General features: G+C 36.9%; 17 protein-coding genes, 3 long non-coding RNA genes and 1 pseudogene across 35 annotated transcripts; 7 read left to right on the top strand and 14 right to left on the bottom strand.

Moving 5' to 3' along the window:
• Positions 1–6,981: 6,981 nt before the first annotated feature.
• Positions 6,982–11,860, bottom strand: LOC113059651 (chromatin target of PRMT1 protein-like). Of its 5 annotated transcripts, none has more exons than XM_026228194.1 (7): positions 11,593–11,860; positions 11,428–11,505; positions 11,166–11,316; positions 10,917–11,070; positions 10,708–10,836; positions 8,733–8,777; positions 6,983–7,958 (listed from the first exon to the last, which is right to left on the bottom strand). In XM_026228194.1, exons 2-7 carry the CDS (start codon positions 11,490–11,492, stop codon positions 7,765–7,767), a joined length of 738 nt encoding a protein of 245 aa, XP_026083979.1. In that variant the 5' UTR covers positions 11,493–11,505; positions 11,593–11,860; the 3' UTR covers positions 6,983–7,764. The 5 variants fall into 5 exon arrangements, with proteins under 5 accessions (XP_026083981.1, XP_026083979.1, XP_026083978.1 ...); XM_026228193.1 differs by having other exon boundaries at positions 11,428–11,543; positions 11,734–11,859; XM_026228195.1 differs by having other exon boundaries at positions 11,428–11,543; positions 11,737–11,859.
• Positions 11,861–13,266: 1,406 nt separating this feature from the next.
• Positions 13,267–23,804, top strand: LOC113059136 (mothers against decapentaplegic homolog 4-like). Its single transcript, XM_026227411.1, has 12 exons — positions 13,267–13,561; positions 14,228–14,474; positions 17,604–17,778; positions 17,935–17,958; positions 18,235–18,426; positions 18,857–19,072; positions 19,229–19,333; positions 19,684–19,737; positions 19,819–20,002; positions 20,086–20,254; positions 20,507–20,645; positions 21,746–23,804. The coding sequence occupies exons 2-12, from the start codon at positions 14,238–14,240 to the stop codon at positions 21,955–21,957; spliced, it is 1,707 nt and encodes a 568-aa protein (XP_026083196.1). The 5' UTR covers positions 13,267–13,561; positions 14,228–14,237; the 3' UTR covers positions 21,958–23,804.
• Positions 23,805–24,362: 558 nt separating this feature from the next.
• Positions 24,363–34,453, top strand: LOC113059135 (synaptotagmin-11-like). The gene is made up of 4 exons (XM_026227410.1): positions 24,363–24,655; positions 28,217–29,133; positions 30,139–30,259; positions 30,905–34,453. The coding sequence occupies exons 1-4, from the start codon at positions 24,622–24,624 to the stop codon at positions 31,213–31,215; spliced, it is 1,383 nt and encodes a 460-aa protein (XP_026083195.1). The 5' UTR covers positions 24,363–24,621; the 3' UTR covers positions 31,216–34,453.
• A 1,124-nt stretch (positions 34,454–35,577) lies between these two features.
• Positions 35,578–45,545, top strand: LOC113059134 (perilipin-3-like). Its single transcript, XM_026227409.1, has 8 exons — positions 35,578–35,715; positions 37,133–37,170; positions 37,255–37,453; positions 37,649–37,731; positions 38,501–38,738; positions 39,046–39,236; positions 42,486–42,752; positions 44,289–45,545. Exons 2-8 carry the CDS (start codon positions 37,147–37,149, stop codon positions 44,739–44,741), a joined length of 1,455 nt encoding a protein of 484 aa, XP_026083194.1. The 5' UTR covers positions 35,578–35,715; positions 37,133–37,146; the 3' UTR covers positions 44,742–45,545.
• A 225-nt stretch (positions 45,546–45,770) lies between these two features.
• On the bottom strand, positions 45,771–48,792 carry LOC113059133 (ras-related and estrogen-regulated growth inhibitor-like protein). The gene is made up of 4 exons (XM_026227407.1): positions 48,324–48,792; positions 48,161–48,214; positions 47,997–48,073; positions 45,771–47,157 (listed from the first exon to the last, which is right to left on the bottom strand). The coding sequence occupies exons 1-4, from the start codon at positions 48,433–48,435 to the stop codon at positions 46,747–46,749; spliced, it is 654 nt and encodes a 217-aa protein (XP_026083192.1). The 5' UTR covers positions 48,436–48,792; the 3' UTR covers positions 45,771–46,746.
• A 571-nt stretch (positions 48,793–49,363) lies between these two features.
• trim33l (tripartite motif containing 33, like) lies at positions 49,364–60,785 on the bottom strand. The gene is made up of 17 exons (XM_026227406.1): positions 60,412–60,785; positions 58,937–59,028; positions 58,034–58,172; positions 57,548–57,665; positions 57,213–57,329; positions 55,659–55,773; positions 54,902–55,045; positions 54,555–54,666; positions 52,652–54,450; positions 52,485–52,560; positions 52,354–52,396; positions 51,580–51,709; positions 51,265–51,470; positions 51,001–51,100; positions 50,764–50,832; positions 49,890–50,024; positions 49,364–49,786 (listed from the first exon to the last, which is right to left on the bottom strand). Exons 1-17 carry the CDS (start codon positions 60,593–60,595, stop codon positions 49,517–49,519), a joined length of 3,849 nt encoding a protein of 1,282 aa, XP_026083191.1. The 5' UTR covers positions 60,596–60,785; the 3' UTR covers positions 49,364–49,516.
• Positions 60,786–62,572: 1,787 nt separating this feature from the next.
• On the top strand, positions 62,573–69,174 carry LOC113059131 (uncharacterized). Of its 2 annotated transcripts, XR_003278065.1 has the most exons (4): positions 62,573–63,388; positions 68,297–68,366; positions 68,655–68,773; positions 68,925–69,174. It is a non-coding gene; the product is annotated as an uncharacterized LOC113059131 (long non-coding RNA). The 2 variants fall into 2 exon arrangements; XR_003278064.1 differs by having other exon boundaries at positions 68,655–69,174.
• On the bottom strand, positions 65,849–67,705 carry s100v1 (S100 calcium binding protein V1). The gene is made up of 3 exons (XM_026227405.1): positions 67,549–67,705; positions 66,911–67,042; positions 65,849–66,645 (listed from the first exon to the last, which is right to left on the bottom strand). The coding sequence occupies exons 1-3, from the start codon at positions 67,618–67,620 to the stop codon at positions 66,472–66,474; spliced, it is 378 nt and encodes a 125-aa protein (XP_026083190.1). The 5' UTR covers positions 67,621–67,705; the 3' UTR covers positions 65,849–66,471.
• A 1,593-nt stretch (positions 69,175–70,767) lies between the features above and the next one.
• On the bottom strand, positions 70,768–75,492 carry LOC113059583 (DC-STAMP domain-containing protein 2-like; annotated as a pseudogene).
• A 4,372-nt stretch (positions 75,493–79,864) lies between these two features.
• Positions 79,865–98,396, top strand: LOC113059128 (disintegrin and metalloproteinase domain-containing protein 15-like). Of its 6 annotated transcripts, XM_026227399.1 has the most exons (26): positions 79,865–80,487; positions 81,071–81,165; positions 86,127–86,203; positions 86,290–86,368; positions 86,473–86,549; positions 87,539–87,746; positions 87,826–87,891; positions 88,107–88,178; positions 88,282–88,451; positions 88,535–88,619; positions 88,693–88,841; positions 88,919–89,096; positions 89,610–89,702; positions 89,791–89,986; positions 90,082–90,190; positions 90,399–90,594; positions 91,395–91,472; positions 91,597–91,708; positions 91,819–91,966; positions 92,647–92,697; positions 93,140–93,248; positions 94,665–94,730; positions 94,846–94,926; positions 96,782–96,850; positions 97,034–97,188; positions 97,296–98,396. In XM_026227399.1, exons 1-26 carry the CDS (start codon positions 80,328–80,330, stop codon positions 97,363–97,365), a joined length of 2,949 nt encoding a protein of 982 aa, XP_026083184.1. In that variant the 5' UTR covers positions 79,865–80,327; the 3' UTR covers positions 97,366–98,396. The 6 variants fall into 6 exon arrangements, with proteins under 6 accessions (XP_026083184.1, XP_026083185.1, XP_026083186.1 ...); XM_026227400.1 differs by lacking the exon at positions 92,647–92,697 and having other exon boundaries at positions 79,867–80,487; XM_026227401.1 differs by lacking the exons at positions 92,647–92,697; positions 94,665–94,730 and having other exon boundaries at positions 79,867–80,487.
• A 3,509-nt stretch (positions 98,397–101,905) lies between these two features.
• LOC113059126 (multidrug resistance protein 1-like) lies at positions 101,906–118,396 on the top strand. 4 transcript variants are annotated; one of them, XM_026227395.1, is made up of 27 exons: positions 101,917–102,254; positions 102,569–102,632; positions 103,002–103,155; positions 103,249–103,300; positions 103,404–103,595; positions 103,682–103,853; positions 104,157–104,281; positions 104,604–104,775; positions 104,974–105,087; positions 107,529–107,639; positions 107,732–107,857; positions 107,950–108,153; positions 108,261–108,431; positions 108,513–108,674; positions 111,045–111,197; positions 112,012–112,155; positions 112,265–112,369; positions 112,968–113,045; positions 113,134–113,217; positions 113,301–113,504; positions 113,589–113,689; positions 113,802–113,942; positions 115,384–115,540; positions 115,852–116,049; positions 116,538–116,744; positions 117,325–117,471; positions 117,723–118,396. In XM_026227395.1, the coding sequence occupies exons 1-27, from the start codon at positions 102,247–102,249 to the stop codon at positions 117,918–117,920; spliced, it is 3,744 nt and encodes a 1,247-aa protein (XP_026083180.1). In that variant the 5' UTR covers positions 101,917–102,246; the 3' UTR covers positions 117,921–118,396. The 4 variants fall into 4 exon arrangements, 3 of the variants coding, with proteins under 3 accessions (XP_026083180.1, XP_026083179.1, XP_026083181.1); XM_026227394.1 differs by having other exon boundaries at positions 101,917–102,259; XR_003278063.1 differs by lacking the exons at positions 117,325–117,471; positions 117,723–118,396 and having other exon boundaries at positions 101,906–102,259; positions 115,922–116,049; positions 116,538–116,662.
• A 96-nt stretch (positions 118,397–118,492) lies between these two features.
• LOC113059127 (peroxisomal carnitine O-octanoyltransferase-like) lies at positions 118,493–126,604 on the bottom strand. The gene is made up of 16 exons (XM_026227398.1): positions 126,394–126,604; positions 125,264–125,388; positions 124,956–125,137; positions 124,664–124,788; positions 124,471–124,579; positions 123,660–123,753; positions 123,336–123,461; positions 123,100–123,201; positions 122,360–122,443; positions 122,171–122,278; positions 121,906–122,036; positions 121,710–121,833; positions 120,776–120,854; positions 120,587–120,680; positions 120,369–120,488; positions 118,493–119,972 (listed from the first exon to the last, which is right to left on the bottom strand). Exons 1-16 carry the CDS (start codon positions 126,506–126,508, stop codon positions 119,852–119,854), a joined length of 1,839 nt encoding a protein of 612 aa, XP_026083183.1. The 5' UTR covers positions 126,509–126,604; the 3' UTR covers positions 118,493–119,851.
• Positions 126,605–128,280: 1,676 nt separating this feature from the next.
• LOC113059650 (acyl-CoA-binding domain-containing protein 7) lies at positions 128,281–129,603 on the bottom strand. Its single transcript, XM_026228191.1, has 4 exons — positions 129,480–129,603; positions 128,929–129,046; positions 128,769–128,831; positions 128,281–128,590 (listed from the first exon to the last, which is right to left on the bottom strand). Exons 1-4 carry the CDS (start codon positions 129,489–129,491, stop codon positions 128,517–128,519), a joined length of 267 nt encoding a protein of 88 aa, XP_026083976.1. The 5' UTR covers positions 129,492–129,603; the 3' UTR covers positions 128,281–128,516.
• An 814-nt stretch (positions 129,604–130,417) lies between these two features.
• Positions 130,418–131,807, top strand: rpp38 (ribonuclease P/MRP 38 subunit). Of its 3 annotated transcripts, none has more exons than XM_026227391.1 (2): positions 130,418–130,542; positions 130,673–131,807. In XM_026227391.1, the coding sequence occupies exon 2, from the start codon at positions 130,686–130,688 to the stop codon at positions 131,514–131,516; it is 831 nt and encodes a 276-aa protein (XP_026083176.1). In that variant the 5' UTR covers positions 130,418–130,542; positions 130,673–130,685; the 3' UTR covers positions 131,517–131,807. The 3 variants fall into 3 exon arrangements, with proteins under 3 accessions (XP_026083176.1, XP_026083177.1, XP_026083178.1); XM_026227392.1 differs by having other exon boundaries at positions 130,421–130,542; positions 130,670–131,807; XM_026227393.1 differs by having other exon boundaries at positions 130,429–130,558; positions 130,670–131,807.
• On the bottom strand, positions 131,637–137,137 carry LOC113059123 (glycylpeptide N-tetradecanoyltransferase 2-like). The gene is made up of 12 exons (XM_026227390.1): positions 137,025–137,137; positions 136,132–136,249; positions 135,908–136,052; positions 135,576–135,694; positions 135,405–135,496; positions 135,163–135,279; positions 134,849–135,019; positions 134,615–134,723; positions 134,304–134,474; positions 134,030–134,197; positions 133,722–133,859; positions 131,637–133,306 (listed from the first exon to the last, which is right to left on the bottom strand). Exons 1-12 carry the CDS (start codon positions 137,135–137,137, stop codon positions 133,286–133,288), a joined length of 1,482 nt encoding a protein of 493 aa, XP_026083175.1. The 3' UTR covers positions 131,637–133,285.
• Positions 137,138–138,200: 1,063 nt separating this feature from the next.
• On the bottom strand, positions 138,201–169,548 carry LOC113059122 (protein FAM171A1-like). Its single transcript, XM_026227389.1, has 8 exons — positions 169,141–169,548; positions 152,555–152,782; positions 151,647–151,739; positions 148,170–148,328; positions 147,090–147,266; positions 143,520–143,636; positions 143,074–143,188; positions 138,201–142,881 (listed from the first exon to the last, which is right to left on the bottom strand). The coding sequence occupies exons 1-8, from the start codon at positions 169,250–169,252 to the stop codon at positions 141,198–141,200; spliced, it is 2,685 nt and encodes an 894-aa protein (XP_026083174.1). The 5' UTR covers positions 169,253–169,548; the 3' UTR covers positions 138,201–141,197.
• A 617-nt stretch (positions 169,549–170,165) lies between these two features.
• LOC113059121 (nuclear factor 7, brain) lies at positions 170,166–175,675 on the bottom strand. Its single transcript, XM_026227388.1, has 6 exons — positions 175,087–175,675; positions 174,905–175,000; positions 174,574–174,804; positions 174,325–174,347; positions 173,833–173,951; positions 170,166–171,015 (listed from the first exon to the last, which is right to left on the bottom strand). The coding sequence occupies exons 1-6, from the start codon at positions 175,471–175,473 to the stop codon at positions 170,435–170,437; spliced, it is 1,437 nt and encodes a 478-aa protein (XP_026083173.1). The 5' UTR covers positions 175,474–175,675; the 3' UTR covers positions 170,166–170,434.
• A 164-nt stretch (positions 175,676–175,839) lies between these two features.
• LOC113059120 (integrin alpha-8-like) lies at positions 175,840–237,506 on the bottom strand. The gene is made up of 30 exons (XM_026227387.1): positions 237,153–237,506; positions 236,632–236,765; positions 232,464–232,564; positions 231,658–231,781; positions 230,127–230,188; positions 229,671–229,716; positions 227,543–227,668; positions 227,022–227,066; positions 224,847–224,890; positions 224,152–224,208; positions 223,523–223,575; positions 222,104–222,309; positions 216,750–216,941; positions 210,055–210,100; positions 208,848–208,955; positions 206,260–206,315; positions 204,366–204,520; positions 203,024–203,161; positions 202,756–202,823; positions 202,424–202,571; positions 201,107–201,199; positions 192,364–192,443; positions 189,308–189,388; positions 188,770–188,875; positions 184,854–185,012; positions 183,884–183,997; positions 182,098–182,211; positions 180,209–180,310; positions 179,422–179,544; positions 175,840–177,528 (listed from the first exon to the last, which is right to left on the bottom strand). Exons 1-30 carry the CDS (start codon positions 237,326–237,328, stop codon positions 177,439–177,441), a joined length of 3,147 nt encoding a protein of 1,048 aa, XP_026083172.1. The 5' UTR covers positions 237,329–237,506; the 3' UTR covers positions 175,840–177,438.
• Positions 237,507–246,731: 9,225 nt separating this feature from the next.
• Positions 246,732–259,112, bottom strand: LOC113059117 (ubiquitin carboxyl-terminal hydrolase MINDY-3-like). Its single transcript, XM_026227385.1, has 4 exons — positions 259,043–259,112; positions 251,077–251,149; positions 249,527–249,614; positions 246,732–247,260 (listed from the first exon to the last, which is right to left on the bottom strand). The coding sequence occupies exons 2-4, from the start codon at positions 251,109–251,111 to the stop codon at positions 247,159–247,161; spliced, it is 225 nt and encodes a 74-aa protein (XP_026083170.1). The 5' UTR covers positions 251,112–251,149; positions 259,043–259,112; the 3' UTR covers positions 246,732–247,158.
• Positions 253,415–257,387, bottom strand: LOC113059118 (uncharacterized). Its single transcript, XR_003278061.1, has 3 exons — positions 256,599–257,387; positions 255,730–255,762; positions 253,415–254,165 (listed from the first exon to the last, which is right to left on the bottom strand). It is a non-coding gene; the product is annotated as an uncharacterized LOC113059118 (long non-coding RNA).
• A 14,782-nt stretch (positions 259,113–273,894) lies between the features above and the next one.
• LOC113059119 (uncharacterized) lies at positions 273,895–275,756 on the bottom strand. Its single transcript, XR_003278062.1, has 3 exons — positions 275,702–275,756; positions 275,350–275,418; positions 273,895–273,978 (listed from the first exon to the last, which is right to left on the bottom strand). It is a non-coding gene; the product is annotated as an uncharacterized LOC113059119 (long non-coding RNA).
• Positions 275,757–288,358: the final 12,602 nt, after the last annotated feature.

Here is a 288,358-nt window from a genome sequence, read left to right as displayed (position 1 = left end):
ATTAGTATATTAAAATCATGTCTTTATATATAAATTTAACTTTTGACCTGTAGTATGATACAAATAATTCAGTAAAACAGATATTTTAACAGTACCCAATTATGATATTGTACGATTTGATTCAGTTGTCGAAAACAATTTTACAATTTATTAATAAAGACTAATATTGATTTTAAAATAGAATATTGTTCTTTCATTGTTTGTGCATAATACATTGATGTTCATTTATACAACCTGATATGTTGCAAATGTATTTGCAAACTGCATGTAGAAATGAACATGAGTATTGTGCCCCAGCGCAATAAATAATGTTACCAAATTGAACCTTATTGTAAAGTCTTAAAGTGTTCTCCAGGAGTAGGTTAGAAATATTTGTACTTTTATTTTTACTAGACCATACTGTGCCTTAGGAAGTACAGGGCTGAAAGTGGTGGTGGAAATGGCCACAGCAGTGAGGTTACTTCACTGTTTTTAGCTGTGACCGTGTGAGAGGGAGGTCAGAGCGGGTTCCAGCTGCCCAGCAAGATGTGCCCCTATATGGGTCAGGACAAGCTCAATCTGCTCACCACACATTTGGAGTTCAACCTCTACTAACCGTCTTCAGATGAGTGTTTGTGTGTAAGAAGTTGGTTTCTTTGGTTTCTTTAAGCTGGTGGTTTTTGTATGTTTGTGAGTTAATTGTGAGAGACTCTTTTTTTGAGCTTTCAGCCACCAGTGTTCCAGCACAACTCTGACATTTATATTCAAAGCAAGTTACAGTTTTTTTTTAAACAAAATGTTAATGTAATAGTCAAAAGCACTGAGATATGATATACATGTCACAGATCTGAATGTCAATTATGGGTAATTCTAATAGACATTTTTCTTGTTGTATTACATTTAACATTGGAGTGCATAGATAAATGAATTAAAGGGGTGTATAATTCTTTATGGTAGTGTTTCTTAACCAGAAGTACATACTTTAGCAGGTTCAAGGGAAAGAAGAAAAAACATTAATCATGATTAATATTATGATTTTTCATTTCGTTCCTTTTTAAAGCAGGAATGCACTGAAATTAAAATTATTGTCAATAAATGTAATTATTATGAATGTTATGGCCAGTAACTGATAAATGGCTGATAAGAATATTCAATATTATTTTATCTAAATAAATTCAAAACAGAAGTCTACAACGAAACCTGATAATTTTAAATGATACAAGTACATTAATCACATCATTATAAATGTTCAGTGTGAAAAATGGATGCTCATTTTGAGATTTGCAAAAGACCACATTTTTGAGTAATATTAAAATTGAATTATTTAAATCATTAGTGTTTTTAAAGATTAACTCAAATTAATCTTTAATTAAATATTAAAGTTAGATGACAGCAAAGGTGATCTATATGAAAAAATAAATGTGGATAGATAAATAATTAGCCAATACTTTAATAATTAATATAAATTATAATATTTAATATTATAAAAAATATTTATAATAAAGATAACATATATTGTAAAACAGAGTAACTTGGAAGGTAATAAATATGGTATTGATATAATGTGAATCCCTATTTTTAAGGGAAAAAAAATAATGGGATCAAGTTTTATTTTGGGGGTAACACTGTAAGAATACATGTGCTACCTGATTTTTTCCACCTATAGTATTGTTGTTGTTGTTTATAATAATAAAAGCTTCATATTCATCCGGAAGAAGGAGGCGGGAACCGGCGGACAATCAAATGAAACTTTAATAATTCCAAATAAACACAAAACAGCGCATCAGCCCCTCACAGACGACTGATGCACACAAATAAAAAGCAAAACATAAACTAAAGCCCAGGCCTGGTCCTCTCTCGTCCTTCACTGTCGTCGCTCCAGTTTTATTTCCTTCCATCTCCTACGTGGGACTCGAGACCGGCGGTGGGGCGCAGGTGTCGCTGATTTCCCAATCATTCCACCAGCCTCACTCCTCGTTCCCACGTCCCTTGGCCCCGCCCCACTCGTCACATTGTTTTTCTGTTTAAGGGATACTTTAAAAATATTCATGAGGAATATTTGTAATATTTAAAAAGAAACAATTCTAGATGATGCCAATAAAATGGCATTTGGGCGTTACCAATGGGACTGTCAAGCTACATATCATTAAAAAGGTTCAGTTTAAAAAAAGACGCAAGCTGAACTCAGATCAGTGTTTAGTCAGTTCTAGCTTTGTCTTTCATCCCACTTCAGAGAGCCAGAGATGGTCAGATGGATAGAATTACTAAAACAGGATACAACACAATAGCATCTCCCTCCCTCTCTCGCTCTCTCTCTCCCAACATTTCCCTTTCCATCCTCTATCTCTGTCTCCATATTCCATTCATTTATAACCATTCCCTTATTTAAGGAAAGCTGAGACAGTGAGACAGAAAAACCCAGCACACAGCAGACAGGAAGCAGTATTGGACCAACAATGAAACTGTCAAATGTGTCAAACAGACATTCATAACCGAGTGCTTTTTACCTTTGTGTAAACACACCTTAAACAATCATTGCTGGTTCTGAAGCAGGACAGTTCCTTTCTCTCTTTCTTATTCTGGTGAGCAGCAGGAGACAGTGGCAGCTGGACATGCTTGTGTGACTTTAGAGTACAGTTGCATGCAGAAGAAATATAGGAGTATAAACACTGCATAAACACACAGAGTGAGCTTTACATGCACTAGTTTAAACTAAACCAATCAGCATAATGCAGAACCCAGTTTGCAAATCAGATCTGCTGCACTCAGAAAAGGCTAATAAATGATATTCCTTTTATTAAGCAGCATATGTGTGGATTACTAATGAATAAAAACAGACTTTAGAACAAACATTTAAAAATGACTCTACAAACTGTCAATTTAAGCCTATTCTGTGTTACCATGGCATTAAACTCCTAGCTCTGTGTTAGAGGGGGCTTTGTGATCAGCTGCTATCTGAGTACAGTGTGTTCAGAGTGACTAATGCACAGGAACAATTAAAGTCATTTTAGGATTTACAATTCTAGCAGGTTGGAGGAGGAAATCTGAATATGTAAAGAACAAGGAACTAGTTTCACATTATCTTGTACGCACTTATTCTCTGTCGCAGGAAAAAAAAAACATCCAGCTAAACAAACATTAAAATAATTATGAGTAGACACTGCAAGCAGCATATCAACTTAAGCCCAGAAATCTAAAGGCATGGGCCTTTTTGTCCTCAAACTTCTCATGCAAAATGTTAGCTGGATTTACAAAAGATAAACCTTTGTTCTAACCCTATTTCTATTGTTTGATGTATCCCTATTAGGGATTATTTTAGGGAGAGAGCGCACAACATGCCCACGGCTTCCACTTTTCGAAAACAAGCCCACAGAATTACCATACAAGAAATATCTGAACAACAAAGCAGGAACTTAAAGCAAAGTGTTATCTCGATTCAAAAATGTAAAACAGAACGAAGGATTTTCATCCATATAACAAAACTAGATCTATTTGTGTTTTGAACCTCTTATATGTCAGCTGTACATACTTATACAGGCTGCATTTTGTCTTGTTTGCTTTGTAACAGAAATAATATTCCATAGAATATTTTATGTATGTTATAAATAATCATCAATGTAAAAAAAAGTTCTACAAAAAAAAAAAAAAAAAAAAAAAAAAAAAAAAACATATATGTAATAATACTACAATTTTTTTTTTTTTTTGTAGTCACAAGTTATACATTTTCTAATAATACAAACAATTACAAAAATGTGGGGACCATGTAATTGTTTGGCTACACGTTACTTCAGTTGGTTTTTGTTAACTTAGAATACATTTTACTGTAAACCACCTATCCATGATGCAAACCTATTGTTAAATCATGAAATTATTATTATTATTATTAAGCATAACAGCATACTCTGACTATTTCTGCCATATAACGCCATGACAAAATTAAAGTGAAGCATTCAGCTCCAGTTTTCATGAAGTATGTGTGGAACATTGAGGGGGAACTCTTTAAGAAACGGGCCATCTTTAAGAAAATGGGACTTAAAAACATGGTTTCTGAAGCACCACCCATTAAGTTGTCAACCCATGAAGTTGCAGCGGTCTCAACTTTATAAAACACACAATGAAAATTTGTGCTCAGTGGGCAGCCTAAAGCTCAGAGATCATAAATAATATATAGGAGCTGTTACATTAAAACCAGTGTTGAAAAGAGGTAATAAATCACCTACTTGTGAAGATAAACACCGGGTTTTGAGTGTAGAAAAATTCCTTTGAGTAACATTTTATATTATAATTGCATTACATTATTATTATTATTGCATAGAAAATGACATGTAATCTTATTCCTGATTCTTTGTCTTTGCACACCTTACACTGTGTTCAAATGGGGGCCGAAGGGGAGACAACCAGCGTCATTCTACCAAGCTGCTTTCATCTCTGACATCATCTCCTGCTGCATACAGCGCTGTTGGCAGGAATGCCATGGCAACCCTCCTCTGGTCCTCAGTCTAAACACCAGAGATCAGGAAAGAAGGGAGAAAGGTGGCAGCCCACTAGCCAAATTGGCTCCCGCAAACAACCAATGCATGACAGTGGCAAAAAAAAATAAAATAAATTTACGTCACAGATTGTGAAAGGTTTGGCTTGATAGCTTTACCTATTTCCAACTGAGAACTGGCTGAATTGATAAACAGGGTCTTAAATGGCACAGCAAGTTGTTGCTATCTGAAACATTTTACAGTTCATGATCCCTCTTCTATGACAGAGCGGGAATGTAAAACGTGCTTAATAATTCAGTAAAGCAATGAATATTGTAGAACTGTGAGTCTGTAAACAAACAACAAACCTACAACACTCTACAATAGCAGAATATATCACACAAAAAACATTTACTCTTATTCTTGAATGAACAACGACAGGTTCCCCAGAGTGAGTTTGGGCTTGATGAAGAACATCTAATTTGACAAAGAAGATTGGATTAGGACCAAATATTTTTTCTGGATGTAAAAAAAAAAAAAACCTAACCGCCAAGGAGAGATATAGAAAACAGTGTGATCTGGCACATCAAATTAGGCAATGTTTCAGCCAACAGCTTGAAGCATAAAAAACATGCAGGGGGCAAAGATGGGAGCAAGCGGGATGGGGTGATGGCTGATATCAGCTTTTATTTGACATCAAATTTCAGATGAATTGCCTATATGGAAGCATGAAAATAAAGGGGTTGTGCTGTTCTCATGTTATTGAAGAAAATAAAGATGACGCCACCTGCTCACATTCAGAGTATGACTTTTCGATCAAAGAGGTGATGGTCAGGGGAGGCAGATCCTGCACTAATCAATTTCTATAATAGCATTAAATACATAACTGATTCTTTTGGTCTTAGTATTTTATAAATTGCTGTTACACATGCAGTTCTGGTAAATTGAAAGCTACTGAAATACTAATTTAACTAGTGTACTGCAATTTAAATTTTCTATGATTTTTCTCAAATCATATATTATCCCATCATATAAATCTGAAACTTCAAATATCTAGCACCCCCTGCTGGGCAATCCTCTATCGTTTAATCACATATCATGAATTTTCAACAACCATACTCCTCCCTTTAGTGTCACATGATCCTTCAGAAATGATCCTAACATGCTGATTTACTGCTCAAAAAACATTTCTTCTGATCATTGCTAAATCTGGTTTGCTGTTTACTATTTTTATGGAAACCATGATACACTAATATTCAAAAGTTTGGATTACGCAATATTTAATAACTAAATAACAAAATGTAAAGATCAAGGATGTGTTAAACTGATGAAAAGTGACATTTATGTTACAAAAACATTTACGTTACAAAATAAATTTTTATTTCAAATGTTTTGTTGTTTTTCTCTTTTTCTATTCATCAAAGAATCCTGAAAAAAAGATACTGGTTCCCATAAAAATATGATTTTTTCAACTACTGAACTGAATGATTTAACTCAAGTGGCAAATCATCATATTAAAATAAAACAAATAAAATAAAGAGCCTGGAGTAATGACTGCTGAAAATTAGTTTTGCCATCACATGAATAAATTACTTTTTAAAAATATATTAAAATGGAAACCAGTTATAATAAATTACCATTTCACAATATAACTTTCACAGTGGTTTTGATCAAATAAATGCTGTCTTCCTGGGCATAAAATAATTATTTCAAAAACATTATCCATCCAAAACGTTTGACTCCAAGAGTATATTTGAGAATGTGAAACATAATGAATAATCCTTAATGCAATAAAATGCTGTATATCGACACATTTTCCATTTTCTGGCAATAACATAACTTATTAGAGGTTGGTTTCTTTCCCACCAGGATATTTCTATCAGACTAAATAACTGGATCTGTGTGAAGTTGTTTGAGTGTTGAAAACACCCTCATCCTCCTCTCACACAGGCAGAAACCCTGGATGCTGGTTGGAGTGATTGAGTCATCTGATGCTTCTATAGACCAGGGTAACACTCACTATGAGGAAAAGGATAAACAGTCTCCTATTGAAAGATGCTCGAATACATTTTCCCCAGGTTCTCTTACATAAAAGCACTGATCTACAAAATGACAGCATGAAAGGACAATTTTTGCAAAAATGGATTTCTAAAGAGAGGCCAACTCAGTTGTTTCCACAGCAACAGGAGACTACACAAACAATTTTGCGGTCCTCCATCATTACTTACTGTACATGGCAGGGGAATACTACAGATGATGAGAGATGATACAAACTGGAAACTGTTTTATACTAATGATACTAGCAGATGTGTTTTGATTTCACTCACCCTTGGTCTGGGATTTCAAAATAATCGCCTTTGGCTCATATGTGACTGCGAGAGAACAAGAAAAATCACAAAGCAAATTGTGTTATAAACACAGACATGCAAGTGAAGGGTTGATATTTTCACATTCAGAGAATTTTGTATACCAGTGCCTGTAAAATAAAGAAAAACGAAGCCCAAGACAAAGACAGCAATTTGCAAACATCTTTTATTAAAGAATAGAAAAACCAACTATCACCACACTACACACTATAAGTGTTTAAACAGTTTCACATGAACTTTCCTTTTTTTTTTTTACTCACTGCCTAACACATAATCCAGAAATATAGAAATATGTACAATCAATCTTGCATGAATCGGAATGATGCAAAAACCTGTTGTGAAAAAGAAAGGAAGGCTGACACATGAAGTAGCTCCTACAGACAAGTTATATCCCAAATAAGTCTTACTGTTGGTTTCATATGATTCTTGATACGATACACAACCAAAACATGAGGAAACAGATGCTGTGACTGCTATTAAACGCATTTGTTATGTAACTGCAAACAGCTTATAAAAAATATTAACTTAAAAAAAAAAAAAAAAACTTTTAACTGAGGGATGATTCATGTCCATTCAATGCAAGCAATCAATGGAACTGCTTATGAATTAAAGTGAAACGGTTTTTCTCAGAAACAACATTGTGCTGGATTACTGAAAGGAGTTTCCTAGAAAGCAGCACAAGCCTTCGGAAAGCTTTCAATTATTTCTTGTTTGGTTAAGACTGTGTGGAAAAATAACTGTTTAATAAGAGTAACAAACAAACTGGAAGTCAAAGATTCCTAAGCACCTGAGCTCTGAGGGACGCAGCAACTATAGACAATTAGCTCAGGTCTTCTGAAATCAATTAAGACAAACAGCCCTGTAACAGAGCATTCTATCTGCAAGTTAGACTACATGCTCCATTAGTTAGGGTTAAACTAAGGAATATGCTGTTGAGCTCAACTTTGGACTTAACACACTATGTCATCCAAATCAACCTGAGCCATATATGCATCCAGCTCTGCGTCCAGATGGCTCTTGGACATGGACATGTAGTCATCCAGTTGTTCATCCAACTGCTCTCGAGAAGGAATCTGGTGGCTGTCGAATCTGGGTCTGCTGAACCCTGAATAGGCCCTACTGACAGACATCAAACCACCACCACCTGCACAAATAAAACGGGTGTTATTTTATAGCTAAAACTGAGAGAAGGTTATCAATGAAAGCATTTGCATGTACTGAATCTAATCATATCACTTCAGTGAGGGGAAATATATGCATGATCTCTTTTTCTCTTTTCTCTTTTTGAGAGAAACGTTTGCCATCTGGCAGCTTTTTAGTACTCCGAGCTGTTGAGCACAGCAAAAATTATTATTAAATCAACAAATCAATTTATTTGCACCATTTGACAAGAAATGGAACAGAGTAAATTTGTTTAAAGTGTTTTTATAACCGGGTTTACGCCTGCAATCTTTCCTGATGCTCACTGAATGCACTGAACATGTCAACATCCAAAAAGCAAATGGAACTACATTCATACATTTGATCAAATACGTAGGGAATTCTAAAGCTATCGAGCATATATTTTTTAATTAATGTTGCTGGCAATTTCAGAATATTTCATCTGACATCATTATCAGAGAAATTTTCTGAATAAACCAGTGTATGATTAGTGCATAAAAGATTAACTTTTTATTTTCTATTCATCAAAGAATCCTGAAAAAAAAAAAGATATTGGATTGCACAAAAATATGACATTTTCAACTACTGAACGGAATGCTACAACTGTTTTCAATTATGGAAAAATAAAAATCTCAAGCAGCAAATCAGCCTATTAAAATAAAATAAATAAAGAGACTTGAGTAATAACTGCTGAAAATTTGCTTTGCCATCAAATGAATAAATTACTTTTTAAAATGTATAAAAATGGAAATCAAACCTTGTGCTGTTGCTGGATGTGGCTCCTGCCGCTCTGCATTTCCTTCTAAAGAACCCAAACATTAGGAAAGCGTTTCTGAAGTTAATTTTTAATAAATTCCCTAATCATTTCAGTCTCGAAAATAACAATTTTAGTGTAAAATTGTTATTTTTGAGGTTTTCAGGGTGTTATTTTTGTGTTGCATGAAAGTAAATTATTTACAGTAAATGTTTTAGAGATGCTAAGATGGCAGCATGCAAGTTGCATATTTCTATGGAAAGGAAATTTTACTCAGATATCCAGCAGCAATATCAAGAAAAATGCTAGTGTAAGTTAAATTAATTAGATATTCACTAGAATTTGTTGAAAGTGTTTACTGGTACAGAGAATAGTAAATTATTTGTAAAACATTTGCAACTGCTTTTATCTTATTTAGAACCACCACAATTACAATTGTCATCTGTCACACAGGAACTACTGACATTTAGAAGATTATTTTAAAGAGCCAGTAAGATGAAAATTCTAAGCTTCCTATCACTGTTTATAAATCCAACAGGTTTAAATCCATCCAAGGTTAAAAAACGTTGTAATTTTGTCAAAATATCATTTTAAAATGACCCCGAGATCCCCAAACGGTTCGCGCGAAGCTGTTCAAAAGATTCAGTTTCCTTAAACCCCACCTTTTGGTAGCATACTGTGTTCTGATTGGTCAACTAACATAGTCAGGTTTGATTGGTTTTTCTGCACACAACTTCACGGTAAACAATGCGTTAGCATCTGTTTGGGGTGAATTATGTCTTATTCCTCTCATCGCGAAGCAAACAGTAAAATAAAAAACTTGAACAACCTCGCTGCTTTTTCTTCTGTGTGGGTGTATTCAAACCGCGCGCTTCAGTTTGAATCTGAATAGCGCGTTCAGCGCGGGGGCATGGTCACATTAGATATAATGAAGGGAGACGTGAAAGATTGGACATCATGTTTTTTTCATATGGATTACTTTATCACAGAATATCTGTTTTCGGCAGCACTTGTTTAGTTTTAAAGTAGACATGTCATGCTTTCTATAGATATCTCTCTCATGTCTGTTCGTTGAGTATTCACAGAGTTACACTTCATTTTAATGACGTGTTTGTAACTTTTTCGGGGTTATCAGGGGAAAATGACTCATAACGCGTATCCGCGTTAATCGACTCCAGAGGGTTTTAACATATAACTGTTAGTGCTAGCGCGACATACTGACAATACGCTTGGGAGAAAACAAACACATAACTTCATAATCATACTTCGTGATTTGGAGATGCTTGTTGGTCTAAATAAAGTTGGTAATGAACCCTCTTTTATGGCCAGACGCTTTGAAAATCCCGCCTTGAACTCACCGAGATTAGAAAAGCAATCATCAGTGAAATGACATTGGTTCTTCTGATCTTCATTCTTTGGCAGTGAAAATAAAACAAACTTGCCTTTACAATTAAAAACACACCGTCTCCTCGACATGATGCTATCACACCAACCAGAGCGTCTGTGTGGGGGGTGGGGCAGGTCCCGTTTCTCCCATGACGGTAGGCGGAGATTATTATGCAAAGTGTCCTAGTGACGTACATAGAGATGGGCAAAAGATTTGAAATGTATAACTACTCGTTTCAGCGATTCAGAGTCGACTCCTTACTTTAGAAGCCAATAACTTTATAAATCGTGTACTTTTTGGTTTAATAACTTTGCACATTGTTTACACTGATGGACTGCTACATCATACACTGTAATACAGGTAATTTTTGATTTCCCATCTGTGTGGCTCTTTAAAGTGCAGCATATTGAAAATAACTGTGTGTGTGTGTGTGTGTGTTCTCTGCACGCTTGCGGTCTTCACTCTTCATGGCCACTTGAACACTTAAGACCAAATAAAGAAAATATGTCATGCAAGTAAACAAGTGGTCAAGTGCAAAGACCGCTAAGTGTGGTTACTTGGGATAGGTATTATAGACCTCCATGTTCTCACCTGTTTTTTTAATGGCTCCCCCTCTGCTTCCCATTGGTCGAGTCCTAATCACATTTTCACCACTTTGTTGCTGGCCCCACCCCTTCTGAACACCTAGAGAGGACACTATCCCTCGCAGACTACTTATGCCTGCACACCAAAACACACATACATGCATGTACATGCAATTTTAATGTAATGATGTTAATCTCATCTACCATCTCACTCACTTTTCCTTGTGTAAAATCCTTTGACCATTCCTCTTTTGGCGCAACCGCCGCCTCCTCCTCTCATTTGCCCCTGCAATCCCATCATGCCCCCTCTCACCATGGGATGGCCGAGTCTCGCCTTCATGCTCACTTTGCACAGTTGTTTATTTATATTCTGCAGAGAGGAAGAGTCACAGAAACTATTTAGTCTACTATCAGAGAACATCGGATCTGAGAGTTTTGTATTCTGATAAACAGAATGTGCCTGACAGATGTGTTATTTAGGGCGGCCAGCACAGAAGGTCTGTTGGCCATCTCCAGAGCCAGATGCTGGTTCTTCAGCGAGGCTGCAGTCTGCTGCTTCACTGCGGCTGTGAAGGCCATCACATCCACTGGCTGATGCTTCAGTAAACTGGTGAAGCTTCAGGGAGGAGAACAAGATGACAGAAATTTAAAGTACACCACGATATCTTAGTGGTTGCACTGTAAACACATGTTTAGAAAATAGCAGGACAGCAAGACTAATTCTCACCGGTCATGCAGAGAGACGGTGCATGTGCTGTTCAGAATGATCTTTTGGGGATCCAGAGGATTCATTTTTTACATCCAGCTTGCGGTGTAAAAGTCAGACTTTCAGTCAAACAAATGCTGAAATGGTAGAATGAGAAGTCAAATTAGTGTTGACATCTAACTTTACCCCTTCACAGTGTTCATCTGGGTCGTGGCTAGTTCAGCACTCACGAAACAAAACTTAGCAAATATTTAGACGTGCTAACTTTGACAGAAATATCGCATATTTTTTTGAAAAAAAAATGTCAAATCGTGTTTACTGATTTACCACCATTAAAATTAGCATCAATACACAAGCACAGAACAAGGTCACTAGAGCAGTTTAGGTCGGATGTTTTCTGCCAGGTGCGCGGTATTTGGGACAGGTTCAACCACGCCGCTGTGGTTCGGCTAAATGTTTACCGCCCTCTACCGGACATAGCGGCACATGGACACTTTCAAAGAATAATATATATATAAATATAATTTTATATAACGTCTTTTGTGTAATTAACTCTTTCTTTATAAGAGTGGTATGCTATTCATTTTCTTGCGAAAACTGCGCATGTGAAATTTTCAATACAGAAATTCTTAGTGTGGCAGTATTTTATGGAAGCACATGGGTAGCATTATTCAATTTGGTATGTAATATGCAAAATGAGAATGCAATATGTAAAATGGCAATGCATTTCTGTATTTACATTTACATTTTCCAATACATTTGTGCAACGTTTGGTGCAAAATGAAAATGAAAATTAAATTACATAAGTTTCATTTTGCCACAGTTTTTGCTTGAACATGTTAGACATATCTAATAATTTCTGTAATACATTTTCATTTAAATTTTGCAACTTATAAAGCGTTAAAATTAATATTCATTTTACATAATAAAACTGGTGTAGGAAATGGCAAATGAAAATTCTGTAATTTAATTTTCATTTTCATTTTGCACCAAACGTTGCACAAATGTATTGGAAAATGTAAATGTAAATACAGAAATGCATTGCCATTTTACATATTACATTGTCATTTTGCATATTACATCCCAAATTGAATAATGCTACCCATATGCTTCCATAGTATTGAGCTATAAAGTTGAATGTGAAAAATAGGCTGTGCAAAAGTTTGGCCGCCCTTTCAGTTGTGTTGATTTTAATACCTGTGGTCACTTGTTTACAGTTATTGATTAGAACACAATATTGATTTGATTGGCTCAGTGAACCTTACACTGTAAACGCAGGTGAAACCTATCATGGAATATTATATTTAAGAAATTGCTAGTTGTGCTTCTTGATACTCTAATTGAAAGTAGCAACAAACGAACCTCAAAAGAATTGCATACTAGGATAATTTGTCAATATGAATTAGGAGAATGATACTATATATTTATAACAAAGGTGTAAGATCTCTGCCTCCACACACACAGTCCACAGTCAGAAATATTGTTAGAAAATGGAAGGCCATGAACAGCCATTGTCAGGGAAAGATGTGGTAGGATGATAAAAATATCTGAAATGAGAAGAACGGTTAGGATGGTCACATATAAACGACAGACCACATCCAAAGATCTCCAAAAATTATAAAAGTCATTAATAATCACATTTTATCACCTGTCCATTTTTGTTATTCATTTGTTAATGCTGACTCCAATGTTATTTCAGAATTGAAATAACTAAATAATAAATTGAAATGTGACTGTTTCCATAAGGTATGAATTATATCCAAAAGAAGTTTTGAAAAGTTTTAGAAGCTCGAAAGCCTATTATACACTTAAAATTGATTATACCCTTTTGCATAGTATTGTATTTAATTATTTTATTTGAGTGTTTTAGCTATATTGCATTACATTAATTGTAGCCGTTGCCTTTTGTCTCTGTTTCAGATTTCAGTTTTACTGTGCCTGATGTGTTTGAGAAATAACTCTGCATTTGTGTCGCCAGGGGAGTTACCTCTCTCTCTCTCTCTCTCTCTCTCTCTCTCTCTCTCTCTCTCTCTCTCTCTCTCTCTGTCTCTCTCTCTCTCTCTCTCTGGATAAACGCGCACGTACGGCGAGCGAGTCAGACGTGCGCAGACATACACCAACGAATACGTACTGTACATGGACACCTAACTGCATTGTAAGTAGTCCTTATTTTGACTTACACGAATTTGCTGTTTTTGTTTTATGTATTTAGTAATTAATGGTTGTGTCAGTAACTATAGGCGGTCACAGCACGAGTAAAACTAATAGTATGTTACGTGTATGAGTCAGGAAGTAATGTTCGGCGTTTCCCAGTTAAGTTAAGAGCGATGGACACGTCTGTGGTGGAATATCATAGCAGTGTATTTGTTTAGGAAAAAATGTAGTGACTTTGAATTAGATTATTATTATTAATTTTTTTATTTTCATATTAAAACGTCGGTATGTTTTTGTGCAGCTGGCTATTAAGTTGTTTGAAATTAAATCCCAGAGTCTCCATTTCACCTGTACAGCAGTGCCAGTCTGAACGCTCACTTCTGAGACATGTTAGTTACATTCTTGTCTTGTATTTTTTTTTAATCATTTTTCAATATTGCTTTGAAAACTATGCAGTGGCCCCAAGAGTTTTTTAGAGACTTAACACACATGAAATGTTTGAAAAGTTTGTGAAATGTTTTTTTGTGAAAACTGTGCTTGTGTCCTTCTTTCAAATAATTACATGATTCCGTTTTCATGTCTAACGACATTGCATTCATACATTTAGTGTTGAAGTGGCAGCATTCATATACCATTTTTTCTTCCCTCTCCTTCTCTTCTAAAACAGTGGGAGCAGAATGTCTGTGAATGCGCCCAGCAGCAGTGATGCATGTTTAAGCATCGTTCACAGCCTGATGTGCCACCGCCAGGGAGGAGAGAACGAGAGCTTCGCCAAACGTGCCATAGAAAGCCTGGTAAAGAAACTCAAAGAGAAAAGAGATGAGCTTGACTCCCTCATCACTGCTATCACCACAAATGGAGTTCATCCAAGCAAGTGTGTCACCATACAAAGAACCCTGGACGGACGCTTACAGGTCAGAGCACTACCGGCCCACATCATCTGTTTTTAACACACATTGTTAAAAACGTCCTGCTGAAATCTAGCTAGCTCTGTTGATTCAGCTGGTATGGTGCTGATCAACCAACATATCCATGCAAAACTTAGCTGCCAACTCTTTTCAACAAACTGGTTCGTGACTTCTGATGAAGCAGATTGAATAAGCAAGCAAGTTAAACTAGTTAAGAAGTCTGGTGAAGAGACAAGCGTCCCAGGCTGGGTACCAGCCTTAGAAACACAACATATGCAAGCCAGTGTTGTTATTTGTAACAAACTATTAAAAAAAAAGTTAATTTAACGAAAGATTAAATAAATATATTTAGAAAAAAAAAATTATACAAAATGAGAAATGTTTCCTTGACCACTAACTGAAATAAGTTAGAGTAACAGACTGCAAAGTCAAAGTACTAGTTGAAGTACTTAAAAATATTAAAACTTAAAATTAAAGCTATATAGATGTCAAAAATTGAATAAAAATGACAAAATTATGAAATAAAATTACTAAAATTCAAACTAAAATTAAAATGAAGACTATAAAAATAAAAGCCAATTCAAAATATGTATACTACAGTAGTGTGTATATATAGATGATACAAAATAACACTGAAACTTGCATGCTAAGTAATGCTGTTTTTATTTTTGTTTTTTTTAAGTAGGGTCATATATTGCATACCAGGCTGTTGGTATCCTCTTACACACAAATAGGCTGTTATTATGGAAAAGCCCAATCATTTTTCAATGTTCTTTTTTTTTCTCTGCATGTGACGGACATGGTGTAAACAGGGTATGTGGCCAGTTCTCCACTTCAAATGAAATCTGAACATAAACAATATCAAGTAAAGCTCCTGCATGTCAGCATTGATTACATGTCAAAATACAGAAAAAGACAGCAAATGTTTCCTAGAGCTTCCAATGCAGCTTCCATGATAGACGTGACTGCGCTTGTCATCTATATTGAAATGAATTTTCAAGAACGTAATTAACTTAAATGGTTTCTAAAACAGTGTGACATTTTGTTATATGATCAGTTTTCACATTTAAGACCAAGAGTCTGCCATACTTTCACCTCTGCAGAGTTTATAACCATCAGAGGAGGAGAATCGAGGTGAGTTATGTTAACATGGAAATCTTCTCTCCCGAAATAGTCATTTCATGATTTCAGAGAGAAGAGAGGCCCGTGGAGAGCGAGACTGAGTTTTCCCTTCCCCCAGCTGTAGACGGGGAGAGAGGCGGGTGGAGGGCGAGGAAGGGTTGTTTTGTCTGAAACACAGGAAAGGGGCCGGGCCAAGCTTAAGCCTGTCTGTCTCGCAGAGACGACTGTGTCAGTATTTGAAGCATGAGTGCAATGTGTTCAAATAGGACATTAATGCAACAAGTTGTAAAAGTATGTGTGCATCAGTATGGATTTGAGCTGAACTCCGTTTCATGTCAAGCATGGATATTAGGGTTTGTTAGTGGAGAAATGTGATGTTTATGAAAATGCGAGAGTTCTGGGAGTTTAATATGGTGCTCTGTCTTTGTGTGAGTTTGTAAAACGTAATTGGTTTGGCAGTGGACCAGTTCTGTCTCTGTCTGTACAACTGTCTCGGCTTTGACTCACTCAGGAAGGTCAGTCTCCTGGCTGGAGAATTGTATGTCATCACAATAGCAAATGAGGTCACTGTATGTTGTCACTCAAGAATTATTAAGAGAAGATGGTCTGACAGAAGAGTCAAATGTTTCTCTGTGCATTTTATCTTCTGTATCTCCTTTTTGATAGAGAAGCTCTGATTTTAGACTTGTCCATCCATACGTAAAAGTTTGACCATTCTCTACTCGTGTCTAGTTAATGTTTAATATGGATTCATTTTGAAGCAGTAACAAGTTCCTAGAATCTTAAGAAATTTTGATCTAGTTTAATTATTAAAAAATTATCAAAATATTTAATACAATACTAATATGATGTAAGCTAAGCTTTAAAACATTTTCTTTAAAATTAAATATAACTGGGGAAAAAAATCATTAAAAAAATAGACCACCATGTCGAAGTTTGGGGGAGGTAAGATTTTAATGCATTTAGAAATTAATACTTTTATTCAGGAAGGAGGCATTAAGTTGACCAAAAATGACTAAGGTAAAACCCTTACATTTTTACTATTTATCAAAGAATCACGAAAAAACATCACAGTTTCCACAAAAGTAAGCAGCACAATTGTTTTCAATATTTATAAATGTTTCTTGAGCACCAGATAAGCATATTAGAATGATTTATGATGGATCATGTGACGCTGAGGACTGGAGTAATGATGCTGAAATTATTATTATTATATATATATATTTTTAAGTTTTAACATTACAGAAATAAATTACAAAAATATTATAAATTGTAATACTATTTCTCAATATTTTTTTGTATAAGAGACTTTTAAAAAACATCTAAGTCACCCCAAACTTTTGAACAGTCGAGTTATATAAAAAAACTTTTAGCTAATTCACTTGACATTCTGAAAATAAATCATGACATTAATAGTAATTATTATTGAGTTCTAATTTTCACATTCATTTTATACTTCAGGTCTATTAAACGTATAAGAGACTGTGACTGTCACATTTTCCAATTGTGTTTTACATCACATTACAGCATCAGTCTACTATTTCGTTTGGCAAAAAGTGTAACAAGCTCATCTATTTCTAAGCCATTAGTTATGTCTTTCTCGTGAGCCAAAATCATCATATTCATTTTTCTCTCAGAGAAGAATAGTTCTTTGGAACGGTGTTAGGACTTAGGACAGGGTGGAGAATGAATATGATACTGAGGATAAGTGATTACCAGTGCATACACTCCAAAAACAATTCTGGTCAGTGCAGAAATAATGACACTAAATAGAGACAAGAAGATCATAAATGATCAAGCAAAATTTCAACAGAATATAGAGAAGTCAGTATAGGTAGAAAATCGTAGATATTTGCTGATGTGATAAAACCTGCAAGCCTCAGATACAGCTGACAGCCCCATAAAGGCGTGTCATTTATTTTAATTTAAGAATGCATTATAATGTCACACTTTGGATGACAGTGTTGTGAGGATTTTTGTAAGCTGACTTCCAGTGTTGTGATTGCTCCTCAGGTGGCTGGGCGGAAGGGTTTCCCTCATGTCATATATGCTCGTCTGTGGCGATGGCCGGACCTTCACAAGAATGAACTCAAGCATGTCAAGTTCTGTCAGTATGCATTCGATCTGAAGTACGATAATGTGTGCGTCAACCCCTACCACTATGAGCGTGTGGTGTCCCCTGGGATTGGTACGTATGTTGCTTTAAAACACAAACTATGAAACTAGCAAAACATTTTTCATCCCTTTTTATAATTTTAAGCAAGAAAATATTTTGATAAAAAATAGGCACCGAAAGTGTGCAATTAATATTTGACTCTATATCTATTTTTTTCTGTCTTCTCAGTGGGATTCAGTTTTCCAAACCCAGGTGAGTGAAGCTCTGAATAAATAGAGGCGGACATTAGCACATGTATTTCTTCTCCACATGTGAGAGAATGTCTTAAGCGTTCATCTGGGCTAATTGCTGATGTGATGACCCTGATCGCTACGCTGCTGGCAGCCAGCCTTTAATCAGACACAGACTGCCATGAAATGTGTCAGATCGAGACATGCAAGGACTCGCCTTACAGTGAAAGAGACAAACAAGGAACAGGAGTTTGGATAGAAGCTCAAAGATGTTTTGACACTCGCTCTCATCCCTTAGGCAGGCTGATAAAAGAAGAGCACATACATGACTGCATCCAGATGGAGGGTCTGTCAAGTATGACCTTACAGCAAGACCATCATCCTCCAGATCACTACAGCCCACAGCCTCTGAGACTGATGTCCCCAGAGCCACCCCAGCGGACCACGTCCTCAGTGACTCTCTACCCCAGTCTGCCTCTCTCTCCACCCTGTAAGTACAGTGCAGGATGGACCAAGTAAACCAGTGTTGGCAGTATTAACAAAAAAAAATGTACATAGTAAATGTATTACATGTATCTAATAATGAAACTGAATGATTCTACCAAGAAATATATATATATATATAATTGCCTTAATGTGACACTTTTTATTATTATTTTTGTATTTATTTATTTATTTATTTTTTGTTGTTAATTCAATTTATTTTATTTATTATTTTGATGAATTGACTGACTGATTACAATTGGGGTGTGCATAACACAATTTTTCTAAATCTGGTAGTTGGTGGGTTGAGCCCAGTCTTAGTAGCAATGGAAAAACAAACTTTAACTTGACTTGCTGTCTTCAAAAACAATGTTTTTAGAATAATTATATTGACACATCATTAATCCCATCGTCTGTCTGTCTAACTCTTTCTAAAGCAAGTGCATCCAGGTTGTCAATGCAGGTGGAACGCCCTGATGGACTGTTGCAGATCGCCCCGCCGGTGGGACGGGCCTTGACGTCCAGCTCTCCACCTTCCCCCCCAACACACAGTCATGCACCCACACACAGCCAGCCTTCGTCCCAGCAGCCCTCTGTCAGCCAGAGTGAATACAGCACCTCCAAGCACACACAGACACCGGGATCTTTCCACAGTGAGTTCTTTTGATAAATCACATCGGATCATAAGTTCACTATTGACCGTTTAGAAATTTGTAAGGCGGTTCATCTATATGAAATTACATTGTTTTCATATATCAATCTTTCATTGATAACGTCATAATAAGTGTGTCTATCTTTAAACTTCTCAGCAACAACCTGGACCGGGAGCAGCACAGCCTCCTATTCTCCAGCTGGACCACAGCAGAATGGGCGGAGTCATCAGCAAGCCCCTCCCCCTCATACCAGCCACTTCTGTATGCTCATTTACATGTCATGGCTTTTATTAAATATACTGTATATAATGATCATTGTAAAATAATTTAATAATCTCATATAATAAATAAAACGCATAAAAGCATGATATTTATATATTCTACTGTTCAAAAGTTTGGGGTCATTATTGAACAGTAGTTTATATAATATATAAATACATGTATCATTAATTGTAATACATTTTGTAATTATGTAGATTTTTTTCTCAACATAATAATTATATACAATGATTGCACTTTATGTAAAGATATATCTATCATATTTATACTTCTCACTATCATTGTATCGTAGTTGTTTATTGTGTTAATGTTATTTTTTATACTGTTATCAGGGTCTCAGCATCACACACCAGCCTCATACCCTCAACAAGTCTCCAACCATCCAGGTACTTCACACACACACACACACACACTGTACATCTACCACACGCTGTATTAAACTGGTGTCATTTGGTTGTGTACTACAGGCCCAGAGTTCTGGTGCTCAATCTCCTACTTCGAGATGGATGTGCAGGTTGGGGAGATGTTTAAGGTTCTAGCCAATTGTCCTGTGGTGACGGTGGATGGATATGTGGACCCTTCGGGTGGGGACCGCTTTTGTTTGGGTCAGCTCAGCAATGTTCACCGAACAGATGCCAGCGAGAGAGCACGGTCAGTGTGCATTCAACATAATTATACACATCCATTCATCGCCGGAGATTCAGGCTTTTGAACACCTGACATCTTCCAAACAGGCTTCATATTGGTAAAGGTGTTCAGCTGGAATGCCGTGGGGAGGGGGATGTGTGGATGCGTTGCCTAAGTGACCATGCCATATTCGTGCAAAGTTACTACTTGGACAGAGAAGCAGGAAGAGCGCCAGGGGACGCCGTTCACAAGATCTACCCTGGAGCCCTCATTAAGGTGCACCTTTAATGACATCACTCGTTAGCACTGCTTGCTGCTTTGCAATTAAATCTTACCAGGCATCCAAATCAGAAGGGCAACCACATTGTGTCAGTGCATTACAGACAACATATGTATTTGGTATAATAAATGTATATTTTCAGGAGACAAGCATACATAAGTTAAATTACGTGTAAAGTTGTGGACAAAGACTGAAATATTTGGATCAGTTTGTCCTGTTGGTGAATTAATCCAATTGTATTACTCCAGGTGTTTGATCTTCGTCAGTGTCACAGACAGATGCAGCAGCAAGCGGCGACTGCACAGGCAGCTGCGGCTGCGCAGGCTGCAGCGGTGGCTGGGAACATCCCGGGGCCTGGCAGTGTTGGAGGAATCGCTCCAGCCATCAGTGAGTTGCTAGTTGCTAGTCCCAAAAACATTCAATTTCCAGTTAAATATGATTGTCATTTGAATGATCTCAATAACAAGACCACTGATCCACCCCCCATTGATAGTTTTCATGTGACGTCACACTCATAGGAAGGCCCACCTGGCGGGCAAAACGAAACTTTGCTCCACTGACCACAAGTTATTTTTACGCCGTTTGCATTTAGTAATGTAGTCAAACACAGATATTAAAAGTTGAAATTCAGTAAATGCATTATTGATGATGTATATTTTGTACAGGCAAGCATATGAACCCAGAATATAAACACAGTGTGTAAAGTTTCATTAAATGTTATCCCATAGAAAACCATTATAAGGAAAACACTCAACCATTAAGCGGATTGTGTTCATATTCCAACATCATCTGCTTGTCTATGTAAACTACATTTTATATAGTGCTTTTTCCAGAGCTCAAAGCGCTTCACAAATTAAAACATGAACACAACCTCCAAGCGAGTGCAAATTCCAGGACTTAAAGCAACAAACCGAAACACTCTGACACAGCATCCAATACAGAGCCCAAACCGCGAGCAGGAAAACTCAACAATGACGTCCACCATGCCACAAAAAACTCTTGTCAGTGAAGTAGACACTCTTTCTGCAGCATCCACACCACAAACACCATCAGGTAGACAGATCGGCGGGTTCAGGTAGGCCAGATGAAACAACACCAAAACAAGCTGCATAGAGAATCGCAAAAATTAATTGTCCAGTTGAATTTCAGGACATAAAAACATTTAAACAAGACAAAACAGACAAACAGCTCAGTGTGAAGTGGCAGCCAAATGCATGATACATAAAAAATAAATAAAAAGACTATTAATTTGCATGCTTGGACTCAAACATTTTTGTAATGTACCAAGCTGTAAGGTACAATTTATAATGGAGAATTTACTTCATTTGTCAGCAAAATTAGCACTATAATGGAAATATTCCCAAAAGAATCTGAATCAAATCATGAGCTAATAAAAATTATCCAGCCCTAGTCTTGAAATAATGCGTTTTTAAAAATGTACTTGCTTCTTGTAGTACACACTCTTATATCCTTGTACATTTTCACAGGTCTGTCCGCAGCAGCTGGGATTGGTGTTGATGACCTGCGGCGATTGTGTATCCTGCGGCTGAGTTTTGTAAAGGGCTGGGGACCTGACTACCCTCGACAGACCATCAAACAGACGCCGTGCTGGGTGGAAGTTCATCTACACCGTGCCCTGCAGCTTCTAGACGAGGTCCTACACACCATGCCCCTCGCTGACCCTGGACCTGCCAACTGACCCACAGACTGCAAAATATACAAGCCCCGTCACAAAAACAGCGAGGATGACAGACGGAGAGAAAGAGAGACACACACTATGCAGGCAAACGGTGTCTCATAGTACCACATACTGTACACACACATAAGCCTTCACACACAATGTTTCCACAGCCTTGACCAACAATGTGCCTTTGAACTGACCAGTGTTTAGTCCACTGTTGGGTGCTGTTGACTTGGTTGTAACAGTATTACAGACCAAAGGCCCTACTGATTAGTTCACACTAATGGAGGTCCTAAAGATGTGCAAGTATGTTGGTTAAGAGGGAGAGGAAGATCCATGTAGATAACACCCTTAATATGCTTTATCCTCAGAGACCCAAGCATTGATAGTTATTTTATTTTTTTGAAACCTATAGCATGTCTTTAAGAAGCCATGGGTTATAAATGCAGTTACATCGGGGTATAATTTAAAACAAAATTAGAATGCTGGGCATTTAGCATGGCAAAATTCCACTACTATTTTTAAAAAAGCATAGTGAAAGTTTTGAATTGACAATTCAGCACACAAATGTTTTTGGATAATGTATTTTAACCAGTAAGGTTAAGAAGTTAAAATGAACTGTAATATTTATATCAAAGTGTGCAGTAATTTTATGGCAGTTTAATATAATTGAATAGATTTTGTACTATTCATTTAATAGTCACTGATTCATGAATGTTTTTTTTTTTATTTACTTTTTTCCATTTTGTGAAAAATGGGTATGGGTATCATTTTAATGGCTTTATACGGACATTGCAGTTCTGCTCGGTCTCTGAGGGTTAAAGCTCTGACTCAATCTGATTTATCATAGTTCCTTAAGTGGCAGCTTGTCCAAATGCTGAGTGCAGACAGGACGTCCAGGAACAAATGCATCTAAAAACAGCTAATAGAGAGGATAAAAAATGTGCTGTATTCTACAAGCCAGTATATTTTATCTGACAAATCTTGAAATGAGACCAAAGACTCAAGTGAGATTATAAAATCTGCAGTTTTAACGACAGTCGACTTGTGAATACCATAATAGTTTATAATTCTGTGACGCAGAGATAAAAGTTTAGTGGGATTTTAGCCTACTTAGCTATACATGAGGGATTTTAAACAGTCATTGCTGAGCTATGTGCCAAAACAGTCTTGAAACTTCCATTCATGTTGAAACCTTAAGCCATACATGTAACACTGAGACAGAAGTGAGGACAGCTGGTGGTTGTTCAAAGTATTGCATTCACTCATGCACAGCCTTGCATTTTTGACATGGGTTACCTACATCCGTTTAAGCTTTATATATTACAAATTGTATTTGATTCAAGGATTCTGTGAGAGAATTTGCTATATTGTGAATATATTCATCATGAAATGGAGTTGTTAGGCAAGTTGCCTCCAAGAGATGGGTTTCCAAAATTCCTTTCCAGGGACCCTTATTCAGCACTGATTCAGCTGTGACCATATTCAGAATACAGCATGCACTCGTGTGCCTATTTGCTTCCATACAACAGGCAAAATAAAAATATGAATATCCTAAATTCATTAAGCATAGATCTGCTAAAAGATGCACCTTGTATAACATGGTAATCATTGGGAAAAATGTTTCTTGGTACTTATAGCACCCCTCTGGTCTCATGAGATAACATGGGGTCCATGGGTTGCTTAGTTCACAATCAAAGAGGTCAGGAATTGAACGCCTTTGACCTGAAATATTTACTTGAATACCCTCTAAGATTGTAGGTTAATATTTAATTATTTAAGAACACATTTGCATGTTCACAGTTTTCTGGTAACAGTTAATGGTCACATGACATGCAAGTAAACAAATAAAGTATCTAACCCTTTTTCGTTATTTGGATTGTTTTGATTTTTAAATCATTTTAATTTTACTATTTTAGGATTTAATTTAAGCTTTTCATCAACTCATGAAGCCCCTGCAGTTTTCTCATTCATGACCATTTTAGGACATCCTGCTTATTTAACACTGCTTTTTGCGTACGGTTAAATATAGACCTATGCATATTAATAAATGGGTTTTCTTTTTTGTAGCCTACCGGACTATTTATACACACACACACAAATATATATATATATATATATATATATATATATATATATATATATATATATATATATATATATATATATATATATATATATACGTTAAATAAATAAAAAAGCCAGGATAAAATTATGGTTTTATTTTTATTTTATTTTTCAGAAGGTTCATGAGATATTGATAAAATTATTCATTTTTGTTTATTCCTCTTTTTTTTTTTTAACACTTTAGACATCTCAATATCTAAACATCATTTTTTTTTAAAGTAAGAGACGTACTTTATTTAGCCCTGCGGATATGAAAATGCTGGAAAATACAGGACTGTAGGTGTTTGGGTGATGTCCATGAGATGCGCTCTGCTGGTGGGCGGTACTTACGGTCAGACTCTCGATCTGACGCAGTGTATCCCGACGCTCAGCATCCTTCAGCGCGCCGCGCGCAGCATCCGACAACTGCCTGGACCGGACCAGACACTAGGACACCGCTTACCGTAGAGATGTAGCTGTGAATCATCTTCATTATATCAGCTAAACGAGGAACCGTCGACATTTATTGTTTATTTCACGCCTGTCATCCGGATCGCATTGCGCCCAACCCTAAAAATGACTGAGATCACTGAAATACGTGCGGCGTACGGTGAGTATAGCGCAGGCCTGAGCACATCCCGACACGCCTGAAATATGAATATTATTATGCATTTTGGATACACCTGACCTGATTAAGATAGCACTAATTTATGATGTGTGGTTTTGGATAGTGCTTGTGGAGTTTCTTAAATCAAGACTATATAACCAAAATCAATAAGCCTGTATGTTCTTTAGTCATGTAGTGATTCATTAAATTGTGAATCACGTCGCCATGTTGCAAAAGTGTTTTAACGGAGTGATGTGCAGTGGATGGGAGCAGGAATGACGTGATGTCTAATCCGGACTGGACCCGAGGGCTCTTTGTTTGTTAAAAACACAAGTGCACCGCTGAGATTGCAAGTCTCCACCCTGTCCTCAAAATCGCCAGCTAGACTGTAGGGGCTAGTTGTCAAAATGGGGAATTTATCACAGGTTTGAGTCAAAAGCACAATTATGCAAATGTGTGTTTTCTCTAGCAGTGATCGTCCGTGCTGGTTTCAATCATTTATTATTAAGATTTTTAGTTGTTTTAGCATATTTTCAAACCTTGTTTTTGCTCACTTCAAAGCTTATTTTAATGTCCCTAGGTAATGGTCCTGTGGTTGAGAACCACCAGTTCTTGCCTCTTTCAGAGGGGATTGGGGCAATTTAAAGGTTTCTAATTATAGAAGTGGCATTAGGATTTTTTTTTTTTTAATAATATTTGTATAAAACAAAATATATTGGGATTATGTTTAAAATCATTTGTTTATTTTCAGAATTATGCAGAATTGATTTCCCATATACTACGGCTGAATTAAAACAAATCTGTGGGAACAATTTTAGTTGAGAAGCCACAGTCCACCACAGTCTCCACCTCTATCTGGCATAAGCCTTCGAGACGTTTACTCTCCAGACATGCTTCTTCGCCCACTCTCATTGTGGGCTGCACATGTATACAACAGAACAGGCACCGTGTGTTTTGGATAATGAGTAGAGTCATGTAGGATTTACACTAGGATCTTGTATAGAATCCTTTAAGACAGTATTAAGTGTAGAAAACAATTTATTTGCCTTTTTTTTTAAGTGGATGATCTTTTGTTTGAGATACAACCAAATATTCTGTGATTAATTTAATTAATTAAAAATGCTTTAGGTAACAGCTCAAACCCTATAATCAAAGACTTCTTAAATTTAATATTAAGATTTTGAAGTCAGAATAAAATGGAAATTCACCCTATTTTCTTTATGCAATTTAATGGTTTTGATCTCATAATCTGTCATATATGTGACCCTGGACCACAAAATCAGCCTTAAGTGTCAATTTTTCCAAACTGAGATTTGTTAGGATATGACAATATTTGGCTGAGATACATACAGTATATTTGAAAATCAGGAATCTGAGGGTGCAAAAAAAAAAAAAAAAAAAAAAAAAATCGAAATATTGAGAAAATTACCTTTAAATTTGTTGAAATTAAGTTTTTAGCAATGCATATTACTTATCAAAAATTACGTTTTGATATATTTACGGTAGGAAATTTACAAAATATCTTCATGGAACTTGATCTTTACTTAATATCCTAACAATTTTTGGCATAAAAGAACAATCAATAATTTTGACCCATACAATGTATTTTTGGCTATTGCTAAAAATATACCCCAGCGACTTAAAACTGGTTTTGTGGTCCAGGGTCACATATGTCCTGTGAAATAAAAGGTTTCTCTCTACTTCAACTATATCATGACTTAAATGGGACAAGTTGAATGTTATTGTAGACATTTTGCTGTATTGTTCTGGAACGACGTCTCCACACTGAGACAGGACTGGAATAGCTTGCAGTACTAGTTTCTGTCAGGGTTGGTTAATTGATTGTCTTGCCATTTTCTGGTATGGGAAAGTCCGAGCATGCATCATTTCATCATGCATCAACTCATCATCCTCACCCACAGGCAGATGTGCTTGTTTGTAATTTAGCAGATTATTTTCCCATCCTCAAGGGCGTAACATTGATAGGGCTCTTTTAGCAACCCTCACAGGTCTTTCCTTCTTGGAATCCAATCTGCAATGTTTTAACTAGCAACGACTTAATCATTAAGCTACCATCACCTTAGTCAGGTGTAAATCTGTTATTTGATCACTCCACTTTGTAGACACAGTCTAGACACACCTGTCAGGCCACTAAAGGAAGGTTATTGTGATTTAAATGCTGAGAAATATGTGGTACGGCAAGAATTCAGACACTGAGATGTCACTGAGAGGTCAGAAGCTTTGCTACCCTTTTAAATGAAAAACTCAAGCAAAAGTGTGGGCATGTGTGGCAGGTGTAGGTGTCTCTGCTCTTTGTTTGCCTGTGCTTCGTATGGTTGATATGTGTCTATGCCCCATGGGATGTTTCCAGGTAATTGGAGCAGCTGTTTTTTTTTCGGAGCCTGCCAAGTCTTGCATCATCTAGCAAGTGAGGAGAAGGTCTTTGTCTGGGGTTGGGTGAGAGTGATGGAGCAAAGAACAACAGACTGGGTGGAGCGCTGGCAAATAGCTTTTTCTGTCTGCCTCGGACTGTTAATTTTGGCTGTAGCTCCATCATGCTGTTCTTTCTGGGCTGTGATGACTTTTGCTGCCTTTTTTGAATCTTTGTCTTCCTTCAGCATAGGGCTGTATGATAATTGTATCGATTGTTCCCTTGAAATTTTAATTGCGATTATTTTACGATTATCAAAATTTACACTGAATGGTATTTCCCATTGTTATAAACATCTGCATAGCAAAAAAAAAAAAAAAAAAACACTGCAAAAAAATGTATTTAATCACTACGTTTCGGTCGCATGACCTTCATTAGAATTATTATTTTTTTTAAACAAAAAATGGTCTTTGTTTCCTACGCACCAGTCTGTTGCCGTCAGGTGTGCGGAGTTTAATTGTTATATAAACATCTGCATGCCATATTTCTATATTCCCATAAATAAGCTGAAAACACTAACTGAAAAAAACTTTTATTGTTACATTGATCTTAAATCAGCAACAAGTACACAAACACTCCCCCACAGTAAGTGTTTCCTTTATCTTAGTCTTAATTTTACTCAAAGACAGAAATCTTCAGTAAATAAACTGTCCTTCAGCCTTCTATCATTTACTGTGCGTGCAATTATTTTTATTTATTTAAGAGGTCTCATATGTCCATTAAAACTGTGGCATATTTGTTTCCAAAAAGATGCCTTTAAACAACATCTGTAATGTAGCGTACCATTAAATGCCTTTACATCCCAAAGACAAACACACATATATTTTGTAGCTGGGGTGTAGCAGAGTGAGACCGGAAGCAGTCGTCTCAGTGTGGGATGATTGTGTTCCTCTGCATCTGCGGGTGGAGTGGGCATGAAGTAGATATAAAGCGAGTCTGCTGTGGGTTTGTCAGTGTCTGCATGTTCAGAGGTGTTGTGCTTTCACCATCTAGCTTGAGAAAGAGGTTTTATCATTTACGATTTAAGCTTGCAAACATCTCCAGGTAGGAATATGCTGTGGGTGAATGTAGACAGACGTGACCGAGTTGTACATCAGTCGGTTGACTCTTCTGTCTCTGTTTTTCTCTTTTAGATATGTCCCCAGTGCTGGCGGGGTTTATCGGTGCTGGTGTGTTGGTCGTTGCAGTCATTGCAGTAATCTTTGTGTGGACTTGCTGTCAAAAACATTACAACAGGACGAACTACAAGCTTCATGGAATCCAATCTGAACAAAGTGATCCTCTCACAGACCCTCCGTACAGGTTTATTCACATGTTGAAAGGAATGAGCATCTACCCCGACGCGCTCACCAGCAGCAAGAGGATCATACGAGTGGCACGCCAGGCCCGATCCCAGACCACCGACGGGGCTCAAAGCAACAATGGCCGCCCAGTGGTGCTCATAGATATGGACTCGGCAGCAGAAAGTGGCCTGCTGGGAGAGAAACAAATGCAGATGAGTCTTGGGGAAAGTGGCCATGAGGTCCCCAAGCCGGAGAGGGAATTCCCCATGTGTGCTGATCACTGCTGTCTGGACAGCAGCTCTGCTAGCAGCAGTCAGACCTCCAGTACTACGGTTTCCAGCACGGCTACACCCTTCACCCCCGCAGATGAGCCCAGCCGAGGAGATCTCAGCATTGCAATCGACTACAACTTCCCCAAGAAGGCATTGGTGGTCACCATCCTTGAGGCTCGGGGGTTACAGGCAGTGGAAGGCCAGGCGGGCAGCGCCGACCCCTATGTGAAGATGACCATTCTCCCAGAGAAGAAACATCGCGTTAAGACTCGGGTCCTGAGGAAGACTCTGGAACCTGTGTTTGATGAGACCTTTACATTTTATGGCGTGCCATACAGCTCCCTGTCAGATCTCACTCTGCACTTCCTGGTGCTGAGCTTTGACCGGTTCTCACGAGACGATGTGATCGGGGAGGCGGTGGTTCCGCTGGCAGGTGTGGACCCGAGTACAGGCCGCGTCCATATTACGCAACAGATCACAAAGAGAAGCATGCAGGTGAGAAAGAGCATAACACACACACACACACACACAAACACACGCGCGCGCGCGCGCGCACACACACACACACACACACACACACTCACACACACACACACAGACACACACACGCGCGCACACACACACACACACACACGCGCACACACACACAGACACAAACACAAACGCGCGCACACACACACACACACACACACACAACATACATATAAGCCACAAACTCAGTCTATCTAATTCATCCTAGTTCAAATTCAGATTTGTACTACATTACATAGCACAATGCAATGCATTATAAAGTGCTTTATACATGAAGCATGAAAAAAAGATTGAACGCAAGAATAAGAAATGTTTTTTTATTATTATTATTATTATTATTTATAGTATATATTGTAAAAATTGTAAAAGCAAGAATAATTAATAATTAATAATAACAAGAAATGTGTTGGCACTGTGTGACTGATTCATCTGGGGTCTTTTTATAAGTCTGACACTTGTATGAGCTCAGCGCTGAATCATTGTGCATCACTGTCTCATCCTCCTACTGAAGTTTGGAGTCATTGATAAATGTGCGTATCCTCCTGCTCACTGAGTGGGTTTAGAGGATGCGTAGACAATGCAGTAGGCACGTACAGTACATGAAAGCATCCCCGTGCCTCCACACAGAACCCAAGCTCTGAAGGATGAGCTGCGAAGATGAACAGGAAACAAGTTTTTAACAAGTCATCAGCCCACTCATTGTTTACTTATTATTAATGCATCTGATCAGTTTCTTTGCTAATACACCATGTGCTGAATAGCAACTATCACATTATCACTTACCTGCTTATTCTGCAGTTCTTCCATCGAGTACTGTAGAGGTGCATTGAGAACCCAGGGATATTCTTACATGTATTGTAATGTTGATTCAGGCCAAAGAGGTCTATTCAATAATTATGTTGTTGTCTTAAATACTTAAACTGGTTGTCTCTTTTTAACTTTTGTGTCTGTGTATTTTTATTTCTGCAGTGCATGAGCCGTGGAGAGCTGCTGGTCTCTCTGTCCTATCAGCCGGTTTCTCACAGACTGAGTGTGGTGGTGTTAAAAGCGAAACACCTTCCAAAATTGGACATCACTGGCCTATCTGGAAGTAATTGTACATTTTAATTCTTTTTATTTATTTATTTTTACTGCACTCGTTTAAATGTTTTGGGGTCAGTACGTTTTTTTTAATGTTTTTAATGAAGTTTCTTATGCTCACCATTCTCAGCTAACAGCTGCATTTATTTGAACAAAAATAAGTAAATCAGTAATTAAATTAAATATTATTAAAAAATTTTATTTGAATATATTTTAAAACATAATTTATTCCTGTGAAGGCTGCTGAAAATTCAGCTTTGCTATTACCCGAGTCTAATATGCTAATCCAGTGCTCAAGATAATGTTTTTTAAATAAGTTCTTATTATTTAACATTTTAATATTTTTGTGAAAACTGTGATTTTTTTTAAAGAATAGAAAGCTCAAAAGAACAGCGTTTATTTGCAATAGATTTATGTGTAACACACTATATGTCTTTACTGAAAATGTTGATAAATTGCTGAATAAATGTAATGATAAAAAAAACAGACCCAAAACGTTCTGATAGTCAAATATGCACCATGAATCCTTAACAAATAAAAAATTATATATATTATAATATATGAAATGAATATGAAAAAGAAAAATATAAAATGAAGAAAATGAAGAATGAAAAAGTCTGTCTTATTTTTAAACCTGTCTTATTTTGTGTCCTAGATCCGTATGTGAAGCTGAATGTGTTCTATGGCCACAAGCGCATTGCCAAGAAGAAAACGCACGTGAAGAAATTCACACTCAATCCAGTCTTTAACGAATCCTTCATCTACGATGTGCCCGCTGAGTTGGTGCCAGACATCTCTATTGAGTTCCTAGTCATGGACTTTGACCGCACTACAAAAAACCAAGCCTTGGGACGCCTGGTGCTCGGCGCAAACAGCCCCTGCCCCTCAGGAGCCACCCACTGGCAGGAGGTCTGCCAAAACCCACGGCGCCAAATCTCAAAGTGGCACACGCTCAGCGAATATTAGAGCTTTACCACGCTCTCTCCACACACGCGCTCAAACACAGGCTCACAGGAACCATTTAATGATAAAAGAGAGAGTTTTGGGAAAAGATGCCTTTGTTACCGTCACTACACGGAAGGTAACTGGTTATCAGGAGGACTTAAAAAACAGACTTAAGCCAACTTTTATGACATTGCTAATGCAATGATGGGCCTCGGAAATGAATCTTTTTAGAAACACAAGTACACATTTACGTTCTCGCTCAGTTGCTCACATATACACACACATACACACCGCCTAAACACAAACACACATGATAAACGAGACCAAACTGACAAAAATATATTGACAGACTGTTAGAGGTTTATGAGGGTTGGGGTTCTGTAACTGTCCTGGAACTTAACGCATGTCTTAATGCTCCATATTTCACATCAGAACAGGACATTATGTGAATTTGTGATGCTGGCACACATTAAACAGGCTTTTTTAGGCATCTGATTAACGGAATTTCAATAATATTCCACATTATTTAAAGTTAGTGGAAGGTGATTGATTTGAGGGAGCTTGTGGCGAGCGTCTTCTGATATGTACTGATTCTCCACTGTATGAGAAATACACTGAAGTGACACAGTGAGGTTGTATGATCTACGCTAAAGTACGATCTGTTCTGCTTTGCCTGGAGATGTTTCGGAGATTCCCGCTGTGTCACATTCTCCACAGCTACAAGTTGAATCATGTGATTGTACAACAATAACCCTATTGGCAGCACTCTGGGCCTGATTTATTGCTTGTGCAATGACTTCATCATGCACTTTGACTAAACCTGGCCCTGAATAACTTAATCTGCACTGCTATGCTACAAACACACTTTGAATGTCACTGTCTGTATGAATTTCATACATCAGAGCTTCACTTCACTGTAAAAGAGTGGTTCACTGTTTCATAGACTGTACTAGCCAATTTCATTAGATGACCTTTTTAAGGTGGATTGGATTAACTTTCATTTTAAATCCTGTGTGATATAGACAAAGAGGTGTGTTTGTAGTTCGGAGCTGGAAAGCTCTGGTATATTACGGGGTGATGTTTGGTGTGATGTTTGGGAAATGGAAAGATATGTAGCATTTTATAATTAGTAGTTCATAAAGTCATGGGGTAAGATGTTCGTGTTATTCTATCAGTAACAACAAGCATATCTCCTTCACCTCACGTTCACTTTTTTGTCTTACACCACTTTGTCACATCTCTCTTTTATAATGAGAACTTGTAAAGTCATGGTTTGCCAGTGTGCCTGCTGATTGGTGCTCCTCACTGTTAATGAGGTCTGAATCTGGCATAGAGTGTACTGTTTTATATGGAGTAAGAATTAAGTTTGGGAACCAAAAATCTGAGCTGATTCCATTACTAAAAAAAAAAGAAACACTCAAAACAAATTTACTTTTTAACAATTATTGCATGTGCATTTTTGGCTAAAACCTTGTTTAAAAAACCTCAGTTTCTTGTCTTCTAAATTTCCTACACAATTTATTCAGCACAGTGCCACAACATCCGCTACTGAATTTACAGTGTGAACCACATAGTGAGCCCATTGTAGTCCAGTTACAGAATAAACAGCTCTTTCGCTGAATCAAAGCATACAGTGTGGACTGTGTAGTACAGATGCCTAACCAATAATGAATCAAACTCAATAAAGGGTCTTTACGATGCCATAGAAGAACCATTTTGTATAAATGGTTGCATAAAGAACCTTTAACATCTGAAGAACCTTTCTGTTTCACAAAAGGTTATTTATGGTGAAAGAAGGTTCTTCAGATTATAAAAAGGTAATAAAGTGATGGTTCTTTAAATAACATTTGACTGAATGGTTCTTTGTGGAACCAAAAATGGTTCTTCTGTATGGCATCAATAGGGGGAGTCTTATAAAGCACCTTTATTTTCAAGAGTGCTGTTCTTTTTAATGAATCAAAAACACACAGCACAGTAAAGTGCAATTCCCAGAAATTAGGTCTAATTCGTTTTTTTTTTGGAACTGAATCAAAATAATTTAGCTAACCAGTATATTAGGATTCGCAAACAAATAACTCTCGAGTCAGTTCTTTTTAATGTATCGAACACACAAAACACCTATAGTACACTTTTAATAATGAGGGTTCTTTATCGGCATTGATGGTTCCATGAAAAACCTTTAACACCCATGGAACCATTGCAAGAAGGTGGGAAAAGGTTCTTAAGATTCTTAAAATGTTCATTACGCTAAGATTTTTTTTCTTTTCTTTTATGAAATGTTCTATTAAAGTTTCTTTGGGGAACCAAAAATGATTCTTCTGTAACTAGTGACAACAATTTGTAGTTTAAAGATACATATTATGTATCTTGTTATTAGTATTTTATAAATATGAATAAAATAAAGCGTTTGTTTAGTACTTTTTTCAAATATATTTAAGGTCAATTATTGGATAGCATTTATGCTACCTAAAAAGACTATATAAGAATTGTTTTTAACTCTACTTAATATTGAATTTAACTCATCAGTTGCCATTTGGCAATGTAATTGCATTATCCCCAAATATATTTTCCTTAGAAGTATTAAAAATAATTGTTAATCAGCTGTTAAAGAACCAGAATCAGAACTGAAACCAGAACGTGTACATGATTCTCATATTTCAATCTCAAGCAGGAAATGTGCCCCATCAGAGCAGAGACAATAACAGATCTGAGAAGCTCAAAATGCACAGTGGCACTTCCTATACATACTGTACATCCAAACATTCCCGATCCACTCCCCACAAATGAACTGCTACCGGTCAGCTGGTTTTATGGCACATGGTTTGTCTGTCATAGAGATACTAGATTCTAAACTGTAATTCTGGATGGAAAAATGCTTCTTTCCATTCAATATTTCTTACATGCTCAAGCAACACTCCCTGTATAAATGCGCACCCTATCAAACAAGTAATGTCTCTCGGATAAAATGGAAATATATTAAAAGATTAAATCCACGTGACAAACAATACACAAAACAGATTAAAGGATTTAAAAGAAATTGTTACCTATACACAATCACTTTGGTGTTCAAAAATTAATTTGCAGGAAACTTTAAAATGTTGTATTAGTGCAAACTACAAAAATATCTTGTGAACATTTGACATATAATGTACTGCAAAATGCTGTGAGATCTCTGCTAATGTTACACACCCACCTGTATGTTAGTGTTCGTAACACCCACTGAATGTGTAAAATAAACGTGATACACAATTGAATTGTCTCTCCTAGTATATTTTCAGTCCAATATTATTTTGATATTTTCAAAAAGTGCTTCTTGGTTGATATGGGTCGAACAAAATTTAGAAACTTTGGGAAAAATAAATATTAAGTGCTAGTATTAAGGTTTTCTTAATGTAAAGGAATAGTATTGAGGCTAAACCAAAGCAAATATCTGTGGTATGAGCAGTGACGTCAATTAAAATGAAATATTTTACACCAGTTACCAAATTAACCAGGAGGGGTTCTTTTGTCTCCCTCTTATATCACTGATGAAATTACTGATAGTAAAAAATTCTGATACTTAAATGTTATCATCAAACGTGTTTGACTAGGAAATTAAAAAGTACAGAAGTGCAGAAGCTTCATGGCAAATCAGAAAAATTCCCCAGGCTCAAATGATTGATTACTCTTATTAAAAAGCCCAGTTTACTGAGTCATTTTTTTTTAAGTTGAGAAATGTGGCAAATTGATATTAGACTACATGACTCTCCAAAGAGGGTCTTTGTGAAGGGTTTCAGTTATGACTTGGCAACGTGAGATGACCATACTTCATCTCCAATGAAAGACTGATTTTCTTGGAAGAAACCTCAAGCTTCAAGCTAGACCGTGCTTCCTCATTCAATTTCTGAATCAGAACAGGAACGCTGATATAAAGGGGGCTGAACACCCATTAAACTTTTGAACTGTGACATTAGAATCATAACAGTCTAAACTTATCTGACTGGACTCTCTGTATACTGCTGATGTATTCATACATCACAAGTTTAACTGACATTTAGGTTACATTCTTTGAGATTTGTTGTTTGTACAATTGTGTACAATCATACAACTCTACTTGTCTGTTGATCACAATAAAGATCTGCACTGCAATTGTCCTTCTACAAATTTGAAAGAATAAAGATGGTATAAACGACGATACCCCATGCATGTCCTAGACTATTTTTTTGTGAGAAATGGCATATGTGAGAAACAAACACAATCACACAGTCCTACGACTGTCTTTGTCTCTTTTATGTAAACCAACAAGCTCGCAAACAAGGCCATGAAAACGTCTTGGCATTCGTGGATTGGCCGCACCCTAAATGAGGGGCATCACATGCATCTACCATGAAAATGACAAGACCATCCAACCAATCCCTCATTTCAGACACAGCAGACAAGGACTGAGACCTAATATAAAGGGCAAATCCAGTAGATTTATAATAAAGATATTTTTATTTCTACATTTTACCATTTCAAAGGACTCGCTCATTCATCTTAAAGGTAAGAACTGATGTTGTTTTGACCGTTTTTGACATTCTGCATACCGTCTACTTTATAATAACCAAAAGCATGGCAAACGCACAATTTGTAGTCACATAACTACTCTCAGAAACTGGTTTATTGTAAAAAAAAATACAATCTTAATGAATATATATAATTAAAAAATACATCATTTTTATTACAACATTTGTGCAACATTTTAAATGTATTACCTTGTAACTATAGCTGATGACCAAAGAGTATCTGAGAGAGATTGATCATTTTGGTTTACTGTAACATAAACATAGACAGGTGCTTAACATATCCTTTAGAGTCCTGAACCAGGATCAGTTACCCTTGCATCTGATTATTTTAGATAATGAAGGCATGCATGACCTGAAGAATTGGAGACTTGATCAGTGCTCCGTTTCAAATTCACACAGGCTTTACAATTCTAGTATCATGTCTGGTCTTCATCTTAAAATACAATTTCTATTTATTTCACTCACAACACCATTTTAAACCTTTTTTCTAAAGCAGATTATAAATGTATTTTTGTTGTGATTATCTTTAATATGATTGTTTATTCAGATATAGGTTTTTTTTTCAGGTAAGCTCAGTACTGACTTCCACTGGGATCTGTGAGAGTGAATCTGAATGAAACAGATTTGATATTATAAATGGGCCTGTGAGAATGCTTTGATCAGATTTGACACAGATGGACATTATTCCAAGAGATAACATTCTGAAGAAGCCTTTGATCTGGAGATTCCATTTAATCTTAAGATATGTTTGAGAGACTTCAAAACCATTTTAAAATGCCTGTTTTAGGATGGTTTCGTTGCTTTTGGATGAAGGCCTGGGGCCGTTATACCTTACATGACATTTCAGGGGCACCAGAGATTAAATGACAGATTCTAAACCACTAACACTTTTTTTTTCCCACAATATTGTTCACTGAAAGAATGTTTCTCAAATATACCTCAGAAAATAATTAAAAATAAACTAGTCTTAAGTGCATTTTTTTAATTTTTATATATAAAAGTTTGTCTAAAAGTCACAGTATTTGATCTCAGTATTTTTTTAAGGCTTCAAGACAGACTTCTATCCCCCCCCCCCCATATTCTATACTTTACTCTTTGAATGGTAGATCATTTTGGCCTTTGTGGTTTTAATGCTTAATGAAATTTCTACAGCAAGGGTTTCTAACATAGAGTGGTATTGTCTTGTGACATCAGCTGACTTGGCACGGGTCGGTCAAATATTGAATCCAGGACAGAATTGACATAGTTGAAATTAAATGACGCTGTCAGAAGTATGAAGAAGAAATTAAAATAACTGAAATCCTCCACATCATAAGTCACTCTGGATAAAAGTGTCTACTAAATGCATAAATGTAAATGTAATCATACCTGAATGTTTTATGTTCTGCTTCCAGAGCACAAAGAAGAAATGTCTAAAGCAAAAAACAGTGAGGTGAGTTTTCTTGCAGGGTCACTCCACACTGTTCATCTATTGCATTATTACCATGTTTAATAAGACACTGACTTGTCTGTGCAGGGGAATGTGCTAAAGCGTGTGGCGAAACTGCCACTCATCAGCTCAGCACTGCAGCAGGCCACTTCTGTCTACATGGGCGTGAAAGGTCGTTACCCGCTGCTCGGGTTTGTAGGAGGTGTAGCAGAGCTAGGCGTCCGTAGTGCATCCACAGCAGCCCTGAAACAAGCAGCACCTCTGCTACAGAACCTAGAACCAGAAAGTGAGTTCCTCATATGGTATCTCTAACACTGACATAACATAAACCTAGAAAAACCTAAAATGTCCAATGGAAATCAAATACTTGTCAGGACATCAATGGACAAAAGAAAGAGATACACTTCTAAAAAACATTTAACAAAATGCACAATGTTTTAAGAATGATCATTGTGATTTCATTGTGTGTCTGCCTTTGCAGTTGAGGCAGTAAACAGTTTTGCACTGGTGGGTTTAGAGCAGCTAGAGAAGCTTTTCCCGATTCTCCAACAGCCCACAGATGAGGTGAGTGTGTGAGAGAGGGGAAGGAACTACAGCAACAGTTGTTAATCGCAGCTGCCACATCTTGGCTGTTTGGTAAAAGCACATTTATTTGAACAAAATTAGTTGAGTTTTAAATGATTTCAATTACCATTATTATATTATATATTTTTAATAATTTAAATAAGTAATTAGACTTTAAGTATTTAAATTGAACTAAAACCATACAATATTATTACCTTTTTGCACATACACAAAAGGAATTTTTTTTTTTTTATTAAATTATTTTTTAATATGACCTTCAGTACATATATAGTGAGTTTACCATTTTACCTTAATAGTGTAAGCACTCACTTAAAAAAAAATCCATTAAGAGAATTAAAAAGGCAAGAAGACTGTATTGCTTTCATTTTTTATTTATAGATATTTAACATATTGTTATGATTAATCTTTAATTAACTTATAACTGCTACAGTAGCCTTTGTTATTCTAATGTTTTGTCTGTGTGCATGAGTCATTTTTAAGGCTGATGCTTATGTTTTACACACACACACACACACACACACACACACACACACACACACGCGACATATATATAATATATAAATTAATCATATGTACAAATAATGACAGGCCTATTTGTTTCATCAGTGTCCACTGAACGGAAAACAGTTGAGTTATATGCGACTTTGACTGTTTCGGTTACCGACACACTGTAATGTGAAGAATAAAAAGGTTGACTGTTACTTTTTACGGTTACTGTTATTCATCAGCTTGCCTTCTCTTCCCTCAGGTGGTTGCTGATCTTAAAGACGCTTTCTTCTCGAGGCTGGACGATGCGCAGTCTCGAGTGAATGATGAGCTGGACAGAGCCGTGGACAGATGGGATAAACTGATACAGCTAAGCTCGCGCCTCCTGGCGGAAGCTCAAGAGTCAGCAGCAGGGCGAGTGATCAGCGCGGGTCTGGATGAGCTCATCACTCAGTCAGAGGCGGCTGTGGCCTACTATCTACCTCTGCCACCCACGCTGCGTAAGAAATTCAAACAGACACTGACCGAACAGGGAGACGCATTTTTTTTTTTGTCTGAAATGATCATGAAACAACCACTTAAAGAAATGCATTAAAAATATGTATACAAGACTTGACCATAAGGGGGCGCAAATGTTCTTCTGTTTTGCTAGTCGTTTGGCACCGTCTCAGGGTAATATTTTATAAAATTAGCTTTTTTTTACACTGAAAAATTTCAGTTGTAGCCTGAGTAGAACCTCTTTCAGTTGAATTATGATTAATAGGTTTTTTTTTTAATCACAACCACTGTGCACGTTCTCTCTTGCAGGTCTTGAGTGGGAGAGAAGAGTGCTGAGCTATGAAGAAGAGGATAATGATGATGATGAAGAAGAACCTCGAATGTGGACACGTATCCGTAGCCTGTTGTTGTGCCTGTACCTTCAACTGTACCACAGACTGATGAAGCTGAGAGAAAGAATAGACAGCGTTTTACTGATGCTGGGGGCGGCTGCTGAAACGGTAGGCCCTGTTTAGAAAAGTAAATGGCTAAATCTTTGACCTTATCTTAACTAAATGCTTGGCCAAATGTTCATAAAGTCGTAGTGACTATTTGAGGATGGTACAAATATTCTTTTTCCAAACTAACTGCATCAACCAGTTTCTCAGTGGCTCCAAAAATCCACGTTATCAAGTCCTGAAACATGATCACTGGTAAATGGGGAATCATTTTTATATGCCAATTATATAATTTTCATATTTTAAAATAAATGTTTTTATTTTACCTTTCTAAATGTAGGGGGGGGGGTACTTGGGCCCTTCAAAAGAGACCAGGTTTAGCTTAAAACTACTACTAAAGTACTAAAAATACTTAATAAAATAAATGCTAACTGTATTTTAACTTCATATACTTAAACTAACTACAAATTACATTTAATAAAAGCTATATAGACATAATAAAAAAAAAACCTTGACAAGAACAACAAAATAATTAAATGAGAATGAAAACAGTGAATGAAATGAAAATGAAAACAGAAAATATGTACTAAAATAAGACTGAAGGGCACCCAGGATAATGAGGACGTGAGTCATGAGTCCGTAATGGAGAGTGGTATGTTAAGATTCAATCATAAAATAAATATAGATGCAGACATGTCTGGGTGAGAGATTCAACCATGTACACTGACAGGATGATATCGGCAGGGAGTGCCTCCTCAGAACATCCTCAAACCATAGCATATCCCCTCTCTTCTTGGAGCTTGAAGTTAAAATAGACAGTCTACGTGCTGCAGTACCATGCTGCAGTCATTCACCCTGCCCTGCCACCCACAGGGCTTCCTGTCTAGTCTGCAGTCTCACCCACATAGAATAAAATAACAGTAATTAACTTGTTCCAAATTAAGACCCCTGAGACACATTCAGGCAAAGGACACGGGGAAGGGGAGAGAACAGTTCAAGCTGTATTACAACCTGAGCTTAAAACATAATAAGTAGGACCCTTTTCACACTAATCCACATCATGCCAGATTGATAATACACTTAACTGATAACACAATGTTATTTTACATGTATGTTTCTAGTCATTTAGAAGTTGAGTAGATTCATCACTTCTGATTTGAATCACTCATTTCTACACTTCTTCATATTAAATTTAATGTTCAAGCTAGATAGAGGCATCTGATAGTCTAGCTTTAGCGACTTAAAAACGCAATAAAAAGAATTGGTGAAACGTTTCTGTTTGTGTAAAAGGAAAGCAATATTTTGTTTCTCAGAAATCAAAGCTGAAATCAAGAAGTCCGGCTGCAGTGTGTTTTTGATGGAAGTGCTTGTTTAGAGAGAAGATGGTCAAGATTAAGCTGGAAGCCCAGTGGGATCTAGTGCTACGTGCTGTTTGGCGGTTGAGGCATTCGACTGAAACACCAACTAACCCACCCGCGCACACACAGATAACACACTCAGGATGAGGAGAACAAACATTCTGCTAGCTTTCAGGAGAATCAAGACTCTCCCTTTAGACAACTGTTCTGTTTGCCAGAATTTACATATGACAGTATGTATATATATACTACTGGTTAAAAGTTTGGGGTCACAGTTTCTATTTTAAAGAAATAAATACTTAATTATTGTTATATTGTAAATGCTGTTATTTATATATGTATATATACACATATATATATATATATATACACACATATATATATATATATATATATATATATATATATATATATATATATTATTCAAAGAATCCTAATACAAATATTAAGTAGCACAGCTGTTTTCAACATTGATAATAATAGGTTTCTTGAATCTAATAATTGATAATAATGTTTCTTGAATCCCAACTCATCACATTAGAATAGTTTCTGAAGGATCATATGACACTGAACACTGGAGTAATGGCTACTTAAAATTGAGCTTTGCACTAACAGCAAAACATATATACACAGATAAATCAGTAGAGTGAGAGGTACATTAATGTGTATATTTATTTGTATACAGTGATAATATATATTTATATATAATTTTGTTTTCATTAGAAGAACTCTGGAACATATATATCTTCAGGTATTAACCCTGGAGTAATAATCATTACACACCATTCTTATTTTCCATTTTACCACCGTTCCTAAGATTCTACTCAATACCATCAAGCATAGAGTACCCCTCAGTTCTGCCTGGTTCGACTGATGGGAAAATGTTGTTCTCGTGTCCAGATAGACTCTACCTCAACTGACCTCTAGTAAACAGGCTGTAATGAAGGCTCAGACTTGTCTACCCATATGTTTAATATGGGTAGTCAAGTTTGTGTGCTGAGGATCACAGGGTCAAGGTGGACTATTGTCTGAACAGGGTCCTTTGGTGCTTTCGCAGCAGGAGGGTGGAGAGTAATTGGGGATGAGAGCATGAAAGCCCAAGTGCACTTTGTTCAAAAGAGTCTTAATTAACAAACTCTAAAGACACCCCAGAGGTCCTGGATTGCAGAAATGTGAGTGACAGATTGTGTTCTACCAAGAGTGATGCTGATCTGTCAGCAACATACAACAGTGAGACTTGGCAGCATAATGTCCTACAGTTTCACGTGTTGGTCACGTGCTGTGCAGTGAACCGGTTGTGAGGTGAAGGCCCAATGGGAATTGAGAACACAGAGGGGTCCTTCAAACTTGGCTGACCCACTTTCTTCTTCACCTAAATGGACTGACAATAAGAGGGCCCTACTGCCAAAGCCGGACTGTTTGTCCCTGTGTCTGCCAGAACTGGCCCCATTAATTTGCTCTGAGTACTCACGCTCACGTTGTCTGGCAGCAGATGAAGCTCCATGTGAGAGGTTGGCTACATGCGCATGAGGAGCTGTGTGGCCCAGCCTTAATCATAAGCCAGACTTCAATGCGGTTCCCCAGTTCAAAAGTATTCATATTCTTCAAATTCATAGCCACATCTGGTTCAAAATTGTGTATTTAGTGACAATGGCAGTTTTCAGCAATTAGTTGATTTATTTGCACAGAGGAATGAGTGTATCCCCCAAAACCCTTTCACGTTCCTGCAGGCAGTTTGTGGGAATGTGAATAGATAGTCATTACTGCCACTTGATCAAACTGTTAGGCCCCATTTCCAGGCCACTAGGTTCAGCAATAAAAACGTGACTTAATTAAAGTTCTGTGTATTGCTCAGTTTGGCATTCACATACTCTTTTTAATACCTAATGAGCTAATTTTCAAGTCTATCATAGTCTCTTAATTTCCTGATTAGGGATTGTTTGTCATTTGTCAGGTGGGTCTAATGCAGTTGATGGCGATGGTGGAGTCCCTGCTGCAGCTGCTTCTGTCATTTTACATGAGTCAGGTGCATCGCATGGCGGAGCTACGTTCTCTTCTCATGGCTCAGCTCACGTCAGGTATACAGGCACTGGAGGTTTTGCCCCCTGTACAGCAGATACTGGCTCTGCCTACCCAGGTGCGCACTATCATGAACGACCTACTGGAACTGGGACAGATTCTCATACAGTTGCTCATCAACACCACCCCACTCTATGACCTGGTGAGAACACACTCACGCACACACACACACACACACACACACACCCCCACACATTAACACATACACATACACTAAATATGTGACCCTGGACCACAAAACTTAATAAGGTCATAAGTCTGAAATAAATACGCTTTCCATTTATGTATGGTCTGTTAGGATTGGACAGTATTTGGCCCGAGATACAACTATTTAAAAACCTGGAATCTGAGGGTGCAAAAAAATATAAATATTGAGAAAATTGCCTTTAAAGATGTCCAAATGAAGTTCTTAGCAATGCAAATTACTAATCAAAAATTAAGTTTTTATATATGTACTGTAGGAAATTTTCTGTCTTCATGGAACATGATCTTTAATTAATATCCAAATTATTTTTGTCATAAAAGAAAAATCTATAATTTTGACCCATACAATGTATTTTTGCCTATTGCTACAAATATACCCCAGAGACTTAAGACTGGTTTGTGGTCCAGGGTCTAATATATCACTTTGTGTTCCCATAAAAACTAAATGAGTAAATCTTTGTTTCATCATAGTGTGTTGCATTAATCACATGCCTGGTTTGTTTTCTCTCCAGGTTACCATGTCATTTTAGATTAGGTACATAATGCTTTCAAGACACTGTACAACTTAATTAAACGTCAACCACATATAAGAACTGTTATAGTCTAAATACACTTACTTTTGGTTTCAGTCTGTTTAAACTAAATTGACAATATTTTGACTTTTTGTCAGTAAATAGTTCTGTTTTCCGAAATTAGCAAAATGCATTTTAATAAAAATATATTTTTTTAAAAGACCGCATAAATGTGTGCAACTCTGGTCTAACAGGTGGAGTGAGGTGAAGGTAATAGCTTTCATTTCAGTGACAATATACTGTACCATTCTAATATGTAATGGATTATCAAAATTAAAACAAAAAAGAACATACTTTATCAGTAAATTATATGAAGATAATTTAAGTTACATATTTTGAGTATTTTAAGGAAAATATACAATTACAAAAGTTTCAAATGTGTAAATTACTGAAAAAAAGAAAAAAAAGAGCAAAACATAAACTTTAACTAAAAATGTACTAAAATGTACATTAAAATAAATGTTCAGTTACGAACAAATGAACAAATTGCAAGCAATAGCATACTTTTTTCAGGTATGTCTAACAGTATTTAGGTATGAAATACTATAATGTTTATATATATATATATATATATATATATATATATATATATATATATATATATATATATATATATATATATATATATATATATATATAGTCCTTATTAAAGCTAAAGGAGTTATTCAGTCAAGCAAGATATGACCAGTGATTTTTTATTTTTATTTTGGTCAATAAATATAATAAATTAACTTAATACCTTAATCAAAGTAATAGTCTTGGATTACGACTTAAAAAAAACCCAATTCTCTCTTTGTCATTTATCTTAGTTTTATAATCTGTAATGCTCAGTGGTCGACTCCTGTTGTGTTTATTTGTGCTATATAAGTAAATGAAATGACTGATCCTATCTTTCCTCTCAGGTAAAACAGGTTTCTGATCTTGATGCAGCAAACAGTCCAATTCCAGATGAGCTGCCTGAGAGTCCCTCCAGCCCTGACTCTGCAAACAGCCTCTTCCTCAAGGCCATGGACGGTGGCCCGCGTCGCCGCAGAAGCCTTCACACCGGCTCCCGTCGTGGGTCTGCCAGCGGGCTTCCATCAAGCCCAGCTCTCTCCCCAACTCCTACCCCCGTCCCAGCAAATGGCCGTAAAGGCAGTTTGAAGCTAGATTCCCAGCCTTCAGGCACTCCTGAATTTGACACACTGGCTGTGCCCTCCACCGATATGATCCGCCGCCGTTCCTCAGCCACCGAGGTCCTGCTGGCTCCCATTAAGCAGATAGTTACACAGAGCCAACGGGCGTTTGAGTTTCTGAGTTCTGGCCCTTCATCTGAGGATCAGGTCATACCTGTGGAGGAAACCACAGAACATTAGGCTCCATTTTTCTCAAAGATAAGATTTAAATATAATCAGAGCATTTAAAAGCAGATCGCATCTCACAGGCTGTAGTAGGCCTAAAAAAACTAATGTGGTGACTAATTATTAAATAACATAATTAGCCTAGCATTCAGGACGTGTAGATGGTTTAAAAGCTAAAATAAAGCATTGTTTCAACTATGCATTACTTGAAATCAAAACAGTACAGATTTGTGCTCTGAAGTGCTGATTGGATATGTAGTGCTTTTTAGCTTTGGAGTTTCTAGAAGTTAGGGCAAAGAAACAACTTAACAATTGAGCAGAAATGAGAAATGTCATTTTTTTCAATATATATTATCATTAGTAGCATGTAACCCAACATTCTGTTTAGATCAAATAAAACTTTTTCTATTTTTCAGCTTTCTTAGCTCTTATATACTAGAAGCAGTTTTTAATCTATAGACTGTCAATGAATGACTGATAGTTAGATCAGTGCACTGAGTCAAACAAGATGATGCAAGGATTCTGATCAGTTGGAAATGAAACGTTTAAAATTGGTTTGACTTCCAGTCCAAGGTCACGCATGTTCAGTCGAGAGGAGAGGATAAGATAAAATCAAGGATGTGTAATTACGGAGTGAGAAACATAAAATGAAGTGTGTTTTACATAGACAGGCATGTAATGTTACTAAATGGTGTTAAGTGACATTTATAGCTAATATCCTAACAGCCTTTATCCTGTAGTACTTTTTTCCTATTACAAATGTTATATTGGCTTTAAATGTAATAAAACATTTTATAAATTGTTATTGCTGTTTGGAGTGATATTTGAGTATATAATGATTGTGTAAAAAAGGTAAATGTCCCTTGGTTATATTGTAATAATATTGTTTTTGTTATCTTTAGATTAAGAGAAAATACTACTGTTCGCAATTTTGGGGTCAGTAAGAGGTTTTTGAATAGCTTCAAATACAGTCCAAATGTTTAATACAATAAATAAAATACAGTAAATATATATAGTTAAAAATAATCAAGGCATGTTTTTTTTTTTTTTTTCACTTTATTGAGTCAATAGTTGAGATACAAGCAATGAAAACATTCCAAAAAAGGTCTAACAAAAAGGCAGCGTAGTTATATACAAAAGTGAAAGATTAAAATATATACAAGTCAATAACATGTACAGACACTCTTAATATCTCACTCTTAAGTTCACACCAAGAAAGAAAATTCTAACGAGAACTTTAACTGTAACTATGTTGGCATACACACCGATGGACAATAAAAGCTCAAGTCATGTTGATTCTGATTGGCTGTCCAGCAGTAGTGTTTGTATCATTCATTAGAATGATTAATTAAAGTTTATGGTTACAGTTATCACCCTCAGTGTGAACATGCCTTTACTCAAGTTGCATTTATACTACCACCAACCTAAAAAAAAACTATCCAGGAAATGATGTTATGGAAATTACAATATATACATCAAATACCTACATTTTACTACACAGTCTCCTCTCAATTGCAACATTTAATAATTTACATCTAAATGGCAGTGGAGGCTCAAATGGGAACAATGCAGTGCAGATAAAGTCCATCTCTATATTTCAGGCATCTGAAATCCGAAGCAGAAGCTCACTTGAATTGGTCTAAATCATTTGTTCAGAGCTGACAGATCTTTCTGTGAGAAATGACAAGAACAGATCCGGGCCATCTCTTGGTTTATTTCAATACACATACCCAGTGACCAACTTACATCAAAGCCCAGGATCACTTATTTCCAGCACATCTTTTATCACCTTGCTGTAACAAACATCATATACTTTTCTTCACCATAACACTGGGCTCTGAACTTTTAACATACTGTCTTCTCATACTTCTTCCTTCCAGCATCCATTAAGGTTAACAAGGCAAAAGTGACTTCCTTCGGCCCCAAAAACCCATCAGCCGGGGTCCTCTTCTCAGCTATTTAGATGCTAGGCTGCCAGGGGCCTCATATCTTCATCTCGCTCATCATCTTCAACAGTTCTTCACTCTCGTTTCTTTCCAAACACTGCGGACACGCTTCTGACTATACCCTTGATTCCAACCATTCCCTTTTTAAGTGCTTTGGACTCCTTGATGAGGTCCAGGATTTCGTTAAAAACCAGCAGCACACCGTGGTAAGTTTCAGCCGCCGAGATCTCGAAGAAACCGCAGTCTGCCGAGAGGGCGAACAGTCTGCCCTCCTCGCTCGACACGGCTCTCTGATGCAGCAGGTCTCGCTTGTTCCCCACGATGATGATTGGGGTAGATGCGGACAGCTTCCGAGTCCGGCGGATGAGCTGCACCTGTTGCCGGACCACCTCAAAGCTGGAGCGATCGCAGATGCTGTAGACCAGGATCACACCGTCTGCCCACTGCAGCTGCTTGTCACTGATGGATTCAGTTGTTTCACAGCTCTGGAGAGTCAGAATTCAGAGGGTCAGATCACATCAACTTCAACAAGAAAGGATGATCTAAAAACCTGAATAAATGCAATAAATGCTGTTGGCAATCTATATTTCCAGCAAAATTAAAAATGACAAAAATGTCAACTTCACACCTGCATATAGTATAAAATTCAATATGATTATTATTGTCACTATATTTGGCTAATTATTAGGCTTTTCCTTCATTCTTTAATTCATAGGTAGCATTTTATTAGTCAGTAAATCAAATTTAATGTATTTAAGCATATTTCCTCAGATTAAAAAGTATGCTGGCTCATTAGAAATATAAATTCAGTCAATTGTTTAAACTTTTCTTTGGTGCTGTAGGTAGAATTTCAGATTATATACAGTTTTTTATTTTATTTATTTATTGTATTTACCCTAGCTCTATTTTAATATAATAAATAGCCTATCAATCTAGGACAAAAAAAAGCTTAATAAATTAACATAAATAAACAATTACATTTTTCAACAAAATATAAAATTGACACTCAAACCATTTTTTTGACTCCATGGTGAACATTCATGGTGAATACTTAGAATACTAATGTAAAATATAGAAAAAATTTTATTTATTTTTTTTTACACCGATTTTTCACACCGATTTTTCCTAATAGCCAACGAGTAAAAATTTATTTGGACTAACTTTATTTTTTTTTTATCTTATCAGAATAAAACAAACTGACCGACCAAGAATGAGTCAAGGAATTAATTATTATTATTAACAGAACCTATCAAATTAATTAACATAACACAATTTGACCTCTTTATGCATTCTAGTAATATTTCTAACAAAATACACGCCATACCTGTGGATACAGGGAGTCCCAAATATTTAAGGCTATCTCTCGCCCATCAGTCTTGTCAATATGACTGTATATTGATTCTGAAAGAGAGCATATCGAAATTAAAATGAACAACATGTATGCTTTTATGAATGGTATTATAGTTGGCTATATCTAATTTAACTTACCAATGTCCCCATATTCTCCGATGAACCTTTTGGTGAGAAATCGCACAGTGAGGGCTGCAAACCAAAAAATATAATACATTATTATTCGCAAGCTAAACAAAGTAGACTAAAGAAGCATGACATAAATTTCTGTATTTAAAGTCAAGTTCAGTTTTGTGCTCACCTGATTTCCCAACATTTTCTGCACCAAGCAGCAGAACATTTGCCTCTTTGTGTTGATTTCCATCCATCGTTTTGCTGCCCAACTGAAGATTTGGTTTGTCCAGAACAACCATTTCACCGAGTGAAGACCGTGAATGACTTGAGTGTGGAGTGTAAGCTTCTCAAGCTTCTTCAACTATATATATAAAAACAGTGGGTGGGGCTTATGGAAGCTGAGTCGACATTAAACCAATCAGAGAACAGTGCGCCTGTTCGCATTAGCAAACCGCTAAAATCTAAAGTAGCCACGTGATCAGCCCAGTTAGACGTCCACAAGCTACATCAGAGACTTTGGCTACATCAACAGCAAGGTTTTTTTTTTTCGTCTTTCCACCACAATCCACTCAAACCGCCCTAAAGCTAACGCAAGAGATACAGCAATAAAAAAGGTTTTAAAATGTTTTATAACAAAATAGTTGGGATACAACTACAATTTATGCCATAAATATATTCTAGAGACTGACTTTTATTTAAACCGACCATTCAAAAGTAATATGAAGGTATAATTTTTACGTTTTTATTTTTAGTCTTTTTAACTACATTTCCTATATATATATATATATATATATATATATATATATATATATATATATATATATATATTTACCTAACGATGTTATTTAACCAGGCCCCCGCTTTAGAATTTAAATCTTAAAATTCCACTTATTATAACCTAAAGAAAGAATTAAATTAAAAATCATCAACCATTTTAATTCGATATTTCACATTATTGCAGCACCAATGGTAGTGGGTGGAGCAAATAACACAAAAAAGTTAAATATAGGGTTATTATGAGTTAGGTAAAGGCCTATATGTGAGACTGATGCAGTGATGATTGTTTTAATAAGCGCTAACGATCAAGTCACATTGAAAACAGAGCAACGTCATGCAACCACAGGACCATCGCGCCCTCTGCTGGCATCAGAGCTACATGACAACATTGATGCTAATAATTTGAGTCCCGTGACAGATCAAGGAATAAAGTGACTAGAGAAAGAAATGTGACCTTGGATAAAAATAATCTGTTTAATACACATCTTACTTAAAGTTAAATCTAAATAAGCAAACTACAATAATAAACAGAAATTGGTCTGGTTCCCACTTCACAAGAGAATACAGAAGAATTTTCAAAAGTCATGACTAAGGCTTTAATATTCAGCAGCTGTAATTATCTTCACAGCCATCCTTTTCCTTCCCTTTATCAGTGCAGGATTTCTTTGCAGCTGTGCCACAGTTCGCCGTGAAAAACTCTCTCATGCGTTTCAAAGTGTTTCTGTGCTTCTCCTGTTCAGTCTCTGTCTCTGGTGTTCTGCTTGGATCTTTGCTGCTTGAGTGATTTAGGAGAGAAGCATGGAGACTCTTCCCAAAAGATTCATTCAGCTGGTGCTGGAAAGACTGTTTAAGTTTGGCAACCATGTTTTTCCTCTGTAGAAATAACAAAAAGAGCATGTTGTTATTGTATAACATTCAATGCGATGATAATTAGGTTTGAAGCTTAGCAGTGATCAGCTGAATGGCAGTGATTTACCTCCGAGTTCATCATCAAGATGTCAAAAAGAGTCCAAACATCTGACACCAGCTCAGCAACTGTCCGATAAGGCGGCTTCCGTTTCCCCAGGAGTCGGCCGAGTATTATATCAAATTCGGCTGTTTTTGAGTGATTCTTTAAAAACAAAGCACAGCTCATGAGGTCATTTTTAATCTGGATCTATTGATTTATTCAAAAACACGTTCAAATGTGAAGCAAACTACAAAACCTTGTGGTGTGACAGAGGCAGAAGCATTCAGGCAAATAAAGAAACGACTGAAGATTGAAAATGACTATGTATCAAGTTCAGTAAGTCTATTAATATATCTAATAATTTGCTTATAAAATGGCTTATAAAAAAGTTAGTTCAGGTTGTAAAATGTCAGGTGGTACATTATAATTAAGAATATATAATTGTATTATTATTACACATATTTTTTTACATCCATATATATTATATATATAACATTTATAAAAAATAAAATACAATTTGAACATTAAGATTTAAACTCTTGCAAGTATTCAAGGTGTAATGAAAATATGTTTTTAATTGATATTTACACCACATGATCTTTTTTTAATTAAATTTAAACTTTCGTTAAAAATTGTAAAAAAAAAAATTATTTATTATATAACAGCATGAATACAAAAAATATATATTTCTAAAAACATAGCACAAGCTAAATCAACCATATCTTTACCTTGCACATTCTTATTTGTCATTGACCATTCAATAAACTATCTGGAATAATATTATTGTAATATTGGAGGATCATCAGTATTTGTGATGGTTTCACATTTTACTGTTAAAAAAGTGAATTGTGGACTAAAGAAGCTCAAGTTATGCTAAATACAACATTTGTTGTGTATTTACCTTGGTGGCGCTGAAGAGCAGGCTCTTGTTCTCCTCACACAGGAGACCAAAGAGAAGCTTCTCACACTTCTGAACAGAATAGATGACATTATATTGGTGTGATTTTTTTTATATCATTTTAGGACAAGAGATAAAATACGTGGCATGACATTATACTAAACTACAATCCTCTCCTAAAATATCCTTTTAAAAAGTGTAGCTATGAATGCAGATTCTTTCAGGCTGGTGGTGTCTCACTCTTTGATCTTCCAGACTCAGATTAGGCGTCCTCATCTCCTCACTGCCATACACAACGGTCTCATTTACATCCTGGCATAGCAAACACACCCAGTCCTTACTGCAAGAGAAAAGAAATACACCAAGACTCAAATAGTGGACGAAGAAAACAGTTATTGTTCTTAAACGCGCAAGCTTATCAAACTCCGAAGTCTTATAAATCATAGATACTCTAAAATCAAGAATTGTACAGTGTGATAAAATGTACGTTTCCGACGGTCTCACCAAGGTTTTTTGAGAATTGGTGGGATGTGACAGTCATAGTGAAAAGCATAGCCACATTTTGCACACAGGAGTGGAGCTCCTGCAGACAGACACACGGCACAGAACTCTACGTCAGATGCCGAGGAGCTGTCGCTGTCTTGGGATACAGAGCAAGAAGAGGATCTAGATGGTAATGGATCTTTATGCCATCTCCACACCTGGTAAACCTGGGGAAGAACAGGGCACAACTGATAATAGCTGTGGTGCTAACATGGCTTTATTTAGCAAGAGTCATATGTTCTCAGGTCTTTCCAGCTCTAAGTGTCCAGTCCTTACCTGTCCGCCCTGGGATTCCTGCACGAATGTGTGACCTGTGGAGGCGTCTGTAGTGAGGTGGAACTCTGGGAGTGGCTGTCCACTTGGAGGCAGAGAGATGGGCAGACACTCAAGAGAAACACGTAGAGACCTATTGAACAGAAAACAGAGGTCCCCGGTCAAACAAAGACTTTTATTCAGCGAGGACACATTTATTTGATCAAAAGTGACATATAATTAAGTTACTCAAATATTTATATTTCAAATAACTGTTGTACTTTTGAACTTTTTCTATTCATCAAGGGATCATTAAAGAATGCATCACGGTTTTCACAAAAACATTAGGCAGCACAACCGTTTTCAACATTAATAAAAAATATGTTTCTTTAGCACCAAATCAGCTAAAAAGGATCAAGCGACACTGAAGACTAGAGTAATGGCTTCTGAATCACATGAATAAATTTCATTTTAAAATACATTAAAATGGAATACAAAAGAAAACAATGGTTATTTTAAATTGTACTAATATAAAATCACAGTGTTACTCTTAAAATGTTGATTAAATAAATACAGCCTCGGTGAGCAAAGAGACTTCTTTCAAAAACTTTAGGAAGGTAGTGTAAATAGTATTAACACTATTAATAACATTATTAATTGTTATTACAAACATTATTTGTGACATAAAGGAGGTTAATAATTAATGTGATGCAGGAAGGATGTAAATAAGCACTATAGATTACACTAAGAAGAAGGTCTTCAACCAATACTATACTATATACTATATACTGAGTCCACCTCTTGAGTTGTTTGATTTGTCTCCTGAAGTGTTCCAGCGTTACTAAAAGATAGAGAAGAAGCAGCAAAAAAGAAATGAGTAAGGAAAACAAACACTATACTTCTGGCAACTCTTTTGAGAAGAAAATCACCTGAAGATTCATTGTCTTCTTTTTTCACCTCCCTGTAGTCAAAGGCACTTCTGACAGTCTTGTCATGAGTTGTCCTCTAGTAAGAAAAGAAAGCTTTTGAGTGAAACACCGATCTCTGACATACAACTCTCCATACTTCTATCTGTAAGAACCAAACATCCACCAACCTCCCCGTCAAGGTCTTCTGATGTGCTACAAGGAGTTGAATCCGCTGGAGGTGTGGTGTTCAGATTGTCTTTGGACGTGACAGGTATGCTTGTTGTCTCTACAAGCTGACGGAAAGTTGTCGGCATTCCAACGCTCCAGTGTTTTGGTCTAGAGTAGTCCTTGGTCGATGGCTGATTGTCTAGAGTTTGCCTTGAGCATTTTTCTGTGATGGTGGAGAGATAATCCTGGTGAATGTTGGATGGGCCAGAGGAGTGGGCAGGATCTGGTGAAGGTTTTTTTGGAGCGGTCTCTGACACAAGGGAGGTGTGCAAGTTGCTCTCCAGATGATCCGTATCAGTGAAATTCGTGCTGCTCACGTCTGCATCCTGATCACAGGCAGAATCAGCCAAGGCCTTGACTGGGACGGTAATGCTATTGTAGGTGCTGCTCTTACTCTGGTGGGTGTTGTTGCCACTAATGGTAGCAGAAGACATTGGGTTTACAGGAAGTAAAGAACCACTAGCTGTGCTTGGGATGGCATTAGAAATTGTACTGGAGGGATTTGGTGCACAAGGGCCATTGGCTGCAGTAGCGTCATTTAAAGAAAGTGTGTTTATGGTTGAAAGGACAGTTAAGGGAATATTGGGTTGCATAGAAAAAGAATGTCCAGGCCCCATGAAATTGGTTTGTATTGGATGGGTCAGTATGAGTGCTTGGTTGCAAATTGGTAAAGAATGGGTTAGTATGGTTGATTGGTTGTTGGCTGGCATTGGTTGAATTAATACAGGCATTTGGTTGTTGGGTGGTACTGGATGAGTTAGTATGGGTGTTTGGTTGTTGACTGAAATTGGTTGTTTTTGGTTGTTGACTGCTGTTTGATGAGTTTGTAGGGGTGTTTGGCTGTTTGCTAGCATTGGATGAGTTGGCATGAGTGTTTGGTTGTTGGCTGATGTTTGATGAGTTAGTATAGGTGTTTGGTTGCTGGATGGCATAGGGTGAATTTGTATGGGTGTTTGGTTGTTGATGGGTGCTGTATGAGTTGGTACAGGTATTTGGTTGTTGGTTTGTATTGGATGAGTTGGTGTGAGTGTTTGGTTGTTGACTGGTATTGGATGAGTTGTTACAGGTGTTTGATTGTTGACTGGTATTGGATGAGTTGTTACAGGTGTTTGATTGTTGACTGGTAATGGGCGGGTGAGTAAGTGTGTTTGAGAGACCTGCATGGTGGGGCAATCAGCCTTCCCACGTTTGGCTGACTCAGAGTTATTGTTTATTTGAGATGCTGTGCAGCTCATGAGTGGAAGAAGAGGCTGAGAATAAACAGACGGAGAATAATGAATGTGAGGTTTAGAAGCAGACTGAGGAAAATATGGGTTCAGTGAGGGACTGTAAGCATGTTTGGATTGCTGAGGCATGACTTCATGAGACTGGACTTGGACAGATGGTGAGGAAGATGAACTATGAAGGTCTGAAGAGGAACGTTTAGATTGATTCGGTTGGGATGAGGCAACACTGTTACATGCAGAGTGGGCCTGGTTAGAATGAGATGGCTGGCTGGGTTGAGATGGATCAAGCACTCTATGAAGGGACTGGTTCATTTGCACAGTCCTAGAGGAGGCACAGGGACGCAGTGCAGAGCTGTTGAAAATCCATTCACCAGGAACCTGTGCATCTACACTTGAGGATCTGGGTGCAGGATGAAAATCAGCAGTTATAGGAGAATTAGGATTTGAGCTTTTCCCAGACACAGAGTCTAACTGAGTGGAATCAGTTCTCTGAGTGGTAAATGGGACATGAACCTTTCTAATCCTCAAAAATCCTGGGCAAAAAAGATAATTAAGAAAGAAAAAGATGTTAGATTCATAGATTTTTATAAAACGAAGATGCATTTTTCTAATAAAAAAGTGGCAAGTTTTATTTTACCAAATTTCATAATGTGCTGGCAGAGCTCATTCTGAATCTGAAGGTGCAGTTCAATCATGGTCTCGGGGGCGTTTGCCTTCTGGGACAGAAGCTTTTTCCCCTGGGTCTCAATCTGAGTTAGAAACACAAAACATATGGCAGGGGGCTAAACAAACATTTAGGATCTGAATGAATTCAAGTTTTAGTCACAAATAGAGTAACGACACATGAAAAATATGAATATACAAATAAATCTTGGGGGGGGGGGGGGGTCTTTTACATAATCAGTATGAATGTATTATGTAATACAATGTATTATGATATGTATATGATATACAAGCAATAAGCAAAAAAACAGAACAGCTTACCCTTTTTGCGTGGACCAGGAGGCAGTGGCCCTCTGTGCATAGGATCTTGTCAATAAAAGCTGCTATATACTCCTGACAGCCTTCCAACCTGTTCAGAGATGTCTTCTTCTCCAACAAACACCCCACCTCCTCCGCAAATACAGCCTTAATATCAAACATTAAAAAAAATTATCAACAGTTACAGGCTAACTGTTTTACAGATAAATAACAAGGAAGTCATTCAAAGGAAAGGCTGAGCACTTTCAGATAATGCTAAAGTATATGGGTGTTTCTCAGGGAGAGTTAGTACTTTTCTTGTCTTTCTCATAAGAGTTTGAACTTTGATACCAAACCTCAGCCTTTATTGTAGCTCAGAATCTTTTGCACAGAAAGAGTAAAGGATCGTTTTCATGATGTGATGGAAATTCTTTGATGGAGAGTTTAGAGAATGTGCTCCAATACAAACCTTTCAATTAGTATGAAATTTGAATGCTGCTTTTATTTGTTTTGCTTAATTCCTGTTTCATATTCTTAACAGTGATATGCTTACACTGAAATCCAAAAAGTTTAAATGTATTTGGCTCTAAGCTAGGAAGGTCAAAAGTACATCTAACAACATTCATAAAAGGATTTGGAACAAATGTATACTATAACTAAATCAGTCTTATGAAGCAGTCTAGGGAAATTATTTGCCTATATGAGTGTAACCAATCAAAACTATAAATATAAAAATCATGTACTGCATGTAAATGAGGATTATTGAGTTCTAAATGCTTACCTCTATCAGCTTCAACATCTGTGTCGCTTTCAGAACCAGAGTCTGATAAATGGAGTGGACTACCTGTGTCAACATCTTCTTTGCTGCTACTTTAATTCGTTCAATTTCCTTCAATCTAACAAAGACAAAAATATTCTCAACAACACAATAATTACACACAAGAGGGAGATGTGTGTAATTATTGTGTTGTTGAGGAAAAGCAAATGTCTGCAAAGCAAAACCATTATAATGCAACTTTGGTTGCAAGCACATCTGTTAGAAACTGCTACTGTCCTGCAATATTTAGTGAGCTATGACAGTCTGAAAAGAATATTGTGACCGCATTACAGTTCCATATCACTTCACATAGTTAACAGTCAAAACGGTCACGCAGTTTGCACAAAAAGATGCCCTGGCGATTTTATCACCTAAATAGTGTAGCAACTTAAAGGCCAATCGCTTTCTTTCTAATAACTTCATTAATAACTGCATAAGAATTCAATCAACGGCTCAAGCCTCCATTACCAGCTTTAAAATAATGTTTTGGAACTAGGAAGAGAGGCACTGGATGAGATGCTAAAGAAATAATCCTACTCACAATAGCGATTTAAGAACAAAAACCAGACGGGTCCCTTTAAATATATCATCTGATCGATGTCATGAGGTGTAGTTACCGTAGTATAAGTGGAATAATTACGGAAACTCTTAGTTTTAAATTCTTTAAATATTTTATTTATTCACCCTATTAAATTATATACTTTAGAACATTTTAAACTTTGATTATAAACAATATTTATCTTCTTTTTGTTTCATTTCATCTTTTTAATAACGTCTTATTTGTATATCATTTCCTATACCTATACCATGCATATTTTAGTTTTGTTTTTTAAAAGTCTTCATCTCATTATCACCACTCATTTGATAAAATCTTATGTCCTTTGCCAACCCAAGCCTCAAATACACCATCTAAAGTCGAAAAAGCTGTAAAAAGATCTGTCTTCATGTCCATTGTTAATATTGCAATGTGAAATGAAAAAATCTAATTTTGTCTCTTTGACTGGCTTTGTTTTTTTTTCTTTGTTTTCAAGCCAATATGTCGATAATACATTAATTTACTGATCTTATTAACATTAAGTTACTTGATTACAAATCGTTTTAACAAATAGATGCATCTCAATAAATTAGAATGTGGCGGAAAAGTTCATTTATTTCAGTAATTCAACTCAAATTGTGAAACACTAAAATCCCTTTAGGAACTATGAGTGAAACAAGGATGTGACCTTTGAGAAAGACTTTTAACAGTATGTCTAGTTTGTTATTGACAGACTGTTCATTAATCTCAATTCCAGCTTTGGGGATCCACTGTTCTGCACACTCTCTGTCTTATCTGACACACTTAGCTCAGTCCAATGAATCTCTCTCTAAACTGACGATCTGAATCAAGAATGTTAAATGAAACAAGAGTGTTTCAGAGTAGGGGGTCCCCAGGACTGGAATTGAGAACCAGTGATTTAAATGGTTTACTGTAGATTTTACCAAGATAAGATGCAAGTCTACATGGCTCCATTCAGTTACCTTGCCTCTAGGAGCAGCAGGCTGCTGATGACTGTATCTTTCTGATGTTTGATGGAGTCCAACAAACTCTGCAGCTGCTGTCTCTGAGATCCCACAGCTTCCTCCTGCTGCACAAAACTGACACATAGATGGACATGTAAAAACACGGGCAAAGAGACTGTGATAAAGTATTGTTGGGGAGGAAAATCGAAATATATTAAATAGTTTTGGTCTAACTCCTCCAAATATCACAAAGTTTAACAGCTAAGCAAATTATTTAACCAATAATCCAAAACGCAAAAAATGCACCTATAGTATCACATGCGCTGATCTGAGTGGGTCAATATGGACTATACCTGTGGCCCCTATGAGTGATCAGCTGACAGTCCTTACAGGTGAGCTCTTCACAAACAAGACAGAAGAACCTCAAGCTCTCCTGAGTGTGTGAGGGACAGGGTCTTCTCTGTATCCAACCTGAACCATACAAACAACAGAACAGAACAGATGTAAGGCACAGAAGCACAGAAGTTCATAGTGTAACAGAAAATATTATTTTCTCTATGTGTATCAATGTCACTGCTTATGCATGATTAATTTTGTTCATTTTAATCTACTCTGAAAGCCTTTGTTCAATGCTAAACGAATTTGCATGATTATATTGAATAAATTCTATGTTTTTCTCTGAGGTATGTTTTGGTTGTAACTACCCTGGATCACGATTACAGGCAAATAAATTTGATTTGATCATTTAAACAATTGAGTGGTCTGACTTTAATTTTACAGATGCATTTGCACCACAACAGCAGTGTTAGTCTGAAATGTGCAGGGACTTTGAGTCTAACCTGTGGGTGGTTTTTTGGGTGTGACTTCATGGTCACGGGTCACTTTTACCCTATGATGAGCAGAAGTACAGTCCAAACACAGCGCCTCCTCACACTGGACACACCATCCACTAACCTCACTCTCTTCACACCCGGCACACTGAAAAGATGAAATTAATATTTTGCATTAAGATTAACAATGGAAGACAAAGAGGAAATTCATCCTTTATGTAAGTGCTGGAATTCTTTGGACAAGTTTAAAGTGCATATTGCAGGTTAGAGACAGAGTGATTCTACGTATAGAACAATTATGTAGGAATTCTCTCTCGATGTCTCAATTCTCTCTCTTTGCGTGGACAAAAAGCCCTCTTAGCAATATTATTCGTAGTTGAGTTCTTGGTCACCAGGATCAATGGCATGGATAAACGTGAATTATTATTAGAATATTCCTGGGATGTCCCTGCTCTTTTGCCCGGACAGCAGGCTCATAATTGTATGGCTGTGGTCTGTTATAGGAGTATGAATAAACATTTACTATTTCCTCAGTGTCCGAACTGTCATTGGGAGCCATTGTTCTTCTCTTATTTAAACTGACAGCCCTCCTGTTACGCCACTTCTGTTTTGGCCATTTTCAGATGCAGAAGTAAAAAAGAATTTCACAAAAGAACTTCAGAAGCATCAAGTAGCAAATTTATAAGTGTATTTTAAACTAAATCTAGGTACCTAGTTCTACATAATTTTTCTATACATTGGCTCAGTGGGTCTCTAACCTGCAATATGCACTTTACGGGCTTAAGGGTCTTTATCGTTCTTTGTGTGAATGACCCTTTATATGACTTGGCAAAATCTTCTGCCGATTGAGTAGGGAGTGAACTGAATGTACCATTTTTTTCAAAACTTTCTCCATAATCTGTGCACTCTTACCTTGGGAATCTTGTTATTGTTGGACGTGTCTTCAAAAATGGCACATTCTGTGACCTCAGACAAGCAAAAGGACTGTGCACATAATGGACAATCTAGAAAGAAAGAAAGAAAGAAAGAAAAAAAAGCCTCAGACACACGGTAACACTTTATAATAACTTTCATTTATAAGTCATTAACAAACATTATATAATGCTTAACAGATCATTAGTTAATATATTCACATAGCTAGAAATATGAGATAATGTTCTTGTCAATGTTTAATAATGAACTTACTAATCATTACCTTATGACTAACATATGATTTTTTTAATGCAAATTGGAATACAAAATGTTTTTAAACTTTCAGTTCATATGATCTGTGTTTCGTTTGTCTTTTTTTTTGTAGAGTAGACCTCTATTTACACATAATCTATTAATTAATTGTTCATATTTTTGCCCTACCCAATCTAAAATGGAAATATCATTTTTTGCAAATGTTTATTAATGTTTACTAATCATTAATACCTTTATGAACGTTATCTCGATGACAAAAAAGTGTCCTAAAAGACCCGTCCAGAAAGATTTGTTTGAACATCATCTAATGTTTAGTAAGTTTATTAACAAACATTAACAAGCTTCTTATCTCACATTTCTAACTCTTTGAATATTTATTAACTAATGATCCATTAAGAGTTATATATATATATTTTAATGGTTTATTAAAGTTATTATAAATTGTTACAAGAGTTGGTAAATATTTTTATACTACACCTTGTTTGCTTGACAGTTTTATCAACCAAATTGAAATGATTTGAACAAATCACATTTCTTTCAGCAAAATTATGAACTGTGGTATCTTTAATGTTAATGCAAATTATATGCAACATGTAAATGAACCTTGTTAATAAAATATAATCAAAATTACATGTGCTTGCATTTGGTTTTATTGAAAGCAATATATATTAGGAATTATAATAGCAATTATATATTCCCTATGTAAACATGACAACAAAGAAACGTCAAAGTAACGCAGCGTTTCTATTTTTCAGGGATTGTGAAGTGGCCACTTAAAAAGAAAAAAAGAAATGTATCGTCGAAACTTCCTGTATCGATAGGAAATACATCAGTGAGCTGCGTGTTTTTTTTTTTTTAAGATCATTACTGTGCATTCATAAAAAGTGATTAAACGTTACAAATTTCACTGAAATATTGTTTTTAAAATTATTGTCTACTATGTAAATAATATGTTTTTTATATATATTTATATAAGAGCTAGTTGTAACTGTTCATCTGGCCCCCAATGGAAAACACAACCTGACCCCGGACAATAACTTCAAGACCCCTTATGTAAATAATCGTCGGGGCTAATGTTACAGAGTCATTTAAACCCATGAGAGCCTATTTCGACGTTTTAAACAACGCCACGTAACGAGTTGGACTTTAGCGAGCGGCCCATTGAAACCAGTCAAACTGAATTGTACAAAGCGAGTTCTCACCTCGTGTGGCTCCATCTGTGCAGATCTTCGTAAGGCACGAATTGCAAACTATATGCAGGCAAGGCAGAAGTCTGGGGTCTGCAGAAGAGTTTAGGTGTACTTTACAAACAGCGCAGCGTCCGTAAACACTTTGTAAAACCGGGTGAGGCGAAGCTGGACGCCCCGTTTGGTGAGGGGTAAACATCTGTTTCTTAAGAAAAAAATAATGTAATCAGAGGTGTAACCGCAGACGAAATGTCTCTTTATATGCCACACAGGGAAATCGACGCGTAACGCTTATTATTTTATGAAGCATTAGTGGAGCTAACGGTTAGCCGATGATTGTGTCGTTCCTAATAGTAATGTTCGGTTCTTCAACGAATCGTTCAATTGAACCGATTCACAAACCGAACTTTAGTTCCGGGTCGATGACGCAGGACGCACAGCCGAAGTAGCAAGTCCGACACGAAAATAACCGAATGAGAAATGGCTCTGAGTTTAACCAACTGTCGAAATTTGCCGAGGATTCTGACGAGTGAGTTTCACTGCGTGTGTATCACCGAAACCTGAACGAGCCTGATAAGTTTCTTATAACAAACAAAACAAACATAGGCTACTGGAGATATGTTTAAGAATCGTTGTATTAAAAAGCCCAGAATTTTTATTAAAACATGAAAAACCTTAACACGGTTTATTCTGCTTACAGATCATATTTTAAGTTGTGTAAGCGAAATCAAGGCATTTATAAGACAGGTTTATTCTTTCTTTATAGTTTAGACATCTAGAACATATCCGCGATTGTTCATCAGTGTCTGTAATGTGTGCATTAGGTGCGAAACTTTTTAGGAAACGTAAGTTGTAGGTTAGTCAATAGCTACTGGTCAGTCGTATCCGCAAAATAAACTGACCACTGACATCATAAACTTGAGTGAACGAAAGGCAACAATCAGATGTGCATTCACACAAATAACTTTTTATTAGAATTTTTCAATATGTGTTAACACAAATTACTTTATTTTAATTAGTTGTTTTAGAGAAGAAATGTGCAAGCAATATCAGCTTGATGACGCCAGGAACCGATGAATCGGCTTTTTGAACCGGTTCAATGAGCCGAACTGTTCGAAAATTCATTAGTTCCTCATATAGTGGAAATTAACCTTGAAATGTTTGTCACTTAAGAAGTTTTTTGTACTTAAAAAAAAAAAAAAAAAAAAAAACAGCGCACAAAAAAAATACATAAAGTTAATATTCTAAATCTATATAAAATGGTACAAACTCCATAAATCTGTGATATAAGGAATTCGTACTAACATTTCCAATGCTTTTACTTGTCAGAAGGACACACCCACAATAGGGTAGACTTATGAATATTCAAGCATGCTCCACAGTGAAATAGAATACCTGAGGAATCATATATATTTGTAGCCTTGTACAAGCCTTGTGGAGTGGAATCTGGTTTATTTATGTCCTGGAAGGAGTGGATGGATTTCCATGAAGAGATACATCTGTGTGCCAACTTGTCTTTGAGGGAGTGCATTGATTAGAAACTAATATGAGAAACTAATTCTTAAGTGAATGTGTAATGCATTTAGGGACAGGTAATTGCAGAAAATCTAAAGTGTTTTGATACAAGTTCTTGACATAGAAGACTCACTTGTTGTTGTTCTTGTTTAGTTCACCCACAAATGAAAATTTGCTGAAAATGTACTCACCCCCAGGCCATCCAAGTTGTAGGTTAGTTTGTTTCTTCACTGGAACAGATTTGGAGAAATGTAGTATTACATCAGTTGCTCACTAAAGGATCTTCTGGAGTAGTCAATATAAAATGATTTGTGAATACTGAATATTGCTGAAAATGAATAGTAATGTGCCAAAGACTTGAAGTGAAAAGCTGCATGTTTCTAAGTAACAAATCCATGACTAGGGTGTTTTAACCATATATTGCCATATATAACCTTGTTGTCCTTTCACATCAAAATAAATAAAATAGTTTTTTGTCTGTTTTCAGTTGTAAGTGGTGCTGGAGTTGAATGGATTACTGTGATGTTTTTATCAGCTGTTTGAATGTTCATTCAGACGGTACCCATTCACATTCAAATGATCCACTGATAATGCGCAAATGCTATTTTCAGCAAATATTCATTTTTGGTAAACAATTTCTTTAAGTCTTGTTTTTTTTAAATATGATGCAGTATTATTCAATCAATATGGTATTGATTAATAATCAGTATTGAAGATGTGTTTCTAGGTTGGGTATCAGGTCTACTTTACGAATGCAGGCAGCGGCTGAAGAATGCATTACTTCTTAATCTTTTTAGGGGTCCAGTCACTGAAGGTATGTTTGTATTGAAAGGAGTGAAATTATATCCTTATGAAATGTATTCCTCAAGCCAAAACTCAGGAACTCACAGAAAACAGATACCATGCTGCCATGCAATAAAACAATAAAACTGATCTGGAAAAGAGATCTTCAATGAGTAAACAACACCTATCGTCTTGCTAATTTACGACCTCCTTCCTCCATCTTCCTCTCCTCTCACCTCCATGCCTCTGACTCTCACTCTTCTCAACCAAAAGCAAGAATATCCATATGCCATGTTATATCTTATGAATATGTTCTTTTTTACACTTCATGTTTAGTATCATTTTAAAGGTCTCTGTGCTATTGGTAAATTTGTCTCAATTTCACAGTAGTCACTTGTATTATAAGAAAGATTGAGAACATTGGAAGAATTGTGTTCTGCTAAGAAGTGGGTGTGTTCAACTTTAGGGGTCTTTGAGAATGTTTAACTCCAGCCCGGCTTGACCCTGATGTGACCACGGGAACCTAAAGAACCAAAATGACTTTTTATGTTTTTACAACTGATTTGAAGATTTCTTTGTTGTCTGGTCTGAGGATTTAAAGGAAGTGACAAAACAATATGGAAAAACCCTCATGCATTGTGAGAGTCTCTGGAGCTCTGCACCAGAACTCTGCTGTCTTTCTCTCTGCTGTCAGGTATGATTAAAAAATGTAACTGTATTAAACACATTGTGCCTATAGAGCACTGTATAGTTGTTTGTTTGTGCTACTACTAAGCTAGTTAATTTAAAATTGTTATATTTGATTTGATCTCATCTGAAATAATTTTTCAAGTAAATTAATTTGTAGTGGTATTTCCGTAAATCTGCGTTCAGGACAGATCATACTGCAGCAACAATGGATGAACCATGGGGAACACCATTAGGGGCTTCAGATTTCTGAATGTCGCTGAATTAACACGATGTAGCTCTCGGGGTTATAGGGAAAAATAAATTTTTGTTTTGAGCATGCAGGTTGTAGCTCACTTAAAGGTATTATAACTACTCTGCATCCTCTGAGTAAGTTTAGAACTGACGAGTGGGTTCACTTTCAGCTGAGTGTAATTCCTATGATATACCTGGTCCCCAGTGAACAAATAATTGAAAGTATGGGATTTCCAGAATACTCAAATATCTAAATTAATAAACAGTCGATATCTGTGGTAGAAATATTGCCCAAATTTAATGATCATGTGAAATTGGGGTCAGACTGAACACAGAGCTAGGCTAAAATGAACACTAAATCCTGATAAATTCAGAAGTGCAAGTAACCGAATATGCATTAGACCTTCGACCAGGCTGCTGGATTCCGCTTTTTGGGCTGGCGGGTGGATCCTTACAGTATTGATTTTCTTCATCTTCCCACATGCACCACTAACCAGGGGCACAGATCTTGTCATATCTTGTGTATCTCAGTATTGAGCTTAATATTTCGTGAAAATCATCCACAAGGTGGTACTGTTGGTTACTATACTATTATAAATATTCTTACAATTTTTCTTATAGTGTGTGTTTGTGTGTGTGTGTATATATACAACTATAATAACAACTGTTATTTAAATTTACATTTAATCATTTATCAGGCAATTTATACAAAGCGATTTACAAATGAGAACAACAGAAGTAATCAAAACCAACAAAGCGCATTAATATGTAAGTGCTGTGACAAGTCTGGCTTAGCCTAAGGCAGTACACATATTTACATATCCTTTAAGTAAGCAATACCACCAAGTATTGCTAATTAAAGTTAAGGGCTGCTCTTGCACAGATGACTCCGTGCTGGTTTGTATTGGCCGCTTCCAGTTATCCCATTGTTTTGCCTCCAGCTAATGGACTAGCATCTCCCATCTCTGGTTCTTCCTTCTCTATTCTCTATTCATAAGTGCAGTCATGAAGGCCATAAGGCCTGCACAGTCAGTTTGGCCTTGAGGATTTCAAAATGCACCTGGCTCTCAAACGTGGCAGAATAGATTACACAAACATACAAGTAACTTCTTAAAATATTTTATTTAGGACAAATATACTATTTCATCAGTTACAGGTATGTAGTTTAATGAGACAACGTGTACGTTCTTACTCTTTTCTGTGCACACTTTTAGAAGATCCTGACAGTCAGTTAAAAATGTAAAAATAAGAAAATGGAGGAAGTGAAAGTGAAACTAGAAATGGTTTTAATATTGCATTTATACCAAGGAACTAAACCACCATTATCTTTCAACTAGTTTGACCAGAAAAGTTATCATATGCTCAGAGCTCTTGTATATCATCCAGAGTCCAAAGGAGAACACAAAAATGTGCTAAATCAAGCTGACTTGACCAACCAGTGGTTAAATAGTGAATATAAATGGATCTAACAAATGAATGAGGAGCAACAAACAGGAGAGAACCAAGGTGTTCCACATTTAAAGAACAATAAACTATCTGTACTCTTCTCTTAGCATAAGGTGATTAATGACAACCCATCATTAGTTGCATCAGCATCCAGCAAAAGATGCTTTTGTCTCCATGGCATCTTTTTTATGTCTTTTTATGTTTGAAGTTTAAAGTTAAACCTTCATGTTGTGTTATGTAAAAACTATACTGAAATTAGCCTCTTTTTATTATATAGGCCTACATCTTTAATAATAAAATAAATAATACAATTTCTGTTTGAGGCAAAAACACATACACTTCATGTCAGCATCAGAAACAATAAAATAAAAGAAATAATAATAAAAAAATGGTGCCATAAACATTTGCTGAGATTCTCAGTTGAATAAAGTAGAGGTTTAGACTCCGAAACTGTATTCCCTACATCACAACTTATTACGGCATTTAAAATTATCCTCATTACTATACTTTACTCCACCATTTTATTTTGTATATCTACGGTTTAACACGAACAAAGAATGGTTTGTTATTAAGATTTTTAATATCACTCAATTTAAATAATCATTAAGCTTCACCTTAATGCTTTTTTTATATATATATTGAAGTATTTTAATTGGTCTTAGGACATTTTAGTTTGGACATTTGAACATAAGTTTTAAATATTAAGTACATCAATAAAGACCCTCTCCATCAATTTTCAGAGCACTTTCATTACACCTGTAAACTTCAAAGATAATTCAGACTGAGAAACCTTTTAACACATATTTAATAGTATCAACACAGATAATTACATTTTGTTACCACTAAGTTAACTACAGTACAGAATATGTGGCGTCACATCTCTATTTCTCTCTACAATATATTTTGCTCACATTATCTCTTTTGCAATGCATGTCAGTCCGCACAAACAGACTTGTGGCCCACAGTTGTATCACATATGATCACAGTTGTCACATCAAACACATAATAAAGAATTTCCAGTTTTATATGCATGTAAAAAAGTAGAAAAAAAAAGTTTGGGCAGGTTGAAAGTGACACTATAATATAAAAACCTGCAGCACCAGAACAAATGAGGAAGTAAATTAGCCACTAGCTCGTACTGGCCAGGCAGGTGTGGCTCAGGTTGCACAGATGAAAGAGATTACTCACAGGCTGTGTCATAAGGGCTTGTTGGGTATTTTTTCAGGAAGTACTGTAACAACACTTAATTATTATAAGACCCCAGCGAATATACCAAAGAATTCAATAGAGTGACATGTACAGTATTACAGAGGGTGATGGGAAATAGAAGCTGCTGATCTGATGCGTTTTCTCAGGGCTGTGGTGGACACCTATGTAATGTTGATCGGTCTTGTTTGCTCAGAGCCGGTTTTACATCAGACTACATTTCACACATTTGACTTGTTTCTCTTTGCTCAGCAAACCAAACTGAGCATTGGCCAGAGAATCAACCAACTGCCAAAAGTCCTTGAATGCGACACCCTTCCCCTCTTCCACATTCAGGTCCGTCAGGAGTTTGTTGAGTCCTTCCTGGTCCCCTGCTGTCTGGAAGAGAATAGGGGGTGTGGGAAACTTTCTGAAAAATACTGATGATTTTATTTTGGTCTGTCCAGACAAAGTGGCATCAATCCAACTAACAACAATATGTTCTAAAAGTTTTAAGTTTTTGCCAAATTCTGAGAATGTTCTATGTTTGCTGAGAAGTAAACCATTGCTGATTATGGCAATGTAGCTTTTAGGTTGATATTATAATAGGTTTTGAGAGATTGAAATAAGTGGTGTCACGATTGGATTGGAGGTTCTGGCTTACCTTCACCATGGTGGGCAGCTCTTTGGAGATCATGCTCTGGAACTCCTGGGCTGTGAGCGAGTCAGCATTAGTAGGAGATGCTGAATGGAAGTTTGTGACCAAGGTGTTTATGGCCAATTCTAGATCTGTGTACTACAGAGTGAGAATAGTTTCAGACTCAAGCACATCTCTCACTGACAGAAACCACCCTTCAACATATAACGGCGAGGCTTTGTTGCATTCCTCATGAAATCCTCAGTTTATCAGCTGGGAGCTGTAGAGACCTGTTACTACCCCTATCTATGCTTCTCTTAGAATACATTCCTGTGCTGGACTGTTTAGCATGACTGACATCTACCTTGGGCGTTGGTCAGAGAAAAACAAACAACAAAAAAAGCTAAATAAAAAGTAAAATCTTTTATTTTAATTATTTTGGTTTTGCACGACTTCCATAAGTCCACATTGACCAAATTAAGAATACAAATAAGTCGATTTTGATCATAGTAAATACATTTAATACATTTTCTGCACTTACAATATCGAAGGGAAATTATGACGAAAAAATTAAATATATTGGTGAAACATAGCTAGAAGTGGATCTTGTAAGTATACGAATCGAAAACATAAACTATTTAAATGCAACAAAAATAAAAGCTTACCTGTGTGGCCATTGGGCTTGTCTCGTCCCATGCGGAAACTAGAGCAGGTGAAGTGAAGTGACGGTATTTCATCACCTGACCAGCGGTGCCTCGCGCCTCCGACCCGCCCACTCTTCACGTGCACGCGGGTGCTGTCCACGCTTTTATAGTATTGAGAGTTTATAAAGGAATATGTAATGTACGGAATGTGTTAATTTGCGTAACAGACAGAGATTGAATGGTACTCGTTAGTTTAAAGTAAAAAAAGGGGGGATGGTGGGGAAGAGAAGGAAATAGTTTGAATATTTGTTTTACGGTTAAGAAAAAGCAGCTCATACTCAACATTCCTCCGACAACCATGTCCATGTAAACACAGTGTAACTAGGACAAACCGCATTCTGACAGATGTGATGAGATTACATGAGATAACATTTGAACATTTTTTGTAGTTTCATCATGTATGAAAAAAACACACACATAGCCTCCTCCTCCACCTGGCGTAACATTACAGATTTATAGTCAACAAGAACCTGTGAAAGCATGCAGCTTTGGTCTTTAACTCTGTTATTAACCTCGACATTTTGATGTTGTTGATCCATATAGAATGATCCTGAATACACTGAAATACTGAAACAGACATGCATACATTTTTTTAAACACAAGGTAAATACTGCTAGTTTGAAAGATGCCCTGTGCATCTGTTTAACTCAAGAATATGTGACTAAACTGAAGGCCTGATCATTACTCTTCCTCTCTATGCTCTGGCCAGGTTAAGGTGATTAGTGATCTCCCATAAACTGGCTTGCTCCTCATCACTGGAGTCTCTGAAACTCACACATGTAAGTATTTACGTGTAGAACTTTTTTCAGATACATAGATACATTTTCCAAATGGAAATATAAAAGCTAATCAGAATAATGATCAGAATGAAAAGAATATGCAAGGTTAAATAAAAGCTGCTGATTCCACAAACTAGTCTGTTTCGTCCTCGTTGAAAAAAGTGTGCTTACAGTGACAGTGCCTTTGTTGGTATTACTACCACAGATGTTGTCGATAGAGCTTAACTTGTATTCATTCCAAAAATGTTTTATAAAGTGTCTATCATTGTTCTGTCTTGTGTCATACAGCTCTTGGTCCTCGTGGAATGTGAGGGTGCATACAGATACAGATAGCACAGAGCTTCCCCATCAATGTGAAGCACAGCGAGCAGTAATGGTCTGTTAAAGGAAATCATTTTGTCCAGCAGGTTGGTCTAACAGTTTGTTTCTTTTTGCCAGTTATAGATGATCTGAAATACAGTCCTTTCTCTAAAGCATGTAAACCAACATTTGCAGCGAAGGGTAGGGCAGATATGCACTTCATCATCATGACCTCCCGTTTCTTACACTTTCCCACAGGACATGCACAATATCCAGGAGCCTGGCTATGGTGGCATCACCTGGTAGGCTGCAAAAATATGAGGAAGTGTGTGTATTCATTTACTTTCCCCCATGACTTTTCATTTAATTTTTAGTTAAATTATTTCTGGGGAGAAATTGAAATATTCCCTGAGAAAGTGTTTTAAAATTTTACTTTTAGATAATACCTAATAGATAACAGCATTTATTTGAAATATATTATTTTGTAACAATGTAATATGATCACTTTAATTTGTCCTTGCTGAATAAATGTACATTTATGAATCTTTTGAATGAATGAATCTTTTGTTTTCTTAGTTTCTCTCTTTCAGGATGGTACCTGCCACACCCAAACCTCAGTAAACGTTTGACGTAGCCTCCAGCAATAAAAAAAAAGAGTCAAGTAAAAAAAAAGACATTTGATTGGAGGGAACACAAAGGCCAAACATATAACCAAATGAAAGTTAAATGTTTGCATATATCTATTGTTTTTGCTGTCATTGAGTTACAATAACTAGTGCAGTTGTACAATGTAAAAAAATGAATACATAAAACATAAAAAAGCTAAAAACTAAAATAATTTTTATTTATTTGAACAACAGTAGTTGAATTCTAGTTAAGGTTTCAGTGCAATTATCTTAAATACACTTTGAGTTGACAGACATCATTAGCACATTAGTGAATTTGTATTAGTATTTGTGCTTGTGGCTGTGGAACGTGCCATCTGATGTTCCAGCTTTGACCACTAGAAGGCACTGTAAAACAATAGACACCTAGACTGAGAGCACAAATGTTTTTTGTACAAATGTCTAATGGTACTTGTGTTGTCGTTTTACCAATAAGCAGGTATCTCGTGTCGTCAGGCCCCAAAGGCTTCATGAGACATTTCTTGCTTAGCACAGTGATGCTTCCTTTTTGCAGGATGTCAAATGAGGCTGCAATGCCCCTAAAGACATCTGTGGCATAACCTGATCCAAACTGATCACCTGATCATTTGTACTGCAACCAATGTATATATATTATATGGTAGAACATGCTAGATGGATAGCAAATATATAGAAATTAAGCAAACCATTGACATATTACTATTTTAATGTAAAAATGTTGCAAACATGCAATTTTTGGTGTCACAGCTTTTAGTGCAGATTACTACAGCAGTTTGACCTTCTGACATGTTGTCTCTCTGAGTGTGAAGCACTTTTCCTGTTCTCTGGTAGTTGTTGACCTTTCCCTTTTGAACTTTTTCTCATCTTTCCTTGTTAATCTCTCCTCTCTCAGTTCAGGGTCCTCCTCCACATTTTTGGACCTCTCAGCCTCTTTCGGCTCTGTTTCACTTATCTAAATGTTCTAAATGAACACTCCTTCCTTTCTTCCTTCCTCTTGACCCTTCCCCCCACACCATCTATCTGCTAACGGACACATGCACACATCATTAAAGTCTACACTTACAGGGCCCGATGTAGGTGAGAGTTTCTCTGTGGCTGAGGGGAAGTACAGCTGCTTTGTCCTGTCTGGAGCACTTCCTGTCCAGCTCAGTAAACTGGTCAGTTATGTACATGTCTTCAAAGGTATCATTATGAAGCTACTGATTTTTGTACAGAATGGCCCTGTTCACAAATGCATAAAAAACACTTTTACACAATAGAGCTGTTTGGGCATTTTGTCAATCTGTAGGCCAACCTTGAGGAGTAAAACTGTTCTGAATATATTAACAAAATATATTAACAGTAATATTTATTATCATTATTATTATGGATTTTTTTTTTTACAAGTTTCCTAAACAAAAGGAGAGAACCAATGGCTCAAAAATCCTTATTCAATTCCTTATCAATTTATATTAATGTTATGAATAATTTTGTCCCAGCTCCTCCATGATCTCCCGAGAAGCATCTTGCATGGACTGACTGTTGTTTAGAAACAGGTCAAAGTTGTTGGAGGTTTGCCTTTTATATTCCTTCGATCAAATGCTGCATTGGTTGCTAGGGGTAACAACAGCAAAATGGCAATAACTAAACAATAAGCTTCTTTCAGAGTAACTAAATAAGTTTTGATAGAGGTAAGAATCACTCAGTACTGTTTAAAGTAGGAATCTCAGAGGAGCAGTACTTTATGAAAAGCCAAAGCATTCTTCATGTGGTCAGCAATATATGATGGTAAGATGCAGAACAGCTGTCCCACTGCCGGAAAAGTCCATTAAATCAAACAATAAGCATTAATTAAAAAACAACATCTGTGCAAACTAATAATTTTGCAGATTTCAGTTCATTATTCAGACGCGCATTATGCTGAACTGCAGAGTTCTGCTCCATAACGCCGTAATCAATTATTTTAATGCTGATTCTGTAGCTACAGAGTTCATGTTTACATTTGCTGTCAGATCACGATCATCTTGTTGAGGAATGTGCAAGATACATACACATGGGAACACGATCACCCCTCTTCACACTGTAACATTTAGGGTACTTAAATGTGAAAAACTGTTCCCACAGGAGCAAATATCATCATTAAACTATCGAGCATGGAGATGAAGAGTAATTAGGTTAAAAGGAAATAATTCTGCAAAGGCAGAATAGACATAATGTACCAAATATAATAAAACCAAACCACTGTGACGCAGAAAATAAACAGGATACTGTAAATTACAGTGAGAAATCATTGCGTTGTGACTATAAGGTTTCTTATAAGAGTGTAATGATAGGGCTTTCAAGGGACTAATCATATACCAGAGATGCACAGCGTGCGAGCCCACAGAGAGACTGAAATCCATCCAGGAGGCGGTGGAGGACCGAAAACACAGAGATCAGCTCCATGCAGTTCTCATGGGGCTCATCAGCAAGAGCCTAGTGCACTTCTGATATGGTACACCCAGCTTGTCATTACGCACTTCATCCAATATTCGCTGAAAAGGAAACACAGGGACTTCAAACAGGCATAAACTTCCAACCCCAGTAAATAAATGAAAGACCATAGGCGGGTTTGCCCAGACAATATCATTCCTGGAAGCCTGACCGGTTGATTCACTCACCGACATGCCGCACAGATTCCGTCAGAGCTCCGATTAAGTTTTGTGCTCGGCTTGCCACTGAGTATGCCTTCCTCACCATCTGTTTTTTTCTTATTCAGGGCCACTAAACAAAGATGTTTTCAGGATTTCGAAACAGACGTATGTACAACACTGCTGTAATTTTAATGTAAAACAGAAGACCTTGATTACTTACCCGTAATTCCCATAGATCTTAAAAGATTTATAATTCAATTGGAAAGAAAATAGATCTATTTGTGTGTATCTAAATATTTGATATTTATTTAATATACTGAATTATATTGATTTGTAGACTATCCCTTTAAGTCATTATGATGTGAATTTCAGAATAATTCCTCTACTCCCTTTGAGCAGATGTTGGTGTTTTTAAAAGAGGTGTGTTGTTGATATCTTGAACATGATGTTGACTGATGGCAAGTTCTGCACCGCAGATCACACTGTCTGGGCCTTGGATAACCAAGGTACAGATGATGAAAAGAAGGGGAAAGGTTTACCCCTGACTGAAAACAAAGTCATGTTAAGGGTATTCTATAGTCTTTGTTCTTTGTTGGGGAAATCATGCCTAGTGGTTAGAGAGTTTGATTCCTAACCCTAAGGTTGTGGGTTTGAGTCTTGGGCCGGCAATACCATGACTGATATGTCCTTGAACAAGGCACCGAACCCCAAACTGCTCCCTGGGCGCCGCAGCGTAAATGGCTGCCCACTGCTCCGGTTGTGTGTTCACGGTATATGTGTGTTCACTGCTGTGTGTGTGCACACATTGGATAGGTTAAATGCAGAGCACGGATTCTGAGTATGGATCACCATACTTGGCTGTATGTAATGTCACTTTTTAACTCACTCATGGTTGCATCCTTTAAAACTGCTACCTTTTGCAGGGTGGAAGAAACCAGCAATGGAGTGTCTATGAGGAACCCAAACTAAATTACCCCACTCAAGTGTGTTTATGTTACATTTTTTAGAAAACATATCAATCTACAGAAGTATCCGTAGTGCATATCAGTTGTGACTTTTTGTGAATTTGCAGTTTCTGCCACCTGGGGTCCATAAGTTCCTGTTGGGGCCACTGTCAGAGTTTCCTGTGGTTCGACATTTCACAGGCGCTGTATTTGGAGCTCTGAGTGCTGACTAAATCTGCTGTACACTAGGGTTAGATTGTAGATAATCTTTTTAAAAATTGTGAAAGTAAAAAAAATGGATTTGAAAGTCTTTTATGCTCACCAAAATTATTTTTATTTGGTAAATTTTTTTATTTTTTTTATTTTTATATATTTTAAAATGTAATTTGTTCTTGCAATGCCATAACAAGATTTTCAGTAGTCATTACTCCAGTCTTCAAAGAGTCACGTGATCATGTATACTTTATTATTTATTAATTCTAATATTATTAATAATATTATTATGGATGTTGAAAACTGTGCTGGTTAATTGTTATTATTATTATTATTATTTATTTATTTATTTATTTATTACTATTTTTGTGGGGAAACGTGATACATCTTGTCAGGATTCTTTGATAGAAAGTTCAAAAGAACAGCATTCACTAGAAATCATTTTTAACTTTATAAATGTTTTCACTGTCATTTTTCATAATTCAATAAGTCCTTACCGATTAAAAGTACATTTTTGAATGGTAGTGTATATAAATTATTTAATTATATAACCAACATTATATTATAATCATAAAACTAACATGGGATGCTGATCTTGTCTTAGTGTGTTTTTAAGGACAGATTTTCAGACTTACATGCAAAATATCATGCAAAATATTTCCATGACAACAGTACATCTTGTTTTTGTTGGATGTGTGTTTGTGGGTAAGTACACTGCAGAAAGTAAACCAATTGACCCTTATAATGGTGCCATCTATTATGTAATTTTGTTGTTTAATTTATTTATTTATTTTTTTATGTATATTATTTGTTGTAGAAGTATTCTGCTTCAAGCATACACACATACATTATGGTTATCTTTGCTGTATTGTCTGTTTATGCAGGTCTATGTACTTTTTGAAGCATGTTTTCTTCACTGTTCCGCTGCTCCATCCTCCTGATGTTTCCTATGATTGGTTCGCAAGGACAGACATTCTTGATGGTTTATGTGCTGCATGGACTTTACCAATGTAAACTTTAGGAACATATACAGGAATATTAAACTCTTTAACAATGGCAATACAAAGCACAGATATCAGAAACTTGCACAGTCATGATCCTTTTTTAGTTGACTCATCACCTGTGCTCTTTCCATCAGACCCCATTGCAAACATCCAGTGTTATGTGCAGGATGTGGCCTCCTCCATGGCCTGTAACATAGACCTGCAGATCACACACTGCAAGGTGACGTGGAGAATGCTGACAGAGTCCTGACACTAATGTTCATTTTGTCTATTTTTGTAATGTTTGTACTCCGTTAAATTTCCTTTTTAGTTTCGAACCTATTTTTCTTGTAGTCAAGTTTTAGTTAACTGAAAGTCTGGGAATATTTGTGTAGTATTATGGGAGACTGGGGGCGATTGTAAAAAATTTTTCATTTTCCTTAATAACATATAATATATATATGTTTCAAATTGTTTTAGATAAAAGTATTTTTCTATTGGTAACTAATTTAAATTATGTAAATATATTTTAATGTAATATTATATTAAATATATTTTACTCAAGTATTTTAATCAGCTGATGAGTCAAGAACAGTCTTTAACCAAACTTTAATGACATGGTAAAATACCGATATATTAACAGAAAAACTCAATGAGATCATGTGGAAGTAATATTCATTTTATTTTTTTTAAACATAAAAAACACATTGTTTGATGTGTAACCCTAACAATTTTTAAATGTAGTTTTACATTTAAATATGCTCATTTTCTGACAGAAAAAATATGTCAACACAGACAAACAAGGTGATTACACTGGGCCATGTGGCTCGGGGGCAGTTGTATTTGTAGTACAATATTAAAATTGCCCCTGATGCTGCAGCCATGATAAAATCTTGTAGCATAGGTTGTTCATGTCCATTTTTTATCAAAAACCTAGAGATACAATGTATTTAAGGTTAAATTCGCAATCATATAATATTTAGACAGAAGATGAAAAATACTGTTCATCCAGAAAGTAACTTTCATACCTCTAAATCAGTATTTTATAAAAAAATTCTCCAGAGGTGAAATGATTTTTCTCCTTTTTCACAGGCAGAGAGAGATTATAGAACATGTGGAGTCTGCATATAGTGGAGACTCATTTTTAGATTTATTACAGTTCTTCACTGAGAAGGTTTATTCACAGCAAAAGGTACAGCAAAACCTCTCATTATTAATGTAGAAGAATAAAAATCTGATGTTTGTTTGTTTAAAAAAAAAAATTCTTTTTGTTGGTTTTGAAGAAATTGGAGCAGCAATCAGTGTTTGGAGTGGAAATCCTCCTGGATTTCTCGAAGGAGATGAGCCATGTGTTTCAGAAGAAAACAATCAATCCTTCTCTCATTCACTTTCATCACTGTTTTCATCCCGTAAGTTCTCACTCCTTCCATTAGCGTTGTTGTGCTATATGCGCCCTACTGCCCTCAAGGGATGAAGTTACTCCTATAAAGGTGCACTTTTGTACAAGGGTACAGTTCACTTTTTTTTTTATTCTGATAGTGTATTTCCTGGATAGTTCAAATTATACAATATATTGTAAGCAATGATATACATAAGATTTTTTTTTTGTATGTAATTTTGTATAGAAAATGTCAATAAAATATAATGGAAATAATATTAAGACCCTGCAGGTTTCATTTCTGGCTCTGTTGTGCTTGCCGTTGATAGAATCCTGTAACATCCTTGACCTCATTTGAAGACCACAAACACCACATACTTACTAGTGAGGCCACATACACACTTGCGTATATGCTTGAGCAATGTTTTGCTTCAGGATTAAAAGCATTGACATACCTATGTGAATTAGAGTGTTTGTACATTCATTTGATGTATATTTTCTCTTTTCATCTCTCTATCTGTAGGTTATTAGATAGTAATTGGTGGAGATGTTAGCCAGACTTCTGCAGAAAACATCCAGTGGTGCCTTCAAGACCTCCTCCAATCTTGATGTGCAATCCAGTAACTTCCATAGGTTATTTACTATTCGACTTTTAATATTCTCACTGCAAGAATCTATATTTTTTAGTTAAATTTAACATGAATGCTTTTGGGAAAAGGAGTTTGAATTTTATTCAGGGCAAATTCCAAACTCAGTACAGGCTAAGAATAACTGCACAGACACAGAAGGCCTGTGCAGATGAAAGAGAAACAAAGATCTGGAAGAAAATAAACTCAGTGCACCACAGCTGGAATGATATACATCAAATATGTTATTGTATCATGACCCAGATATCAATATAATATTGTACCGCTAGGTCCCAGATCTCTATGATCATTCAAGGTCTTTCTTTGTTTGTTGTTGCAGCCCATGTAACACAGCACTTTCAAACTCGTCTCATTTTCTTTCAAAATGCCATTTCATAAATTTCAGGTTTCTTCCTAACATCCTGAAATCATAGAGAGTTCTCCAACTTCAGTATGAGAGATTGTGAATGTACTCTGTCAGACACTGAATTCCTTATTTGCAGGGTTCTATGAGTGACTCTTCTGAGGCCAAGAGACGTATTTGGTCAAGTCGTCTATTTAATCTGATCAGAGTTAAACTCAAAGTTCTGATTGTTTCTGTGTGTCTCATCCAGATAGGTCTAAATTGGTCTATACTGGTCACCACAGGGCAGTACAGATGCAGTCGGCTGATGAGAGGACTATTTATAACCTTAACATGACAGCACATATGCCAGACAACATACATACATAGCTTATTGTATTATGCTTACTTGCAATGTAACCTGATCAATTAATAAGTTATTTGTGTTGTAAAATTCATAGGTTTGAGGTCAGGAATATTTTATCATCAGCAAGGATGCACTACATTGACCATATAATATATTCATACAAAAATCATGGTCTCCACAAAAAAAAAATATATATATATATTATTTAAAAGATTTCTGAAGAATTGTGTGATACTGACTGGACTCGAGTAATGGCTGCTGAAAATTCAGCTTTGCCATCACAGGGATAAATTACAATTTTAAAATATATTAAAATAAAAATAAGTTTTTCTGGCATACTTCTTTCAAATTCATAAAACATTTAACTAAAAAACTATTTTTTTTTTTTACTGTATAATTTTAAGAATACACTTTAAAAATCTTAAATGTTAGAATATTCTTCATCTAAAATCTATCTTAAAGTGACTGTCATTATGATACTTACTGAATTCCAATGGGTATTTTCCTTGCATCTGTTGCATAGTCCTTCTTGCATCTACTTTTTACACAAATAATTTTCGTTCTTCCTTGTGTGTGTGTGTGTGTGTGTTCATGTGTGTATATAATGTTTACCCCAGCCACATGCTCTGAGCTAGTCAAACGACTTGTGGATCTTCATCCCTCTTTTACTGATGTGCGTCAGGTGCTGCCTGCAGGTATACACCAATCATCTGTGCAGGGTCTTCACTGCCATCTACTTCCCAAAGGTACCATTTCTACTGACACATTCCGGTCTTTTTGTCGAACAGTCCCATCCTGTTTAGCAACCCTACAGTGACATCCTTCTAAGGGGCCCAGCACCTTATGAATTACTTACTGCTGATGGATGGTTTGTTTGGATCAAGAGACAGAAGCTAGTACTCCTGGCAGTGTTTATCATTAACAATATTGGTCTGTCATATCAGCAGCTCCTTATGCTTTCTTTGGCTAAGGAGCTTAAATGAGTCATTGTTCTGCATGTGCTGTTGCTTTCTAATGCTGATCACGTTTTGTATTACTTAACTAAACAGATATAGGAATAATAACTGTTGCACTTGCAGTAATGTAATTTGTGTATGGCTTTCAGGTAATTCCCACAAAAACATTTGTGCTAAATGTTTTTTTTTTGTTTCAGTATTGTCTATTTACTAAAAAAAAAAAATTTCTTTCATTTATTAAAGGAAACTTCATCATATTGTCCCGAATCAGGTCTGGTATGAGGTCCCTAAGCTGTAGGTTAAAGGGTTTTTCTCATAATGCAATTTGGTATAAAACTAAATTAAAATAACTGGCACTTTTCATAGTCAGCGCATTTAACAAAGACATTTCACAAAAAGAATTCTCCCAGCAGGAGAATATTTATTATTGCTCAGGCTGTTGTTTTGCCGTTGTACTCTTGGCGCTGGAAGGCTTGAACAAATGCTAAAGGTCTCTACTAGCATAACTGAAACAAACAAAAAGCACAATTACAGGCAAAACTACTTCCTCTGATGACATTTATTTTTGTTTACAGTCAGTTCTCCTATTAAAATAAATGTTTTAATTTTAATTTTTATTTAATTTTAATTTTTTTATGTGAGATATGATCCAGCCTGCTCACTTGTGTTTTAAATGAGTTAGTGTAAGATAATAAGGTTTTTCCATAACAAAATAGTGGAAACTTTGACAGCTTGAACACGGTGTCTTTGGGTTCTAGGCTAAGTTCTGAAGAACATGTGTGATTAGTCCAAGGGTAGAAGAAAATCGCTTATGCAATATAATCTGTTTGGTCACGATTTTAGCTGATATTCTGATTCAGCAAGTTCAATGTGTCTAAGACACAGCGTGCAGTGTACAAGTTGGATACTTTTCCACACATAATGAGTGAAATATGTGTTCTCTAGTGTATGTGCGGGTAGAGTACTAATAAGATAAGAGGGTTTTAAAGGATAATAGCATTAGTTTTGCAGCACTCTCCATGGGCCTGTGCCGGCATGAGGAGGATTACCTATTTAAAGTATGCAATTTCGGATGCAGTCCAAGTTGAGAACCTGAATAGATTCATTTGGAAGTACTCCCTCTGTTTTTATTATTATTACTATTATTATTATTATTTAATTTGTATATTTATTTATTTATTCTGTGTGTGTGTTTGTGTGTGTGTGGGAGATTATCTATCTGACAAGCAAACAAGAACAATCAAACAATTCCTCAGTGGCTGCACCTCTCCAGCTGTAGCAGTAAATGCACAACAATCGCCTTCCTCAGGGTTAATGCCAAGTAAAACACTCAGCAAAATGTAAAACCCATCAGGGTCCAAGATCCCATTGTCCTCTTGTTGCTAAATTGTTCATCTGGATCTTAAAACAAATAATATTGCTGCATTATAAGCCCCAAATTTTCAAATTTAAACGTATGGCATTTAACATTCTTAATGCACATTTTATCAATTGAATAGCATAACATATTTGACTGTTCCCCATTAGTCATAACATGCTGTCCCACTTTTAAAACATCTTTTCCTAAAGTGGGGATGACAAAGATTGCATCAAATAGAAAATATTCGTAACACATTTTCACAATATTATTGCTAAATTTGATGTATAAATTCATCACAAATATATTTTTGATAACAATTTAGAACATAGTTTTATTTATAACAGATTTAAATGCTTAACGTTATTTTCTCTAAATCCTATGCCTCTACAAAAGGTACTTCCTGTTTGATTATTTTCTTGGCCACATTTCTGAAATAATTGGCAGAAAGTCAAGTGATTTCAATAACTTGGCACCCCTGCTTAAATTCAGCAACCATCATGTTCACTTTAATATTGTAAAAGAAGAAATAAACGCACTGAAGCTTAGGTGTCCCACATTTGTCAGTTTACCATAAACCCTATATGTTGTACATATTCTTGCATATTTTCAGACCTTCCCAATTCAGTTTTGGTGTCCTTTAGTACATCCCCATCCCTGCTTTAATCGTTATAATTAATGCCTAGTAGGCTACGCCATCTACGAGCTTTCTTTATTGTTCCAGCTAAACGAATGCGTAGCGTAGCCTAACCTATTCATTCTGACAAGGATTTGAACACGACCGGACAGCAAAGAGTTAACTCGAAAGAGGAAACCCTATGTGGTTGGACACACTGAGAAATGCGATTATACTGCCTCGGGATAACACCGGCGAGCGGACGGATTGCGCACTCTACCGAGAAAGCTTATTCTACGAGCTTATTATCACATGCGATTCCTCTGTATCGCAAGACGAAACGAGCGCAATACAGTAGGCTAGCCACTATTATTGTTGGGGCAGAACTGAGGTTTTCAGCAGGATGTCGGTTCGCCCTGACAGAACCTACGTTGGGCCGAGAACACGCTTTCAGAACGGACTGCAGCTTGGCGTCCAGCAGCAGGTGAATGGCCAGGTGCGCGTTCACGTGTGACAGATCGTCTGACCGCGGGCCGTGTTCACGGGACTGTTTCTAAGAAGTGCACTGATCCGCTACTCCATTTGAATTCAAAGATTAGACCAGTCAGTGCGTTGCTGGACCATGAAGCACCATCATCAGTTGTTCAGGTGTTTTTGGCGAACTCTCTTCACTGTTCTTCTGTTTGAAGGCACCCCGCTCCTGATGTTCAGGGGGTCCCTCACTCTGACCTTAAACAGGGATGACAGCAGCTTCACACGGATAACTAACTCCTCTCACAATGGTATGGGATACTATGCTTTAAATATGCCCCCACAACACCGCTAGTCTTTATAGTGGTTATTACTTACAGTGATACTGTTAGGTGTATGAGTGTGCACTTGAGCAAAACTGTTGTAATACTCTGAGATGAACATACATTATTACAGAAACACTCACAAGATTTCATCAGCACAACTTTAACTCTTTGTTATTGATAGGTTCACAATAAATCCCATTAAATAGTAGTGGAATCTTAATAGATAGAGATGGAATGTCTGTTAGTTTCATCTTGTTTGACATGCAGGGAGATTTTTGTTAATATTAGTCAAAGAAATAACAATTGATTACCCTAGTATTTGGGTTGCACTTACAAAACTTTACTCAGTTGAACAGATTAATCCTTCTTTCATTCTGACCCACAATCTGAAATAAGTACTGCAACAGTTTTGTAGGGGAATCAGGCTTTTGAAATTATAACATAAGCTATCATAATAAATTAAAAGTTTAATTTTTTTGTTTGTTTTTGTATAAAATTCTATATATTTACTTATTACAATAATAAAACCTATGAACATATAAATATAATTTTCCTAAATCTCCTACAGTCACAAGTCAGAGAAGAGAACAGAAGCCTCTGGCGAAGACAAGGCCGTTTGCTGTTGTTGATGGAGTTAGGAGAAGTCTGAGTGATGTTTTACAGGTGAGTTGTTGCACCGTCTAATAACAGTAATAATTAATCATTAAAACAACATTGACTAACATTTCATGCCTGTCTGGATAACATTCCTCTTCACTGGAGCTAGTAATAAAAATGTGTGTGTGTGTGTGTGTGTGGAATGGGGGAATTTAGCAGGACATGACTTCAGAGTTGCTCTCAGCTGCACAGGAAGTGTCCGTCCCCTTAATGTTGCCTCTAGTTCCTCTCCTCTCAGATCATACTTTATGTCAGGAAGTTTCCAGCTGAATATGTCAACACACACCTACAGTACATTCTCCCTCCAGGACAGGACAGATATGGACACCAAGCCCACCTCCCTCACTTGACCTTTAAATTGACCTTTAAGTCTCATAATTTCTTTCTTTTCTTTATCACTTCTCTTAACAGTGATATGGAAAATGCTCACTAGGTTACATGCTGACTCATTTATTTTGTCATGCCCAGTAAAGCAGGCCCTCTGCCTGGTTGAATCAGACAACGATGGTTTGTTTTTAGCCTGTTTTGCCATGGAGAGGAAAGGCAGGTGATGGCTTGGGTGTGTGTTTTTATGTTTATATGTGTGTGTGTGGTTCCCAGTGTTGGAGAGTAACTAGTTGCATGTAAAAGAGTTATTTTATTACAAAATAAATGTAACCTTGATCAGTTATAGTTACTGAGAAAAAATGTCTAATTAAATTACAGTTAAGAAAATGTTAAAGATTACTGGGTACATTAGCTCTAGTGAAGAGGGAATTTGAGGGAAGTTGTGGCCTAATGGTTAGAGAGTTGGACTTGTAATCCAAAGGTTGCGAGTTCGCGTCTCGGGCCAGCAGGAATTTTAGGTGGGGGGTGTGAATGTACTGCACTCATTCCAGTGTGTGCCTCTCTCCACCTTCAATACCAGACTGAGGTGCTCTTGAACCCCCATATGCTCCCTGGACACAGCAGCATAAATAGCTGCCCACTGCACCGGGTATGTGATCACAGTGTGTGTGTGTGTGTTCACTGCTGTGTGTGTGCACTTTGGATGGGTTAAATGCAGAGCACGAATTCCGAGTATGGGTTTTTGATAACATCGTACCCACCATACAAGTCTGGAAGTTCCCCAATCAGAAGCCCTGGATAAACAGTCTGGTACTGTACGTCAAATTTACATTTAAATCAGGCAACAAGAGTACAAAGCTGCAAAGTACAGACTGAGAAAAAACATTGCAGTGGCTAAAAGACAGTACAGAGTGAAGCTGGACAGTTTCTAGAATCTACTCTAATGCTGACACTGGGCGGATCATGTGGCAAGGCATGCATCACATCACATCACAGACTACAGGACCAACATGAGCACTACTATCAGCTCCTCAGACAGCCTACCAGATGACCTCAACACCTTCTTCGCCCGCTTCGAGACCTCCAGCAATGACACAGAGAGGAGGCACACACACACTCAGATCACTCAACCCCCCCCCCCCCCCAACTGTCTCAGTAAATTGACGGAATTCTGCTGTGTTTCAAAAACTTTTGTTAGAAATTTAGAATCAGAGAATTTAGAAATTTTATCAGTTACATTAATAAAGTAATTGTAATAGTTAAACTACTTTACATTTTAAATAAGGTAACTTGAATTCTGTAACCTATTACATTTCCAAAGTAATCTTCCCAACACTTTGTGTACCTGCAAATCTTTTGATTACAAACAGTTGCCCTCAAGCTATCCACCACCCACTAACTGGAACTCAAATTATATTAATATGTCGATCGGAGAGAGTATTCATCTCGAATTAAAAATTGAAAATTGCTTATACAGCTTATCATTTACTCAACCATGTGTTGTTCTAAAGATTTATTTGTCTTTTTTGTGCATACTGTGGAAGTTGATTTTAAACATAAGAAGAAAGAATGTAATTCAGGTTTGAATCAACATAAGGGTTAGTTAATGATGACAGAGTTTTCATTTTTGGGTGAATTCTGTGGGCAGCCTTCAAAATGATTGACAAAGACTGCCTCAGAATGCTGTGATTGGCCAAACAAATTGGTTTACAGAGCACAGACTTGTATTTTTCTGTCATGCAGTAAGGCTATTTTCTGAGTGTCATTCCATAAGAAATCTTCTAATAGAGTTTAACCTGGGGAGTCATATTATTTACTTTAACCACAATAAATATAGTGGCTACTAGGGCTAGGTACCAGATTCAATAAAAAAAATTACGAAACAAAATGACTCAATAATTTTTGGTTTCACGCATTTTCACAAAGTCTCTCTTATAAGCTAGTTTTTTTTCAGTGAATCACCAAAACTTATGAATCACCCATTTAACCAATTTACTGACTGTATGAACCAAGAAGGTCTCACATGGGCTGTGGTTAAGGCACAGGCAAACCATGCATTCTGGTCCAATTCTCATCCTCCACCCATACTCCCATTCTCGTATGCTCTTTTTCTTCCTCACCCTCAGCTAGCCTCAGTAAAAGTACCCCACCCAGCATTCATCAGCTGCTGAGGTCAGCGCGCTGCATACAGCATGTGCTCAGGGACATTAATTCAGACTGAAAAAGAGAGGCTTATAAAGAGGGGGAGAAAAAAAGTGAGATCAGATCAGAAGGCAATAACAGAAAGAGAAAGAGGAGAACAGATTGGCCAATGCGTTGGGCAATCTTTCCACAAAATTCTTTCCACTAAAGAAAGTTTGTGGAATGTGTTACAGTCAAATAAATTAGAGAGAAAAATGAGTCAGGACTCAGATATGAAGAAATGGATTCATCTTTGCCTCTGTCACTAGTTTGACTTGGCCCTGGTTGTTCAGAGACAAGCGATCCACCCATTCCCAGTAAACTGCAGTCTGTTCCCAGGAGTTCATAGGAAAGGCACTCACCAAAACCATCTGATAGCAATAAACGTATAGCCCACAAATAGATGCCTGTGGTTTTCTAGGAAACCCGAACAATGCTGGAGCAGTATCTGATGGTTGAATGTGGGCTTCAGATTTTGTGAGCAGCCCAGAGGTTGGATCTTGGGAGAAAGTGTTTGTATGGGTGTGTTGTTCAGCATGGTAAATGACAGCGGATGTGGTTTAGAGAGTGATGCTCTTGTGATGTCAGTTTCATGACCTTTTGATGAATCTTTTCAGCAGCTCCACAATATCTAAGAACATTTAAAGCTTTGGCAAGAAACTGGATGAGTACTGAGAGCTGTGAGAAGTCTGACATCTCGTAATGTTACTTAAATTTAAATTAAATTTATGCATTTAGCAGACGCTTTTATCCAAAGCGTCTTACATTGCATTCAGGCTAACAATTTTTCATAACATTTGTTCCCTGGGATATGAACCCCCAACCTTGCGCTTGCTTAAGCAACGCTTTACCACTTGAGCTACAAGAACACAGTACTTGAGACATGAAATCAACATTTGTACCTTGTAATGTAGACAGTAACCAAACAGCTGTTTGTGTATTGGTTTAAGCTAATGTTGTAGGAGATGCAGCCTTTAAATACTTGCCAACAGCAATTTAATGTTAGATTCGAAAAAGAAACATAATTATTGGGATTAGGACTGTCTATCAATACACATGTGCTGATGTCCTGAATTTAATTCAGATTCACAACTCAATTCACAGATTCACGATTGAATTGGATTCTGGGTCTTTTGAGTATTTCAGTCTAATGTGTAAAATTTTGCTTACATATGAAAGAAATTCTCAGTTATTTCTATAAATTTTTATAGAACCCTTTGACTTCGTACATTGCAATTTAAAATAAAATAAAAATTAGACTTAACTGAAGCTAGTTCAATTGCTTTTTAATAAGTAGATGAGTTTTTGAGTAATTTAAACAATGTTTGTTCGTGAATTGGGCTACGTGGTTGCTCTGCACGTTTTTGATTCAGTAAAATGAACCTGGTTATAAAAGTCATTTGTTTGTAATTTGGACTGTGGGTCAACACTCAACAGTATACTACCATAGAATAAAAATATTTTTGAATCTATCTATCTGTTTTTTTTTTTTTTTTTTTTTTTTTTTTGCTTTGATTAGCAGGAAAAGAGAATGGCTGGTACAGAGAGGGGTCAGATACACCTCCTTTTATTGGCTGAGAAAAGGAGGGGTCAATAAAGTAAGCTGTTCCTATTAGCACATTGAAGAGAAAAGCAGGAAACAGCAGCAGCCATAAAACAGGAAGTTGAGTGGGATTTCACTTTTTCATCAGGCTGCTGAATGTGTGTGTGCCAAAGGGATGTGATAGAATGGCAGGAAAAGGTGCTTAGAATGGGAAGTGAGATGAGAGAAAGGCTCAAAAAGGGGAAGTTGGTTTATAGCCCAGTTACCCTCTAAAATGAAGCTATTTTATCCTCTCAGAGAACCCATCTTTTCCTCTGGCCAAGCTTTCATCTTTTCAGATCTATGGTTTGACAGTATCTGGCCGAGATACAACTATTTAAAAATCTGAAATCTGAGGGTGCAAATTGGGACAATAAAGCCCTACCCTACACCTATCCTATCCTAACCCTACCCAATACTTTATTTTCAACTTTTTGATTATATTATTAATTAAATAAATGCTTTTTTGATGCAATTTGAAATTTGAAAATGGCACATTCGAACCCAGGTCAAGCGCAAATGAAGATGTCAAACATTTTACCTTCTGTCCCATTGGAGTCTTTTATAGTGTTACCTAGCCAAATCACACGTTGTTAGTGTAAATAGCTTCAGCCAAAAAGGCTGACAATATCATAATGATTTTTGGCATAAAAGAAAATATATAATTTTGACACATTCAATGTTTTTTTTGGCTATTGCTACTAATATACCCATGCTACTTAAGACTAGTTTTGTGGTCCAGGGTCACATTTGTAACATTTGCTGAGGTGGAGCAGGAGGGCTCATAAATAGGCCTTGTTATATCTCCGTATATAACAAATTAACTATTCAAATAATCTCTTTATAACATGAAATCTGTCTCTCTCATTCTCTCCAGAATGGTCACCCAGACAGATTGCAGTGTGGTTTACAAGTGGGAAGCAGCATGTATATCTTGGACCTAGAGAAAAACAAGTAAGTAATTTCCTGTGTGTATACTCATCATCAGCATCTACTGAAGTTACGTAAATCATCATATTTGAACATTGGTCTGATTGCAGAGCTCTTTTGCCAAAGCCGCCTAACGTGTTCTACTACCTGCCAAACGGAACTGGGGTGTCCATGAAGGAGAACCCAGTGGTGAGATGAGTCCTTTGTACACTAGGGCACATTTATTTCACAGTACCTTTTGGAATGTTGCAGATTATTAAAGCAACTTAACATAAAATATGTTTCTTTGACAGATGCATTGTTACTATCATGGTTCAGTGCAGGGTTTCCCTCAGTCCCGTGTGGCACTCAACTCCTGCTCTGGGTTACGGTAATTTTACAAACACTAGGCGTCAAACACTTACCGACTTTGAAAAAAGTGACAAAGGAAAACTGGCCATCATACACTGAACATCTGAGGATCAAACACTACCAACGCAAAACAACTCAATTAAAATGGCTGACATAGTGAACACTAGTGAAATATGAGAAAGGAGTCTGTATTTCTTAAAGGGACAGTGAGTAGGAATTACTCCCATCTAGTGGTGAAATTGTATTTTGCATTCAAACTAATTTTGCTCTCCAGCGCCTCGCTTTTTCAAATGCGCGTTTACGGTAGGCGATATGTACCAAAAAGCTTTGACAGGATGTCTTCTAATAGCACTTCGTCGAGTTTTCCTTCAGGTGAACAGGTGTGTTATTTCAAACAAACTGCAACATGACAACTAACAAACGAATGTTACAGTATGAATTACTGACTGTGGAAAACATGAAATATTGTAATTAGTAGTTATGTCTTCTTTATTCGTTATATTTTCTGAATTATGTGCATTGTTAGATATAAAAAATTTTTTTCTTCTCCTGTGGCGCGGCATATGTATGGTCCATAATAAGAATGCAATCCAGACTTTTAAACTTGCCGGTGCAGTTTCAAGCGCCTCTCACTGCTCTGCACCTGCGTTTCTGGCTCTGACCGAAAACGCGTTGTGGAAACGCGTTGGCTTAGTACTTTTTGTCCCTCTCTGCTATTATAGTTTTGCAAGATGGCGGAACTACATGGAAGCCTCCGTCGACCTACCCGTCCCATGTATATAAAGATAATAAATTCTTCATTTACAAGGATTAGTTTAAACATTGGCATAGGTATTTGTACACCATTGAGGGCATATTTATGAAAAAAAATATTGATTTTAGATAATAAAATACCTAAAAAGTTACTTATTGTCCCTTTAACACCATCAATGAGTGCTGTGTGTTAACATGATGTTCAGTCTGTGTTAGTTATGGTGTTAGTAATAACACTTCTTTTTCTCTCTGCAGGGGAGTGATAGTCATTAACGCCACAATGAGCTTTGAGCTGCGTCCTGAGGAAGAAAAGCATGACAGAGAAGAGGAAGGAAGCGGAGAAATGGAAGAAGGATGGATGCACGGGATCTACCCTACAGATTCACAAACGTCGAAGTCTAGAGACTGTGGAGTGTCACATACCTCTATTCCTCCCATTCAGATCGTCCCACACACACACAGGGTGAGCATGTACTAGTGTGGTGTTTATAGGTATGTGTATTTTTTTTTCCTCATGATCTTTTTCTGCTGTTGTGTGACAGAGTAAGAGAGACATTCTCTCAGAGACCAAATATATTGAGCTGGTGCTGGTGGTGGATCATAAAGAGGTAACAGAGTAGCGATATCTCTATCTCTATCTCTGACACTCACACACACACACACACACACACACAGTCACATTGAGATGTGAGACACTTATGCCATCTACTGGTACATATACTGCATCACATCTACTCTTAATTGCTTTACAGTCTAAATATCTAAATATTCAAGGTTTCAGTTTTGAATCCTTTTGTCTTCTTTTTCTGTTTCTTCCTCACAGTATCTGAATTACCAGAAGAATAATAAAACCATAATTTACCGCATGTTGGATGTGGCAAACCAAGTAGACTGGGTAAGTTTTATTTTTAAATGTGCACTACTGATCACAATTTTGTGGTCGGTAAGATTGTGAACCTAGGGTTCTTTCTAAATCTCTGTCTGGCCCTCTGTCCCAGTTCTACCGGCCACTGAGTGTACGTGTAGCTCTGGTGGGTCTGGAGATCTGGAGTGACCAGGACAAAATTAAAGTGGATAAGAATCCCACTGAAACTCTAAACCGCTTCCTGGATTGGAGGACCGGGGACCTTCTACCACGATTACGGCATGACAACGCACAGCTCATCATGTAGGACCAGATGCACTGTGGAAAATATAGGCACCAGTTAATCACATTTGAACAATTATGATAAATCATGATATGCTTTTTAGGGGTGAATCATTTGATGGGACAACAGTTGGCATGGCATCTCAGTCGTCCATGTGCTCAAAGGATCGGTCAGGAGGAGTGAATGTGGTGAGAGCAATCTTTCATCTCTATGCACTAAAAAGTCTTGTTTTAGTATTAACCTGTGTTTCCTGCACCATAGGATCACCTGGTGAGTGTGTTAGGTGTAGCATCAACGGTGGCACACGAGTTGGGTCACAACCTGGGAATGAGTCACGATACTGCCGACAGGCGCTGCCAGTGCCAGAACGAGCCTCGGCTTGGGGGCTGCATCATGGAGCCCTCCACTGGGTGAGTGTTTGTGACTCTCTGATAATATAGTGCTGGTGACTTATTGTGCAGTATGCAGTAAATGCTCCCTTGTGCAGGTTTATGCCCGGTCAGCTCTTCAGCAGCTGCAGCGAACGGGATCTCTCTCTCAGTCTACTGCACGGTGGTGGAATGTGTCTGTTTAACGTGCCTCAGCCCGAGAGTCTTCAGGGAGGTCCGCGCTGCGGGAACCTGTATGTAGAGAGAGGAGAGGAGTGTGACTGCGGCCTGCTGGAGGTAAGAAAAAGCCTTCTGACTACTGGTTCCTGACAAAAATGGCTGCTTAAAACTGCTTAATTGGATAGTTCAGCTAAAATGAACATTCTCTCATCATTTGCTCACCTTCATGTTTTTCCAAACCTGTGTGACTTGCTTTCTTATATGGAACAAAACATATGACCCATACTGGGTCAAAAATGAGTCAAAATGATATATACTATATATATACAAGTTGCAAAGTTGACATTGCTGACTCAACTGACTTCAGACGATTGTACAAATTTTTTTTTTTTTTTGTCAATTCCAAAAAATCAGACATCATTTTTAAGTTTTTTTTTTTTTTTTTGTGAACATAAAAATAACTAATTTTCATCAATTTCTTAATTTCGGGGTGGGAATTGTTTGTAAATCTTGCAATTCTCTATTTTTTTTTTTCGAATTTCGTTTTGACACATCAGGATTGTAAAACAAATAAAAGTAGTAATATGCTCTTGCCTCTGTAATCTGCTACATGCGTGCGTGTGTGTTCAGGAATGTAATGATCCTTGCTGCAATGCCAGCACGTGTAAACTGGTTCCTGGGGCCCAGTGCTCTTCTGATGGCATCTGCTGTGAGAACTGCAAGGTTTGTAAAGGTGCATATGCTTACACACTTAGATATGCACTGCTAATGGCGCTTTCTCACCACATCTCCTCCATCTCTTTCCCTGCAGTTGCGTGTGGCCGGGTCGGTGTGTCGGGAGCCGTTGGGAGAGTGTGATTTACCGGAGTACTGCACTGGCACTTCACCTTACTGTCCTCCTAATGTGTTTCTGCAGAACGGAGAGTCATGCAAAGACGGGTCTTCCTACTGCTACAGTGGCGCGTGTGCCAGTCTGGACGAGCAGTGCCAAATGCTCTGGGGACAGAGTGAGTGCAACATGCTCCACAATGACGAATCTAAGGATTCTCACCTAGAGTCTAGATTTATCACGATTGATTCTCTGTTCTCTCCACCCCCTAAGACTCCACCCATGCTCCACCTATCTGCTTTTCCTCTGTGAATAAGCAGGGCAATAAGTATGGAAACTGTGGCCAGATGTCCAACGGTTCCTACATCCCCTGTTTGAAAGGGTGAGGACATGTAGCCTGGAATCTGATGATTTTCAAGCACTCACATAATCATGATTGTTTCCTAAAATGTTTAATATCCAATATCGCATATTCTGTGTAAGCATACCGGTAATTACAACAAAACGTGCAAAAACTGTGCTGTAATATTGTTTACATCCAGTTACATTTGATCTGGTGGAAATATGATTGTTTTCTTTGTTTTACTTAGGGATGTGCACTGTGGTAGGATCCAGTGTCAGGGTGGAAATGAACGTCCTCTGCTGGGCTCCAACGCTGAGATTCTGACCACAACAGTCAAACTGAACCAGAGTGACTTTACCTGCCGGGGCGCTTATTTTAATCTAGGTGATGATGTTTCCGACCCAGCCATGGTGTCACAGGGGACAGCCTGTGGGCCCAACAAGGTGAGTGTCCAGAAAATGTGTACTTTGTACTTTTTAGGAAGGTTAATTATTTAATACGTGAATTTTACCATACATTTAGCGTAATTGATCATGCAGAGTCTTTAGTAAATTCCATTTGAGATTTTCTTACCATCTAGCCATTGTAGCTATTCATTTTTACTTATATATACAATATTTGAGAGAAATAGGCCTTTTGTGTACATAGAAAATGTCTTAGATCTTTGAGTTCAGCTCATGAAAAATGGTGGCAAAAACAAAAGTGTTGCATTTACAATTTTGTTCAGTGTATTTAGTTATATTGATAAAGTTGAATTAATTCAGTCAATCTTTTAAGCTGTTTTAACATTCATTTTTATGGAGGCCGGAACACAAGATCATCCAAACAAAGTTAGGATGCATCATGGCTGCGCTCATCGGTTACTCAGGATAAAAGTTGACACACTACTGTTTGGTTATTTTTTTAATCATCAAAGAATCCTAAAAAAAATGGTTTCCACAAAAATATTAAGCAGCAACGGTTTTCAACATTGATAATAATAAGAAATAATAATTGGTTTCTTGAGCACCAAATCAGCATATTAGAATCAATTTTAAAGGATCATGTTACATTGAAGAATGAAGTAACGGCTGCTGAAAATTCAAATTTGCCATCACAGGAGGAAATTATATTTTAACATATATTCAAATAGTTATTTTAAAGATTCATATTTTACAATATTAGATATTTTATTTACATGTATTTATAGTCCTGGAGAAAAAAAAAATGCTTTTTAAAAAACATTGTAACATTATATTCTCAGGCATGTGTAGACCAACAGTGCCGGGACGTGGCCATGTTTGGTGTTGAGGAATGCCGCAGGAAGTGCAATGGCCATGGGGTGAGGAGGGGGGAGGGAAGGAGCGCACACTGCAACTTCAGAGAATTATAAACTTTATTATTATTATTAACTTTATTAAGTTTTTCAAATCAAGTATTTTTCTCTGTTTTCTTTGTTTGTGTAGGTCTGTAACAGTAATAAAAACTGTCACTGTGATGAAGGCTGGGCTCCTCCTGACTGCAGATACTCTGGAACCGGTGGCAGTGTGGACAGCGGCCCTGCACGAGAGCCCGAAGGTACCACACACAAACTGGTTCACATGGAACTTTAGAAATTTGGGCTCAGTAATGCATCACATTGATTACATTGGCGTGGTAGTGTTTAGCCTGGTTTTGTCTGTATACAGATTCAGATCCTGCACAGGTGGCTCTGCTGGTCATTTTCCTGTTTGTGTTACCGGTTTCACTGCTGTTCGTCGCACTCCGTTTCCCCCGCTGTCGACGAGGTCTTGTGTACCTCGGCCACACTCCCTTCAACAAGTCCCGACAGAGCCGGTAAGACAGAGAAACAGACAGAAGGACACAGGGCTTAAGAGATGACACACTTTATTAAAGCAATTTATCACACTTCATCAGTGGACAAATAACATGAGATTTAATAAAGAAGTGATTTAAAAATACATTTAAAAATGCTATTTAAGCTTGCAATGACTTAAAATTTGATGAGCATGTTTTTAATTTCTGACTATAAGCCTTTAAAAGAATGAAAAAGAAATGACTTATTTAGTAGTTTGGCGTAATCTTTTATTATGTAGAAATAATTAATAAATTATTTTAATATATAAATTCAACTGCTTATTAATATTTGACATTGTATTAATGGTATTTAATGCGTTTACTTTTTTAGATGATGGTTACACCACATTAAATGGAAACATTTCTTGAAAATGGTATCAAAAGTTTTTTTTTTTATATATATTAAACAGACATAAATACAAAGAGTCAATTTCTAAGAGTTTGACACATGTTTTAAACTAGATGATCAGACCACGTAACTTCACTTAAGTCAGAATAGAAGAGAACAAACATAGACTACTGTAAAAATACACCAGCCAGACAGATATTACAACCTTTAGATGTTAATGTCAGATAAAAGTAAGATCCTTCATCACAGACATAGATCATATTATAAATGATTAATGATATAATTTTACTGTTTTTTACCCATGGTGCAGTGGTGTCTCAGTGGCCTACATTGAATACTGTGTGAAAGAGGAAAACCAAAGGTATCTGTGAATGTGGAGCTTCGGTTTGTTGTGCAAAACAAGCCAGAGTGGTAGCAGTCACTATACTTCTGTAGATGAACATTTTTTTCTCTCACCAGCAGGGGCTTTGAATGACAATTAAATACAAATGTCAAATCACTGGCTTAGCATTGGCTGTCATTAACAAGCTCCTTTCTGGTTGTGTGCGTTGTAGAACTTCCAGCATTAGTCAGAGTTTCTTCTATTTTCTCCCTGCTAGATGTCTTTTTTACACAGTTTAAAACAAAAGTATGTATTTGAAATAGATTTAGATAATGAGATGCTTGTTGTTCTGTAACATTGAATTTCCTGTGATATTATTGGTATAAATTTACCTAACAATGACCAGCAACAAATAATTTTTATTAACATGTCACATTAGTTTGAGTGCAATATTGTGAAGAAATTGTAATTTCCCTCGCAGGACCCCTGCTGTGGAGCTTGCAAATGCCCGAAATGGAGATCAGGTGCAACCGCTCAGGTACCAGTGGCCCCACCAGAGCGACATCCCTCTCACCCAGGCTATCAGCAAGGTACAGTCAATACGCTGCTGCTCCTGAGCACCTGGCCCATTCAGTGATACTATTACTGGAGCATGATCTGCTAGAATGCAGTGTGGGGCTCCTAAGAGTCTCCACAGAAGAACAGATATTTATTTGATCAAAAATAGACATAGTAGAAATTATACTATAGTTGTGTTACAATAATCAGGTCTTATTATTATCAGTGCTGAGTTAAAAGTAAAAAAAATAACAGCATTGATTTAAACAAGAAATCTTGGTAATACTTTAGAATTCCATTTAGGTTTCATTAGTTAGTTAATGTATTAATTAACATGAACAGTACCTTTATTACTGTATTTATCTAGTTAATGAAAATACAGTTATTCATTGTTAGTTCATGCTAAGTCACAGTGCCTTAACCAATGTTAACAAGCACAACTTTTGATTTAAATAATGCATTAGTAAATACTGAAATTAACATTAACTAAGATTAATAAATGCTGTCGAAAGCTTGTTCTTGTCTAATTCATGTAAATAAATTAGTTAACTAACATTAACTGGCGGAATATTATTATAATGTGTTACTGAAATCTTTTGTAACCATTTAAGTCTTTATCACATTTGTAATCATTTATTTGGAAAAAAATCTTACTGACCCCAAATTTTGTGTGGTAGTGTAAATTCTGTAATTTATCTATAAATCAAAAAATTTAATAATAGTACAAAAACACTCTGAGTTTTTTTTTTCTTTTCTTAAACTAAACTACAAAATATTTAAGCTATAAACTAGTAAAACAAGTTAGGTTAATAGGTTAATTGACAGCCCTATTGACAGCCCTAGTCTCATTTCATCTGTTTAATTGTTGCCAAAGGTACAGATATAATATTAATACTGAGATAACAGAATCTGGTATCGTATCAAAGTGAACATTCTGGTTAGGATCCAACCCTAGAATGTATCAAGTAGTTCTCTGTAGTAGACTATTATTTTTTCTTTATCACTAACTAGGACAGAGGCAAAATCCTGGTGAAAGATGTCTGTTGAAAGGTCAGTTAAAGCTACTGAGGCTGACACACATTGTTTGGATTATAGTCATGATCCTGCTCTTTCACCTGGATAACAAATTTGGTCTGGTTGACTCTATCATCGATCCACAAAATAAATGACCAAAAATGTGCTAGATGCAGTAAAACTAAAGGCCAAATGCTTTGTTTTCTGTATGTGACGCGTACATTGCTCCTCTGTCGAATCTTCCCTGCATGAATTATTGTTTCTACACATACTTCAAAAATGCCTGTCAGAGTCTCCTTCCGCTGCTGACATAACAACGTAAGCCAGTTATTCTTGGCTTATTGCCATGCCTAAAACAGCTAACTTTTCTTATTGTAACATGCATGTACTGCCTCTCTGCTACCCCCTCTGCAACACTTCTGTCTTATTGTTAGGTCCAAAACAGGCCTGCTGCTCCAACTAAACCTCTTCCACCCGATCCTGTCATTAAACCTGCTCAGGTAAATGTCATTGCTGCTCACAAAGCCTGTGAGACACAGAGATGCATTTAGGGGTGTTCTGGTAGATGTTAAGCACAAACCAATACAGTTTTTATTGCTCTTTTTGGTTCTTCAGTTAGCGGGGCATTGGCCCGCGCCTCCCGCCAAACCCCTCCCTCCTGACCCCATTCCCTCAGAGAGCAAGATGCAGTGCAAGGTAGAGGGAGCATTTGCTGTGATCTGCCATGTTTGACTGTGTCTGTTATTTTGTCTTGGCCCAAAGTGTCTAACTCATTCTGTGTTCTTAGTCATGGTCCGTGTTTCTGTGGTTTTGCATGTGGAGGTGTGCTTGTGTCCCTGTCATTTTGGTTTAATAGTAAGATTATGATGGTGGTTTGGTGCATGCGGAAGGACTGATGGTTCCTCTGGAGTGAATCGAGTGTGTTGAGATCCCAGTGCCCTGTTAGATCAGACTGGGGGAGAGCAAGAGAGCATATGTAATCTGGAATATTTTCAATTATATCGCCATAAATATAACACTTTATCGACATCTAATTAATCATAATGTGCACTTCCAATTTTCCAAGTTAAGTTCAGTTTCCTTCAATGCTTATGCTTAATTAAGTTAGTGAACCAATATTCATTAACAGACAATACATGCAATGACATGTAGTGATTTCTATTAATTCATGTATGAAAGTGTTAAAATTTTATTAACTCACAACCCTAGTGGTTTGAGAAAAGGATGGATGGAAATTAAATTAAATAATTGAATAAATGTAAATAAAATATTAGTAGAAAAAAAGCATTTAATTTAGTACAAAAAAAATTAACAATACATTTTAAATTTTAATAATAAATTTCATGTAGATAATTATTTAATACATTTAAAAGTTATAAACAAAGATTTAAAAATGTAAACATTTTTAAACTCAATTTTTACATCTATTTTTAAAGGTTGTATATAACCTAGTGACTAGAAGCAATGACTTCATGACTTCAGTTATTCATGTGTTTTTTATACACTTTGTCACACCTGAAGGCAGCTTAAATTAAACCATGAACACCAAAGAAATAAAAAAGACACAGCATCTGTGCTCATTTACCCACTAGCTATATTATCACTTTCCACAATAAATGTTGACTAGTTAAAGGGTGATAGCATCACTATCAATAATAACTGGCTTGTAAAAACTATCCTATGATACATCATGCAGAAATACTTTGTGTACATTATTAGAGAGTAGGTGATATCAAAGCAACAGCGTTAACTTTTACTTCAACCTTACTTAAAGGTACAGGTTGTAGGACCTGCCACTAGAGGGCGCACTATCAAAACAATAACAATCGTGTGGTTTGATGACGCTAAGAAGGAACGTGGAATGAAGGGATTTGTTGTCTTCTACCCAACCGCTGACAACCATCAATTAGACGGAAACATAAATCATGGATTTAACGCGAGTTCAGCAATTTGTGTGAGTAGATTACATACAAAGTCAATGTTAAGAAACGATCAGACTATGGATCAGACGTGTCCTCGCGCGGGTCTAGAGACGCGATGCCCCACGTTTTGCGTGTATGCCCCATAATACTAATCTTGTTGATCGTTATAATAGCATAAATTTTCTGTAAAGATACGAATCAAAACAACTCACCTGTCAAGTAAAACACCAGCGAGATCGGCATCTCTTTCTAGTTGAAGTTTGTCGCGAAGCTACTTCCCGCATTTGTCCACAACACTGTTGTCATGTGGTTTCTACATCAGTAAAGGCGGTAACAACTAACGTAATTAGATTCACATCCATGCTACATACTCCGATACAGTAGGTGGCGGTATGCACCTGATCTCTCCCAGTCTCTGCCAGCCTCTTGCATGAATGAATAAGAGGAATCAGTTGTGCAGTGCATATCCTATGATAAAGTCTGGTCTCAGAAAAATTCATTTTATGATCAAGGGAAAATCATGGTTGAATAGAGTGATTCCCAGTTATTTGACTCAATGGCACAGTAATCATCTCACCCAGCGCTTGCTTTTCTCTGTCACATGGCTGCACCTGCTAATGTACGTCCAGCCCACAGGAGCACGACCGGCTGCACCAAGCAAGCCTCTCCCTCCTGACCCTGTCCTCTCTACACGACAGGTATTGCCACAGGCGTGTAACGTGCATCCATCTATTAACAATATCAGATCTTGTTCTGATATATCTGAGATTATCTATTTCTCTTAGTGCAGTCGTTTTGCTTTTATTTTGAACTAGAATGTATTGCAAATTAAACTTGTAAGACAAAAAAAGTCTCTTCTTAATCACCTCATCCTGTTTCAGAACCCTGCTCCCCCCAAACCCCCGGTTCCCAAGAAACCACTGCCTGTGGATCCTTCATCCCAAGCTCCTCCTGCCCCACTGCTGGGACATCCAGGACCTGCCGCATCTTCATCATCTTACTCGTGTAACCCTGCGTCAGCTGCTGCTCCTGCCAGGTGAAAGGACTGATGTTTTTCCCTGAGATATTATGCAACAAGCAAGTGAATAAAATATAGTTTATGGAAAAAGTGTAATCGGATAATAATTTTATTTCTATGTACAGACCTGCTCCTCATCCACCTTTACGGAGACAGCAATACCCTAGGATACCCCACGCTCTCCACCAAATATAGTCTGGAAGGAAACGCTGGCCCGGCTGAACATTTCTGGACAACAATTTATTTTTATTTTTTCAGGATTATGGCTTGTTTGATAGTAAAATATCTATCCCCATAAAACAAGTTAAATTTGAGAAGAAAAACTGCACAACATATTTAGACTTGTTTTTAGAGAATATATTCTGATTATTTTGGGTATAGCATATACCCTATATATTTACACACACACACACACACACATATATATTTATATAATGTGTGTCTTGTTTTTTTGTTGTTGTTTTTTTTTTTTTTTTTTGCTATTTGGACCCACTTCGGGACACCACGTGATGTAGACTTGCACAATTCTATTTGCACTGACCATGAGTGAGGACTTGATTCTGCAGGGTGAACATTAATACCTGTACAGACTTTTGCATCTGGATCAGAACTTCAGCTTACAAAACATCTAAAGGATTTTTTAATTCTGAAGAACTTTTTAAGAGTGGACAGCAAATAAGAACATTCAAATGCTGATATAAAGTTCCTTTTGTGATTCAGATGCTTTGTTCAACGCATGGAAATAGGATATGACAAGATGATGCCTTGAGGAGTCCTGATTTCTTTCTCCGAGATGCTGTATGAATGCATGCCTGTCCATAGATGACATGAACAGAATCTCTTTGGTGCCTAATTACTTTGCCACACAACATCTCATTGATGGTTGTTATAATACAATCGCACCAAAGCTGAATTTCAGAACTCTTTGTTTCTAGACAAAGTTTCTATAAATTCTGTCTGATGTATTACATTGCATTTAACATCAGCTGGTCTCAGTACAGATATTAGCATTGGACACAAACACACGTTCTCTGTAAAGTCTTTACTGTAAAGTAATGTCTTATATCAGTATCAAGACACTTCAGATTGTGATTGTAAATTCTGCTGCAGGGACAAAGCTGGCTGATTGGAGGATCGATCAAAGCCCTGAGGAAGGTATATATTTTAGACTATTTGAAATATGCAGTATTTTTAATGCAATAAACATGGGATTTATTTTTATAGTTTATTCTTGCATGCAGTTTTGATTACCCTAATGCCTGTATTTTTACAAAATCATCTTATCAAATTTTATTTATCCTACTTTACCACACAGGTTACCCTATTGAAATTTGCTAAATAGCTACATTAAGATATAAAATCACATGTGATTTTAATGTGACATCGAATTATTTTATCGTGGCGAGTGGACCATATAAAGTTATATTAAAACCTTAAAAACATCTCACATTTAACATATAAACATCTTAAAGTCATGGCATTACCCATTATTTTTTCCTCAGTATTTTTGTCTTTTCCATTTAAAATATCAAGTTCAAACAAGTTCTGCATGGCCAAATCAAAAGTAGGCTGCTTCTCCTGCATAATCGATTAAGAGCCAAAATAAAATAGGATTTTAAAATAGACATTTCAGGGTGAACAATAGGCATATATATATATATATATATATATATATATATATATATATATATATATATATATAGTATCCAAAAGTCTTTTCACCAACAAATGTTTTTCAAGTGGTTTAATTTGAGCCAGTTTTTTCTATATTTTGCTGTAGCCTATGTGTTTCAGTAGGAAATCTGTTTAGATTTCCAAGCATTTCTTTTAATTAATTATAAGACTAATTATATCAGCAGACCATGTGAAAGTGTAAATGAGTACTAGTCAGGTAAAATCATATAATATCACACTAATTAGTTTGTAAGAGCAGACTGATTGCTAAAAAAAAAAAAGCCAGTAGCCCCTCACTGCAGAACACAAGATCCAGGGGGCATGGTTGGATCCACATCTATAGGGGGTGGAGACTGGTAGGTTTAGGGGTGGAGATGGGTAGGTTTATGCCAGGACAGTCTCCTCCTGAGGAGTCAGCTATGGAATCGTGTCACCAGCAGTGTAAAGCTTGCTCAGCAATGGCACCAGGTTGCAGTGAGAACATCTGCATGCACAGTGAGGCCAAGACTTTTGGACAATGTATTTTTTTATTATTTTTTTATTTATTTATTTTTTGCCAATAAAAACCTTTAAAACTTATGATCATTGTTTTTCAGTATACCATAGAAACATGTGGAAAAATAATCTACAAATCCTGAAGCTACACACTTTGCAAAACACAACATTTATGCCAAAACACTGCCAAACTCTTTGGCCATGACTATAGATGCTTTTTACGATTTTGAATGAAATAAGGATTTTGAATAATCAGTGTTATTACCAAAAAGAAGAAACCAGGTTTACCAAAAATTAAGGGAACGCAACACGCACCCCTCTGATGTAGGACAGGCTAATATCACTATTTGGGGAGGGGGGATACAGTACTACAGACATGGGTTTAAAACTAGCTACTGTTCCTGCTCGGTTAATAAAAATAAATATATATATATATATATATATATATATATATATATATATATATATATATATATATATATATATATATATATATATATATATATATATATATATATATATATTTATTTATTTATATAAAACAATGTGCTTTCTATTATTTAAGAAAAATAACTGAACCGTATTCATGGAATGTACCAAGGAATATTTGGTAAACATAATCTCAAACATCCATTTTAAAATCATTTCAATCAAGTGTCCAAAAGCACAGATTCATGAGGCATGGACATTGTAAATGATGTAACCAGCAGTAGCAGTACATTCAAGGCTGTATAATAGTTTGCGCAACTTGGCAGAAGATCCTCTGCGCTCCTGCGGCACAGTAGCAGAGCACCAGTCAGTGTGCTTGGACAGCAGGGCGGGTATATATGGAGTCAAAACAGGGCCACATATACTTGCAAAAGAAAATGCGAGAAAAAAAGAAGTTTTGCAAATGAAAATTGAGAATTGCAAAATATAAATGAAACAGTGTAAAAGCAATGATTTTGCAATACATATTTTCCATGGCCATGTCTACTAATTTATTTGCGACAGTTTGAGCATACGATACCATTTTCCCCTTTGCGCTTCATTTTTCTGGGTGTCTAACTTTCTGGCATTGTTTTGACATGGGGGTAGAGTCAAGGGACGGGGGTGTATACAGCAGGCCTGGGCATGCCTCCCTGGAAGTGATGTCATCGGCCCGAGACGCAGTTCACTGATCCAGGCACAGCAGATGTTCACTGTAGAAACTTCTTTAACTTGAACAAACAATCCTAATACACGTATAAATTTGTTAATAAAGTTAATAAAATGAAAACATGTATGTTTTAATGCTAGTGAATAAAAGGGTGAACTATCCCTTTAAGAAACAGTTGTCTGGTCCCCTTCACCAGTGTTTAATGATCAGCAAAATATAGCTTTGGTTATAACTAAATGGATATTTCATTACTGCAATATTAATTTCTCGCTAGAAATGTCATAAAAAGTGTAAAACGTTGATGAAAAACATACATTTACACAAACTGACCACCAACCACACTTTATTTTTGGGCTTAACTGTCACAGAATGGAATGCACAGGATTGTGGGATATCAAAGGAAGCAAAGGATACATCTATGCTTCCTTCAAAAATAGGCCAGTTGAAGGCATCTCAAGAGAAAGGAACTTAAGCTAACATTGGCATAAAAAGGTAAAATATAAATAAAAATTATTACAATAGATGTGAAGGGGGAAGAGAATTTATTTGTGTGTCAGGTTTTTCAATGAAAAACACTTCTGCAAAGGATACACCTGTGTATCCTCGCTCATAGCTCCTCAGGAAGCCTCCTCACTCCTCGATCTTCACCTCCTCGCGGTGCAATTAGAGAACTGAGATGTCCTTCAAGATGGCTGAGCTTGATTGGTTTCCGGGTAGTAGGATGGAGGACAGAGGATCGAGGAAAGGTGGAGGGATATTGAGAAGCACCCCAGTGTCAGAAAGTGAGACGAGCAAAAAACATCAAGCTCAATGGAAAAAAATGTTATCACAAGCTCAAACTTGAGTGAAACGTTGCAAATAAATGAGTAGACATGGCCATGTAAAATATTTATTGCAAAATAATTGCTTTAGCACGATTTCATTTATATTTTGCAATTATTTATTTTTGTTTGCAAAAAGCACATATATTTTTTTTCCTCAATACTTAAATTTTTGTTTGCAAAACTTCAATTCTTTTGCAATGTGGCCCTGTTTTGACTCCATAGGATGGCAGCATCTGAGCAGTATCTTTCATTAAATTCCTCATTCCCTTCAAATTTAGCATGGTAACCGTAATTTTCGGTCAAAATAATAGTCACTTTTATTTATTTTAACCTATATTCTGCCTGTGGTGTCGACACTGTTATAAAAAAAGATTCAATGAAATGACAAACATTTAAGCTTCCACTGCGAATGACGTCTATCTGAAAGAGTTTCCAAATTAATTTGCAATTTTAACTATGTATTTGGACAGATATTCTGATACTCTGCGACGGTGTTTATAGCAACAGTAGGTCGCTCCAAACTGACACTCTCGGACTTTGAACACTTAAAAGCGCACATATTTCAGTGTGGAACCGGCAAAGTTTATCTTTACAGTACTCTGAACTCTTCAGCAATTAATGCCCCTTGAAGTTATATTTTAACTAAAAGGTGAAATATACACATTATGAAAAAGGCTTGATATTGAATAGAAGGGAGTCTGTGTATGCTAGCAGGTTAAGACAGTATTTAATCTGTCAGCTCAAAATTTCACAATTATTTTTTGGTGCCTGTAATTGTAAGGTGTGTTATACTGTATTCTTAAAAATATATATATATATAAAAAAATACAAATAAAAAAAGACCGTTAACGCCAGATTAGCAACTAGCTACTATCAGACTAGCATCGAAAATAGCAGCAAACATGGGCAAGAAGAATCAACTGAAACTAAACGGCAAAAAAGACAATGGAGATGTAAGGTAAATTACTTTATTTTTATTAAGCAAGGCAGATTACGTTGATGTTTTAAGAGCCATTTGTTTTTACAAATACATTAATTTGAGCTGTAGCTTAATTGTAGTTTATGTCTCATGTCGTGGTTTAACATATTCACCTCGCGAAAGTTTTAGATCATATAGTCAACAAGAAATACCATGTAACTGTAAACAGTTACTGAGAGATTAAAAATATTTACATTTAATTTATTATTATTATAGATTAATTATCTAAGTTTTTCTTAGCTTTTTACGTTTTTCAAGCTTATATTCATAAGTGATATTCATTTCCAGCAGTGAGAAAAATGCCAAGGAAGAGGAGAATGAAAAGGTGGAGATGGTGGGTCCATTTGAGATAGTAAGTGCAATATTAAATATATTGTTAGTATTTGTAGTGCTATTATTATTTTTGTGATTTGTGAAATTATTTATTAATAACTAAATAATTATTAAATAATTAACTATAAACCATTTTTATTTTTTTAAAATATATTTTAATATACTACCACAATGCTTTAATCACAACTAAATATAAAACTAAATTAAATAAGCCTAAATTGATTGCAGGTTTTCTATGAATGCTTAAATGCTAATATTGTGAGATTGTAATTCTGAGCTTGATCATGTAGCTCTTTATTTTATTTTTAATATTCAATAAAATATCAATATTAATAAAAATAGATATCAAAATGTAACTTATTCTCAAAGGAGTGTGTCTTTGTGTCAGTTTCGCTATGCAGATAGTGTCGACATTTTTCTGATACTGTTTGGCACAATCATGTCCATGGCCAATGGGGCAGTTGTTCCTCTCATGGTTATTGTATTTGGAGACATGACAAACAGCTTTGTGGATGATACAATAGCAGATAACCGTCCACCCAGTGAGTGTATAAATGTTATGTCTCATTAATATAATATTGTTTCACAGGGAAATCTGTGAGGTTTGCTTAAAACTATGGTCTTTCAATTTCTAGACGTCACGCTCCCACAGTCCAGTAATGAGACTTTTGAAGAGCAGATGACAAGGTAAGACCACTGTGCTTTGCATTGGATTTTCTTTCACAATTTATGGTTTAATTTAATTTACAAATCCTTCTAAGTGTATGATAGTCTTGTTTCTCCATCTCAGGCATGCTATAAACTACAGCATCATGGGATTTGTAGTTTTGGTGGCTGCATATATGCAGGTGGCCTTTTGGACACTTGCCGCAGGACGTCAGGTGAAGAAACTTAGAAAGAAATTCTTTCATGCCATCATGAAACAGGAGATCGGTTGGTTTGATGTCAATGAGACTGGACAGCTCAACACACGCCTCACAGAGTATGATGTATAATAAGAGTAATTTAGTGACATATTATGCACACAATGACACATACCTATATCAGACTCTTTTTTTTTCTCTGCAGTGATGTCTACAAAATAAATGAAGGCATTGGGGATAAGCTTGGCATGTTGCTTCAGAGTCTGACCACCTTTGTAGCTGGCATAATCATTGGTTTTGTCAAAGGATGGAAGCTGACCCTCGTCATCCTTGCTGTTTGCCCTTTACTCGCGATCTCAGCTGCCTTCATTGCAAAGGTGGGATAGAAAGGAATATGAAGAGAAAGCTTTATATTTATAGAAATGTTTCTTGAAGCAGCATATTAGAATGAATACTGTAGGATCACGTGACACTGTAGACTGGAGTAATGATGCTGAATATTCAGCATCATTGTCATCATTGTGAAATTTAAACTGATAACTTGTTTTTACTGTATTGTTTGACCATAAATTCAGTCTTGGTAAGCATATGATATTTATTTCAAAAACATAAATAAATAAAAAGATTAATAAAGTTAATTGATGCAATGAAAAAGCAACATTGTATCCCTGCCTCATTAGGTGATGGCATCATTCACGACGAGGGAACAGACGGCCTACGCCAAGGCTGGAGCAGTGGCTGAGGAAGTGCTGTCATCCATCAGAACTGTCTTTGCCTTTGGTGGACAGAAGAAAGAGATACTGAGGTATGTTTGAAGGTCTGTTTCTCAAAGAACGTCAGCACTTTTTCTTAGTGGAATTCTGACAAGGACAAACATAGTTGTTTTGTGGTACAGAGTTAAAAACACATGACCTTTCTATGACCTAAGCTTTAACCAGCTCATTTGCCAAACCATCTTAGAACCAGAAAGAGTAGACAGCTACCAAGGAGGCAACTTGGTTTTATCACTTTATGGTCTGGTCTTGAAAGTTTCATTTGTTGTCCCACATGGGGAAAAGGGTGGGGAATCAGTTTGATCATCATATTTTTTGCATCAAGGATAATAACTTTTTTTCTGTTCTTCCAAGGTATCACAAAAACTTAGAGGATGCCAAGAACTTTGGCATAAAGAAAGCCATCACTGTGAACATTGCTATGGGCTTCACATTCTTCATGATCTATATGTCCTATGCACTGGGCTTTTGGTATGGCAGCACTCTTATCCTGGCTGGAGAGTATAATATTGGCATGCTTTTAACTGTGAGTCACAGCAGGGTTATTGCAAAACATTGTGGTCTTCTGATTAAAGCCCAAAGTCACATTAGTCATACTTCATATATTGTAGGATTGAAAACCCCCAAAATGGCTATGAAATCTTCATTATTGAGACTTTTAAATAAGACTTTTAAATAAGCATGAGATTACCTCATGAGTGCATTTTCTGTTCCTCTGTTTTAGATTTTCATCTCAGTCACAACTGGGGCTTACGGCATAGGTCAAACGTCTCCAAACATCCAGTCATTTTCTAGTGCAAGAGGTGCTGCCTACAAAGTTTTCCAAATTATTGATCATGTGAGTGAACTTTATCATTAATGTTTTCGGGATAATATATTACATACTTGAAGAAAACAGTTTTCCCAAATGCAGAACAAGATCCCATTGTGATGTTTTATAATTCATTGTCTTCTGAATGAAAAATGCAAATTCGGCCAGCAGGTGGCGCTTTTTGCCAGGAATAACTTAATTTCCCCGTAACCCCCGTATACAAAGCAGCTCGTCACCTGACTTTAAAACTTGCAGTGCTCATATTTAATCAATTAAGTAGCCTTTTGGTCCATGTATCTTTTGGTCATTTGATTTTCTATTTAAAAATAAATAAAGAGAAATGAGAAACGGTTTGATTTTCATTTTTTTGTTTTGTTTAAGAAACGCAAAACGAAAATGTAGCTGGATTTTTCCTATTTTTGTTTGTGGGTAAAAAATGAGATTATGCTTTAATATTTGTTTGAATGTGTGGGCGGCACTGAAACGCCCCTTTCATCCCTTCTGTACTGCACCGACAAGCGGCAACCGCAAGCTCAGTTTATTTTCACCAGGAGAGAAGAGGCAGACCGCAGAGTTTATTAATCCTGCGAATTCTTTGATAGTGGTGCTTGCAAGATAAAATAATAATAATAATTAATTAATTAATTAAATTAATAATAAAATAAAAAATAAAATTATATTTTTCCAGCTGCTGCATGTTATTGACAAAGCAGACTTGACAACTTTATTCATAAAACGCCATTTGAATTTTACTTTGGCCTGTGATCTACAACGACATGGAATAAAATATAGGCCTACTACAAATTTTTTGCCTGCTTATTTTATTCTAGGCCATTCATAAAAAAAAATAAAATGGGAAAAACCCAACCCCACATTTATAATAAAATTTATATTAAAATAAGTTAAGTTTTCCCCATAATTAGTCTACTTTAAATGTTTTAATTATAGGCTATAGGCTACTTATAGATTCTGTAGATGACCGTATGAATATAGTGATGTTGTGACATCATTACAGATAATGAGTTCAGACAGGAAACACTGCACCTCTCGTTGGTTTCATTTGAATAACATAGGCCTAAATATAATATTATTGTTATTATTTTTCTATTTAAATGGATTATTTTAAAAGTAGACATGTCCAGCTAGACATGGTTCGTCTGATGCATGAGCCTGGTTCATTTCTGACGTTTCAGAAAGAAGTTCATGTAGACCGAGATGGCAGAAAGCACATCCTGTTGAGTTTTGTAAGTTTGTTGTGTTATTTAGGGTGTCTTACGACCCAAACTGACGGAGCTGAAGCTCTTTCCCCTATTATCGGGATGGAAGGTGTGGATCGGGATTCGCCGATCGGAGAAGTGCAGCAGACTACACTCTACAAGATAAAGCTTCAGTTGCTGTTGTCTGTAATAGCAAATGAAAACATGTTAGGCTACCTGTGAGGTTTTTCTTAAATAGGCATAGAATAAAATTAGTAGGCTAAAAATCTTTCATGTCATTGTAGATCATATAGGCCTACAGTAAAATTCAAATGTCATTGAAAAAATTAATTTCTAAAAAAAAAAAAAAAAAAAAAAAAAAAATATATATATATATATATATATATATATATATATATATATATATATATATATATATATATATATATATATATATTGTGAAATTTTATGCTAACTATGTTACAGACTTTTCATTAAGAGCCTAAAGAATCATATCAACTTGTGGAAAATGGGCATTATATGACCCCTTTAATTATGCAGAACTTTAAGTCTAAATATAATTTAAACGGATGAGTTATACAAAAATTCACCCCTCTCACAGTTGTCATGAAGGGCAAAATTAGCTATATAGACCAAAAACACTTTGAACCAGGCTGTAAACAGATTTCGTTCTGCTGTACAATGGCGGCATTTTAACATAGGGAGACTATGTCTCCGTCTCCCTTTTGGGCCATTCGATGAATTGCAGTTTTAGTCACTTCGTGTTGGTATCAGGAGAGAGACAGGAAGGTTGTCACTTGACACAGACACACAGAACATGCAGGATACATATTTAAAATTATATTTTTTGCAGCTTAATATTTACAGATACTAGTTCATATAGCGGTTTCAATTAAGTGCAATGAACTACTTTTGATTAATTAATAATAAATTGGACAGATTCTGTGTTATTCAGTAAATTCCATTTTTATGACTGGATTCAGCGATTCTGTCAGCGTTTCCTGCATGGTGGAAATCATGGGGTCCTATTTTAGGACTACAAAAAATGACCAGATCTCAGGATCAGAGGTGGTTCCCTGCTTAAATCCAATGAATTTTAGACCACAGGGAACAATTTTTCTCTGAAGTAGAGTAGTTAGTGTAATACTGATTTATATTAGTCTGGATGAGGTTTGATTGTGAACTTACCTCTATCCCTTACTGGAATTTGAATTTGAAAAATTCTCTCACAATCCTTTGTTTCACCAACAGGAACCCAAAATCAACAGTTTCTCTGAGGAAGGCTACAAACTTGATTTTGTAAAAGGAAACATAGAGTTCAAAAACATCCACTTCACTTACCCCTCAAGACAGGATGTGAAAGTAGGACCATAATGATTTATTAAAAACTATTTGAACAAAATCACTTTACAGAATGAAATGACTCCAGCTGTGGCTGTGTTTTGGCTTTGTAGGTTCTGAATGGCATGAATCTTAAAGTCATGAGTGGGCAGACCATTGCTTTGGTGGGTAGCAGTGGGTGTGGAAAAAGCACAACAATCCAGTTGCTACAGCGCTTCTATGACCCACAGGAAGGAACGGTAAGTACAGAGATTGGCAGAGAGGTACAAACTCCTTGACGTTCCTGTTCTTCTTCCAAACTTTCCTTTTTTCTTTTCCTCTAACCCCTTAGGTAACTATAGATGGCCATGATATTCGCTCTCTGAATGTGCGATGTCTGAGAGAACTGATTGGCATAGTCAGCCAGGAGCCGGTGCTGTTTGCCACAACCATTGCAGAAAACATCCGCTATGGCCGCCAAGATGTCACCCAGGAGGAGATTGTACAGGCCGCACGTGAAGCTAATGCTTATGACTTCATCATGAAGCTCCCAGATGTAAGATAAGACCTTGTACCATACTTTTTAATTTTAAGGGGCAATTTGATCAGTCTGATTACAAAAGATTGATCAGGTGTGCTCTGACCATCTCTGGACATCTTCAGAAATTTGAGACTCTAGTTGGAGAGAGAGGCACCCAGATGAGTGGCGGACAAAAGCAACGTATTGCTATCGCACGCGCACTTGTGCGAAACCCAAAAATTCTCCTTCTTGATGAGGCTACGTCTGCTCTGGATGCCGAGAGTGAGACTATTGTGCAAGCAGCTTTAGATAAGGTAACAAAATTATAGTAGTCTGGAAAAACACTGGAAATATTGTGTATATATTATTTATTTTATTTTTTTACATCTGTATAGGTGAGGCTGGGCAGGACCACCATTATAGTGGCTCACCGGCTGTCCACTATTCGAAATGCTGATGTCATTGCTGGATTCCAGAATGGTGAAATTGTAGAATTGGGCACACATGATGAACTAATGGAGAGAAAAGGAATCTACCAGTCTCTTGTTACAATGCAGGTTAGTAACCGACAGTGCTGTAAACACACACACATGAGCGCTATATGAAACTGTGGCATGTTGCTGTTAAAAATGAAAGGTTGACAGAGCATTTTCTTGTGGGTAATGCTCTGAACTCTGGGGCTACCAGCATGATGTGCTCCTAAGACTTCTTTGGCCACTGCTTATGTATGAAGTGCCGTTAACAACAGTTGAAGCCTTGGAAAGGAGGATCAACACCTTTCTTCGCAGATGGCTGTTAGTCCCCAAAAGCCTTTCTTCAATCTGCCTGTACAGCTCAGGAAGCAAGTTACAGCTGCCATGAACTTCTGTGGTTGAAGAGTTTAAGGTGGCCAAAGCCTGGCAGGTGATAAATGCTTCGCGACAGTAGAGACCAATTGGTCCGCCAGGCAGATATCACCATCCACACAGGATGGAAATGGTCAGCAATCAGGGCTGTGGCAAACGTAGAGGCAAGAGTATGCCATAAAGACATCATGGGGACGGTCAACCAAGGCAGGTTGGGCTTAGGAGTTATAACCAGAGCTAGGTGGAGGGACGCTACTGCTAAGGGTTGCCGCAGCTTAGTCCAGGATGAGCTCCATATGGTGGAGGAGGAGGGTAGGCAAGTGAGGGCAGCAGCCATGAAAAATCAGGTTAGGTGGACATGTTGGGTCAGTGTCCAAGGAAGATCATTGGGGTGGACGGATATATGGGGCATGGAAGAGAATAGGATGAAATTCCTCCTGTGCTCCACATACAGTGTCCTACCAACACCAGTGAATCTCCATCGTTTGGGGCTGGTTGAGTGCCCAAACTGCATGTTGTGTGGGAAACCGGCAAGCCTTGAACATGTGTTGTTATCATGTCAAGCTAGCCTAGCTGTTGGCAAGTTCAGATGGAGGCACGACCAGATACTTGCCGAGCTGGCTACAGGCCTGGAGGAAGAGAGAGAGGGAAGACCCACAAAATCACAAGGACGAGAGCACCCCATATGATCAGGTTTGTTAGAGCAGGGGAGAGCTCCAGAGTGACATCGACTGGCTCAGGAATCCTGACATCGGCTACTGACTGGGACGTGAGAGTTGACCTCCGGAGACAGCTAAAGTTTCCAGAGGAGATCACTACCTCAACTTTCAGACCAGACATAGTTCTGAGGTCCAGAGCAACAAAATCAGGTGGTGTTGCTGGAACTGACTGTGCCATGGGAGGAGAGGATAGAAGAGGCCCATGAGAGAAAGCTTGGGAAGTACCAACCACTCACCCAACAGTGCCAGCAGGTGGGATGGTGGGCATGGAACTTGCTAGTGGAAGTAGGCTGCAGAGGATTTCCTGGGTAGTCACTTTGGAGTGCATTGTCCAGACTTGGAATAAAAGATCCCAGCAGGAGACGGCTCATGGCGAATATCACAAAAAGAGCATAGACAGCATTGAGATGGCTGTGGCTAAAGCGCTGTGAACAATGAAACAGCCCACCGGTTAGGGAGGGAATATAAAAGAGCACTAGCTGTGGAGTCCAAGGGGCCGAGGGGGCTGCCCCAGGATGCTGGGGTTAGCTGTCAAGCCCTCTGGAGGTGTTGTGGGTTAATTGGTGAAACAATGTTGAAGGAGGGTACCCACCTGATGACCCGAAGAAAGCACCTTGGGCCCACACCACAAAGCTCAGTAGGTGGGACTTGTAATGTACGAGTGTTGGCCATCACCTCAAATAGGCGGCTGGGACTTTACCCAGCCATTGAAGTGAGAGCGATGATCCCATCGTATTTCAGACTGACATATGGAGAAGCTGAGGAGGTGATTTCAAGTTCAAGTCCCGAATCAAGGTCCCTTCCTGGTCCTATTCCCTTCCCAGTTGTTTTCAGTCTCTCCTCTTACTGTCCTGTCCATTAAAGGTGAAAATATCTCTGTGAAATGGCTTGGACATAACATTAAAGGGCACTGACTGTCAGTGATTTGTGGCATCACAGCAATTGAGGCAACATGTGAAACAGTGGCTATCAAAGATACTGAGCAGATAGTAAAGCTTGCATGATCTCTGTCAAATATTGCAGTGGGAACCAATACTACAGTGACATCTCAGATGGTGGAATTACTTACATTGTGAGCAGCCTTGTAATCTTTCACAATGTGACACATTTCATAAAGATGTAATGCAGTTTATCGATCTGGATTTGACTGGATCATTTGGAACTGAAATGTATTGGTCCTGCCTGCTTTGGTTAGCAGCAGAAAAGAAGTTTCAGAGACAAGCAAGCTGTTATATTTTGCTGAACGATTATTAAATCAAATATTTATTTGACATTATCTGATGAACTGTGCATGATCACACAGGGAAAATGAATTCAGAATGTAAATAGGGTCTATTTTGAGTTTAAATTGTTTAAATCACAGATGTTTAAGAGCACAGAGGAGGGCAAAGAGGAGATGATTTTGGATGAGAAGAGTCCCTCAGTCAGTTCTCTGAATGATCGCACACTTTTCAGACAGAAATCTAGAAGTGGCTCGGAAAAAGATCAGCTGGATACAGAGAAACAGACAAAGGAGGTAAGAGACAATAATTGCCAACATTCATGAATACATTCATCAATTAAATTTTTGTGAATACCTTCATTGTCTTACACATAATCAGCCCTAGTGGAGAATGTGTGTCTCAGTAACAAGTCATTATTTATGGGTAATTTCAAATAAAACCAAACAGAACTGTTTATAAAAGTTCAATAAATCCTGTTACAAGTGTCTTCATTTGTTTCCTTTTCTTTCCTTAAAGGTGCTGTAGGGAACTTTTGTAAAAAAATATTTTTTACATATTTATTAAACCTGTCATTATGTCCTGACAGTAGAATATGAGACATACAATCTGTGAAAAAAATCAAGCTCCTCTGGCTCCTCCCAGTGGTCCTATTGCCATTTGCAGAAAAAATAACCAATCAGAGCTGCGGTCCGTAACTTTGTTTGTGTTCAAAATGTAGAAAAATGTATATAAAAAGCGTACACCATGAATCCATTTTCCAAACCATGTTTTTGGCTTGCCCTGAATCACTAGGGTGCACCTATAATAAGTGTTTATATACGGACTATTTTAGATTGTTTTGGGGATACCGCGGCGGAGTAACCCAGTACCTTTGTGATTCCTCATAGACATAAACAGAGAGAAGTAGTTCCGGCTACGATGTTCTTCCGCAAGACGCAAGCAGTTCTGTTTATTAACCGCTAGAGCGTCAAAAGTTCCCTACCGCAGCTTTAAGAAGGAACTTCAAGACTGAATATGTCATCTGGAAAGCAATTGTATTTTGATCAAATTATGATCATTAGATATTTATTTGAAATTATTTTTGTGTTTGTTCTCTTTTCTTTGTAGGAAAAGGTTCCAAATGTCTCCTTCCTGACAGTCATGAAACTGAATCATCCGGAATGGCCGTACATAGTGGTTGGAATTTTATGTGCCATCATAAACGGAGGCTTGGAGCCTGCATTTTCTGTCATTTTCGCTAAACTCATTTCTGTATGTTGTTCATGGAAATTAAATATTAATAATAATTGCCATTATTGACAGTCAGCAGTACTGAGACATTATTCCTCATACATTTATTTTCTTTCTTCTTCTTCTCTAGGTGTTTACTGAGAATGATCAGGAACTTATCCGAAAACAGAGTGAGCTCTACTCTCTGCTGTTTGCTGCCTTTGGGGTTGTGTCCTTTTTCACTTTGTTCTTACAGGTTTGTTTTGTATTACAGAATCAATTTTAGAACACACAGTACATTTAAACCACCTTGAATGCTATACAAAAATTGCATAACTTGACTGAGACACCTTATATTCGATAATAATCTACTTTGTTACGATCTTGAGAACCATTCAGTTAAAACTGTAGTCAGGTCAGAGATGGAAAGGGATGGTTTATATAGAATTACATAAGGTCTTCATGTGAGCTGTTTCAAAAGATAAGATATGTTCTGATAAGCATACTTGTGAGGTGCATCTTATACATTTTCTTATCTAAAAGATGACTGTTGTGAAATACCACTTTGTAAACTCCAACTAACAGCGGACAGATCTGTCTATTATTTATCTAGTTAAATTCCCATTTTACATTTTACCATCCTCAAACTTTGATCCCTCCATCATTTATAAAAGCACATCTATGGATTTTGCGGGAAGAAGTTGTGCATCAACAAATAAAACATATTAAACACATTACGTGTATGTTGAATTAGTCAAAAGACATGACAGTTTTAAAAAACAACTATGAATTTGTCAAAAAAGCCTAATTTGGGGGTAATTTTTTGTTTTTAATTTTGATGTAATTTATTCTAGGGTTTCTGTTTTGGGAAAGCTGGTGAGATTCTGACCATGCGACTGAGGTTTAAAGCATTTAATGCTATGATGAGACAGGTGAGACGATAATAGACATAGACCATTGAAGCTATTTCTGAATGTCTGCTGATAGAAAGTAGTACAACACCTGTCTTGTGTATTTTAGGACCTGAGCTGGTATGATGATACTAAGAACAGTGTGGGTGCGCTGACCACCAGACTGGCTGCAGATATAGCTCAAGTGCAGGGTGTAAGTCTCATTTCAAATTGTTGATACCAATTGTTGAAGACAGTAGTTCATCACAAACGGCACAATGACTTTATTTCCAACAGGCAACTGGTGTAAGATTGGCAACACTGGCACGGAATGTGGCCAACTTGGGCACTACCATTATCATCTCTTTTGTGTACGGCTGGCAGTTGACCCTCCTCATTCTCTCCATTGTGCCAATCATGGCTGTGGCTGGAGCCATCCAGACCAAGTTATTGTCAGGACAGGCTCTAAAAGACAAGAAAGAGCTTGAACAAGCTGGAAAGGTGAACATTTACAGTATGCTTATGCTTTAGTGCAGCACAACTTAAATTCCCCACCTTGTCAGCAATGCATTTTCTCCATTTCAGATTGCAACAGAAGCCATTGAGAATATCCGCACTGTGGTTTCTTTAACCAGGGAGAGCAAGTTTGAGAGTCTGTATGAGGAAAACTTAGTCGTGCCATACAAGTATGTTTAAATCCATTAATAATAATTATTTAAAATTGTATTATATATCTATTAGGATTCAAAATGAGTCGAATTGATGGTAAGATAATTGATGTTTGTCTGATTTCCTAAGAAATGCTAAGAAAAAAGCACATGTTTTCGGCCTGACGTTCTCCATCTCTCAAGCGATGATCTATTTTGCTCATGCTGGCAGTTACAAGTTCGGCTCTTGGCTCATTGAACAAAAGCTGATGACGTTTGAGGGCGTCTTCCTGTAAGTTACGCAATATATTACTGTTATATGATTCTCTCATAACAGACTGAAGAATATGTGATTTAAAAAAAAGTCCCCACAGTAGTATCAACATGATCTAGTGTCGTCTACAATGTGTTTCATTGGTAGTTCAGATTTGTACAAATTAAACAGAAGGGAATGAGGACAAGTAGTAGAGACACACTCTAGCTAAAACACACTACAGTACAGGTGATAAGTGGGAGTAGATTGGGGGGTCCAAAGTCTGCTGGTTTCTACACAATCAGTTAATGATTACAGAAATAAACGTGAGTCAGAATAAACTATCCAGATGAGCAGTGAATGTAGATAATCTCTTAAACAACACAGACATGAGGCTGGTGATTCATTACATTTGCAGATAGAAGATTCAAGCTCATCCATGTGATCTAACAAGTGGGCTTTCAATCAGAGAAATAATTATTAAATAGCAATAAACTAGCAGTGTAAATACCCATTAAATAGCCATGTTTACCCATAGTCCCAGAGTCTAATTAAGTTGGGCTATACATAGATATTGCATATGGAGTATAATCAGACTGATAATCACTGGTTTAACGAGTGGGGAAAACATTAGTTTTGTCATTCAGTCAGTACTGTAATTTTTGTGAAAATAAGGCTAATTCAATTTCAGTCTAGGAAGGAAGCTGTAATTTATTGCCATAAAAAAAAAAAAAGAATGAAGTGCAAAAGTAAAATATAATAACAATAGCAAAAATATTTTTATATAATTTAAAACCTATAATAAGAACTGTGCAAATTGTTTAATTTAAATGATTTTAAGCATTTTATTTTAGTATTGTAATGATTAGTCAGTAGATTGATTAGATACAATATTGGGGCCCTACGAAATAAATTTGTCCCAAATTCAATTTTTTCCTGGATTCCATTTAATTCACACAGAGACACACAGAACATGCAAGTCTTTTTGCAGTTTAATATTCACAGACACTAGTAAATATCGCCATTTGATTTAAGAGTACTGACTGACCTTTGATTTATTCAAAATTTGACAAATTCCATGACATTCCACATTATACATTAAATTTCGTTTTTGTTACTGGACTCTGCGTTTTCCAAATCACAGAAATCATAGGGCCCTATAGGTTGTGATGGCAGTGTTATTTTAGTTTTACTGATATGATATTATAATTTGTATTAATATTTTGAATTAGACGTAATTTCTTTTTTTTCTTTTAGTTAAAGTTTTAGTCATTTTCATGTCTTGTGAAATGTTATTAATTGGTTTTAGTGTATTTAGTTTTTTTAGTACTTCAACTTTTGCCTTGGCAACTAGCTGAAATAAAAAAGTTTCATATATATATATAATTATTTTGTGTAAAGTAACGACAGTGTTATTTTCTGGTTTAAGTTTTAGTTATCGATAATAACCCTGGGTGATATATGTGTTTGCGTCTCTCAGTGTGGTCTCAGCTTTGGTGTATGGAGCAATGGCTGTTGGAGAAGCAAACACATTCACTCCAAACTATGCCAAGGCCAAGATGGCTGCTGCCCATGTCCTGATGCTCATTAGCAGAGTCCCTGCCATTGACAATGCCTCAGAGGACGGAGACAAGCCGGTATTCCTTTCATGCACACACTTGAACACCAGAATACACCATATGCCTAATACGTGATAAAAGGGTTTCTTATTGTAGTGAGTCTTAACTCTAAGCAAGATCTCATAGTTTCCAGAAGCATGTCATGAAATTAATAATTTATTATTTTTCAGCTCCGTCCTAATCTGATAAAACTCAGGCAGAGCCGGACTCTGCTGGCCATAAATATCAGTCATTCAGTGCATTCATGAAGAAACAATGATGCAGCGATGACACTAGTATACACAAACACAAAGGTGCACTAATGTGGCTGTTTCCTGTGACCTCCGTAGGATAAATTTGAAGGGAATGTGAGTTTTGAAGATGTATGTTTTAACTACCCGTCTCGGCCGGATGTTCCAGTGCTGCAGGGTCTTAGGCTCCGGGTGAAGAAGGGGCAAACTCTCGCCCTCGTGGGCAGCAGTGGCTGTGGCAAGAGCACCACCATCCAATTACTGGAGAGATTTTATGACCCTCAGCAGGGCAACGTGGTAGGAGAACACACATGCAAACAAGTATTTCAGAGGCCACATTTTATAGCTTTGTTAGCATATTTATCTAACTACTTTGGTTTTTTTTTATATGATAATGTCTTTCCCCAAGGTACCTACTGTAAATTGACATTTAATTTTACAGTCTCTAATCACTGATCCAAATCAGCAAGATGCCATTCACACACATACACTGTCCTTCAGTACACTAGCACACTAAATACACAACAGCCATGGAAGTGAAAATGTTATTACCTTTCTCAAGGTCAATGATAATGCAGACCAAAAGACAAGGAAACCTTCAGGTCCTTAAACCTTTATGACTCAAACCATAACACAGACCTGTTTACTGTTAATTAGCCATTAGATCCAAAAGCAAGATACTTTACATGTTACAGAAATTGGAATGATGTAATAAAGAAACATTGAAATGTGTTATACCAGTAAAAAACCATGGTTAGCCCAAACTGGTAACTATTTGTTAACAGATGCTGGATGATAATAACGCAAAGCAACTGAACATCCACTGGCTGCGCTCGCAAATAGGCATCGTTTCCCAGGAGCCTGTGCTGTTTGACTGCAGCCTGGCAGAGAACATTGCATACGGAGACAACAGCAGAAAAGTCAGCCAGCAGGAGATTGAAGAGGCCGCTAAGGCTGCTAACATACACTCCTTCATAGAGGGGCTGCCACAGGTACAGCACAACCATACTCCTCATGTACACCTCATTCAAAAGTTAGGGGTCAAGAAAGATTTTTTTTTTTTCAATACTTTTTAAGTTAGTTACTTTAAAAAATATTTTTTTATTCAGCAAGGACACATTGAATTGATCAAAAGTAAAGGCACATATATGTATTATGTTACAAAAGATTTCTATTTCAAATACAGTAAATGTTGTTCTTTTGAACTTTCTATTCATCAAAGAATCCTGAAAAAATATACTTTATACTATATAACTACACAACCGTTTTCAACACTGAAAACAATAACTAAAAAAAGCTTCAAATTGGTTTCTGAAGGATCAAATGACACTAAAGACTGGAGAAATGGCAGCTGAAAATTCATATATTAAAATATATTATACAATATTTTAAAATACAGTATAAAACAGTTATTGTAATAACTTTTCATTATCAATATTTCAATATTAAAGGTTTTTTATATATATATATAGATATTTTTGCATTATAAATGTAGCCTTGGTGGCCCCAAGAGACCTCTTTAAAAAATTAAATTACAATTTTACTAAATAATACTGTGTGGTTTGTCTGCAGCAATACCAGACGCAAGCAGGTGATAAAGGTACCCAGCTGTCAGGAGGGCAGAAGCAGCGTATTGCTATAGCGAGGGCCATTCTCCGCAACCCCAAACTCTTGCTGCTAGATGAAGCCACATCTGCTCTGGACACTGAGAGCGAGAAGGTGAGAAGAGTGAGAAACTCATTGCATGAAATTTTAAGCTGTCACAATGAAATGTTTAATGTCAATGGTTTCAAAGCTATGAGTTTGCAAAAAGAATTGACTTTGGTTCTTCGTTAAAACAGACAGTATTCAAGCTGCTTTACAGGATTTACAGGACGATTTAGAGTCACACCTGCTAGAAAAGAGTGAAGACACTGTATTTCTCTTTACTTAACTTCTTTCTGTCTTTCTTATCTTTGCTGTGTGAGTAGTTAGTGCAGGAAGCTCTGGATAAGGCGCGTGAGGGCCGCACATGTATTATCGTAGCCCACCGGCTGTCCACCATCCAGAATGCAGACCGTATAGCTGTGGTCCAGAACGGGGTCGTGGTGGAGCAGGGCACACATCAGCAGCTCCTCAGCCAGCAAGGGGCATACTACACCCTCGTCACCTCTCAGATGAGACACTGATGGTAAAGAGCAGCGCACATGCAGACTCTAGAAGATATTCCATAGAAATGCTCTCCTGTGGTTGCAGGCGGCCAGGCGTGTATTTGTAACTCGGTAGGCTTTATGTGGCATTTCTACAGGAAGCTGGGAAAATAATAAGGATTTGGACATTTGTGTCAAAGTGTACTGTTAGTTGGACAGAGATGAGACTAAGAATTGTGTAACTATCAGTGCTTTGCCATTTTGTACTTTTCAGTTTTAGGACCTAACATTAATCCAAATCAGTACTTTCCTGTTGCTGATATTTAAATGTATTAAACACCAACAAAATAAGGGCATTTGTATTAGCAGTTCTATCAAGCACTAATAATAACTTTCTCATTATTGAAGACCAAAAAGCTCCAAACTCCTTTATAGAGTTCACTGTGTGTGGTGCCTTTTTTATTTATCAGAATAAGGCTGGTTTATTTATGACACTGTTTTCATCACACCCAAAAGTCTACTGTAAAAAAAGTTTAGAATAAATATTGCATTTTTCATTAGCCTCATTTTATTTCTTATTCTACGTTGTCATAAAAGTTGTAACTAGACTTCAAGATTTCAAAATGTGAAGTTTATTTTATTTTTATTTTTTTGCACTTACAGATTACATTTAAATACACAATGAAATAAATAGATGTGGCATCAGTTGTTGACTGGAGGCAGATCTGAACGTGAGCTTGCAGTTGATGATCGTAAGAAAGAGTTGCTTTTAAGTGGACAAAATGATTGGAAAAATCAAGCATAAATCATGAAAGGGAAGACTTATATCTTATACGGGCTCATCTGGCTTCGAAATCGTGCTGATCTTCTTGAAACATTTCCTTAAGTTCTCAGACCAAGGCAAACATCCCCCAAATGGAGACAGGAACTAACATTGGGGATTTGCATTGATCAAGGCCTAGATGTGGAGAGTTTACATCTTTTAGGGACAGGTTAATTTGCATTAAAGACAGTGAGAAATTGCACACCCTCTACACTGAGCAAATATCTCTAAACTCTAGGAGCTTTATTACCTTATAGATTACTACTTGTAAGATTTCGATTTGAGAGCTGTATTCACTTCAGTTACTGTAAAATATTATCAGTAGAACAAGCTGGACAAGTGAAATTTGTACACAAATACATGGATTATTCACACTAAATGAATATTTGGTGGCAATGTTTATAATATCTTTTGAAGGTAATGGCAACAAGCCAACTTGTATTCTTAGTAAATCTGTGGGCAACTCACATTCAAATGTACATGCATGTATGAGTATGACACTATTCAAACTAACAGGTGGAAAATGTTTAAGGTCCTGTGATGAAGGAAGCAGACTGTAATATCTGAACCAATCAAAATTACAACTTTCAGGAACAGTTTTTCAGTGTTTCCCAATAACTAGGAATGTAGTGCATATTATACCTTTAATTGGTAACAAACGGTAAAACATTTTTACATAAGCATTTATATTTACAATATAAAAATATTCATTAATATTCTATTGGTGCAAAAACATTTGGCTTTAGTGCAATAAGCCTTTGAAAAAGTTTGAAAAGCCACATGATAATAAAATCTTCAAATTCGGTAAATAAAGATAAATTATATATATCTGAATTATACTTGCACTGTTGCATTGATTTGTGCATTAATAGTATATCCACAGTGTATGTGTGTAAGGAGGTGAATAACAGATCAAGATAGACTTCCACACTTGATGGCTGTTTACTGCTCACGTGCCACTATGGAAGCATAGCATATGATTTCCTGACTGAAATGATTCAGAGATGACTAACTGAAGGCACGTGAGTTTAAAGCACCTGCTGCACTAGATTATTTCTAAAAATAAATGTATCTTAATGTCTGGCAACTTTCTCGCATAACTAAAGCACTGAGGTTAGACTAGGTATACTTCCCAGAATGCTCTGCTTTACAGCTGGGACTGGGTAGTGATGTGCATGATGTCATGTAAAGAGGTGCAGAGGTTCTGAAACAGAGCTTCAGCATCTGTCTCTGGGCTGGACTTCCAAGCAGTGCAGGACGCAACAATTCTGGATGAGAAAAAAGAATAAATTAGATACAGAATTGTATTAAATAATATTAATATTAGAATTAATGATAATAAAATGAAAGAAGAAATGACAGGTCAAACATTTAGAATAACATTTAAAAAAAAAAAAGATTTTTCTCTTATGCTTAATAAGGCTGCATTTTATTTGATAAAAATCACAGTAAAAACAGTAATATTGTGACATAATATTAACATTTAAAATAACTTTTCTATTTGAATATATTTTAAAATTTATTATTAAAATACATTTTAGATTTTTACAAATACATTTTAAAATGTTTATTCCTGTGATACATCATACTAGGTAGTGTATATAGAATTCTAAAATAAATTGTAATGTATAACATTTTAATTACATAATCTAATATGAACCCACCGGTCATCACGAATGCGGTAGAAAAACCCATATCCATGTGGCACCATGGGTGCAACTGCTCCCAATACAGTGGTGTAGCCCACCAGACTAGTGGAAAGCACAAAATTCCCCCCTCCGCCACTGTAAATACAAAATGTTAATATAAACTGTCTTTACAGCAATAAATACAAGTCAGTACCCTGGCGATGAACCATGGGAAGCAAAGTGTTAGGCCAGACCTCTTAGTATAGAGCGGATCTGTGTAGAGTTCAGGCACAGGAAGGCCCTCCTCCTTGGCAATCAGGTACAAACCCAGGAGGTGTCTGTCAAAGCCTGAAATGTGTAAGTATCATTAAAACATTGGTCCCTTTCATATTATTCATTACGCAGTGTGAATATTATCACTCACACATTATTGACACACAAACCTTTTCCATCCTGTGCTTCTGCCATCAGCTTGTTATGTTTTCCGAAGGCTGCATTTAAAGCTTTTCTTTTCTCTTCAGTCTGTATAAAAAAAAGACAACAAAAAAAAGCCATCAAAGCAAACCAAATGTCAAGAGCAGTGGTTCTAAACCAGGAGTCAGGGGCTCCAACTTCAAACGACTTAAATTTGTTTAAAATAAGAGAGAAAAAAAGCAAAAATGCACTAAATAACTTTTTTTTTTTTTTTTTTTTTTTGAAAACCAGGGTTCCCATGCTCTTGGAAAACTTAGATATATGAGGTGTCCTGATTTTTAAAAAGTGTGATTTCCAAGTTCCAAAATATTTAATGGGGAAGAAATTTTGAGTAAAAATACTTTCAAATATCAGCAAGTAAATCATAAATGACCGGAAGAGTAATGTACATTAAAAAAAAAAAAAAAAAGTAGGATCCCAAAAGAACATTCAGCTCTTAAAACTTCTGGAATTCTGAAACTTGTTTTAATGTAATTATAACTAGCAGATGTACCAGAGTAAACAAATTAAACATAAAAGGAAAAATTTAGCAAAATGTCCAAGTTGCTCTTTTCCAAAAAATTCAAAGGAATGGAGATGAGGGGTGTCAAGCGTTAAAAAACAAAGCCAAAGCAAACAAACAAATAAAAAAAGAATAAAAATGGTGTGCTATATTCCAAAGATACCATACAACCATATGACAGTTTGTGTAAACACCAGCCAGACTGAAATTTAACCTGTTATTTGCTGAAAATCTTTGCCACAACGCTTCTGTAATATAGAGCACAAACTGTATGAACAACTTTATGATTCTTTTATTATGATACTCTTTCATCATAAGGACGAGGATGGTTCATACAGGTTTGGAGGATGAGTCAATGACAGCTGAACTAACACTTTATTTACTAGACACAAGGCACTCACAGTGGCTGCAGGGTTCAGCATGGTTCTGCACCAGTGCTGGGCCTCCACAGTGCAGGGCCTCATGGTCTCTGTGCGGCCATGAAAGAAACGGCGTGTTGTGGCAGTCTCATAACAACTACCAGGCCTGAGAATGAAAGAGAGAAAGATGCCAGACTTAGCAAGATTCTTCAGTCAGGCAGTTTTCTGACACACTTACTTTCCGTGTAGCCTGTAGTATGATAACTGCAGAGCCAGCTGTACGAATGTGTCAGGGTGAAGCCTTCTCTTCTTAATGGCTGCTTTTCCGAAAGAGGTGAAGGCATAGGTGACTACCTGCAGGTCCTGAGACTATAGATACAGACGCTTTAGTGATTTTAATTATGTTTACTAAAAACCACGTCTGATCACAGCGTATTCTGTTTGTATTCATGCATTATGGGTTTGCATGGCAAAGACTTACTAACAATATGTGTGTTACTTACACTTTTGCTGTACTGTTCTTTAGCCAGGGCGATGTCTCTCCTCACCCGCTCATCCACGGTGAATATCAGCTCCTCCGGCAAGGGCATCTCACGCACAACCTTTGAACCCTGGGAGTCATAGTATAATTTCAACATGCACTGTCACACTTATAAAATTACATACACAAATATATACAGACACAGTCTTACCTTCCACACTCCACCACAGGCCCTCAAATTTTGATCTACATAATATGCATTAGATACCAAAACCATGCCGTCATATGGCGAATGCTTTAAAACAAACAAATACAAAGAAAATTATGATAATTATGCATAATCACTGAGTGTGACATAATTATACTTCATTTCACTACACACTGTGTGATAAAATTACTATTTAGGGGTTGATGAGATTTTTTCAATGTTTTTTTAAATAAATCTCTTTATGCTCACTGAGGCTGCATTTACTGCATCAGAATACAGCAGGAATAATTAAATATATAATACAGAAATAGAGTAAGGATTTCAAAACATTATTACAGTTAAATTATTGATACAATTTTAAATCTGAAAAAAATTCAAAAGCTGAATTTTGAGCAGCCATTAATCCAGAAATTTTCTAATATGCTGATTTGCTTGTCAAGAAACATTTTATATTATCATCAAATATTGAAACCAGTTGCTTAATATTTTTTTTGGAAAGCATGATACATATTTTCAGGATTCTCTGATGAACTAAAAGTTCAAAACTTTAGCATTTATTTGAAATAGAACATTTTGTAACAATGTTAAAGTCGCTTTTGACCAACTGACTGCATGCTTTCTGAATAAAACTATGAATAATTTTTTTAGAAATCATATTAATCCCAAATTTTTGAACAGTAATGTATGTAAAAATATACACAGATTCTAAAAATGCTGCAATAATAAATGGTTGTATTATTTACATCACAGTTAGAAGCGAAGGTCCCATTAGAGAAGCAGATCAGATTGTAAGATTTATCGCCCCAGCGGATCGTGGGGTCACCAGTTAAAGCCAGGTGGGTCAACTATCGAAAGAGAGAGAGAGAAATCTTTGTCAAAATGGCTGAAAAAGGAACTTAATGTCCTTCATGGAACAAATACAGCAATTGAGTGACATTCATGATGGTCCTCGCACAAGTGTGTATGTATTGTACTCAACCTGTGTGTAGTTTTCAGGGGTGGAATAGGGCTTGGCATCGTCCAGGGCGAGTACAAATAAAGAGCTCTGAATAGTCTCTAGTATGGTCTTATTCACAGGATTAATGGAGATCAGATACTCCCGAGCCTGAAGAGACAGACACATAAAAAAATCTCATTATAACACTTCAGTATACTTTCAAACAAAGATTTATAAACTGTTGTTGAAACTCTAGTGAAGGTTTTTCACAATTCTTTCACATCCTTTATAGAATGTCAGGTGGAGTTAATTTGCATATTGCACTGTGATTGGTTGTGGTGCTTCCGTGGAGGGCGTGGCTCTTACCTTTGCCCAGCGTGTCCTTTCCTCAGTGGTGAGAGCGCTCACTCCATCCCCCTCCGGCTTTCCATCACAGCATTCTTTAATGTAAGTGAGCTGCCTAAAGAAAACAAGGACCATGCGTGGAATAGCATGCTGCTTTGCTGCAGTATATAACACGCATACTATGCACATTACAAATAATACACTACCATGCAAAAGTTTGGGGTCAGTTATGTCTGTGAAAGTAGTCTCTTATGCTCATTTATTTGATCAAAAATAGAAAAACAGTAATAATGTGAAAAATTCCAATCATTTAAAATGTCCATGTTCTTTTATAACATATGCAATTTATTCACACGATGGCAAAGCTTTCAGACATCATTACTCCAGTATTCGGTGTCACATGATCCTCCAGAAATCATTCTAATATGCTGATTTGGTACTCGAGAAACATTCCTTATTATCAGTGTTGAAAACAATATTAACTTTGAAAATTACATTTGGATAAAAATGAAAAATTTACTTTAACAATTTTCATTTCCGACATGTTGAATGGACACCACTTGAAGAATTGAACACTTAACTTGATCACCATAATGTAGCATGCTACTACTGTATGTGGAGCATTTATCAAACAATATTGTTTGGAATAATGGAAGGCAGTATACAGTGTATACGCCGCAGTATTCAGGAAGTAGTATTCTAGTATTCCATTCGGAACAAAGCCAAGAACAATGATTGTGCATAATCACACAAAATAAAGACATATAGATTTCACTGGATCAATAAAACCGATCCACTGAATCATTGAAAACTAGGACACTTGGCACTATACCTCAACAGCTCTGGGGGGGTGAGCATACGGCCATCACAGAGAGCGTCAAATGTGAAGACCCTCCCACGACACATCACTATCATGTGAGAAGGGCAGGGTCCTTCGCTCTCTACAACACACAATGATCAAACATCCAGCATAAAGGAACATATGTACACATTCATGCATACAAACAAGCATGCATATGCCTAACCTGTTTTGAAGAAGTTGAGTATGGTGTCTTTATTGACACCAGGCACTTTGCAGGTGCAGTAGAGCATGCGGAACTGATCCATGTCAAAGGGAATAGTTCCTGCTTTATGAATGGCAAGCCTCTCCCTAATGAGTTTCAGCAAATTCAAACAAACAGCCATATTAAACACTTAATACATTGCTAATGCAGACAAAAACAATGCATTCATATTCAGAAATAAACAGAAATTAGATACTTTTGAAAAACATTTATTACACCGGCTGTTTCTTCGTTCACATAAACAATCACTTACGTGCGGATAAGGTCCCAGTACCGGAGGGTGAACCACAAATTCAAGCTGGTCCTCTCCAGCTGTGTGCCATCACGTACAGGCCAGCAGTGCTCCACATAGGGTGTAGGACCTCCAAAATTCACATTCAGCTGAGAGGGGATGCGTGCTTCTAGATACGCTGTGTCCAGCCACCAGTCTTCAAGCTGAAGAAGAACAAATGCCAGTTTTAAAAAAAAAGTCTATAAACGACATACGAAAATACATGGCAGTTAAGTGATTCCATAGCCTGGCTGAAATGGAGCGGTGTGCAAAGAAAAGAAGCCTATTACCCAGTTACGCCTGCTCTTGGCTCTCCTCAGAAGCTTCTGTTGTAGCTGTTGTCCGATGCCCTCCTCAAAGCATTTCACAATAGCCTCTGTGGCTTGAAACTCTTCCTCAGATGCAAAAGGTTTTACTGGAAAAAAATTAAATAATAATAATAATAATAAAATAACATAGGTTATTTCAACAAGGTGAACACATGTTTTTTACTCATTGCCCTATAAAATAAACAATGTCTTTTCTGAGAAAAAAAAAAAAGTTTCAAAAAAGTAAAAAAAACTAAAACATTAAGTCATTTAATAACACCTAATAGAATTTGCAAAACACAAAGTTACAATTTTTTTTTTTTTTTTAATATTAACATTTCATTCAATGTGACAATCACATCAAGTTAATAATTCAGTTAAATATTTTAGTTTAAAATGAGACTCACAAATCTGATCAACAATGATATGTTCATGGATAAATAAACTATTACATATAATAAAATATTACATGTACAAATTCTGGTAGTTAATATTATAAAATACCACAATTTGTACATGTAATATTTAAAGTTCCATAGAAGTAAAAAAAAAAAATATTTATATCACAATACATAAACTTTATATATTATGATCAGTCTTATTTGATGTGTGTGTGTGTGTGTGTGTGTGTGTGTGTGTGTGTATATATATATATATATATATATATATATATATATATATAGTACTTTATATACTACTATTATTGTACTGTAATTTTTTATGTTATTTTTTTATGATATTTCTATGCAGGTTTATTTAGCCTATTTATTAAATTTTCTATTTTAGTTTAGGTAACTTTAGTACTCCAGCTTAAACTTTGTGTGTGTGTGTGTGTGAGGGAGAGAGAGAGAGAGAGAGAGAGAGAAATTAATTTAAATTAGTTTTAATAGAAAGACAAAACTAAAACAGCTCTGGCAGTGCCAGTATTTACTAATGAAAAATTTAATACGAAATCAGAGCAGTCTGCACTTTAATTTACAGTCATCAACTACGTGTAAAAGCCACCAACAACTCTTTTTTTTCTTCTTTAAACTAATTTTATTTTTATCCCATGTAACAAAGTCGTGAGCAGAATGCCTGTTTGTGCTCGAGCGCTTGTGTTGACCTCTCACCTGCATGCAGGTATTTGTCCAGTGACTCGCGTAGATCGGGCACAGGGAGAGGAGGGAGGCTGCTCTGATACTGAAATGTCCGCTCCACACTGGACTCGAACACCTGATTATCCATTATTACTGGACTGATTCAACTGCCAATCCTTTACCACACTTCCGCATTTGAAAAGCGGAAGATTCAAAGAGTAGCGTCAAAGAACTTCCGCTGACTGTGCCGTGTCATAGCACGGCATTGTTGTGGATTATTTATGTAGAATTCAGGACATATACCTCTTCTAAATATTCCAATCTCAGTTTACAACAATTCATTGATTATTATGAAATTAAGGAAGATGTTGTCACGAAATCCCGATGCTTATTGCGTAACTTAAACAACAATTCTTCATAGTCTGATCACATTATTTCATTTCAAAACAGCGAGAAAATTATACAAACAGCATATCACGTTAGTAAGCATTAGAATTAGCCAAAGCTTAAAAAATTAATTATGACTAAAGGGGGTATAGAAGGATTAAATTAAAGGTTTATGGCAAACTTGTATTAAACATACTGCTCACCTTTTTTTCACGCGCTGCAATCTCAATTGCGTCAAAGTGATGTTGTTAAAATTAAGAAAGTACTTCCAGCCCATAGATGATAATTAAAAATAAGTTGGATAATCTCAATCGAGTTATATTCTCCGTGCAAAAATGAACATATATCATATTCCCCCATCATATAATTATAGGCTATTCAGACTGATTTATATAAATATAAATATAAATCAGTCTGAATAGCCTATAATAATAAGTCCAAGTTATTTGAGCTGCTGACAATCGCTCAGATACACATTAAAATGAAGGATGACATGATACATGGTATGGAATCGGTATATAGGCAGTTTTAACATTTAGGCTACATTTATTGCGTCAGTGTTCAACTAAACTAAATTAGTTCAGTGGCAGCATGTCTATTCATATAATATCAGATTACAAATACACTTCTGCACAATCTGTTTGGGTTTACTTCCTCTAGAGACGTGCACTTTCAGTGGAGGTTTCACTCTGGATTTAAAGCAGTAATACATAATTAAACGACTGAAATCACTTCATCCGACATTTACATTAACACAAAATTCAAAACGTATAAAAACTGGTCATGATGAACAGACATGGCATAACGTTAATATCAACAGAAAGTGACTAACTTCAGAGAGACGAGACTGTAGCAATATAGCACCAGAAACGTCTTGATACTTCACTGAAGTCAAAAACAACAACACTGACTCGATCAACGTGGCGAATGAATGAATTAATGGAATACACTAACACAAAAAGCGCTGTAAGTTTTTAATAAATGGGTGGGATTACAACAAAATCGTTATGTTCAAAAACGTTTTCAAATTTACAGATTCATTCATTCATTGAAATGTCAGGAGTCACGAATGTTATGAAGTTTTTTTTTTTAGGAAAACTCAGTTTCACTTTTTCGATTTTCATGAAAAAGTCAAAATAAGTGATAAATAATTTTGTAAATACATAAATACTATTTAATACAAAAATTGATATGTGTATCTTAAAATGCTGTTTAACAATGAATGACACCTGTTTGCGTCACTTTTCTGGTAAACTATCTGTTCCTGAGTGCTGATTTTTCCCTGATTTGGCAACGCCGTACAAGCCTTGGCCTTGGCAAAATTTCCACGTCTTGCATTCTGCATCTGATTCAAAGAGCTGTTGTGATGACTATGCTTCAGTGAGCACAGGACAAAGGAGCTCTTTGTGTGTAAGGGCACAATTAGGCTACTGGTCCTCAAGTCTGAGGACTCAGCTAATACTAATGAAGCAATAGCCTACATGAAAACGCCATGCAGAATTTAATATTGTGTGAGGATATAGAAAATAAACCTTACCATGATACTGGACAGCTTTATTCAATTACAAAATTATATGCTTACATCTTTAGGTCTCATCTGATTTGTAATGAGATAGCAGGTGGCATCTCTATGAAGCCAAGTTAATTATCTTTTAGTCTGTTAATCTATATCACATAAAAAGAAGAAGAATAAGAAGAACAAACTAATCTAGCAGCTTTTTCATTATGAAACTTTGATATCTGCTTAAAACTAGGGAGATGTTCCCCCATCACATTCCATACTTCTCAATGGCTTCCCTGGCCAGTGAAATGTAGGCATTCATGGCATCTTCATTTGACATACCTGTCGGAGAAAATAGTCAGGACTATGAATCAAGTCTGTATAATAACTGTAGTATAAATCTAAATACAGTTTACATAACAAATGCAAACAAGTGCAGCGTGTGGTTACTGAGAAAGCATATGTCATACATTTTAACTGCTTGAAAAAAGCAGCTATAAGTTTTTATTCTTCTTCTTACCTTTTCTTGAATTCCATGCCTCCCATTTGGCTTTCCCTTTCAACTCTGTGTTTGCAGGTTTATCTGCACAAAACAGAACATACAGACTTAGAACTATTATATTTACGCGTCAAGCTCATATAGTTTACTAAAAAAGTATATATTGGCCTTTAACAATTACCAATATCAATGTCCCCAACGATAGCTTGCTTGTAGAGGCCGTACATATCCAGCAGCTCTTGGTCTGTAGGTCTGGTCTTCACTTTCTTTACATCCTCTGCATATCGCTCAAATTCAGCCTATAGCCATAGACATCATGACTTACTTTTTTCCTGTGATCCTATAACAATATAATCAAGCTCTACACTTCCAGCAAAAGAAATAAAATAAATTCTATTCATCAGAGCGGACCTGTGCTCGTCAGGCCAGTTCGCTGCCTACGCCCCTGACCATTTTGCCCCACAAAAAGCACATTCTTAATAATGAAGCCGACTCTGGATGCGTAATATGCTCATGAGCACACAGAGAATAAAATTTGCGTTTGCGTATACGTCAAAATATAATGCAGTATTATAATAATACTGAGCTTGTAATATTTAAAATCCTTCCAATTTATAATCAGTTTTGGACTTTAAGGAATATCCAAATGGTTTGTTATTTATGCATTAGCTGCATCTCAACAAAAGCAAGGAATGTGAAATTAAAAGAGAGTATTGCAGTTAAATAACTTACCTTCAAAGTCATTTTCTTAGGCGAGTACAGTGCGGCTGGGCGCGTCAGCTAGAACGTAGCGTAGCTGCACTGCGGACACCGAGCGGAGTTCCAGTGCCCTGCTGTGGAGCTGAGCGCTGATTGGCTGACAGAGCGTCCGAGGGTGAACTCCAGTGAACTTAAGCTTATTCCATTTCTATGGTGAAAACAATTAATTCCCGCACTATGCCTTTAGCGTTCACATGCGGTTTTACGTAACACGAGATACATAAAGCATATGAATGGGAAAATTATTATAAATTACTTTTTTTTTTTTTTTTATCATTTATATGATTTTTTTTAGACTGCACCCGCAGACAATTGGTAGACCTATTTCTATTTTCTACTTAGATAAAATAAACATTAAAAAAATCAAACAAAGTAGCTTTTTAAAACCGAAAGTTAGATGTGCTTATTAATGCAGCCCATTATATATTCTTTCTTTGTCTTTACGTATATATATATATATATATATATATATATATATATATATATATATATATATATAGGCTATATATATATATATATATATAATTTTCCAGTAGACTAAACAATGAATGTAAAAATAATAATACAAGTGCTCTTCAATATTAGGAAAAACAAAGAAAAACTAAACAAGAATGCTGGAAAATAAAATCACATCGCTAAAGAAGTCTTAAAATAAACAGCAGTCTCAGGACCACTTATCTATAATAGAGGAATTATTTTTATGCATTTATTTTTATTAAGTCATATATATATATATATATATATATATATATATATATATATATATATATAGTGTTTGTCAAGAAACAAAAAACACACAGTTTACTTAAGTAGTTTCTAACTATTTCTAACTAACCAATGACTAAAAAGTTGAAGAGCTCTGGGTGAGTGGTGTGTGAGTCACTAGATGGCAGTGTGTATTTTAAGAACCTTGAACGATTGATTGTGTTACCACAGAAAAAGACCTTCAAAAACAACATGGCTGCGCACGCAGGAATGTGCTCACGACTTGGAAGTTAAAGCCTTTATAACGAGTGATTTCAGATTATTTTATTAGGTTTGTATAACTGCTGGTAATTATACGCATTGGTTCACAGAAAAAAAGCTATATACATTTTTTTAATGCAATGTTGCATGCCTAATTGAGCTTATTATAATCATTAATGCTGAATTTTGCTTCAAAGTAGGTTTCCAGAAAGAATGTCTACCCCAGCGAAAGGAGCAACGAAGAAAGAAAAAAAGAAGCCTATACCAGTGAAAACTTCACTGAATAGCCCGTACAGCATTAACTGGAGTCCACTGGAAAGAGAACACAAACATTTCATTCTGAACACACTTAAAGACAAATTATCTGCTGTAGGGCTTCAGAAACAACGTGTCAGTAGGTTTCGCGAGTGGGGAAGCAGAAGGAGGTCACGAAAAAAGTTATCAAAACCCACTGAGGACCAAAAACTAGCTCCTGAACCGGAAGAGAGTGTACAGAGCCCTCCTAAGCCCACTGAGCCGCGCTGGACCAACCCAGCCGTGAGGAAACAGCTGGCCGTCGGCATCAACGAGGTCACCAGAGGCCTGGAGAGGAATGAACTGAGTTTGGTGCTCGTTTGTAACTCGGTCAGGCCAGCACACATGACGTGCCATTTAATTCCTCTGAGTAAAACGAGGTCGGTGCCCGCCTGTCAGGTGCCCAGTCTGAGCGAGAGTGTCGCGGGGCTGCTGGGTCTCAAGTGCGTCCTGGCGCTGGGATTCAAACGCGGAGCCGAGGTGTTCGAGGATGTGGTCCGTGAGATCACACCCTTGGTTCCGCCGCTCAAAGTGGCTTGGATTCCGACGGATTCATCAGCGAAAGACAAGGAAAAGCTGTCCGACACTTTAAAGGGGCAGAAGAGAAAACTAGAAGAAATGTCGGATGAAGCAACTGACGCTTCGCCTTTAATCCTCCAGCCTCTGAAAGTGAAGAAAATCATCCCGAATCCCACGAAAATCAAAAAACCCAAAAAGAAAGTAAAGCAAAAGTGCTTATCAAGTGTTTAACCTGTGCTCGATTAATGCAGGTTACTATATAGTGCGTTAGGACGGATGTGGATTAGTATATTTATATTTTCTCAGGTTAATGTGTTTGGCTTGAAGAGGAAAAAGACCGAGATGAATTATGTTTTGTATTTTGGATGCTTTTATTCAGTCAAATATCCATGCTGGTATACCTTGATGTATATTTTTGACAATCAGATATTTGGGTGGACTGTCATGTTTGACATGGTGCTGGTACTTTTCCCATCAGTTCCAACCTGCAATGGACTTCAATAAAAATACTGTCTTGAGAAAGCTGATCATTTAAAACTACACAATTTGACATAAAAAAACAACCTCTCTGAAATAAGGCAAGTACTTCGGGTGTTCTAACCATAACCCATTAGTTCTTAAACCATACAGATTGAAAAAAAAAGAAAAAGTTTCATGCTCATTTCATACAGCAAGCCAAGCCTTAGGAAAAACGTACGCAAACTGACATTCGCAAAAGTGCCCTGGACGTTATTGAATGAAACCACTGGTTGAAATGTGGAACTTTGAGAGGAGTACCTTTCTTTTTAAGCATGTCTGGACGTGCGCTTATTTAAAAGCATATAGTAGATTCAGATACATTAAAGCAAACCATGACAAGATAAGCCGTATTAACACAAAATCAGCTTTTGCTATAATAACGTTGTTCACATTTATTTATGCCTCACCAGTGATTGTAACTGAACAGTGAGCAAGCTTTCCTGACCGCATCACAAAATGCATTAGGAGAAATGCATATATCAAACTGACAATGCAGACGATTGTTTAACTCTCCTTGTGCTTAAGTATAGCAAAATTACCAGGGCCTGATCGCAAATGCACCGCTTGAAAGAGCTTATAGTTTGACTGCAGAGAATACTGAAAGAAAAAAGAAAATCAAGAATAAAATGAAACATGTAACTTAAATACAATTCTAAATATCAGAATTGCTTCACTAAAATTATAATAATTTAAAAACACTAAATGGTAAAGAACGAACAGGTGGGGAAAATAAGTGTGTGACAATCATGTCTTCATGAAACAAAGTAAATTAATTTACATTCAAAATTCTAAATGTTTCTTTTGGACACAAACAACCTAACACACATTATTCTTAAAAATGCACCTCAGAGCAATCTGGCCCTTTTATAAACAAGTTGATGTTGTGCTTCAAAATGCATTACATTCTTCCACACATTTAACCATTTAAGCTCCCCCTCCATCCCCTCGCACAGACAGCAGGAACTCCACGCGGTATATATGACTTTAAAGGCAGCTCCATAGAAAAGACTTTGGATTTCGACCCACCGTTCATGTTCCGTTGTAAACCTCACAACACGTAATAAATAACTGGCATTAAATGTACAGCTTGCTAATTCACACAAATGTATCAACACTCCTTCATAATACAGAACAAAAAGACAAAAACAATGGGATTAAACATGTTCTGTGAGAGGATACAGAGTGCATGTTAAAGGAAAATAAACAGCACTGCGTGTATGCGTGTGTGTGTGTGTGTGTGTATACAGCTTGTGGATGTGTTTGACCTTGATAAATGTTTCTCACATTCTCGGAGAGAGTCAAAGACAAAGAGAAAGGAGGGGAGACCCGTCGGTAACTGGAACAAGACCTAAGAGAGCTGCACAACATAACTCATTCACTTTGAATGGATGTCAGTTTTTCCTCTTTAAATTGACTACATCCAAGTCAGAGAATTTGAGATGGACCTCTCAGTCAGTCAGCATCCAACATGAAGCAGCCAGTTACTGTAAAACAAGGCCAACCTGGGGAGAATGGAGATGTGAATTAAAACACACTTTAATATTGTATCTGGTGATGACTGATTATCATCATGCGTTCAACATCCAATCCTAATTAAACGCCTGAACCAGCTAATCAAGGTCTTCCTAGTCATACTAGAAACTTCCAGGCAGGGGTGTTGAGGTACGTTGGAGTTAAACTTGCAGGACACCGGCCCTCCAGGACAGAGTTTGGACACCCCTGCTTTACACCATGCAAATGTTTCTTTAACAAGCATTTAACTATTGAAGCCCATTGATGCTTTAAATGATTTAATAAAGTAAACAATACAACCAAAAAACATAGACATACATAGATTTGCTTTTGTGGGAAGACCGCATCAAACTTGCATCAAATCTGGGATATAAAAGATACAAAAATAAATAAATTGAATCTTACTTTCTCTGGGTCCATGGGAGGGCATTTCCAGTTGAACAGATAATACTGCAGGTTACCATCGCCAATCCCAAACTTGAGCTTTTCCAAGAAAGTCTTATTGTCCATTAGATCCAGCGCATTAAAAACATCAAAACCTTTCTGATTTCCCGAAACATCCCCCCAAAAAAGGGAAAAGAGGGAATATGAATTACAATACATGAAGACCATAATAAATCAATAGAAATTTGCCATTATTCAACAAATTATTAGTATTAGGCTTGGTTTAAAAAGCTTATTTGTGTTTGTGATGTGCTCTGTACCAGTTATACCTGTTTGGCTAGAATGAGAGCGTCATTCATCAGGTCTATGAGCGGCGTCTCTGTGTGGACATTGTAAAAGGAATAAGCAGCCTTCAGGTTTTTGTGCAGTGGATGATGCATCACTGTGGATGGCAGGGTGTAGAAACTGATGAAGTCCGTTAGCATCCCGCCAGAGCCCTTTCAAGGAAGCACAATAAGTGAATAAGAATATGAAGATAATCTTGATTAAAAAATAAATAAAACAAAGATCAGCATGTTTGTAGATGCATGTCGCTATGCGTACCTCGACTACATAAGTGTCAATGATGTTCTCCTGTGGTAGGAACCAGTGCTTCACCTCCTCTTCCCCCATAACAGGCCGCAGCTGGAACTTGTTCAGGTGTTTCTGCAGCAATGCTGTCACCTGCTTCACATCCCCATCTCCCATCGGCCTCAAACCAGGAGTACGAGTGCTCTAATAAAAAATGCAGAACAGAATCACAGAATTACATTTTAAAGGAACCAAAAAGAAAAAAGAAGCATATGGGTTTGGAACAAAATAACATTAATTTGTCTTTGAGGAATATTTATTTTTGAAGTGACAGAAAGGCTTACATCAGGTAATCTGTAGAGCTTCATTGTCCGTTGTAGTGTCATATTTCTGCTGAGATGGGAAAACTTAACCTCCACAAGCTTCCTGGGGTTTAGAGAGCGATGCCAGTATCTGTAAAAATACAGATAACAGGTTCAATCTCACCAAAAATCTTCTAATTAGCATCTAATAACCCACACGAGAGTAATTAACAAAGTGATCATTTAGTGTTGCAGCAATCCAGTTAGATTTAGTACCTGCATGTAGAAACGGGTTTGGGCAGCACTACACCAGCAGTGTATACAGCCTGGAAAATTCCCTCTAAATTGACCCGCCGTGTGATCTCTCGGATTAGTACTGGAGCGACACGCTTTGAGCGCAATTTTTTATGCACGCACAGGAAGTTAATCTCCACCATCCTCTTCAACCTTTGGATGGAAAGAGAATTAGTGCTTTAGTAAGGACTGGAACAATTAACAATTCTCAAAATGTACAAACAGAATTGATAAAAACAGCTCAAGAGTTTCAGGCTTCCGTTGGAGGAATTGAGGCGACGTGGCCTCATACTCACGTGTCATAGATATGGATATCAGCAGGAATGGCACTGATGAACCCAACCAGCTTCTTATTGGATGAGACCCTGACACCACAGTGCCACTGGGACAGCCAACCCGGGGGACGTAGGGCCCTAACAGTGAAAGACGGCAAAATAAAATGTCACATATCTCACCCTGCAGGCGGTGCAATGGACTACATAACAGATATCATCTTAGATGGGCAAAATATAATGCAAACCATCAATCACTCACTTACCATTTCAGAAAGTTAGGAGAATAGTCAAATCTAAACATGTTGTCATCATCCTCAACATAATTTTCATTCAGCAAAGTGTATAACTCCTTAAGCTACAAAAGACAAAAATATATATTTGTATTTCAATGAATAGCAAACACAGTACAGACATTTTGTCACAGATGCACATACCACTTCAGCATTGCTGAGGTCCAGTGTGTCCCACATAAAGCCCTGTGGGAGGGAATATGGCTCTTGTCTGATGTTTTCTTTATCCGGCTCTATTGGCCCATGACATGTCACCACCTCATCTGCAAAGAAACAGAGGAAGCTCTGTATGCTTGTGCTTTCATTCATGATGCTGACATTGTGTTTTCTGAATCGACCATAAGTTGACTGGCTTGAAGAATACAACACTGTTTAAGGATCATTGTAAGATTCTTACTGATTTGCCAAGAATGTGCCAAGTTGCATACATTTGTGATATTGCAATCGAACACATGCAGAGTTTACGTATGACTTACTGAGTTTGGGCACGGGTTGAGTGTCCCAGAACTGGTACTTGTGCTTAGTGGCCTCATCTATGTTTTTGGCTGGACCTTGACAGGTGGACAGGAGCTCCATAGCTCTCTGAATGTCCTGCAGTTTCTGCATTGGAATGGCAGGGTTCTGGGACAGGAACAGAGGGAAATCAGCCTCTTTCTCTTTTTACCAAAACCTGTTTTATAACAGCACTCAAAGCAGAAACCTTTATCTCCTGAGAATCAGAGGCAGAGTCAGACTTGGCTCCTCCTGAGCTTGGTTTCTCCTTCTTTCTCTTTTGTTTCTTCTTTTTTTTCTTTGCACCAAGATCACCCCCAGGACTCCTTAACAAAACCACAACACCGTTCAAATACTAGATATAAGTTACCTTACTGTCAAAGCACATACCTGTTCATGTGATTCAGTGGCAAGCGTGACAGGTGAAAGTGTCAGTGGATTACAGCTAACGGTATAACAATAGCCTGGAGGGTGACTGCCAGAGGAAGTAAATACCATTAAAACAAGTGTCAATCTCTGCATGGAAGCAGGTCAAATTTATGGGGTTTCCTGAGGGATGTAAGTCTGCCTGACAACAACAGACAATCATTGTCCTCTGTCCTCGAGCTGACAAAGATGCTCGACTGCAATGCTGCTCGCGCGCTCGGCTCATGAAGAGGATCAAACGTGTTTGTATTGTTCAGAGATGAAGACAAACGAATGAAACCAGGTAATCATGGAAATATTAACAACGACTGCAAAACCAAGCCGACTAATAAATATGTTCTGAAATATAGTACAGAAGAGCCTGGAGGACTTGTCTGACTGCTGAGTTCATTTAAATCCTTGAACATTAATGTCTAGCTAGGTGCAGCTAACTACGATTCTAACGCTATATAAAGTAAATATCGATACTTATTTAGGCTGTTTTAAAATCCGCTATATAGCCATCAGCCCAATAACTAGTTTTACATTAGCCGACTCGTTTAAATTACACGATTTCTCCTCCTGGTTACCTGGTTGCTAAGCTAACCGCTTGTTTACATCTCTGGAGCAGTCAAACGGCGACGGGATGCCGCGGTTAATCCTCGCGCAAACAGCAGCTCTTTCGCGCCTGCTCACCCCTGCATGTGCTCGTTTTCCTCCTCGTTGTCTCCGTCGATGCCGCAGGTGTCCTGGTCGTCCAGCTCGAGGCTCTGCTGGCTGGCCGCGGACTCGCTGTCCTCCGCCATCATGAATGAATCTGCTGCAAATCCTCACGACAAAACCACTCAATGAAAACCACGGAAAACAGCACCGTCTACCGATTATTGGCCCTAATAGCCCTCGAGACTGTAAATGGAGATACAGACCAACGTGAAAATGTAATATATATATATATATATATATATATATATATATATATATATATATATATATATACATACACACACATACATGCAAATAATGCAAATGATTTATAAACTTTATTAATTATTATAAAAAATATTTTATTAACATTGCATTGTTTAATTGTAAAACTATATGATAAAAATGTTGCTTAAGATGTAGTCTGGTTTATCCTAACCCAAAGTAAACTTTGACAGAATGTGTAATATCACAATTTGAGAAATGTATTTGTTCACAATGTAACCTAATGTATTTTTCTACGAAAACAAACAAAAAAATTAAATACAATAGCTAAGTAAAACCACAATTTGTAATCAAAATATAAAGTAATAAAATACACTATTTGAAAACTGTGTGCTGTAAATAAGAAAAGGAATATGGTAGTTAACTCAGCAGTAGCGATGGTAAAATACAAATAGTAGCAGCTGTTTTGATATGAGAAGTGCATTGACTGCGTTGTTTAACAACTTGTGCGTAGAAGCTGCTCCATAACCAGTTGGTTTTTGCCTGGAAGCTTTTCAAGAGTTTCCCAGATGATAAAGGGGGAACAGACGATGTTTGTCTCAAGACATATTCCAATTAGCTCATTCTGTACTGTGTAATGTTAAACTCTTCTCATGGTCCTGGATTAGTGTAAGATTCTGTCAAACCTTGATTCATAGCCCTAAAAGTGTAGAATAAATTGAGTATCTTTTAGTGTATGTTGAGCTTTGTTATAAACATCCTTAACTCTAATCACTCTATAATCCTTCAATGCTTTTTACTTCATCTAAATATGAAATAATATGACTGGTTACTGAAGGTTAAGTAATTTTTATACCATATTTAATGCCATAGTCAGTCCGAGATCTATCACATCTGATCCTGATAATTCTTGCATTGGGTATGTAAAAAAATAACTAGTCTTGATCAGTTTTTTTTTTTGGCTTTATTGGATAATAGGCCTGAATTATAATACAAGCAACCAGTCCAGACATTCAAAGTAGATTGCTGAAGAGCTGAATGACAAGGTTTCTTACAAAGTGGTTACCCTGGCAACAAGTCAGACTTTCAACAGCTTTCAAATAATGATACATCGCTTTCAGTCCTACATCAGTACACACACACGCTGCATAGTAAGTCTACCGCATACACACAGCTACAACAAGCAACATACGAGCATAAACAACTGGGTGAATGAATATGTACATACATACAAACAAGGCAAAATAATAGACCAGATTCATAAGATGCACTGAATACACAGGAGGTTTCAAAAGTCTGAGACTACCATGATTGAAAAACATGTTTATGTATATATATATATATATATAAAAAGATGCTATTTTTCTAATGACAAATACTTTTGGTAATGAAAAAAAAATGCTACGTCCTCTTTTTGCTTCAATGACATCAGCACTTGAGTTGCATAAATATGTCAAAAACAATTGTTTCAAGCATCAGAATCTTAAAAGGGTTCAAATAGATTCTAAATCCCAGATTTTCAGTGTGGTGTCAGATGTTTGGAGCCCACTGTATATCCAGATACAACAATTAAAACACTCATACACATACAATGAGATCAAAGGAGGGTGTAATGCCACATGGAGTCAATATATTGTGAAATACATCAAAATATGACACAAAATGATAGTAGTGAAGAGGAAAAGTAAATCTAAAAATGAATATAAATTAGCATTAGAAAGGCACTTTAGACCAAAAAAAAAAAAAAGAACAGTTTGGGAAAGAAAAGCTGGTTGCTGTTTATGTGAGTGAGTGCGGCTGCATCCAGTCCTAGTCTCAATGTGGTTTACTTCACTCACAGGCTAAGGCAAGTTCAAACCAAAATAATAACGAAACAACAAAATAAAATACAATGGTTAAAATAAAAAACGAGGCATATAAAGCTACATTATCCTTCAGTTTACAATGCATAGTGTCTTTTTTCTTTAACAGGTGGGTCTGCTGCTTTGAAGCTGACCACTGATGTTGGCAAAAGTCTTACTGTAATCCTAAGGTTGAAGAAACGCACATTTGAAAACCTGTGCTCAACACCAAAATGACTGATTAACAAGAACAAATGGTGCATTCATTGTACCAATAAAACTGAAAACGGGTGAGATTTAGACTGTTGATCCCATTATAGTGGTTTTATGTGTTTTATAACCAATCAATATGAGGAAGACATTCCTTTAGTTATCCCATAAAATGTTCAAAAATAAGTGCTGGGAAACACTTAGTGGTATAGTTGCAGTGTACACGTGTTGCCACTAGATGTCATATTGCTTAAAAACAGCAGCATCTTATAAAGCTTAAACAACATTTCACCTTCAATACAATGGCTTGCAATATTTTTGCTCAAAGTGTATGTCAGCAAAGCCATAGCAGATGTGCATTAGATTGGTATTTAATGGCATTTTTTTTTTAATTGTCTTGAAAACTTCAGAGCTGCTCCAATATTAATTTGTGCTATGGCTTTCTTGGCTTTCATTGCCACAGGCAAACAGCCACGCACAGACCTGCGCTCATAAGGCAACTCCATTCTATAGTCCAGCTAGAGACCATGAGGGAAGCACTTAAAGGGATAGTTCACCCAAAAATGAAAGCTTGACGTTTGTCTGCTTACCTGGATCCAAGATTTAGGTGACTTTGTTTCTTCAGTAGAATACAAACCAAGATTTTTTTGCAATCTATCACTTTTATAATATAAGTGGATGGGAATCACGGCTAAAACATACAATAAAACAACAAAAACATACACAAACAAAATCTAATTAAAACCTGTGGCTCGTGACGATACATTGATGTGTAAAGACACAAACCGATCGGTCTGTGCAAGAAACTGAACAGTCTTTACATCGTTTTTGCACCTCTGATTCACACAATGTCTGAACTGTTAGAACTCTCCTGAGCACGTCCTCCTGTGCGTGTTCTCAAGAAGATGTGTGAGGAGAGGAGGCTTCTTCTTCTTGCTTTATGATGGATTGCAGACTTATAAGTGCATTACCGCCACCTATCTCTCAAATGGACCCCTGGCACTCTATCTAATCTCTATTAGGAGTGTCAATGGTCCATTTAAGAGATAGGTGGCGGTAATGCATTTTTACTTGCACTTTAATAAGTCTGTGATCCACCATAAAGCAAGAAGAAGATGCCTCACTTGCCTGCTGCTGAGCAAGCACATAGGAGGACTCGCTCAGGAGAGTTCTAACAGTTAGGACATTCCTTCAATCAGAGGTAAAAAAAAAAACGATATAAATATTGTTCATCTTGCAAAGACCGATCATCACGAGGTTTAATAAAGGTTTAAATGTGATTTTCAGTTCTCTGACAAGCTATGCAAAATTGCATTTGTAATCGCAAACAATATATTTGCAGGATTATGAAATCGACCGAATCTTTCGCGATAATGACAGCTGTTTGTGTATCCTCTCAGTGAACTATGGATCTGTGTAGTAAATGCTACTCAGTCTGAGAGCACACAAAAATACCACATTTAATAACGTTTTAACTTTAAATTCACTTTATAACATCAGACAAGTGTTTAAAAGTCACCTACATCTTGGATGTCCTGGGGGGTAAGCAGACGAACATCAAATTTTCATTTTTGGTTGAACTATCCCTTTAAAGGGACAGTTCACCTAAAAATGAGTCTTCTTCTGTCAGCATTTACTCACCCACATGGCATTCCACACCTGTATGACGTCTTTTATATTCTCCAAGAGAAAGTACAATATTTTGAAGAATGATTCAACTGTTCGGTCCATACAATGAGAGTCAATGGGATCCAATTCTTGTTTTTGACTGTAAGGACAAAAAGACATTTTCAATTGTGTCCACAGAAGAAAGCCATACAGGTATGGAACGAGATGAGTAAATGATAACAGAATTTTAATTTTTTTGAAGAACTATCCTTTTGAAAGACTGCTATTTTAAGTTAAAGGCAAGTAGTGGTCGCTCCTCTCGTTTTTGCCATGGACTCTTCTTGTTCTCGTCTTCACCACTACCATCATCAGGGACAACCAAGTTATCTGGCCGGCTACTGTTCATGTGCATTTGAGTCTCCTCAGTCCTGAAAACATCACTGTCTGTCCCCGTCTCCTCCACCATTTCAACCACAGGCTCAGGGAGAGGAGGTGGTGAAGGAAGCTCAGGTAGAGGCGACGGGGGAGACAAAGTCCCTCCGTCTTCCTCTTCCTTTTCGGTATCCTGTAATAACCCACCTAGAGAGTGTTCTTCAGGGCTGCAGACTGGTGTTGGGCTACCGCTGTGCTCTGCATTTGCATTTGAGTCCTCTACAATCACTAGTGGTGTATATCCGACCACAGGCACTGCAGACTGAGCCTCAACTTCAGTTTTACCCCTGACTTTTTTACGAAAACGTCGGCCCGGTGTGATGTCACTCATATCCACCCCAGAGTCCAGACTGGCGTCGTTGCTTCCGACACAACTGCTGTTGCATCCTGCCCTCTGCAAGTCGATGTACGAATGGCGGATGTGGGCATTGGAGCGGCCATCCAGTGACACAAACCAAGCTCTGGGATGCGGGAGCGGCTTTCCCCCCCTGAGCTCCATCAAAGTCTTTTCGGCCAGAAGCTGATCTTCTCCGTTCATCTGCACCACATCCAGGCTTGTTTGACTGAGTGAGTTTGGAATGGAGAGATCAGCAGAAAGAGCGGCCGTCTGCAACGTCCACTCCTCAACTCTTCCACCTCGGTCGTCCCCTGTCCCTTGCGTCCCCGCTTCCTGCTCTCCTTTGCCCCATGGTTGCAGGACTTGGCCTTGGGGTTGATGGCATGCACTGAGTTCCGCCTGAATGGTTTCCAATTCACTCTGTTCATCTGACTGCAAAAGAAGCGCTTGGCCTGACAGAGGGTGTATCCCTGGAAGTCGCATGTAGTGGGCAGGGATGACGAGGGTGGGACGAGCCTTGCGGTAGATCTCTTCACCTTGGTTGACTTGCAATTCGGAGGTGCAGCAGAGCAGGGCTCCAGGTCGGGGAAGCGGGGCAGGACGCTCCAGATGGTCTACTGAGCGGGACAGCATGTAGTCGGCTGGCCGCCGCTCGATTCCTTGCTCCCGCTCTGGGGATCCGGCAGGACTTGTGGATGTGGGTGAAACAGGAGAGAGATGGTTATCACGCAAGCCTGATTTACTCTCAGAAGAGAGTCGTCCTGCAGAGGTGGTGTGAAGCAATGGGCGGGGGGACGAGGACGAGATGGACATGTGGAGGGGATGGACCGATGAAGTCACGATAGAAGTATAGCTCCGCCGGTACTCTGCACATCCCGCCGGTGAATCATAACCCTCGGAAGGATTGTTTGAACAAACCGATCTGAGCGGAAATCTCTCTACTGAGTGTTTGTAGTGATTAGGTCCTCGGCTATGGAGCTCGCCCTTTGAAGCTGCAAGCTCATTGGTGGAGGAATCGTAGGGGGTGGGTTTGAGCATAGGCGTGTGCATGTCTGGCTCTGCCCCATTGTGGTCTAGGTGAGTCTCACTGATGAGGTTCAGGTGTGACATGGAAGTAGCCTGGTCTCGTTTAGAGGCATCTAAAGCTGAGGATAGAGTGAACTTCCTGTGGGCAGGGCGCAAGCGGGCACACTTCCTCCTGAAATCACAGAAACATGCTCTCATAAATACTTGGGTATTTGCATATATATTGCATATATATATGCAATTTATTTCTCTTAACACATCAAATGATGCATTTGTTTATATGTTACTATATGTTACATTTTAGCAGTAAATGCACACTGTATTTAAAAGACTTTATGCTTCTTCGGACAAAAAAAAGACACGCCTGCAATAGTAGAGCAGCAGACAGAGCAGGAGGAGCAGTATCAGTGCCATGCCTCCTAGTATGGCCAGCAGGAAGACTGTGTGATAAGTGCTAATGTCCTTCGCCACCACTGGACCTACAATAAAACATACATACTTGGTGTTCAGCATACAGGAATCCATCCATCCTATTCACATTTCCACTGTCCTCCATTAAACATTATTTTCATGCCAAACTGAAATCCACCCACATAATGACATTGTTCTCTCAGCTGGTGGATATGAAATAGCACAGCGAATGTGCAAACAAATACCGAATTCAATAAATTAGTCTGCCACAAAAGCACTTGTATGTTTGCCCATTGGGCTCCTCTCTCCATTAATGGCCATATAAAAGGGTCAAAGAATGCAGAGTCATCTAAACAATATTGAAAAATAGAAAAATGTCCATAAATGAATGAGTGCTACCTGTGTTTATGGGAGACATGGCTGCAACCCAATAGCCAAGCTGAGGGGCAATATATGTAAGAGTTAACTGCTTCCCCTCTCTCTGGACGTATCCCAGACTGCTCTTCAACCAGGCCCCTGCATAGACACACAACATATTGAATGTAAAATATTTCATTTTATATTTCTATAATAAATATTTTTCATATGATTCAACAACTAAAGTACAACAAAATACAAGCATTTAATTAATCACAAAGGGAATATAACCCTCAATCCTTAGGACATCTGCGGTCAGCAGCTGATTTGAGTCGTGAGTGATTTGAGTTGTGACCAGGCAGTGCAGATAACACTCAAAACACTTACACCGTCTTGTCATCCTATCAGGTTTCTCTATCGATTATGTAGAGTGCATTCATTAGACGTTCTACTGCATTATTCTGCCTATAGATGCTTTCCCAATTGTTTATGAGATCCGATGGGGATTAAAGCTATGCCAACACAAACCGCAGGAAGTGCTTCTATCAGGATCTGAATCTGGGTCATCATGCATCCATGATTCAAATTCAAGTATTTCCATATTTCTTCCATGAGTCTTAACTGCATTCACTCAGTGAAAGGAATGCACATGTTGAATTTACCAAGCGGATATGTAAATTGGTACACGTTTGAGGATGAGGTCATATGTTGCCACTTGGTGGCAGTGTATGTTGATGGAAGGATTATGGAGGACTATATAATGAAGACAGAAGAAAGAAAAGATTAACTAATTTAGGTAAGGAAGAACAATATAATGTTTGTCTACTGTAGTGTAGAAAACCATAATGAGAGGGAAATTTATCATTTCTTGGTGCAAGGCTGTAAGTGTTTTTGCTTTTTCTCCATAAGCACCAGAGCTTTTATTGATCTGATCTGTACCAGATAAGCAAACACTGCATTGGTGACACAGTTCACAGTGTTCTGAGCAAAATGCCAAATGTGCGCATACAGAAAAGAGAGGCTAAAGAATGATTCAGCATTGTTTACACACAATTCTCTCCAGCCACACGTGACTGTTTGGGCACAGGAATATCACTAGACATTTTCCCACACTCTTAACAATAGTCAATGGCAAAACCTCTATAATATATAAAGAAAGTTTAGCTTGAACTGCTTTGTGCTCAACATTACACAAGGTGTCTGCCAGTTGACATTTCAGTGTATTTACACTAATGAACTACCTTTGACTCAGTATCCATTGCATTGAGTTAACCGCAAAACATCCGGCATAGAGTAGATCATCACTATATAGCATTATATTTGCATACATTTATAGATTTAATTTAGCATACACTATTGTTTAAAAATGCCATTATTGTTTTTAATGTTTGAATGGAGTCTCTAATGTTCAATAAGGCTGCATTTATACAGTAAAAACAGAAATATTGTGAAATATTATTACAATTCTGTATAACCGTTTTCTGTTTTAACGCATTTATTATGTAATTTATTCCTGTGATGGGAATGATGAATTTTTCAGCACATAGATACATTTTTACATATTTTACACGTACAAGAGTGTGTGTATATGTATATTTAGGTGTGCACACACTCACACAAACAATTATTACATTGGAGTCAGAGACACAGTGAGCATAATGCCTTAAATGTGAGCATTTAAAAGAAGCACGAACAGACACAAATATGGAACCAGGTGACTTTGTTTGTTTATTATGCTGCAGAGCCTGACCAGTTTTCATTGTAGTGCTCCAATTATTAAAAAAAACTGGGAGGAACAGTGTAATTAAATGCTGCATGATACCAGGGGCTTTTCAGTCTAGTCTTTATCCCCATATCACTGCAGACAACAAAGCAGCTTACATCTCTGTGCCCTAAGAGAGGAAATCGAGTTAGTGCCAGCCACTGTTTTCAACCTCATTCTCTGCTCTGTTTGTGAGCGGCTGCTAGGAGACAACAGTGATAACAGAGCAGTCCAGAGAAGAGGCCTGAAGTTATGAATTCTGAAAGGGTTTTCTCTTAGTACTTCATCCTACATTCTGTCTCTCTCCTGTCCCTCTTCGCAATCTGATATAGATTCAGACATAGTCATTCACTGCATGCTAATATCCTGTTTTTACTTTTAGACAACCATTTCCATCATTTCATGCTCACTTAATCCCTAATAATTTAATAGCACTGCTAAATGTAATTTTTAGCAAATCTCAAAATAAAATAAAACATTTTCATACTACACCTTATGTTGTGAGGCTTCAATTAACTTTTAGCATTCAAAATGAAGACTTTTTTCAGACATAATATAAATAATATTAATTTTATTATCAAACGTTTATTGGTTAATAGTTATCAGCAATAATATGAAATGAATCATTAGCTTATTGGTTGGCTGAACAGACATTAAAAACACAACATATCAGAGCTTACAGAGTGGAAGAGCTCACTGAAGATCCTCTGTGCACTTATTTTGATCCATCATCACTGCCCATTTTCCTGCCTCTCACACACAACAGAGGATTCTTCCATCCTGCTGCAGGAATGTGAGTGTGAGCGTGCCGAAGTGAATCTTAGGCTTCTGCGGCAAAGCCTCCAGATTTGTTGAACGCATCATAAATTACACCAGCGGTCAACAGTCAGTGTTATCCGCAGGAAACCCTCTGCTTTAAAGCCACAGACATGTACAGATTAAATGTTTATTTTCATGATACTTTTTTTAATTCTGTGTATGTTCTTTTTTCAAATCAAAGCATAAATACACGTAGATAGGGTTGGGTACCGAAACCCGGTGCCATATACCTATAGAACCGGTATGCACCGAACCGAATAAGAACGCAGATTTCAGTGCCTCTTAAATGCCTGAGCGATCAATTGAAATATTTGTCCTGGATCTCAGAAGTTTACATAAGAAAGCACGGCCGTTGCTAGGCTTTTTAAATGGGGCTTTACAAAAGGCCACGAGGGAGCAGTCGGTTTCTAATCTACTGTAAAGTTTTCGCTTGTCAGTGTAATTTACTAAAATACTCCAGGTGTCATCCACAACTAATGTAAAGCAACTTGGTTGATAAATAAAATCCACAGATGTTCATTAATGTAACATTTTTAAAGCTATACATTTGTGATTTATCTTTTAAAAATTCAAAGCCTTCTGGCACAAGATCCTGTGTATTTCATCTCAGTCTGGGATTAGAAATGAAAGCCACAGGGTGAAAACCCCTTGTGACTTGGATTTGATTTGAAAGAGATTTATTTTGTTCGTTCATTATTGAGATTATTTGATTGAGTATTTGCATACTGAACAATTTCCCTTTCATCATATAAATCTGTATAATCTCACAAAAAAAAAAAAAACAGCAACAAAAACAGCAACTTTAACAGGATGTCTCTTTATTTGGCTAGGTAAGTCTTTTTATGGTGATCCTAGTTTAAAAGCAAAGAAAATCTCTCTTATTTTTTGTTTTAAAACAGAATTTCTGAGTTTTTTTGATCTGAGGAACATTTTTCCATCAAAATTCCTTCAGAAAGTTTGAAAAACAGTCATTGGGGACATCATTCCTACCCAGCTCAGGTTTGATGAATGACTGTGTGTTATAAACTCACCCAGTTTAGGGTCAAATCTCCAGGCGGGGATGTGATCATTCTCTTTCAAGCCACTGTTTGCAGGAAGAGGGATGCTCACACTGATTGGCTCGCTAACATGAAGCTCCGCCCCATCGCTTCCCAAAAGATGGACACTTATAGCAGCTACAGGAGTCAACTCGAACTTCCAATCACTGCCTATGAGAAGGAAAAAAAATAAACAGAGTATGCACACACAAGGTGATAAAAAAAGACAAATAAAGAATATATTATAGACACTAGTGTCAAACTGTTTTTTTTTCCGTTGGGGGGGGGGGGGGGTACAATTTCTTAATGTTTTTGAAAGAAGCCTGGTTTATGCTGACCAAGACTGCAGTTATTTGATTAAAAATACAGCAAAAACTGTAACACTGTTAAACATTGTTGCAATCTAAAATTACTGTTTTCTATTTGAATACAGTTTAAAATGTGATTTATTCCTGTGATGGAAAAGCTGAAATTTCAGCTGCCGTTTCTACAATCTTCAGTCACATCATTCTTCAGAACACTTATATTTTTGCTTCTGTATGGGAAACTATTTTAATACATTGTTGGATTCACACTTGATGTTTGACCTTTGTTAAATATTGATAATGGAGGCATCTAAAACAGTATCAGACATAAATAAGCTGTCCCTTATAATTACATCCACAGCAGAAAATAAGTTTCATTAATTTTGAAGTTGCACCATAAATCATCATTATGGGTGACAGAATGTTTTCTGTAATGGTTTAACAATTTTTTTTTCAGAGCTGAAGAACTTTCTCTTAAAAAAGCTGTTAATTTGAAGGCAGTATTGATCAATTTAGAGTGAAAATAACTTTACGATTCCAATAATAAAAAAAGTAGTTTTCCCAATTTTTTCTCATTATAACACTTTTAATGCAAATTAAATATTTGCCTCAATACCTCAACCTCACAATCACTTAATTATACAGACCCACAGACAAAACATCATAACATTACATATCATGTAAATGCACGGCTGTTGATTTTTAAAAGTAATGCCTACTAAGATTATGTGTCATGTCATCCCTAGTCCTCAGCTCTCTTGTGTGTTACCTGTGTAATTGGGATGAAGTCCCTGAAGGTAAGGGAAGTACTGTGTGTCTTGTGTTGAACTGCTCACAGTTAAGAAGGCGGTCAGGTTGGTGTAGGTTGCATTAGAAGGAAGACTCAATGCTCTTCTCTGGAACTGAACCCATGGCTGCAGCTTTGAACCTACAGATGTAAACCATACACATACACAACAACAAAAAAAAAAGATAATTAACAAGGTTAATGATTTGCCATCCATGACATAACCCATGCAGCTCCATTCTTTCATCTCTTTCCCTCTCCTTCCAAACGGAAAGATCAGCAGCTGATGTAGTGCTGGTATTGCAGCGTGCGTCTCTTGAGAGAGATGATGTCATTATATTTCCATTGTGGCAGATCTCACATACCATAGACATGAGACTATGCTATAGCCCACATGGTCCTTAGTACCCCACTAAACTAAGATAAAGACCCTCAGTGCTAGGGGTGCATAATACACTACACAGTTCTAATAGTTTGTGATCAGGAAAATAGTTTATGGTTAAATTTTTTTATTAAATTAAATTAATGTGTTTATAGGTTGTAAAATGTTATTAAAAGCTGTGATGGAAAAGCTGAATCACAGGTGCTTAAGAAACATTTCTCATCGTTATCCAGGTTTAATATTTTTTGGTAATGGTTAAGGGAAATTTTTTTCCAATACTCTTTGATGAATAGAAATATAAAAGTTATAATAAAAAGTTAAAACAGAAAAAACATTATTATTATACTTTTGCAACATAATACATGCTTTACAGTAACAATATAATGCATCCTTTCTGAATAAAAAAAGTTATTTCTTAAAAAAAAAAAAGATACTATAAAAAAAATACTAAATTTTTTTTTTAAAAATACTATAAGCTGATACCAGATTTGTAAACATTTATACAATAACAGCTCATACTGATATTCAATTTTGCAGTATCTCATTAAGTTTCCCTTTGCTGCCATGTAACACTCAAAGCTGCAATCATTTAGTAACAACATTAAATGTAATCTTCAGCAAATCTCAAAATGAATATCTATAATATTCATATTTCATACAATATAATATTATGATTACAAAATTTACTTGTGGCATTTAAAACAATAGATTTTAGTGTTTCGTGCTTTATTTTTCATTTATTTAATACTATAGAGTAGAATTTTATTACTGGCCATTTATCTGTTATTGACCACCATGAAAAACCTTACTGGTGTTTCTGTGGTGATTGAATGTTTTTAGGGGACGGGATTGGGGCGACGCTCTGAGTGAGAGTGCAGTGTTAGTGTTCCCCTGAGACCCATAAACATGTTTCTCTCCTGACATATCACACACACCCAGGGACAGGTCAGAAAAAGAAAGAGGTTGCTAGGAGGAAGAGTAAAGCAAAACAGTGCAAGAAAAGAGCACATGTGGGTAACAGGGACACAGGAAAAGGAGGAATGTGAAAGATTGGTTTGAAAAGCAAATTCTTCTCATTCTTGCTTTTTGTGTGTGTGTGTGTGTGTGTGCACGAGTGTGTGTGTGCACGAGTGTGTATAAAGCCTCTCATTTCACTGTGGTATCAGACTCACACAGAAAGCTTTAATTAGCATGAAGTCTCACGAGCCACGTGGACAACAGGACAGAATGATAGAAAGTATTATATTAGATAGTATATATTATACTCCGTGCAAAGATATGTAATAAGTGTCTTACATTTTTGACACAATATTTTCAGCATGGACTGCTTTGCTCTAGTTTGCCTCTGATCAACACTGGTGTTTCGTTTCTGAATGATTCAACATGTCAATTCATACACAGCTTTTAAATTCGAAACTGCATTCTAGTATATAACTACCTTACCATACCTTTCTATGGCATGAATAGCAGGAGCAGTACACTTATACATGGTTCTGAAAACAGCAAGTCACTTGCTTCATTCCTGAATGAATGTTTTGAACTAATCGGGCGAATGAGTGAATCAATGGATCACTCATTAAAATAGTGATTTGGTGGTTTTAAATGAATATTAAAAAAAATATCATTTCGCAGTTCTATATTCAGTATATTTTTCATTAACCTCCTAAGATTATTTATGCAATCCTAACTGCAGTGTACATGCATTTGTTTAATCTCTAAGTAGAATTTAATAACCTGTGTAAATACATCTACAGTAAATGCTACTTTAAATGAAACTTGTGTTACACTTCTGGAGTTAAAAGATAGATTTTGTTGATATTGATTGATGGCCAACCTTCCAGTCTTCAGTGTCACATGATCCTTCAGAAATCATTCTGAAATGCTGATTTGGTGCTCAAGAAACATTTCTTGTTATTGTCAATGCATTACTATCAATAAAACATATTGATATTTTGAAACAGATTTTTTTCATTACTTCAATTCATTTAATGAATCTGTGCTGAATAAAAGTATTACTAAAAATTGTTTCTGGCCCCAGGTTTTTGAACAGTAGTGACTATTAGTAGTGATATATTTATTTATTTCACATATAAAAATCACACTTGGTTTAAAACTCTTATCTAAAAAGTGTTCCCTAAAATACAGATTAAAGATTCTTTTTTCTTTACATAGAATAATAAAGTGACAATACATGAACATGATGTTAAATGGAATTTTTAAAATGTTATGACTTCAAACATGCTGACCTGTACAAACAAACATGCGCGCATGCACACACACACACACACACACACACACACACACGACACTAGGGATTTGTTTGGCCGTTGACTCCAGACACACCCTCACTCTCTCTTATATTACAGGTGGTTCATTAACACGCTCTTTTCAATCCCCAGTGAAGCAGTGTGTGTTGTCATGTGTTAATAATAAAAGTACATCCACATTAAAGATTCATTACAGAGTTAAATTACAGAGCACATCAAATCACAAATAACTTTAACACCATGTTTTTCTATTTCTTGCAGGACATAAACGCAAATAAAATTAAAAAGAAACCAAAACAAATAATTACATATTAAACCAATATTTTTGAGGCTGTCTTTTTGCATCTTTGAGGGAGCAACATTCAAAGTGATTTGTTAAAGTGAAAAATATAACTGAGTTAGGTTCACAATGTCAAGACTGTTCAAACACACACACACACACACACACACACCACACACACACGTTTGTTTTTGTGAAAAGTGGGGACATCACATAGGCATAATGGTTTTTATACTGTAGAAACTTTGTATTCTATGGCCCTTCACCAACCCTACACCTCAACCTAAACCTCACAGGAAACTTTGTACATTTTTTTTCCCAACTCATTCTGTATGATTAATAAGTGTTTTGAAAAATGGGGACATGGGTTATGTCCTCATAAGTCGCCCTCTCCTTGAAATACCTGTGTCATACCCATGTCATTATACAGAGTTGAGTCCTGATATGTCTCTCTCTCACACACACACACACACACACACACACACACACATACATACACACACGCACACACAAACACACATGACTGTTACCTTGATATCCAGAGACGATCTGCACCACGTCATCGTACACCATCAGAGTAGCAGCCCTCTCAGGAAGCAGATCCAGACTGAGAGATGAAAAGACTTCAAAACACACACACACACACACACACACACAAACAAACAAAGTGATAATTAGAAAGATGAATCACAATCAGGCCTGCACACTCAGTATCCACAACATCTCGATACCACTGAAAATGATCTTCTGTTTACACCACACTGCTAAATCTCAGCACCCTGAAACATCTGCGCGATTGTGCTGTGTTGAGAAACTTAGGTACAATTTATTTTGTCTGTGACTGGTTAGTAGGTTAATCTCATTAGATGTAATGGAACACTCTGTTTATTTCTAACAGCTTTCTGAATTCCTGCTCCAATCCAGTTTTCATTTCCTGTCCCAGATCCTCTACAGAATGACCCAAAGGATGTGTCACTCTCCAAGAGTTACAGAAGAAGTAATCCATCCCATTAATACAATCATCAAAGCAAAGAAATAAGGCTTTAAAACACGCGAAAAAAAAAAAAAAAACTATTACAGAAACTGTTTACTTGAACAGAGAAAAGTGAGATGCCACATTAAAAAAAATTACAAACATCCATGTTTTTACTATTTATATTTTTTTATGTTATTAAAAAACACTAATAGTTTACAAAAAACCCTAAAAACTAAGAACAATTGTTTTAAATGCTACTAGTGAATTCAGGCATTGCAATATTACAATGTACAGCATGGAAAAAGGATATTGATTTTGAGATTGGCAAAAGACATGTAATATTGTTATTAAATGATTTCAGTTTTTAAAATCAACTTTACGTGAGTGTTCAATGACAGGAAAGGCAGTGTAAATGTAAAACAGAGCTTATGAGCAATATATAATCCAATATGAGATCATTACCAGGAAGCCTGATTGGTCGCCATGGAATGGAGTTGGGTACGTAGCCACGCTTGGTTGCAGTCACTACAAGAAGGTCGCCAAGGCGATAGGGGAACCTGATAAAGGCATTGCCGTCGGCACCAGAGATATCCGAGGCAACAGGGATGTGGTTAGTGAAGATCTCCACGGTGACTCCAGCGAGAGGCTGATGAGTGCTAGTGTCACTCAGGTGAACCTTCAGAGCCACTTCTGTAGAAACAAACAATAATGTCTTAAATAATGAAGAATATATTGTTAAAATATATTTACGTATTAATATTAGACATTTATTGGCAAACAAAAACAATTTAACTTCTATAGCTGAGCCACTCTATAGCCATTTAAGTCCTTTTTCCAACTGTTTTAAACCATAAAAGTGCCCCATTATGGATTTTGGAAAATGATATTTTATGCATTGTGTAACACAGCTAAACTTTAATTGAGCCATAAAAAAATGTAGCTATCAAAAATGTCACATTCTGTAAATATGCAAAACTCAAACAAGAGTTTAATCATAGTACAAAAAGAAAGCATCATCACCTTTCTAAAGACAGAGGAAATTGTGAAGCACTGAATTATTTAAAATGTATTAAAAATCAATTTAACCTTACAATTTACTGAGGTTATGTTGTATGTAAGACAAGAAGCAATTAGTGCACATATGAGCCAGGCAGAAATGACCAATAAAAATGAGTAATTGTATCACATGTGACCCTCTTTAACTATATAAAGTGCACCCGAATGTTGACGGTGAAAAATGTTCTTCAGGTTCCCTTGGCTGTTTACATAAAAATCCTCAAAGGGCACTTAAGGAATAGAACCAATCAACACGGCCAATGGAAACAACTGCTGAAAACAATGGGCTGGTTTTCCTTCCTCTAGGAACCTTGGGCTTCTTTAGGAAGACACTGCAGAAACATGCTTCCTTTTCATGTAGCGATGCACATTCCACATGAACAAATCAAAGATAGCAAATGTTCTTGGGTAGAGACAGACCAATGCAAGTGAATACTGCTATTGTGGGGGGAAAAAAAGGTGAGAAGGTCTCTGTGCTCTGTTTTATCATTTGTCTCCATTTAAGTCTGATTCTAAATTCTATTACTCTGCCTGTTTAGCAAAAAAACCTGTTGGTTTGCTTTTCTTTTGTAAAAGAAATGCAAAGTCTGACGATTATAAAGGGAAAAACAAAAAACTTGACAAAAGGATTTATCCAGTTTAACAAGCATAAGAATGTGACCCTGGACCACAAAACAGGTCTTGAGTCGCTGGGGTATATTTTTAGCAATAGCCAAAAAAACATTGTATGGGTCAAAATTATAGATTTTTCTTTAATGCCAAAAATTGTTAGGATATTAAGTAAAGATCATGTTCCATGAAGATATTTTGTAAATATATCAAAACGTAATTTTTGATTACTAATATGCATTGCTAAGAATTCATCTGAACAAATTTAAAGGCGATTTTCTCAATATTTATTTATTTATATTTATTTGTTTTGCACCCTCAGATTCCAGATTTTCAAATAGTTCTATCTCGGCCAAATGTTGTCCGATCCTAATACACAATACATCAATGGAAAGCTTATTTATTCAGCTGATGTTTTGCAAAATTGACAAATGTTAAATGGTAAATGTTAATTTCCTACAATAATCACTTCACCAATAAACGCTCATGTATAAGCAAAACGAACACCAGACAGACTGAAAACAAATTGCAAAAATTACCACACTTGAAATGCCAAGTGATGACATTTATATAACACATATTAACATTAATGTACAAATTTCAGTGTCAAAAAGAGTTATAAAGACCTTCAGGAGCCATTTATTAATGCATTTCAATTCAATCCACACACTTGGCAAACAGATCATAGCACTAACTAGAGTTTGTATAAAACACAGCCTTACCTATACGCTTGTGTTTGAAAGGCACCAGAAAGCCAAAGGAAAACAGTCCAAAACACTGACGCACATGCACACACACACACACGAGTTTAAATGCTGTTCACATCACGTCACTTCCCTCCCCAGTGATTCATCAGTGAAGGCTGACAGCTGTGTGTACAGGCACTGACCCCACCTAAAGAGCACAAACTGTATGCAAACCCTGAGAACCGTCAGAGCTCGGATTAATACATGCTAAATAAAAGACCAGGTATAGTCAGCCGGTCATTATCACGACACCAACTGAAAAGGCGATCACGTCTCAAATCACCCTGAAGGAGTGTATTTTGCGATAACGACCGGCTGACTGAACGTTAAACTACTTATTACATGGCTGCTTACCGAACAAGTAAACAAAGAGATGTGAAATACTGATCTGAGTAACTTGGAGTGAGGTTGATGATTAAACTAGAAACACAGGTCAGTCAAATACACAGTTTAGCGGTCATTAACAAAATTATTTAATGTAAAATACTGTAATTAAAACATCAAAACATATATAATAGACTGTGATCCTTATATACTTTTGTACTAAATATGGATCACAGTAAAAAGAAAAGGATCGAGAAAAGGATCATGTGACTCTGAAGACTGGAGTAATGGCTTCTGAAAATCCAGCTTTGCCATCACAGGAATAAATTACATTTCAAAATATATTAAAAGCATTCAATTATAATATTATTTCACAATATTACCATTTTGACTATTTATGACCAAATTGGTTTTGCCTCGGTGAACATAAGATACTTCTTTCAAAAACATCTCGCTAAACCCCAATCACTTGAATGTTAAAATGAAAAGTCAGGCAGCTTTGTATCGTTTTTTTTTTTTTGACGAATATACTGTTCTCACGCTCACAGGCTGTAATTTTTGCCCTTTCAGCCCAATGAAAGCACAGCAGCAGCAGTAGTTCACTCAGAGGACATGTGTGTCACAGTGAGGGAGTGTATTGATCACACTCAGTGGAGAGAGATTCACAGCGCACGGATATAAATCCACAGACCAATCAGGACATTAGTCATACAGAACACTTCATTTACACTCAACACAAGAGCCTTGCCCCAATTAAATAGTCACCACAGAGTGCTTTATTTATACATAACACTGATCCAAGTTAGTGCGAAGAATAAAAATCATCTGAAAAGCAGTTGAATAGAAGTGAATTTGTTCACAATTGTGTATCGTTTCAAATTTCTGATTCAATTTCTAATTAAGGAATAAGCACAATTCTTTCTGACTAAATATTTGCTTGCTTCTCTTTAGAGCTCAGTTGAATTTGTTAGATCAGTCTGTGACTGACTGGACAGAAGGGAAGGCAGCTGCTTTAGGTTTCATCAAAAGGTTCTTAAATGTGCATTTATCTTTATTTCATGCATTCATGATCACTATGGTATAATCGGTCCAGCATAATTCATTTATTCTGCAAACAAAAGTTTCTGATACCATCTAACACAAAAAATGTGAAGTATTCAGCTGGTCATGTGATCTCGATATGTGATCTCGAGTTTCCATTTTGTGTCCGTTTATCAACATGTTTGTGAAATGTACAATAGATTCCTTTATGAGTGAAATTTAACTTTATGAAAAATACTTAGTGCACTTAAATTATTTCAATGAATAATATTAATAATAAACATGATAAATAAAAAGCAGGTACAATAAGTAGCCACCTGTGCTCTTTTTTTCAAAGCACAGGTGCAGGCGGTGTCATCCCAGTGCTCTTGGCTGTGTTTACTGTGAACAGCTTTTGAAATGTTAACCGGCAATCTGAAGGGAACGCAGTCACCCAACACTAGGTAAATATTTGACTAGAAAAATAGCACCGCGATGAATACGAAGAATTTTCCTTTGCCTCGAGCTCTACTGGGAGTTGCTGAGCTGCACAGAGACAATAAGCCGTCCGACGCCTTCACTCATCCTGCACACATTCTCTCTCGTTCTCTCCATCTTTTAACCCACAGTAAGCTCCATAATAGACACTTTTCTCCTGTTCCTGAGCCTTTCACTTCTAATGCTCTTTTTATGACATTCTTTCCCTAAACAAGCACACACAGAAGTTTTTTATTAAATTTAAAAGCTAGTTACACAACAAATTTGGATTCATTATATATAATTTTACCCTTTTCTTCCAGTTATAAATACTATAATATTTAGTAATAGCCTCAGATATTATCATTTCAATTTGTAAACACAGTAAAAACATGAATGATAGAAACATAGTGTGTGTTTGTGTTATATATCCATATATATTATTAATACTTATTTTATTAATAATACTATTATATGTTTATGTAATAAACTTTACTAAATACAATTTAACATTTACTGGGACGTAAAATCTAGTTATAATCCGGGGAAATTCAAGATTAAATACATTCTGGAGAAATGAAAAAAATACATAAGACCAGCTGTTTAACTTAAACAAGCAAATCAAAGCATAATTACCTGAATGAATTGTGAGAGGGTATCATCATAATGATGCTTGATTCATAAGTGTGATTCAGAATTCTGCATAAGATCATTTCAGCTAATAAAACAAAGACAGCTTGTGTGCATGTGAAACGTTTTTTGGTCTCAGGAAATCTCCAGTTAACTTTTAACCTATCAGGATCACTATTTGTCAGTGTTCTCCAAAGGTTTACTCATTGTTTCACTGCAGGACCGTCTGAAGCACGGCTCCGTTCTCTCTGGGAATTCCCCTCTCCCTCCTCCACTGGAAATGATACACACATGTCATGATGTGAACTGCTGACTCCCTCTCTGAATCTGGCATCACTGCTTCACTACAAGGCATGTGTGTACAATAAATGTACATGCAACATACAATACATGGCAGTGCTGTCTGCTCAACCTTTAGCCTTCCATTGCATAAAAGCTGCATCAGAGTCTCAGACTTTGTGACTGGGAATGTGTGAGTAGAGCATGTTTTCTGATACTCCATAAAGTTTTTTCTGGAAAATATTGTCATTAGCTTATAAAACTTTTGAAGCTACTGAATTTCTCGTCAATATTTTGATGCAGTGTCTTCTATCAGCAAAAGAATAGTTTATTCAAAAAACTAAATACTGTTATCATTTACTGAATTTTTGAATAATGTTCTGGTTATTTTCCCAATGCATTTACAAAATCATGGGGAATGAAGCTTTCAAGCTTCAAACAGGTCACAACAGCACCATAAAAGTTGGTTATTTTCAATTAATCAGCTCACAAAAGTGCTCCAAGTGACATGAGTCATGACTCTAACTTAATGTAGTCAGATTGCTCCTCACACAAAGCTACCACATGAATTAAGATGACATGTATGATTCTTTAAACAGTTCAAGCAAGCTTAAAGCTGCGGTAGGTAACTTTTGACGCTCTAGCGGTTAATAAACAGAACTGCTTGCGTCTTGCGGAAGAACATCGTAGCCGGAACTACTTCTCTCTGTTTATGTCTATGAAGAATCACAAAGGTACTGGGTTACTCCGCTGCAGTACCCCCGAAGCAATCTAAAATAGTCCGAATATAAACACTTATTATAGGTGCACCCTAGTGATTCAGGACAAGCTAAAAACACGGTTTGGAAAATGGATTCATGGTGTACTCACTTATTATATACATTTTTCTACATTTTGAACACAAACAAAGTTACGGACCGCAGCTCTGATTGGTTGTTTCTTACTGGAAGCGGATGAATTTCTGCAAATGGCAATAGGACCACTGGGAGGAGCCAGAGGAGCTTGATTTTTTCACAGATTATCTGTCTCATATTCTACTGTCAGGACATAATGACAGGTTTAACAAATATGTAAAAAATATATTTTTACAAAAGTTACCCACTGCAGCTTTAATGCAATAATTTCAACTGCATTTTGACATTTAGTAGGGTTGCACAATTATTTGAATTTCAAATCTCAATTACAATTATAGATGCAACATTAACGTAATCGTTAAAAGTCCACTTATATTTTTCTGCGTGCTTATGGAATGATAATCGACAATTATGATTTCTGTCATAATCGTGCAGCCCTAACATTTAGTTTCAACTTGTATTCTCTCTCTCAAAAGATCTCCCTGGCAAAAGTCATATGATATGAACCGAGTGGTACAATTCCCCATTGTCTGCAGACTTCAAGCATAAGCTTATAGGTATAATCCAAAAGGCTTTATTACTGTTATATTTTTGTGTCAAGGAACATAAGATACAAACAACATTTCATAAAGCAACAGTGTACAGGATATATATGAATATAACTACAGCTGTGAATAATAAGGGATGATAGGGCTGCCCTGCACTTTTCTGTCTATGAGTATAGATGTGTTTATGTAAGAGTGTATGCGCAGAGACACCATGCTGCATTGCAGTGGAGGACAGAAAGAGGCAGAGGCAAAGAGAGGGAATGTAGACATCATTTCTACTCTAATAGTCTAAATAACGAAGTTTAGCTTAATGTATTTTATTTAGTTTTTAAACATTCATATTACAATCTATAAATAATGTGTGTCTCTAATTTACTCAACCTAAAAATGTTAGTGTGTTTAGCCATGAACCATGACTAGACATCACAAAGACATTAAAAACCCACACTAGGCAATCATTTAACCCCAAGAGCAGGGTCATGTGAGCACTAATGAAGAGAGTGATCGGTCAATACACTGGATTCTAAACCTTAAGAATGCCTCAGGAAACCATATTATTGATTAATCTGAAAAAACAGTATTAACTGTCAAGGTTATACAGGGTAAAAGCATGGAGGGTTGGTTTGTGTGAGCGTGCATGGGACAGACAAAGAGAAAGGGAGACATACAGTCGAGATGGAGATTTCAAACCCTCTTTAAGTTTCCTGCATATTATTTCTCCAAACTGAGGGATGTGAGATTATGTATTCTAAAAACAACAATGCATTTATTTGGTAGACATAAGTGCCAGACCGAAATACTTGTAGGGAAAATTTCTGGTCCAAATACATGCACAACCCTAATTTAAATATTAAAGGTGCAGTAGGAGATCTTGGAAAATGCTAACATTAGCCTGATAGTACTGAAAGCGAACAACAGCCCTTCCTGCAATCGCAGTCAAAAGCCACGCCCCCTGAATGCATTTATGCTCACAGACCAGAATACCAGAGACAACATCACTACAATAGGCTACATCAGAGGTTCCCAATTCCAGTCCATGTTCCTAAGTAAACTGAACCCCTGCTCAGGGAGTAGGGAACAATGAACACTGTGTAGGGATCATACCGATCAGAACACAGTTCATTCACGTAGCTCACATCTAACGAGCTGGTCATCTGAATCTAGTGTGTTAACGAAGCAAGACATCCAAAATATGTGCGCGAGGACTAGTGGTGGAAATTATGATTCTTTCAAGAGATTCGTTCATTTTCAGTTCGTTCACCAAAATGATTCGTTCAAATTCATTTACTGATTCATTCAGTGACCATTTCTTCGTATTACATAAAATTTGCCAGCAGGTGACAAAAAAGAGTCTTATGTGTTATGTCTTAAATCAACGAACGTATTCAACTTGCTACAAAAACTGATTTGACTTTATGAAAATGTGTGCATAAAGTCTAATTAAGTTGTTAAGATGAACCAAGCAATTATTATAATTACAATTATAATTACAATTATTATATATTCACATTCATAAATCAGGGATTAAATGTGTAGTTATGTTCTGTATGCTAAATATTAAAACAAGCGTATGTGCACAGTAGGGCTGAAATGATTCCTCGACTAACTCGATTACAAAAAATGATCGAGGCAAATTCCTCTGCCTCGAAGCCTCTTTTAATTTATATTAAATCTCACGTCAGGTTCTTTCACAATTATTTTTTAAAAGTGACAACGCGTTTACGTCACCCAGAACGCAGAAGGAGACACAAGCGCTGTGTCCGAAATCACATACTGCAAGGAGTCAGCAGTGTTTTGTTTTGAGGGCACGGGCAAACGTAGAGAGAACGTCATGGCGTGTGTCCATTGCAAGATATAGCTGGCATACCACAACTAGGGCCCTATGATTTCCGCAATGCAGAAAACACAGAGGGAATCGTGGAATCCAGTCATAAAAACGGATTTTACAGTTTAATGCGGAATGGCAAGGAAATTTGCCAAATTTTGAATGAATTAATAAAAAATAGGTCATTGCACTTACATCAAATTATGATATGGACTTATATCTGTTCATTTTAAGCCGGAACAGTCTATTTGAATATGAATCCTCCATGTTCTGCGTGTCTCTGTTAATGAATGGAGCAGAAGCGCGTCTGCCTTTATTAACACACACTGAAGTGCGCGTGACGCTCGTGGTGATATCAGCGTCTGCTGTCTCACTAAATAAGGACGTGAACACATGAACAACATCTCCAGAACTGCTCTGACAGTCACTTCATGAGCATTTGACTGTTTGATTTGAGTAAAACTAGCGCCACATCACATGAACAGAACTGTAAAGATACGTCAACCCGTCAAAATAAAAGTCCAGTTTAAAGACAAGTATTTGCCAGAGATGTAATACTATTGTTCAGCAGAATGTACATAGCCTATTACTAAAAAAAATCAAACATAATTTTTAAGGTTTAATCACACAACATTTCTTCCATGTTTTATTTTTTATAGTAAATCCCCTTTGTTTACTAAAAAGTTAAGTTTGCTTAATTTTCAATAATTAAAAGATAAATTAAATTTATGTTTTATGTGTTTAATGTGCATCTCAGAAAATGTTTTATTTGAAACCCCAACTGAATGGCACTTAAATGCACTTAATTCATCTGTCAACTTTATTGTCATTGTCCACAGTACAAGTACAGACAAGTACAGATACAATGGATAATAATTAAATATTTATTTTTGATGTATGCATTTCATTTTATGAATTTAAAAAGTAAAAATATTTTTTCTAAAAAAGGAAACTTAGTTTGTTCATTTTAAGAGACCCAGGAGTCTTGTGTAATTAATATTGCACTTTAATTAAGCAAAAACACATTTTATCCGATTACTCGATTAATCGATGGAATTTTTGGTAGAATACTCGATTACTAACATATTCGATAGATACAGCCCTAGTGCACAGTACCTATAACTGCGCTTTGAATTTTACGAGATTGACATGCTAAATGGCCAACTGACTGGGTTTACTCTCATTCATTTCGCTCACGAATGAGATAAGCTATGTACCAGTTAATTTCATTCACGAATGACATGTATCTGTTCATTTAACTCTTTCACGAATGACATGGGTACCAGTTCAGTCATTTCCTTCACGAACGATATCTCTCGATCTCGTTCAGACTCATATGAAACTCGTTCAGTGAAGGGCGTATTCATTCACTACATTCAACAAATCACATGCTCCATCACATCTCATACTCGAAGGCTATTGGCTCGAGGTTGAGTAACTCTTTGACAGAATGAAACAGTTCACAAAGCTACCCGATTCACCGAGCTGCGAATGCGCTGCTAATAGTGCCGCGCTGCTGTGGAGGGAGAAACTTCAGGGAACGAGAAAATATGAGTCAGTGACTTACGTGAACGATTCGTTCACCTAAAAGATTCATTCAAAAAGAATGATTTGTTCACGAATGAAACATCACTAGTGAGGACTGGAATTGGGAACCACTGGGCTACATCATGCATCATTCACCAGCGAGAAAACTTTAAAAGTCCTACAATACCAGGTTTTTGATGTTTGTCTGCTCTGTCTGCACAGCGTGAATGAATGCGCTGATGACGTATCCTGTCTGCGTGAACCGTATGCGCAGAGGTATGTAGATATATATGTTGACAGGCAGGTAGGAAAGCTACTTAAAATGCACAGACCCAGTGTTTTGATTGGACGTACATTTCTTGGTCCTATGCTTTCCACAGAATATATAAATACAGATAAATACATTTAGACCACTTAACTTAATGATTGCTATCGGGATGTGAAGAGACTTTCAACCAGCATAACAAAAAATGTTTCTGAAGACAATCACCTATTGCACCTTTAACTTTGCAGGACATAGTGCAGAAACCTACGATGTTAAATAATATGAGTGTATTTATTTATAGAAATTGTTAAAATAAACACATTCAAACTAAACAAGAAGCAGTTTAAAATGATGATGCACATAAAAGTTGCACAAAAAACTGAATGCTGGGAGTCGAGTCTGAATGCACAATCATAATTATGTTTATAAAGAGTCATCTTATGGAAACCTTTCACACCAAATTCAACCAACCTGTCATTTGGTACCTTTAAAGGCCACAATTTGGCCATGCTAACAGGTACCTACAGTCTCTTTAAAATCACAGTGCTAGAAACAGTCAACAACAGCAGTCACCAGTGATATTAAAATGTGCTTTCACTGGGACTTCGCACTCTTCGTCATTACAAGCTAGAAAGAAAGTCAAATAACCAAACCCTAACCACAATCCTCAGAGTGTCTTATTTTCCAAACATTTTAGTTCTGTAAGACCATCAGCAAGTTCTTAAGTACAAGTAAAACTGGTCAAAATTGTGGCTCAATATTGGCCTTACAGGATAAGATCTATGCATCCTCAGCAATCTAACGAGATCTAATGCAATAAAACTCATTTTCAGCCTCTTTTTACATTAACAAGAGTAACTAGACATTTACCCTGTCACAAGAAAGACAGCTTGATTATCTAGAGCTTAAATGGCAAAGGACAGTTCCAAAGAATGTTATTTAAATATGAATGTAACTGTTCTTAAAGGAATGCTATTTCATGCATACTGAGTTTTTTAAACTGTTAAAGAGTTGGATTCCCATGCTAAACATGGACAAAGTTTCAAAAATTAAGTTGTACGTTTGAAGAAGTATTTTTGTTCCAAAAACACTCCTTCCGGTTTGTCACAAGTTTCGGAATTTTTTTTTCTTATTTCCTTATATGGGTCCTAAGGGCACTTCTCCCAGAAGAGCAGAGCACTGAGAGCAGAGACATTCACTGATCAGAGCGAGATTACCAAAAAAAAAAAAAAAAAAAAAAACAGCATTAGGGGACCAGTGGATGGAGTTTATTTTTACAGAGCATCAACGGAGTTGTGCAAGTGTTTTTGTTTGTTCCCTGAATTTGAAGATGTTTGTTTTACAAACAAGGCCCAGTTTGACGCCGGATTTGCATATTGTTTATTTCTTAAGGATAATGCATTCCCAACGAAAAAGGGTCACGATCGTGTGTTGGAACCGCAGGCGTTGAGTAAAACTGCTTCAAATATCTCTGTGTTGTTAACTTAGCTATAGGCGCATAAGCACATCAAGTAAACAACATGCGATGTTGTCATCAAACTGCACTTTCCACATGTACACCTTAAAAAAAAAAAAAGACGACATAAAGTGGAACTTTTCAAAAACCGCTAAGCAAATATATACAGTTTCAATACATACCACATAAGCCCCTTTCACACTGCCATTCCGGCAAATACAGGGGTAAAGTGTTCCTGTAATTGTTTCCTGGTCGCTAGATTTGGCACTTTCACACTGCCAGTCATGACCCGGTATATGTGCGTGCTTTCACACACAACCCTTGAAGATCCCGTAACGACACGTGACATCAGCGCGTGATGTGTAATGTACGAGTCGACAAAGCTTGGCACGTTATACTTTAACTGAAGCAAGCGAACGATCTCAGTGTCAGCGCGGAAAGTGAGGAACTAACTGATCTCTGCTTCATTACAGTTTGCACATATGTTTTCGTCGCGAATGTTGATCTTCCTTCAAAACAGCCGGTAAAAAAGTCGCGCGATAACGCGCGTCATCACTTCGATACCGAATTAGATCTGGCTTTTGTTCACACAGCGCTCGTTCCGGATCGATTACCGCAATGTTACTATGTCCCCGACCCGGGTTCGATTCGGTAATCAATTCCGGGACGTGGTTGCTTTCACACAGAAGGCGACCAGGCAATGTTACGGGAATATTGCGGGTCCGACGTGCAGTGTGAAAGGGGCTATAGAGACGTCCTGCTGTAATCGTTGATGCTGCTGCTCTCGTTCAGTTTCAGCCTCTGGATCTGATTCTGGATCATAAATAAACGGCTGAATCTGACTGTTAGCCATGGTTTGTTTTGGATGATGTTTTTTTTCCCTCACGGTAATGTCACAGCTTCCAAACGCTCTCAACGCAAAAGTCTACTCGCGCTCGTGATTCTTTAGCTCCGCCCACACGTCACGCCTCCAGTCGCTCGGGTTTTTCCAGGAAAAAACGGTACAGACTATCTTTCTCTTATAAATATAATAAAACTAAAGACTTTTTGGAGTTATGAAGGATGCAGTACTACTCTATAGGTACTCAAGATTAACAGGATATTGAGTGAAAACGAGCATTTCACCCCCCCTTTAAATGCTTCATAAATGATCATTTTACATGTCTAAAAATACTAATACATTTCGTTTTTAGTTTTACACATTCTAAAACATAAAACAAGCTTGTCTTTCCGTTTTGTGGGAAAATGACTTCTCCAGATGTGCAGCAGACTGGCTGTCTCTCTCTCTCTCTCTCTCCCTCTATAAAAGGAGACACACAGGCCATGTGTGTGTGAATGAAAGAAAGAGCTTCCACTCTCATTCAGTACATCCAGACTGCTTCAAGTTAAAAGACTGCTGTTGTGTGGAGGATTATCATGTTTCACAGGCACAAAAACAGACGATTCAGCCCATAAAAGTCTAATCAGATCTAAAAGCATTTACTTCAGATGAATTTTTTCTTGGGCTTCTACACTTTCACAACTAAAACAATACTACTAAAAACTTTTATAAACCCCAACTTGATAAGAAAGTTTGCTCATCAAGTGATTTGGAGGGGTGTTAACAATCAAACATAACTCTATACATATATATGTATATATATATATATTAGGGATGCACGATAATATCGGCACAACATCAGTATTGGCCGATAAAAGCTTAAAATCGGCCGATAAAAGCTTAAAATGACCATCATCGGCATCGGCTGATAAGAATATTTCTGCCGATGAGCCAAACCGATAGGGGGGCGTGTGTGCACGCGACGACCATGAACGTAACTTGAGCACCAAAAATTTAAACTTACAACTTGTCAGCTGTGTGGAGGTATTTCGAGATCTTTCAAACAGATAACAAAGTTGCTATTTGCAATATTTGTAAAGCACAAGTGATGCGAGGAGGCGTAAAACAACTGTCTTTCAACACTAAAAATATGATTACACATCTTAAGAGTCGTGATCCTGAGCAGCACCAAGACCTGTTTTTCAGGTGTGAATGTCTGTCTACATTTGTAAAATAATACATTTATGGTAGAATCAGTACAGAAGAGGTACATGGATTTCTCTTCAGTAAAATTAAAGTTAAAATATATCAGGGCGAAAAATTTGTATATATATATATCGGTATCGGCCAAAATTATTTTGAAAATATCGGCATATCGAATATCGGCCAAAATCCAATATCGTGCATCCCTAATATATATATATATATGCAAAAATCAACATATTCTAAAATAAAGACACATAATGGCTCAGAAAACAGGTCTAGTGCTTTAAACAACTAAACCAAGCCATTTTCTTCAGTATTTTTAATTGCTGTATCTGTTAAAGATTCAAAATTAAAACTATTCAAGCCTCTTTTAGGTACAGATTAAAGGGGTGGCTCATTGGGTTTTTTTCTAGGCTTGATTGTGTTTATGAGGTGGATCCTAACATGTGTTCATGCTTCGTTTTTTTTTTTTTTTTAATGCATTATTTTTCACATCATTTACCTTTATTCCACACTAATCTGTCCTTTGTTTTTATGAAGTATGCGACGGGCTGCGATTGGTCAGCTGGCTCAGTGTGTTGTGATTCGCTAAACTGCCTCTACAGCACGTTTGAACATCCCGCCCCTCAAGCTCAGAATGTGCTCTTTGGTTGTATTGTAAACAATGACATTCTCTATATTGCTTATCAATTTGAGCCCAATTGAGATGCAGAGAATATTGATGAAGAGGATTGCGCAGAACCTGTACAAGCACGGATCTTAATGGAATGGTATGGAGAGAAATGCAGAGCAGGGGGACGTGAGGAACAGGATTGAGAACCGCTGCTTTAGAACATTGGTTTGGAAACTTGTGAATCCATTCGAAACGTTAGAAACAAAACTGCGATTCATATAGGAACAGATTTTTACTTGCACCCTTAGTTTTCTCTTCCTCTTCTCTAAAGCAGCACAGCATGGCCTCGCCCCCTTTGTTGCGAGTTCCCAGGGGCGGAGTTTATCTGGGTTCACTATGCAACGGACCAGGGAAGAAGCTCATTGTAGTCCCTTTACCAGCCGTTTTTGTAGGCATTAAACTGCCAGAATTTTAAAAGACGTTATCTGTTTGCATAGAACTTTCAGTGCTGCAACTCTGCAGATATTGTTTATGCTCAAATAGCAACATTACACCCTAACTAACATTAAAAAAGTGAAATCACAATCAACCACCCCTTTAACAATGCACATTTAGAGTGATATAAGAGTCCACTATCTCTGTTTGTAAGATAATGCATGTGAATGAAGAAAAAGAGAGAGAAACAGAGGGAAAGAGTCGGCTACTCTGCAGCTTGCCCATGGGATAATCTGGTTTGGGTAATCAGAGATGAGAAAATGTCTGAGTGTTCTCTGAAAACATGTACCACATAAAAAATTAAGCACAACAGGGGTCTCCGGTGTGCTTAAAATGCTTTGAAATGCTAGCGGGCAAACAAACAGACACAACTTTCCATTTCTGCACTACAAGCAATATCAAAAATCCAGAGACTATACCACAGAAAACCCCATTATTGATAATTAACGAGTGGGAAACACCAGACTTATTCTCTTTATCAGCCTTTATGAGTCTCTCATGCTCTAAAACATAGCTGGCTTCCTAAGACCCATTGTTCTAAGCTCCTGTGCGTTATAGCAGGAAACTATTAAGGAGTCTATTTAGTCTCTGTTTTTGGGTGAGTGTGCAATAACAAGCAACTGCTTACAGTAAATATCATCCTGTTGGCATAAGCAATATTTGGCATATGGGCAATATGGAGGTCAGTAAAAAAAAAACTTTGCATAAACTACATTTTCATTATGAAGTGTAGATAAACAAATACAGCCTATAAGATTCAAATCTGCACGGCAAATCTCAGTCCAGGCCCGGTTCTACCGTGTCAAGGCCTCACACACAGCAGTCTCTTTTCAGATCCCAGTGGTGAGGAAGTGGCACGGACTGGACAAAAGGCAGGAAAGCTCTAATTTGCATACTCAAAGCATCCACTGTGGCAGTCTACGGTCCTAAAGAAGAGAGAGCAGCATACCCATCTGTGATGCTGCTGCTCATCAGCAGGAGACGGAGGGGGAGGAGGACACTCCATCAGGGGAGAGGAGGGGGTTTAGGGGGATTCCGCACATTATAAGCTCAGACATGAAGGACATAAACAAACTGCCAGTCTATGAGCTGCTAAATCAATCTGCTATCAAGAGGTGAGCTTTGACAACCATATCATTTAAGCAGGTTTTTGCAATCTGACATCCGTGCTTCAACTAAAATTATTCAGCATGATATCTGGATTATGTAAATGTCAAATGTGAATTAGTGATATGAAAATGGCTTTTCAATTTCCTTCCTCGCCGGCACATTGCCATCTTAATGCACAGACACTTAATATTGCATTACGTTAGATTATTAGCGAGATCATTTAGACTAAAACAGTCCGAAATAGACCGTAGCCTGAAATAAACTCATAATAAACCCATCACAGCATAAATAAACAAGGTCCATTAAGATTTCTGAAAGATCTTAGAAATGAACAAGGTGATGGTTGAAAGCACTATCATACAAAGGCTTCTCAGTTTCTTATAGTCACTCTATTAAAATATAAAGGACTTACTGAAAATAATAATAATAATAATAATAAACTATTTTGAGGTAAGAAAGTATATTTTAATGTCTAATAATAAATGTTAAATGGATGCTAAATAATAGACACTGTATCATCTAAAGCAGCAAGTTCTCCCGTTTTATTTATATTATAAAAATAATATATAAAAAACTAATAATACTATTATAACGGACCAAACAGGGGAAAGTACATGCACATATATTATTAGAATAAAAATCGATCGTGACCATTATTGTTTTGTATTTTACAAATGTATACCGTTCATTGAAACATTGTACGTTTCTCAACTACTATAAATTTTATCAGATAAATATGGGAATATTATATCAAAATTGGAAACAAATGAACAGTGAGAAACAGACAAAAAGTGTAACACTCCCTGGTCTCGCTACAGAAATGACAGGCTCCAGTCAGCTCATGTGCTTTGGAAGCTGCGATGATGCTCGTTTCAACTACAGGCATCACAAAAAGGAGATCCGATTTCAAACAGATGGCTTGAAACTTACATAACATCGATCGAACTACGAACATTTAACAAAGTTTGATTTGTTAAAGCAATAATACATGGGAAACTATTTTAATTATAAGACTTGCATTCGCTTTGTGGTCGTTACACACTTTGCGTTATTACATGCTAAGGTTGCTAACAGTTAGCACGGAATGCCATCCAGAAAGTAAAAGCAAAGCTTCCAAATCTCTATCACGATCTTGATAAACCAACACAGGAGTGAGGTATAAGTGGGTGCTAACGGAGTGTCTAATACCTTTGGTATCGCTGTTCTCCTGCAGTGTTTTGGCGACCGCCGTCCATAAATCGCATCCCAGCAGGCAGAGCACAATCACGGCAGACCTGCTGCTGCTGTCCGCCCCTCGCATTATTGCAGCTCACGGTTACAAAGAATTTGCTTAACAATAAGTGTTTTCTAAGCGGCGGCAGGAGTATCTAGAGACTCATAGCAGCTGAGGTTCCCTGCCATAATTTGGTGTTTTAGCAAATCTGCTCATGTCATTGAACACCGACGGGCAATCAGAAAACCCCTCCGCTCAGCATCCCCGCGTTGCCGCTGTTTTCCCCCACAACAACGACAGAAAGCGAGTCAACTCCACCAGTTTAACCATTTCAGTGCCAGTAACAGATGGCGCTGGACTGTCCTGCAGAAAGCAGGAGTAGACCTCCATCTACAGTCCAGTACTGTCAATGACAACAGTGACTGTTAAACTTTTCCATTACAGGGGGCATGGTTTCCATTTTTCAACGGAAACTAGGTATGTATTAATTAACCACAATGCATTTTGAAATTTTATATCAGAAATTACAATAACTCATATTTTCAAAAGAAGACATTTCAAATAACTAAATATATAATTAGTGCAATAACTAAATATATATTTATATATATTTTATTTATTAAAAAAATATATATTTTATCATTCTTAATATAATATTGGGTTAATGCAACATGATTACTGCAGATGTAAAAATACATCTTAGTTTTTGAATTTTTGTTATTATATTTTATGAATATAATATTGAGTAAACATTACAAATGTTATGATTTTTAATATATAGATTTATTCATTGTCACTTTTATTGCTTATTACTGTATTATGGTCTATATCATAAGCTACTGATACTTTTATAACTATTCTAATACATACAAGTCACAATTATATATACATAAACACACAGACACAGAGAGAGAGGGGGGGGGGGTATTTCCATCATCTACGCTAACATGCAAACAAGAGAGACAAGGTTAATTCAAAAATTATAAAAAAATGATCATGATGAACTTTATACTGAGACACTTTATTTGTATAAAATGTGCCAATTCACACTTTCTTTTCCCAATGCAAACCAAATGAACTTTTGAAAACTGAACATATAAATATAAAATTAAATGCAAAAAGCTTCAAGAACACTGAATCAAAGTTCAAGAAGATACTGTAAATAACCAGTCACTTTGGACTGTTTTTTTTTATATTAAAAATTTTCTTCGACAGGCACACTAGACAAGAAACACTGCAAACTGACACAAGAAAGACATCTTGCCAAACCTACAAAAGCTTCTGAACAGACTTTATATCTCTTTTAGAGAGCTTGACCACAGGCAGAATCCTTAGAGAAGAAATGCTGCACAGACTGCAGAAGAATGGAAAGAACTTCTCAGTGTATCTGGTTGTGAATGTGTGATAGAGTGTTTTGCTGAGAGGATCGGAAAATGAAATCTGTCCTTCAGCTAAATTGAGATTCACTCTCACTTGCTTTGGTTTCTCACACCAAATGAGAGAGATGCATGACTCCTGAGGAGCCTTCAAACTGAGTGTGTTGTTGTCATAGCCGATGCACCAGACCTCACTGGGGAAGCTGTTGGTTCCTTTTCTCTTGGCAGACTCTGTAGTGACACCCAGCATCCAGAAAGTGCTGTCGCCCACATCCACATCCCATATGTGTGTCCCTGAGGAATAGCCCACAGAGCCCAGAACACAGGGACACCTATCAAACCTCTCCGGGTTATCAGGAAGCTGCACTCCAACTATGTCTTCCTCTTCTTGCTCATCTCGGTCCCTCACACATGTCAGATCTTCAGACAGTATAAGCTGAGAGTTAGCGGTGTTTGGGTCAAGCACCACAGGAGCTGAAAACACAGAATATTGCTAAGATATTGAATTATACATGTAATCAATTAATGATGCTTAGAAACGAGTATTTTAATAAAACTGCTTCACTGATTATTAATTTTTGATTTAAAAAAAAAAAAAATCATCAAAATCATGTGGTCAAAAAATAAAAAAATAAAAAAAGGAAATATCAGAGAGGACCTCCGCAGACCCTCATGATAACTGTTTTAGTGTGAATAAGTAGTTCAGGTTGTAAAATGTCAGGTTAGACTCCCCATACTATTTATTAATTATTAATATGAATTCAGTAAAAAAATGTTTTTACCTTGAAAAAGTATTTAAAGCAATAGTTCACCCAAAAATTAAAAAGTAAAAAAAACAAAAAAAAAAACAAACAAAAAAAACCCTCAGGCCATCCAAGATGTAAACAATTTAGTTTTTTCGTTGAAAAGATTTGGAGAAATTTAGCATTACAACACCAGTACATGCACCAATGCATTATAGATACCAGTCTTATGTTAAAAAAAAATATTTATAAGTAAATATATTTGTTTATAATAAAATAATCTTTCCATTGATGTATGGTTTACTAGAATAGGACAATATTTAGCTGAGATATATAGGGCTGTTCGATTCCACAATGTTTGGAATCGATTCGGATTCCAATTCCTGGTCCTGGAATCGATGGGAACGTGTTCTTTGGAATCGATGGGAACGTGACGTGTTCTTTTATAATTATCATTGGCTGAGATAAGCTTTGCTGAACTGAAAAAGACTATGAATGAGGAGTCGATTCCCCTTGATGGAATTGATTCCATCGACTCTCAATTCCTAACGCCTCAGAATTGATTATTTTTGGAATCAATTCCCAGCCCTAGAGATATAACTATTTGAATATCTGGAATCTGAGAGTACAAAAAAAATCTAAATACTGAGAAAATCACCTTTAAAGTTTGCCAAATTAAATTCTTAGCAATGCATATTACTAAACAAAAAATGAAGTTTTATATATTAACAGTAGGAAAAAAAACATATCTTCATAGAACATGGTCTTTACCTCATTTCCTAATGATTTTTGGCATACAAAAGAATTGAAAATTCTGACCCAAAAATAAAAATATACCCCAGCGACTTAAGACTGGTTTTGTGGTCCTGGGTCACATATACACTGAACCAAACTATAAGCACAACAGTTTTGTTTTTGCCCCCATTTTTCATGAGCTGAACTCAAAGATCTAAGACTTTTTTTATGGACACAAAAGGCCTATTTCTCTCAAATATTGTTCACAAATCTGTCTAAACCTGTGTTAGTGAGCACTTCTCCTTTGCCGAGATAATCCGTCCACCTCACAGGTGTGGCATATCAAGATGCTGGTTAGACAGCAAGATTATTGCACAGGTGTGCCTTAGGCTGGCCACAATATGCAGGAATGTCCACCAGAGCTGTTGCCCATGAATTGAATGTTCATTTCTCTACCATAAGCCATCTCCAAAGGCGTTTCAGAGAATTTGGCATTACATCCAACCAGCCTCACAACCGCAGACCACGTGTTACCACACCAGCCGATGGCAGAAAATGGTTGAGCGGTTTGCTGATTTCAAGGTTGTGGATTGAGTGGCCCATGGTGGCAGTGGGGTTATGGTATGGGCAGGCATATGTTATGGATAACGAACATAAATGCATTTTATTGGTGGCATTTTGAATGCACAGAGATACTGTGATGAGATCCTCCTGAGGCCCATTGTTTTGCCATTCATCTACGACCATCAACTCATGTTGTAGCATAATGCACGGCCCTATTTTGCAAAGATCTGTGCACAATTCCAGGAAGCTGAAAACATCCCAGTTCTTGCATGGCCAGCATACTCACCGGACATGTCACCATTGAGCATGTTTGGGATGCTCTGGATCAGCGTAAACGACGGCATGTTCCAGTTCCTGTCAATATCCAGCAACTTCACATAGTCATTGAAGAGGAGTGGACCAACATTCCACAGGCCGCAATCAACAACCTGATCAACTCTATACGAAGGCGATTTGTTATACTGCATGAGGCAAATGGTGGGCACACTATATACTGACTGGTTTTCGGACCCCCTGGACCCCCCCAGTACAGTAAAACTGCACATTTTAGAGTGGCCTTTTATTGTTGCCAGCCTAAGGCACACCTGTGCAATAATCATGCTGTCTAATCAGCATCTTGATATGCCACACCTACGAGTTGGATGATATATCTCTGAAAAAAGGAGAAGTGCTCACTAACACAGATTTTGACAGATTTGTGAATAATATTTGAGAGAAATAGGCCTTTTGCGTACATGTGTAAAAAAAATGTCATTTTGTTTTACAAGTTTTACAAAGCCATGTAACCAACATGAATACAAAGAGTACATTTCTAAGAACTTGATGTGTTTTAAATGAAACATTTCCTTTTTTCTCTTACAGCCAGTTCACACCAAGAAAGATTACTATAAAATAACTAACAATAACTATATTACCATCCACATCAATGCACAATATATTTCTGTTTATTTGAAGCATGTGCTGCAGTTATGCTATCTGCAACTTTAAATGCTCAAACTCTTTAGAGTCTGGTGGATTGTGATTGGCTGTTAATTAGTTAAGTCGGCTAAAATCATTCAAAGTGATTCCGAAGATATTGTTCCTTTGTGCTGTTACGGTTACAGCCATGGTGTGGACTTGACTTGACGTATTCTCACAGAATTATCCTTGTGAACAGCCCTTTATCCTCACAGATTATAGGATGAAGCAAATAATTGCTTATCAGCTTCACTAGAGAAAACGTGTCTGAATATTTTATAAATCAACTCACTGTAACTGATAGACGCTCTTATTTTCGACCACACTTTGAACTTCAAATTGCCCAGGTATTCTGCGGTATCAATGAGCCCTCCTTGAACTGTTTCTGCTTCTTGGTTCATGTTCTGGGCTCTGAAAATACATTCAGAGGTCAGCACTGCTGCTTAAAGGGATACTCCATCCCCAAAATGAAAATTGTCATTAATCACTTACCCCCATGTCGTTCCAAACCCGTAAAAGCTTTGTTCATCTTTGGAACACAATTTAAGATATTTTGGATGAAAACAGGGAGGCTTGTGACTGTCCAATTCAATACTTTTAAAACGGTACCAGTGCCTAAACAGTGCCTAAAGCGATACTTCTATAAAAAAGAAAAAAACGGTCGGTTTGAAACGACATGGGTTTAAGTGATTAATGACAAAATTTTCATTTTGAGGTGGAGTGTCCCTTTAACTTCAATACTGAGGGGGAAAAAAGAAGAAAGGGGTTAAATAAACCTGCTGACCTCTCCAACATGTCCTTGAAGCTCTATTGAAAATTGTAGGAAATATAAAAAGTTAATGGAAGACCAGCATACACTAAATTGTTTAGTTGATTTCAGAAAAAAAAGACCAGTTTGATAATTGGAATATATAGACTGTTAGAATATTAAGTATATTTTTACTACTTTTTCACGTTATTTGCTGTATAACTGATTAAAATTAAACAGAATTTTAAAAAGAGAGCGATAGAGAAGAACAAATAAAGGGCTAACCTGAAGAAACTGGACGTCCCCAGTATTCAATTTACCTCTCAGTTCTTCGATCGTTTTTGGCAGAGATAATATTTCTTCATTAATCTTCACAATTTTGTTTTTCATGACCTGTGTTTTCTGGTTCTTTTCCTTCCTCAGTGCAACAAGCATGGCTTTTTCTTCATCATATAAAAGCTGGTGAAGATGCTTAAAGTCCTTTCTGATGGATTTCTCTGTGTGACTGGCCTGGTGCTGAAGACCAAATACACATACAAAAATATTAGCCTATATAATGTCATAGAATTCTCACGAATAATAAAAATAACACCAAAATCACACTCATCCTTCTTACACATATATGCTCAGCTTGGTGACTGCATTCAAATTTGGCATGTTCTAGAATCTTCTTTTTTCTAGTCAAGAGATCCAGTTCACTGCGAAAAACTCTCTAAAATTAAAAAAACATGAGTACATTAGAATATAAAAAGTGTTCCAAAATTGAAGGCCACTAAACACCACCAGGACTTACTATACCTTATGTTCCTCAGCGATCTCACTGACAGGGCGGCACGCGTGATTTCTGTGTTGGTGTGACTCTCTGCAAACCACACACATAAGCTCTTCATCATGCAGACAGAACAGACTCAGTCTCTCCCGGTGAACCTCGCACAGCTCCTCTGAAGGGCCCCGGTAATCCAGGAAAGCGAGACTCAAGTTTTTCAGAGCCAGGTTTACCGGAGGATTCTTGGTGGATCTTTTTCGGCACAGCGGACATTCTCTTGAACCTTTGGTCGTCCAGTATTGTTGGATACAGTCTCTACAAACACTGTGGCCACACCGAAGCAACACGGGATCACTGAAAATGTCACAGCAAACAGGACACGTAAAGTCCTCTTCAGTAAAGGGACGTTTCGACGCCATTTCTACCCGTTCAATCAGCCACTGTCTAGCTCGAAGCGCTAGCTCTAGCAAATTCAGTTATAAACACAAAAAATCACCTACAATTTGGACCTAACTTTCGCTTTCGTTTTCTTCGAAAGTGTGACTAAGTACACTTTCCTTTTAATTTAGTACTGATATCCGCCTTGAGAGTTTGGCGTGTCAGTTTGCTACTTGACATGGCCATCAGTGATTTAATAACCACGCAATACGTTTTAAGACAACGTTGGAGATTTATTTTTATTTTAGATAGATAGATATAAATTTCTGCCTTACTTCTGCCTCACTTAGTCATTTCAAAAGTAGAATTTTTTTTACAATTCGTAAACACACAGACACACATAATGATTAGTTTAAATTCCATTTTAATTTCATAAGTGTAAACTAAAAATAGACAGGGCTGCGCATCATAATATCAGTTAAGAACTGAAACATTGATCACGTCCTTCCAGTGGAGAAAATATGAATGACAAGATGTGGTTTCGTTAAAACTAAAATTTTAAAACAGCTCTTGAATTATCGGTCCATATTTATTGAAATACATTGATTGGGCATTGATTGAGGTAAAAATATATAAGAAACCAGGAAAAAAAGATGTTATCAATATTAACATAATCTGAATACAACACGTTACAGTAAGTCTGTATAAAAAAATAAAAATAAAATAAAAAATTCCCAACAGATTAAATAAATGTGCCCATGTCATTAACATTATTGGTGATTTATACATGCATTTAGAGTGCTGAAAGACAAAATATTGTTGTTCCCTTTAGTTTGGAAAAGAAATATTCTTTGACCAAGCCTGACAAGTGTTTTAACTTTATATACAAAACAACCTGAACCTCAGGTTTTACACATTTTGGAGCCAGTGTACACACAAATTATCAACTCAAAAATGTCCCATTATTGCACATATAATTTATATCTGCTCATAACCCCCATTCCCATATTTGTACTTAGTGAGCAATTCTTTTACAAGCTCCAACATGTAATCAGTAGAATCACTGACAAGGCATGTGAAATGAGACAATGCTATAAAACTACACTGTAGGCTGATGATGCAACAGACCAGCTTTGTAAGAATAAAGATTCTAGTCAGATCGCAGAATTTACCACTACACCATCATTATCAATTAATTTTATGACAATACATAAAGTATACTTGTAGGTGACATCAATTATTTGCATACAGTATGTGACTTTCTATGTGTGATATTTTTTAAACATTCTGTTAAAAATGGCCATATACACACTGCAAATTATTGTTCCGTGTGTGAACATAAAACAGGAGTCATTCCTGAAACTGCCACAGTAATAATCATAATAATAAAGTAATAATCTCTCGGCTATAAACATGAAATATGGAACAGTTTAACCTGTTTGTTGTTTGATATTTAAATATTAAATGAAAGAAACATTGGAAATGTCTTAAAAGAGGAGTGAATCCATATTTAGCTGCAGTGTGTGTGTGTGGCCAATGTGAAGCTTATTGTGGAACGATCCATATCCAGTGCTGAGCTGGTGATGAGAAGATATGACCTTAAGTTCCATTGGTAGTTTAAACAATATATTGTCCAAAATCATCACTGTGTTTCAATGTAACTCAATGGAGTTGATCAGAGAGTGAGATCTTGGTCTTCGGGATTGTATTGATCAGCCTGTAGTTTTGTTCTAGCATATCGCTCTTGGGATCGCAGCTCTATCAGAGTGCCATGTCCAGAGTTCTTGCTCTTCTGTCATTTTAAATAAAGCTTTAAAAATGTTTTTGACTGGTACTGTGGGCCAGCTCACAGATTGCAGTCCAGTGTGAGAGCTGTAGTTTATTTAGAGGCTTGGATCTGTAGTCTTCTACAAAGATACCGAAACCTTTGGACACAGCCCCTCCACTCTCTTCATGGTGATTCATCCCATGACCTCTTTTTTTCAGAATTGTCATCTGTTCTGCTCTCAGGCATCTGTTGATTTTTTTGCGGTCAACTGCTCTCGGTCTGACACATCACTGTCTTTGGGTGGACGCGCCCGATCGAAGAAGCCACACTGAAGAAGGAGAGCAGGTGGGACGAGATGGGTGAGGAAAAGAAAACAGACAGAGAACGGATATTGAGGATATGATCTCTGGGATAACAGATATGATTAATTTCTTCCAATGTTGTGTCTTCTAAAACACTTGCACAGATGTGCTCTCAGAGGCTGAAAACAATGGCCCATTTCAGATCTGAGATTCACTCAAAGGACTCCAATCAGATCTGTTTATGGATATGCTGATTAAGCAGATATAACTTCCTTTAAAATTATATATTTTTTTGTGATAAAATTAGGGCAGTAATCATAATAAGCACTTGATCTGGCTTCTATATAAGCAGCTGGCATAAATGCATTTACCTTTACAGCAATTAATTATTATATAAGCAATTTTTATGATTTCATAATATATGCATATATATTTTATATCATAAAACTAACATTAATCATCATAACTCATAACACACACACATAATCAAATTTAAACCTGGAAATACATGTTGAATAATAAATAAAATAAAAAAAAACATAAAAACAAAAAAATCTATTATGACGTAAAATTGAATAATAAATAAAAAAATATTTCTCTTTACATTTTCAACTGAATTAAATTACATTAAATAAAATAAATGGGCAGATATATCAAATTAAATCTCCGATATATAAATTACATTTATAGATTACAGGCATTTTCAAAAAGTGTTTTAAATACATGTATCTGAAATACTGCCCATACATACAGTATGTGTGTGTGTGTGTGTGTGTGTGTGTGTGTGTGTGTGTGTGTCATCTCTCTCTCTCTCTCTCTCTCTCTGTATATATATATATATATATATATATATATATATATATATATATATATATATATATATATATATATATATATATATATATATACATACCTTATACAATACAATTCATATATTAATTCAAAATGTTGATGTTGATAAAAAAAGTTCATTAACACTTTATCTACAACCCATTTCACCACAAGAGGGGGCTATTACATTGTATTCTCAGTCGGAAACACATTCATGTTTTCCTCACTTTTCTAATCCATTTTATGTGACACTATCAATAAAAGATATAATGGCCTGTGTTCAATTAAAATGTAGAGCCACAGCTGCTCTAAAAGCCCCCTCTCATTTAATTGATATTTTCCTCTTGTGCACCCACGCACACTCCTCACTCATCAGTGTGTTTGTACACGTTAGCCAATTAGGACAGGTCTCCTCTGTAGGGACGCAATCAAGAGCCTGAGAACAGCCCTGCAGACAAAACACTGATAACATCACAAATGGCTCATTAATGCCCAACTGCAGCAGCATGCATTCTCTCTCTCTCTCTCTCTCTCTCTCTCTCTTTTATCTGTTAATCTGATTTGGCAATTTTCATCAAGTTCTTCAGTGTTCCCCATACCTCTTTTTCTCTTCACTTCCTGCAACCCCCTTTTCTACTTCCTCCACCATCTCCTTCTCTCACTCTATCTCTAGCAGCCATATCTTTCTCTACCCCCTGTAGTTCCTTTGTTTTCTTATTTCACTCAAGCACAGACAGAAACATTTTGCTGTTCTTGAAGACTAATGGCAACATTCACATGAAACACTCAGAAAGCATGTATTTCCTCTGTATGTTTACATTAAATTTCAGTTTCAGTCAGACTAAAGCATTCATTTGTCTGTCAGAAAAACAAGAATAACAGACCTAGATAATGTGACTGTAGCTAATTCGTCCAGGATATACACGCACTAATCACAATATAATATACTTCTGGATTGTGTGCTTGCTATGAAACGCAAAGCTTGTTTATTATCAGTTTTGTGACTGGTGATTACTGTATTCACAGCATCATGTTTAGAGCCGATGGAGGTCAGTGTGAAACTGTGTGACTGTGTTAGATCAACCTACCTTCCACATTGCTAGGCTAAGCATAGCCAGTACCAGCAGTCCCAGCAGTATAGCCAGAATTATTACCCACAGGGGAATGGCAAAAGAAACATTAGGAATGGCCCACACCACAAATGTGCCAATCTTTAAAACACAAGTGAACAAAAACACAGAGGCCATTAATGTTTTACTAGCACTGGTGTAGCTATGATATTAGCATGCATAAATCAGTTTGATAGCTTACTTTCCCTAGTCGCCTCTCATCTCAGTCTTGTTTTAAAACTAAATTTAACAGAAGATCCTTCAGAAAGCTTTTTTTAATGGTTAATTTTTCATTTCCTTCATTTTCTGTTGATTTTTTAAAGTACACACACACAGAGGAAAGTGTGGGTATGTTTTGCTTACAGCATTTAGAAGTTCTAATGTTGTCAATACATAAAAAGCCTTATAAAAAGTACTGTGGTGGGTTTTTTTTTTTTTACTGATCCCCAACTTTTTAACTGTTACACTCCAAAACATTTAATCTTGGTGCACTTGTGGAAATAGAGAGTTCAAATTTGCTCCTGATGATTTTCTAATATCTCCACTCAGTTCTAAATAGGAAAAACTGCCCGACAGCAAAGAATAGGAATGTTAGAAACTTCCATGCTTCAAACTACTCCATAATCTCCTTTTACCTTCCTTATCGAACTAAACAAACTGAACTAAGCTCATTTTTTTTCTCTCCTTCTAATCCATGTTCTCCTTTTCCTCTGTTGTTTTCCTCTTTCCTCAGTCTGCACTCATACAAACACACTAGATTACTCACTGATTTGCTCTGGTGTGGGAGTGAATCAGCTTTGATCCGGTAAGGCATGGACATCACTTGAAAGGACACTGTGGAGTTTAGCGTGTAGTGGTCATTCCGTCTCTGCCAGAGGAAAGCAATGGATTAGCATAAATACAACACACATGGAAACATCTCGGCGCGAGCGCGATAGAGGCTGGTCCCTCGCAGAAGAGGAACATGTCAGATTAACATTAACAGAATGCACATGTGAGTGTCTGACAGGGCCCTGAGTTGTAATGGCTTCAGCATGGATGAGGCTTAGAGAGAAGCAGTGGTCAAAAGAGCAGTCTACGTTCTCTCATACATGTTTCTGGTTTCTGTGGACTATTCTGTGGACATGAGATGACAGGCATTTCTTCTTATGATGTCAGGGTTTATGATGTCATGTGACTGAGGTGTCTAAAATGTCTAACTAGACTGGTGATGTCATCTCCTGTGACACTAGCCTTACATCTGAGGCTGAGACTTTTACTCACCCTCATTCTGTCCGAAATCTGTATTGCTTTTTTTGAGACAAAAAATAAAATATTTTGAAGAATGTTTTAACATTTTTTGTCCAAACAATGAAAGTCAGCTGGGTCCAGAAGAACACTGTATTGACTGAAACATAATTCAAAATATATTTTTTTGTGTTCCACAGAAGGTAGAGTGTAATATAGGTTTGGAATGACATGAGGGTGAGTGAACAGTCTTAGTTCTGTACACTACACTGTCTTCACTCCCATTGGTAGTAGACAATTATGTCGCTGTGTATTTGCATAAACCTGAAGTCTGCTGAACTTTATTGCATCGACCATTGTCTCTCATGATGCCTCAAAAAGCCAACTCTTTAGTGGAAATGAATCATTGCTGGTCAGTTTGTTGCTGAACGTCACAGTCAGTGTAAACGCAGCTTAATAAGAGCCTTTGATCATACAGTGATTTAAGAAGTGAAAATCATCAGCTGGACTTTACTGGGATACTGTGAAGATAACAACTAAAACACTGCGACAGTTTGTGAATGTTTATAGACTACAGTAGATTCCATTCTGCATCGTTTTCTGTAATTACATAGACTGTATCCAGCAGATGTTGTACTTTGGATGCTGGGTTTCCCAGCAGATTTCCTAAATGGACAGTTCACCCAAAACTGAAAATTCTGTCATCATTTATTCACACTCATGCTCTTCCAAACTATATGACTTACTTTCTTTGGAATAGAAAAATAGCAAATTTTGATACGTTTTGGTATTCAGTGTTTGTGTGTGTTTGTGTGTGTGTGTATTTTTTTGTATGCATCTTTTTTCTTCTGTGGAACTTTGGGAGATATTTGTATGTATGTATGCATGCACGTATTATGAAGGGACAAAAAGGAAATAATGATATCAAATCTGAATATATAAATGTAATTCAGAATATATAGTTGTATATCTGAATATATCAAATTAAATCAGAATGCATAAACATAAAACAGAATATATAGATACAAATCTGAATAAATAAATGTAAATTGAAATATGTAGATATATGTCTGAATATACATAAATGTATATTTTTAATATGTATAAATGTAAATCATGAATATATAGTTATAATTCTGAAAATATACATTTAAAAAAATCTTGAATATATAAATGCAAATCTGAATATATTCGCTACATCTCGTGTGTGTGTGTGTGTGTTATACATACAAAAGAGTGTCCTATTTATTTTACATTTGTTATACAGAGAAAAGAAAGTTCTAACTTATTAGAGTGACATGAGTAAATGAGTAAATGCTTACTCAGAGTTTTCATTTTTGTGTGAACCATCCCTTTAAATATGTTAACCAACAAAATGTTCTTGTTTAATTAGCAAGAGATGCAAGGATATTTGTGTGATAAAAGTACCTGTAAGAAGGTGTGAGCCCAGAGTCGAGATCTGAACTTGATCACTGCACTCTGCCCTTGATCCAAGCGATCCACAACACACTCCACCATCAGGCAGTTGATATTTGAGCAGTTCTATCACAAACAAACATAATGAGAGAAAAAGGTTTAAAAAGTTAAAAAGGATTTAATTTAATCTCATATCTTTCTTCCTGTTGCATAAAAAAAAATTGAGGTTTAACATCTAAATAAAACCGAAGAAGTTTTAAGATTTTGAAAAAACTTTAGCCATAAAATTAAGTTTTTCAATTCAACCTGTCACTTAAATTCTTTTACTGATAATACCATTTGTAATAATAACAAACAGTATTAAAGTGTAGAATTAGAAAAGTGTAAAATATAAGCATTTTTACATTGCTGTACCTCTGCAGTTGTGCTGTGTCTTGAAAGCCTCACTTGATTTTGAGGCATTTGTTGTGGTCACATTTAAAAGAGATGTGTGATGCTGTGTATATATGCAAGTATCTATGTCAACTGTTTTTTTTTTTATGTGCATAGAACAACGGTTGGCAACAGGTGGCCCACAAGCAATAATATCTGGCCCATGCCCACAGTCAGATTATTTTGATAGTGGCTGGTTCTGAAATAGATCTGTCATGACAGCAACAGTTACTCTCAATCAGAGTATGAGAGACGAGCGGAGCGGTGTGGTTTTGACTGGAGCAAGGAGTGGATTTTTTAAAAGTCGGTGTGTCGTGGTTTTCACCCGCTCCAAGAGTGCTCCACCACCACTCCATCACGAGTACAATTCATGCCCACAGCCCGTAATATAACTGCATAGTATTCACATGTTAAACATATTAAGCTAGCTTGATAGAGAAGGATCACTCAAATCAGAAAGAATGTGAAAGCTATGATGACAACAATGGACATGAGCGGGAAGTTATAGTTCTCAAAGAATTGTTTGTTTCTTCTATACTGAATATTTTCAGCTGAAAGCATGATTTACAACACTTATTCACATGCAATGGCTCTCTCAATAATGCATTCAAACAAATGTAATCTTACAGTGCTACTTCATCTGTATCTGATTTCAAATGAGCAGAAGTCTGTAAGAAATCCATCGATCCGTATCTAAAATAGCTGATGAAAATGTACTGTTATTTTCATCAAAAACTAAATTTGCACTGCAAAAAGCAGCAATTATACCTTTTAAAGATGACAACCATGTTATTAGTTTGTCATTTTGTAGTTTGCACACTAGTGATCCAATAAGCTACTTTGAAACTCTAGTATTATTTCTTTTTTTTTTATATATACGTTATGAACAGAACTGTGATATTTCAAACAAACTTAAATACTTTAGATACGAAACACAGTCTGTCACAGGCAATTCTTGTCAGGCAATTATTGGCCTGATGCCAAACTGACTTGTTAACCCCTGGCATGGGACCTGACCTCTGCCCGGTCTTATCTTATTGCTTGACGTGTGATGCGCTATGATTATAAAACCAGCTTGCCCTTGCACACACACACACACACACACACACACTAAACAACCCCTAAAGAGACACTTCGAGAGAGCAAGACAATAAGAATAATATGAATGACCTGTTATGAGATTTACAGGTGAACTCAGCATTTGAGGTCAACACAGGTCCCCATAACACATCAAGTTCAACATCAGAGTCCATCGGTCACATATATGAGGCTGTTCACACGATTTGTGCAGCCATGCGCTTCAGTTGCTTTGTGTGAGTGTTTGTGGTACTGGTGGGAATGTATGAGTGGTGTAGGGTGTGTGTACCAGAATCTTGCTGTTGTAACTCTGGGCTGCAGAAACAGATCGTCTATGGCGAGTTGGACCGCTGCTGTTCCTCAGAAAGCCCAGTAATTCTGGAGTGTCCCGAAGAGTGGAGGTCTAAGCAGACATCATAAATGTATATAAGATGCAATGTGCTATGTGCACATTTCTATGCAGCATTTCTAATTCTGTTTTCTAATTTTCTACATTTCATATATTTCAATGATCAATTCTTTAATAGTTTAAATACTTTTAGTTTTACTTAACAGTAAAAATGTCATGATTTTTTTAAATGTAACAGCAATAAAATAATAACACTTGAAATATCATGACATAAATATTATGTATATATGTCACAATGAAGGACACATTAGTACTTACTAAAAAGGTCTTATTGCTATAGTTTTATTTCTATTTCTATTCTAGCATTTGTCACTGTGTGAATGTGGCAAGAGAGTCAGACACAAAGCTTTCGGCCGAAACGCTATCTAAAGTTCACAGGAAAAGAGCTCTAATATCAGTCCAGGTGGTTAAAATTCTGAACTCAGCATGAACGCAGATCAGTTACAAGGCACAGAGACTTCATGAGGACGCTGTGATGCTTCATAATGACTGCAAATGAAATCTGAACACTGTTCGGTCAAGAGAGCAGAGGGGTCAGAATTAGTCAAACACTCTCTGATCAAAAACAAGCAGGACTCAGCAGTCATACTTTAACATCTAGTTGAGGCTCAATAGTGAGAGCACAGAAACCTGAGATTTATGACAGCAAGGAACATACTAGAGAGAGAGAGAGAAAGATGTGACTCAGATGGAGAAAGAAACATATAAGTTGCATTGTGTATGAGAAAAGGGGCTCAACTTTAGAGAAGCATTGTTAAAAAACTGTAGATCCAGACCATTTCTTCTGCCATTGGATCTCTCTAAAAAAAAAGAGAGGATAGAGAGAAAAGAGTTTGTGTGCATGTGCTACCTCTAACTTCAGTGGGTTTAGGGAGCCATTAACACTGCAGTGAACAGGTCCGTCTGTAATGATCTGAAGAGCATACAGGAGGTGTTCCTCACGGTACCAACTGGGCCATCCCACCTCCAATACAGTCCTGCTTATTGAACTTGGACCCTTATTATGTAACTATAGGAAGAGATATGCAGAAATATATCAACAACAGAATCTGCATAAACTTAATTTTATTGAGAATGTGATAATTGTTTTCATATTATAGCCAATAAGCAATACATTGCTGATATTAATATTCATACCATGCTGTTATTGAATTAAAAAAAAAACTACAGTGCTATAATAAAACTATGGTAAATTAACAGATTTGAATTTATTATGGAAGAATGTACAAGAACTGATAAACATTTAATAGAACACTCTGGGCTAGCATTAGCATTGCAGACATGGGGACTTGTGACTTGGTGACTTGGACTCGAGTCGACTCCAGTCGCTATTTTTATGACTTGAGACTTGACTTGGACTTGGAAGTTAAAGACTCGGGACTTGACTTGACTTGAGAGACGATGACTTGAATGACTTGCGTGTTAATCACACCATGTTTTCAGTTTAAATATAAAATATATAAATTATTTTTAAAAATAAAGTTGATTACTCAGCTGGAGCGTAGGCTGAGAATAGCGTCGTGACTGGATCAGGACACTATCATCAGTCATGTCCTCTCTACCTTACGCACACCACGCCCACTTAGATCAGATATCACATCACATCAACATGTCAGCCTGAGGGGTACCGAGGGTCATGGCTTTTGTCTTCAATAATTCGCGCCTAAAAACGCGTGGAAAACGCTGGGTGCGCCGCTTTCTCCTTCTTTCCAAAGTGCTTGGGCAGTTGCGCCCCTGAGGCGTCTGCCGTTGCTAAGCAACCATGACGAGCTCTCTCCATGACATGCTCTCTCCATGAAGACGCGGACATTTCAGCAAAAGATAAATGGATTTGCAGTTCTAAAAATCGCTTGCAGTAGCTCTGCTACTAAATTTATTTCAAAATGGCAATCCATATACAGCTATGATCAGCTGTTCCTTCATCTTGGCTGAGCTTTCAACGTTGTTACGGGAAAGGATGAAGCTGATTGGTTAGTTTTGTCACATGACCTGCGGTGCACATGACCTGCGGCTGCGTTAACTCGATGAGGTGCGGACGCGCCTGGAAAACGAGCGCATCGTACCGCATCCGCGTTGCTTCCATTATGAGGGCGCATACCGCACGCCTACATTGGAAATAACGAAATTGCGCGCGCAAAAGACGTGCTATGTGAACGCCCCCTCACGATCCGCTAGCAGACCGTCAAAAAACGCGTTCCAAAAAACTCTAGGGCTGGGCTTGTTTCCTTCTGGAGCATCAGTGAATGTTTGAATCTTTTTAAATAGTTGTGTTTGAGTCCCTCAAATGTCCTCAGTCTGAAAAGATGCATCTCAAAATCATAAAGTCACTGCTGGAAAGGGTTCAAATATGCAAAGATACTGGAAAACTGAAGAATCTGCAGTACCTTAAAGATTTTTCTGAAGAACGCTGCTCAGTTTAACTGTTCAGAACAAACAAGGGACTCATGCAAAATCATCACAAAACAGAAAGACAGTCGAGGATCATCAGGTGACCACACACAGTATTAAGAACCAAGGGTTCCCAAACTTTTGAGTGGGGTTATTTTAATAATTTCAGCATTTTTTTGTCTTGTGGACTAAATGTTATAATCTTTTATGTACAATATCGTACTTAGGACAGTACTAAATAAAATATAACATGCATTTAGTAAGAGCTCTCTTATTTTTTGAAAATTACTCGCATTTTCACAGATTCTGCAAAGGGTGCCCAAACTTTCGATAAATGTAACAAAGTTTAATGTTGTATGTAAACTGTGTTTGCGAGAGAGAGGTGTTCAGAGAGGAGTCTGTTGTAGAGCTGAAGATCTTTGCCCGAACCCGATGGGACCCGACGGGTTCGGTCGGGTTCGGGCTTAATTTCTATCATCTTACGCGGGCTCGGGCCGGGCTCGGGCTTGCGCTCCGGTTTGCGAGGTAAACAAGCGGTCATGTGATGTGTTTCGATTAGCGCGAGAAAGATGCGAAAATGAATGCTGAACAGGTGTAACGGAGGCTTGCCTCTGGTGATTACGTTTTGGTTGCACCAGCAACTAAAGCAAACTCTGAGGTGTGGAAAAGTTTTGACCATGTTTATAATGAGAATAATGAGTGAATAATGACGCACCATCAGTGAGCGCAGGAACGCGATGAAGACATCTACAGTGGATTCAATCATTTTCCTCCACAAAAACATGTAGACCTAGCCTAATCTCTGTGAGAAAAGGTTTTTCAAATGATAACTAAATATTCATCGAGTCTTAAATGCATAATGTTGACAGAGTATTTACGCTAATGTTGGCATTATTCTTTTATTAAATAAAGCAAATCCGGCGGAGCCTTAATCTTAATTTCGTTATTGCCAAATACCCATCTTAATTTAAAATTTATCTTAATTTAATTTTTTTTAAATGACTCGTTTTTATTGGTGCGTTGGTCTATTTATAGGTTAATTGAGCCTATGTCTAGAATGCTGAGATGTTACGATGTCACAGAGGACTTATTTTATTTCTTTATTCCAACTTCCAAGTGGTCTAGTCTACGTTAGTTATGAGTAAATTATGTTAAAACATGAATAAATTACTCATTGTTGACAAAAGGCAAAAGAGCTGTGTGCGTGCGCACATTTGAATAATGTCGGGCTGTAAACAGGTTCGGGCTTTAAAAAAGCTGTCAATCAAAATGTAGCCTACTTGTCGGGCTCGGGCCTAAACCTGTCGGGCTCGGGTCCTGTCGGGCCTAATTTATAAGGCCCGATTACAGCTCTAGTCTGTTGGATGTTTAGCTGTTATTTGTTTAATGGACTCAATGTTGAAAATGTGAAACATTTCAAACACTGTTGGCAGAAGTTAAAAATAAATAATTTTATGAAGTTACAATTTTGTTTGATTCCATGATGTATTTTACTGAACATGAGTATTTACAATGCAAATCCAAATTATTTTAATTTACTGACAGTTACTTATATCTTGTCTTTTAACTTTATTAAGATCAGATTCTGCAGGTAAAATTACAATAATAAGGTGACTTGACTTGGACTTGACTTGACATAGCTTGTGACTTGACTTGACTTGACTTGCCCAAGAAAAAAATACTTGGGACTTACTTGAGACTTGAAGGTTAAGACTTGAGACTTACTTGAGACTTGCACATGTGTGACTTGGTCCCATCTCTGAGCATTAGCATTAGAAGTTGGACCAAACATGAGCTGAAGCTGCTTCTAACATAAACCATCTGTACAGCGTCTGGCCGACATTACAGCCAATTAAAAAATTAATAGCCACAGGACAGATGGCGTTTAGTGGGGCGCTCTTGCAGAAAAAAGAGGTCAAGAATCTCCACAAAACCAAACAACAAATAAATAGCTTTCCAGAAGCTGGCTTATGCTAGCTGAATGCACTCCACTCCACAGGGAAAGATTATTGTGGTAACCAGTACCAGATTTCTTATTATAGATTAGTGTTTGATTTTATTGTTGGAAAGATAATTGGGTTGTTGTTGTTAAAAATAATATTGAACCATAAAAGTATACTGTCTTTCAGATAAAAATACATAAATTCACTTACACTCAGTGTGTTCAGTATATGTTAATAATTTAGGCTGGTAAAATTTGGCATAACTTGTATGTCTGTACTTTGTGTGTGTGTGTATGCCAGTGGATCTCTTTGATTACACCAAAGTTTTGAATATTTGCTGTTCCAGTACTTTTATGCCCTCTCTCTTCTCTTCCTGTGTTTGAAGCACTCCATGTTTACCAATAATGTTTTGTTTTGTGTCTGTTTATTCTGCACCTCATATATGTGTTGAACCTGAGGGCCGACGTCATCCTCTCTCACAGGTTTCTCTTTGGGTTCCCATCGAGGGAAAGGCAACACAACCTGAGCGGGGTGAGACACACTAGAAAAAAAGAGGACGATTTTCATTATAAACAGATACTGTAAGATGCATAAATGTAGTATATACAGTATTTTATATTTGCCGAAAAAAACACCATTCAGAAACTGTCTTCATTTTGTAATGTGGCACATTTCCAAGTGAAACAGTATACTGATTGAAAAATAATAATAATTGACTTGAGTGAAAATAATAGATGACATTGTTTTTTGGATAATGCATCATCCATAACTGTTCTATCATATGCCTTATTTATCATGCACTTTGACCTTCTGCCAAGACAAGAAGTAGTTATAAGTGTCCAGTGAATAACCTCTCCAGATCCCTCTGAACAGGCAAACAGTGGCAGTCTGGGTTCTTTTATTGAAACTGGTCTGGGACTGCTCATGTTCAGCTCAGTGTGACAGAAAGAGACAGATAAGGAGAGATACCCACCCTCTGATCTCCACCTGTGCTCTCGCTGCAATGCTTAGAGTCAAATTCACCAGAACGCTTCTGGAGTTGTCCTTATTAGAGCTGTTCAGAGAAACAAACAATATATTGTTCATTTGCAATATGAATCTTTATTACTATAAACATGATTCTTTAGGACACATTATCAAGGTAACATTCTGATTTAAAATAAAGTGTCATTAATATAGTTATCTAGTGTGTACTATGAGACAGTAATGCTCTGTAGTAGGTAACAGTGAAGTCGCCCACGGTGTCCTCCATGTGTGAGCCTGAGGCAGGGAACATCTGTGTTCTGTGAATGTGTCTGGCCTTTAAGAATTCAAAGATGAGAGGATGAATGTCGCTATCCTTCCCGAGTCAACTGTTTCATCAGTCAATGTGTATTGAAAACCACAGTATCCCCACCAGCCACGCATGCCTCGGTCTCATACAGTCTGTCACCACAATGAATGAGTGTGGACAAATACAACTGATGGGCTGTATGCTAATGTGTGACATAAAAAAGTAATGTAGTAATTTGAATTATTTATGGGCCTATCTTTGGCCTTTTTCAGAATCTGTCATAATAGCCTATATATGCTATTGATGCAGACTTTACTATGCAGCTGTTAAAAACACTGACGTACATTGCCAAATAAATAAATAAATAAAATAAAAAATCTTGATCTTGAGGAATAACTGGGTCTCACATGTCATGAAATTCAATGTGTGACTGAAAGAAACTATAAGACCTCAGAATCATTCATTCATTCAGGCCTAAAATCTTATTAAATACTATATGTTGAGTCAGTAAATGTGATACCTTGATTCCAGCACTTACATTTCCATCCTGAGAAAAACAGAATCCAAGCAATTTAAAATAAACTTCCAAGTATTTATAAAAGTAGAAAAAGACCATTATATAAATTCTATAGGTTAAATGATATATTAAAAGTTTGAGGCCAGAAATGTAATTCTATTCACAAAAGACACACTAAATTGAATGTCTATTTCTTAAAGAATGTCTGTTAGAATGAGTACAAATTTACATTCGCATATTAAACTGATTTCTGAAGGATCAAGTGACACTCAAGCAAGACTGGAGTAGTTAGGCTCAGAATACAGCTTTGCCATCACATGAATAAATTACATTTTAAAATTTATTAAAATAGAAGTTATTTTATATCGTAGATATATTTCACAATCTTACCAAGCATAAACATTTTAACGGTATTGTATATTATTTAAAGTTTTATAAAAAAAAAATATTTTACTAGTAAAGTAAAAAAATAAAAAGCCATTTTTACCAACCATCAGTCATGTGCAATAGACACATTTAAAAAACTTGAAAGACAAAACAATCTCTCTTGTTGCATTACACCTGGCTTCTCCCCACCCCCTTGTGTTTCTCACTTATTCTGTCTCAAGTTGAAAAATCAGAGTGGGCAGAGGAACATGTGGCCAACATTAGTCCCCAGAAAATGTTTCTATTCTCCAGAGATGCACATTCCGAAACAGATAAGACACACACCACAAATGCATTCATACTGCACACACACATACGTGCAAACATATTACATGTGCAGGCATACCCATATACACACCCATAGACTCACCCTCCTGTTTGACCTAACCTTGTTCTGAGTTATGGAGAGACTTTAGGGTTCAGTGATTAAACCCTTAGGGAAATATCCCTCCTCTGAGAGCAGCCTGGCAGTCATCTCAACACCCCAAAACTAACACGTGCACATTAAACATATGTGTGAGTAACATTACGGGGGGACTGTTATTATAACAAATACACTTCATCCCTGAACTTAACAGAACATGACCAAGGACATGCAAACCAAGTGGGGAGTTCTGCTAAAAATACATGTAATGAAATGCAAAACTTCAAAATCGACAAGTCAGGTTACATGCTCTCAAGAAAGATTTTTTATAATTTATATTAGAAAATATATGGAGCCTTGTGCCTATGGCAGAATCACAGACATGCTGATATACGGTGATATCACACGGCTACTTGTGTGATATTGCTCATATATAAAATAGACAAACTCATTACTCAACTAATAGACAATTTGATCATTATGACCCATCCCTAAATATGGCAAAACAGATGACCAAAAACCAGAGATCCTACTCCCCAAATATTTTCCATAAAGTGTAATTCATTTTTTCTCTACATACACCCACTCATAGACAAACAGAGTCACTTTAGGTATGCCATCCATTTTCTGTGACCTTACCAAGGACATCTTATCAACACTCAGCTTCCTGTTCTGAAGCCCTGACTCTATTACGACCAACATTTGGGGCCCTTGCTTACAAAATGACCCCCTAAGACATACATCAAAGTGACACACAGCACTTACCATGCACACACACACACACACATACGCACGCACGCACGCACGCACACACACACACACACACACACACACACTCACACACACTTAAGTAGTGCAATAGGTCTTTAAATTAAATTACAAGTTAAGGTACCAGAAATGTTAGCCAGTAATGTGTTCAGCTTCTCAGACACACATACTTATTCACTTTATAACTTTTTGACCAGTGGGAATGTAAGGACTTTGGTGTTGACATTGATTTGGCTAGAAATGTGTGTGATTGTGTGGGTGTGCATGTTTTTGTGACATATCAGGACACAACTTTGTATAATGACATGGGTATGACACAGGTATTACAAGGAGAGGGTGACTTATGAGGACATAAACCATGTCCCTATTTTTCAAAATGTTTATAAACCATATAGAATTAGTTTTTTTGAGAAAATAAAAAGGCATAAAGTTTCCTGTGAGGGTTAGGGTTAGGTGTAGGGTTGGTGAAGGGCCATAAAATATACAGTTTGTACAGTTTAAAAACCATTACGCCTATGCGATGTCCCCACTTTTCACAAAAACATACATGGGTGTGTGTGTGTGTGTGTGTGAGTCAAAGATAATCTCAATTAAAACACTATGCTTACTTGAAGACCAAAGAAAAAACTTGCAGATCTGTAATTAGCAAACAGGTGAAATGAAGGGGAATATTTACTATACCTGTGTATCTGCAGCTCAAAGCCAATGGAAGGAGGGGCATCTTCCAGCCTCTGTACAGAAAACCGTAAACCAACTGACAACTAGAGAAAGAGAGAGAGAGAGAGAAGAAAGGGAAAAACATGAAGACATCAAAAGCTGTAGGGACATCTGTAAATGCTCGGTAAAACAGAATAGAGCTCTATGCTCAGTGTCTCATACAGGAAAAACCTGCCACAATTAACACTGTGCCGTCTCATAAGCAGGAGGTAGGAGTGTGGGTCTGTCTGGACAGTCTCACTGCTGTTATACCACCAGAAAATAAACTAGCATTACATGTATTACATGGTTACTCAGTAAATCAATAAAAACTTGCAAATGAAATACTGACTTGAATCAAAACAATATTATACGTTTTACATGCATTATTTTTTTAGTAAGCTTCTGCAACTGCAATGGACAAAACAACTGCCCTAGCAACAAGATGATCACTGCAACAATATTAGAGTAATAATATTTATACTACAGTCATCTAAGGTCATTCTCACTACAGTAAATAGTTGAGATGCAAAATTTGATGATAATATGCAATATTTGACAGTGATGAAAAAAAATCAGATAATTTTATTAACTTAAACTTTGAATTGCGTGGGGCAAAATGCACCAATGTGTATTCAAGTCATTTCATTTATTAGTTTAAAAATGCTATATTTTCATATTTGTATTTTAAGAAACTGAAAAAACGTAGCGCCAGACACAAGTCTAATTAAAAAAGATAAATGCTGCGTTCACGCATTGTTGTAATTATTGTGATTTTGTGATGACAACACGTGACGTTCTTCAGAGCCTAAACATAGAGCCTACTGAATCTGAGGTGGTCAGGTGGTAGTGATACAAGTTGTATCTCTCAGAAAACTCCCAGTTCACAAGTTGAAATTAAGAGTTCTACGAGTACGTGAATGCTTTTTACAAGTTAGTATCTCGTGATCATGGTAATTACAGTATGGTGTGAACGAACATGGAACTGAAGAAGGGTTAAGCCTGAAAATGTTATGCACACTATGCACTTTATTTGTGACCTCTGGACAATAATTTTTTTTAAATTTGTTGCTTTTTTTTCATGTGTGAATCTAACTTCTTTTTTTTTTTTGTATTATGAAATAAAATGCAGCCAAAGATCAATTATGAAAAGAAATTAATAGTTCATCTTTATTTGTCATGCGACAAATATGACCAATTCTCTTCTGACCATCGAATATCACGCTTAACCAATCAGAAGCAAGTATGCTAGGGTGCTAAAGTTAATTCATTTGACTTGGGGGCAATTCACACCAAACATGTTTCTGCACTCAAAAACTAGTTTATGTTGTAAAAGTGTAGTTTGTTATACTTTTGCATTAGCCGTCATATTCGTGATTCGCTATGTAACATATTGAAACCTTAATGCAAAGTGTTACCAGTTTAGTTATATAATTGCAATTTGCCCTTACATAAAGTCAAAAGTCTGCCAGCTCTTTAAAAACAAGTAGTTATAAAGTAATTTTCTCTGATTGATATCTTTTGTTGTTTCTCTGCTCTGCTGCACAAAGTCTAAACACTGGAATCTTCATTCGCAAACAAACAGTAAAATTTCACTAATCATCTCTCTTTCTCGTTGGCTGTAACTGTGTCCATATGGTGTAGTTCATTAGAAGAAGTCTGAAAATGTCTGCTGGGATGGATAATGAAAGCCAGTCCTTTAGCTAAAGGCTATGTGCTAACTCTAGAGCCCCATAAATGAGCTTCCCCAGGCGGAAACCTTCTTTACTACAAAGCCCCTCATACCAAACGGGTGAGGGTAACAAGTGCTGTTAAACTTTAAAGAGGGAACTGGCCATGGAGTCTCTTTTTGTGGTCTCCTGTCCTTTTTTAGTTGGTAAATCACAAATGAAGGTCATATCTCTGCAACTTCATGCATATGTTGAGTAATAGGACTACATCTCAATCTGAATTTACTAAGGCTGGTTCAAATGTTTCTGTGGCAACAGTAATCATCTACACTAATGAGACAATAACTCTTAATCAAAGTTTTAATGAAAGTCAGAACAGATCCTAGTGTAAAAAAATGGGAAAAATGTACAAGTTCCTCAAGTGTGTTTGATTAAAAGCATTTCACAACATAGGAATGAAATGTAAGATGCCGTTTCCATTCGAAGCAGCACAAACATGCACATCAAAAGCACTGTGCTTGAATACATATGTGCAATGGTATTTTTTCAGATGGATTACAGATTGACTAAGTAAAGCTGGACCGAGTGCATCCAGAAAGCATGAAAATGGAATGATTGTGTTAAATTAAAAAACAAAGAACGTAAACCCAAAAATTCAGTCTATTATTTACAGTCATCAGAAGTGTATATCCATAAAATATCAGCCTACTCTCTCATAAAGTATTATATTGCTTTATGATGCTGGGAAATCCTTCTTTTGAGACTAAAGCCACTCACTTTTCCCAAATTCTGTGATTCTATCACCATAATGTTACGTTAGTTTACATGGGTGAAGTGAAACAGTAAACTCGTTCAGTTTCATTTTAGAGACCATGAAACTAATTTCTTTGTTGAATGCCACAGTGAGAGTAATAGATGGTGTGAGTAGTGTTAGATTTCTATGAATTATGGCTCAGAAAAGACATTAACTGATAAAAAATAAAATAAAATAAAATAAAGTAAAATAAAATAAACTACAGGTGAATTTAATGCATTTTCTGTTAGAAAAGATGAGTGACATTTGTGAGACAGATTGTTTATTTGATTTAATAAAATTAAGACTTAATTTCTTCACTTAATCCCATTTAATTAAGGCAGAAAATGGCCAGAAATATAACTTATTACTAATTATTTATGATATAATTTTTTTTTTTACTACTGGATCATATAGTAAAATATAATTTGTTCCTGTAAAGGCAAAGCTGAATTTTCAGCAGCCATTGTTCAAGTCTTAAGTGTCAATATGCTCATTTTGTCCTTAAGAAACTTTTTTTATCGTATCAACTTTGAAAAAACTTTTTTGCATTAACTGTGGTACATTTTTTACAGGATATTTTGGCAAATAGAAGATTCAAAAGAAATCATTTATTTGAAAGAACAATCTTTTGTAATATTTTAAATTGCTTTACTGTGACTTTTATTTATTTCAAAACAAATTCCTTAAATCTTCTAATCTCTAAAACTCTGATCAAGCTGGAATCTTCTACTTCAGAGAACTGGGTCAGAACCAAAATTTGCAGTTCCTCATTAAAGGAACTGTATGTGTGTGACTAACATGTTTTGTGCACATTGGTCTTGTGATGCCCAATTTGTGATGAATGAGCTGCACCGCATGGTTATGACTTCCATTTTATGGGCTATGAGAGGCTAATTTGGAAAGTTTTGGAAAACAAAAAAGAAAATAAGAAAAAAACAGGCTACACGTTGATTTATTGTGTGGTGAATTATTTTGTGACACTAGTGACAACGGTGTGTGAGTGTCTTGTGAGTGCGAGTACATGATGTGTTTCTCATTTTGCTTGTTGTATGTGAGGTGGGGGATCTGCGGCCTTGTCACCCTCCTCCGCTGGTGCCATGATAATTTAGCCCATGTGGGTTTAACCCTAGAGGCTCACAATGAAGCCTGTCACCATGACAACACCCTCTTTTCCCAAATCTGAAACATGTTAACAGGTCACAGAGCCAAAAAACTCTTCTTTTGTGTTACATAGAAGAAAGAAAGTCATAGGTTTGGAACAACATGAGGGTGAGAAAATGATGACAAAATTGTAATTTTTGGGTAAACTATGCCTTTAATGACTGTTTCCAAACAGGTTTACCAAATAAACTACTGCTTCTGCCCTCCCCCTATCTGGCAGGGAGGGGTGAGGGGGGTCAACAAAAAGCAATCGTAGTGCGGTTAAAATCGAAGTGCGGTTTAGAACCAGAATGCTTCCTCTTAGTGATCGTCCGCCTCTGTGACCGACTGCTAGGGAGCTACTCTTTTGATGCTGCCTATTGACCTCAGACTGAGATGGACCAGCCCCCCTCAGAGGTTTTAGTTTTTAGGATTACTTAGGATGGTGGGTAATGAGCTTCCTGAAGGCAGCAGACTGCACCAGCTCCTGCCTGAACTTCTCGACCACCGCTTCATCTGAGCTGCCGCTCAGCTAATATGCTCACTTGCCTTGGTTTCTCTATAATGGCTTTACAGTTACCAAATTAATGTGGCATGGTCAGTGTGAGGTGACAATGGGATGTCCCACGGACGGGACGACGCAAGTCCAGTAATTCTGCAAACAGCAGCGTACTTGATAACATCAGTCCGCTCACCTTGGCTTCTGCAATTTTCCTTACTGTATATTTTCAATAAGGCAAAATATGATATCAAACACCACTGCCTCCTTCCGATTTCATTAAAACATATTAATAGCCGCAGAAATGTAGTTTAGGGAAATGTGTAGACCTATATAATGAATCAAGGCCAAAGATTACCTGTTACATTTACCCAAAACGAATTGTATTTTATGTTTAGCCACTAAAGAGACATCAGAGCCAGCGGCAAATGTCAGAAGCACTAGCCGAGTCAAGATTGCTCTCATCGGTAAACATAAGAACTGAGCTCCCGCTGATCACATGGAGCTGATTGACTCCGAAACCTGTGAAACACATTTTTAAATAGCAGTGTCTTTATAAATAAACCACATATTTGAGTTTTAAACAACTACATTCACTCATGAAATAATAATAAATAAATAAAAACATTTCATGACACGATTACAGTAATGTTTTAAAAAATATTGAAATCACAATGCTGCGTGAACTCAACCAATCAGCATGTTTAGTGCTCAAGTCCCGCCCTTGAAAGTTGTGGACCTTTGAAAAAGTACTACCTCGCAAGCAGGGACTTTCTGAGGGGCATTTTTTTTTACCCAGAACTTTATTTAGTTCCTGGTTCCTGCGGTGGAAACACTAGGAGTACCCGCCCTATGTCCATAGTTCCTGGGTTAAATTCCAGAGGTGGAAACACAGCTAAAGACGCTTACCGAGTTTCATAACAATACATCAATGCATTAATAAATTATAGCATTTTATGACAAAATTCAAAATAGCAGATGGCCAGTAGGTTGACATGGGAAAATTGGATATCATTCGACTTGGTACATCGAATCTAAAGAGACCAGTTTTGTAATTTTTGGCCCAACCCTTCAGAAGGTAGAAGCGAAAATATGCATTTTTCATATCTCCTGACCACTAGGTGGCACAGTACCTAAACGCTGTAGGTAGTCTCAGGTCATACTTGTTATAACACATGCCAAGTTTGGTCTCAATATGCCTAAACGTTGCGCAGGTATAGCCTCACATGCAGTTTTGCGTGCTTTTAATAGAATTTCACCGTATGTTATTCAAAAACGGTTGGACGAATCAACTTGAATTCCATAAATTTTTGCCAGCATGGTCTGAAGATAATCTGGTCTAGGACGAGTTAGAAAAAGTAGGTTTTATGAACAATTAAATACAGCAAAACATTTAATAAAATAAATAAACCTTGGGATTTCTGAATTTTGGAGTTCATTCAACTCGGCATGAGCCAAGGATTCAGAGGAAAAAATAATTGTCATTTTCTGGCCTACGATTCAAAAGTAATTAGCATAAACATGAGTGCAAATTTGGACAAGTGGTGGCGCTAGAGAGTTAGATTTAGAGACTCCAAATTTGCTATGGTGACTTTTCTCACTGTCCTCTATCAGTCGGCAAAATTTCACAACATTTCCCCGAGCAGTTCTATGGGCTGCCATAGACATGCGGCAGAAGAAGAAGAAGAAGAAGAAGAAAATCATGCAAACGGATACAACAGGTGCCTATAAGCACCTTCGGTGCTTGGCCCCTAATTAATACTAAAATAAAACTGGAAAATACAAGATACAGTGTGTGCTCTTCATCTGTAACCATTCCAGAATGGCTTTGACAGCTGAAAGTACTGTAACAGAGAAAAAAAATTACATTTCTTTTTTCGGCTCATTGCATTTTACATGCTGACTCTCTTAATGAATCTACAAGCTATATTCCAAACCCAAAATCCAACGCTATGACAGACCAACTGGACATAGAGCTCTGAGCATCCTGCCAACTGTCTACACACACTCTGACCAATACCTTTTTAAAACCACAGGTTCACATTGCATGCATCTACTGGTAACATTTTTGCCTATTCAGTTGTGATTATCTGATTTATATTTCATGAGCAACATAATCTTAAGACCTGTAGTAAACACAGTCATAAACCTCCCTGCCCTGTCTCTGCTTTCAATGAGCTGGCACTGCTCGAGCCAAAGCATTTACCAGCTATGCATCAAATTACTGACAAGCACTGCAATCCAAACAAACAGAACAGGAGTAAACTGACTAATAAAGATGCAGGTATGTGTGTCAAATACACTGTAAAAATGAATGCTCAGAATCATAAGAGAGTAAATAAAATAGTAAATAAAACATGTTTATATACACTCTTAAAAAATATCGAATTAAGCTCTCTTTTTGTTTCTTATTCTTATTGTTGACAGGGATTCAAAGTATCAAATATATTAATATCATAAAAGTCTTATTAAAAGAAAAAATAACTATATTGTGATATATATTGTTATAGTGATATAAAATTACTCATATCGTGATAAAAGATTTTTGTAATATCGCCCACCCCTACTCTCACTTCATCATTCTACTTTTTCTCTCTCTCTCTATCCACTGTTTTGTTTTCCATACTCTTATTAACAATGTTCAACATCAATTTGACGGACATACAGGGAAGAAAGAGATAGGAGAGAAAGAAAGAGGAGAGAAGGACAATGCACAAATCAAGCTATTAACGGTGCTAGAAAAAGACTATGTAAGGGATGTGTGTTTAGTCAACACGTGCTCGTATCATCAGGGAGATGTATATTTCTCCTTAATGGCACATGAATGAACACATCTGTATAACAGCCACATTCCCGAGGGTCCGTGGGGCCAGTAGGCAAGCAGTCTCAAAAACATCTGGGTTAGTGAGGACGCACACACAGAAACATGGTGTCCTTCTGGATTTTTCTGGAGTTTTCTCAATCAACATTTTTTCAACAGCAGTATATAGTGTACAAATAATATTAAATATAAAATAATAATAATAATTTCTTGTTTTGAGCAAAAACCTAACAAAATATAGTGACGTTTATGTTTAAAATGTGAAAAAATGCAATCTGATTATTAAATTAAACAAAATGTTATCTTTAAATTTTGTTTAGATATTGAGAAAAATAAACAGTTAAAAATGAATCCTAAATGAAAATGATATACTCTGAAAACAAGCCTTAATTTTGTAAATAAAAATATACTGAATCATTTTTATTTCTTTGATCAAAAAACACAGAACATTTACATTTATTCATTTGGCAGACACTTTTAACCAAAGCCACTTACAGCTGAGGAATACAACAAGCTATGTATCATAAGATGGCGATAAACACTGTGTACAGAGTAATATACAGTCCTCAGAGTAATACTTCTGAAATATTATAAACTTTTAATAATATAATTTATAAAATGTACAATTAATTAATTTTTAATTACGGTTACATTTATTGTGATGGCAATACCAAATTTTCACCAGCCATTACTGGAGTCTTCAGTGTCACATGATTTTACAGAAATCTAACTGAAATCTAATTCTGATTTGGTGCTTAATAGCGAACAGCGGAAACAGTTCTGCTGCTTAATATTTTTGTAGATACAGTAATACCTTTTTTCAGAATGACTTGTTGAATATAATCTTTTGTAAAAATTGTATGTCTTTACAGTTACTTTTGATCTGTTTCATTGCTGAATAAAAGTATTAATTGCATTCATTTCTTAAAAAACAAAACAAAAAAAAAACACAATTCTGACCACAAACCTTTGAACACATTTATGCACTCATCTCTGGTTTCATTATTGAAAGAACCTCCTAATTCAACGTAATATGCTTCAGTTTCAGCATTCTCTTGACTGAACAGGATCAAGTGTGTGTGTGTGATGCATCTGCAGGTGTCTCATACAGGACCTGAAGTCTCAGCAAACTGACAGTGCTGCTAAATATCTTCCTATTAAAGGAGTAAACTGATATGCTATCTTACCCTTTTCTCACCCCTCTAAAATCCTCTTTCCTCTGTCTTGCTCATTTATGTTAATGCACTGAAGGATTCAAGCTCTCACTGAAAGCTAAGACCCAAAACATATGCAAGCATGCAAGAATACACAACTGTACACAAGCATATGAACACAAGCCAGATTTTATGTGTTGACAAATACTCAACACATCAACTCAAGTATGTATTGTATTTAAAATTTGCCACAATTAATTTTTGTCATGGTGGCTGTATAAGGGTAATTGTTTGAAATAAAAATTGATGAGCAAGTTAGTTACGCTTAGACTGTTAGTTAGTCTGTTGACAGGTTTATAGTTTGCTATCTGAATGATAACATATCTGGTTTAATTGCAAAGACATTTAAAGGAAACTCTTTCGCTCCCTTTAGTACTGCGGTTTGTTATTGTCACTGTAACGCAAGAAAGCACATTGTACACCACATGTCCATAGCTTAATAAATATGTACCATACAATTGCAAAGCATTGGCCAAGCATTCACATCATGGTATCACTATAGGGTACTGTGTGTTTCATTCATTCATATTCGGATCAAACTGTACATATTACATTATATCAACAGAATTTGTGCTACATGGCTCTTACGTTTGTCTCAGCCACCATTGGGTTTCCCAGGTCACAAACCACAACTCTGGTATCATTCTCTGTCCTGTGCTCACAGTTCAGCCGCTGAAGATCCTGAGACAGAGAGAAAAAAGATTTATTAAGAATATTAAATATTTTTATAATAAATAAATATTAAAAAATTAAGTTGCATGTTATTGTGCATCTATATACAAATTAAAAATTGTACCATTAGACAAAAACATCTTACAAATATATATATATTACACATACAGTACATACACAAACACACCCACACACACACACACACTCTACTTCTAAACTGTAAAATAAAATAAAATTGGTGCATGACATCAATGAAAACAAAACTGGGCAATAATAATCAGGTCAATACCTGACAAAAGCCCATGAAAAAGAGTCAAAGGAGGGACGGAGGACAGCAAACAAGAGAGAGAAAATACATGATGAATTATCACATCATACATCACTGAGGTTCTCCCCCTGTCATCTCGTCAACCCCCTACATCAGTCTCTCTTTTTCTCCATCTCCCTCCTCTGTCAACCACTTCCTCTCACCAAAAGAGAGTCAAACCGTAACCGGTCTGTTCCCAAAAGAGCAGCTAATGTAGTTGTGCGAATTGCATCAAGAGCCACTCTCAAACACATGCTGCAATTACTAGCTATACACTGCATCTGTTAAACTCACAACTGACAGACAGAGAGCAATCAAATCTTTTGTAGTCAGTGCCACAGAGTGTCTAATGCAGGAAGAGGCAGTGATGCATGAATGGAATGATGGAACGACTGAAAGACAGCAGAAGATATGAATTATAGATAAGTGAATGCAGGATTGTATGAAGTGAAATAAACAGTCTGTTAGATCTCAGCAATGCATTACTGAGAACACCTAGACATGACGCATGTTTTAGGCTACGTTTAATAAGAAACCTTACCCATTATTAGATCAACATTCACGGCATTTCTGCCTCATTAGTACATCAAAAACACTGCAGGGCTCATGTTTGTGTTTTTAACTCTGGGTTAGGATGGATTACAGATTTAGAATTTTACCATGATGTATTTAAAGCTATTTAGTAAATATGATATTTCACAAGACCGGAGTTCATGATACACTGTAGATAGATAGATTGGCCTTGACCCTTGAGCTGTGTTCCCACTGTCAGGCCAGTAGCCCACAGATCTAAAAACAGATCTAAATCCCACCCTTGACATGCTCCTCTGGAACAAACATCACACAACACCAACATTTTACCCGAGTGAGCACGTATACATACAGTATATGTACAGTTAAAAAGGATAATGGGTAATGTTTTTTACCTCACGTCTGCGCTCCACACCAATATAGTCTGCCTCTGGTGGGAGGGTCACATGAAGCTCTGCCTCGTACGCCCCCTCACCCCTATTGGCTGCATTAATGATCAACACAAGCAAGTTGTCATCCCCGATTATAAGTTCAGTCCGGTCCCTATAAAAAAAAAACATCAAACCTGCATATAAAATAACTTGTAATACAAGGCCAAAATCAAAGAATGACTTGCTATAAAACAGAAACAACTGATACATGATAGAACACTGCATACAAAACAAATACACAAGCAATTGATCAATGGCACACACATGTACTGTATGCATCAGACCCAATGACTCACATTTTAGCAGAAAGTTTAAGATCTGGGATGCACATGTTGTCTTCACCACAGTCCAACAGGATGTTTGCCTAAGGGAGAGCAAAACAATTCTTCTCTCTGCTTTTTTTTCCAAGTTTGAATTGAACTTATGTTTTACTTTTTCTTTTCAAAAAAAGAAAAAGAAAAACCCTGCATGTCATGATGTCCTGTTTGTATTATTTAAGGTGCACAAAAATGCACACATGCAGCTTCACACAAACAATGGTAAACATTCCTGTTGCATGCAAACCTGCTCATGGTGGAAGGTCTTGCTGTAGTGGTCCAAAATGGGCCGCAGCTGGAGGCCAGGTGGAGGGGAGTCCTGGTCCAGACTGTAGTTCAGTGTCACGCTGATAGGACTCAGTTTATCTCTGAATTCTCCCTCATCCTACACACATAATTAAGAAAAATATTTTTTTTTTAAGGTGGAACGCAAACAACTGAATTACTCTTTACCCTCTCATCCTAGTTTCCCATTACTTGTTCTTCTACTTCACTTGTTTGATTATCTTTGTCCTTTGATATCAATCTGTTTCCTTTAAACTAAATGCTTGCCTCAGAAAGCCAAGGGCAATAAATACAGCTAATACATTTAATAAGTTACAAGGATTTGAGAAAATGAGAATGTATGTTTAGGTTTCTGAACAGAAATGCACAAGGATTTGTGAAAGAAAAGCTTATGAACACAAAAGCTGCAAGGCTGTTATAGTGTGCAGGGCTGCTGCATAAAAAGACACACTTTATTTGCACAAATCCAAATTGCTACGAACACAAATATTTTCTCATATTCTTTGTGAACTGCCATTCATGCCTATAATTATTTAAATTTTTACCTTGATGCATAGTAAAATGTAATGCAAAAATAAATAATATAATATACTTTTGTATTTAATAATAATGTATAATTTTATATAAATGTATATTACTACTACTACTAATAATAATATAACAAAACATAATTATCAAATTTCTGTTCTTATGTTTTAGGGCGATTATGCTTCTATGCATCTGTCATATATTTTAGTAATATATATAATATAATATATAAAAAGTATTATATTATTTTTATTTAATAATTATATATATATAATTTTGGAAATTTGTGATAATATAATATAATTATAATAAATATAAAATATATTAAAATAATAACTTTGATTTAATATAAATATAAACTAATTTATTATTGTTATTGTTATTTATTAATTTTTCTGTTTCTAATTTATGTTCTTATGTTGCTGGATGTTTGTTGGATACATCTGCCATTTGCAGTATCACAGCGATAGTTCATATTGCCTGAGACTATATCGGTCAAATTTCCCATGGCCTGTGTTATCATATAAACACCCATAAACCCTTAAGACTGCGTTTAATTCCTGTGTCATCTTGGTCCAGCAGAATTTTTGGTCTCGTTTTTTTTTTTCTTAAAATGCTTATTCCATCCAAATAGGGCTTGTTGTATTAGGAGCTTGGTTTGGCTCACAATTAACTCTCCCATGGGTTCAGTTGTATTGAAGATAGAACAAGAATTTAATATCAAGATGAGGCCAGTTCAGCTAGGTTATGTGCTGCATGTGGACTATAAGCCTCACCCGCAGGTAAACAGTGTAGTTATGGCAATGTTGGCGGTCCCCTTGACCCAAAACCAACTGTTGGGTTCTCTGGTGCTGGTGAGAGTCCATGAACAAGATCCTCTTAACTGCTCCACGCTGCTTCAGCCAGTCCAGCTGCAGGTCCATTCTCAGAGCTATAAGAGAGAGCCAAAGACAGGCATGCTATTATTAGCTCCTACTTTACAGACTTTAATTCCTGCCATTTCTGCTTGGACAAAACAGGTTTTGGGCCATAAAAATGGCATGTTCCTAAGGTTAATTACCAAGGTTTCTGAACAACAATCAAATAGTCTAGCTGTTTAGAGCAGATTGCGATGCAGAATCAACAGGTAAATGGTGTGGCGGCAGGACATGCTTCTACATCAATGAAAGGATGTATCAGCGTCAAAGAAGATGTGCTGTCCTGATCTAGAAGCACTCTTCATCAACTGTAAGCCTTTCTAATCGCCGCAAGAGTCCTCGTTCAGTCTACATTCTTCCACAAGCATGTGTGAACGCAGTGTAACAACAGCAGGCTGATCGGATCACAGACACAGAACAACTAAACATGGACTCTGATATAATCATTCTCTGTGATTTAAATTATGCAAATGTCTCCAATGAACTGCCAGAATATACACAGCATGTTATTTTTCCCACCAGAGACAGTAATATATTGGGTCATTGTTACACCACAATAAAGAATGCATGGGATATGGGCAGCTTTGGGGCTCTCAAATCACTGTTTGGTTAATCTTATACCAACCTACAGGAAGAAACTGAAATCAGCTAAACCTGAAATAAGGACTGTAAAAAGACGGACTAATGAAGCAGAGCAGGATTTTACAAGGTTGCTTTGATTGCACTGATTGCAGTGTTTTTGAAGCTGCTGCCAACGATCTGGACGAGCACACAGAGACTGTAACATCATACATTAGTTTCTGTGAGGATATATGCATTCCTACCAGGACTCATTTAACTTACAACGATGACAAATCATGGTTCACTGCAAAGCTCCGTCATGCCAAAGAAGATGCTGACAGGATTGGGGACAGAGTCTTGTATAAACGGGCCAAAAACACACTGACAAAGGAGATCAGAATGGCTAAGAGAAACTACTCTAAAAAGGTGAGAATCCAGCTTGCTGCCAATGACCCTGCTATACTGTGCAAAGGACTGAAGGATATCACCAATTACAGGACACTATCACGTAGCACTGTGTTGAATCTGAAACTGAAACTGACTGAGAGTTAAATGAATTCTGTTGCAGGTTTGAGAAACCCTGTCTCACACCCCACACCCATCTGCTTAATATTTTTTTGGAAAGTTATACATTTTTTTCAGGACTTTTTTGATTAATAGAAAGTTCAAAAGCATTTATTTTGAATACACATTTCAGTAACAAATGTCTTTATTTCAATAAAAGTATTACATTTCTGTTTACATTTATTTTAGTTAATAGTTTTAGATTTTATGGTCAAAGATGATTTGTAATGCTTTATGGGATGTGTAGTCGATTTAGGTACAAGTACCTTTTTTTTATTTGAATCACAATTGTAGTTAATTGGTACAATTGTAGTTGTTTGGTATGGTTTAAGGCTTTGAATACTTTTTGAAAAGCTTATTTTTATTTATTTATTATTATTATTATTATTTTTAATCAAAATTGCATTTAATTTGGAGTTGTTTGGTTTGGTTTAAGGCTTTGAACACTTTTTTGAAAAGCTTAAATTTCCTCCAGAACCAGGTTAAACGGAGAGACTTCCACTGTTATAATGAAACCACATGTACGAGTGGCGGAATTCATTTCTTCAAGACATTTGCTGATAACAATACTTCAAATTACATGACACAAAATGCATTTAATTAATAATAAATAAAAAAATTCACTCACCTACATAATCAGGAATACCAATCCCAGAGATCTTTGCACACACATTTACTGAGAGACTGAGAGAAAAAAATAAAGAGAGAAAGAGACATTAAGTACAGCATATCTTAGCCAGAAAAGCAATAACCTTTTTTAACATTTAAGTCATAAAAAAAGAAAGCATGGAGCTGAATGTAGACGTGGAACGCTGAGGGACTCTGCTCCTCAGTATTTAATTAATTAATCAAATTTGCCTCATTTTTTTCTCATACATCTGTCTTTTCCTTGCATCATCTCTCTATCCCTCCATCTCTTTAATAGTCCGGTAATAGAGGAGGCAATTAGAGTGAATTCCTGTTCCTGTCAGAAAAAAGGAACAAAACCTCTCTAATTTTCTCAAAGATCTCATACAAATACTATATTGTCATTAAATATTGTAATAACATTTCAAAAGCCTTTTTTAGATGAAGTCTAATATGCAAACACTCATACAAACACACTTTTATCCGGACACAGCACCGGACGTTCCAGCTATGGGCCACACAATTAATTTACTGGAATGTAAAGATGGCAGTTCTATTGCCTGCAGGGCTCTTGTGTAAAACTAAAACTTTATTTGCAAAGAACAAATAGAACCAGGACGTAGGACTGAAACATGCTACCCCATCACAAACTACTCACTGACACACATGCTGTAAGCCGGTGAGAGCGCATAAAAACACACTCACACCTCTCCAGCTGGTGCTCAATAACTGTATTTCAGTTATGTTGAACGTGTAATGATATCTGTGCTTGGGGACTCACAACTGCAGTCTTAATGGCCCAAAGGGCCAATCTTATGCATAGCATTACATACAACCAAAATATATCTAATGAGAAACACCCCTTTACCCCCCCACCACACACACACTTGCACAGTTATGAGCGTGTCTGAGTTTAAATTTGTGATAAACAGCTGGATGCAGTGCCTCATGAACAACACGAAATACCCATGAGGCCATGCCTGATGGAATCCAGCATTTGTGCATTGTGCTCTAACCATGCAAACCCTGCCATGACCCCTCCAGGTAGTGGTGCATTTGAAAATGCACAGCCGAAGTCATGTGTACACTGTACAGTGAGAGACAGAAAGGAGAGAGAGTATGCATATTTAAGGGAGGAAGTGGCCCCACTTTATCATTTAATGATTACTTGTTAGTTCTCCTCCCTTGTGACAAGGGTAAATGCATAATCATGCACAAGGCTCGCGCAAATACAAACACTCCAGTGCCCAGAGGTTGACATCACACAACCCCAAGACATCCCCCCACCCCGACCCCGACCCCTGTTCTGAACCCGCTGCAACTTTTCTTTACTCTACCTCCCATCTGCCATCTATAATTACTGGCCACTCCTCAGAGTTTTAATGGCACTCTTGTATGTGTGTGTGGTTTAACATGAGTCATTTAGCACATTTTTTTCTTTTTTTATTAAATTTGAAAAATGCAAACAAAAGCATTACACTAGTTGTTGATGATGCTATTAATTATTATTATTGTTACTATTGTTATTATTATATTGCTATTATTATAATAATAGAATAAAAAACGAATTGCATTAAATTAGAAATATACACTTCACTAAGTTGGCGTTTAGTGCATTTGATTGCTATCAAGGGTACAGTACAGCCTTACAGTTGTTCACTTCATATCTTAGAGACAGGTACTTTTCCGTATCATTGGGAAATTTTTTCTCTTCTTCAGCTCCTATTATTAGTGGTGTCCCTCAGGGTTCCATTTTGGGCCCGCTCCTTTTTAACTTATATATGCTTCCATTAGGGAATATTATTAGAGGGCACAATATTTCATTTCATCTATACGCTGATGATACCCTGTTGTATATCCCATTCAAAGCTGCTGATTCCATTCAACAGTTGTTGTACTGTCTTGATGATGTCAAGAAATGTTCTCCCAGGCTTTTTAATCTAATCTAAGTACTGTGGTTTTTCCATCCTTTGGATCTCTTTATGCTCTCTTCTCTGTCTTGTTCTGTTTTGGTGTTCATCTGTGTGATTCAAAGTCTCTCTATTTCTAACCACAGTTTGTACATTTATTTTACCAAGCTACTTTTTGTTACTGCAGAACTCCACACTTTAGTTCTTTCTTTTGACGCTCCAGAGCATCCGATTCTTTCTTCCCCATGCCAACCCCAACACACGGGCACATGCACCCCAAGCAGCCAAACAGATCTAGGTGTACAGTCACTGGCACTACTTGTGAGACACAATGTCCATCCACAAAAGGGGTAAGAATGCAGGGTTGTATGTATGTTTGAGTTTGGAAGAATTTATTGAGACTTCCAGAAACACTTTTACCACAAAGAAGAAAAACTGCTGTAATGTGGTACTACAGACCACATGACTTTAAAACCTCCCAGTCATCCACAGCTATTTGGTCCAGACTATTTTGGTTTACCTTTAACCAGGACTAAAGTTCAACATAACCGTCCCATCACTTCGTCTAGAATAGATAAATCAAAACATGAACTTTCAAAAGCACAAGAGTCACCCTTTCTGTCAGAAGCTAAGAGCATGCTTCAGTGACTAGCACTGGATAAATGAAGTTGACACTTACCAGGTTACCATAAGATCAGAATTGGGCATGCAGCAGGACTTGTCCTCAGGATTGAGAATTCTGGGTGTCAAAATCAGCTGAGCGTCCACCGTAACCACTGGCCTCGCCCTAGCATTGAGAGAGACAATATAACAGGAACAATATTACAAAAATAAATAACAAATTACTTATATAATTGATATATTATTGCAGTAATGAGTTTGAATGGGAAGCTGGAGCTATACATAAATAATTTTTAACATCAAAAGAAGTCCTAATGCCAGTGTAAATGTCAGTGCATAAGACATTTTACAGGTGTAAGGTGATGTGTTTAACATTCAATGCACAGTATTACATAAATAATCACTTATAAAACATTTAACTATGAACTAAACATTCAGAGTCATATTCTAACAGAACATCAGACAAGCCGAGTAAATGAGAACTTAACATGAGGTCAGTCTCTGTTCTGCTCCGGTCTCTCGTTCTGTTGAGACTAGCACTCAAACTGGATTAACAGTGGAAATGTTATCTTACACAAATACACCAGAGCCCACTACAGCTAATCGCTTTAACACTGACACCAAGACACTGCTAGTGCGTGAGACTCTGTGCTGAGACATGTTAATTTGCCTGTGTGTTTTTGGTGGCTTTGAGGCAGGAAAAAAGGGACTATTTTGAAACATTTCTGCAGGAAACCTGATCCGAAACACCCAATCGAAGTCTTGGGTACTCAGACTAGACATGCCACAAGTCTGTAGATAATGTTCGCTGACTGTACTCCTGTCAACTACAGCTAAGGAATTCTTCATGAATGCATTATGAAGCCAGACATTTCAATATTTTATGTTATGCAATTTGAAAATGTGTTACAATCACATCATAGAACGGAGAAAAACGGCTTCATATGTATCAGGTTTCCTTCCAGCTAAACCTCAAACACAGGTGGTTTCTGTGCTGGTCACTCTAATGGGGAAAGCATGTGACTGTAGTAGAAAACTGGGAAAAATGTATATCACTTATAATAATTCATGATAATAATTCAAAACACTGGCATCATTTAAATTCTGAGACTAAAAGCTGAGAAACACAAAACTCGAATTACTTTTTATGATGCACATCATTTCACAAATATTCACCAGTACTTGTATAAAATGTAAAAATATGTTTTTCAACATTTTGATAATGCTGTATTAAAATGGTTTATGTCGAGTGTAAAATTGCTCACCTGTAGGCCACAACTTTACTCACTCCGAATGCACCGACCAGCAAATCTATAAAGAGAGTGAAATATGAAAGCTGGAGGATGGATACAATATGATACAGAAAAATGTGTGTTGCAAGAGAAAGAGGAAGAAAGAGAAGGAGTAGCTGGATCATAAAGCTTCAAAGCACGCTACAGCTGGAAGTGATTTGGGCCTCCAGCAGACTCCATTAAAGATTCGTCGACCCGTTTCTCATTCTACCAGTCTCACTCTTTACATCACCTGCCATCCCTGAACAGACCCAGTGAGGAACCCCAGAGAGCCCCAGAGAATGTGTGAGGCTTTAATCTCATTCTACTCAGAGGTGCACACAGCCACATCTGATTAAGAAGAAGGTAAATACAGCACACTGAATACTTTCCTTCTTCTCTTAATAAAGGTGGGCATGATAAACCTGAGTTTCAACCTACATGAGATTTTAATGTGATGCAGTGGAAGCATTGTATTGTAGTTTAAATAAACCAGGGCCTTCAGAGAAATTAAGCGATTAGGTTTAATTAAAACAATGTGATCTCCATCACTACTTTGTAAATCTAATGGAAGGAGGACAAACCAACTAATGCCACAAAACCCCAGAGAATCCATCAAACTGATTGATAACACTTGCTTACTTGTACTGCGTTTTTCCTGGATGGCATTAGTATCCATATTGTCAAAACTAAAACAATGAAATCATTTTTTGTTTCGCATATTTTGATAAGAATAAGGAAAAGCATGAAATATTCATAATAAATGAGTCACTCTGGAATAAGACTTATAATATTATAAAATATTACCCAAACTTTTGAATGACAGTGTATACTGTCATCAAATATTCAGGTCTGTGCACACAAAACACACCTCCTGCACCTGAGATGAAACAGTGGAAATACTGGCAGTGTGTGTGTGTGTGTGTGTGTGTGTGTGTGTGTGTTTGTGGTCCGTTGCTTCCTCTGTTTCCTCTGCTAAAGCTATAACCATTCATTCATCTCTGACATCTCATTAAACTAGTATGTATAACTGAACCAACATAAACCATAGCAAAAAGTAGATTCTGACACCCGCTCAGACATTATTACAATATTAGAGGTTTGATTTCTTTGGTGGTGAAATAGTTGTTGTGATAAGTATAGAATTGCTAAAAACTAAACATTAAACTTTAACCTTCACACAGGTCGGTTTCATTTCATCAAACTTGAGCGAGAGAACACTTTCTCTAAATTGTACAAAGCATTAATAGGAAGAAAGAGTTGAAATCGGTCCTGGAGGGATGCTTTCAGTCAGGAAAACTCTGAGCCTCATATGCAGGAATGTTCCAGAACAGCTCCAGCACCCTAATGAGTGCTCAGAGACTGCGGCTTTGATTCCTGTTTCACGGAGGTTGATCGCTGGCTTCGCTTTCCATCAGGTCCTGCCTTCAGGAACAAGACACCCCTGGCAAAGAGCCCGTTGTAAACCAGAGTCAGCAGCTTTTGGTTTTGTGACAGAAAACACACTTCGAACACAATGGACAGAAACACGCACACTAAAGCCTACTGACAGACACACGCACACCATGAAGGCCCGAGCTTTCACCTTATATCTGTGAGGCAGAAATGATGACAGAATAATTAAATCTTATTACATTCTCACATCTGGAAAGTCCATTTGTGTGCTCTTTAAAATACTTCCTCAGAACAGCAGTGAGGTGTGTGTGTGTGTGTGTGTGTGTGTGTGTGTGCTGCAAGAGTCAACCTCCAATCTTTCAGGTCAAACCCTCTGGCCACCCCAACACAAGGGTCTTAACTGCAGGAATAGGTTAATAGGAGGTGGAATGATGAAGGGAGGGGATGGAAGAAGCTCAAGCACTTAAACTGTAACTTTAGGACGGAGTCTGTTATAGTCATCTTCATCCTCTAGCCAATGTAATGCCGAACCACAGCCAACTAATGCAATCCTCTCTTTTTCCTCCAGCTCAGAATTTCTCTCTCATCTCACCTGACATACAATCACACATGCATCCATCTCTTCCCCTCCAAAATCATTTGAAATGAACTCCTCCCTGTAGATGTCTGGATGGAAATCGGGAGTAAATTCACATTTTTGAGGGCGCACTAAAGGGATATAAGGTGCCCACCCAAGTTCTTAACACAGTTCTAATGGGTCCTGAATGTAACATCAATTTCATACACAAACAACATTTCCAATCTTTTGGAAGTATTATGATGTAGAAATACTGTATATTGTGAAGGGGAATTCTGATCATAAATCTTTTTTTTTTTCCTTTTTTTTTACTGAATGACATTCCGATTCTCTGTGTTACCATTTGGAATTTAAAATGTGTTTTTGTCTCAAATTAGTAAAGTAATTGTTTCTGAATGTGCAATGTTACGGGCACATCTCCACTGCTGTCATGATGAATGGCACTTGACCTTTGACCTCAACCCTGCATTTAACCACAAAGTTCACACTCAATCTCACATTAACCCCAAACCAAACACTCGAATGAAATGGCTTGTAAACAGGAAAGGTAACCATGTGTGCTGATGTACAGTATTGTTCAAAATAATAGCAGTACAATGTGACTAACCAGAATAATCAAGGTTTTTCGTATATTTTTTTATTGCTACATGGCAAACAAGTTACCAGTAGGTTCAGTAGATTCTCAGAAAACAAATGAGACCCAGCATTCATGATATGCACGCTCTTAAGGCTGTGCAATTGGGCAATTAGTTGAATTAGTTGAAAGGGGTGTGTTCAAAAAAATAGCAGTGTGGCATTCAATCACTGAGGTCATCAATTTTGTGAAGAAACAGGTGTGAATCAGGTGGCCCCTATTTAAGGATGAAGCCAACACTTGTTGAACATGCATTTGAAAGCTGAGGAAAATGGGTCGTTCAAGACATTGTTCAGAAGAACAGCGTACTTTGATTAAAAAGTTGATTAGAGAGGGGAAAACCTATAAAGAGGTGCAACAAATGATAGGCTGTTCAGCTAAAATGATCTCCAATGCCTTAAAATGGAGAGCAAAACCAGAGAGACGTGGAAGAAAACGGAAGACAACCATCAAAATGGATAGAAGAATAACCAGAATGGCAAAGGCTCAGCCAATGATCACCTCCAGGATGATCAAAGACAGTCTGGAGTTACCTGTAAGTACTGTGACAGTTAGAAGACGTCTGTGTGAAGCTAATCTATTTTCAAGAATCCCCCGCAAAGTCCCTCTGTTAAAAAAAAATGTGCAGAAGAGGTTACAATTTGCCAAAGAACACATCAACTGGCCTAAAGAGAAATGGAGGAACATTTTGTGGACTGATGAGAGTAAATTTTTTCTTTTTGGGTCCAAGGGCCACAGGCAGTTTGTGAGACGACCCCCAAACTCTGAATTCAAGCCACAGTACACAGTGAAGACAGTGAAGCATGGAGGTGCAAGCATCATGATATGGGCATGTTTCTCCTACTATGGTGTTGGGCCTATTTATCGCATACCAGGGATCATGGATCAGTTTGCATATGTTAAAATACTTGAAGAGGTCATGTTGCCCTATGCTGAAGAGGACATGCCCTTGAAATGGTTGTTTCAACAAGACAATGACCCAAAACACACTAGTAAACGGGCAAAGTCTTGGTTCCAAACCAACAAAATTAATGTTATGGAGTGGCCAGCCCAATCTCCAGACCTTAATCCAATTGAGAACTTGTGGGGTGATATCAAAAATGCTGTTTCTGAAGCAAAACCAAGAAATGTGAATGAATTGTGGAATGTTGTTAAAGAATCATGGAGTGGAATAACAGCTGAGAGGTGCCACAAGTTGGTTGACTCCATGCCACACAGATGTCAAGCAGTTTTAAAAAACTGTGGTCATACAACTAAATATTAGTTTAGTGATTCACAGGATTGCTAAATCCCAGAAAAAAAAAATGTTTGTACAAAATAGTTTTGAGTTTGTACAGTCAAAGGTAGACACTGCTATTTTTTTGAACACACCCCTTTCAACTAATTGCCCAATTGCACAGCCTTAAGAGCGTGCATATCATGAATGCTGGGTCTTGTTTGTTTTCTGACAATCTACTGAACCTACTGGTAACTTGTTTGCCACGTAGCAATAAAAAATATACTAAAAACCTTGATTATTCTGGTTAGTCACATTGTACTGCTATTATTTTGAACAATACTGTATAACATGTAATGAATAAAATAAATATTTTAAAATAAAATTGTTCTTATAATCTATGTAGACATATTAAAACAATGTGCCGACCAAGTTTCCAGCAACAAGCAATAGTTTGTCCATACTGAACATGAAATTGCGGCTCAATAAGACAAAAGCACAACCAATCTGAAGATATATGATGCATAAAGGGATAATTTACACAACAGTTTGAATTCTGTCCCTCACCCTTATGATGTTTTAAACTTAAATTACTCTTTTTCTTCTTTTAATATATTCTGTAGAATGTTACTAACTAAAAAGTTTTGGGGACCAGTTCTGTTCCACAGAAGAAAGAAAGTCATACCAGTATGGAACAACATGAGGATGCATAAATGACAAATTTAATTTTGGGGTGAACTATCCCTCTGCAAAGTATAAAATAGTCATACAAAAGTTAATTATGACTATTTCTGGTGCATGAAACCATTACCAACTTTATTTACATACTTCAAAGAATCAAATTAAAAAAACATCCCATTTACATTTATTCAAGAGCAGATGGCTTTACCCAAAGCAACTTACAAATGAGGAATACTTTGATCTAAATGAACTGAAGAAAGTGAAAATGTAGCACACATATATGCATTAATTAAATAATAAAAGGCCAATTAGATGATTTACACTTACTTACAAGATTACTGAGAGCAAATCTCTAAAAAGCTTCAATTTATCCATTTTAAAAAGAAGAAACAGGAAAACCTGTTTTCTTTCTTTCGTTTTGCTTTCTGGGTCTGTTCAGCATCATTGTGTGCATGTGTGATCCTTTTGCCATCCATTGAGGGTTTTAATGTATGGAAAAAACTTATTTTATTAGAGCATATTGTGCGCAACACACACATGTGCATATAAGTTGCCTGATGTTATGACTTCCTGTCTCTTTAAAGAAATCGTGTGACAGCATCTGCTTTGATGATTTTGTAAAATGCCATTAAAAAATGAAAGAGGTGATTAAAGGACAGAAAGAATGAACACACTGCTCTATTTTTGCTGAAATGCGCTTAAGGCATTACAGCAGAGTTAAGCTTTAGAAACACACTGGATGTTTTTATAGTTTAAATGAAACTATTAATTCATATTTCTGTTAGTCAAAACAAGATTATGGCACAGCTGTGATGGATTGTGAAAACATGCACATCTGTGTTCTTCAGACAGCTCTGGATATTAACTCTGGCAGTTCAAATCAATAAACACTAAACTATAAACACTAGCTGGGATGCCCAGACCTCAACTAGGAAACCTGAGGCTCTTTTGTCCGAAAGCAAGTCAGTTCAGTACATATTCCAGATCAACTACGTTTGTATGGACACAGTTCCATAACACATCACATTATATAACAAATTTGTATGTGAACACTTTAAAAGTTTGTTTTCAGTCATAACAAAGCTGATCCTAAACAATCATGTAAATGCTTTAGTCATACTGAAATTGTACCAGTCAGGTTTTGCAAAGTTGCACCAACCGACCTACTGTACTGTAGAAAATGTGATTGAAGCTTGGCACATACAGTATATATATAAACAATCAGCCTCAATGTTGTGCACTCAGTCCAAAACACAGTGATGAAGTGTGACTTGACTCGGTTACAAACTGTGTTATGTATATATACATATAATGCTAAATGCCAAAGCTGCAGAGTTTGTAATGTTAATCTCTTAATAAAAATGTAAAAAAAAATAATATTTTGTTAAAATACACCACCAGTAAAAGTTTGGGCTCAGTATGTCATTTTTTTCTTTTTCTTTTTCAATGAACACATAAAATAGATCAAAATGGACACCAAATACATTTGTAATGTTACAAAAGATTTCTATTACAAATAAATTATGGTCTTTTGAAATTATTATTTAGCAAAGAAATAAAAATATTAAATCATAAAAAAAAAAATCAACAATATTACAGTTTTACTGTAATACATGAAGCCATGATAGACATAAGACATTTTTTTTTAGATCTTGCCGACCACAAACTTTTGAATAGCAGTGTAACTGGACATTTTATCCACCTTAAAATTGAATGCCTTACATCAAAAGAATGATTTCCAAATCATTTAAACATTTTGCTGAAAATTGTATTTAACTGCTTTAAAGTTAACCCAGTCAACATCTGCCACACAACAATCTGTCCACCCACACACACACACAGGCTATATATCGCCTGTTCAGTCACCTACAAATATTTATCTTCATAGTCTCAAAATGATCAACTTTAAAAAAAAAGTTCAATAAGATCTGACCTTCTCAGGTAAACCTCAAGTCACTTAGTCTCAATGAAAATGAGCTGAAACATCAGAGAGTGTCGGAAATTACATGGATTTCATCACACTCTGCGGAAGACTGAGCAACAATATAACCTGTATATCTCGGTCCAGTCTTTTATTCTTCCTACATATAATCTCCCTGGCTTACATCAGTTCCTAAGCATGATTGTCTTAACAGAAACTTGCGTAAACAGAGAGAGTAAGAGACTTAAAGTTTTTCTTTACTCACCAGGGTATTGGTTGTTATCGAGGTCAGAATCTCCTCGCAAGGTGAATCCAAAGCCTGCTGGGATGGCGGATGAGGCCCATTCACCTTTCAGCACTTGAGATGCCTGTAACATCAGCCCAGATTTTTGCCCGTTATAGATGAAGACCCTGCCACCACGATCTTCCCCTGCGAATGGAGCCCCTATTGCCACGTCTGAGTAAGAAAAGGATGGAGAAATTATATTTGATCAATAACAGCATATATAAGATGTACTTCCAATTTGCTAACTATGGAAGCCAGTTTCTTCATCAGAGTCAAAACATTTAATTAATTAAAAATTAGTTCAGAGAAATAAAGTTCCAACTGTGAGTTTTCATATTGTGAGTTACAGGGCCCTATAATACACCTGTCCAGCGCAATGTCGCTTAATTAGCAAATGCATTTGCGACCATTTGTGCACCCATGGGTGTACTGGTCTAAAAAAGAGGTATGTTCAGGTGCATTGCTGGTGCATTGCTATTTTAAGGAGCTGAAAATACACTGCGCCATAGACCAACTCAAAACCCGGTCTAAAGTCTGGCGCAATGTTTTTTTCTTTGTTATTTAAAGAGCTTGTTAGTATAGTCAGGTCCACAACATATGTAATCCCTGCTTATTAAACACAGGGACGCACAGCAGCACATAAACATGGCAAATATGAAAAATTTAAGGATTGCAATGCCTAAGAATTTTTTGTAGGCTCATTAAATATATATATAAATGCCTACATGGAGTAATGGATAGTCATCGCATGTATCAAATAGAAAAATCTATTTGCTCGCACACGACCAGCTCTGTTTTATTTCGGAGACGCGTTCTGTCTTTACGCTTGCCAAATTCCGTCATGTTAATAGCAAATCCGTCATGGGATGACTATGATTGGTTTATTGCACGTTATGCCCAAAAAACACCCATTAAGAGAATAGGGACAACCCATTTAGACCCTGCGCCAGGGCGCACCAACTGTTTTTTGGTCCATAAAAAACACGCCCTGAGTGCGCCGTGCGCTTTACACTTTGCATTTAGATCGTTAAAATAGGGCCCACAAGATTTAAAGTCTAAACTATGCTATAAAGTCACAATTATGGGGAATAATGTATAAAAAGTAAGATATAAAATCCCACTTCTGAGAAATATAATTGCAATTGTGAGATATGTCACAACATGAGACAAAGTCGCAAATGTGAGTTGTGAAGTTGCAGTTGTTAGACAATGCCGCAACGTGAAATTTAAAATCGCACTTGTAAGATTTAAAATCCTAATTGTGAGCTACGTATAAAGTTGCAATGTGATGCAAAGTCTAAACAGTGAGAAAATTTTTAGACAAAGTTGCAATTGAGATATAAAGTCTCAATTCTGCGAAATAAAGTCTCAATTGAGAAGTACTCTATAAGATCTAAATGTGAAATATATAATTGCAACGTTATATAATTTCTTCATCGTCAGAAATAAAGTCTTAATTTAGAGATATCAACTATTTTGTAATAACTCATTTGCAATATACAAAGTCACTTTGTGAGATAGGGAAAGACATGAAGTTGTAACTGTGAGATATGAAGAGATAAAAATAGATTTTGATAAATAAAGTCATGAAGTCCATCATGAAGTTGGATTTAGTTTTTATTCTAACATAAAAACAGGCTTTCATACAGTACTGAGTGCTACAGTATACTTTTGGATCGGCTCCATTTTGTCATTAATGATTTATTATTGATTATTTCAGTGTTTGACATGTTGGAGAGGAACCGAGAGATGTTGAAAAGAATACTGATGATTTATACAAAGCTCCACAGGGAGTGACCGCTCTTCTCTCTTCGGCACTGAGGGACTATTACAGAACAATAACAGACTCTTGCACAAACACAAGTCCAATACTGCATGGCCAACAAATCTCCGGGATAGGGTTATCTGTTCAAGTGTTCCTCCTGCCAGCAGTGCTGCTCAAGTCATTAACCTACATTTGGCCAGCAGCACATGCACACAAGAGGAACACTGAAGAAACAGAGAAATGCTGATGCAGACAGAGATGCCCACTGAAGGGCAGAAAGGTAGAGGAACAGAGCGACTGAGGGGATCTTGAGCAAACAGGCTCTATAAAGATCAATGTCAGGGATATGCACATAACATTACTTTAGAGCCACTTTTAGAAAATTACCAGGGGCCACTGAATTATCTCATAATAGTAATGATATATGGCTTTCATTTGGTTTAAAAGTGTTCAGTAACAAGCAATCACAGCCATAACTAAATGCATAGCAGCCTCATATATTTATTAAAACAGTGCTGAAGACATTTTATATTTTCACTCAACATAGTCCATGTGAAATACAATGCAACTATGCATCAATGGAACGTGAACAGATAGTTTCTTCCTACTAGTTATAGCATGAAATAAACATGAATGAACATCCGAAGACACAATTAAATGTCTTGTAAAGTGTCATATATATTGTATATACACATCCACCCCAGCATCAAATCAATGTGAAGTCACAAATCCTCAAGACTCTCTACACTACACGCAAGTTGATGGAACAAAACTAGAGCGGTGTACACAGACTTTTTGAATATACAAAGCCCGGTTCACACCAAGAACGATAACTATAAAGATAACTATAAAGATAACGATATTAGCGTCCACACCAGCGAATGATATCGTCTTTTTATTCTGAGCGCATGTGCATCTGCCGCTTTAAATCCTCGGGTTCATTACATCAGGATGGATTCTGATTGGATGTCAATGTTTAAATCGTTCATCAGCTGGAAAAAAATAGTTCTGAAAATGATTCCAATGATACCGTTTCTCTATGCCTTTATCGTTATAGTTGTAGTGTGGACTCTGCTATTCTTTAATATTGAGAAAGATTTTTAGAACTATATCTTTATCGTTATCCTTATAATTATCGTGCTTGGCCTTAATGGCGTTTTTGTCCTTTTGTGTCACTTGGTTGTAGTGTAGACATAGAAACTGCAACTGAACCCTTAAAAATAATGATGTTGTTAAGGATAGTTATGTCTGCAGATAACCTTATAGGGATCTGAATTTAAGGCTTTGAGTATCCCTGATCGAATTCCTCACTCTGTAATGAAAATAACTAAGAAGCTGCAAAGAACTTACAAAAACAAAGCGATAAAAGAATACAGAATAGGGAAAGAGAGAGCCCATGACTAATGACAGAACTTAGATGAATGTGTGCTCATGGAAATCTTTTAAGCTATGCAAACTGTTCTGAGGTAGAAAGGAAATAAAAATTTAATTACACTTAGAAAAATAAAACCATCACCACAAGAAAGCGCTCATTTCCCTCCACTGGACCACCGTGTGTGTATGTGCATGTGCGTCAGCGTATGCAATAATGCTCTGTTTCATTGTTTCTCTTGGGCAAGTTCCTTTCTATAAATATCTGTCGCGTGCTGTTGATGATTCTTGATCATTTCCTTTTCCTGTTTTTTGATAGTGGGCACAGTAGCTGGCACAGTGCCAAAAGACCTCCAGCATTAACAGTCAGACTGTCGACGAAAAACAACAGCATAATATATACGAGAGCAAATTCATTTTGACACTTTACAAGATGCTTAATTATGTGGTTTGGCCTTAATCAACTGCATACATACACTACATTCCATAGTGGAGGGAATCTCAATCTCAATTTTACAGACATAAGAAACCAAATAATAGGCATATATAAAAAATATATGTTCAAAGGCCTAATCTATTTTCCTGGCCCAAATTTAAATATTATTACAAGTTTATATATGTACTTTTAAAAATAATATATATATATATATATATATATATATATATATATATATATATATATATATATATATATATATATATATATATATATATATATATATATATATATATATATATATATTAATTGCAATAATGTCTTAAACTGTTCAGATTACTTATTATTATTATTATTATTATTATTATTATTATTCTTTTTAATATAGTGAACACTTTCTTGTTTCATAAAAAAAAGAAAAACCCCTGAACAAACAAAGCCCAGAGCAGCAGAGAGTCAAACAACAGCAGATGTACAAAAACACACGGAGACACTGTGACAAGTATCACTTCATCACTCCAGTGCAGCCATATGGCTGGTGTAACAGAGATAAAGTGTATGGTTCAGATTCATTATGATCATATCAGTTATTGATTTAGTCATTATTCTCCAAAACTTCAAGGCAGCATCATCTCATAATGCTTTATTTTTACATCACCAGAAAAAAATTATCAAGACCCATAAGTAATGCACAAAATGAATTCCTGTGTGTTTTTTTTTACCATAGGGCCATTTACTTCAAACACACAGACATGTTATATACAATACTCTTATATACAAGAGTCTCTAAGCACAATGGCATTTCATTCAAGTTGTAAAGTCTTATGACAACATGCTTTTGGAAATCAGAGCATCAGGTGGCTTAGATCTCATGTATGGATATCATATCCCCATCTTACTTTCATCCAAATCTGGTGTAATTTTTAAATTACACTGACATATCAGATCATGTTACAGTAACATATGGAGCTAATTCATAGACTGAACGTGGACACACACACACACACACACACACACACACACACACACACATGCACATATACACACAGTGACCATTTACAAAAGAAAACCAGTGTTTCCAACTCAACTCAGTCTGTCTGCAGTGATTGAGATGATCTGTGGCTGATTAGTCTGGTCTGAACTCCACCCATGAACACCTGGTTTCTTTCAGATGCATAAGGAAATCTTTAAAAATTCATAATAAATAGACAAATGCTTTTTCTTTGTGCCCAAATCAGAATTCTTGATGCTCTGCCAAAACATTCAATTCTCTGCCCAAAATTATAAATGTGAATTTACATTCATAATTTACATTTATAAAATCAATTTATTTTTTACATTTATTACAGTATTTAATATACATTTCTAAACTATTAATTTATTTAAATATGATTTATTGCAGATTTTTCAATCATATACGTTTTTTGCACAATTAATTTATTTTGCAATATTAGTGATTGAATAGCAGCAGAAATATAAACTACACGACCATCCATTGCAGATTCAACAAAATACATACACACGGAACAGAGTGGTTCACACCCAACTCTTCACAGGAAAATGCAGACAAGGGCACCAAATCACTCATTTTACCCTTCCTGTTGGTTAGAACCGTACATTTCAAGTGTGAGATAGAGAGACAGGATATCCTACACGGAACAGGCAAATAGGAAAGGGGTGTATATGTAACATCTGTCTCACTGAAAAACTCTTGAATCAAGCAACAAAACACCCTAAAAGCGTATTAACACGAACACTTACCCAGATAGCCATCCTGGTTGATATCTCCGAGAGGGGCGATGGCACTTCCATACCGGCCGAACAGGTGTGTTCCAGTGAGTGTGATTGGAGGGGAGAAGAGAAGCACGTCCTCTTGCAGGTACAGGTACACACGGCCCACCTCACGAGGTTTACTCTCAAACTCACGGTCCATGTAGAGTGGAGCTCCAACTAGCACGTCATCTAGCCTGTGTGTGCACATAAACTCACAAATTTGACACAAACACCTCAAGGTTTTAAATATTTAGAGACCCATAAGTAACATAAATTGTACATGTATTTGTTCTGAAGATGCTTTACTCGGAAACTGTATGGATGGTTAACAACTGGATAGACCTGCAGCTTTATAGTGCATGTTTGAAGTCAAAAAATCATAAATGGACATCACCCTTGAGGTTACAAGACAGCGATATTTGCAAGGAAGTGCACCAATGAACCATTGTAAAATATGAGCCATCAAAGAAGACAAAGACAAGCCAGCGCATGACAGTATCATGGCGGAGGATAAAGTATATATCTCATAAATGCTGATAATACAAAACAGAGACATTTTGCTTGGAGATATGGATTTAGGAGTGTGTCTTGGACTGCATGAGGACCGATGGATGGATACCAAACTGTTCCTACAGTTTGGAATGGGGCATTCTGAGAATAACCTGGACTACAGTAAAACCAACAAAGATGGTGGCAAGATTCCATGATAAAATGGAGTGAAACGTTGTAGAAAAATTCACATGTAATTCACTCTGTACGTTGGTCAATGCTGGTGTATCATTTAACCGTTTTTTCTTTGTGTGTACTGCTGTTTTACTGTCTATTCAACTATGTACAGTTGGTAAGTAAGCCTTTCAGTTAATGGCATAAACACATGTCAGCATTTCAGACATAAGAGAAGGAGCTTTGGCGCTGATGTGTCAGCAAAGTTTTGTATCCTCATAAGACCAAATTAGAAACAAATTTTATGCATATCAAATTCCCCCCTGGACGATGTTAGCATTTATATAAGGGTCAAGTAAACCAGAGCTTAAAGCATGAGTCTAAATAAGCCAAACCCCATATAAAACCACATGGTCCTATTCATATAATTTATATGGTCCTATTTAGTTCTGAATACTCCTTGTACTGTAACTAAATACAGCATGAGCTGGTAAATTAAATTAGCTCAACACAAATAATGTGGGCCGATAAGAAAGCCTTGTTTCAATGAAGACAGACCGTGAGGAACACCTACAGTACTATGACAATAAAATGTTATTTTTGACTTGCCTCACATGGGGGGACAAACTTAGATTTTATAAGAATGAACTTAATGTAGACAGACTTAATCATTTACCACCACATCTTGCATGGAACAACCATTTTGCGACATGTCATTGGACATTAATTTTCATGTTGACTTACCCATCTCCGTTTAGATCAGTCACTGCAACAGTGTATCCAAAATAAGAGGCCATCTGCAAAAAATAAAAATAAAAATTAAATCATATGATAAATAGAAATGTAACATTAAAGAGAGAAATGGGAGACATTTCTAAGACAAATATCTTCTGCTGCATTAGAATGCAGTTAAAGATGCGTCTCATTCAAAAACTTCCTGGAGTCCAATGTAGTCAAGACGTATATATATATATATATATATATATATATATTTAACATTGTGCTTTTATTGGCTGTGGAAGGCAAAACTCAAAAGAGTAATAATAATCATTAAAATAAATGTTTGTATACAATTTCTATTGATTATGGCAGCATTTAATTTATTAAATGTTCACATGTAACCAGATGTGCAGTGCAGTGCAGTCACACTACACACTTTCACACCCTGATTTTAGCTTTCTGGCTTACGATGGAGGAGCAATCATATACGATTATAATAAAGTATGTTAGAATGTGACTATCTGCTGCATTCTTAGAACTCAGAACTGACCCACAACTCCCGCAATTAATTCATAGTGAATAAATAACACGTTTAGAAAAAGTTTAAAAACTAAACAGAAACCAGACGCTCCAAAGGTTGGACAGTCACTCACCTGCTCCCCAGTAAAATTCTGAATAAATGTCAGGTTTGTTGTGTTGATTACAGCCACCTACAAAAAGAGAAAAATCCAATCATGAAACACTGTTTCCATTCACGACAGTCATGATTCTGATGTATCTGACCACACGCCTGTCCTCTACTCCAAACCAGAGGGATTTTCTTCATGTTTCATGCATTTAGCACTCTAATAATTACATCTAGAATAAACTTAGTGGATGTTTTATGGCGGCACATATGACTGAGATCCTAAATCATACAAAGCCACATATGGCTAATACCCAAGAATATAAAAAACAACCCAAATTCACTGTCTGCTGCACAAACCACCCATCCAGCTGAATAGGATTCTGTTTAATTGAGGGCCAAAGGGGACACCCCTGTGTCCTAGATGCTTCAACCCTAATTGGGAATTCCTTCTTAAGACTTCAAATCACATCCAGATGAGAAACTGACATCCACTTCCACAAGTGACTCAGAGGTTTTACTTGAACCCGAATAACAGTCTCTACAAAACATACAGCCTTTCTTTGTTTATTTGAATAAACAAATGTTTCAGTTTTAGTACAAATGTGGACTAACCTCTCAAATGTTTCTCACATTCTTCCTTCCCCCTTGACCCTTACTACTGACCTTTGATTCCATAACCATGACAGAAACACAGGAAACAAATTAGGACTGTATACTTACATAACCAAAGTTGTGTGCCCCTCGAGGTACCCCTGCTACCAGTTCTGCATAGAGGACATAAGAAAGTCATTCAGTAAACATACCTGATATATTAACATATGTGTCAGCAGGTTTATATTTTTTAGACTTGCTGAGTTTGAAGAAACAAATGATGTGCTTCAGCACCCAACAATAATAAAACACACTTTTCTTGTTTTGAGAAGTGTGTATGAGTGAACGTTTTCCCACTGACAACCACTTATCTAGTGCATCTCAGGCAACAGTGAGGTGAGAAATGTGAGTGTTGTTAATCTTTTCTCTGTCAGCACCGTGTCAGTCACTCATTTATTATAAATTTTCAGAAGAGAGAGGAGAAAGACACATAGTGGAGGAGACGGAGGCTGTCTGAGGTCTGATGGATGATCTTGGAGATAGTCATGTGGAGGGAGAGTTTGTGGCTGTCTGTCGGATCTGTCCCATCCACTGAGATCGGAGTGGGACCGTTCAAAAGTCTGCCTCATTTCGAACTCGAAATCTCCCAGACTCCCAGGGACCCATCACAGCCGGCTCGTCCTCGACCCTTCCCCCCACCACCTCAAATCTCCCGCCTTCCTTGACCACAGCTAAAGCCGTTTATGAAACTCTAACAAAAAGAGATCAGCATGTCTCTTCTCTCTATATTCACCGCTAATCCAGACCAGATAGACCATATGTCTGAGAAAGACAGAGAAAAAATTCTGGGAAGAATGAACTGAAACTGCTGATAACGTTGATTATTTGTGCATGCTGTCTGCATTGTTTTAAAGTCTGATTCGCTAAAGGAATTGGTCAAATAAAGTAACAGAGCACATGTACTGTACCCTCCAAAATGATTCAACCCACCCCCCTCCCTATTTTGCATGTCAGTTTTGAGTGCTAACTTGTGGATGGCACTGCAGACTACTGCAATCTGCCATAGTTCATGATCATCATATGATGAATTATTGTGGCCATGATCAATACACTGTAAAAAATGTTGTCATTTTTACAGAAATAGACTAAATATTCTGCAAAACCTGGGGGAAAATAGTTTCCTATTAACATCACATAATAGTAAAATTTGGAAGTAAAATCTTTAAATTACAGCACCATCTACAGTACAATCTATGGTGAATAACAGTAAAATGACAGACGTCCCTGTGAGACGAATCGCATGATTATATATTATTTAAATAATTTAGTTTCTTCCTATTTGTACATTGTACATAAGCAGCTTTACGTAAAATCATGATGTCAATGTTAATATCTTATACTCACATTTAGCAGATTAGAGCTGGGGATATAATATGATATGTAGCTGATATTATTGCATTACTTAATGTTTGTTGCATTGTTTTAGTGTCATATGTGTTTCCATGATGGCGTTTTGTCTTTGTGTGGATCACCTTGTGCAAGTACTGTATAAAAGAATAATTTAAAAGCAAGTATGGCCATGGACATGCCACTTGCAATGTGCACTCTATTATATGGCATAATAATTCCCACAAGATTTATTTTAGTCTGTTAAAGCTGAATTGTAGGGAGTTGGTAAATAAGATGCAGGAGTTTGTAGAACGGTATACTGTCTGATGGATAGGTATGCTAATGATTGCTTATGAGTCGATGTGGGCGCACACGTGTGTGTTAGAGAGGAATGACAGACTGCAGATGGGCTGATTTTCACTGGGTGGCATGTCAGGGACAGAATATTTCAAGTACTTTGTAGTTATTGTCTGAGGCTGAAGGGTCCGATCAAAGCTCAGTAAGCAACAAATCCACACAACAACCACACGTAGAGACAGAGCTCTCTCTCTCTCTCTCTCTCTCTCTCTCTCTCTCATGCTCTCACATTCATACACAAACTCTACAAAAGATGCAAAGCTTTGTTTATGTGTCTGAGATAGAGTTCTGCTGCATTACAACATGAGACAAACCGGCCAAGATAATATTTTGATGAATTTGTTCACACATACAGTACTAAACCACACTGGAGCCCATTTAGACATTTTTTCAAAATATCTTCTTTGTGTCATGCAGGGACCCATTCACACACACACACACACACACACACACACACACACACACACACACACACACACACACACACACGCACACACACACACACACACACACACACATATATATATATATATATATATAAGGTTTAAAAGTTCTTACCTTGTTCTGAATCACCTGTAAACTCTCCTACTGCTACAGAGTAACCTACCAGACACAGAGAGAGAAAATTAAAAAAGAACTGCGAAATCAGTTATCGGAATAATTGATGCAGCTAACCAAAGTGGGTCAGTTTAAAAATGAAGTTTACTCATGTTGGTTAAACTTGTCACTTTATGATTGATTGCATTATTATTATGACAGAGCAGCTGTGATGATGATTACAGCATACGAGGGAAAATTCTCATAGGATATACAAGTGTGTATTTAAGAAATATTTGTGTGTGTGTGTATGTGTGTTTTGAGGTCTGCAGTTCCAGATGGAAATGTTATCAGTAGGCACAGACTCTGCACTGAACTCGGCGAGCTGAGCAGAGAGTCAAGGTTATCTCAAAAGTATTCATGTGCGCATGTGTTTATTAAATTGACTGAGGGCAGGTCCTCTGACCCATTAATAGGGCCCCAAAGAAAATCGCTGGTGCCCCGTAAAGCATCTTTCAAAGGCAAACACACACGTCTCTTACCTAGGTAACTGTCATCATATGTGTCTGATGCAGCCACAGTCTGCTTCTCTCCCTGAACTTTGCGCAGAATAGTTTTCAGGGAATAGCCGTTCAATATTTCTGCAACTCCTGCAGTGATCACTTGACCTAAACACACACAAGTACACATTAGTTTCCACATAGGCCTACTGATTTTGTATCAGTGTGTATTGTTATGCATCACAGACATTGTACAATTGTGGTGGGAGATGTTGTTACATATTTTTGGATGGCAAAACAAACTGTAAAGTACACAATTCCTTTAGAAATCATATGCAATCAAATATCAGGAATAAAAACAGCAATAACATTTTTTTGTGTGTGTAGGTAAAATAATTATAGGCTAAGTTTCTACATTTTTTCAACTGAACATATCTTATAGCATAGATATGATATAGGATTGATAAGTTTAATGTTTTTAATATTTTCAAAGCGAAATATGACTTCTATTGTAGAACGACCCATTAATTGATGACTTGAACCATGGATGGAAGCTTAATTCTAAACAGGCACAAAGACACCAAAATGAAAACATTCTCAACTTCTTTCCAAAAGTGTCAAAAACTGGCCACATTCAGATTTGTAATTCTACAACTATCTACTTTACATAAGCAGTGAGGAAAATAACATGGATGCAAGTTCTCATATTAAGATCTGAAATGATGAAAGAAAGAATGTGAAAGAGAGTGAAAGGAATGTCCTCGATTTTTGTTGTTCAAGTTCAATAAAAACATCACTCTCTTTTACTACTAGGATACAGCCTGACCTGAACCCAAACCATTAATCTCTCTTAATGTGTGTGTTTAGTGGTGTGTCTGTCTATTCATTTGCATTTGTTGTGTAGACACGACACAACATGTGGTTCTTTTTCCCCTCACAGAAATCTGTTGTTTTTTTCCTCCAAAAAAAATATGAAAGGCAAAGGTTAAGATGGACTGAGCGTGAGAAAAGAGGAGAGGAGAGAAAGCGAGAGGTAGGTCATAACTTCTAATGCATCTGTATTTGTCCACTGCATGAAGTATTTGACAGAGAGAGAGACCCTGTTTCAGGGTCAAACATCCATTCTCCACATTTTTTTGGAGATTTTTAGGAGGAGCAATGTCCTCTTTCACTTCAAGCAATACAGTTAGATGTATTCATGAAAATTTCTCATGCCTTTTGGATTCGACACGCATTTATGTCACTTTTCAGGTCATTCAAGATTGGTGGAATAAACACTAATTATAAAAATAATTTATAAAATAATATATACTTTTTTAAAGACGCTGCACTAACAAAAATGGCTAATTAAGTAATTAAGTAAAATTCAGAATTTAAACATTTAATGCAAATTAATTAGATATTTTACGCAAAATTTGCTCTAAATTCAATTATTTGTAAAAAGGTGCATTGATAAAGCTAAACAGATTTTCAACTAAACTAAACAATTTTCCTTATGAGATGCGTCGATGCAGACAGTCTCAAAATGGCCAAACATTTGCTGTTTTATTTATCCCTAACATAAACACAGCTAAACATACGCAGGTGTACAGATTTCCGCATTCTCTTTAAATGCATTTCATTGCCAATTGTGCAGAACGTATGCTTCAGGCTAAAAGTGAGGAAGTGCAGGCGTTCATTAACCTGCTTTCACTGGAGATTACAGGCGATGATTACAGCTCTAATGGTGAGCCAACTTTAAAGCCACTGACAAGAAAGTGCAACTCATTGACTTCTCTCTGTCTTGTATTATCACAACCACTATCACTGACCCATCTGTGATGAGTGAACCATGGCAGAACACTTCACTGAGGAGTAAATGCTGAGCTCTGATTGGCTGAACAGACTCAGCATTGGTAGCACTAACACACTGAGATAATCCCTGATTATTTTGGTAGTGAGATGTGTCATGGGAGGTGACGTGTCATCCTTCTGAGTGTCTGTTATTCTGCTCTGGAGGTGGAGGAAGGGTCAGCCTGGTCAGTTTGTTGGATGGAACCGAGATTCTTGGGGTCCTGTGAGACTTGGAGTCTGGGATGTGAGAGACTTGTGTCTGCCAATCCCACTCAAAGAGACTCTGTAGAAGGATGGAATGATGGAAAAGACAAAATAACGAGGAGAAGTGTGTTACCTTGCCAGTAGAAACTCCCTGGCCCTCCCACAACCAGAGTCCCTTCCTGAGAGATGGAGAAACAACAAGTGAGGAAATGGGAGAGAAGGCAGAAATGAGAACACAGGCCTAAAAAATGTGTTAGTGGTTATTTCTTTGTCTTTGCTTGTACATTATGAAAAGGATTATGGAGAAAGACTTACAAGAAACTGATGAGTACTGATTAATTTAGACACGAGAGTGAGTATAAGTAGAGATACAATAAATAAGGCATGAAAATAAAGGAATCAGCCCTATTCCTGATTAAATGAAGGGTCAAAGTGGTGCATAAAAAGCAGGGTCTAAAAGTAATTTTTCAATTTAAAAATTGAATTGAACATATTTTTTGAACATAAAAACAGGACAACACATAACACAGAAGTGTGTAATGATAAAGATGAAACACAAAAGACAGGGTTTAGGAGGGAGGTTTGATACCTTAGTGAAATCAACACTGAAGCCTGCCTGACAGAAGCCCTGGCCCTCGGGGTCCGGGTTATCTACAAATATCAGAGCAACTTCAGTATTACAAACCATTAAAGACAAATTTGTAAAGTATTTATGTAAATGGATGATGTGATGCAATTGATAATGTGATGCAAAGGACAATTTGATGCATGTTTTGGCACCTATGGCCCTAACCCTATATTTAATCCCAAACCCAACCAAGACCAACCCCTAAATCAGAAGATGACTGGTTAATAAGAATGATGCTCAAACCCCAAGCCTTGGAGGACAGGAATGTTGTTCCATTAATACTGTCGTGTGTGTAATTGCTACAATGTGACGTACAGTAGGTGGGGAGGGTTAATGAGGCGGAACATCACTTCCAAATCACTTCCAAAACCCCTGTTCTTGTTATATTCTCTTAAAATACAGTAAACACTTTCTCTCTCATTCCATCCCTGTTTCTCTTCTTTAACTCCTCTGCCAGACTTCACTTAGTATGTCATCTCTCACATTTTTTTCAATACTACTTCTTTGCAAAATAATAAGTATTCATGCATACATGAGTGTGTCCACTGCAGGGTGAACACAAGCTACATTATATCACCATAGAGCATCTCTGCCCTGAGTCTTGGGAGGGACTCCTAGCTGAGCTGCCAGGGGGACGGCTGGCATTTCAAATTGTTTGACAAAGAATGAGGAAAGTACTTCGCAGTCATTATTGCCTCATGTGACACATAATAATTTCCCCTCAGAACGCATAAGGCATAATTATCATCATTGATATACTGTACCACTTCACTCTACACTAACTGTTAATGCACACTGTCTCAGTATGTGTATGTGCGTGCTATATTCATTTAAGGGAATGTGTGTCTGATATGACCGCAAGAAAAAAAGAGTACATTTATCAACTACCATAACTGTGAATGAGACTTTAAAGTACAGGAAATGCCATTCAAGTAAACATGCGAGTTTCCCCTTTGATCTTTGTTTACAGCAGGGCATATAATTGCAATGGCAACTGGCACACTGGGCAGCCCTAGCAGCAGACAAATCTGTGATTCTGTTTGTAAAGGAGAGCTGGCACGACTACTCATTTTTGCTCATCGACTAGTCATCCAATAAAGTGTCAAATAGTTATATGTAACCATATTAACTTTGGTAAAGCTTAAAAACATCCTTTTAAATTTGCAAGTAGTGCTCACTGTGCATGCTCACTGGTTCTGTGTCACTGTTGGTTTGTTTCTTTGTGTGTGCGTGTGTTTGTGTGTATATGTGTAGTATACATCCAGACTAAATGTAGGGGGGATAAATGTTTTTAGGAAACAAGTGATTAAATAATACAGAATGAAATGTTTGGAAAATCTAAAAAATGCAGAATGTTTTGTGTAAGGGGTAGGTTTATGGGTAGGGGTAGTGTAAGGGGATAGAAAATACAGTTTGTACAGTAAAAAACAAATGTCTCCATAATGATAGGAATACCTGTGTGTGTGTGTGTGTGTGTGTGTGATATACTCACTGGTTCGACATGGTGAATATTCAGCATAGGCACTAAAGTTCTGGACAGCCACATAACAAGTTCCCACTGGATCCATCTCACTGCTGACCTTCACTGTCCTCCAGTGATAGAGGGGTGCACAAGCCTACAGAAACACACAACCACCATGTTACTGTAAATAACAGCACTGATAGGTATAGATCGGAGAAAAAGACACTCTTTAGGACTGAGCTGGAGATGAAAAAAAAACTATCTTCTATAATTTTCTGAATAAAGGCATTTGAAAGAGAAAAATGTTTCCATATTTGATTGTTTGGAGAACAACGGTCACATTTGGAAACCATGCCTTCCCTCATGTAATAACTCTTATTCTTTCAAACATCAGTAGTTCTCCATCTTGCATGGTCAACCTCAAATCAACATTTTCCAAAACCCCCTCAGTAACTCGACAGAGCCACATTTCCCAACATCGAAACATTTCTCCAAAACAACACTCCCATACATTCATGAATGAAACTCTTATTCTGGCTTTCATGCATTGTGGCACCGCGTTGTTTAAATAGCAAATGTATTTACACCTATTTGTGCACCCATAGGCGTGCTGGTCTGAAAAAGAGGTGTGTTCAGGTGCATTGTTGGCATGTTGATATTTTGAGGAACTGAAAATGGCCTGATCTGCACCCTGAGTGCACCTGTGGCGTGCACTTTTAACCATGCATTTAGATTGTTAAAATAGGGCCCTAAAACTAACACACAGATGCATGCATCCAGCATGAAGATGACTGTAAATGGGATTTAACTGGATTATGATTCCGAGCATCACTTACCACCACTTTGCCTTTGTGGGTCCTGACTGTGGCTCCAAACCACTGATGGGATTTAAATTCTAGAGGCTCCCGTGTCCCGTTCACTTTAACCATTCGGTTATCTGGACAAGAGAGAGTGGAAAAATGAAAGTTACAGAAAAACAGAGTGGGACTTCATTATATAATAAACGTTACACTTTGTGAACACTTGTGCCAATATACTCATTTTGGAACAACATGAAACAGCAAATTAGGTTTCAAATGAGTCTGAGTGTGTTCAATTATGTGAAGGCACATCTACAGGGGGTTGTTTTACTCTCAGAGTGTGTACTCACAGCTACATGATTCTGTGGCTCTGTGTCTACAGAGGTTCTGTGTGATCCAGAAAAGATCTCGCTACAGCTGGGCCTGTTTAGAGCTCCATAAGGTACAGTCTACACCTCATAAAAACACATCAACTCTAATCCTTCTCTGCTTTGGGACTTTGTGGCCTATGGTTAGAGATGTGGAGTTCGAGTCTCGGGCCAGCAGGAATTGTAGGTGTGGGGAGTGAATGTACAGTTTTCTCTCCACCTTCTCGCTCCCCGGGAGAGCGAGCGCCCAGGGAGTTCTCTCTCCCCGGGCGCCGCAGCAGAAATGGCTGCCCACTGCTCCGAGTGTGTGTGTGTGTGTGTGTTCACTGCTGTGTGTGTGCACTTTGGATGGGTTAAATGCAGAGCACGAATTCCGAGTATGGGTCACCATACTTGACTGTAGATGGGATCATGAGTTGCCTTTTTTATATATAATGTTGTACTGTTCTCTGAAGTCCACTTATAACTGTATCAAAAGTTTTACATAAAAAAAAACAAAAACAAAAAACATAAGAGTTTAGAGGTAATTTGCTATTTTCCTACTTTGACCCCCCATTAAAATAGGCATGGCGGATTATAGACTTGGAAGTAAATGCACAGTGCTATGATTGGCTAACAATTATGGATATTTGACTGCCTACATCATTCACAGATGGACGCTGCTGAGATTTAGGCTAAAAATACACAAATACTCAGTACGTATCAAACAATATGTAATAACAAACAAAGCAATAGTGAAATATGAATTCAATATAACTTAAAATAAAGTATGAAATACACCAAAAATACAGGACATCCTGCATGAATGAACACATGTTCTACACTGAAATGCAAGGTCAGACTCACAATATAAAAACACAGCAGGGCATCATTTGGTGCTTTAAAACATCTGTTTCATTTTTGGATTCAAAACACATGCTTGCCATTTTTCTTTTCATTAAATGCATTGACATAAATTTGCTGTAAATGATTCCTCATGTAATGAATGAAAGCTCCTATAATGGTAACAACTGTGATCTTTGCAAACGAAAGTGACCTGTGCTGCTAAACAGTCCGGACTTACACATTCACTCATTTCTAATAACAAATATGTATGTGTATGTATGTATGTATGTATGTATGTATGTATGTATATATATATATATATATATATATATATATATATATAGCAGTTGGGGGTTCGATGCCTTGCTCAAGGACATCTCAGTCATGGTATTGCCGGGCCGAGATTTGAACCCACAACACTAGGGTTAGGAGTCAAACTCTCTAACCACTAGGCCACGACTTCCCCAAAGTTGTACACGTATGTGTATGAGGTACATATTTACCTTAAATCTGTGTAATGTATCTAAAAATCCTTGGTAACAGCTAGAGATAGTGTGTGTGTGGGCATGTTTTTGTGACATATCAGGAACATATAGTATACACAACTTTGTATAATGACATGGGTATGACACAGGTATTACAAGGAGAGGGTGACTTATGAGGACATAACCCATGTCCCCATTTTTCAAAACGCTTATAAATCATACAGAATGAGGTTTTTTTGAGAAAGTAAAAATGCACAAAGTTTCCTGTGAGGGTTAGGGTTAGGGGTAGGGTTGGTGAAGGGCGATAGAATATACAGTTTCTACATTATAAAAACCATTACACCTATGGGATGTCCCCACTTTTCACAAAAACAAACATGTGTGTTTGTGTGTGCGTGTGTGTGTGTGTGTGTGTGTGCGTGTGTGTGTGTGTGTGCGTGTGTGTGTGTGTGTGTGTGTGTGTGTGTGTGTGTGTGTGTGCGCGCGCGAGAGAGAATTGTGTGAAAACTTGCAAGGCAAGGTCCATTGGTATGTGATCATGTCCGCTGTATCTAATGAATTTACTCTTCTCAGTAAGGACTGCATTAGTCACACACAAACAGGCTGTCATCAGAAACATCAGTCGCACACACACGTGCCATGCCCCCCATGGAGAGCTCTGAGGGCCACAGTGGGAAGAGCCCATGGGATCAAATGTGTTAAAAACTATGTGACTAATGAATCTAGAAACGTGTGTGTTTGGTGTAGATGCTCTTGCTGAGTAAGTGCTGGAAACGCATGACATGTTTTCCCAGACACTAACAAAGAACAGACATCGCTTCTGTCCTCCCTCGTCAGAGTTTGGTCTCTTTCCTTATGTCCCTTGTGTTCACAGCTCTTTTAAGTCTCTCTCTCACACATATCTCTCTCTGCCTCGCTCACCTCATCACTATCAGGACCTTTTAAAACCAGCCATCTGAACCAGAACACATCTGCTTTCATCTCCAAAAGATTATCTTCAATGTCAATTCTTCACGCACATGTCAGTACTTCATCTACAAATGGTGATTCTCACTGGCTCAACTACAAATGGCTGATGGCAAACAGGGTTTCTTCCTCAAAATAAATAAGTAAAAACTGTTGACAAAACAATAATTAAATAATTGTAAAATATATTATAATAATGACAATTAATAATAAACAATCTATCCTATAAATACTAATACTAATATAATCTAATAATAATACCATCGCATTTTTATTTCAGTATTAGTTGTTCCAAAGCCATGCAAACAAATTATTATATCCATTTAGGTTTTTTAATGTTATAGACAGATTATATGTAGATTCTGCAATAAATCAGTTCATTCCGATTCCTCTTTCTTTTAGCTGAAGAAATATGTTTTTTTATTTTTTTATTCCATTAAAAAGAAGCGGTTTGTAAAAGTGGTTTGTTTGTGTACCCGAATGCACTGTTCGAGCTGTTATTAATTCGGAAATTTAATCACACTGTTCAAGTTTTAGCTGTATTTGATTCACTAAAACGAACCGGCTCATTCGAGTCGTTTGTTTGATAATCGGACTAAATTGTTCGCCCTTTACGTATAAATATGTGGCTCGTTAGAGTCATTCTTTCGAGAATCAGACAGCACTGGCCGCGTGGTTCGCTATTTAAGAGGTCATGTAATAGCCTGTTCTGATAAGAGCCTACTTTATAACCAGGAACAGTACATAAATACTGCGATCAAAGCTCCCTCTAGAGAAAGCTATGGATAACACCACGAAACTCTGACGAAACATCAGCGGCAGCGCTCAAATTCAGCTGCATCCAGGTCTGTCTCCAGTCCACGCCGCGTTTCAGAGTCCAAAAGCGCCCACTGCATTTACCGGCAAGCTATGGCTCCTAAAAAATTGTGCAATAAAGACTCCTGCAATTTCCGTTCCAGATGACAAAATCGATCCAAATGTGATGGTTTTCTTACTCTCGAAAGCAAACTTTCCTTTTTCTGGCACATCAAGTTTAAATCCACAGACATCACTTTTTCCTTTGTTGAATGAATTAGACGACACAGACAGCAGAAATATTGTGGGACACGGTGAACAAATAAATTTAAATGCAAAGATAAAATGTTATGTCGATCTAAATAACAGACGCGCGTAACGGGCGTCTAAATTAGGCTACGGCAGATTCATTACGCGCCTGTCCCTGGTAATTAGCTACTCCGCTCCTGAAATTTTAAACCAAACCATATGCGGTCAACTTAACTCTTTCATGGATGTGGGTTTTGATCTTTTTATTGGAGGAACAGGAATTTATAAAGGATACTCTAAAATGTTGCTTTTGATATGTGTTAGTAAATAAGATAAAGAAACAACATAGAATGTGTTTCTAAATAATTTTGCGCATTATTTTACATGTAAGAGTTTAAATTCAATACAGTAATTTTATGAAATGTATTAATTTCTGAAAGGGGTTAATTGTTCCGAAAGAAATTGTTCTGAACATTCTGGATTAGTTGACAGGTTCTAAATCATGAGGTTACCTACTTGCTTTATCAAAGGGGATCTGGCGGCAGGAGTCTGGGTCTGTTGCCGGCCAGGGGCAGTAGTACACCGCTCCTCCCTCCACAATCCCTGGTTGAGAGGTGTTCGCTTTAGGAGCCCCAACCAGCACCGACATGCTGGAGAGAGAAAAGCATAAATCTACACACAACATCTTACTGGATCAAAGGAATGCATTTACAAGTGACAAAATAAACCCCAACAAAGTAATTCAAATGTGAGTTAGACTATTTTAGTTCAGCTTTCCAGTTACATGCCTGCTTCGATATTAAGCTCAGGCGTCTGAGTTCACTGGTCCATACTGGTGGTGCTGAAAAGGTTTTGGCAGAAGAAGCTGCGTCAAAAGTTTCGAACATTGCAGGCATAACAAAACTAAGTTTGTTTCTGAGAAAATTGTTATTAGGAAAGATGCCTGTCTTTGGGAGCTTGTCAGTTTTATAAAAACAAGAAAAAAAAAGTATTATATATTCATTATAGGCTATGTTATATAATTATTTATCACTTACGCGTTTCTATCCTGTGTTGGGTGGTAAAAGTCCAGTGAGTATCCAAAGTAACTTCCCTCTGGTCCATTGTAAACCGTTGGCTTTTCCAAATCCAGGTTGAAAGCAGCAGCTTCGCATAAAACTGAAAATATGAGCAAACCCCGACGAAAACACACGCGGAAAACACAAGGGTGCATGGCGTCAGCCCGGTGCCTCCAAATGTAATCCAAATGTATTGATTAAAGATGTGCAGACAGAACGTAAGGTATGTCCGTGTTCAGCTGTCAGAAACTGAGTGCGCGCTCCATGCGTCTTTCTCTCCGCGAGCTCTCTGCGTACTAAACATTCAAATGAACTGCGCACGAGACCTGACTCCTGCACCACATCACACAGCATCCGGCCAACTCCTTTTATGGAAAAAACACACACACGATATGCAAACCAAATCAGACAATTAAGAACTGAAAAGACCTTTGCAATAATATTAGATCTACTACTATGTTATTAGTAGTGATAGCTATTATTAACTTTAAATATTATTACTTATGTTATTTCTTTATCCCTTAGAGGCAATTTTAAATTATATAAAATATAAAATATATACATGAATATGGTTTGATATAATAACATATCGAAATGTTATATTCCCATTTAAATAAAATAAATAAATACTTATATTAATAAGTAACATTTATTAATATTATACCGCCATATTACTCAGATCAAGTTGTTTCAATCTGTCCACCTTACAGTCGATGCTTTTAATTACGCTTTTAGAACATCGGCTGCAAATAATGAACGGTAATTATCCTCGTTAGACGTCCAAAGTTAAACTTTGGTATGAAGCGCGCGATAAGTATAACGTTTGGAAAATAAACGGTGCGGATGTTTTTGGAGAGAACCTACAATCGTACGTTTCCTACAACTCGACCGGTTTCTTTGGAGCAAACTTTAATTTAGGCGCTGTGTTCCCATCTGAACGCAAGACGCAGGCTGTATGCGCTCCATCTGGCTGTCAGAGTTTTCATCTTCTCTAAATGAAGTCAATCCCTTCACCGCTTATGCTGTGATCATCAAACTGTCTGGGTTCCTACTGTAAACAATCTCACCAAAAACTCATTTCAACATGCTAGGATTATTTGGATGTTATTATTGCTTTTCAGGTTAATTATGATAAATGAAAATATAATGACGACCCTATGTGTGTGTGTGTGTGTGTGTGTGTGCACACACACACATATATATATATATATATATATATATATATATATATATACACACACACACACACACACACACACACACACACACACACACACACACACAAGCTTTTGTATAGCAAAGTTTTTGCCTTAGCTGCACGTGCACATAGTTTTTCAGGTAGCTTTGCAAGTTTTTTTTGAAGGGTCTGGTAGATGTTGCCACAGTTCTTCCGGATTTACTCAGTCTCATTTATTTTCTGATTCTTTCATACCATTTCAGACAGACGATGGATGATGATGAGATCAGATCTCTCAGTGCAGCACAACTGATTATTTCCTACTGACACTACAACAAGAGAGAAATAACTGACTTAAAACCGTTTTTGTTGGTGAAAATACTAGTGGCATAAGACTTACGCACAGTAGCTAGTGTACATATAAATATACATGTGTGTTCTTGTAGGAGAGAATCAAGTGCGTCATTTGAGACAAGGATATAGCGAAGGATTTGGGACTGCCCATTAAACAGGGAACACTTTTAGAACATTCTGCCAAGGTTCTCTGAAAAACTGTATGAACAAACGTTTTCCAGAAATATGGAACATTCATTGTATACCGTATTTTCCGGACTATAAGTCGCACTTTTTTTCATAGTTTGGCTGGTCCTGCGAATTATAGTCAGGTGCGACTTATCAAAATTAATTTGACATGAACCGAGAAAAATGAACCAAGAGAAAACATTACCGTCTACAGCCTCGAGAGGGCGCTCTATGCTCTCTGCGCCCTCTCGAGGCTGTAGACGGTAATGTTTTTTCTTGGTTCTTGGGGCTAAATAAATGCGATTTATAGTCCAGTGCGACTTATGTTTTTTTCCTCATCATAACATATTTTTGGACTGATGCGACTTATACTTAGGTGCGACTTATATTCCGAAAAATACGGTACACACATTGCACAAACTAATATTAACAATAGCATATGAATACATATTTTAAAATAAAAACAAAGTTTAAAATCAGTAAATATATTGTAATAAAACATCGTGAAACATAACTTGTTCTATTAAACCCTGAAGATGCAAATATAACAAGCAATTGTGAATGAAAGAAAAAATATTTTCTTCCAAAAATAGACACCTAATAAAAAGTATAGATCAAGTTCAAAGATTATTCCACTGCTTCTCTGTTCACCATAAAGTGTTCCACAGTAGAACTTGCAGAACATTTCCTTACATAGCTTACTGCTGTTGAGATATAAAGTATGTTTTTGGCCCACTTTCAAAGAGAACCTGGTGAAAACCCGTGTCAGCAGCGCACATGCATGTCCCAGGTCTGAAGTGTTGCTCTGCTGTCCATTTTTGGGTCCTGTTGGTGACAATCTTAGATATAGTGTTGTCTTTGCAAGCCAGGACTTACAGCATGAATATTTGATTCCATAGACCATAATGGGTTCAGTATTGGATCTTCCTTGATTGTTGTCTTCACTCTGTCTGGTCTAATAAAACACACATTCACAGTAGTGAATAGATACCTGCTTCTCCTCTCAGGATTGACTTATTTGGCCCAGCTGCCTTTGAAGATTATATGTAAACAATGAGAAGAGTTCATATCTAACAGACACAGATAAAAAAGGTCTTTGTATTATACTTTCATTCCAGGAGGAATGAGAGAGCTGGAAAACATTCTCTGAATTCTCCGCTAAGGCTCTGGGAGGCAAAAAGCCAGACAGACTTTTATCCCACTGACCAGAAACACTAGGTTCTAAAGCAAGTCTCACAAGCTTAAATCACTCAAACTTGACCATCCAAATATCATACTGCAAGTAGTTCTCTGTAGGATTTCTATTACAAATACAGAACTTTGTCAAAATGACAACTTACTACTAGAAATGACAACTTGACTCGCCAAATTGTTCACAAGCTTTAACAGAAGCACATCATTAATCCCATTCACTTTCATTTGACCGTATGTGGCTCACCATAACCTCTATTTTTGCTCATGTTTGTAGTTAATACAAAAAACAAAATGAGGCACAAGTCTAAATAATTTTTTTGCAGTTATGCAAGTTAACTTATCTCCTGCTGAAACCTGAATACTCCTTTAATTTAGCCTGTCTGAAAATTCTTGCTGCGAAAATGAACTTTTTCCTGAAATTTAGTTTTGTTAGTCGACAGCATTTTATTTGCACCACTTCTTGCTTTGAAATTTGATTTAAAGCTTAATCCAAGTCTGACATCTGAATACAATCTCCTTTCCTTCTGGTTTACTATTATACATTATTGGCAAACTCCAGATGTGCTTAATATAGTTCTTAAATAATAGCTTCATCTATCCTCTTGTGTTCTGTAGAGCTCTTTATATGACAGACTAGTATACTTTTACTTTGGTCTCAGCAAATGAGGCCCTTCAGAATGACCATTTCTCTTCCTCCCCCAAACTGAATAACCATCAGCAAGAGGACAATTGCCTGAAAAAAAAACCAAAAACAAATTGGTTAAGGGTCCAAATACTTTCTATTCTACAGATATCACTTCAGTGATGTTTGAAATAAACCATCCCAAAAGAATTTATCCTCCACATTATCTGTTCATTTAGAAAGATTCCTTGAACTTTTGTTCTGCCAAGAACCAATCATAAACTCTGGCTTAGACGTATAAAATCCTCCATGCTTTTACAGGTGCTGATCATATGATTTGAATATCATCAATCAACAAGTTGATTTCACTAATTCCATACAAAAAGTGAAACTTGTATAATACATTAATTCATTACACACAGACTGATAGATTTAAAAAATGTTTATTTCTTGTAATTTTGATGATTATAAGTGACAACTAAGGAAAATCCCAAATTCAGTATCTCAGAAAATTAGAATATAACTTAAGACCAAGACAAAGAAAGGATTTTTAGAAATCTTGGCCAACTAAAAAATATGAAAATGAAAAGTATGAGCATGTACAGCACTCAATCCTTTTGCCTGAATTACTGCAACAATGTGGCGTGGCATGGAGTCGGTCAGTCTGTGGCACTGCTCAGGTGTTATGAGAGCCAAGGTTGCTCTGATAGTGGCCTTCAGCTCTTCTGCATTGTTAGGTCTGGAATATCGCATCTTCCTCTTCACAATACCCCATAGATTTTCTATGGCGTTAAGGTCAGGTGAGTTTGCTGGCCGATTAAGAACAGGGATACCATGGTCCTTAAACCGGGTACTGGTAGCTTTGGCACTGTGTGCAGGTGTCAAGTCCTGTTGAAAAATGAAATCAGCATCTCCATAAGGTTGGTCAGCAGTAGGAAGCATGAAGTGCTCTAAAACTTCCTGGTATACGGCTGCATTGACCTTGGACCTCAGAAAACACAGTGGACCAACACCAGCAGATGACATGGCACCCCAAACCATCACTGACTGTGGAAACTTTACACTGGATGTCAAGCAACATGGATTGTGTGCCTCTCCTCTCTTCCTCCAGACTCTGGGACCCTGATTTCCAAAGGAAATGCAAAATGTATTTTCATCAGAAGACATAACTTTGGACCACTCAGCAGCAGTCCAGTCCTTCTTTAAGTGAGACGCATCTGTTCAGCAGTCTTCCCCATGATTGTGTAGCCTAAAGAACTAGACTGAGAGACCATTTAAAGGCTTTGCAGGTGTTTTGAATTAATTAGCTGATTTTAGTGTGGCACCAGGTTTCTTCAATATTGAACCTTTTCACAATATTCAAATTTTCTGAGATAATGAATTTGGGATTTTCCTTAGTTGTCAGTTATAAACATCAATATTAAAAGAAATAAACATTTGAAATATACCAGCCTGTGTATAATGAATGAATATAATATACAAGTTTCACTTTTTGAATGGAATTAGTGAAATAAATCAACTTTATGATGATATTCTAATTATATGACCAGCACTTGTATATTCCAGACATACATTAATATTAGCGTTATCTAACTGAGAATAGAAGCACATGTCAAACACCAGATTGTTTAAAAGTCATAATAATATATATATACTGTACACGTGTCTTGGATTGCCTGCAGTGATATATGATTATGGCGATCCATAACAGAATCTTTGACAGTGTGCACTTTGCAATGTTTATAGAGCGATGACTACAGCATCATCAACATTTACATCATTTTAGCCAAGACGGTTTATGATAATGATGCAACAAATGTCTGATAACTTCCTGCCAACCCAGATTCTTAAAAGAAACTATTAACAGGAACTACACAGGCATGTAAAACCTCAAAAGGCACATTTTCAAATTAAAGTTCTGTATCCTGAATTCTGCATCTTGTTTTGAACTTATTTTCTCTGCCACTGAGTATTGCTTGTTTGATGTGGTGCCAAGTCGTTTCGCTAGAAGCTTAATGAAAAATTTGGTTCCACTAAATGTCACTTTTATTTCTTTCAGTAATAATGTGGAATTTGGACAAGTCACTTGGCCCATGAAGGATGTGTTCCATATGTCACATGCACCCTTTGTGGGAACGTTTTTAATTATATGTTGGTCTGACCTTTACAGAGGAAACCAGAGCAGCTTGATCTGTGACCCTGAGGATCATGGGCCACAACGATCACATCCTGAGACATCAAATTTATTTGATGGTTAGGTCTTAAACCCAACTCTGATTTAATCTTCAGTAACCAGTCAAAACAAATACGGATCATGACCATTTGACAAAGTTTAACTGCTAAGTCAGAGAACAAACAAAACCCTGAAAATAAAACATTTCAGTTTATCAGTTATAAATGAGGCGGCCCAGAAGACAAAGTAAACCAAACATCCGACAACCATAGTAGCCAAGAAACACAAAAATCCCTAAGAAACAAAAAAGAGTGGGTTCTCAAACTTTTTGACTTGAATGCCTCACATGGTCCAACAAACTACTCAAACACCCCTTCTATATAATTTCCTCCTGTTTTTTTCTGCTTTAATTATGACAAACCTAATTTATGTGATTCCAGACTAAGTGTAAAATGAATGTTATGAAATAAAACAATAGTTGATAATAAAAATATTTTACATTTTAAATTTTTTGCATTTAAATAATTTTAAATTATTATGGTGGGGGGGGGCATACTCAGATATATGCGTAAATATTTAGAAAATATATAATATGGGCAGGCCATGTTAGACTACACTATACTTTTAATGGAATTTGTGTAATTTACAATACTATTTGAAATGATATTAATAGATTTTATTTTTACACATTTATGTGTTATACTTTACACACACACACACACATATATATATATATATATATGTGTGTGTGTGTGTGTGTGTGTGTAAAGTATAACACATAAATGTGTAAAAATAAAATCTATTAATATCGATCATCAAACACAGCACCTACTTACCAATTTTACTTACCTAATCTGTGGCTACAGCAAAACAGCAGTTTTCCAGTAGTGGACAGTTACTGTCAGGAAGTAGTGAGTTCAAGTCACATGCTTTTTTTTTCTACAAGAACATCACTGATATCCGATCTGCAGGTGTAGCCTTATGTTCCTAATGCTGTTGCTCTATGCCAGGATCTGCAACAGCTTCCCCTACTGACAGCGTAAGAACACATTCTGATTGAAAAGGTTAGTTTTTCACTGAATACAAAAAATAAAGTGCTAGAAATTCTTTCAGTTATCTTTCTTATACAAGACAAACACACTACAGTCCAGACATGAAGAACAAGTGTTTATTTTAGTGAACCATCAGGATCAGAATAAAAAAGGATGAGCATTTGTCAGTGTTATTCTCCTCTCTCATGTAGAGAATCCCTCCTGTCATTCCCGATTCCCTCCTGGAGGGTTGGAACAAAGTTTAAATACTAAAATTGCCCTGTTCTCCCACTGTTGTTTGGTGCCCAGCATGGGGCTGTAGTGCATTCTTTAGTAAACCTGTCTAAACAGACTTCCTCTAAGAGCCAAGAGCTGTAGAACATAGCAGCTCCTCAGCTGACCACTGACACACACAAATACTTGATGTCCAACCAGAGGCTTTGGTCAAATGACCCCTTACATATAAAATATAAATCTACTAATAATGAACCGTAAAAAAAAAAAGTATATATATACAGTATTTATTTATTTATTTAACAATTCCATAAATGACTAATAAGAGTATCACATTTGGTGTGCTAATTCAAAGAATTTTCATTTTAGACCAGTAAAGGAAATCGTGTAGAAAGTTAACAAAAACAATATGAACACCTGCAAAAGCACATACATTCGGTATTCACAACAGAAAGCAACATTTTTATAAATAATTTTTTTTCAACTCCAGGGCTTTAAATACTAAATTCGCCCAATAATCAAGTCAGCTGAGATGTTGTAAAAAAGCAAACAACAGGCTTTGTGTGAATGTCAGGTGAAGGGCATCAAGGTCCCTGTGTTGGTCTCCTTAATGTAGTGCAGAGAGAGTGAGGAGTCCTATGAGCGTTCCTGAAGTGAGTGGGTTGTGTAGCCAGAGCAGGTGAAAGGTGAGACAAAGGTTAATTGAGGAAGGGCGACCTTTCTGTGGTCCATTTCCATTCAATGTAGAGCCATTTGGTCTGTAGACACCGCTTGACTGGGGTGTCGTCCGTACGTACCCTAGGGTCCTCAAAACCCATGACCAAAGCAGTACCCTCAACGTAACTCACTTGGCAGAGAGAAACACAAGGCGTGAACATGCAACACAGGTATGCACAGTCATTCCTGACCCTCTGAAGAAAACCTTGCTTGTGGGAATGCCAGTGTTTCTCTCTCTGTATGTGTCTCATTAGAGACCTGGCCTCTTGCTATGACATCATCAGACATGAGACAGTTAATTGGTTCCATATTGAGGGCGTCATATTGCCAGGAAGCAATCTGCCCTTGACAAAGTGTCACTATAATCATTCGCCCTGTGTTTTGTGTTGTACATTGTTACAAGTGAATCTGAGAATCGTGTTTCACAGGTTCACTGGTGCCAATATTGAGTGTGACTGGAGATCCACTGACCCTTGATGATCTTTAAAACTAGGAGTTAAACTGTGCTGTCCATGATCATCAAGCCTCAGAGACATCCTTTTTCACACAGGCAATCATAATTAAATTAACTTCCTTTAGGCGTTGCCTAATTCAACCTAGTCTCGAGCAAAAGCCATAAAGCTCCATGGGGCTCCCTCTGGTGGCAGCCACTAACATCTCTACACCAACATTGCCTCTCATTATGCAGTTTTCATCTCATTATGCAGTGCGGTTCAGACATGCTTGTAGCAGAAACCCTGTGTTCAAACCACTGGGAAGCAGATCACACACTTGAAAGATTCCACTTGTCATTTTTCTTCGAAGTAGCCAACTAACCTCTACTTTACCTTATGTTTCAGCAAAAGTTTTTGCTTTTTCCATCAACCATGAATGTTCATCAGCTCTCCCAGAGTAACACACACTGATGCTCTCTGTGACTACAAAGAGGTGTTGATTTAAGACTGTAAAAGCAGCCAATAGACAGCTGAAGAAAAGGATGTTGAGAGATGATCTCTTGAACTTTAAGCATTCAGATGCTTACACTTTCAAGATCTCCAAACCACCTTGGCTCAGATGATGGTATTACTACAATTACTTCCATATTTCTCAATCAGCCTATTTTACCAAACCCTATCAATCCCCATTTACAGCTGCACTTTATTATATCCAATAAGGAATGAACCATAGTGTGAAATCCTGTTTAGCTTAACAAACATCTTATGAATGTGTACTGAATTACAGCAAGCAGTAACAAATTTAATAAATTAAACTTTATGTCAGAGTACTCTGACCAAAAAAACAACAACAAAAAAACACTTGTTATTGGATCATACTGACTGCAGTGTGAAAGTGTTCGAGCATGCACAAGTGACATGAAGCAGGAGTGCTGGAGGAAGACGGGATGAGAGCAGATCCCTTCGGATGATTATATGACTTTTGGCAGAGAGGCAAACTAGGCTTTGGCTTCCAAATGCCAGTATGGTCCGTGCTACATCCAGAGGAGCTCTTTACATTTTGCAAGGTGCTTGGCTCCTGAGAAAGGGCCCCAGTAAATATATGAGTGGCACAGAGGAAACCTCAACAACAAAGGCTGCTCATTTTACTGCTGCTGCTAATGCATTTGCCAGAGTAATGAAGAGTAACCTGTGTGTACTCTACTCAACTTAACTACCAGTGGCAATATGGGAACATGAGTTGAGAATGAGTACCTGGGACAACATGAATATTAAATGAGAGAATATTAAAAGCATATAAAGAGTCTTTGTTTCAAGTGTTTTATAAAACTTATTTTAACAAGCAAAACAGACAAACTACTGGTTTAAATGCATTTGTGTAAACAAAATTATCATATCACACTTTTAACTTGACATCTAAAAATGTGAAAAGCAACCAAAATAATAAAGCTTCTTCTTCCTTTTTAAAGCATATTTATAAATTTCATCAGGTTTTGCCAAATTAACATTGAGAAACCACCAAGTCAAATTGGAAATATTACACTAAAATGCATTTGAACCTGTGTCTTTTAAATTATGCAAATCGTGTTTCTCAGTTTGACTTTTTATAAACACAAAATCAAATAAAGAGAGAACAGAGAGCCTGAGGCATTAGTCCAGCGAAACAGCTTCGATGTACTCTTCCCAGTCTTGATAGCTGTCAACACTCATGGAAAAGACTTGAATGGCTAGTCTGAGAGATCGTAGTCGTGTGGGCCCATAGGTCGTGGTGGCTCACAGACTCCACATCCCAGGGATCAGACAGGATAAGACCGACCCACCAGGGTGTTCATCCCAGTAGGGGCAATATGTGCTATTAAAGTGTGCTTGCATGCGTGGGCATTACAAAATGAGCATGAGTTTGTATCTTACCTTCTCATTATGGTTGGACTGCTTCAGGCCATTATAGTGATACACAGGAAATGAGTTTGGGATCACAGAATCCTGGAAAAGTGAGACAACACGCGTCAGTGCGGACATGTAAATCATCAAGTCTGTGGAACATCAGCAAACAGGTCTGTGTCCTTATTCACTGTGACATATACTGCCTAGACCTGACTCCATTCATAGAATGCCATATTTCCGTGAGTTAAGACAACTTAACCAAAATGTCCCATTCCAGCACATCAAAACACACTCCATAAACATGGACAAGAGAACCTAAAACAACAGTTCAGTGAATGGTTTAAGATGTAATGACATGCTCAAGACTGACAGTACACTGGAATTCATTGCTTTAAGTCCAAAACAAATAACATACACCCCCCTGTGCAGCTGCTGAAGAGACCTGATTGACCAACTCAAACCAGCAGCAAAACCCAAGCACACAATCTTGACAGGAACCAAATATCTCTGTCTAGCCTCTATACCGCATGCCTGCCTCGCTGCCAAAACACGTGTGTGCATGTGTTTGAGTGGGCCTGAAATAGGGTTATAGTATTTGATTTGATGGTAAATTGAGGCCTTTTTGCTTGTATCCCTAAAGCCCTAATCTATTTAACACAGAGCAGTGAAGCTGCAAGTCCATGCCAACTACAACCATCAGCTTCTACCCCACCTCTCTCTCTCTGAGGGGCTACATAGACATAGATTTAATCTGGGGCTGATTGTACGTTTATTTGAACATAATGAAAAAAAAAAAACAGTAAGATTAAATAAACAATGTTGAACAAGAGCAAAAATCAAGGGGGACAAAAAACAAAAAAAAACACAGGACAGCCATAATAGGAGAGGTAGCTATAATCCGAAATGTAGTGAGCTGCCTTCACCGACTAATGTACCTCATAAGTGCCTGATTTTAGGCAGCCCCTCTGCGCACCACACAAATATTTAACTCACAGCTGATATAGATATTCAATAGAGTTAGATGTTAGCATGTCACTAATGGCATGATAGTCAAATAAGCACTAATAAATAAAAATATATACAGTCAAACCAAAATTAATTCAGACACCTCCAACATTTCATACCTTATCACAGTTTGTTCTTAATAGTTTAAGGAATTATTATAAAACATGACAAGAACTCAGAGTAAAACTGTGTCAGAACAGAAGTGAAGTTCATCTTAATAATGTCAGATAACACTTAGGCCGGTGACACACTGGCTGCGTGGCGTGAGCGTGGCGTTTCTGCTGTGTATCAGTTGCGTGACATCTGCTTCGTGTTTTCTGTGTCTTTACACACCAGAAGGGTGCCTGGCGCGGCGCTGGAGCGCTGCTGCTACTGTAGGTGACATAGAGGGAGGCCGCCGACAGACCAGGCTCTTGTCTTCATGTTTTTTTACACACCTACACACACCTACACCTTCATGTTAAGCATAAATATAAAGCCTACTGATAAAGGACACCGTCAACAGTATTGACCGCAAAATAGACTATGTTTGACAGGTGCAATATTTGAAAATCGATAATTATTATTATTATTTTTTTAATTATATTTATATCTGAATTTATGTCAACCTATAGATTTTCAAACATCAAAATGTCATGAATTAATATGTATTTGTGTACAAAATGACATAAACAAATTTTCCAATTCTATTTTGCCTGGAAACGCTTCCAACACGCTTGCGTGGCGTGTGAAAAATAGGCGTCGGTTCTATTTCTAGCATGCACGCATTTTCCGCGCGGCTCACGCAGGAAGTATGCAAGCTCTAACTTGTTAACATGGTAGCCGAATTAAAAACGGACACACCACGCAGCTGAGATGCTTACGCCACGCATCCAGTGTGACACTGGCCATAAGCAGCTCATGGTCAGGTGAAAGTGTCTGAATAATTTTTTTTCCCAATTTTTATAAATTTTTCTGGTAGTCCAGTGTATGAAGAATTTATGGGTATAATATGTCACAGTTTACTTTATTTTGCTATCCTCACTCACATATATGAACTGTCTTACTCACATATGTCCTGCACACACTAGTAAAAACAATATCATTACACTTACAGTGTATTTATCTAAGGAAGTTCTGGTAAAACAAGGTAACTATATGGGGTAGGGTTAGGTTCAGGGTTAGTACCTAGTTGTTACATTGTTAATGTAATTGCTATAATAAGTACATAGTATGTACATGAGGAACAGGACTGTATAATATAATGCTACCAAAAATTGTTTCTGGTGTGAGGCCAGTCTCACTGTTATCCAATAAGATACCTCTACACATTTTCAATGGATACCTCTATAAAATTCTGATGTAAGACATGATGCATTACCTGATCAGGGAAGAACTCCTGTAGAAACTGACCTACAAGAATAACACCCAACCCCTCTGGATCCAGCTTACTCTTCATCAGATTCACACTAAGAGCGAGAGAGAGAGAAAGAGAGAGAAAGAGAAAGAGAGAGAGAGAAAGAATTAGAGCAATGGGGGACCATCAAAGGTGCAGTTCATTGTGTGCTATGTTGCATGTTTTTTGCATTTATTGCTCATTGGCATCCTTGAGCAGTGAAATGTGTTGTTTGACGTGGTCGTCAAAATGAGTTTAATCATGAATTATGTTCAGATACTAAACATATCACAGTGAGTAATGCTTGGAATCTGACTAATATTGTTTTAAAAACAGCCTCAGTGATGTTAAAACAGGAGAGACTTTTCCTTTTAAAGTCATACAGCGAGATCGATAACATTACTAACTTTCTTTCACAGAGACGCCGCAATCAGAGGATGATAAATGCTTTCTAATGTGATCACAGCTCACTTTAACATACACATAAAAATTGACAATTGCCAAAAACCCTGATTATGTTGTATATCGTTTCAGAAGAGGCTCAAAGAGGGTTCAGACCTCAACACTTGAATAAACTGCTTTCGACATAACAGGGTGCTTTGTAAAAACAAACATGGCCTAAACGTTATTCTGCAAATAAACTTTCACATAAAAAACCCCTTTGAAAGGCTTCTTGAAAGACAAAAGTTGTCAAATGCTGATGTAAGAAAGCAGGTGGTTTAAAATTGCTCAGATTTAAGTGGGAACTTGTTTAAGAGGTGAAGGTTTCAAAGGGACTATGGTGAGTGGCTTTAAACAGGGCTTTAGATGGGAGGTCGGGACTTTACTCTCTATTTCTCTTCTTTGCTCTATAAGAGTAATGAGTCTGTTTGAATGGCATGTGAACCCAAATTGTGCAAACAGAGGGAGCACAGTTTTAACATGCACAAACCTCTTCACACCACTATATGACAAACACAAATATCACCTTGCTGTGTTAAAAATACAGTGCTAAAATGTTTGCTGGACATAATAAAAAGAATATATTATAATGTAAATATTATACACACTACCATTATACAGAGTTTTTTCGGTTGGCAAGATTTTGTTTTCGAAAGATTATGTTTTTGAAATGTGTTTATTATTCTCTTATTATTATCACTGAAAACAGTTGAGCTGAGAATATTTTTGTGGAAACAGTAATGCATTTTTTCAGAATTCAGTGAGAAATATAAAGTACAACAACAACAACATTTATAAGAAATCAAAATCTTTTAGAAACATTTATTGTCAAATTCTGACAACTTAACATATCCCTGCAGCTAGTAAATACTTTCTTTCAGAAATAAAAAAAAACAAAAACAAAACAACAACAACAAAAAAGAACATTATAAACATTAGAACATTATTATGAGACCGTGAAGATTACTATATTGTGTATTTTAGCACTGCTTGAACACTTTACTGACCAAACAGCATCCAGGACTGTACTGTTCTGTTTTATAATTAAAAACATCACACACACACACACACTTTAACACACACACACAACTTACTAGTCTGGCTCGGAGACAAGATCCAATGCTTTCATAACATCTTCAAGCAGTGTGTCTGGAATGAACCCATTATCTGAAGATAAGCAGAAAAGGAAAGAGGCAGATGGTTCGAGCTTCTGTGAGTCTTGATCCCCACCCACACAAACTTATGCCCAACCAAAACACGAGTTTCATCTCTCAAAATGAAGACATTCTGCTGACCACGCACACAAACATGTTAAGACAATGGGTGATAAATGGATGAATGAGTGGTGTATGTTGTTTTTCCTCCTCTCTGGTCTCCAAGTGTCTGACAGGATGTTTGCAAAGCAGCTGGTAGGCTTACTCTTTTCCGTTTGCTGTAAAATGAACTCTCTGCTTAAACTTTCCAGCAATGACTGGATTAAGAACAATACATACAACAATATTCTTTACCACTGTATGAAATTAGATACTCTTAGGTGTTTTGAATAATGCATTAGAAACTTTGGCTAACATAGCTTATATACTATTGACATAAAAAGGTATTCACAAAATGTTACTTCTGTCATGTGATACATTTCTGAGTGAAACAATATTCAGTGGGAAATGATGTGGGGTGGCACCATCCATCAGGGTTTAACTGGATCATGACTTTCAGCTCAATATTCTATTGCACCTTGGATTATTAATTTTGTAGGAGGTATAAACAACTTTCCATGAAAACAATGCACTGATTAATATTAAGACAAATGGCATTTATTAGGAAATTAAACGGGGGAAATTTTGATTTCAGGTTGTTTTAGCATTTAGCATAACATTACACTACATAACCAGACTGTCAGAAGCATGAGAAATTTTTCTTTCTCCATTGGACAAATGAAATGCATGTGCGCGCACACACACACACACACACACTCACAAGGATATAATATTGTTCTCATTAACGCGAGGAACAGGAATGTTGTTTATGACTTTGAAATGCAAAAAGATGCCAAACAAGAACATCAAGACTTTCCTCCCCACAAATCCTCAGCAGAAATGCTCACAAATAAAACACTGCTGGCCATTAATCATACATGGGACATAGTGACATTCAGTCTGAAAACATTACTACAGAGAAAGTAATCAGTGGGTTGGTTATAAATATCAGATAAACTATACAAATGTTGGCACTAAATAATGTTCAAATGTTCAGAGTTTTTAAATTAATACTCATATTTAGCCAGGAGGCTTGAAATTGATCAAAAGTGACAGTTAAGACATTTATGATAATTTATTTCAAACAAATACTATGTATGCATTTAAAAAAAATATATATATAAAAATAAAAGAAGTAACTTGATTTCAACATAAATAGTCAGCAGCACACATGTTTTCAGAATTGATAAGATATATTCCCGAGCAGCAAATCAGCATATTGAAATGATTTCTGAAGGATAATGTGACACTGAAGACTAGAGTAATGATGCTGACAATTCAGCATTGCAAATTCAATTCAATTCAGCATAAGAGACTAATTTAAAAAACATCATTGACCTCAAACTTTGGAAGGGTAGTACATTAACAAAAAAAAAAAGGGTTTCTGCCTCACAAAGACTGAACATGAAAAGTTTAAACATTATTTTTGGGGGTGTTTAACCCTTAAATGCATACCTCTTTAGCAACCCAGGACATCACTACTCTCTCCTTCCTTCATTTTTTAAACTTAGACATCAACTTTCTTAGTATTCCTCAATCTATTCATTATAAACAACATAACAACAAAAAAAAGTATATATATATATATATATATATATATATATATATATATATATATATATATATGAATGTCTGTTTAGTAGGGATGGGCATGATTAATCGACGATCGATAATTGATTGTTAAGATTTTCCTCGATCATGTTAATTTGTTATCGATTAATCTAAAGCATTTTTTTAAATCTAATGCAGGTTGCGTTGCGTAGTGCGAGTCTTCAAGCAATTAAATGAATTTCACTGTGTGGCAGCAATTAAATATTTTACCACCATGGGGCAATATTTGACACCCTACTCGGTTATCTGTGATCTTCCGTTTTGATTTCAAAGAATAATCATGAAGATGTCACGGTGAAGTGTGGCGTGGGACCATTTTGATTTAAAAAGCGAACTAGTTAACTGCAAACATTGCGATGCCGTGTTTAAGTACAACACGGCCACGACTCAAATGATGTACCTATGCATCCCGGCAAATTTTCATGAGGCTTTAACCCTTTCGAGTCGATTAACGCATATATGCGTTTTGAGTCATTTTCTCCTGATAACCCCTGATAAATTACACTCTCAGTTTTAATCGTACAGATAAGAGCAATACATCAATCGAATCTGTAAAGGGTCTACCCAGCAAGCAATTTTGCGTCTAATAGACGTCTAATAGCCGTCTAAACACAGCCGAGACGTCTAGGCTAAATCGAGGCTAATTTTGGGCTGTCAGTGAAAATCTAATAGACGTCTAAACATACCCCAAGAATAGACAGCTATTAAATGACTACATATATACGTCTAATAGATGTCTAACCATAGCCCAAGAATAGACAATCAGACAGCTATTGAACGACTATATTTATACGTCCAATAGACGTCTAAACATAGCCCAAGAATAGACTAGTCATCAATTAGACCGCTAAACAACTACATACGTCTAATAGACAGGCAATATGGGTCTAGGCTAAAACAAGACTGATTTTGGGCTGTCAGTGAAAATCTAATAGACGTCTAACCATAGCCCAAGAATAGACTAGTCATCCATTACACTACATATACATGTAATAGACAACAAAAAGAGGCATAAGGATTCTTTTCACTCAAATATAACAGGTTCTCATAAATTAAAATCCATCCAAACTAATTGAATATAAAGGGATTTATTTTGAACAATTATATAGACAACAACAACTTGGACAACATTCAAACATAAAAATGAACAAATAAAACATTGGAAAAATATGTAAAACAATTAATTTTTAAGAATTAACTGTTTACTTTAGATCCATAACCCCCACCCCCTGCCCTCCCTGGTGCTTGTTTGAAATGATTAGAAATAGCATTTTTTATTTCACATTCCATAGCTGATGGAAAGCTGGACATCACTGCGTCTGCCAAATGAGAAAAAGGAAAGAATTATTGCTAAAAAAAAAACATTGTTGACAATCCTTTTTAACTAATTAGTCAATCACTTTTGCTAGGATGATTTAATAGATAGAGTTAACAGAATATAGATTGAGACTATATAATTTATTTCAATATAGACAATAATTTATATCAATATTATAATTAATATCAATAATTGAACATTTTTGCTCGCTTAGTGGTGATGCAATACGGCGTGTAACGATACGCGTATTGAACAATTCTGTACAAGGCATATATATATATATATATATATATATATATATATATATATATATATATATATATAGGCTATATAGACACACACATATACATATATATCTGACATTTTCTTCTCGAATGTTCATTTTTATCAAGCTCATATATGCAAGTTCTGTAATTTCACTTAAATGGCAATGAAAATGACCTATTAATTTTCAGCGAGAGCATTAACTCGATCTCTCAAGCGACGCCATTCTCTTAGATATTTGGGATCCATAACTTCTGAATATGGAAATAAAATTAACATTATAATTGATTATGTAACACTGTTATCCCAAGACATGTCTGACTACTACCATAATGTGTTTTGAAACTGAAATACAGTATTTTTTTAAATTATCATTCTAATGAAGGTGAAAACAGATTTTATTTTCATTTCTACTTTAGTTCTTCCCTCAAGTTTAAAGGGATAGTTCACTTCGAAATTAAATTTTGGTATGTTTTAGCTTACCTTAAGAACGTCCAAGATGTAGGTGTCTTTGTTTCCGCAGTAGTTTCAATTTTTTAGGTCAAACTATTCTTGTCTGTCAGTCATATAATGCAGGTCTATGGTCACCACCTAAAAAGGCCATGCACAGAGAAGTCCAAATTAAACAATTCCCCATTGTAAGTACACATTGATGGACTAAGACACGAAACGAGCAGTCTGTGTGAGAAAATGAACAGTATTTATATCGTTTTTACCTCTTGTACACAGCCACGTCCAAGTGATATGAGGGCACGCGTGCTTCCAGGTGTGTGATGCGTCCGCGTTCTGGCTTAATTTGCGCAAGCGCCGCACTTAGACTAAGCCAGCCCAGAATGCACACACACCGAAGCACGCGCGCCCTCAGATCACTTCGACGTTGCTGTGTTATAAGAGGTAAAACGATATAAATACTGTTCGTTTTCTGACACAAACCGCTCGTTTCGTGTCTTAGGCTATCAGTGTGTATGGTGGGGAATTGTTTAATTTGGACTTCTCTGTGCATGCTCTTTCAGGTGGTGACCATATAGACCTGCATTATATGACTGACAGACAAGAACAGTTTGACCTAAAAATATAAAAATTGAAACTACTGCGGAAACAAAGACACCTACATCTTGGATGCCCATAAGGTAAGCTTAAACATATCAAAATTTAATTTCAAAGTGAACTATCATTATAAATCATTCTTTATCACTTACTCATATAACTCTAATAAACATAAAAAATACTTATAGGCATAGTTCACTTAAAAAAAATAAAAAAATAAAATAAAAAACAACAACATGTAATCATTTACTCACTTTCACTTGGTTCCAAACCTGTATGGCTTTCTTCTGTTGAACACACAAAAAAAAAATATATTTTGATGAATGTTGGTAACAAGACATTTAATGGTAGTCACTGACAAGTTTTCTGTATATTCAATTGCTGTACTTTGTTGACTGATTGCAGGATAATTTCCAATAAACAGTGTCTTTAAATCAAATAAAGTGGATTACATCACTCCAGTTCTGAGGTTTTTACACTGGCTATCTGTCTGTCAAAAAATTAATATCCAAAAACTACAGTTGGTTATTAAATTAACATTTTAAGGCCAAAGTAAATTTCTAATCTTCTGATGCACTATGAACCATCCAGAGCAGACCTCTCAGGACATCTGGGACAGTAGCCAGCTACTTTTATATCTCCAAAGTCAAAACAAAACATGGAGAAGCAGCATTCAAATTTATATCTGAAACAAATTCACTGAAAACTGAATGTATGCTGCATATTTTAATTATTTACAAACTAGTTTAAAGACTTTATGTTTGCCACTACCTTTTATTAAATGGAGAGGATTTTTTTTTTTTTTTTTCATGTTGCACTATGCTGCTGTTAAATTTTATGTAAAGTACTTACAGAATTTGCTTTAAATCAACTCTAATTTAAATACAAACAAATACTGGTATCTTTATAATAATAAAAAAATAGTAATGATAAGTTTCATAGTTTCATGCTTACCACATTCATTGAATTTAGATACATTTGCAATAACACGTGCAGGTAACGTTAACTTTTTGGAGAAAAGTAGTACTCTGCAATGTTAATGTTAAAATGTCACGGTTTCTACACATTATAACAGCTAACTAATTTAAACAATAAACATATCAAAAATAACACGCATACTTACAAGATCGAAGTAGAAATGTGAAGGTTTTCACTCAGACTGTTGCTCACCCGTTGCACTCCGACAGCTGCCTCGTGTAAAATAAAATGGCGGAAATGTGCGCGAGATTTGGCTTAAGTGATCTAGTCACGCAATGGCATTAGTTCCAGTAGACATGTCTCAGTAGTGTTTCAATTGTGCCATCTAGCGGTTGGGAAATGCAATTGCATTTGATTAGATATTTTTATCGTAGATTGTGTATGAATGTTTGACAGAAAATATATATTAAGCTGTGTAAGCGAAAACATTTCAAAGACTAATATTCTAGGTCGCTGGTCTATATCTGAGCCCAGATTGCAATAATTTCGCCAGGTGGGCTAAAGCAGACCGCATATAGCCCGTCCAATTCGGAGCTAAATCGTGATCTACCATGCCGTGAAATGACGTATTGAACCTTGATATCATACCAATGCGAACATGATTGAATATTAACCATTTCATGCACTGCCTGGCAAAAAAATACAATTAATCAGTTTTGACAAAAAGTGGGCTACAATAGCCGGGTCTGAATACGAGCTAAATTGTGGCTACGCACAGCCTACACATATAACATGTAAAATAAAGTAAACCAAACAACTTTTATTCACGTTAGACTCTGCGTACATGATGGAATATCATACATCTCACAAGTTATTTTGCAAAAAAAATACATTTATCCAGATTAAATGTTATTTGGGCTAAAAGTGGGTTACACATAGCCGGACTATATCTGGTCTATATTTAACCCAGACGTTGAAATGACGGCTATTGCTTGCTGGGTAGTTTTTTTTGGATACAGACATAATAACAAAAAACCTTTGTGCACTTATAAAATAAAGATAACAAACAAGGTGCGTTGTCTACAGTCTTTGTCTCCGCTGATCGTCATGTACAAACATTTCATTAAAATGAACCGTAACTCCGTGAATACTCAACGAAGAGACATGAGAGAGATATCTATAGAAAGCCTGGAATGTCTACTTTTAAACTAAACAAGTGCTGCCGAAAACAAATATTCTGAGATAAAGTAATCCATATGAAAACAACGCAATGTCTGTTTTTCATATCTTCCTTCATTATATTTAATGTGACCACGCCCCCGCGCTGAACGCGCTATTCAGATTCAAACTGAAGCGCGCTCTTGAATACGCCCACACAGAAGAAAAGGCAGCGAGACTGTTCTTCAAGTTTTTATTTTATTTTACTGTTTGCTTCGCGATGAGAGGACTAAGACATAATTCACCCCAAAAAGATGTGATGTGGTTGATGATTTGAGAAATGGATTTCCTCAGAAAAAAGAATATTCAGACTCAAAACGCATATATGCGTTAATCGACTCGAAAGGGTTAAGAACGCCTGCTAGCAGCTGCAGGTTCCGCTGCTTTAGAGCACTGCATATGCACGCGGATATATGTTCGGTTTGCCTGAATGTAGTTTAACTGTCTGCCACAAGTTGATCTTGTAATAAAGGTCTCACCGAGGAAAAACACGCTGTATTTTTGTATTCATTGCATTTTTTATTATAAAAATTAAATAATTAATTATATTATAAAAATATTAATGATTAATCGATAGTCGATCGTTAATTCTCCCGACGATCGACTAAGAAAATTTAATCGAATGCCCATCCCTACTGTTTAGTTTTTCTCTAGCGACCCGAGCTATGTAATGTAGTACATTAACAAAAAAAAAAAGGGTTTCTGCCTCACAAAGACTGAACATGAAAAGTTTAAACATTATTTTTGGGGGTGTTTAACCCTTAAATGCATACCTCTTTAGCAACCCAGGACATCACTACTCTCTCCTTCCTTCATTTTTTAAACTTAGACATCAACTTTCTTAGTATTCCTCAATCTATTCATTATAAACAACATAACAACAAAAAAAAAGTATATATATATATATATATATATATATATATATATATATATATATATATATATATATATATATATATATATATATGAATGTCTGTTTAGTTTTTCTCTAGCGACCCGAGCTATGTAATAGTGTAAGTAATATGATTTATTTTATCCTTTTGTAAATGTTACTAAAATATCAGGAGAGTTTTAAGCTATTGCTGCAGTTACCGATCAATCCGGCTCGCACTTGATGAACCCCATCTCCGAGAAAATTACTGCTCTTTTACCCCACTGAAATAACACCTTTCTCATTTCCTACTCTCTCCTCAGTAACAGTAAAGTATCAACAAACACAAAGCCTTGGATCTTTACACTGCCTGATAAGCTGGAGAGAGCATAAACCTGCTCTGGGTTTTGTGGAGCTAAAGCTCATCTTCCTCTCAGTGAAGGACGAGTTGACACAGCTGCTGGGGTTGAGATGACATTTTTGAGTTGAGTTTATTCAGTTTCTTTTTCCTGCTCACAAACATACACAACATGAAATGCTTCCTTTTTTAATAATCTTACCTTCCGGGTCAAAGGTCTGGAAGACTCTTCTGGCCGGCTCTGAAGGAGACTCATGGGCCAACCAAAGCCATCTCCTAGATAGAAAGGGAAATATGAAATAGAAAGGATTGTTATGGCATGGGCAACATCATTTTTGTAATGCTAAAATATTCCTATTTCAAATTTAGCAAGTAAGTTGATTTTTCCTTCACACAATCTCTTTGAGTACTGAGGAGGCATAAATCGATGATGCAATGTGCTTTAAGGGCCCTTGCTGAAATATACGACAGTAAATAACAGAAAATGTTTATATGAACTGTACTTGCGTCAATTTGTTTGTGTGTGTGTGTGTTTGCTTGCAAAGGGACTGAGTGTGTGAATGTGTGTGTGTGTGTACACTGAGTATAACTGATCAACTCAAAATTGCCATTCAATCAAGTAATCTCACAGATCTTTTAATGAAAGCAGCCTTCCATCTCTCTCCTACATGCACAAAACTCACAAACAGGCTGCAAACTTTGCTGATTAATAGAAAACAAACCAAATCCATGTGTGTTTGTTCATGTTTGAGTTACACTGGGATCACTGCCTCATCAATATGTGTTGCCTGAGGGACTTGGGACAACAAAACACATCTGTATGTGTGTAAAAACTACTCAAGCTGGAAGATATGCAGAGTCAGCATGCACCGCTGAATCACGTACAGCTAAAACACAGTTCAGAGCTTTCCATATCTACATTCCAGTAACATTAAAAGTGCCATTTAGCCTCATATACTGAATCAGGCTTCATAACAGCATTTTTGGGAATCCTAGATACATTTGAATATTCAATATGGTGTACAAGACAAAAGAAATGTGCAAAATAATGCACTACAAAGTATAAACAAAATATCTTCATCTACTATAAAGTATTTTAATCTTATTTATTATTTTTAACAACCATTAAGTGATCAGTGAGATTCAAATCTGTGCCATTTCAGTTAGGATGCTGCTTAAGAAGTTAGCTGCCTATGTTTTTTTTTGGAACAGAATTTGAGTGATCCAAGCTTCTGAGCTGCCCCCACTTTTGAACCCATTCACTTTAAGACTTTCTTCTCGCCATCTGCGTTTCAATCGCACAAGCTCTGATTCTCATTATTAGAGAGGAAGGCAGTGGATTAAGGGGCTAACTAGTTCTCATGGTGACTGATAAGAAAAAGGTAATGTTTTCAAAACTCTGCATGGGAATTCATCAATACTCTTCAAATGTGAAGCATGAGAGTCAGACAAGTGTGTGTGTGTTTGAAAAAAAAAAACTCTCTTCTGTTTAAATTAAAGTGTTGTCAAATGATGGGCAATAAACTGCAGCCTAATATTTAAGCAGCACATGGCACACACACACACACACACACACACACACGCCAAGTATATTGCGTAATATTTTGCATACGGAGTGATTTGCTCAAACCCCTAATCTAGGGCCCTATGATTTCTGAGAAGCAGAAAATACAGACAGAATAACAGAAGTCATTAAAACATTTTTTACTGAATAATATGAAATGTCTCGGAATTTGGCAAATATTGGATTAATAAATCAAAAGTAGGGCTGCAGAATGAATCAAATTCTAATGGTGATATGGACTACTGTGTGTGATTATTTAACCACAAAAAGATTGCAGTTTAAATATAAAAATGTACATGTTCTTTGTGTCTCAGAGTGAAAAAAGGCCAAGTTTCATAGAGCTTTAAACCTCAGTATGTAACTCGCCCAACAATATTTGACCAAAGTACATAAAATATGGCTAATTTAATATGGCTTGTTGAGAGATGAGCTATTACTGAAATAATGAGAAATAAAATCTTTGCCTACTGGACACTGAATGCCTTGGCACACACTGGCAACCAGCCACAACACTCTTGCATCAGTTCTGCACAGGCAAGAACCACTCGTGCTTTCTTCAGAAAATCCAAAAAGTCCAGTCAAATTTAAAGTGTTTTTACTGCAATTGAAAATAACAAACATTAGCAATGAACACACAAACACGGTCATGGAAGAGTGAACATAAACACAGGCTGTATACTTTCACAGTACGGTTTCAGTGTAACACTTACAAATATCTTCTTTTGTTTCACAGAGTAAATTTACAGCTCACAGTCATTAAGAAAGAGGTTCAGAGCAATCGAGGAGATAAAATGAGGAAGAAAAAAGGAAGTACAAAAGGAATAAGAAAGTAGATGACAAGGAGGAGGAGCAGCAGCTGAATACTGTCTTAATACCACAATCTGAGCTAGTACTCCACACAGTCAAACTGGACACCTTTCCACAGTCGAATGGCAGGTAGTCAAAACAAAATTCAACTTTCAGAGCCCTTTCCCGAGGCCAAGTGGAGTTATAAACCCTCATTCCTGAAGTAATGAAAAAGGTTTCTTAGTTTTAACATATGGGAGCAGCACGAAGCTCAGCAGTGGTGTGAAACAGAGAAAAATGGACGAGTGCTTAGTTATACAAGTGAGAAGTTTCAGTAGGTAATGGATGGGGAGACTGGCATCTGTCACTGGGATCTTGACTGACATCAAGTATATCAGTCGTGACATGTTTGTGCACCTAAATCATTCACATCACCATCCTTGGACACAAACATGCACTGTGGCTCCATGCTAATAGCAAATGAGTGCATGTTATTAAGTCTGACCCCTGGTGAACAAAACAGTTCCACTGATGTTTACACTGTGGCTTCAAAACACCAACACCAGTCATTTAAATCAACCCTGATATTGACTAAAAAAAAGGAACATGGTCTAAAATGGTCTTAAATTACAAATAGTAAAGGTCACAGTCAAGTCATTCAGTGCCTTGTGCTTTAAGCATTTCTGTCAGGGCACTGGTAATATTTAAATTTGCACTCATATACAGTGCTATTATATATACCTGTTTATCAACAGGCTCAGTGAGCATCATTTTCCAACATATCTATAAAGCAGAGTCACATGTTAAGAATCTTGAATCGGGCTTTCATTATTTTCTTGAGACCAAAATACATGCCCTGTAGATGGCAACAGTTGGAGGCCATAGATGGAGATCATAGAACTGGCTCATGCACAAGAGTGAGAAAAGCCATTAGATGCTGACGACTGAGCTTCAGAAATATCCATGAGACCATACACAAATCTCATGAACGCTCACACAAATTCACGCCTCGTGGCCTGATGGGATCCCTAGTTGCTGGTATCAGAACTTTTCTAAAAATCTAAAAACCTTCACCGCAAGCACTATAGTCCCCACTATAGTTCCTTATGAGCCGGCTCTTGTAATGAATAATAATAACACTTTATAATATCAAAATATTTACAAGAACAGATCTACACATGAAATTCTGAGTTTTTTCAGTTAGAATTGAATTGCATTAAATCGCTCGAGAAAGTAAAGACTTTTACATAGCAACTTAGAATGATTTCTGAAGGACAATGGTGACACTAGAGACCAGAGTAATGGCTGTTGAAAATTGTTTCCACAATATTAATGTTTTACTGTATTTTTTAATCAAATAAATAAAAAAATGTATTTATTTTAATTTAATATAAATTAAAATAAAAAGCAGCCTTGATAAGCATAAGAGACTTCTTAAAAAAAAAATAAAAAAAAAAAAAAAACCTTACTGGCCCCAAATTAGTAATGCAGCTTAAATGAATCAGAATTAAATCAAATTGAAAGCTTGTCGATCAGAATTGAATACCAGCCCTGGATACTACCTAGTAGAGCAACTTCGCAACCTGCTGCAATTTAAATGGTTTTAGACAAAACAATCCTACTTTTGAATTGACCATGCTTTGCAAAAGACCACCTGTTGTCACTGAAACTTTCAACCAGATGGGATTAGTCTTGAAGGAAAGATTGGTATCTCTGAGAGCGTCTGGTTTAGGTGCAACGGTTCATGGGTTTTGAGGTGAAAAGCCATTCAAGGAGGTCTTCTCAGCAGTCAAACTCTGAACAACAAGCACAGTGTTTAACCAACATCAAAGCAGCAGCAACAATTACACGGTCACATTAGCCACATTACCAATTACGGCTATGAGACCACTGTAACTCAAACTACGGGAAGATCTGCTCCTCTGAAGTTCTCAATGGCAGAGAAAATGTCACCAGCATCAGACACAGACAGCAGTGCTTTAGACACCCGATATGTCAGAGCTGGCTGGGTCACTGACTAGACTATCACATCCACTCTTTACTCCCTCTGGCGTCTCACTTTTGAAGTCGAGGTCTGTCCATTTGTACATTTAACAATATCTCTTCATCTCCCTGTCGTGTCCATTTCTTTTGTTGGTGAAGTATTCACTATACAGGCGTCAGTGTTAGTGAGAGGCCACTGAAGAAGCCATTGTTGTGGGTTAAGAGAGGATGTGAGGCCCTGCATGTATTACGAGCCCCTTGGGTATTAAGTATCGTGTATGTTTGGCCATACAGCCATGTAGAGCCTTGATAGAAATGAGATACAAGGCAGTGCCGATGAAGGCACATGTACGGTTATATGACTGAAGAACAATAAAGACACTGACAGACAATTAGAACCCACTTGACTTTGGAACTTAATTGTCCACTGATGTGGACACTAACATAGTTATCATTCTAGGTGTGAAAGGACCTCAAGAGGTTATATTTCTTTCTCATAGAATTGCTTGTGTGTTCATATGTGTGCGTAAGTGCGGCATTACAAAGCTGAAGCTTGTATAATAAGATCAGATCCCACTAAAGGAATGATTAATGATATGTCAGACAGCACAATGCCTCTGAGAGACAACTGTCTGATGAAACTGGAAATACATGGTGTCTGATGAATCTATTAAGAGATATTATTTTCCTTCCTTCCTATTCTGTTCCTTTACATATGTGAGTGTATATTCCACTGTGCCATCCTTTCATGAAGATATACAAGAACGTGATGACTGAAGTCTTTCAGGCTGACAGAAATCAGAGCCTGTGTTGGATCACATTCACTGTTGCGCTATCGCTGTGAGAACATGTTGGTCCTAGGTGGCAGTACAAAAGATCGAGGGCACCTCACGGTAGCAGAGCAGGGCTCTACAGAAGCACGACTGCAGCAGTGAGGTGAGCTACTGTGGGACTCATAAAAGTAAGGCGAGTGTTTGTGTTTAGGGGCATAAAGTCAGTAAATTAGCAGAGAATGACAGAGCCCTGGTGTGCACCAGACGACTTTACCAGCATTGCAGTTTCTTTTTCCTCTCAAAGAGCTCTGTTCCCAAACCTAGTGAGCTGACTCACTGACTATCACCATTCAGTTATTCAGTTATATACAGAACCTTAGAATGGACTAACTTAAAATGCTCCATGTTAAATTTTAATAGTTTGATGCTACAATGTTGTTAGGCTACATAATGGGAAAAGGCTTACTATTCATTGTGTTCAGATGTTTTAGTAGTATTAATTAAAAATTTGAAATATGGTTTGCTATGACTAATTAGAGTATTTAAATGGTCAAATAGTGGAACTTCTTAACATTTCATAACAACAGTATATCCATCCATCGATAGAAAAATTAAGCCTTTACGGCAAAAGATTACCTCTGAAGCCCCTGGATACTTTCTCCATAAGTATCTCACTATGTTTTGGAACAGAACCATTAAATTGCATCCCTCATTTTTATAGCGCCATCATTTACAAAGTATTTTGCGCAGAGCAGGGGGCCGAATTGGAAACTGTACGAAAACAGCTTTGTGAGCTAAGGGCCGGTTGCAGTGGTTTGTGGGTATAAGAAGGGATCAGGCCCCTGAAGGGTGGACAGGAAGGAGAAGAGGTCCAAGGGATCAGTAAATACATGAGGATGTTAACCTCATCAGAGCAGAGACAGAATGTGGTCTGATGAGTGGAACAAGGAAGCGAGGGACGAGAAGAAGGTTAACATCCCATACTTACATACAGACTCTAGAAAAACAGAGCAGGATGGAAGGAAATAAGGGATGTGAAGCTCATCACCTCAAATCAAAGCAGAGCATGAAAGCAGCTATAAGAGGAGAGGTAAAAAAGTGAGTGTGTTCAAAGAGGGACACCATCATCTTGATGTCCAACAAAGGCCACAGCATCAGAAGACCCATTAATCACCTTTCTGAGTGGGTGTGCGAGCAGGAGAAGCATCAGATTTGGTATAAACAGGGGTACTCTGGTTCAGTAGTCACGGATCATGTTTCTCTGCATTATACACGGTTATAGTTACCAGTGTGCTGTGCTAAAAGCTGCTATTCCATTACTCACTGTCCTCAGGGTATGTGTGGCTGTTCATCCACTGGGACCTGAGATCATTCCTCCAGTGTCCACTGCTGTGTCTGTGTGTGTCCGTGGCCCTCTCAGGACCTCTGTGAAAGGTCATTTGTGTAGTGTCTGCTGCTTTGTGTGCACATAAATCAGATAAGAGTGGAACACAAACCCTATTAGAAGCTAAAAGCAGAGACAGAGAGACAAACAAAGACAATAATGGGAGTATAGATCTGCAGGGAAACGGGTTTAAAACTTGACATTAGAGACACTTAACTCATGCGCGCACACAGAGGCGGGGGGGCTCATTCCATGACACATTACAAAGAAAATTGCATTAACAGACAAATCCCATAAGAGATAAATATTTGTGTCTAAATTAAACAAACCACTGAAAAAATGCAGAAGTCAACAAAAACTAGACCAGATCAACCACAAAACCATATCAATTCTCCACACCTAACGAGCAGCTGTCAAATATAAGGATAACATACTTTAACTATTTTTCTAGTCTAAATAAACCAAAATTACATAATTATCAACCAATATTGGGTATTTAATTGTATCTGCCTTTCTTAAATAATCAACCAAACATGATAATTTTGGACAGTTATCAAGAAATTGTGTACTCCTATAATGATTAAAACAACAACAACAAACAGGCTATTTCAGGACAATCAAAAGGTCAAATAAAATGAATTTTATCATAAAACTAGCTAACTAGGCAATGCAAGCTCAACCTACTTACCGTATTTTTTGGACTATAAGTCACACCTGAGTATAAAGTGGCGGTCACACTAGACTTTAACCATGCAGCTTCTTTTCTATTTTATTTTTATAATCTTTTAAATATGTATTATATGAAATAGGACGCTGCGCTACAGCTAAAGTTATATAGCGCTTCCTTCATTTTTGAATTTCTGTACAGAGAGGTCACGCAGTGACGTATCGATCTTCTACTGGTCCCACATCTTTACGTGATGCGAATTCGCAGGTCAGAGTTCACCAAACTTGAACTTTGGAACGCAGCGGAATGCGAAATTTTTCGCATGAGCTTGCGTTTCCGGTGTGTAAATGGAAGTAATGGAAGTAAATGGAACGAAAAGTGCAGTGTGACCGCCCCATAAGTCGCATCAGTCCAAAAATGCATCATGACGAGGAAAAAAACATATATAAGTCGCACTGGACTCTAAGTCGCATTTATTTAGAACCAAGAGAAAACATTACCGCCTACAGCCGGCGCTACAGAGGGCGCTCTATGCTGCTCAGAGGTAGGCTACAGGAGCACTGAGCAGCATCGAGCGCCCTCTCGTGGCTGTAGACGGTAATGTTTTCTCTTGGTTCATTTCTCTCGGTTCATGTCAAATTAATTTTGATAAATAAGTCACACCAAAAGTGCGACTTCTAGGAAAATACGGTAGTCCAAAGGCTTTAGTGAGCATCCTGTTGACAGCTGCTCTTTGAGTTGTTGCCCAAGAGCTTTTTCCCCTCTCTGAAGGACTGGCAGAGTGGCTGACTCTACTGGTGACTCCAGGGGGAAAACTAAACCAGATGGACACAGAGAGAGCTCTGGGGGGAAAAGATCAGCTTTCCTACCGGAAATCGTGGCATTACTCACCTGAGGCTATGCTCCGCTAATCAGCCCCAGGAAGAAAGTGGATAGAGAGAAGTGTGTGCCCTGTGAGAGCATAACTGATTGTGTGTGTGTGTGTCTGTGCACTGAACAGGGATGCTGTTTGTATAATAGAGCAGAGTAACAAGAGGTTCAGATCTTCACCAAGATGCTACATCCTCAATATTATTTAATAAAGACCTATGAAAAGCTAGTGAGAAATTGATGCTTAAAAACTTCAAGAATTTCACAAATTAACAGCACAGCTTTCTCTCCTATTGAAGTATTTCCTGAATAAAAAATAGACATTCAATATTTTGACTGCAATTACTGTATTATGTGAGAAGAAAAAGACCAGAATGATATGAGAAACATTAAAGTAGCATGTAGGAAATCGCCTGCCTAGGACAATGGTTACAATTAACCAATGAAGCAGTCATATAAAAACATTTGACCACAGAACACCACAACTGACTAATTAGAATGTATTACAGAGAGCTGTGAAACAAATAGTGATACACAAAACTGTATTTTATTAAATAACTATTTTATGAGAAACAGAAGACAAATATAACAAAGAATTCTGAGATCATTGAGGAACATAACACAAATCAATGAATCTGTGAACTGAATCAACCAATTTACTAAATCAGACAAAAGATGCTACTTGATAATAGAAGAAGCATCTGAACTACTGTTACATAACTGATTCTGAAGAATGTAATCATGTTAGAATCACAGCTGCTTTTAATTACTTCATCACAACAACTGACTACAATGGGGCTTACAGATTATACTGGAGTCAAGCTTAGATTTGGTCTAAGAAACTTGGGAAATAACTAAGGAGTCTGAAAACGCAGGAGCAAGGGATGGGGGAAGTATCAGTGTCTAATGATAGATGTGTAGATCTTAGATGAGATGGATATTGTAAATTTTATAGCTCTATGTACAAAGACTATATAGTTACTATACTAACAGACTATAACACACCGTACTACAGGCCTACAAACAGAAACAATGAAGGGTTATTCATGGGCAGAAGTATTGAGATGAGTCTTTGTTAGTCCTAAAGATTTTGATCCTGCAGCTCCAATAAGGATGAGACATCAATCATGAAAGTCATGAAAGATAATTAAATTCTAAAAGCAAAGTAACATTAGTGCTGCATACAGTATAGTAACATGGTAACATTTAACATGACATTATTTTGCAACTGTAAAATTAAGCATGAAGTATTTTGCGACATTTAAAAAAACAAAAATCACTGAATTTAAAAAAATATATATATATATTTTGGTTATGCAGGATCTGCACATAAAAAGGTGGCTAGTTTACATAATAAGAAAATGATAGGAGTACTCCATCACAATCAGAAATTTCCTGAACAGGAAGGAAACAAATCATAGAAAAAAATGAGTCTCTAGTGTGACCCTCTCTCAGCACATGCACAAATGCCGGATGAGGATAATGTACTGACAGTAACTGGCCTTAAGTGTAAGACCATGATTAATGCTTGCTGTCAATCTTGTTTGCCTCCAGGTGGAAACCTTTATGAGAAACGAGCATTTCCTCTGTTGAGTAAAAAGATAAAACACAAGGGTACTCACACAAAACTCAGTAAACACTATAATCCAGAGGGTTTTAAAAAGTCTTGCTCTCATGTAGTTGAATAAAGCTTTGAGCTAATGCTGGGCGATAAAATTATAATTATCCTTGATAAAACAATAACAGGAGTTTGATAAATGTTTGATATAATATTCCCTATCGAACGGTCTCTCCTGTGGTGTTTAACATGCTTATGGGGAAACTCCTGTTAATGCTGATACTGAAGCCTGATTTCTTCATGTTCACGTAACACCTTTGAGCTTCACAGGTGAGGATCAGCACACCTCGGCTGCGAGTGGATTGATTTCCTTTGGCAGATCTGAGGAGGAAGTGGTCACTGATGACTCTAAGTCATTGACCACTTCTGACACAGAGGAGTGGGCATGCTCCTGCTAAGAACCTGACACCCTCCTTTCATTTCAACCAACTGCCCATTGTGGAGAGCAAGCTGATCCACATTCTCATCAAGGCTATAGAGGATTTTGGCCTAGCTTGGTCGGCTCCAGAAGAGCATGCGGACAGCTTTTTAGACGAGTTGTTCCTAATAGGACACAGTCAATGTTCTTCTCGCCAGTGGCCCACCCTGTTCTTCCTGGAAGTTCATAAACTCACCAGGATATGGCGCATCCCCTATTTGGTGTGTGTTAAGTCCTCCACTTCTGCTGTTCTCATTGAGGCATTGAAGAAAGAGAATTTGGAAAGCTCCCCCCTCTTGAAGAGGTGTTTGCTGCTCATCTATGCCTTCCATTGGCCCTGGGGGTAAAAACAAAGCGGCAACCTCCAGCTCTCTCTCGTGAAGCCAACAAGGAAGTAACTAAAACTGCAATTCATCGACTGGCCACTTGAGGCTGGCTCAGTCCCATAGACTCCCCATGTTAAAATGCCCAATTTACCAGCAGAAAAATGTTTACAGCCTGGTGCAAAAAATTATTTTGGTCTATATAGCTAATTGTGTCCTTGACAACTGTGAGGGGGGTGATTTTTTTTTTAGAACTCATTCTTTTAATTATATTACGCCTTAAAGTTCTGCATAATTAAGTGCATGGTCACTTGAGTGACAGGTGGGCGTGGCTTCAGCAACCAGCTCCTGCCTTTTTGCCCATTTTCGAGTGTCCAGGAGAGTCGCGCGGTGACGGGCTGCCAAAACGGCGATGGCCCGCACTGTTCACTTTGAAAGGTCACCTTCTCCTTGATACCATGTTTTAAACTTTAGTTAGTGTGTAATGTTGTTGTTAGAGTATAAATAATATCTGTAAAATTCTAAAGCTCAAAGTTCAATGCCAATCGAGATATTTTATTTAACAGAGTTCGCCTACAAAAAAACGACCCGTTTGGACTACAGCCCTCTAGATCCTGCAGTAATGGCGTCACTAAAACAGTTTTTTGACTAACCTCCGCCCACATGAATTCACAAAAAGGGGGGCGTGGCCTTGTTGCGCTCTGACGGAGAAGAAGGAAGAGCTGTGTTTGTGTTTGCCATGTCGTTGAAACGTTGTTATTTTCATTTCGGAGTCCAATCATATTTTTTGGGCTTCCCAGGGACGCTGTACTTGGAGATTAATGGTTACAATTTATGTTTAACTCGGTTCCTGAAAATTATAATCCACATGTAAAACTATGTGCAGCACATTTTGCTGAGGATAGCTTGCCGAGGACAACTTCCTCAATCTCAATTCCTCAATTAAATTGCACACTGTATACACAATCAAAGCTTCAAAAAAGCGTGAAAAACGGGACCTTTAATCTTCAAAAACTCTCTTCAGCAGTCTATGGGTGACATTACGGACACTACGTTCATGTTTTTATACAGTCCATGGTAAAAACCCATGCAGTACCTCCATCTAAGCCCTATAGGACAACCTCCACTCTGGAAAATAGAGCTTATTAACTCAGGGAACCAAGGTTACGTTAGTAACCGGAGTGTTTATGTACAAAAAAATTTTAAAAAATCGATAATTTATCGATTATTAATTTTATAGATAACTATTAAATTACATTTTGCTATAGACTGTTATTGTGCTGATATCTTATCTCTAATTGTGCTAACAGCTGGCGCCAGAATTTTTTTATATTCTTCATCTTCTGTGTGTTCACAGCACTACTTTTATGGCCATTTCTACCTTTTAAGACATTTTTTTCTAAAAGTGTGCACCATCTTATGAGTCCAATTCTCGCATTTGGGCTTTTACCAAGCAAATAAATTCTGTATAAACTAAATTAAACATGGGTCGATTTTCGTATTGGTCTGAACTCTGAACAAATCAACAGTTTTATAGAAAATGCTCATTCATTCTCTGCAAGCAGGTGAAGTGTTTGGTAGAATATAATGGTTTCCCCGGTAACAGCAGAACACAAAGCAGCACAGAACTGAACTTTGAACGTGCAGCACTCATGTTTATTTAATGAAATCACATTCAGCCATATTGCAAATCTGGTTTTTCCATCCCCAAATTTAAGACCTCTTGAAATCATAAGACTTTCCTGTACAATTTAAGACTTTTTTTAAGACCCGCGGAAGCCCTGTAAATGTATTTAGATTACCGTTTCTCATATAAATTCCTTGAAACCATATAATTACATATTTATGATGGTAATGAGGTGCTATGTGTGTGGTTTTAACTGTGGTTACAGGGTATATACAGGAATTGTGGAGTTAAATTTGATACATTTTTACAACCTTTTTTTTTTCTTTCTCTCTTTCCACACATTTTAAGACCTCATAGCCACTTCAAGATTTAACCGGTTACATCAGCAACTTACATTTAATATATATTGATTGTGAGATGGCACAATTAAACAGTCTTAGCTTGTGATAACTACTTATCAATGCAATATAATTCAGAAGAGTGGGAAAGAAGCACAAGATAATAAATTGAGTGACAAACCCAATGAGAGGTTTATTAGAAAGAGAAACCAGAAACAAGAAATAGACCAATAAACAAATCAATTGTCAAAACTTATTGAAGAGGGAAAATAGAGGGACAATGAGTTCACATAGTATATTCAAAAGACATTTGTAACATCAATTATTATAACTGTCTGCAAACCAGTTGGGGTCGGGCGTGGAACACATGTCGAGTGAAAGCTAACCGTGATAACATTAACATACAACCTCTTTGGATATATTTGGACAAAAGTGAATAACTTGGAAAGTGCATTTAAGACTTTTATGATATGGATTCGACAGCACCGGCACAAACAGGTGAGTAACAGTGTTCATTAATGCCTGATCTGTGATCAGTGATTTCTGATGGGTAGCTAATCATTCAAGTTCACACAGACTTTCTTTCTAAATCGTTTAATACTGTTTATGCACAGTGAATCAAACCAGTGACTAAACGATCAACTTCAGGTTGTTTCTCTTAGAAGCATAAAACAAATCTGTTTTTTAAATTGTGATTTAACTACAGAGAGTGATTTCCGGAGCTGTTACACATCGCGAGTATATCTGCACACTTGCCCAAACTGCCTTTACAATGAATGACGCTGTTATGCTGCACAACGGAGCTCTTACTGTATTCATGTGTTTGCTGTTAGCTGTGGTGAAAGCATTTTGTGAGAGAAAACGTGTTGCAATAATGACGAGATCACTGCATTCACGCGATAAACAGACTCGGTCTACTCAATGCTCATCACTGCAGCCTTTCATGTGATGGGAAAAGATCGAAAAAATAATTATATAATCAACACTTCCATGATTCGTTAATCTCGACAGCTGTAATAGTAAATAAATAAATAAATAATAATAAAAAAAATATTATATATATATATATATATATATATATATATATATATATATATATATATATATATATATATATATATATATATATATATATATATATTTGAGAGGGGTTTCACATGTAATATGCATCTCGAATGCAAAGATGTCAGCCAATCACAACAGTTGTTGCTTACTCGGAGTCTCACAGCAGACATGCCCCTTCAAACAGAGCATTCAAGCCAGAGGGCTAATGTCAGGATATAAACATGCTTTTTATTTCAAAATTTTAAATGTAAAAACATACTAACAATATAAGTACACCTAAGGAAACATTAAAAAGCATTTAAAGAAAAGGAAATAATCCATGTCATGGGACCTTTAAGCCATGAGAAGTCATGCACTGCAGTGACTTTACCATTGTTAAGTGAGATATCAGGCATGACAAATTAAAATGGCGACAACAGCAATATGATAAAAACCACAACCATCACCATTTCTATTGCTCATACTTACAGTCTGAAGACGAAAACATACCCATATGCTCAAGTATTAAACCTCAGGACATGACACGTCTCATAGGATTTGTGCTGTTGACATGAATGAAACCTCAAAAAGTGCAGCCTGAGGTGTGCTATTACTTTTCCAAGCTATAGGATGAGGGTTTTCAACTGGTCAACAATAAAATGGCTGGAAAGAATTCACTGAAAGATGGACCCAGGCCATATCTAGGGATCAAAATACCACAAAGACTTGGAATGAGCTCTTTTGACACTGGTCAGTGAGCAAGTAGCCATAACAGTCTAACAAACATATGGCAAATAGGGCTGGGCGATATGGGCGATATTAATCACAATATTTTCTCCATATCATATGACACTGATTAAAATCCACAGAATAAGCTACTTTTTAATTTAGGGACCCATAAAATTCATTAGAATTTTCCCTAAATTATGTGTTTCCTGTCTGTATTTTATGATTAACTACAAATGTATCATCAAAATTGTGTTTAATGAAATTAATCAAACTAATTAATAAAACTTTAACAATTCAAACAATCTTTCATCAAATGAAAATATAATGATTCATAAAAAAAAAAAACAACAACATTGCATTATTTGTCAAAAGAGATGCTACACAACAGAACTGTATAAACTAAAACAGATGAGTTTAAGATGAATCATTACATAGTAAAATCCTCAAAGCTTATCATCGTTAACAACATAAACTTCATGATCTTAAAATGATATCATTTACCAGCCAGCCCTAATGACAACACTCTGGAAATCCATGGAATCAGCATAATAAGGACGTGCTTTAACACCACGTACTACAGTTATATGAACTGACATTTCCACTCAGACACAATATACACCTCACAATAGCCATCCCTCTCCGTGAGCATGTTGGACTGCCAAATCTCACCGCATGCTATATGGGCTGAAGCCAGGACACACCACACTGGATGCCTTATAAGTCCAAAAACCTTTCTGCCTCTCATCATCCAACCCATACTGCCCCTCTCTTTGTCCTTTTTTCTCTTCCAAAGGATGTCAAAAGCACTAAATCTATCTGCTAGCACATTCTTGGCTTTTTTATTCTTTACTCAATAACGAAATAAAATAAAAGCAAATAAGAAACAGAGAGTAGAAGAGTGAAGGAAGGAAGAAAGGTACTTATTTAACTCACCTTAGTGAAGAATACTGAGAGATGAGTCTCGCTGCCAAGGATCCATATAGGGAACTTTGGGGATTTGAGAAACGCGCCAACCTTTAAAAGCAGAAAAACAAAACAGCAGTTGAGCGCCAATCTCCATACCACTGCCATGACGGCCTGGCCAGCCACATTCCAGAACCATCACAAACAGGTTGATTCACTGTGATAAGATGATTGGTAATACTTATAGGAACTGCCAACTATTCAATCATTCAGCTTATGAAAATGTTTTGAAGCCATTTTATACCCAAACTCTAAAATGTTGACTATAATTATAAATGGTTGATTGTATTATGTGAACATTGAAACATGTTCTACATTAGGTGTGGGGAACATCAACTCCTGGCTATATATGACCCCAGAGCCCATTTAAATGGTCTTGTGGTAAAATGTACAGAATCAGTTCATTTCAATCAACAATTTTAAATGACTACTGTCAAGAAAATAAAGGTTAATGCATTTTCAGCCATTGCATTTAAAGTAACTTCGGCCGTCAATGTTCTGCAAAATGCAGAAGAGTCTGCTATTGATGCAGACTATCCGCGGATGCAAAAATTGGGCTGTGCGTGGACAGTCCAAGTACAACAGTGCAGGCGCAAGATGAATGTTAAGATGTTACTGTGGACATACAGTGGAGATCAAAATTAGAGAATCTCTAAATACTTGATTGTTTCAGAAATATTGTTAATCTTCATTGCTCAAAATATTAAAGGAATATCAGCTGTGGGTTGTTTCCCTGCTATACTGTACTAACATGTTTGAAAAAATAACAAAAACCTTTATTTCGTGGAAGACACACCGATCCAAATTAGAGAACAGTAACCACTTCAGCACACTGCGCTGGGGTGATCTTCAATTTATATTAAGTCTCCCTTGAAACATGGTAGATGGCATTCTTTTAGGAAATGATGTGAAATGAGTGAGGCATGCTGGGAAATGATGCTTCGCTAAAATATGTTAAACAGAAGAGAAAGAAAAAGAAAGGACATGAACAAAAAGGGAAAAAAGATAAATAAACAGAGCACAGAATTCTCCTTGAACTACAAAGAAATTACATAATTGTTTTACGTGTGAGAACAAGCCAAGTAAATGTTTGTTCCCTTATCACAAACACTCTACAAGAACCAAAAAAAGTGATGACTGACACCGTTCTGTTCAACGCAGTCAATATTTCAGTAGATTATTATGTTGCATTCAATTCCTCAAATTCTCTGTGAGATGTACAGCTGGAGACCAGCAAAACCACGAAGAAACTGTTAGCTTTGGCATCTGGACACTCTGCAACATTCAAGTCAAACTTGCCAAAATTGGATTGCAGATTTATCAACACTGCAGACAGTGGGTACACCATCTATACCACAAAAATTATAAATCTATTTACAGTATTGTAAGCTCCTGTGAGGGTGCTTAGGAGTAGACACCCACCTTGCAATAGCGCAGTGATTCCATTAGTGTGAGGAAGCCAACAGAGGCCTGTTAGTGAATGCCACAAAGCTATAGAGAGAAAAAAAAACAACAAACAAAGATTATTTAGACTCCTCTATTAACTGTACAAAAATAAACTGACGAAGAAAAAAACACTCTTTGAAACCTAAAGACATTAGCATTTTCTCAGCAATATTTTTTAACGTGTACTAAAGCTTGAGCAAAACAGTAGATAATGCTGCCATCAAGTGGTCTGCAAATCCAGGACAACTGTGAACTACTGTAACTCAAGAGTTATTTCAATTTAACAGCATGTCAACACATGACTATTCAGTAAAAATATAAAACATACTCATTCCAGGACATTCTCTATCACCATCCCACACGTTAGACACCACAAGGTTGATTAGACTTTGACTAAAAGGTGGAAAGAAATATAAAGGTTAACACAAAACAGTCAGCATTCAATTAGTTTATAATACATTATAGATAAATCTATCAGAATAACATCCAACTAGAACACAATCAAATATAAAGCTAAGAACCTGAACTCCCATCATGCATTTTACCTGTCATGGCCATACACAGGGTCAATCAGAGGTTCAGAGGCATCTTGGTAGTAAACACGGCATGGTTTTGCAGAGTACAGCGTCACAAACAGAATGAGAAGATCCAAAAAAAAAAAAAAAAAAAAAAAAGTGAAAGAAAGGCGGAAGGTAGTTTATTTGAATTCTGGTGCTCTTGCGTGACGGCTCGTGACGCGCGCTCTGACGCACCTGTCAGCTGATGGAGGCAGAACTTTTTCTTTGTTTGTTTTATTTTTCAACAATTTTCATATATGTGTGAGTGTGTTTTATGTTGAATGTGTCTGTATCTGCATGAGTACCATCTGTTTGAGCGCAAGTCAGCTCGCTATTAATGTGTAATCACGGCTATCAATGTATATGAATTAGTGCTGTCAAAATTAGCGCGTTAACGCATTCGATTAATTTGAAATATTTAACGCTTTAAAAAAAAATAACTCAATTAACGCGGTTGCAGTTTTTTTATTTCCAGTTGTGGCCTATGTGTGTTCAACGTGCAAAGAAATATGGATAAGACCAAGGAAGGACTTTTAGACGGAAAGTTTCAGTATAAAACTCTGCCGGATTACTCTTCATTCTGCCACAAGAAACATTACTCTTCATTTAGTCTGCCACAAGAAACAGCAACATTAAAATCATGAACTCAAAGGTCATTGTTTAAAAAAAAAAAAAAAAAAACAATGACTGTAACAGTGCGTAAATCAGACCTTTCTGTAACGCTAACGTTAATAAGCTTAAACGAAGTATTTTTTGTACACAGTGCCGCGAACTGTCAATCACTCCTGTACCCGTGCATCACTGTCCTCCTCAGCTGCAGCAACTTGCGCTCTCTCTCTTCATCAAGCTTTAAAACAAAAGGGAACAAAAAGATCATATTGTCTTTGTGCATAGGCTATAGATTAATTAGATAAATGAATATCTAAATTTGTGCCTTGCCGTCTACGGTATTTTTTTAGAACTTAGAAAAAAGATGCTGCAGCCAATGAACAGCCAGCGGGGGCTGCAGGACGACTCAACCTCCGCAGACAGTTTTTAATGTTTATCAGACAATAAATACTCAAGATTTTGCTTTAGTATAACTCACAACGAGTTTCACACACCTTCTCCGGCCACGTTGAGTTGTTGACCCTTAACAGTGGGAAAAGCGACACATGCGCTATTCACTTGTATAACTTAAGGGTGAATGGGTAATGTAGTTTCTGCTCTGGGTGGGATGAATTAGGAAGCTTGCATTGTGAAGGGCGCTCTGAAAATCGGCAGTGCAGGTAAAAGATTAAAACCTCTATTAAAACAGATGTCCAAATGAGCGTACCGGTATGCTACAAGCACGTTCTGGGCGCAAGGAGAGGTTGCGGTACGCTCAAGAGCTATATTTGGAAGTGGCGGTACTGAGTAGTACCGGTGCTACTGGCCCACTTAAAGCACTGGCAATTCAATTCAATTCAATTCAAGTTTATTTGTATAGCGCTTTTTACAAAACAAATCGTTACAAAGCAACTTTACAGAAAATTATGTTTCTACAATATTTAGTAGTAGCTAGTAGTTTGTGCACATTTGACAGGATTTTAGAAAAACTAAAAAATAATAATAATACAAGACGTAGTCAGCTAGACGATGAACTATCAATATTATTAATTAAGTTATTATATGATTAAGTCACACATTTAGGAATAATTGTTAGTTCTGTTTGTTCATTCAGGGTTAGCATCATCTGAGGTCCTCTGAGGGTCAGCATCATCTCTTCTCAGGTGTTCTGGATCCAGACTGGAGCTTGTGTAAATCCTAGTTACCACGGGATGTGAATCCCGTGGCAAAACATAGAAACAAAATACAGACATCATTAGCATAGCTGCTGATCCAACAAAGTAAAATTAGTTTAACCCAAGCTAATGAATAAAAATGCACCTTTGATCAGATGCAACTACACTCACAATTAAAAAGATACATTATTCGAATGCTTGGCGAAAGAGATGTGTTTTTAATCTAGATTTAAACAGAGAGAGTGTGTCTGAACCCCGAACATTATCAGGAAGGCTATTCCAGAGTTTGGGAGCCAAATGTGAGAAGGCTCTACCTCCTTTAGTGGACTTTGCTATCCTAGGAACTACCAAAAGTCCAGCGTTTTGTGACCTTAGGGTGCGTGATGGGTTGTAACGTGGTAGAAGGCTAGTTAGGTACGCTGGAGCTAAACCATTTAGGGCCTTATAGGTAAGTAATGATAATTTGTAACTGATGCGGAACTTAATAGGTAGCCAGTGCAGAGACTGTAAAATTGGGGTAATATGATCATATTTTCTTGACCTCGTAAGGACTCTCGCTGCTGCATTTTGGACGACCTGTAGCTTGTTTATTGAAGAAGCAGGACAACCACCTAGAAGTGCATTACAATAGTCCAGTCTAGAGGTCATGAATGCATGAACTAGCTTTTCTGCATCAGAAACAGATAACATGTTTCGTAGCTTGGCAATGTTTCTAAGATGGAAGAATGCAATTTTTGTAACATTGGAAATATGATTTTCAAAAGACAAATTGCTGTCTAATATAACACCCAGATTTCTGACTGTAGAGGAAGTTACAGTACATCCGTCTAGTTGCAGATTGTAATCTACAAGATTCTGTGTAGTGTTTTTTGGTCCAATAATTAATATCTCCGTCTTATCCGAATTTAATTGGAGAAAATTCTTTGTCATCCAATCTTTTACATTTTTAACACAATCTGTTAGCTTAGATAATTGGGAAGTTTCATCTGGTCTCGTTGATATATATAGCTGAGTATCATCAGCATAACAGTGGAAGCTAATTCCGTATTTTCTAATAATATTACCAAGGGGCAACATGTATATTGAAAATAGAAGGGGACCTAGGACGGATCCTTGTGGCACTCCATATTTTACTGATGATAAATGAGATGACTCCCCATTTAAGTAAACAAAATGGTAGCGATCGGACAGGTAGGATCTAAACCATCTTAGAGCCTGCCCTTGAATACCTGTATAGTTTTGTAATCGATCTATGAGTATGTCATGATCTATGGTGTTGAACGCAGCACTAAGATCAAGTAAGACTAGAAATGAGATGCAGCCTTTGTCTGACGCAAGGAGCAGGTCATTTGTAATTTTAACAAGTGCAGTTTCTGTGCTATGGTGGGGCCTAAAACCTGACTGAAATTCTTCATACAGATCATTTTTATGCAGGAAGGTGCTCAATTGAGCAGACACAACTTTTTCTAAAATTTTAGACATAAATGGAAGATTTGAAATAGGCCTATAATTTGCCAGTACACTAGGATCTAGTTTTGGTTTCTTAATAAGAGGCTTGATAACCGCCAGCTTGAATGGTTTTGGGACGTGTCCTAAAGATAACGACGAGTTAATGATATTGAGAAGCGGTTCTTCGGCTACAGGTAACAGCTCTTTCAGTAATTTAGTGGGTACAGGATCTAATAAACATGTTGTTGGTTTAGATACAGTGATAAGTTTATTTAGCTCCTCCTGTCCTATGGTTGTAAAGCACTGCAGTTTATGTTTGGGTGCGATGGATGAAACTGAAGTGTTAGATGCTGTAGAATCTACATTCGCTATTGTATTTCTAATGTTATCTATTTTATCAGTGAAGAAATTCATAAAGTCATTACTATTTAACGTTGGTGGAATATTTGAATCAGGTGGCATCTGGTAATTTGTTAACTTAGCCACTGTGTTAAATAAAAACCTTGGATTGTTTTGGTTATTTTCAATGAGTTTGTGTATATGCTCTGCCCTAGCAGTTTTTAGAGCCTGTCTATAGCTGGACATACTGTTTTTCCATGCAATTCTAAAAACTTCTAAGTTAGTTTTTCTCCATTTGCGTTCAAGACTACGAGTTACTTTCTTGAGAGAGTGAGTATTACTGTTATACCATGGTACAGTACGTTTTTCTCTAACTTTTTTCAATTTGATTGGGGCAACAGCTTCTAATGTATTAGAGAAAATAGTGCCCATGTTGTCAGTAATTTTGTCTAATTCATGTGTATTTTTGGGTACAAATAGCAGTTGAGATAGATCAGGCAGGTTATTTGCGAATCTGTCTTTGGTGGCTGGAACAATAGTTCTGCCCAGACGGTATCGCTGCGACATATAGTTAATATCAGTTATACGCAGCATGCACGATACGAGGAAATGGTCTGTAATATCATCACTTTGAGGTACAATATCTATAGCAGTAAGATCGATTCCATGCGATATAATTAAATCTAGTGTATGATTAAAACGATGAGTGGGCCCGGTGACATTTTGCTTGACTCCAAAGGAGTTTATTAGGTCAGTAAACGCAAGTCCTAATGTATCATTTGTATTATCAACGTGAATATTAAAATCTCCCATGATTAGCGCCTTATCAACTGTAACTAGAAGGTCTGAGAGGAAATCTGCAAATTCTTTTAGGAATTCTGTATACGGCCCTGGTGGTCTATACACAGTAGCCAGAGCAAGAGATACATTAGATTTCTTTTGCATGTCTGACAGAGTAACATTTAGCATTAGTATTTCAAAAGAGTTAAACCTGTATCCTGTTTTCTGGGTAACATTGAGAATATCACTATATATTGTTGCAACACCCCCGCCACGACCAGTCTGACGGGGCTCATGCTTATAACAGTAGTTTGGTGGAGTAGACTCATTTAGACCAAAATAATCATTTGGTTTTGGCAATGACTATACTTTGGAATTTTTTTGCAGTCCACTTAGACTTCAACATGGAAATCATTTTTGTTTTTTATTGGCATTGATTGTTTTGAAATTCAAATGGTACTTACATGCCTGTGTTTTTATTTCTGTAATAAAAAAAGCTTTCAAGCCAACAGTTAATTTGGAGGATATTGATGGTTTATTGCAGGTATGTTGTTTACATGAGAAAATCTGTGTTACAAGTTAAACAAAAAAATTCCATTAAACAATCATATTTTGAATTTAAATAGTTTCTTTGTCTTGAGTTTACATTAATTATTTACATTTTACATTTACATATCCAAAACGTTTCAGTCTTTTAATTGCGATTAATCGCGATTAATCGCGATTAATTTAAAAAAATTGTGCGATTAATTAGTTAATTTTTTTTAATCGATTGACAGCACTAATATGAATATAAAGTGGTTTATTGACTATATGGCACATCTCTTTGATTACCATCTCTATAACTGGCCATCAGCACATATTTACATTGCAATTCATTGTAAATGCTGCATTTCTAGCAATCTCAGGTCGTTCTGTAATTGGCATACAAAGTTTTTTTTTTTTTTATCTTTTTAATTTAATTTATTTTTCTTACTCATTTTTATTGTATTTTTCTAGTGCTCAAATAAATCACTTATATGATGTCTAAGTTTGTCTCTATTTGCCTTTCTGTGAGCACATGGCTTTTGTTGTGTTTGTTTGGTGTCATGTGCTCTCTCCTGTCTATTTTTCTGTCACAGTCTTCTGTGTTTCTGTCTTTGTCTTTCTGTGAGCACATAGTACCAAACAAACACAACACAAGCCATGTGCTCACAGAAAGACAAAGACAGAAAGACAGAAGACTGTGACAAAATTACTGTCTAGTGTTTTATAATTGAATAAAAAAACTAGACCACTGCAGTGTTATGTTTAATGACTAAAATAGTTTTTAGAACCCTTCAATACAGTTGGTAAATATTTTTTATTTTTTTTTTATTTTTTTGGGGGGCGACTATACATAGTCTCAGAAAAATGGTTGCAGAAATCTCATTTTTCATGGATCACCTTCAGATTTGAAATATAAACTCATGGGATATTTGACTTTCAACCCATTACTTTTCTAGATTGCTCCCGGACTGATTTCATGTGTTTTTATATCAAATAAAAAAAAAAACAAACAAACAAACAAACAAAAAAAATCAGTGTGGTAAAAATATTTAGGGCACTTCAGTGTCCATAACTTTTAATATTTTTGAGCATTATCATCTCTGGCTGATAAAAAGTACAGCCCAAAGGGTCTTCTTTCCAAAACACCAAAATTATGTGTGTAACACACTTAAGTAAGGAACTGTTACAATTTTAAGTTAGGTAGGGCACTTTCAGCTGTGCTCCCATAATGGGGGATGCTGGCTAACTGGTTAAAGCTCCACCCCTGTCATTGTGAAATTAGTTGATTCTGCACTACTGGAGTTTTCTACTTGGAATTTGCTTATTTGCAACACAAGGAAAGAGTAAGCTAGGGAAGACCTAAGAAAATAGAAACACAAGTGGCAAAGTGTGGAAAGAGAGTTTGTACACTTACTGTATGATGCAGGTAATTTACTGCATTTTACAATACAATCAATGGATGTATATATTTTAAACTGAGCTTTTCAGCCTTGAAAACCTGAGTCAGCATTAGTGAGACAACTTTTGCATCAAGAAATTATTGTATAAACGAGCAAAAAAAAAAAAAAAACCTTTTGTTCTAAAATTATATAAATGTATAACTATATAATTATATTCGTTTTTATTTATTCACATTTTATTTACAAATATTTAAATGTATAAAATAAACTGTATTTAATGAGTTAAATTACAAAAAAAACTTTTATTTTGTTAAAGATGTGCCTCAAGAAGTCAATCTATCTGATTGACGTTGTAGTAGCCCGTGCGTACTTTCCATACAGTCTATGATACTTTCATGCTGGAAAGTGAACACTTCTGTAGTGAAGAAGTATTTTTCTCTGTATTAAAAGTGACATAAATTCACAGATTGTATCTAACAACAATGGGCGAACAGTCAAAAGCTAAAAAGAAAAACAAAGCTAAAAGAAAATACACTAAACCGAATGGAGATATGTCAGATTTAGGAATCTATAGTTTCTAACTATCTGGTAATATGGCTGTTAGTTCACAAAAATAATGACATTAAAACACTTTTTTTTTTTTTAAATGCCAGATAAGGTCAACCTGTTTCTTGCTATAGACTGGACAGTGGTGGTCATTGTTGCTTCCTTTGACAATAACTTATGGGTTTCATGAAAGCATCTGATTCATGTGTTTATGTTGAGTTTATTGAAGAAGGGTTGTCAAACTTGTCATACCTATGCTTAACCAAGACTTATTCATAATAAACACATTTTGTAGCTGAACTATGTTCAAGAAGGTTTGATTGGTAGTGAAAATCTTTTCTTCATGTTCAGGTGCCTTGATGTCACCACAGGAGAGAATGAAAGCAAAGATGCAGGAAAGAGCCAAAAAGAAAACAGCTGAACAATACACATTTGATCAATTAGTGGAGAAGGTAATCTGTCTATAGTGGATACTAAATATTAGTGCTTGTTTTCAGACTGCACTACTGTACCCTTTCTCTTTTCCTCTCAGACTGAAGAGTGTATAGACAACTTTGACTTTGACATGGCAAGGCTGTACTGTCAGCGAACGCTGGATATTGAACCCATTAACCTGACTATCCTGGACATGATGGGGAACATCTGCACTGAGCTGGGAGAAACAGAGAAAGCTAAACAAATATCCTTTACACTTACTGTACTACCACAGATTAATAGTCTTTGATATAGAAATCACTTGAATGTTTATCCTTATCCCTGTTTTGCATTTTGTTGAAGAGAGAATGTATTTGAGTGTGGCATGGAGGCTGTACAATACTTCAGTAAAGGAACTGAGGTCATGCTCAACACTATGGACAAGAGAAGTGCTGAGACTAAACCTCAAGCGATGGTCTACCAGATTTTACTACCTTAAGATACAAAGGAATTTTCATTTTGTTGGGAACCTTCAGAGCTTTGGCTGATAAATAATGGATGCATCATGCATTCCATCATTGTGGTGCATTTTCCCAGTGGACAGGACTTTCTTTGGATTGATTACCAAGTTAGCTGCTGAATCAGAGTAATGCTTTCTGGAAGGCACAAAATTAGCACTGACATAATAGCAGGAGGCATTTAGATATGCTGAGCTGGTCTGATAGTATGCCTGTTTACGTCTGTCTACACCGGACTAGTAAATTGAAAAGACAGAAGGACAGATGTGTCTTGTTCCTATAGGTAGGGAGCTATTGAAAATCCAGCTGGTCAAAGACATTGTTTTACATCAAAGCAAACTGTGATCAATTGCAATGACCACACAAGCCCTGCATACATTACTGTGTATTGGATTCAGCTGCTGTGAATAATGCTCTGAGCATTGGGCAGATCCTTAGTGGTCTAAATAACTTGTCTTGAGGGATAGTTGTAATTAGTTTGAACAGAGAATCTTGGGGTTTTTTCAGTGCTAAGTCTGCAGCTCAATCTTTCAGCACTAGAGGGCAATGAAATATAAGCAGATAATGAAACCCTGTTGGGACAGAGGTTCTCAACCTTTTTGTCTTGAAGAGCTACCATTGTCGAACACAGTATTCAAAGGCCAGCTATAATAAATAAATACAAAATTAATAAATATGATACGGTTTAAAATATTATAAATCATAATGAATATTATAATTCGCCATAAAAATATAAAATCTTTTGTGGGATATATGAAGCCATAGGATAGCTGTTTTTATTTTGAGAGTCTTTGTAGAGCAGTGGATAATGACTTAAATTTGGTGTTCATCACACACAGGTGTCATGTTGGAATATAGTGCATGATTCTATGGTGATTTGTCCTTATTGGAGTTTGATAGCCAGTGGATGAAAATTTTGTTTCTGTTAAAAAATAACATTAGACAGTTTACAATAACATAAGGTGAGTTAACAGTGACTTGGTAAATTATTATTATTATTATCATTCTAAGTTTTTTATTTATAAGTCATTGTCATGTGTGGTTCTTTGGCCTGATAGGATGAATTTCCATCAGAGTGTACTGTAACAAAGAAGGATGTGTCTGTGGCCTTCTGTTCCATCGCTGAGATCTTCTTCACAGATCTCTGGTAAATATCTTTCTTTTTTTACACAGATATATGCTGGCCCTTTTCTCAGCTTCTGCCCATCTATGTTTGCTCTGGCCTTTCTCTCTCATTTCATTTCTCCACCTTTTTGGCTTCCTCTACCTGATGAGATGATGTGGCACACACACACACACACACACACACACACACACAGACATAACACAGACATACACACCTGGGATGCTGAAGACTGGAGCCCATCTGCTCTGAGGCCTGCAGAAAAGATCTAATCACAGACTGGTTGATAGAGGGATAGAAAGAGGGAGAGGGTTGGGAATTCAGAATTGGAGTAGTGGTTGGAGAGAGATGAAACGGAGATTTGGATTGGATTCCCGAGGATTTGGGGACGACATGACTTCATTCAAACCCTGAGATTGAAATTCAAAGCATGAGGGAAAGGTCATGTTTATTGACAATAAATAAGCACCATACCATTTCACACATCGGTGTACATTATGGAGGTACAGCAGTAGCCTCTAGCAAAGTACAGTACATCTCTGTGCCTTTCCTCTTGATGTACTACAGTATATGGTTGTATGTGTGTATCAGGGTTGTTGTTGTGGTAGATGTTTGCTGGAAGCGATAACTGTAAAATCAAGAGCAGAAAAGAGTGTGTGTGCTAACAAATAACATTTTCTTCACTAGTGTTGATGCCCCTGGGTGCTGTGGAAACTCTTGTTTTGTTCAATTATTGGTCAAACTTGTATTTTTTTTGGGGGGGGGGGGGGGGGTGTAGACATTGTACCTAGACAAAGCTACACAGTGTATGTTACTTTTGGCTCATTTCCACTTAGCGGTACGGTACAGTACAGTAGAATTCAGTACGGGTAACCCTGATCAGGCCTGCATTTCCACTGCCAAAATAGTACCTTTACTTGGTAGGCATGATGTATGACGGAAAGTAGCAATCGACAATGAACAGTGACAATAAGCCCAACTCTTAACTTTTTTGTTAAATGTCAGTTTTAATGAACAATAATAGCCATAATAAAAGTATAAGTATGTAGTATAAAGGCTTATATAAGAGGAAATGAAGACAAAAGCAAACAGTTCAGTCAAACGTATGCTTCAAAGTTAACGCTGTACTAGGGTAAAATTTAAATTATATATATATATATATATATATATATATATATATATATATATATATATATATATATATATAAAGATAAACCTAACTTTGTGCTCAGCCAAAACGATATGACCAGGAACAAACGAACTGTATCTCATGTTTAATCACTAAGTTACAGAGATATCTGAGCACCCGGAACTCCGAAATTGATATAGCAAATTCTTTATAAATAAACCACAGATTTGAGTTTTAAACAATTACATTCGCGCCTGAAAATCTCTTACTAGGTTTCATGACACAATAACAGTAATATTTAGAAAACTGTGCGGGTTTTTGTCCACAAGAACAGACAAGAACACATATTGAGAAACTCTTATTGTCTGTGTGAAAATATAAAATTATAAAGTGCTCCATTTGAAAGCAGGCGATGATGATTTACCGCTAATCATGGAACCGGCTTTACTGACGAGATATGCATGATCATATCGTTCGATATTTTGTCCAGCCCTTCTCATTCATCCTTGCTTTCATCCTACATTTTCTTAATCCTTCTTCCTTTTATCTTATATTGCTTCTTCTCATCCTATATTTCTTAACATATATAATTTGCTGCTTTCCTGTTCTGTATTTTATCCTCAATTTATTTTGGGAATGCATTTAAGATATGATTGATTTATCATAATTACTTGAAAACATTTGCAAAAATATGTACTGTACCTAAACATGGTTAGTGTCAATAATTTTAATAACACAATGACTGATTTTTTATGGGCTTCACATTGCTTTATAACTGCTTTATTGTTTGACAGCATTGAGAGGGGGCTGCTGACCGCTGCAAAGAGGCCATTGACAAAGCTTTACAGTACGATGAGCACAACCCTGAAGCCCTCCAGCTGATGGCCAGCTACCTGCTCAGCATCGAGGAAACTGAGGTACGACAGGACAACTGCGGAGTGAATTACCCAGAATTCCCTCACTGTCTCACTTGTTCACTGCAGCGTTCTGAGCAATGGGCCATTATGCAGTCATAAGTAGTGTAGGTGGAGAACAGCTGGGAGAGCTGAGTCATGTATTTCTGAGAAGGAGACCGATAGAAATTGTGTGTGAGAGAACGAGTAAGTAAGAAAGGCAGGTTTTGGGCATGTCTGCTTGTTTTTGTTTGAGGGATAGACAAAGATGGCAGATGAGAGAGTTAGATCTCAGCTCATGAATTACAAGCCATTAATAGAACAGGCTTATTGAATATGACTCAATGTGGGACAGATTTATTACTAGTTCAAACATACACGCTTTGATGCAGTTCCTCACTGAACCACTAGGGTTCAGACATAAGACCAGTATGTCTGCTGATCTTGAGTGATTCTCTGAGTTGAGCTTCAGTCTGCAGCTTAAAGCTTTTGTAACATTTGTGGGTATTTTCACTTCAGAAGACACTTCCATTTCCCTTCAGAGAGCTGACAGCGAAACTTAACTCAACTGTCATTAACTTGAATCTCTTTGTGTCCTCTAACCTCAACCGTTTTTCAGGCTTGTACTTTTTTCATCACAGCCTATGTCACTGCCTCTCTTCCTATGCTCCTCCCTTTTGTCTTTTACCACATGCTCTTATCCTGTCTATCTTCTCATTCGTGCTATTTGCTATGATTTACTACTTCCTTTCATTCAGTACCACTTCCTCTTTCTCATCCTATTCATATTCACTTCCTCTCTTGTTATCCTTCCCATGTTCATCTCAAACCATCATCTGTTATCCTTCTTTCTGTCATGTTTTTCATCCTACACCATTTCCTATCATCTTATAGAACATCTTGTTGTCCTATTTTACCTTTTGTAATCCGTAAAACTTCCTAATTTTTCATATCCTTACCTATTTCCTCTGTTCCTAGACAGTTTTCTCTCTATTACTTTTCATCCCATTTTACTTCCTCTCATCCTATATTTTTCCCTCTTGTCCTTTACCAATTTCTCTTATCCTGCTCCTGTCTTCTTATGCTTTACTAGTTCCTTGCATTTTATACCAGTTCCTCCTGTTTTATATTTCTTCCTCTAATCCTACTTTCTTTCCTCATGTACCACTAGTGCCTGTTATCCTACATTTTCACTTCCTTTCATGCTTTGGTACTTCCTCTCAGTCTACCATTTCTTATTGCTCATGCTGTTTTCTGCAGTACTTTTTTGCATTATATACAATACCGCTTCCTGTCATCTTTTATCACTTCTTCATCTCATTTTCTCTATCCCTGACCTAATTCCTTTCATCCTATTCTGCTTCCTCTCAAAGTATTCTACTTCCTCATACCACTACCTGTTATTTTACTTTGTCAACCCCTCTCATCCTTTACCACTTGCACATTGTGTGTGCAATTTCCTACCTCTTTACATCATATACAGTACGACACTACTTTATCTAAACCCTGTATCACGTCCTCTTACCTAACTTACTTTTTCTCATCT

The sequence above is a fragment of the Carassius auratus genome, chromosome 41, assembly GCF_003368295.1.
Source record: "Carassius auratus strain Wakin chromosome 41, ASM336829v1, whole genome shotgun sequence".
Classification (NCBI taxonomy): domain Eukaryota; kingdom Metazoa; phylum Chordata; class Actinopteri; order Cypriniformes; family Cyprinidae; genus Carassius; species Carassius auratus.
This window is presented reverse-complemented; position numbering and strand designations above follow the sequence as displayed.

What these genes read in the sequence shown, in the direction of transcription:
- LOC113059651 (XM_026228192.1), bottom strand. Translation starts at nt 11,492, where the DNA reads ATGAATCCTCTGGATCCCCAAAAGATCATTCTGAACAGCACATGCACC. An exon ending in ACCGTCTCTCTGCATGACCG is followed by an intron (nt 11,317 to 11,427) that starts GTGAGAATTAGT and finishes TCCTCCCTGAAG; the next exon opens with CTTCACCAGTTTACTGAAGC. An exon ending in GGGAGCCATTAAAAAAACAG is followed by an intron (nt 8,778 to 10,707) that starts GTGAGAACATGG and finishes TGGGTTCTTTAG; the next exon opens with AAGGAAATGCAGAGCGGCAG.
- LOC113059136 (XM_026227411.1), top strand. Translation starts at nt 14,238, where the DNA reads ATGTCTGTGAATGCGCCCAGCAGCAGTGATGCATGTTTAAGCATCGTT. An exon ending in CCCTGGACGGACGCTTACAG is followed by an intron (nt 14,475 to 17,603) that starts GTCAGAGCACTA and finishes ATTGCTCCTCAG; the next exon opens with GTGGCTGGGCGGAAGGGTTT. An exon ending in ATTCAGTTTTCCAAACCCAG is followed by an intron (nt 17,959 to 18,234) that starts GTGAGTGAAGCT and finishes CTCATCCCTTAG; the next exon opens with GCAGGCTGATAAAAGAAGAG.
- LOC113059135 (XM_026227410.1), top strand. Translation starts at nt 24,622, where the DNA reads ATGACTGAGATCACTGAAATACGTGCGGCGTACG. An exon ending in TGAAATACGTGCGGCGTACG is followed by an intron (nt 24,656 to 28,216) that starts GTGAGTATAGCG and finishes TTTCTCTTTTAG; the next exon opens with ATATGTCCCCAGTGCTGGCG. An exon ending in CATCACTGGCCTATCTGGAA is followed by an intron (nt 30,260 to 30,904) that starts GTAATTGTACAT and finishes TTTGTGTCCTAG; the next exon opens with ATCCGTATGTGAAGCTGAAT.
- LOC113059134 (XM_026227409.1), top strand. Translation starts at nt 37,147, where the DNA reads ATGTCTAAAGCAAAAAACAGTGAG. An exon ending in ACAGAACCTAGAACCAGAAA is followed by an intron (nt 37,454 to 37,648) that starts GTGAGTTCCTCA and finishes CTGCCTTTGCAG; the next exon opens with TTGAGGCAGTAAACAGTTTT. An exon ending in TCCAACAGCCCACAGATGAG is followed by an intron (nt 37,732 to 38,500) that starts GTGAGTGTGTGA and finishes CTCTTCCCTCAG; the next exon opens with GTGGTTGCTGATCTTAAAGA.
- LOC113059133 (XM_026227407.1), bottom strand. Translation starts at nt 48,435, where the DNA reads ATGGTTGTTCTGGACAAACCAAATCTTCAGTTGGGCAGCAAAACGATG. An exon ending in AGAAAATGTTGGGAAATCAG is followed by an intron (nt 48,215 to 48,323) that starts GTGAGCACAAAA and finishes TTTGGTTTGCAG; the next exon opens with CCCTCACTGTGCGATTTCTC. An exon ending in GGGACTCCCTGTATCCACAG is followed by an intron (nt 47,158 to 47,996) that starts GTATGGCGTGTA and finishes CTGACTCTCCAG; the next exon opens with AGCTGTGAAACAACTGAATC.
- trim33l (XM_026227406.1), bottom strand. Translation starts at nt 60,595, where the DNA reads ATGTTTACCCCTCACCAAACGGGGCGTCCAGCTTCGCCTCACCCGGTT. An exon ending in AGAAGACAATGAATCTTCAG is followed by an intron (nt 52,397 to 52,484) that starts GTGATTTTCTTC and finishes TCTATCTTTTAG; the next exon opens with TAACGCTGGAACACTTCAGG. An exon ending in TGCTCTTCAGCGCCACCAAG is followed by an intron (nt 50,025 to 50,763) that starts GTAAATACACAA and finishes TTGTTTTTAAAG; the next exon opens with AATCACTCAAAAACAGCCGA.
- s100v1 (XM_026227405.1), bottom strand. Translation starts at nt 67,620, where the DNA reads ATGAAATACCGTCACTTCACTTCACCTGCTCTAGTTTCCGCATGGGAC. An exon ending in CAAGCCCAATGGCCACACAG is followed by an intron (nt 67,043 to 67,548) that starts GTAAGCTTTTAT and finishes CTCACTCTGTAG; the next exon opens with TACACAGATCTAGAATTGGC. An exon ending in AGCTGCCCACCATGGTGAAG is followed by an intron (nt 66,646 to 66,910) that starts GTAAGCCAGAAC and finishes ATTCTCTTCCAG; the next exon opens with ACAGCAGGGGACCAGGAAGG.
- LOC113059128 (XM_026227399.1), top strand. Translation starts at nt 80,328, where the DNA reads ATGAAGCACCATCATCAGTTGTTCAGGTGTTTTTGGCGAACTCTCTTC. An exon ending in AACTCCTGCTCTGGGTTACG is followed by an intron (nt 86,550 to 87,538) that starts GTAATTTTACAA and finishes TTCTCTCTGCAG; the next exon opens with GGGAGTGATAGTCATTAACG. An exon ending in TGGTGGTGGATCATAAAGAG is followed by an intron (nt 87,892 to 88,106) that starts GTAACAGAGTAG and finishes TCTTCCTCACAG; the next exon opens with TATCTGAATTACCAGAAGAA.
- LOC113059126 (XM_026227394.1), top strand. Translation starts at nt 102,204, where the DNA reads ATGGGCAAGAAGAATCAACTGAAACTAAACGGCAAAAAAGACAATGGA. An exon ending in TTTTCGCTAAACTCATTTCT is followed by an intron (nt 112,156 to 112,264) that starts GTATGTTGTTCA and finishes CTTCTTCTCTAG; the next exon opens with GTGTTTACTGAGAATGATCA. An exon ending in CAGAGGACGGAGACAAGCCG is followed by an intron (nt 115,541 to 115,851) that starts GTATTCCTTTCA and finishes TGACCTCCGTAG; the next exon opens with GATAAATTTGAAGGGAATGT.
- LOC113059127 (XM_026227398.1), bottom strand. Translation starts at nt 126,508, where the DNA reads ATGGATAATCAGGTGTTCGAGTCCAGTGTGGAGCGGACATTTCAGTAT. An exon ending in TACTGGGACCTTATCCGCAC is followed by an intron (nt 124,789 to 124,955) that starts GTAAGTGATTGT and finishes GAAACTCATTAG; the next exon opens with GGAGAGGCTTGCCATTCATA. An exon ending in TGCTGAACCCTGCAGCCACT is followed by an intron (nt 120,855 to 121,709) that starts GTGAGTGCCTTG and finishes TTTTTTATACAG; the next exon opens with ACTGAAGAGAAAAGAAAAGC.
- LOC113059650 (XM_026228191.1), bottom strand. An exon ending in CGTTGGGGACATTGATATTG is followed by an intron (nt 128,832 to 128,928) that starts GTAATTGTTAAA and finishes TGTTTTGTGCAG; the next exon opens with ATAAACCTGCAAACACAGAG. An exon ending in GGCATGGAATTCAAGAAAAG is followed by an intron (nt 128,591 to 128,768) that starts GTAAGAAGAAGA and finishes TTTCTCCGACAG; the next exon opens with GTATGTCAAATGAAGATGCC.
- rpp38 (XM_026227391.1), top strand. Translation starts at nt 130,686, where the DNA reads ATGTCTACCCCAGCGAAAGGAGCAACGAAGAAAGAAAAAAAGAAGCCT.
- LOC113059123 (XM_026227390.1), bottom strand. Translation starts at nt 137,137, where the DNA reads ATGATGGCGGAGGACAGCGAGTCCGCGGCCAGCCAGCAGAGCCTCGAG. An exon ending in CTGATTCTCAGGAGATAAAG is followed by an intron (nt 136,053 to 136,131) that starts GTTTCTGCTTTG and finishes TTCCTGTCCCAG; the next exon opens with AACCCTGCCATTCCAATGCA. An exon ending in GATATCCATATCTATGACAC is followed by an intron (nt 135,020 to 135,162) that starts GTGAGTATGAGG and finishes TTCCATCCAAAG; the next exon opens with GTTGAAGAGGATGGTGGAGA.
- LOC113059122 (XM_026227389.1), bottom strand. Translation starts at nt 169,252, where the DNA reads ATGCGAGGGGCGGACAGCAGCAGCAGGTCTGCCGTGATTGTGCTCTGC. An exon ending in GAGATTTGACCCTAAACTGG is followed by an intron (nt 143,637 to 147,089) that starts GTGAGTTTATAA and finishes GTGTCTATGCAG; the next exon opens with GGGCCTGGTTGAAGAGCAGT. An exon ending in CATGTCTCCCATAAACACAG is followed by an intron (nt 143,189 to 143,519) that starts GTAGCACTCATT and finishes GTTTTATTGTAG; the next exon opens with GTCCAGTGGTGGCGAAGGAC.
- LOC113059121 (XM_026227388.1), bottom strand. Translation starts at nt 175,473, where the DNA reads ATGGCGTCGAAACGTCCCTTTACTGAAGAGGACTTTACGTGTCCTGTT. An exon ending in ACCAAGCTGAGCATATATGT is followed by an intron (nt 174,805 to 174,904) that starts GTAAGAAGGATG and finishes TTTGGTCTTCAG; the next exon opens with CACCAGGCCAGTCACACAGA. An exon ending in AAGAGCGTCTATCAGTTACA is followed by an intron (nt 171,016 to 173,832) that starts GTGAGTTGATTT and finishes CTGTGTTTTCAG; the next exon opens with CTCCTGTGGTGCTTGACCCA.
- LOC113059120 (XM_026227387.1), bottom strand. Translation starts at nt 237,328, where the DNA reads ATGCACCCTTGTGTTTTCCGCGTGTGTTTTCGTCGGGGTTTGCTCATA. An exon ending in TCAGTGTTGATTTCACTAAG is followed by an intron (nt 229,717 to 230,126) that starts GTATCAAACCTC and finishes TCCATCTCTCAG; the next exon opens with GAAGGGACTCTGGTTGTGGG. An exon ending in TGGTATTCCTGATTATGTAG is followed by an intron (nt 204,521 to 206,259) that starts GTGAGTGAATTT and finishes TCTCTCTTATAG; the next exon opens with CTCTGAGAATGGACCTGCAG.
- LOC113059117 (XM_026227385.1), bottom strand. Translation starts at nt 251,111, where the DNA reads ATGAAAGCATTGGATCTTGTCTCCGAGCCAGACTA. An exon ending in CTTGTCTCCGAGCCAGACTA is followed by an intron (nt 249,615 to 251,076) that starts GTAAGTTGTGTG and finishes TCTCGCTCTTAG; the next exon opens with TGTGAATCTGATGAAGAGTA. An exon ending in AGGAGTTCTTCCCTGATCAG is followed by an intron (nt 247,261 to 249,526) that starts GTAATGCATCAT and finishes TCACTTTTCCAG; the next exon opens with GATTCTGTGATCCCAAACTC.